Here is a 288358-nt window from a genome sequence, read left to right as displayed (position 1 = left end):
CCAGCATGGAGAGTCGAATAAATTAGTCTTCGGACTGAGACCGCAACGCCGGCCGCTAGTGGCCGAGCGCTTCTAGGCGCTTCAGTCTGGAACCGCGCGACCGCTACGGTCGCAGGTTCGAATCCTGCCTCGGGCATGGATGTGTGTGATGTCCTTAGGTTAGTTAATTTTAAGTACTAAGTTCTAGGGGACTGATGACCTGAGATGTTAAGTCCCATAGTGCTCAAAGCCATTTGAACCATTTTTTGATACCGCAACAGGTAAACGCTAACGCTGAAAGTCAGCGACTTACTAACAATATACAAAATATTAAATATAGGGTGTTTCACAAAGAATGACCTGATTTCAAAACTCCATATCAGTTACTAATAACATACTACAAACACGCGATCAATTGCAAAATAATCACAAAACCTTAAAGTTTTAGCAATGCTATTACAATAAAATAGAACTTATTACAGTCAAATAGTGACAGTATCATTCAAAAAATTTACCATGACTGTGGCTTCAGCCTAAAAAAATTTATTGATAGGTAAAGTCGTCACCGTACGTACAATAAGACGCACTTTCTTCTTAGAAACATTGTCTCAAACATCCAGGTGCGTCTCATACTCGAAATTAACGTACAAATGTCCAGTATTTGATTTAAAATTCCCACCAGTGTTAAAAATGGCAATATACTCGATTCCGTGGGAAACCTGTGTCTATCTGGCAACATTGGATTCGACTGGCAGTAGCAGTGCACCGATGCGCCGAACATGAGTTTCGGGGATTCACCAGCTTGCTAACACTGTCTACCTACCGCCCCACCATCAGAAAATGGTGCAAATGGCTCTGAGCACTATGGGACGTAACATCTGAGGTCATCAGTCCCCTAGAACGTAGAACTACTTAAATCTAACTAACCTAAGGACATCACACGCGTCCATGCCCGAGGCAGGATTCGAACCTGCGACCGTAGCAGTCGCGCGGTTCCGGACTGAAGCGCCTAGAACCGCTCGGCCACCACGGCCGGCCCACCATCACAAACCCTGAACACTGTCTAGCCTATGCTACGTCATTGCATTCTACGGTGTGAGTGAACTTGAACTGAAAGTGACTCTTGTTATTGGTAACAGTAAAATATTTTTGACAGTAGCTAATTTCGTAACTGAAAAAAATAAAAGTTATGTATATGATGTCCGCTATAAATTTAAAGTAATAGCATGTGCAGAAGGACATGGAAACAGAGCAGATGAGCGGCATTTCGACCCTCCACCAACAGAAAATCCATTCACGATTGGCGGGCTAGTAATGAAGAACTGAACAATAAAAGAAGAAGACTAAATATGCAAATATAGGACTGGATGCAAAATGGCCAAAACTAGAAGATGACGTCTTGGGAAGGATTCAAGAACAAAATGGTATTGGAATTAATACAAAAATGATTCAAACGCATGCTAGTAAGGTAGCTCTATAGTGACCCTTAATAGAATTTAAGGTTGGAGTTGGTTGGTGTTACAGGTTTACGAAGCGTCATGGACTTAGCATGCGGAGCAAAACCAAATATCTCGGGAAATGCAACAAAAGAATGAAGGGAAAATATTGTCTTTCCATCGCTTCATTATTCCACATCGAAAGAAAACCAATGTGGAACTAAGCGAATATGGACGAAACTCCTCTGACATGTGATGTCCCGCGTAACAGAACTGTTGCCATGAAAGGTGCTAAAACAGTAATTATAAAAAAAAAGTGGACACGAAAAAATGCACTACACTTTTGTCCTTTCACGTTGCGCTGGTGGTACTAAACTTAATCCAACGATCATTTTCAATCGCAAAACAATGATAAAACCTTCAGAAATACCGCCAGCTGTTGTTGTTCACATACGTGACAAGGTTGGATGGACGATGCTGGTATGAAATTATGGATTAACGGAATGTGGGACAGAAGGAAAGGTGCCTTACTGAAGAAGAGTTCCCTTCTTATGCTAGATAACTTTAGTGGTCATTTGAAACATTCTGTGAAAGAAAAACTGAGAGAGGGAAATATGGAACTTGCTGCTATTCCGGGAGGACTTACTTGACAACTACAACCTCTTGGTGTCTCGATAAAGAAACCCTTTAAAGTGTATGCGAGAGAGAAATGGAACAGATGGTTGGTCGATGATATCCAACCTGAATCCACGCCTGAGGTAGCTTTAAACGACCTACAATCAAACAAGTGTATCAGTGGATAAAAAATTCGTGGTCTAGAGTGAGAGAAGACATTATTGCTAAATTTTTTAAGAAGTGCGGCAAAAGAAACACTCTCGATGGCAATGATGACCATCTTGTATAAGAAGAGAACAACGATGACGACTAAGAGGGATAAGAAGATGAAGAAGAAGAAAGAAGTTCAGATAACGATTTTCAGAGATTTTAAATGTCTGTTCGGTTTTATAAACAAAGAATTTTTTTAGTACGGCTTTGCAATCTAATAATAAAAATGGTGAAAACGTTATTTTTTTAAAAATTCCTTAAAAATTAAGGTGCGTCTTATAGTCCATAAAATACGGTATGCTTTTACACATGTTATGGCAGCTGTTATTCTGTTCTTCACTTCTTCTACGCCATGAAGTAAAGGCGAGACGAACACATTCTCCTTTACATATCTCCACAAAAAAAAAAAAAAAAAAAAAAAAAAAAATCGCGTAGGGTCATGTCTGGCGATCTTGCAAGCCTACAATGCAGGACTGTGTTTCGGGGTCGCGTGTGCCCTACCCAGCGTTGAGGCAGCGTGTCATTGAGAAACTGACGTATGTTGTTTTGCCGGTGTGGTCGAGCTCCATCCTGTTGAAACATGAAGTCAGTCACCAGAGTCCTTCTGAAGTTGTGAAAAAACCAGTTCTGCAGCATTTGTTGCTGTGTTTTCCTCAGAAAAGAAGGACCTTTTCGCAAGAAACGGCATAAAAAGACGTTCACTTTAGTTGAGTCTATTTCGTGCTGAACAATGTCATGAGGGTACTGGAGTCTCCGTACGCGTCGTCGGAAGCACGCTGGACCGAAATCACGGGCTCACCCTATGCAAACCGCAGCACACAAAACGCCTCCTGTTGAGCGGTCGCCATCTTACTTCTGAAAGACTGAAAACTGGGAAGACTCATTGACTGACATGGTGATTTTCTGAAACTCTAGGCCACCCACGTTTCAAACAATACACATTTCCTTTCCAGCATGTTCCATGTTTCAAAATTATTACCGTCCAATCTCAGATCTTTCTTTTTGAAACACTGTATAATACCACTCGTATTTACGAAACAATTATGAAGCGCATTGTATGCTGTCGCGTAATAAAACTGAACCTAATATCTATAAACTACAGTCGTTAAAATTATGATCACGAAAATACTTGATTGATGAAACCTACCTTGTGTATGAGCAATTTGCCTTTGATGGAGAAAATAACTGAAGCACTCTTCCAGTGTTACGCATTTGGTAACATTAAGAAGTACTCAATCTCCTAAGAACTGTCATAATCCCAAATGGACACTCTTTATTTCCACAAAATGCAAAAAGAGAAAGTTCTTCAGCCATGACTTGTTGCGTATAACACATACATGACATTCTTAGCAGACCAACACAATCATGGAAACAGCTGTCTCATTCCACCTGAACAGACATATGCCAACGCTTCTCATCGAAAACTACATAATAACAAAACGACAAAGACTACTAGTAACTTTTAAAGTCAAATGAAAGTAAGTCATGCCACACTCGGTAACACCATTAACATTAGCTGCTGAAGTCAAATGTTGTACAGTATATTTCGATGTGAGACTATATTGGTACTATGCGTAGTCACAAAGTTTTAATTATCACTTCGATAAAAGTGAAATTATGTTATTATTTTTTGGTTTGTTTGGAAGTAGACATCTACACATCTGCAGTTCTGGTAGACATTGAAATGCCCACGCCACAGTACGGTAGGACGCCGTTATGGGAATTGCTGGTAATATGGAGACGAGGTGCGCCATTTTGTTTTATCTCCTCTAGCGGCGCACTGCGCTTTTGCGGCTTGGGATTATAGTGTGCACAAGGAGCGCACACAGGTACCGACAGATTTTATTACTACGCTTTCGTATAGCCTTGTCAACAGAGCCACAGTTTCTTTCCCTATCGTTCTCTCATAGGAGCTTTCGCCATCTCCTACAATATCGACAACGTGTTATTCTCTGACCTTCCTTCTTATCGTCCCACAAGAAACTGCGAGAGCTTCGAGGGAAGGGAGATTAGAGTTTACTGTCCCACCACCGACAACGAGATGGATGGAACACAGGCTCGGATTGTCGGAAGATATGAAAGGGCATTGGCTCTGTCCTTTTCAACGGATCCATTCCAGTATTTTCCTTGGGAGACTCAGGGAAATCACAGAAAACCTACATCTTTATGGCCGGGCGAGGATGTGAACATCGGTCCTCTCAAATACGAGTGTTTACGTTACCACTGCGCCACCTCACTCGGTTGCAGAGAGGTTTGCGTCAAAAGGCACGGTACACCGTTTGTGGAACAAGGACGAGTTTGGTGGTTCGTGTATTCGCACATGTTAATGCTACGTTAATAAACAGCAGCAAAGCGTTTTAAAGTAAATAACGCAGCCAAACTGCGTGACTTTTGAGAGAAACATTCCGACACATACACATGGAAAAATAATAACAAGGCATTTCGATAATCATTCCTGAGGGCGTTGTTTACTCTTACTGGCGATCAAATCTGTGCTCTGTTTTCAATCACAGAAGTGTGCCTACAGAGCATTTAGGTGACTGTTTACAAACTCTTTAAGCTACATGTGCTCTAAAATGTTTGTTGACCTGCAGAGAGCAAGCTGTATAATATTTGTGCAGCCGATTCCACATTTTCTACATTTAAAAGTTTCATCTCAGCCTTCCCTAGCCAGTGTCCTGTCAATGTCGTGTGCGAAACGTTAATTTTTAACAAAAACCACATTAGTGACATACATTCTAGCTCCATAATACTCACAGAATATGACATTTTGTTAGGAATACTGGCAGCTTGTCTCTGGCGGTTATGGATTTAAATGCAGTACATTACATGGGCATTTGACGGAAAGTGATGCAAAGTAATACAGTCACTGATTTTTTTTGAGTGTGTGGCTAGGAGGGGTGCCTCATCTGCGGGGAGTCAGACCGCCAGGTGCAAGTCACTTCAGCTGACGCCACTTCGGGAACCTCGACCGGGAATTGAACCCGGGCCCCTTGCATGGCAGTCCACCGCACTGATCACTCAGCTATGGACGCGGACAACGCGGGAGTGACAGAATGGTTACAGGGATCTATCCGCCGACGGTTAAACTGGAAGAATCCTACCATCAAAAGGCGAATGTCCAGGCTCCGGCTGACAATTTAGTACATCACAAGAAAGAGAATTTTCTTGAGCCGTAAAATATAATGTTACAATATCTGCAGTCGTAACAGTTTATTGTTCCTGGTACGTCAGACTGGTTTCTGATGTGATCATGTATCTCAACGACGACAATTTCTGATTTTTCAGCTTTTTAAATCACTTTTGCCTAAAGGACCTTCTCCTGACGAAGGTTGGCAGTCAACGTACCCAACTCTGTACCTGACGTTGAAGCATGGAAGACATCTTACATGCAAATGTACAATCTCCGAATGTCCTTCAGCCACGAGTTCTTCTTCTTCCAACAGACATTTTCCATTGTATTTTCCCTTGAATGATGAGTTATAATAACTGGTATTTTTCGCCTCTTATAATGTGTTTTAGGTACTGAGTTTTCCTCTTCTTTTATACTGAGCAACAGTTTCTTTCTCTTTATTTTATCCGACGAAGGATTCATAAAACTGCCGCTTCATTTACTTTGGAAGAATAGGCTGGTTATCATACATTCTATAGTTTATTGTTTTGATACTTCAGACTTGTTTCCAACCTAAACATCAATCTCAGGGACTGCAGTTAGTGACTTACCAAAACACATTTTTAAAACTGCGTTTCAGTTGACCTTGTCAGGATAAGCAAGTCAACAGACATCGTATACTAGAGACCTCTGGGACCTCTGAGGGCAAATATTTGGTTTTACACAATTTGCAACTCATTTTTTTTTAAATAAGCAGAGACTGCATTTAAAAGTAATATTTGACCAGGCGTGAGGAGGCCACGCCCCCTGAGAGTTCCACACAAACTTAATTATGTATACAAACAGTTCATCCATATGGGTAACAAAGAATATCGACGATTTTTGCGTCTGTCATTGACAAAGATATCGGTCGCGAAAATTCCAAGACTTTTAGTTTAAAATTCGGATAACAAACGAAAAAAGAAATATTTTTTTCATGTGATATAATTACAAATTCAGAATTTTCAGATTTTTATCCTTTACGTGTATTGTGAAACCTTGATTCTTGCCAATTTTCGTGATTCTAGTTCAACGAGAAGAACCTGTGGGTTTTAATGAGGGAGTTTCCGTGTATCACATATATTTGACATAAATGGCCATATCATTTGATTTGATTGGCTTAGAAACTTATATTTATTAAGCCGACAAGGGAGCGCACACTTTAGAATGTGACATAAATAACAACTTACTACGTCTGTTCGTTCTCGAGAAATAGTGGTCTTAACAAGCGGACGGACAGATAGTCAGATGACAAATCAAAAAATTCTTTTCGTGTGATTCAATTACAAATTCGAACTTCTCGGATTGATTTTACGTATACTGCGAAATCTTGCTTCTTGCCAGATTTTATGATTCTAGGCCGACGGGACGTACCTTATAGGTTTTGATGAGTAAGTTTTCGTGTGTGACATAAAAAGCTGTATCTTTTGATCACATTAATTAATAAGCTTACATTTATTGCACTTCCAAGGAACGATAGACCTTAGTGTGTGACATAAATTTCAACTTGATACGTCTCCATACTTAATAATCACATATAACTGCTCGCTCGACGGAAGATCCGTATCCAAAGACAGGAAAGTTGCACAGGTCACACCAATATTCATGAAATGTAGCAGGACTAATCCACTAAATTACAGGCCAGTATCCATTAACATCAATATGTAGCAGAAGTTTTTGGAAGATATATTGTGTTCGGTCATTATGAATCACCTCTATCGACACACACTCAGCACGGATTTAGGAAACATCGTTCTCGTGAAAAACAAATAGCTCTTTACTCACACGAAGTCTTGATTACTACTGACAAGGGATTTCAGACTGATTCCATATTTCTAGATTTCCAGAAGGTTGTACCACACTAGCGACTTGCAGTGAAATTGCTTGCTTGTGAAATATCGTGTCAGTTATAGGATTTCCTGTCAGAGGGGTCACAGTTTGAGTAACTGACGGGAAGTCATCGAGTAAAACCGAAGTGATTTGTGGCGTTCCCCAAGGTAGTGTTTCAGGCCCTATGCTGTTCCTTATCTACAAGCGATTTAGGAGACAATTTGAGTAGCTGGCTTAGGTTTTTTGCAGATGACGCTGACGTTTATCGTCGTGTAAAGTCGTCAGAAGATAAAAACAAATTGCAAAACGATTTAGAAAATATCGTGCGAAAATTGGCAATTGACCCTAAATAATTAAAAGTGTGGGATCATCCACAGGAGTGCTAGAAGTAAACCGTTAAACCTCGGTTACACGATAAATCCGCCAAATCTAAAAGCCATAAATTCAACTAATTATCTAGGAATTACAATTACGAACAACTTAAATTGGAAGGAACATACAGAAAATGTTGTGGGAAAGGCAGACCAAAGACTGCGATTTATTGACAGAACACTTAGAAAATGTAACAGATCTACTAAAAAGACTGTCTTCGCTACGCTTGTCCGTCCTCTTCGAGTACTGCTGCGCCGTCTGGGATCCTTACCACACAGTATTAATGAAGTACATCGAGAAAGTTCGAAGAAGAGCAGCACGTTTTGTATTAACGGCAAATAGGGGAGAGTGTGTCACTGATTTGATTCAGGATCTGAGTTGGATATCTTTAAAACAAAGGTATTTTTCGTTGGGTGGAATTTTCTCAAAAAGTCTCAATCACCAACTTTCTCCTCCGAGTGCGCAGATATTTTGTTAACACCGACCTACATAGGGAGAAACAATTATCATGATAAAATAAGGTAAATCAGAGCTCCCACGGAAAGATATAGATGTTCGTATTTTCCGTGCGCAGTTCGAGATTGGAATAATAGAGAATTACTGCGAAGGTGGTTCGCTACCACTCACTATAGTGTGATTTGCAGAGTATCCATGTACGAGGGCTATCCACAAAGTACATTACGTTTCCGTTTGTGTCCGTTAGGGGCGGGGCTAGCGCGGCCATCTTGGTGTCATGGCATTCCGCCGCTCAGTCGGCATCTTGCCGTGCTAGTGAGAGGTTCGTGCTGTACACCGTTGAGTTACTGTGACAGTTTGAAATGTCAGCGTTAATTGAAAATGCCGCGACGTGTGAAGTGCGTGCTGTAATAAGGTTTCTGACTGCAAAAAACTGTACATCGACAGAAATCTATCGGCAGCTTTGTGAAGTGTATGGGGACAACATAATCACTGAAGGTGGAGTGCGTCAATGGGTCATAAAATTTAAAAATGGCCGAACTAACGTTCACGACGAAGAGCGACGTGGAAGACCCAGCATAGTGACTGCCGAACTTGTCGAAAAAGTCGATGCCGCGGTCCGTGAAAACCGTAATTTCACAATAACGGAACTCTCTATGAGTTTTCCACAAATTTCATGAAGTCTGTTGCACGAAAACCTTGGTTACCACAAGTTTTGTGCAAGATGGATACCAAAAATCTTGACAGAGATTCACAAAAATCAGCGAATGGCTGCAGCGTTAACGTTTTTGGACGCTTACGAGAAAGATGGTGACTCATTACTCGATCGCATCGTTACCGGTGACGAAACATGGGTTAAGCATGTGAACTGCGAGACAAAATTGCAGTCAATGCAGTGGGGGCACACAAATTCCCCCCAAAAACCCAAGAAATGCATGCAGACAATGTCGGCAAGAAAGGTGATGGCGACTGTCTTTTGGGACAGAAAATGTGTGATTTTTCTGGATTTCCTGCAAAGAGGCACTACAATAAACTCTCAAAGGTATTGCCAAACTCTGCACAACCTCAGAAGAGCAATACAAAACAAGCACAGGGGAAAGTTGGGCTCAAAGATCTTGTTGATTCACGACAACGCCCGGGGCCACACGGCAAATGCCACTCGTGAAGTTCTCGAATCTTTTAAGTGGGAGTTGTTTCCTCATCCGCCGTACAGTCCCGACCTGGCACCGAGCGACTTGCACTTACTCCCAGCAATGAAGAAGTGGTTGGCTATGCAGCGTTTTGATGACGACGCACAGCTTCAAGAAGAGGTAACCACGTGGTTGAAGGCGCAGGCGGCCGAATTTTACGACGAAGGAATTTCCAAGCTCGTCCATCGCTACGATAAGTGCCTTAATTTAAGTGGCAACTATGTAGAAAAGTAGTATTTAAGTGTGGCATTCATCTGTATATAATAAAAGAATTTTCCAATACTTTATTTATTTTTAATACCAAAACTTAATGTACTTTGTGTATAGCCCTCGTATATGTAGATGTCTACCCATTTCTGAGAAAACGGGTCTTGATGGACGGACAGACAGACAGTCGGATACCAAACGAAAAAATACTTTTTTTCGTGTAATGTAATTATGAGGGTAATCCGTAATTTAGTTATATTTTTGTTTATTTTACTGTCGTTTTACGCTGATGACGCATGCTTTGTTTATTTGTTGTTATATATTTGCTATTTTCAGGCTGCTAGGTTAGTTTCGTTATCGCTGCCGTGCTGTTACTCATGGTTGCTCCGCTGTCTATTTGCACCAAAGAAGAGCAACGTTCAGTGATCCGTTTTTTGTGGTCGGAAGGCATATCAGGGGCCGAAATTCATCGAAGACTGTCGGTACAGTAAGGGAACAGTGTTTTGCCAGAACGGATTGTCTACGAATGGATTGAAAAATTCCGAAATGGTCGCACAAGTGTTACGCACGATGAAGGAACGGGACGACTGTTTACCGGCAAAAGTAAAGAAACCATTGAGCGTTCACGTGAAATGATTCACTTAGACAGACGATTAACTATTGACGAAATGTCACATCGTCTGCAAATTAGTCACGGTTCTGCCTACAAAATCATCCACAACAGGCTTGGGTTTCATAAAGTTTGCCCAAGATGGGTCCCAAAAAAACTCACACAGTTGCATAAACAAAGGCTCTTAGACATCTGCATAAACATTTGGATTACTATGGTAACAAAGGGGACAACTTCTCAAACAGTATCATTACTGGTGACAAAACATGAATCCATCATTACGAGCCGGCGAGTAAACGGCAGAGTATGGAATGGAAACATCCAAATTCACCGTGCAAGAAAAAGTTCTAGACCCAACCGTTCACAGGAAAACTGATGCTTACGGTTTTTTGGGACGCACAGGATCCAGTACTAGAACATCATGGGGAAAGGGGCACAACAGTATACAGTACGATGCTTACTGCCAGGCTAATGCCTGCAATTTGAAACAAACGCTGAGGATTTCTACTAAAAGGTGCTGTGTCGTTGCACGACAATGCCCGTCCGCATACTGCTACCCACATTGCTGAAACGCTCCAGAAACTCAAATTTGAAGTACTGGATCATCCTGCATATAGTCCCGATCTTGCCCCTTCTCACTATCACTTGTTTAGTCCACTCAAACAGCATTAAGGGGCCGTCGATTTGCCTCTGACTAAGCAGTGAAAGAAGCGGTACATTCCTGGCCCGCAGCTCAACCGAGAACCTTCTTTTATGAGGACATCAGGAAGCTTGTACAACGATGGACCAAGTGCGTTGAAACGCAGGGAGTCCAAGCCGAAAAATGATGTTCTTGTAAGTTTCCTATTTGATTACAATAAAAGTTTATAACTACTTTGCGGATAATAATTGACTTGCCCTCTCATAAATTAACAGTTTTAGGATTTTTCCTTTAGCTGCACTGCAGAACCTTGCTTCCTCCCAAATTTAAGGAGTCCAGGCTAACGGGAAGTACCCTGCAGGTATTGATAAGTGAGTCTGCGATTGTTAAAATATGTGATATAAATGGCCGTATCTTTTGATTGCATTGATGTAGAAGCCTCCGCTTTTTTACACCTGCAAGGGACCACAGACCTCACCATTTGACACAAATTTCAACGTGGTACATCAACTAGTTCCTGAGAAAAAGAGTTTTTAGCAGTTGGACAGACAGACAGGAAGACAACTAAGTGATTCTATAAGGATTCCGTTTCTACCGATTGAGGTATGGAACCATAAAAACGCAGGTTTGCAACAAATGATGCAGGCGAGGAGTAGCCACAATATTTAACTTATAACCTCGAAAAAATCAGGCTACGAGCATGAAAATCAGTGAGAATGGTAGACCTTCCTTACAGATTCCTCCTTCACTGCGACACACTTCGCCAAAGATGGATGCCTTGGCAAGGACCTTTCTACAGACATTTACTAGGCTATTCAAAACTTCGTATTTATTCAAGTACAAATCCAAAATGAACAAGCTTTATACCAATGAAAAGAGGAGGTTTCAAAGTTTTGTTTCATAATGTTTGATATCAATTTAATAATTTGTCATCATTTGTAATTAATTAGTTTAGAGCCTACACATGTTGTAATCCGTAGGGCTTGTACAGCATACGCCGTCTCAGAACATTCCACACAGTTGGTTGAGATATTCCAAGTTCTGTACCGGCTCTATTGGTAGACTTACTGGAACTGCGCACAAAACTTTCTTGAATCCGTCGGACATCATTCTCTGACACACTCCCAGTCTAAATTGCTTAAACCAACGGCTAATGCTTTTGCGAGCTGTTGGTTGAATACCGAATTTGGTCCGAAATGCCCGCTGCACTTATGTTTGCGACTCAGTTTTTGCGAATTCAGAACGCAGAAAACCTTGTGCTCCACAGTCGCCATCTCTCCCACAACTGACACTGAAACGAAATGACGCTCCTATTGCCGCGCGAACTCTATCGGCCGCTTCGGAAACCATCACCGCCCGCCCGCCACTGCACGCCAAAAACCTTGGAACTTCCTCTTTTCATTGGTATAAAGCTTGTTCATTTTGGATTTGTAATTGAATACATACGAATTTTTGAAAATGGGCCCACCATCTAGAATAACCTTGTATAATTTGGCTAGTCATAGGGGCGCCTGCAGGCTTTTGTCTCTGTAGGGGCAAAATATTTTCAGAGTCTGAACCGAAGACTGTCACATAATTGTTTTCTCAGCCTTAATAATTGTGTAAGCACTTAAAAACGAATTTTAATGTCTATTTTTCATAATGTTTACTGCTCATACTGTGAACGAAATTGGATTTTATTCACTGTTCGGAAGAAAACAGTTCTTCACACTCAAATGTGTGAAGTTGGTCAAATACACTTACACTACAGTGAAAGCTTTTCTTCTGCACTTAACAATATCGTTCTACAGGTGCTTAGACTAGTGACTAAGAACGATTGTTTCATCTGATACAGCTCTATTTTGGAGTACTCCTACGCATTGTAGTATGCTTTCTGAATTACTGTTCTTCACTAAACAGCATTTGTTGTTTCATTGTAAGCCAGATGTTTTCCCCCAAAATACAGTTTAGAAATATTGATGAATGTATGTCTGTTAATCATTTTCTACTGATAGTACCATGCCCGAATTATAAACATAAAAAGTAACAGCATAACTTTAGTAAAACCCGTCTTTACGTTTCGTACACTGTACATTTTCCCGCCATTTTCGTTATGTTCGTTTGGTCCTGTCGTAAGCTTCTTCTCTCTAAACTAATCATTTTTCTGCTATTAAGAATTTGATATGGATAACGTTTCTCACATTTTGCGCTTTTGAACCATTATCAGAAAATTCTACATCTATTTTCATATTGAGTTACTTGGAAATTACATAGAGTTCCGACCCACGCAAAAGCGTTGTATAGCGCATAACATGAAATTATACAGTTTCTTTCAGATTAATTACCCGTTGGAGTGCAGGGAGCTGAGGAAGAGGAAGAGTGAGAGGAGGAATGGTTTTTTGTTTGTCTTAGAGTGTTGACATCTCAAGCTATAACACGTTTCGTACGGATCAGGAGCTTTGGCACAAATTACACGTGGAAGTTATAACGATTAGTGAAAGCTCACTGTAGAGACGTTCGTATTCACTTCTTCAGTGCTGAGGTACACATACGTTGCACATCAGGTCTTTGCTGTATAGTCATAACAGGAGACATTTTTTTTCTGAACTGACATGTACCGCGATCATTCGTAGAACTGTCCGCCCCCGGTAGCTGAGTGGTCAGCGTGACAGACTGTCAATCCTAAGGGCCTGGGTTCGATTCCCGGCTGGGTCGGAGATTTTCTCCGCTCAGGGACTGGGTGTAGTGTTGTCCTAATCATCATCATTTCATCCCCATTGACGCGCAAGTCGCCGAAGTGGCGTTAAACCGAAAGACTTGCACCAGGCGAGCGGTCTACCCGACGGGAGGCCCTCGTCACACGACATTTCATTCGTAGAACTAACGTTACGTTGTACAAAGTCGTACACTTCAGGTCTCAGTTCTGAAAAATGTCTCTTGCTATGACTACGATGCAAAAATCTCATGTACACATACGAGGTGTGTTCAAAAAGAAGGTGAACTTTTGAAATAACGAACCATCCAGCAAAGAGCGCGCGCTGTGCTGCTGAGCGCACCTAGCGGCAGGTTTAGACAACAAACTGCCATTTGCCTCGTGTCGCTCGCACGACAATCAAGCGAACAACAGCCGCTGAAGTAAGCACGTGTACAGCCTGTTCGTCGGATTACTGCAATGAAAGAGCTTGAAGAACAACGTGTATGTGTGAATTTTTGTTACAAACTTGGCAAAACTGTCACAGAGACACTTCTAATGCTTAGCCAGGCATAATGAGAGGACTGAATGTGTCGCACGCAGTGCTACAGCTGGTTTAAACGTTTCAACAGGGTAGAATGCCAGTCTGTGACGATTCCAAGTCCGAACGTCCTACCACTTCAACAGACGATGGTCACGTGGATAGCGTTCGTGTTGTGATTCGCAGAAATCATCGGTTCAGGGAGATGCTGAGGAGGCGGGCATCATCGTAGGATCTTGACATCAAATTTTGAGTGAAATACTTGAGATGCGTCGTGTCAGTGCAAAATTCGTACCGCGTTTCTTGACTGAAGATCAGAAATAGACTGGTGTCGAAATGTGCGAGGAACTGCTTGCCGCTGTTAATGACAATGAAAACTTCCTTAAGAACATCATAACAAGCTATGAGACGTGTATGTAGAGCTATGACCCTGAAACGAAGATGCAGTCATCACAGTGGGTGGGCAATGGGTCGTCTCTTCCAAAAAGAAGCACGCATGAGTCGCTCGAAGATCAAGGTGATTTTGGTTGTGTTTTTCACTACAAAGGCTTTATCCTTCGTTAATTTGTGCCACGTGGTCAGAGGGTAAACAAGGAAGTCTACCAGGGATGCGCATGAGGGATGCTGTGTGCAGGAAAAAGCCTGAATTGTGGGAAAACCAGAATTGGTTGTTGCATCATGACAATGCCCCAGCTCACGCGTCACTCCTTGTCTGCAGCTATCTAGCGAAACACCACATTCCCCAGACCTAACTCCAGCAGACTTTTTTCTGTTTCCCAAACTGAAAAACATGTTAAAATGACGTCATTTCTAAACCACAGAGGACATACAGGACAATGCGACGAAAAACCTGCGCGCCATCCCACAAAATGTGTTCCAGGAGGCGTTCCAAAACTGGAAGGAGTGGTGGTAACGGTGTATTGCTAGTAGAGGGGGCTGTTTTGAAGGGGACAGTGCTTGAAATGTTGTACAATAAGCAATAAAGCTGATGTCGCAAAAGTTTAATTGATTTTTGAACACACCTCGTATGTGTATTTCGGGAATGAAGAGGACTCATGACATTATGTTGCTTATTTCTCATATCACACATGTCAACAGAATAAGACTTCGGTACGGTACTATAATGAAGCAACTGTTAATCGCTGACGTTGGCAACACTTGAAGACAGAGTACAGTCCACACGAAGTACGAGGGTCACTCCAAAAGAAATGCACAGTATTTTTTTTCAAATCCATCTTTTATTCTACATGTTTGAAAGTTTTACAGTGTGTAGATACATCCTTTAGGAACAATATTTTCATTCCTCCACATAATTTCCATCCCTCTCAACTGCCTTACGCCATCTTGGAACCAGCGCCTGTATACCCGCACGGTAAAATTCTGGACCAGCCTGTTGGAGCCACTGTTTGGCAGCACAAGGGAGTCCTCATCTTCAAACCTTGTTCCACGAAGAGAGTCTTTCAGTTTCCCAAAGAGATGATGGTCAGATGGAGCCAGGTCAGGACTGTAAGGCGGGTGTTTCAGTGTAGTCCATCCGAGTTTTGTGTTCGCTTCCATGGTTTTTTGACTGACATGTGGCCTTGCATTGTCGTGCAACAGCAAAACATCCTGCTTTTGCCGATGTGGTCGAACACGACTCAGTCCAGCTTGAAGTTTCTACAGTGTCGTCACATACGCATCAGAATTTATGGCGGATCCACTTGCCATGATGTCCACAAGCAAGAGTCCTTCGGAATCGAAAAACATCGTAGCCATAACTTTTCCAGCAGAAGGTGTGGTTCAGAATTTTTTTTTTCTTGCGTGAATTTGCATGATGCCACTCCATTGATTGCCTCTTCATCTCTGGTGAAAAATGATGGAGCCATGTTTCATGACCTGTCACAATTCTTCCAGAAATTCATCTTCACCATTCTCGCACTGTTCCAAAAGTTCACTGCATACCGTTTTTATTGTTTCTTTGTGAACCACTGTCAACATCTTGGGAACCCACCTGGCACAAACCTTTTTTAACGCCAACACTGTCAGTATTCTGCAAACACTTCCTTCCCCTATCCCAACGTAGCGTCACAATTCGTTCATTGTGATGCGTCTGTCAGCAGTCACCAATTCGTTAACTCTGTGCACATTGTCTGGAGTGTGTGCAGTACGAGGCCTGCCGCTGCGAGGATAAACGTCAGGCTGAGCTAAGTTTGAAAACAAGCGGGAAGGATGTATCTACACACTGTGAAACATACACACATGCAGAATGAAAACTGTATTTTTACAAAAATAGTGTACATTTCTTTTGGAGTGACCCACGTATATGTATTTCTGTCGAAATATAACGTAGAGAAATCGATGGCCATCGCTCAAACAATCTGAAACAAGCTGTAGCTGACTTTACCGAAAATGTTGTCGTCTGTAGCGAAACCTAGAAAATCTGTATTAGGTTGGGATGAATTTTGTTTCAAAGAAAACAATTATGATCGCTGTAAAGAAGTGTTTTTATTTATGTTCTACGTGTGGTACGACTTAAAATGTTATGACTTGCGCCGGCCGAAGTGGCCGTGCGGTTCTAGGCGCTGCAGTCTGGAACCGCGAGACCGCTACGGTCGCAGGTTCGAATCCTGCCTCGGGCATGGATGTGTGTGACGTCCTTAGGTTAGTTAGGTTTAAATAGTTCTAAGTTCTAGGGGACTCATGACCTCAGAAGTTGAGTCCCATAGTGCTCAGCGCCATTTTGTTATGACTTGCACTTCACGAAATTTATGAACATTTCGCCGTGATATAAAACGCAAAGACGGCTCTTTCTAACCGTAATTATACTACTTTAATTTAAAATCATAAAACATCCTAACCAAGTACCGATTATCTTAGCTATAACTCGACGGCAGTGGGAATGTTTGCATTCACTAAATTTTTTTCAGCATATGAAGGTAAATTTTTGTTTTTATTTTGTGTAATATTCGTAGGTAATGATTTATCTTCATTGTAGTTAAAGCTTCATTGAACCCACCGAACAGTAGTGTTCTGCAGTTGTGCCCCCTTCACACGGAGCCACTTAGGCCCGTTGCAATAACGGCGGATTTTTCCGCAGCTGTCGACTGACCGTCGCTGCCATTCCAGCAATAGCGCACTGAAGTTAGTTAGAGCTTCCACATGAAGCGTCAAATTTTCCGTCGACTGCCACCGAATAAATAGCGGCGCGTGTGACTAAATGCACATGGTGGTTTTTCTACAGTCGAGAGCTATTTTGTTCAGTGTGAGCTGAGTGTTCGTGAGTACACACAGCAACTGTTGTTATCTAGTTTTTTCTGCTGTAAAAGTGAGTAACCTAGATACCGATAACGAAATTTTAATTTCATTAATTAAAGAAAGGGCTGTCTTGTGGGATGTAATGCTCTGCGTAATCAAGGACTGAGATGCTGCCAGAAAACCTTGGGGAGCGGATCTAATGTGTTGAACGAAAGAGAGGATAATTATTTTACCAAATACATACTTTTTCGCTCATATGCACTAAGTGTAGTAGTCCTCACACTGTACTGTGGTTCAGGATCTTCATATTGTAGGTCATTCCTAACATAATTATTTATTTGTTTCTTTTTTATTATCTTGTCAAAAGAAGGAGTCTGTCAAAGGAAATCATCGACATTCGAAAGTAACTGAAGGATATCTTGTCATCTTTCTCTTCAAATGAAGTGCAGAAAACTCCATCCTCCCTTCTTCTTAAACTGATTGGATAATCCCAAACTAGTCGTCGTTTCCTTCTCCTTTAGATTAGTCGACATAATTAAGCCGTGGTTGCTCACTTTATTTATCGACAACTTTTAGCTGGCGTCTCACCAGGGGGCGCGGGTTACTCCCTTGTGTCTGGTTATCGGTCCTTCGCCTGGGCTTCAAAAGCGGCCACTAGAGTTTGCGTCTAGGCGGAGAGAGAGGCATCCGAAGAGCTTGGCGCCATAGTTGACGGGAATTTCGCACATCGTGTATTTTGAAAAAAAAAATTGAAAATTGAAATTTGTGGTAAGGTCTTACGGAACCAAACTGCTGAGGTCATCGGTCCCTAAGCTTACGCACTACTTAATCTAACTTAAACTAACTTACGTTAAGGACAACACACACACCCATGCCCGAGGGAAGACTCGAACCTCCGACGCCTTAGACTGCGCGGCTACCCCGCGCGACCACAGCGTGTAGCCGTGGTCAGGGGGTGAGGGGGGAGCGACGGATGGCAGTAGAAGTTTGAAACGACGCACACCGGCTGTGGATCTTCACGACGTATTTTTCGGGTCGTCGTTCACTCTTCTTCGCTAGGTCCAGGCAGAAGACAAGGTCTGGTAGGTTTATGTTGTGCGCAGCTGGTTGTTCATCTCTGTGCACCGATTTCCTGCTCCGCAAGCTGTTTGAATAGCTGTCCTTTATTATGTTCATTGAGTCGTCATGCACGCCTTGTGACTCGTTTCTGTGACTTGGGAAAAGTGTATTGCCCTGTGCTATTTTGAAGTAATTTGTCTTAACCTGCTGGCCGGCGTTCTCTCTCAAAAAAAATTTACCATGGTTAATGTTATGGTTATGTATTGTGCCCAGTTCTCACGCATAATTATTCAGGGGCCCGTCTTACCTAACTAAAAAAAGTTTTGTTTTAAAATTCTTATGCAAGAGAACCAGTTCTAAGTTTTAATGTTTGTTTTCAAGATGTTTTAAGAAGCTGGTGGGCTCTCTGGTATTACTGTTATCCAGCCCTTTTAAGCATGTTGTGACTACCCTCTAATGGTAAGTCCCCCAACGAGTTGTTTATTATATTTCTTCCTACAAGAAATTACAGCTCCCTTTCTGTAGTTCTCTGTTAGCGATGCTTATTTCCTAGTGTATGTCAACTTGATGGGAACGCTTTATAAGAGCAATCATGGTTAAACCATAGCTTCACTCGTAGTATAATCTTGTCAGACACTTATCTTTCTTGCTTGTTAACAGCGCTTACTAAGTTGCTGGGAGAGTGTTACGCATCGGCGGCTTTTTGGCCGCCTGGGCCTGGCTTGCACGGCTTTAGAGCATCCTAGCGCGCTTGCGATTTGTTTGTAGTCACGCGTCCTGGACGTCGGTACTCATGCTGCCTGTTTCACACGGTGAACTAACTTGTAATGGATTGACAACCAGCTGCATGAGTGGCGGCCGTCAATTATGTGAACGGGCTGGCTATTATGATCGCGTTAGTTGCGACGCGCGGTAATTCTAGCGGTAAAGGTACAGTGTCAGTTCAAAATTCAGTACTAGTGGCCTCATTGCGCATGAGCGAGCTAGTAGCTGTCAGCTATGATCACGTCTCTGCTGAGTGCTGAGTCTGCCACATTGCTTTCTGGTGCACTTACTGTATGTTGAGTTTTGTTTCTGTTTATGGTCGTTTCGTGATCAGAAGGAACTTCCTAAACAAGTGAACATAGTGCACTTTTCGTAAATATTTTCAAGGAAGTTTTTAAATCTTTGTAAATTTCATAGATAATTAATGATACACTGATGTGAAATCACGTCTTTGGTACAGTTGTACTAGTGCGGTACGCTATGTTTACGTTTATCATTGCCGGCCGCGGTGGCCGTGCGGTTCTAGGCACTTCATTCCAGAACCGCGTGACTGCTACGGTCGCAGGTTCGAATCCTGCCTCGGGCATGGATGTGTGTGATGTCCTTAGGTTAGTTAGGTTTAAGTAGTTCTAAGTTCTAGGGGACTGATGACCTCAGATGTTGCGCCCCACAGTGCTCAGAGCCATTTGAACCATTATTTTTTGGACGTTTATCATTGTAACACTGCAACAAGATCTTGTACGAGTTTATGGATCAAATCTAGAACGCTTGGGGCGTTTCAGTAGACTATAATCTTTCGTGAACACTTCCGTTCATTGTGTAAAAAGAGCTTTACTTTATCTGACTTGCGCTCTAAACGAAATTTTGCTATCGGCCAAGAGGCCTTTGATTAACTACCTCCACAAAGGAAATTTTCTCTTTAACGTTTAATACATATTGTTTTCTTGTTCTGAGTTTTATTGTAAATCTTTTTCTGTCAGACTCTGGATAACCCCTATGTTATCTTTGTTAACATTTATCTTTTGAGAGTCCGCCAAATCGCTTGGATTTGAGCTGGCTTGAAGAAATTTATCTAGAACTGCTGTAATTGTTTTAATTGGCTGGCTTATTTAAAATTGTTTAATTTTAAAAAATTCAAAAATGCCCATATTGTTGAGGTCTTATTTCTGGAATTTGTTTGTGGTGATTATTATTGTAATTTAACGTCTGTCTTACTCATCGTTTTGAACGCTGGTAACGGCAAATTAATTTCATTTTTTCTACCTTTTTTTTCAAAAGGTTATCTGTTTTCAAAGAAAATATATAAAAATAAATGTTGTTGTTGTTAAAGGATAAATGATGTTAATTAAAGGAGCCTAGCTCTTCAAATGGTTGAAATGGCTCTGAGCACTATGGGACTTAACTTATGAGGTCATCAGTCCCCTAGAACTTAGAACTACTTAAACCTAACTAACCTAAGGACATCACACACATCCATACCACAGACAGGATTCGAACCTGCGTCAGTAGCGGTCGCACGGTTCCAGAATGTAGCGCCTAGAACCACTCGGCCACTCCGCCGGCGCCTAGCTCTTCCATATCCTTTCCATGATCCTGGTAATTGACAGCTACAATAATAACAATAAACTTAGATTATACAGTCTGTTACTTTCAAACAACACGTTTAAAAACAGTGAATAATTTACATAACACATTAAAATTAAGTGAACATTTCGTGGTGAAAGTACCTTGCCATTGATCGACTAACTTGTGCGGCGACGACGGTGATTTCACTGCCGCTGGTGTAAACACTGGATTTCTGAGAACATCGACAGTCAATTGACTCGGTGGAAATTATCCGCTGTGAGTGCTCTAAAGGCCTGGCGGTCCGGCCTGTGACCTTTAACAGCAAAGTCCAGGCCACGTCGCTGAAATGCTCGTTGTTATATATACTGTAGGTGTCAGTCACAAAGAGCGCGACTCGGCGCAGAGGCAACTGGCCAGCCGCACGGGCTGACGTAAATCACCTCAGAGCACAGTCTGATTCGCAGCAGCCGGAAGTGGCTGTTTGCACTTGCTGGCGCGTTTGAAAGCAACGGCGCGAGGCAGATCTTCCGTGCAGTGCTACAAGTGCAGGCTGCTACATAATGAGGTTTCGTCCCCTTCCACAGTGTGACAGCTGAAGTTGCAGCAGCAGCCGCTTTTGCCTGTTTGAAGAAGTCCCTTGCTCCAGCCATCCGCCGTGCTTGGAGCCGCACAGGCCCTGTGTCTCGCCAGGCCTTCAGGACGCTGACGATTAGTTTTTATCTTTCTTGTCCTACTTTTGGAAAGCAGAACATCAGGGATCTGTTACAGGATCGAAGCCTATAAACACAGGTGGCCTTCGTGACTCCAAAGGGATTGAGACCACTCATTTCCAGGTCATTATCAACCTTTCACAAGCAAGCCATCACTGTGTCATTTATCTTGCATTGCCTCTGTGTTCGTTTGTATCACCTTTGCTGTGACGGGACTCTTAGACCCAATTTGCTTCTCTTTCCTATTTTCCTAATCACTGAGTAGTATAAAGTAAGCAAACACGTTCTGCTTTGGATTTGAATAAATTTTTGTTTGATACTAAAATGTAGACTTTCACGGCCGGAAATGTCATATCCATTATAATTATCCGGGCTGTTATGCCGTGGTCGGTTGATGAATTCTGTGTCAATTCCCAACGTTTCGCCCCCCGACTGCGGGAGACATCTTCAAGGGGGTCTGTAGCTCGATGGAAGGTCCAACACACCCATTAGCTCGCTACTGACTGCCGCTAAATTCTGTGTCCGCGCGCTCCCGCGCCGCGGCGTGACGTCACGTGTTTTGAAAACGTCAGTGCAATTGGCCATTGTCCGTTGCCGTCGATTGCCGTTGCCATCACCCAGTAGTGGACGGGTGGTACACATCTTCTTTAACACCGGCATCCATATGCCGTTTAATTTCACGCCCTCCTCCTTTCGATTGAAAGTATTAGGGTGTTTGGCGATTGCGATTGCCTCCCTGTAGAGCCTTTCGTAATATCCGCTTTTGGCCGCTAGTACTTGCGTCTCCTCGAAACGAATATGGTGGTTCCCTGGTTTGAAATCATCTCCACAATGCACTAATGAAGAACGGATATTCGTCCACCGAAATAAAACGTGGGTTGAGAGAGCCACGCAGAAACCATAGTGACGTACAGGCTACTGCAAAATCTAAGGTTTGTTAAAAATGTAACGGAAAGAATAGGGAGGATCTTGACGAAACGGAATATTACCGTAATTTACAAGCCCACCAGGAAGATACAAGAATACCTTAAGCCTGCCAAGGACCCTCGCAAACCATTAGAAAAAGCTGGAGCGTATCGGATCCCATGCAGCTGTGGAGATGTTTCAAAACGTTTGAAACAGCACAAGGGAAATTGTAGAAGAGGAGAAACGGAACGATCAGCTGTTGCGGAGCATGCTTTCCAGCCAGGGAACCACCATATACGTTTCGAGGAGATGCAAGTACTAGCGGCCACAAGCGGATATTACGAAAGGCTCTACAGGGAGGCAATGACTCTGAGCACTATGGGACTTAACATCTATGGTCATCAGTCCCCTAAAACTTAGAACTACTTAAACCTAACTAACCTAAGGACAGCACACAACACCCAGCCATCACGAGGCAGAGAAAATCCCTGACCCCCCCGGGAATCGAACCCGGGAACCCGGGCGTGGGAAGCGAGAACGCTACCGCACGACCACGAGATGCGGGCAGGGAGGCAATCGCAATCGCTAAACACCCTAATACTTCCAATCGAAAGGAGGAGGGCGTGAAATTAAACGCCATATGTATGCAGGTGTTAAAGAAGATATGTACCACCCGTCCACTACTGGGTGATGGCAACGGCGATCGACGGCAACGGACAGCGGCCAATTGCACTGACGTTTTCAAAACACGTCGCGGACACGGAATTTAGCGGCAGTCAGTAGCGAGCCATTGGGAGTGTTGGACCTTCCATCGAGCTACAGACCCCCTTGAAGATGTCTCCCGCAGTCGGGGACGAAGCGTTGGGAATTGACACAGAATTCATCAACCGACCACGGCATAACAGCCCGGATAATTATAATGGACATGAAATTTTTGTTTGTTTTACTACATAGTTGATGGTCTTTCAGAAATGACAACGCCAGTTTGTAGCTCCTACGCCAGTTAGTTATCTATGGTTATATTTCTTGATGTTTTGGAAATATGATTACATAACCCTTTCATGGCTTCAGCTGCACGGTTCCTAATAAGGTTCATTTGGTTACACTCTAAATAAACTTCCAAATATGAGGTGTAAGCTGTTCTTCCACCAGCTCTATTGAACATATTCATTTCATATTTGCGAGGCTTGGAAGGAATACAAATTCGGAAACTACATCGTCCATGCAATTTTACGTCCGCAGCTCGAGGTCTAGTGGTTAGCGTTTTGCCTCTGGATCACGGGGTCCCGGGTTCGATTTCCGCCCTGGGTTGCGGATTTTATCTGCCCGTGGACTGGGTGTTTGTGTTGTCCTCATCATTTCATTATCGTCATTTGGACAGTGACTAGATTGGAATGTGTAAAAATTGGGACTTTTTACGTGCGCTGATGACCGTGCAGTTGAGCGCCCCACAAACCTAACATCATCATCATCGAAATTTTACAAGCATTTCATCTGCAATCATATGTTATCCATGAGAAAAGTGCGCCGTGCAGATTTTCTGTGAACAAATCAAAGATATTTCGTATAGGATCCAATTTATTTTGTATTCCTCTGTCTGACCTAGTTGACTTATCATCAAATCTTAGACACTGTACCAGAAACCTGAACCTCTGAAGAAACGTTGTAGATTCCGGTACCATCTCTGGCCCAGAGGTGTTCTAAATTTACCCTAAGCAGCCTTGAATATATCACCAATCTACAATAGACTAATAAAAACTTCATTTTCTACTCTCTCTGCCTCATGAATGAAGGAGCAGAAGAGTATCTTGAATTAGCAGACATGATGCATTGGTTATTACATATAAATACTGCATCCGTTATTTCATCTGTGAAAAACAGCCATATTTTTATTTCTGTCATTTTATCCTTCGCAATTCCCCTCAGACCTCGGATATGTGGTAAAATATTATGTGACCGAATCCTGATACAGGATTAGGAATGTCTTTCATTCATTTAGCATGGTCGCCCTTACCATAAAAAACGGTTTGTTATTGTTCTGATCTGTATCACTGTCATGCCCACTTTCTGATTCGTGTTCACTATATACAGCGTGGTCCATTGATAGTGACCGGGCCAAATATCTCACGAAATAAGCATCAAACGAAAAAACTACAAAGAGGGAAACTCGTCTCGCTTGAAGGGGGAAACCAGATGGCGCTATGGCCCGCTAGATGGCTCTGCCATAGGTCAAACGGATATCAACTGCGGTTTTTTTTAAAATAGGAACCCCCATTTTTTTATTATATATTCATGTAATACGTAAAGAAATATGAATGTTTTAGTTGGACCACTTTTTTCACTTTGTGATATATGGCGCAGTAATAGTCACAAACGTATAAGTACGTGGTATCACGTAACATTTCGCCAGTGCGGACGGTATTTGCTTCGTGATACTTAACCGTGTTAAAATGGACCGATTACCAATTGCGGAAAAGGTCGATATCGTGTTGATGTATGGCTATTGTGATCAAAATGCCCAACGGGCGTGTGCTATGTATGCTGCTCGGTATCCTGGACGACATCATCCAAGTGTCCGGACCGTTCGCCGGATAGTTACGTTATTTAAGGAAACAGGAAGTGTTCAGCCACATGTGAAACTTCAACCACGACCTGCAACAAATGATGATGCCCAAGTAGGTGTTTTAGCTTCTGTCGCGGCTCATCTGCACATCAGTAGCAGACAAACTGCGCGAGAATCGGGAATTTCAAAAACGTCGGTGTTGAGAATGCTACATCAACATAGATTGCACCCATACCACATTTCTATGCTCCAGGAATTGCATGGCGACGACTTTGAACGTCGTGTACAGTTCTGCCTCTGGGCACAAAAGAAATTACGGGACGATGACAGATTTTTTGCACGCGTTCTATTTAGCGACGAAGCGTCATTCACCAACAGCGGTAACGTAAACCGGCACTATTGGACAACGGAAAATCCACGATGGCTGCGACAAGTGGAACATCAGCCACCTTGGCGGGATAATGTATGGTGCGGCATTATGGGAGGAAGGATAATTGGCCCCCATTTCATCGATGGCAATCTAAATGGTGCAATGTATGCTGATTTCATACGTAATGTTCTACCGATGTTACTACAAGATGTTTCACTGCATGACAGAATGGCGATGTACTTCCAACATGATGGATGTCCGGCACATAGCTCGCGTGCGATTGAAGCGGTATTGAATAGCATACTTCATGACAGGTGGATTGGTCGTCGAAGCACCATACCATGGCCAGCACGTTCACAAGACCTGACGTCCCCGGATTTCTTTCTGTGGGGAAAGTTGAAGGATATTTGCTATCGTGATCCACCGACAACGCCTGACAACATGCGTCAGCGCATTGTCAATGCATGTGCGAACATTACGGAAGGCGAACTGCTCACTGTTGAGAGGAATGTTGTTACACGGATTGCCAAATGCATTGAGGTTGACGGACGTCATTTTGAGCATTTATTGCATTAATGTGGTATTTACAGATAATCATGCTGTGAGCGACGTGGGTACTATTCTGTCATTCTGCGCAACGGATTAATCTGAGATGTACCCTTTACCCTGTGTCTCCTGCAAGATGCAATTTCCACCCCCACACTACTACAGAAGTCAGACAGATGCTCCTAACGTTCTAAAGAGAAATGCCTGAAAAACTTTCAGCATCTATATCTTCTGGAGTCGTCCGCTGTAAGGAAATGACACAAAAATTCACAAAATTTCTTACATCACTAGTGGGATACTTGGGTACTTGAGTAGTGCTAGTTAGTGTAAGAAAAACATGAAACTAACGAAAATTATTATTTTTTTGCAAAAATTCTGAGAAATCAAAATGGGACTTTTAGTTATGAACTCAACAAGTTATTTCTGGGTTCCTTTCGGAATGTGAAGCTACCTCTTAAGGATAGGATTCGCTAATGAAATTTCTATACAAAGTTAAGATTGATATTGACTTGGCAGAATGGCTGAGAGCCGCACCTACTCAACTTGAATAATTATCCGTTAGAATGTTGCTATGTACGGTCAAGGCTGTCGCGTGTGAAATGCAGTGAAGTGTACTGTTGTGGAGGAAATATGGGGCTCATAAGAGCTGTAGTGCACAATACCGTAAGCTGCGATGACTGCTGTCTGCGCCGCTCGCTGCTGACAAATAAGATAACTCTCATTCTATCTGGATTGACCTTCGCCAATCAAACTCTCCCTATGCCTTGATGAAGTCAAGGACTCCTATTCGCCCCTAGTCTAGCTATTGGCATGGTACACCGGTCAGATAACCAGTCCACCACGATATCACTCAAAAATTCTCTCACAGACGTTTAACTATAACTCTGTCCATTCACACCACACAATAAGTGTGGTGGCCAACACAGTGAACAACACTTAATCACAAGGACTCAATATAGAGTCGCACTCCAATTCGCTCTCGACAGAGGTGTTCTCCCAGTGAAGTACTGAGGAGAGACTTGTTCCTCGCTCTTTGAGTACACGTACGACCACACATGCTCTCGTTGCGAGAACACGGAACGGCCCCTCTCCATGCCAGTCATGAAGGGGTATATCTTTCAGTCTCTTCCATTACTCCTTCAGCTCAAGGCGTCAGGAATATCGTCTGCCAATCAGCATTGCTCTTCTAAAACGGGAGAATGACGTTTCGTTTAAGGCGACCAGTCTGGAAATCTGTAGAATCGGCGTTTGGCGTTTGCTGTCTCCCTGTGAAAACCTCTGAAACTGCGTGCTATGATTGTAAAGAATGTGTAGGCTGGGTGCTCCCACACAATGTAGCGGAATTCGCTTTTAAGCCGAACATGGGGTTGTTCTCCCTTTCACTCGGGCAAACGCTGTCTGCTCTATGAGCGGTCGACGGCCGACGTAGATAGGTCGACGCGTCCTCTGAAGGGACCGGCCTCCTGGCATGCAGTTTGCCTCTCCCAAACTAAATCTTTTGTGACTGTCATGTCTTGAATGTGTGTGTGTATGCCAGCCTCGCGTATTTCAATCTTGGTGCGCACTTGCGATTTACTTTTTATTTGCACATCGATTACATGAACTCATACAATATTGACTTTATTTTATCGAGTTTGGGTTCGCATGAAGCGTCTTGATGTGCGGAATATGATTGTGAGGGCGGAATATGTAAGCAATGAAGGTCAGGAGACCATGACGTCTTACAACGCTATAACAGCATGCGTTCTCAGAAATGATAAGTTCACAAAGGTACATGTATCACATTGGAACAACCGAAATAAAGTGTTCAGAAGTACCTACGTTCTGTATTTTAATTTAAAAAACCTACCTGTTACCAACTGTTCGTCTAAAATAGTGAGCGATATGTTTGTGACTATTATAGTGCCATCTACCACAAAGCGAAAAAAGTGGTCCAACTAAAACATTCATATTTCTTTACATACTACACGAATATGTAATAAAAAATGGGGGTTCCTATTTTAAAAAAAAACGCAGTTGATATCCGTTTGACCCATGGCAGCTCCATCTAGTGGGCCAACCATAGCGCCATCTGGTTTCCCCCTTCAAGCTAGACAAGTTTCATCCTTTGTAGTTTTTTCGTTTGACGTTTATTTCCTGAGATATTTGGCCCGGTCACGATCAATGGACTAGCCTGTATATCTCAAACTGGTTTTTTTTGTGTGTGTGTGTTATGGAAAACATGTGAACTGCGGAACTTTCAGACTGAATGAAATTTTTTTCATTTCGTTTTCATACCAGAAATGTCATTACCATTCAGTTACGATCACAACAAAAAAAAATCAGCCAAATCATTCGAGGCCTTTATAAGTGATGATCTACAATTGGTTTTAATGTCCGACTTTTCCTGTTAATTTTTCAGAACTTTTCTTTCATACGAATCTTGTCCTGATATTAAAGACCAGAACAATAAAAACAAAAAAACGGAATAATAAAGTCGTTCAGGCTGTTCTGAAGATGATCTTTCACACATGCAGCATCTGATTTTTATCTGTACAGATTATGGGTTCTTTGTATTAATATACCACGTGTTCTGGTAGCAGCAATGTAGACTGTCGTTATAGTGAATCTTTATAATGAACAAGGGAATTATCATCCCCTTTGGCAGTTTTTTTCCAGCTGCAGCACTTACGAGTATACATACAGACGAGTAATAGTGTTAAATTCTACGCATGGTTTGATCTTCTTGTTGTTTGTGTACGCTATTTGTTTACAAGCTCGCTTCTTGTCTGACGTTGCAGAGTGGAGGCTCAGGCGTCGCAGTCAGGCACCACCCCACCCCCTGCTGCCTCCACCGGGAGCCAAGGGAACAGTAGAGCTGTGCGTTTGTCCCCTTCACTTTGTGTTGCACCCGCTCCAGCAGCTACCCGTCTCCGACCTGCCCCCTGCACAGTCACCGACCAAAACGACACCCAAGCTGCCTGCTACTGCGATGCGAGAATCAGCACCCCTCAGCCGGGCCACCAAGCACTGTGCACCAATTCGACACCTGCCTCGCTTGTCTGGCTTCCTCAGCAGGAGTGGAGAAGTGTCAAATGCAGCTGCTACAGCCACATGTCTGCGAGTGCGAGCACTGCTCAAGGTGTTGCACGGGAATGTAAAACGTGTGTTTGATTTGTTTCGGCGGATTAATCATCATTTTATAATTCTTCATTTAAAAAAATCCTCTTTTTAACTTAGAATACCGAATTTTCTGCCTGTCGTACATTACCCTCACAAACATAAGGTTTTATCAGCTTCTTTATACCGTGATTGATAAATTACTTAAATCTGAGGTCATGTTGTTCTTAGTGTTCTCAGTGTTGTGCAAGTACTACCTCCTTATGAAGCAGCATAACAGTAAGGTACCAGAACGCTCCCCCCATTGCAACCCACAATTCCTTAAAAAATCGAATTCCTATGTACAGAACAGCTTGAAATGTTTGATTGCTTTACAAATCAGTTAATGTATTCAGCATTTGATGGTAGACGTATAAAACCATCATTGTTGAAAACGCAAAACCCTAATTACGTTGGTTCTATAAGTTTCAGATAATTAATCGTGTCCGCCGGCCGCTGTGGCCGAGCGGTCCTAGGTGCTGCAGTCTGGAACCGCGCGACCGCTACGGTCGCAGGTTCGAATCCTGCCTCGGGCTTGGATGTGTGTGATGTCCTTAGGTTAATTAGGTTTAAGTAGTTCTAAGTTATAGGGGAATGATGACCTCAGATGTTAAGTCCCATAGTGCTCGGAGCCATTTGATTCGAATTAATCGAGTCTAAGAAAAAACTGAAGACGGAAACAGGTAAACCAAGTTTATAAAAGATTACGAATTATATTTAAAGCTTGCTGAAAATCGCTAAATTCTCTCATTAACAAACGCTGGATTATTAATCTGAGTAATTTCCGCTTCTTTTTAATAAATGCTAATTTTTTCATGTATCTCAGTGATTGTGACGTGACAGCTCATGAACTATGTGTTGTACAATGAAACAGTTTTGTACGTTCATTCACTGCTATATGTAGATACTGTTTGCAAAGTTCTTTCTGAATGGAGTTAGTAATGAAGAAATAATGAATTAAAATGTTATGCCTGATGCTGAAGTTTTACTGTATGAACGGCGAAAATGTTGTAACCGATAAATTTTCTCTTATCTTTTTTTTTATGGTGTCACCGAGGAAAAGTTTCGAAAAGATTTGAAATTACGTATAAAGTTTGTTGGAAGAAGCATCCATACTAGATGAATATAGCCTAGATGATTTGCACACTGAGTTATGATGCCTTGATGTCCCAAGTTTCTAATTTCATGCTTTACTTATTGTGTTGATTGTGCTGAAACTTTAACATAAGATCATACCTATCAATGAACACGTTGTGCAGCATTTTAAATTTTTATATATAGTCAATAACTGCACGAAATACTAAAACTCAAAATTTTGTTGCCCATGAAAGCCAGTAGATAGGCAATCTGCCTGGTGCTATGCGACCGTTAAGGCCATTTAATATAATGTATAATACAGACTGGAACTGTCTATTGATGTAAAACAGCGGAAACATTCACATGACGCACTAAGCCACAAATTCCACTCCCCCCCCCCCCACCCGCTCCCCCTATCCACCCCTCACACACACACACACACACACACACACACACACACACAGAGAGAGAGAGAGAGAGAGAGAGAGAGAATCCTTTCGCACTCCAGCACTTTCGTATACCAGTTCCATACTGTCAATCGCTAGACACTAATTATTTAGTTTGGCTTGTTTTTATTTATATCACTGTCAGCCATTTGGTATCCACTGCCTGGTAAACAGATTTTCCATGCAATAGTGTCTCCAGCTACACAAATCGATGTCGCTCCTGTATGTTTTCTAATGGAATCTACCCCCTTTTAGATCTTCGCCTCGGTGTTTTCTAATTTGTTGGAATCCAGCAAAGAGTTTGATCGGCTCATCGTCTATCCACTCGCCTAGCTACTAGTACAGCCCACGTCCATTGCGTATCAATTAAATTCATAACTTCGTTACTCACTTCAGTCTGATTCATTTCTTAGTTTCCCTGAATATATTAGTAATCCCGAACATTCGAACTCCTTCGCTCACTGAGCAACGCTGAATATTTTAATGGCTTGTTTCATATAAAACAATGTCTCACTGTAATATATCAAGAATGATCATACATGGCGGACAAAATAAAGGTGGACTGGAAAATATTTCAGATGTAACTTACACGAGCAGTCATCGCCAGTTCCAACCTCCGTGAGCTTTCTTACGTACGTCATCGCAGAACGGCATCAGCATAGTTATGTACAAGGAGTATTAGTGCCTCTAACAGATTCTTTTTTATCTCGGACGGACATATTTAATTTTTTTATCTTTGGTTTTTTTTTTTCATTTCTGTCGTGAGTGAAATGATACTGATACTTCCTTATAGACTGCAGTTGTGGGTCCGTTACAGTCTAAGTGACTGTCTAGAATTAGCCCCAAATTCTGTACAGAAGAAGGCAAGGTTATTTCTGTGCTGATTAGGGTTAAAGTCGGAACAGATTCTATGAAATGAGTGGTAAGTTTTTAATCTATGCTGTGCGCCCACACTGACAGGGTAAGTAAATCGGCATTTACATCCTGGATGGCTCCGCACAGGTTTGTTGGATGTATGCTTAGATATAACTGAATATCGTCACCGCATAGGTGATACATGCAGTGGGAGAGAATAGTTGGCACATCATGAACATATAATGAGAGGAGTAATGGGCCCAATGCTGATCGTTGTTGTAGCCCTGATACTACATCCCTCAATTGTGACCTTTCTTGTTCCAACGATTACACACTGTTGGCGAGGTGAAAGGTACGGGTGGAACCGATGTACGACACTTTGAGAGCAATTTTGACTTGTGAGTTTAGCAAGTAGTATGTCAAAGTTGGCACTGTCGAAAGCTTTGCTGAAATACATAAAGTACATAATAGTCCCCTGCTGTTTATCCATAGCTTGTTTCAGTTCATCAGTCACTTTTATAAGAGCAGACGTCGTGCTGCGATTTAGCCGGGAACCAGACAGGTATTCATCTAAAAGATTATTTGATGTTAAATAATTAGTAAGCTCTTGATGAAATATGCATAATAGATAATGCTGGCAGGATTTGAACGGACCTGTAGTCAGAGGGTTTTTTCAGCAATGTTTTTATGAGTCCCTGCTTCTAGGATGGTGGAAAGATGCTGTAGCTTAGAGAATGGTTAACAGTATCCGGTATTTTGGGCAGTAAAGGATCAGCGAGAAGATGATCAGCTGCTTTGTTATATTATCATGCCCTGCAGATGCCGAAAGAATTAGCACAATTGACTTCCGGACCGTGTTAGAGCTTACCGGCTACTAAAAAATTTCTCGTTTGTACCAACCGCTGATACATTAAAGGAATCGGTACCTTGCGCCCTTGTGCGTTGGTCAGGCGTGGCGAAATACTCATTTAGGTTCTCTCAACAGGAGCTAGAGGTTCAGCTGCAGATATTGGTTTGCCTATTCCTAGACCTTGTAGATTTTTCCACACGATGGCAGGTCTGTAAAAGTCGTCAGTTAACGAGTGGGCATGCCTGAGCTTTGCATTCCTCTCAGGCGACTAACTCGGTTGCGCAGATTCTTGTAGGAGAGATTTCTATCAGAGGTTTGGTGCCGTTTATACAGTATAGGGTGAGAATTATAGAACTACACTCCTGGAAATGGAAAAAAGAACACATTGACACCGGTGTGTCAGACCCACCATACTTTCTCCGGACACTGCGAGAGGGCTGTACAAGCAATGATCACACGCACGGCACAGCGGACACACCAGGAACCGCGGTGTTGGCTGTCGAATGGCGCTAGCTGCGCAGCATTTGTGCACCGCCGCCGTCAGTGTCAGCCAGTTTGCCGTGGCATACGGAGCTCCATCGCAGTCTTTAACACTGGTAGCATGCCGCGACAGCGTGGACGTGAACCGTATGTGCAGTTGACGGACTTTGAGCGAGGGCGTATAGTGGGCATGCGGGAGGCCGGGTGGACGTACCGCCGAATTGCTCAACACGTGGGGCGTGAGGTCTCCACAGTGGTCGGCGGAAGGTGCACGTGCCCGTCGACCTGGGACCGGACCGCAGCGACGCACGGATGCACGCCAAGACCGTAGGATCCTACGCAGTGCCGTAGGGGACCGCACCGCCACTTCCCAGCAAATTAGGGACACTGTTGCTCCTGGGGTATCGGCGAGGACCATTCGCAACCGTCTCCATGAAGCTGGGCTACGGTCCCGCACACCGTTAGGCCGTCTTCCGCTCACGCCCCAACATCGTGCAGCCCGCCTCCAGTGGTGTCGCGACAGGCGTGAATGGAGGGACGAATGGAGACGTGTCGTCTTCAGCGATGAGAGTCGCTTCTGCCTTGGTGCCAATGATGGTCGTATGCGTGTTTGGCGCCGTGCAGGTGAGCGCCACAATCAGGACTGCATACGACCGAGGCACACAGGGCCAACACCCGGCATCATGGTGTGGGGAGCGATCTCCTACACTGGCCGTACACCACTGGTGATCGTCGAGGGGACACTGAATAGTGCACGGTACATCCAAACCGTCATCGAACCCATCGTTCTACCATTCCTAGACCGGCAAGGGAACTTGCTGTTCCAACAGGACAATGCACGTCCGCATGTATCCCGTGCCACCCAACGTGCTCTAGAAGGTGTAAGTCAACTACCCTGGCCAGCAAGATCTCCGGATCTGTCCCCCATTGAGCATGTTTGGGACTGGATGAAGCGTTGTCTCACGCGGTCTGCACGTCCAGCACGAACGCTGGTCCAACTGAGGCGCCAGGTGGAAATGGCATGGCAAGCCGTTCCACAGGACTACATCCAGCATCTCTACGATCGTCTCCATGGGAGAATAGCAGCCTGCATTGCTGCGAAAGGTGGATATACACTGTACTAGTGCCGACATTGTGCATGCTCTGTTGCCTGTGTCTATGTGCCTGTGGTTCTGTCAGTGTGATCATGTGATGTATCTGACCCCAGGAATGTGTCGATAAAGTTTCCCCTTCCTGGGACAATGAATTCACGGTGTTCTTATTTCAATTTCCAGGAGTATATATATATATATATATATATATATATATATATATATATATATATATATATATATATTCGTTTATGAAATTTGTTATTAATTTATTATATGGCTACAACACTAGGAGAAAGGATGATCTTCACTACTCAAGGTTAAATCTAACTTTGGCTCAGAAGGGGGTAAATTATGCTGCCACAAAAGTCTTTATTCACTTACCTAATAGCATCAAAAGTCTGACAGATAGCCATATAGCATTTAAAAGGAAATTAAAAGAGTTTCTTAATGGCATCTCCTTCTTCTCATTAGATGGATTTTTGGATATAGTAAGTGGGTAATTTCCCCAACCCCACAAAAAAAAAATATTAAGTGTCATGTAATATTTTGTGTAATTAATATCTTGTATAGGCACCTTTTATTAACCTGACACATTCCACATCATTACGAAGTGTCGTTGGTTGGTTGTTGGTTGTTTTTGGGGAAGGAGACCAGACAGCGAGGTCATCGGTCTCATCGGATTAGGGAAGGAAGTCGGCCGTGCCCTTTGAAAGGAACCATCCCGCCATTTGCCTGCAGCGATTTAGGGAAATCACGGAAAACCTAAATCAGGATGGCCGGACGCGGGATTGAACCGTCGTCCTCCCGAATGTGAGTCCAGTGTACGAAGTGTCGTATTCATGATCTATGGAACAAGTACTAATCTAATCTAATCTCTAATCTAATTCTCAACTGTTCGAAATACATAAGTGTTACAATAATACATCACTGTGATACATATTTAGATGTTTTAAACAAAGTTAATTGTATGTTGTTTAGAGAAAAGGATGTATAAAAGATGCAAAAGGAATAACATTTACAAAATTACTTGCAGTACGTGATGGTGTTTTATATCGGACAAATCGTTAGGGCCTTTAACATACATTAGGAGCACCTGCTAAGAAAAAAAGGACTACTCTTAAGCCACAAAAGTAATGGGATACCTCGTTTTGCCCGACGTAGTGCAGAAGCTCGACGTGGCGTGGACTCTACAAGTCGTGGGAAGTCCCCTACAGAAATATTGAGCCATTCTGCGAAAGTGTTGCCAGTGCAGGATTTTGTGCAACAAGAGTCCTCTCGATTTTCCCACAAATTTTCGATGGGATTCACGTCGGGCGATCTGGGTGGCCAAGGCATTCTCTTGAATTGTTCACAATGATCTTCAAACCAATCGCGAACAACTGTGCCCCGGCAAGATTATGCATTGCCATCCATAAAAATTCCATCGTGTTTTGGGAAAATAAAGTCCATGAATGGCTACAGATAGTCCCCAAGCAGTCAATGATCACTTCAGTTGGATCAGAGGGCTTTGTTTACATTCCGTGTAAACAAAGCCCACACCATTCTGGAGCCATCACCAGCTTGCACAATGCCTTGTTGACATCTTGGGTCCATGGGTTTTTGGGGGTTGTGCCATTCTCGAACCCAACCATCTGCTGCTACCAGCTGAAATCGGGACTCATCCGACTAGGCCAAGGTGTTCCAGTCGTCTAGAGTCCAACCAATATTGTCACGAGCCCATGATAGGGGCTGCAGACGATATCGTGCTGTTAACAAAGGCAGTCGCGTCGGTCGTCCATTGCTGTAGCCTATCAACGCCAAATTTAGCCGCACTGTCCTAACGGATACGTTTGTCGTACCTCAAGCATTGATTTCTGCGGTTATTTCAAGCAGTGTTACTTGTCTGTTACTACCGACAACTCTAAGGAAACGCTGTTGCTCTTGGTCGTTAAGTGAAGGCCGTCGGCCATTGAGTTCCCTGTGGTGATAGGTAATGACTCATATTTGGTATTCTCGGTACACTCTTGACACTGTGGATCTCTAATTATTGAATTTCCTAATGATTTCTGAACTGGAATACCCCATACATCTAGCTTCAGCCACCATTCCGCGTTCAAAGTCAGTTACTTCCCATCGTGAGGCCATAATCGTGTCGGAAGCTTTTTCACATGAATCACCTGAGTACAAATGGCAGCCCTGCCGATGAAGTACCCTTTCATACTTTTAGTACTTTCGTGGAACTTTTACTAATATCTAGACGGAATGACGATTCTACATAGAGAGAAGGAAGGATAGAAAGTTGACGTCTGTGGAAGAACTTGAAATCTATATAGTCACCAACGATGGTCTCATTTTCAACGAACAACTACCGTTAAGAAACAAAAGCATCCTTAGCCCATTTAAGCCGTTGCTCGCACCTATATGATGCTTGGTTGCCGTTTCCGTTCACTTCCATTTCGGGAATGTTGTTTCTCACTTTTCTTATGGACTTGTATTTTCTTACTGTTGACAAGGCCGACAGCACTGCATACCACATTCTGTTCATAGAATTTATGTCAAGCATATTTTCCCCTTCTTTGCTTACTGCAAAATCTTCATAAAATCTTATTACAGAACGTTCTTTCTTCTCAGCACATACTTGTAATTAACCATGTTATCCAGTTTATGCTACACATTGTCGTAATCAGTTTTATAAAAATTATTATAATTCTTTTTCATATTTTATACTTCCTTTCTTTTATACTAAATACAATTTATTATGTTTAAAACGTATAAATGTGTATCATACTGATGTATTACTGTAATAGTTGAGCGTTTATCATGCTGTTAGCTCCCAGTAAGTGGTACCATGTTTACCTGGCATCGCATCTAGTGGCCACACATTCAGTCCAGTATCTGCTCTAAGGACAAACTGTACTTGTGTGACAATTTTTACTGTTTCGATGAAGCACTTTAATCAGTGCTTTCTATTGTTCGACTTGAGCTCCTTACCTCATCAAGTATGTTTACAATTTTAACATCTTGTAGTTTATGTAAGTTTCAGTTTTATTCCTTGTATTCCATTTCAGTGTTGTTAAGTATTAAGTATTCTAGACGTTTATTTTAAAATATTTAAAACATTATAGGCGATTTTCCTTCTGAAGATGATACCCGTAGTGGTATTGATACCTGATCGTTGTTTTTACAGTAAACTTTTACAACCGCCTGAATGTATACCTTACATACTAAAAATTTATTTACGGTTGCTGCTGTCAGCCATGTTTAAAATTGTGATTATTATTATTATTATTTTTATTATTATTGGGAAATTTGGTAATATCTTTTGTATGTATTGTTCTTAATCAGATATAAGAGGGAGCCTTGGTCCTTATCTGGTCAGGCTACATAAATAAATAAATAAATAAATAGTTCCTCTACGCTCGCTTTGAAGCTACTTACTGAATGTGAGCAATTTAACTGCGATGCAACTTTTCACACAATCCCTTTGTTACCGGGTGAAGTTGCGAAAGTCCGTTACCGCCGCTGTCCGCACACTTCTAAGCGTTTATGATGCACACGATGCCGCCTCTATGCGACGAAATTACACTACGATCGGCAAAGGAGCAACTAAAACCGCTTTCCTAGTTCGGTGCTGGGATGCTATTGATTTATTTGGCTCATTTCCTCGACTGGTCGTCCTAGCATCGTTCGCGTTTACTGCCCTCTAGTAAGTTCTCTGAGAAGCAATAGTGTTTCCACTTGCATCAGTAAGCTGCACTTGGTCTTGATGTCCATAATTTTAGTGACAATTCATTGTTTGATTAGTTTTCACACCGCGTCAGAAACGCCTCAAGTTTGGCGGCATCTATTAGGAGATTGGCAAATCTGAGAGGATATTTCGCCTACAGAACCATAAAAGTCATCGGTAGGAATTCTCCGAAACTCAACAGCAGAAAGGCGAAGTCAACCGGGTTTTCACTCAACTGTAGCGCGTCACACGATTAAAACAAAGGGAACTGAATTCAGCGGCTAGACTGTGTCTACATACCGGGTGATCAAAGAGTCAGTATAAATTTGAAAACTGAATGAATCACGGAATAATGTAGATAGAGAGGTACAAATTGACACACATGCTTGGAATGACATGGGGTTTTATTACAACCAAAAAAATACAAAAGTTCAAAAAATGTCCGACAGATAGCGCTTCATCTGACCAGAATAGCAATAATTCAGCATAACAAAGTAAGACAAAGCAAAGATGATGTTCTTTACAGGAAATGGTCAATATGTCCACCATCATTCCTCAACAATAGCTGTAGCCGAGGAATAATGTTGTAAACAGCACTGTAAAGCATGTCCGGAGTTATGGTGAGGCATTGGCGTCGGATGTTGTCCTTCAGCATCCCTAGAGATGTCGGTCGATCACGATACATTTGCGACTTCAGGTAACCCCAAAGCCAATAATCGAACGGACTGAGGTCTGGGGACCTGGGAGACCAAGCATGACGAAAGTGGCGGCTGAGCAGACGATCATCACCAAACGACGCGGGCAAGAGATCTTTCACGAGTCTATCAATATGGGGTGGAGCGCCATCCTGCATAAACATCGTACTTTCCAGCAGGTGTTTATCAGCCAGGCTGGGGATGATGCGATTCTGTAACATATCGGCGTACCTCTCACCCGTCACGGTACCAGTTACAAAACCAGAATCTCGCATTTTCTCGAAGAAAAAAGGCCCGATAACGGTATATGTGGTAAATCCAACCCATACCGTGACTTTCTCGTCGTGCAATGGAGCTTCCACGACAGTTCTAGGATTTTCGGTAGCCCAAGTTCTGCAGTTGTGGGCGTTGACAGACACTCGGAGCGTGAAATGAGCTTCATCGGTCCACAACACGTTACTCAACCAATCGTCATCTTCCGCCATGTTTTGAAACGCCCACACCGCAAATGCCCTCATCTTCACTAAATCGACAGGTAACAGTTCATGATGCCGATGGATTTTGCACGGATAGCATCGGAGGGTACGCCTAAGTGCCAACCAAACAGTAGTGTATGGGATGCCGGTGCGACGTGCTACTGCACGAGCGCTGACTTCCCGTGCATAGACGAACCCTCTACAGTCTCCATTTCTTTCTGAACAGTCTCAGCAGCTTTACGCCTTGTGCTCGGTCGGCCACTACGGGGTCTATCGTCTAAACAACCCGTGGCTTCGAACTTCGAAATCATTCTCGCCACAGCTGTATTTGTCAACGGACCTTTACCCGTTCGAATACCCTTCCTACGGCGATAGGATCGTAACGCTGAACTAGCACATTCCCCAATCTGATAATACAGCTTCACTAAAAGAGCCTATTCAGGTAACGTCAACATGCTGCGAGTGCTGGCGCATCTGATTCTCTCTCTCATTGCAGCTCCTTTTATACACGATTGTCATGCCCAGTCACTGACGTTTTGCTGTCCAGCGCCATCTGTCGGATATTTTGTGAACTTTTTTTTTGTTCTAATAAAACCCCACGTCATTCCAAGCATGTGTGTCAGTATTTACCTCTCTATCTACATTATCCCGTGGTTTATTAAGTTTTCAAATTTATACTGACTTTATGATCACCCAGTATGTTTGCTTATACCCATAACACGTTATTTTTAAAATTTAAATACCGTTTTTTTGCGTGGACATGAATCTCAAAATATTTTTCTTTTTTTATAAACTTAATTTTATTCCTAGCGATGTTAAAAAATTCAACTACATCAGCGTACATACTCTGAAAACCACTGTGAAGAGTATGCTAGAGGTTACTTAGCATGGTACAATATTCTGTTAGTCTTCCTTCCCATATCAATGGTGTATGAAACCCAAGAAGTATGTTTCTGTGTGAGCTGTAATAAGTTTCGCAGGAGCAACACTAAGGACGCCAAAGAATACTTCTACATACTCTAATTAATGTTAGTTCTCGTAGCAGTGTAAGTATGCGTTCACGGAGTAAGTGGTGTCTATCTTCGGTGTCTACCAATTGAGGATTTTCAATATTTCCATGAAATTCTACTGTGAGTCAAACAAATCTGGAACCATTCATGTTGCCTTTCTTTGTATGATTTCATACACCCTGTCAGATATGTTTGATATTCGTCTCATACAGTTGAGCACTTTCTGTGTCAAATACCTTAATTATTTAAATTCTTCTACTTTTTAAGTCCATCAATTCATTATATCAGAAACTGTATATTAAAATTTTATGCAATTAAATATTAATCTTTTAATGTTGTGTTATATGCTTTTAATGCTAAAATTAGTCTAAAATGCAATTTCTTCGAAGAGCTACCACTAAATGTCTTTGGGCCCAGCACCACAGAGTCAGCCTAGGGGTCTAAAATTACTACATCTGATCCTGAATCTGATGTTCTAAATGTGGCAGTTACCACCTAGTTCAATCTTTTTAATATGCCAGCTGCAGTGACAGGTACTTCGCCGCAGCCAGATCTCGCATTTGACGTTGTAGGAGGAGGAGTCTCTCAGGAATAGTCACTCTTAAATTAAATCTCGTTACAACAATAGCGGGTTCATATTCACACACTAAGCCGGCCGGAGTGACCGAGCGATTCCAGGCGCTACAGTCTGGAACCGCGCGACCGCTACGGTCGCAGGTTCGAATCCTGCCTCGGGCGTGGATGTGTGTGATGTCCTTAGGTTAGTTAGGTTTAAGTAGTTCTAAGTTCTAGGGGACTGATGACCTCAGAAGTTGAGTCCCAAAGTGCTCAGAGCCATTTTCACATACTAAGACGTTAACGAGCGGCCAGTTTCACTTACCTTCTCCTCTTATCAGCAACAGCAGTCAGATCCCAGTTGTTGTGCTGCACATACAGTGTCAACATCAGCTCCTCTGCAATGCAACCACCGACTGCAAGGATTCGTCCTCACTGAAAACTCTCGAGGTGTCACGCCGTTGAGGCTGCCGCGAACTGTAGTAGAGATGGCGAAAGGAGATCCCTGACAGGTGGCAGCGCTGTTGCCTGATTTCAGCTGCAGATGCAAATAATAGTCGTCTACAGAGCTGCCACAACAGTGAGTCCTTGCTACATAGATGTGCACTATATCACATTAAGTGACAGGTTGAGGAAAGTACATAAAGCAGCCGTGCCAAGCCCGCTGCAACTGTCATGGATATTCTTTCATCAACTTTACTGTAGTATTATGAATCAACTGCAGATCAGCAAACAAAACAACACAATAGTTATCCAAGCTATCCCCCCCCCCCTTTACACTTTCACTGATTATCACAATTTTCACTGTCTCCGAGTGCCGAAAACCCATATTCGTCGCTCCCATAGGTGATGGTACAACCCGTTGTATCTACTCAGCTGAGAAGGACTCAGAATAACTCCCAGCATCTGTTTGAAGAACATATGCATTTTCATTTTATTTATTTGCCCTCTGTATGCCCAACTACTTAGTTACTACTCGATAAAGCCAACCCTAGCCCTGCCAGTAGCCACACTTGACTTGGTCATGTGATAAGGTACAAGCAGTGCATGTTGTCACATCGGCCAAGTGAGCGAGATGAGTCGTTGTTGAAGTCATTCAAATTTAGCGTCAATGAGAAGGAGAAAGGTGCGACAGTGCTTATTCTAAAGGATCCCAGAACTTGCCAGGAAAATATTAAATTTGAATAAATCGGTGTCGTAAAAATGATAGGAGGTGGGACATTATGCTCAAGAGGGATTCAAGTATCTACCTCAGTGAAGAAGAACAAAAGTGCAAACAATAAACGTCTGACCGACGATATGGAGAAGTGTGTTATTAGGCAGCAGTTTATTTGATACTGTAAACAGTAAGCAGAGATACCATCTTTGAGAAAAGTTCACATCTTTTCACAGAACTGAACTTCAGAGCTACGCAACTAGCAGTCACCGCAGGGAATTCCTTCCGCACCTTCCTAACGAAGAATTTTTGGGCCCACGTTCATATGAACTTCTTGTAATGTCTTTGACCCATGCAAAGGCCGTACTGTATCTTTGCTTAACTTCCAAGAAACTGTTTACCATCTGTGCCCACAGGGGGCAGCTGGCGCTATGCTGACTTCAGAGGATCGGTCACACTCACAGAGTCAGTCGTGTGCTGTAGTGAATTGGGACATTTTCATCATGATGATCTGGAGATATGCTACATTTCAGTGTGATTCCATGTCGAAGCTGAATGCGAAACATCTACTTGGCGTCTTACACTTCCGGTGTGTTTCCTGAAGTGCAGGCCTGGCTGTTAACTTTGAGAAGCGCCTTAAGAAGGAAGTTAGCCTAAGTTGATGTAGTTTGGCACACGACATCGAGGTCTATGAAACAGTTACTCCCGCAGGATCACAGCGGAAATCACTAGGCGAGAACTTTGTGCTAAAATTGTCTTTTCGGATCTCATCGGAAAATTGGCATTAAACTTCCACTTATTGTTGCTTGCCATGGCTAAAATTTCATGTGTTGGTTTATCAGTATCATTTATTGTGTGTGATGATATTACTTTGTCTCCCTCGGAGTCGAATGATAACGGGTTCAAATGGCTCTGAGCACTATGGAATGTTTTTTATTACGACAGTTGGGGACCTTTTATAACATTGTTCGTGTCTCTCAAGCTACATGATAATCTCAGGAGTGCCAAAGCAAAACATAGCTCCAGCACGCTTACCGAAAATTACATCTTATTAGTATTGTCTTCTTTAAACCAGTGTTTTAACGAGCTAAATTCTCCTTTTTAATTTTGTTTCTTTTTCTTTGTTACAGTTATGCATTATCTATTCTGATTAATTGGTGTTGCAGTTCCAAGACTCCAGTGGGCTTATGTCAATAAAAGTGAACCAAAAGTACGTCTTACTATTTTAAGTGAAACTTGTTTCTTAATTCTGTGTGTCTAAAGATTTATTCTTGTTAATTTCACAGATGGTGCTTAACTATGCAGTAGAGTATATTTTCCTTTATTATTAAACGTTGAGGTATCTTTTCCAAGAAATTGTATGTTTGCTGTCTTGATAGAAGACTAAGCTTAATAAACTCTGTGCAAACATCGTACTCAAAAAATTTTCTGGCACCTTACCGTTTATCTGCATCCTGCCTCTCAGTTTTTATGTCAAGAATTACATATGTTTTTGGGCACCGTGTATATCGATTTGATATATTCACAGCGAAGTTTCGGTACAGCAATCTGTCTTTCTTGTTTCCACATTATTATTCCAAATAAATAAATAAACATAGACTGATGGAAAAGAGTTGTGCTGAGGATGTAAAAAACTAACCATCGTATTTCACTCGTAGTTAAATTTTATACGCTTTTAATCTGAAGATAAATAACATAATTCTAGGAATTAACATTGTGAACGAATAGCCAGTTATGAAAATAACTGCAGACAGTTTCATCATCTGGCATCAGTTGACTGATATGCACTCACGGAGTCAAGTAATATGGTTGCTGCGGCTCGGTGTCCGTATATCATAGAGATGAATGTTCATCTCTTGAAAAGATCCTGCGATGTGGCGATGTGGATATAGATTCTTGGCTGCCGTGCAAGGTTCGTAGTATTTGTAAGCAGAGAAATATTCAGTTCGACAATAGCCTTACAGAATTTAGCCTGGTGACTGTGGCACAGCCTAGTAATAGTTGATTTAGATTTGCTAGCTGTTAAAGATAATCTTTACAACATAAATAGGTTACACATTAATTCTGTGGCCATCAGAAATCTTATTTACTACCTACATGTCAGCCTCTCGTTGGTCTAATCGAGCCTAATGTCACGACACTCATTAAAGATTTAATCTTCTGTAGTTTCAACTTGGCTGCACAGTACTTCAGTGTTTGTGCTATATCTATAAATCCGACAAAGGAGCAACTAGTTACAGAACAAAAAGCAGCTTGTAAGTAGCCGTCGAGTTTTATTAGTGAATCACTATTCCTTCCAAGGAACTTAGATTGGAGACCGATCGGACACCTAACGCAGTGTTACAGCTAATATAAATGAAATCATACTTAGTAGGAGCACTCTGCTTTCATGTGTGTTTCAAATTAGAAAATTTGATTTACTCAAGATTGACAGAAGTATGATCAACGATTTCAATTAGGCCTAACAAAACTTCACTTGTAACATACATTACATAATACAAACATGGCAGTGCAACGGAACCACATTTAAAGACGTGCATGAAAACATCAACACGGACAATTCGTAAGAAATATAAAAATGAAGATTTTGTTGTTAGTTTAGTTCTAACGAATGACTGTTGTGGCCTTCAGTGCAAACTGAAATGTCTATTACGTGATGTGGAAACAGTAATTCTTTAAAATGATTTTAGTGTAAATAGTTTTAATTTAGTAATTTATAATTTCTAGGCAAAACGAAATTCCGAAGGATTGCTGACTTTACGAAGTGTTCCTTATCTGTACAGGAGTTCACTCCACAACGAAACCTGAAATGGTGTACTGATAAAAAACTCACACACTGCATTATCAAAGATCCTGGAAATAATGGCACACTTTTTAATGAAGTGGCTACATCCATAAAATTAAGACAATGCCGGCTTGCTTCTCTACGCCCTGTCAAAATGCAGAATACAGTACACAATGCATTTTCCAACGACCACTGCTGTTCGCAGGATCCGACTAGTCACGCACACCACTGGCCACCCACTCACAACTACTGAATGTTCATCTCCCTGTTTAGCAACAGAACAATATCTTTGATCTACGTAGTGCAGCTTTCTCTCTCTCTCTCGAAGTATCTATTGATGAATATGGTCTTTTATATAGACATTCTACTATTTTCAGATCACTCCAGCGACGTGTAGACAACCTCCAAGATGGTGTTCCCCGGGCAACGCTGCAGTAAAATGCAACGGCAAAAAGTCTACACAATTCCGGCGACCGGACGCTCAAATGTCTCCTGGCCCACAAGAAGGCAAACGATTCAGAAGCGGAATTACTCCACGAAGATGGTGAGAGTGTGCCACTTCAATATAGAAGGCTACACAAGGACGAAAGGAGAAATCCTTGAAAAAATTGTAACAGGAGAAAGAGTAAGTGTCGTACTCTTGCAGGAGACACACCTGACGGATGAAAACATCGAACGATTATGCATACCAGGATTCACCAATGTGGGATACTCAGGACACGACAAACATGGTATGGCGACCCTGGTGAAAAATGAGCTTCTAGGAAACCTCGAGAACAATGTGGAATCGGTTCCACACGCAATAGGCATTGAACTGGGAGAGATGACAATCTACAATGTCTACAAACCACCTTCGCAGCAATGGCCTATTGGAATCTTACCGCAGGCTAATCATCCAGCAATCTATGCCGGCGATTTTAATTCCCAGCGCACCAGATGGGGATATCAGAGAACCACTCCGGAAGGCGTTGGACTAAGTGACTGGGCTGACAACCGGGACCTACACCTCCTGTTTGATCCCAAGGACAGAGCGTCCTTCAATTCAAAAGTATGGGGCACAAAGACGACACCTAACCTGACCTTTGTCACACGCGGCGCAACGGGCGTACCAATGCAAGCTACAAGAAGAGTCCTCGAAGCTTTCCCCGGAGCCAACACCTCCCGATTATTGTGGAGATCGGCCTTTCCATCCCGATCATAAAGAGCCCCCCGATTCCACGGTGGAATCTCAGAAAAGCAGACTAGGGGAAATACAAATCTTTTATTGACAAGACAATAAATCGAATATCATCAAGTCCAGAGAACTACCAAAGGTTTATAAACCTGATATATAAAGGGGCCCTAAAGGCTATCCCCCGAGGGGCCCGGAGGGAATACATTCCTTGCTGGTCAGAGGAGTGCGAGTCATTGTTAGAGCAGTATGAGAGGAGTGGGGAGGACGAGACTGCAGAACGACTGATCAACACTATGAACGAGGAACGTAGGAACAGGTGGAAGATGGCAATGGAGAACCTGGACTTTACCCATTCTAGCAGGAAGAGCTGGGGTCTACTACGGAAACTGGATGGTGCCACAACACCACGAAGATCGGCCGCGGGTGTGGGCCCATCCGAAATAGCGACTGCCATGAAACAGACCTCCAAAATACGCCTGAAGACTGAGGAGAAGAAAAGGATCTCCAGGAACCTAACCAAGGAATTAGCCAATAATCCAACTAATCTAGATATTGTCAAAGCAGTAGACGTCGAGGAGATTACCCAGGCCCTAACACTAATGAAAACAGGGAAAGCAGCCGGACCCGACGAAATCCTCCCAGAATTTCTGAGGGAGCTGGGACCCATTGGGAGGAAATGGATGGCCAAGCTCTGCACGGAATGCATTAAATCAGGTGCACTCCCGAAGTTATGGAAAGAAGCTAAGGTATCAAAAATGGTTCAAATGGCTCTGAGCACTATTGGACTTAACAGCTGTGGTCATCAGTCCCCTAGAACTTAGAACTACTTAAACCTAACTAACCTAAGGGCAGCACACACATCCATTCCCGAGGCAGGATTCGAACCTGCGACCGTAGCAGTCGCGCGGTTCCGGACTCCAAGCCTAGAACCGCTCGAAGCTAAGGTAATAGCGGTACTGAAACCAGGGAAGGATGGAGATAATCCAAAGAACTATAGACCGATCTCACTGCTTTGTACCTCTTACAAACTATTTGAGGGAATATTACTGGCCAGACTAGCACCATACATTGAGGCGAACCTCCCGGACTATCAAGCAGGGTTCCGTGTGGGAAGGAACTGCTGTGAACAAGTTTTGTCCCTTACAATATATATAGAGAAAGGCTATCAGAACAAGCTGAAAACGGGCCTGGTATTAATAGATCTTACATCAGCCTATGACACTGTCTGGACCGAAGGACTACTGCTCAAGCTTACTCGAATTATCAAATGCAATCAGACGTACACATTACTAAAAAATATGCTGACAGGCAGGAAGATCAAGGTCTATCTCCATGGAAAGAGCAGCAAAAGCATGGTCATAAACAATGACCTGCCGCAGGGGTCAGCCCTGGCGCCGACCCTTTTTAATTTATACATATCTGATATGCCGAGCACCAGGTCGCGTAAATTTGCGTATGCAGATGATCTGGCCATCGCATACCAAAGCAAAAATTTCGAAGATCTTGAAAAAAACATTGAATGCGGAACTTGAAGCGCTGAACACCTACTACCTTAAGTGGCATTTGCATCCCAACCCCAATAAAACGACCAGTACCATAATGCACCTTAATAACAGAGCTTCAAGCAGGAAACTACAGCTTTCCCTGAATGACCGGCATATCAGACATGAAGATAAGCCCAAATATCTGGGAGTAAAATTAGGCCGTACACTAACGTTTAGCTCCCATCTGGAAGACACCAAACAGAAATTAAAATCTCGAAATGCCATTATGTCTAAACTGGCCGGAACATCATGGGGGTGCGGAGCTAATACACTAAGGACGTCAGCATTAGCCCTCGTGTACAGCGTGGCTGAATATTGTTCACCAGTCTGGGCGAAAAGTGCGCATGTAAATAAAGTAGACACCCAATTGAAAGAGACGATGAGAATTATCTCAGGCACACTTAGGGCTACCCCATGTGACTGGCTCCCAGTCCTTGCCAACATAGAACCCCCTGATATAAGGCGCTCCATGGCGACCTCAATAATATACAGGAAGATCGTACACAATCCAGAACTCCCTATACACCAAGACTTATCAGCCATCAACAGGCTAAAATCTAGGTCCCCCTTTTGGAAGATTGGCAGGGAATTACAGGACTTCGATCCAAAGCTAGCCTGGGGGGAATCATGGCGCAAAGGGACACACAAGAACCAAAAGCTTGTCGATGACCCCAGCAAGAAGATAAATGGTTTTGATCTCCCTCGGAAGCTCTGGGTTGCCTTAAATCGCCTTAGAACAAGCGTGCGAAGATGCAAACATCTAATGAATAAGTGGGGACTAGAGGAGAGTCCCGTGTGTGAATGTGGTGAAATCCAGACAATGGACCACCTACTGGTGTGTGAAGTGGTAGGATATAGTGGCGAACTGGAGGACATACATTACTTGCCTGATCTAGCCATAGATTGGCTCAAAACTATAAGTAGCATTGTGTAGTGTTGTAATTTCCTGGTGGATTGTAATGACACTGTAACATTTGCCTTGTACATGCCGAACGAATAAATAAAATAAATAAACTGCAGTCTTTGGTAAAATAAACGAAAACGTACCACTGAAAAGTAATAAATATTTATAACTTTGCTCAGACAATACAAAAACAGAAATAGTTTCACATTCGATTAACAGGCGCAACTGTTTGCTTTTTTCATTAAATATTGGGACTTGGAGTGAAATGCTTCAAACTAAGGTATTCAATAAACTGAGAAAGAAAGAAAACGTAATTAAATTGTGTGTTCTGACGCCTCAAATCTATTGTGTTATTATAAGCTGTAGTATTCAAAACAGAGTTGATAAAAACAAGTCTTGATGAGGAAATAAACGTATTTCACCAAATGAAGAAGGGTAAAATGCCGAAATACATCTTGGCATAAATAAATCTCTGTAAAAGTGTTATGTCGGTATGTATCTTCAAGTAATTCAATCCACAGCGATGGATGTCATCCAGAATTAACATGCATAAATTAAAGCTCCTTCGTCTCCTGAACCCTCATCGCTCTCGTCTTAAAATGATCTCCTTTAGCGGGAACGCCTTTCAGCAGTATTCGTATGTGCTGTGACACTCAACTGTCTACTTCAAAGATGTGCACTCACCTATCTGTCTGATAGCGTAACGTATCTCTGGGCAGGAACAGAAAGGCACATCTAGACGGAACGAGCGAACTTTCACAGGCTTCCGCCGAGCAGAATTCTGGGAGTTGCAGAGGCTGAAGAAAAGAAGTACTGCACTTGCAGGTCCTCATGCGATTCTTCATCCAGATTCAAGGCAGAAGTTTATCTAACAAAATCAGAACGGATGCGTTTTGAAAAGACATGAATAAAAAGGAGGAGCAGCAATACAGCTATATCGTGCATCGCACCGGATTTTACAGATAACGTTTATCACCCTGTACTACTGTACCAGCCGTCGCAGCCCAGTGAATCCCATCAAAACCCCACCCCCTTGGTGCTATGGTTCGAATCCTCGTTGGGTTATTTTTTTTATTTTTTTTTTTTGACGTCTATTCTCTAATTCATGTCTTTTATAAACAGGACATCATTTTGTCACTTGACAATAGCCTATCACAGACAATGGGATGCATTAAACTGCATGAATATATCTACTAAACGCACTGTGCGCAACCATAACTGGTCCCGACAAGTTCATATAGGGGTGCTTCCCAATAGAGTACACAAACAACGAATACGTCAGTATGTTTTTTTGCCCGATGCATGCGATAACGAAGCTGCTGCTGCTGCTACTGCTGCTCGTGCGTATGCTGTATGGTACCCTCAAAGGTGTCATCCAGATAAGAATGTTTTCGAGAGACCTGAGTTTCTCATGGCGTATACAACTTTCAAATAACTTCCGGGAATTCAGCCAGGTAACACTTTCAGGACCGCCGATATTTCGGCGGGAGAACACCCCGCCATTTTCAAGGCAAACAGCGACGGCGTCTCACTATCGATAGCTCTGACTTTGGTCATCTTTGGTGGCACTAGTGTTCAGTGTGTGTGTTATCTTTCCTGCTTCAGTTCGAGAGCCGAGGTTTTGAATTTGCATGTACGTCTCCTGTCCGTTGTAGTTTGCCTTGAAAATGGCGGGGTGTTCTCCCGCCGAAATATCGGCGGTCGCTGAAAGTATTACCTGGCTGAATTCCCGGAAGTTATTTGAAAGAATGTTTTCGGCCTCTGGAGCAACGCCTTCGTGAAACCGGTAATCTTCGTCCACACAGGTCGGTGAAGGACTGGACATACTCTATAAACAGAGGATGCGATTCTAGAAAAAAATGGTTCAAATGGCTCTGAGCACTATGGGACTTAACATCTGTGGTCATCAGTCCCCTAGAACTTAGAACTACTTAAACCTAACTAACCTAAGGACAGCACACACATCCATGCCCGAGGTAGGATTCGAACCTGCGACCGTAGCGGTCACGCGGTTCCAGACTGAAGCGTCTAGAACCGCACGGCCACAAAGGCTGGCTCGCGATTCTAGAAATCGTTCACTAGTCACCTTGGCAATGTACTCGTGAAGTTGCAATACAATTTCAGATATCTCAACGACTGTTTGTTGGAGTTCCTAAAAGCGTTTTTAGCGATTCTGTTAACATTTTCAGTATTTATGAAAGACGACTATTTTCAAACCTTACAGGTTCATTTTCAAACCTGGCCTACAGAAGCTGCAAAAAACAGTACATAGTGGTCAGTGAGCAGTGAATACAGAAGTGAAATTCCAATAAACAGTTCAAATGTAACAGAAAGTAATTATCTGTATACAAACATACCTGCAGTGGCAGTTCAAAAATGGCTCTGAGCACTATGGGACTTAACTGCTGAGGTCGTCAGTCCCCTAGAACTTAGAACTACTTAAATCTAACTAACCTAAGGACGTCACACACATCCATGCCCGAGGCAGGATTCGAACCTGCGACCGTAGCGGCCGCGCGGTTCCAGACTGAAGCGCCTAGAACCGCTCGGCCACCCCAGCCGGCTGCAGTGGCAGTGCCTGATCTTAATAATAAACATCAAAGTGGCTACATATGCTTTATAAATGTTTGCAGAATGAATACCACAATCCATACATGCGTCTTACGAAGTCAAAAAGAAACTGCAGATCAACATAGCCAACAGCACCAGGAATCTTTCGATGGCGCTAGCATCGCGCCTCAGGGAGAAGCGCATATCCTCAGCCAGTGGGCGTGTCACGTTTGCAAATGGGGAGGCCTCTAAACACCTTTATTAAACTCGAAATCAAAGCAATGAACGACAACAACAGATGTCAAGTGTTACACAAATACAAGTACGAGGTACTAGTGTAGCATGTACACGTTACATATTTGAACATAAGACAAGCATTTCATTCTTTAGGTGCACGTCCACGCCCAATAGGAGCAACAAATTAAAAAATGAGGCACTGCAGCGCCTTAATTAACCAGTCACATTCGATATAAAGTTCAGGGAAACAAATCGCAGTGTTACTACATTACAAATTTTGCATCATACGTACAGATGGTTGTCTTCCAAAGGTTTACCAACATAAATAATTGACATTTACAAAACATTTAAAAAGCAATACATATCGTTTTTTTAACCAATACATCTTGTAAAAAAGCAGTTACATAGTCCTTTTGCCATACATCACAGAGGACAATACTGAAATACGGATATTCAAGCATTTTCCATAATTATAAACGATTATGCGCTATAGGTCATTCAGGCTGCATGAACAACCTTTTTCGTCTAGTGGCCCTATGATCCCGCCACATCATGACCTGGCATATTTTACTAACTGAACATGCTAATCCAATTACAGATGCACTTAAGTGCTCTCCTACGAAACACTGCTCCAAATTCAGACAACATAATCTAACCTGTCAGCAAAATATTGAAACTGAAAAAAACGGTCGGTCGGAGTGGCCGTGCGGTTCTGGGCGCTACAGTCTGGAACCGAGATACCGCTACGGTCGCACGTTCGAATCCTGCCTCGGGCATGGATGTGTGTGATGTCCTTAGGTTAGTTAGGTTTAATTAGTTCTAAGTTCTAGGCGACTGATGACCGCAGAAGTTAAGTCGCATAGTGCTCAGAGCCATTTGAACCATTTGAAGAAAACGTTGTTGAAGTAAATGTAAATGTCGTGTGACTACGGCCCTCCATCGGGTAGACCATTCGCCAGGTGCAAGTCTTTCGATATGGCGCCACTTCGGCGGCCTGCACGTCGATGGGGATGAAATGATGATGATTAGGACAACACAACACCCAGTCCCTGAGCAGAGAAAATCTCGAACCCAGCCACGAATTGAAACCAGGCCCTTAGGATTGACATTCTGTCATGCTGATCACTCAGCTACCGGGGCGGACGTGTTGTGCGATGAAAAACTTCATCCATATCATTACACATTAACACCAGCGGCCTCAAGACAGCATTCGGCGAGGGCAGTTTTGTGAATGACTTTTGTACCAAGTGGAAGATAACGTGATATGGACTGACGGATCTAGCTTCACACGTGAAGGTACTTTCCACCTTCACAACAGTCATTATTGGTCGGAACACAATTCACATGTCATCCATGGATATGGCTTTCAGGCAAGCTTTCGCATAAACCTGTGCGTTGGAACTGTGGGAGGAATGCCTTTGGTCAATTACCTGTTGCCAGGCACGTTGAATGCGCCCCTATATCGTACATTTAAGAGATTGCAGTGCACTCTCACTTCTGAATCGGTGTCATGCCACTTCACGTTCTTAGGGAAGATGATCTTTATTACGATGTGGCTTCATACATCACGATGAAATGGTAGGCAGTAGTTAACGTTCTTGCTTGTGTGCTAGTGAAGGAATAGCATAAGCTTTACATACGTTCGAAGGAATATGGTGCTGATTTAAACGACTGCAGTACAAGTGTACGAGGGTCGAGGGAAGTGAGTTTATTTTTCTCCGGAACCTGGGTGGAAAAATTTCCAGACAGCCGAGTTCCAAAGTCTCATTGTTCAGACACGTTGGTTGGCGCCAGTCGGTTGGCATCCGCGTCTGGGTAGACTGACTAGCGCCAAGAAGTCGCCGCTGCAATGGCCAGCGCATTGTAGACCGGTAATAAAGCAGAGGATTGGCCCTTGTTAGGCAGGAAGCTGAGGGGACAACGGTGAGCATTCTACGAATTTCCATGCGATAGGTCACTGGCGCCCAGACGTCCAGACTGTTACAAAACATATTTGTGAAAGCATGAGGCTTTTAGAGAGTTTATGGCAGTTCTTTGGAAACTTCTAAATGGACACGACAGGGTAGGTAACAAGCTTTTTATGGAGGGCTGTGGTTCCATCCCGGTCATGTTGTTAGCAAAAGACACTGTGGAAACGCGTGGGAAAGAGGCGGTGAAGCTAATCTTTTTTTTTTTCAATTAACTTTAAAGTCTCTGATTGGTCAAATCGGTGTATGCAGAGCAAGGGGCGCTCTCTCAGCTTCGAATGCCATGTTCTAGCTTGTGATTGGTTTGTGCTAAAGTGTGGGAAGTCCAAGATGTAAATGTGCTTTGCTACGGACCTGAGGAGGAAAGCGGACAGAAAGAGAGAAGTACACACTTATACTGGTGCTTTGCTAGTAAAGAACTGCAGGTCTCTACCTAAACGGTGAGACTCGTGTCCTTTGCTAGTGTGCCACTTAGAGCCTGTGACAGTCACCTTCTGAACCGTCAGAGGTACTGCTTCTATCATCATGCATAATGAGTGCACTTATTTGTCTTGAGTCAGCCATCTAAACATTTGACATATTCCATCACGCATAGTCGTGGCACGGAGTCAAATTGGTTTGGCAGACCAGCAAATGGGTCCACCTGGAAACTGGAATCCACCGGGGTTTCAGAGGCTCATGGAGAAGCACCTGCATTCCGAATTAACCAAACGCGAGACTGCATACTTGCATTTTTCTGCCAGGTGCCACTGATAACAGATTGCGGGCGTCCATGACTTTGGTCGCCAAACGCATCGTGGTGTGCCTCCCTGACCAGCAAGGGGTAAAGTATTCGCTTCTGTGGCATAGGGCTCAAATATATGTTTCTCTTTACCCTGTTCTTTCGAACCATATTTTTCTTTTTTTTTTGGAATAGTAGAGTGTAGATGCTTGACGGTAGCGTGGTTTTTGTGCCATAACCCTGATTCACGTGTATGAAGTCAGATAACGTGATTAGTGTTCCGTTTAGTGTCGTGTGTCGATCCCTAGCTGATCACTTTGTCAATCATAGACCCCATGTTAGTGAAAGCGTTTGTCAAATAAAAATGTTTGTGTGACGTTTCTTTAGTCATTTTTGTTTTCTTGTGGTGTTAAGGATGAATAAATCTATTGTCATTTAGTTCACAGCTTCTTCCTGTGTTCTGATTAACAGCACCTTGCCATTTTTATTAAAGTCCAGAATCTAAAAGAGAGTAGCAAGCTTGCAGGTTTCTTTGCAGTACTTTGCCTTACGCATTAGAAAAGTGCACCGCCACACTTTGGAATAAATGTTCGTAACTATTTAAATGAAGACTTTTCGGAGAAATAGATTGGTCTTGGAGGTCCAATGTTCTGGCCTCCTCGTTTCTCGGACCTTAATCCATTAGATTTTTATTTGTGGGGATACTTAAACGAACAAGTTTATAGAGGTGCAATACTCTGGCCCCCTCGTTCCTCGGACCTTAATCCATTAGACTTTTATTTATAGGGACACATAAAGGAAGAAGTTTATAGAGTCCAGCCATAGATGTACACGACCCGACAGCTTGCGTGCGTGCCACTTCAGCAATAGTGGGTGCAGGTTTGCTGCGTAGGGTCCAGAGAAGTATCATCTAGCGAGTGGCGAAGTGTTTGCAAATGCAAGGATGGTCGCTTCGAAAAAATTCTCCAAGTTGAACATTGGTTCTGCCTGTGTGTGTCGTCTCTGTGAAGTCAAACGTGAACATGAAATGTATAGAATGGAAATTTTGCGCGTAGCATAATGTTCAGTCTAGTGTAGCCTACCTATTGTGCTTTTTGTGCCTCATTAAGTAGAGACGCTGTTACCGTATTGTCGTTGTTTTCTATTGTCTTTATTTGTGTTACGACGAAACAAAATGGTCATTCATGTCTGTAAGAACTTTGTTATCTCTTAATGTTCAAATGAAGGTAATAGTAACAGAAAGAAATACAAAAGATATCGCATTGTTGTGGTCTAAACTGGATGCAATTTTATCATTTGAATGAAAAAAAAATGTTTGGTGTGAACGCAACTCGAAAATCAGTGACTCTGCACGTCCATTCTTCACAGCATTGCCTCGTCTCACTGCACTAGTGGGACAGTTATGGCACACTGCAGACTTCATCCTACCTGTTCTTGGCCATGCTGCACGCTGTTATAGCCTTGCAAGAATCTCGCTTTTTAAATCGCATTTCCATTAAACATATTGGCGGGACTAGGTTTTGCTAGATACACTTTTGTTTTGATCTGAGATGAGGAATGTCATGCCAATGGCCAACTGCAGTATTTATTCTTCACCCTGTATTTCGGTTTGGAAGCCTCGTGGGCAAACCACAAACGGACACTGTGCATCTGATCCTGTTACTGTTATGCTTTCTTTTGTAATAGTGAAATGTACACATTCCACCCACTTATTTCTGGAATATGGTGAGATTGCGATTGGTTTTGCAAATTATCGCTGATTTCATATGATTGTACGCTACTGGCCATTAAAACTGCTACACCACGAAGATGACGTGCCACAGACGCGAAATTTAACCGACAGGAAGAAGATGCTGTGGTATGCAAACTATTAGCTTTTCAAAGCATTCACACAAGGTTGGCGATATTCATTTTTACGATGAACCATGGACCCTGCCGTTGGTGGGGAGGCTTGCGTGCCTCAGCGATACAGATAGCCGTACCATAGGTGCAACCACAACGGAGGGGTATCTGTTGAGAGGCCAGGCAAACGTGTGGTTCCTGAAGAGGGGCAGCAGCCTTTTCAGTAGTTGCAGGAGCAACAGTCTGGATGATTGACTGATCTAGCTTTGTAACACTAACCAAAACGGCCTTGCTGTGCTGGTACTGCGAACGGTTGAAAGCAAGGGGAAACTACAGTCGTAATTTTTCCCGAGGGAATGCAGCTTTACTATATGTTTAATGATGATGGCGTCCTCTTGGGTAAAATATTCCGGAGGTAAAATAGTCCCCAATTCGGATCTCCGGCCGGGGACTACTCAGGAGGACGCCGTTATCAGGAGAAAAAAACCGGCGTTCTACGGATCGGAGCGTGGAATGGCAGATGCCTTAATCGGGCAGGTAGGTTAGAAAATTTAAAAAGGGAAATGGATAAGTTAAAGTTAGATATAGTGGGAATTAGTGAAGTTCGGTGGAAGGAGGAACAAGACTTTTGGTCAGGCGAATACAGGGTTATAAATACAAAGTCAAATAGGGGTAATGCAGGAGTAGGTTTAATAATGAATAAAAAAAAATAGGAATGCGGGTAAGCTACTACAAACAGCATAGTGAACGCATTATTGTGGCCAAGATAGACACGAAGCCTACGCCTACTACAGTAGTACAAGTTTATATGCCAACTTGCTATGCAGATGACGAAGAAATTGAAGTAATGTATGACGAAATAAAAGAAATTATTCAGACAGTGAAGGGAGACGAAAATTTAATAGTCATGGGTGATTGGAATTCGGTAGTAGGAAAAGGTAGAGAAGGAAACGTAGTAGGTGAATATGGATCGGGGGTAAGAAACGAAAGAGGAAGCCGCCTGGTAGAATTTTGCACAGAGCACAACTTAATCATAGCTAACACTAGGTTCAAGAATCATAAAAAAAGGTTGTATACATGGAAGAAGCCTGGAGATACTGACAGATTTCAGATAGATTATATAATGGTAAGACAGAGATTCAGGAACCAGGTTTTAAATTGTAATACGTTTTCAGGGGCAAATGTAGACTCTGACCACAATCTATTGGTTATGAACTGTAGATTAAAACTGAAGAAACTGCAAAAAGGTGGGAATTTAAGTAGATGGGATCTGGATAAACCGACTAAACCAGCGGTTGTACAGAGTTTCAGGGAGAGCGTAAGGGAACAAATGACGGGAATGGGAGAAAGAAATACAGTAGAAGAAGAATGGGTAGCTTTGAGGGATGAAGTAGTGAAGGCAGCAGAGGATCAAGTAGGTAAAAAGACGAGGGCTAGTAGAAATCCTTGGGTAACAGAAGAAATATTGAATTTAATTGATGAAAGGAGAAAATATATAAATGTAGTAAATGAAGCAGGCAAAAAGGAATACAAACGTCTCAAAAATGAGATCGACAGGAAGTGCAAAATGGCTAAACAGGGATGGCTAGAGGATAAATGTAAGGATGTAGAGGTTTATCTGACTAGGGGTAAGATAGATAATGCCTACAGGAAAATTAAAGAGATCTTTGGAGAAAAGATAACCACTTGTATGAATATTAAGAGCTCAGATGTAAACCCAGTTCTAAGCAAAGAAGGGAAAGCAGAAAGGTGGAAGGAGAATATAGTGGGTCTATACAAGGGCGATATACTTTAGGACAATATTATGGAAATGGGAGAGGATGCAGATGAAGATGAAATCGGAGATATGATACTGCGTGAAGAGTTTGACAGAGCACTGAAAGACCTGAGTCGAAACAAGGCCCCGGGAGTAGATAACAGTCCATTAGAACTACTGATGGCCTTGGGAGAGCCAGCCATGACAAAACTCTACCATCTGGTGAGCAAGATGAAATGAGACACTTAAAGTAGTAAAGGAGTTTGCTATTTGGGCAACAAAATAACTGATTATGGTCTAAGTAGAGAGGATATAAAATGTAGACTGGCAATGGGAAGGAAAGCGTTTCTGAAGAAGAGAAATTTGTTAACATCGAGTATAGATTTAAGTGTCAGGAAGTCGTTTCTGAAAGTATTTGTATGGAGTGTAGCCATGTATGGAAGTGAAACATGGACGATAACTAGTTTAGACAAGAAGAGAATAGAAGCTTTCGAAATGTGGTGCTACAGAAGAATGGTGAAGATTAGATGGGTAGATCACATAACTAATGAGGAGGTGTTGAATAGGATTGGGGAGAAGAGGAGTTTGTGGCACAACGTGACAAGAAGAAGGGACCGGTTGGTAGGACATGTTCAGAGGCATCAAGTGATCACAAATTTAGCATTGGAGAGCAGCGTGGAGGGTAAAAATCGTAGAGGGAGACCAAGAGATGAATACACTAAGCAGATTCAGAAGGCTGTGGGTTGCAGTAAGTACTGGGAGATGAAGAAGCTTGCACAGGATAGAGTAGCATGGAGAGCTGCATCAAACCAGTCTCAGGACTGAAGACAACAACAACAACAACAACTCTTCCAGTGACATCGCAGTAGCTGCTTATAGAAGCACGAATGGAGACATGTTTGCTTCGGTGATGATAGTCGCTTCTGCCTTGGTGCCAATAATGGCCGCAAGCATGCGTGGCGTCTTGCACGTGAGCGCCAACATCTGGAGTGTATACGATAGAGGCAAACGGGGTCAACACCTGTCATTATGATGTGAAGAACCATATCTTGCAACGGCGGTTCTCCTCTGGTTAAGCAGTGCTCCGTACATCCAAATCATCATTCAAGCTCTCGTGTTACCGTTCGGCACCTACAAGGTGATGTGCTTTTCCAACATGACAATGCGTGTCCACATGTATCCCATGCCACGTAACTTGCACTCCAAGGCGTACCTCAACTGCCCTGGCCGGCAGTATCCCCCCATTGAGCATGTTTGGGACTGGACGAAACGTCATCTTTCGCGGTCTCCCAAGACCGGCAAGAAGGTCCAGTTGAGTCACCAGGTGGAAACTGCATGGCAGGCCATTCCCCAAGACTGCCTCCGCTACGATCGTCTCCATGTGAGAACTGCAGGCTGCATTGCTGCAAAAATGAGGGTATACATGGTACTAGCGGTGACATTTCGCACATCCTGTCGACTGTACTTAGAAATGTACCGTTCTGTCGGTTCGATCGTTTCTTGAGTACGGCCTCAAGAAAGCGGCAAAAAAATTTTCCTCTGCTGCGTCGAATAATTCATGGTGTTCTCTTTCTTTCATTCTCCACTAGTGTATGAATTTTTTATTCTGTGTTTTCAAATAGAATCAATACGCATAAACTGCTCTTGGTAACACTGACCTTAGGCAATGCCAGATGGTAATAATACTTTCGGAAATATACGATCGTAAAATCAACTACAACAGAATACAGCCAAATTTTCTCTCCAGTCCCGCATCTTACACTCGTTTTTTTCCCCTTAAAATGCCATAATACTGCATGTCGTAGCTATAAAACCTATATGAATATTATTATATTTTCTTCTTAATGTAAAATACTGCTTTAAAACGGGTAACACGTTTCTTCCACTAAATTAATAAACAAGTTTGAGTTTGACCTGTTTTCTAATACTGTTAGTATAAAACTATAAAAGTTGTTGAATTTTAACGTATCACTCGCTTAAAACTTTTGAAACATTAATTTGGCAATTGTAAACATAGTAATCTTTTGCTAATGTGGGCCATTGGTACTCATATCCTCCCGACCGCTGGTTTAGAAGTCTATGTCGTCTTCGAGTGTTGCCAATTGAGTAAGACATTATTTGTTGTTTCTAAGCTGAATTAGTTTCTTGAGGCTAGAATGTAAACAGACGTAGCCCAATGGATTTATTATTTTTAGGTTTTCACAAAGTTTTCGATTCAATTACGCAGCAACGCCCGCTAAAGAAAGACATTTGCATGGTATGTCTACCTTGGTTTCACACCAGATTAGGGACTTCTTGATAGGTATAACCTTATCCAGCATGGGAAACCGTCAACTTACACAAAAGCAAATTATGATGTGCTAATGGCCACTTTCGAAATACTATCTTTTAGCAACGTTAGTGGCAATCGCCGAATAGCCACTGAAGACACCGTTATTTGTTGAATAACTATAAATATCTACATAGCCTCGGTTGCCACGTAATGAAATCAAATGTAAGATTGTATCGTTTTTAATTACACATTTCTTGCTCACTAGGTTTCTAGGAACCATGAGATTCATGAATCGTTACATCAAAGAACCGTTGCAGTAGAGTATTTACCCGCCAAAGGTAAAGGTTATAGGTTTTACTATCGGTTCAACACATAATTTAATCTACTAGGAAGTTTCAAATCAGCGTTCTACGCTGCAGAGTGAAAATTAATTCTGGAGGACTGTTTCGTTATAATTATCTTGAAATCTGCAGATATTTAGTAAATAATAAGGTTTCCTCTTCGGAGAATGAAATAACAAGTAAATAGTAGAGGACATGGCCTATTGCATATCTACGAAACACCGTGATGTTCTGTTTGCTGCACTGCAGCCACACCATACTCATGAACGTGAAAAAAGGACATTCAATATGCAAATTATTTAAAGCATAGAGAAAGCTTCCACAACTGTGCTTAAAGAGAAGCTGCACACAAACGTGACAGTAAAATGTCGAAAGCAATACAATTGTTTCCCAACACAGAAGAAACCAATCCCACTATTGTGACTACATCAGAGCCACAAAAATCTGACTCGTTTATACAGGTGTCTTTTGAAGGTGGTATAATTAGATTAACTAAAATTATTCGTGTGTTGGAGCATAGAGTGAAGCATAAGCATGTGCAATTAATGAAAATCTCTGTAGAATTTTTACGGGAGAAGTACCTAATTTTATAACAATACACAGCAAGAGAAATGTCATTCAAAGCGAGTCCAGAAAGACAACCCCGTCGTAAAAAGTACTGGCTCCAGGTATTTAAAAAAAACCTTTAGATATTTTGTTATGCAATATCAGAATGCCACGGCAGGTAAAACGTGAGGCTGTTCATATTTCAAGACATCTCTGTTATTTAATGTCTCCTGTGTAATTACAAATTCCGTGAATGTTGCTTACTCTCTGCTCCACAGTCGGTGTTTTTTTCTTCGTTTTTCGGATTATTTTGAGCCGCGTTTAAAGAGTCTCTTGCCGTTCTCAAATAACTGGTGTTTTCTGTGCGAACACCTCGACAGTTTATGAGCACAATCACTTGTTGGTTTAAAGTACTTACTGTGTAAATGTGTTTTGTTATTTCATAATTTGTTTTAAAACGGACTTTCTATAGCGGCACAGAAATGGATACAACGCTCATAAATGTCGGTTACCTTAAAGGGAAACCTAATGGGATAAATGAAGGCAAAAAGCAAGGTTTTTGCTTTTCTGCTTGAGAAGTATCGCGGGAGCATTTGATGTAGTTGGAATTAGGTTACTGAAACCAAATACAGTTGCAGAAGATGCATGTGTGGCGGAAAAATCGGCATGTAACATTTCTCAAGCTGATAGAAATACATTACTTGTTTCTGTGATAAATGTATTTTTAATTGGAATTGCGTGGATCCATTTTTCGTCATTCTTTCGTCTTAAGAAAAATTCCAGTGGTGGTATTACTACCGAGATATTTAAATTGAATGATTTGAGGGCTGATTTGATGCAAGAAGTGAACAAAAATAGTATGAGTAATGGTGAATTACATCATTTATTTTCAATCTGCAAGATTCTTGCTGTCTTACTGAAAGAATATTTTTCGTTTGGATCCAGTTGGATGCTTATGTCGCAAATTTTTACAACGCAATTCTTTGTTTATGAGAGTGTTTTAATAAATATCGATAAAAAAATGTGCATCTCAAGAGGGACTTATATTATGTTCGAAATAGCAGAGAAAATATTCTACAGAGTTGAATTTGGGCAGGTAAAGCGATCTCTGGATTCTTCGGAATTGTTGTGTGTGAATATATTTAGCATGTCTCTTACCGTATGGAACTAAGAGTACATGAGTCAAAGTGACGGTACGTATGAGCTTAGCAATATGCGTTTCTCGCGAAATATTGAATTACATTAATGTACACGGCTTTCCCAGGATAGAATTAAGAATTACTGTTATTTACAGAACTATTTTCTAGTCAGTTTGCAGATAGAAACGAAGTAGTAACATGAAACGCCTATTATGAAACTTTTATTGTATAGTATGGGATCGTATTGGTCAAACTCTGTTTTCATTAAATACATATGAATATAAACTATCGCAAAAAACTACTTACTAAGCAATTTTACGCTTGCAATGTTATCTAGAGAAATAGTAGTTCATTTTTGCACTGTAAGTCAAGTATGATATTATTGCCTTCACAATCAACTTCAGTAGTGTGACAACAACTTTTAACTGGGGGAAAATTTACGTCTGGGTGGGAAATTAAGTATATTTTGGCTAATTATTATTCTCTTAGATAACTGTCTTTGATTTTCACCATCCATGACTTATGTCGACCATTAGTTAATTTTCATGCTACGATCTAGTATAACATTTTTCCTTATGGAGACACAAAACAATGTTCCGCGTCAGATGTTAATTACTGTAATTTTTGCTTTGCTCAAATGGGAATTTGTTGCTATTACTGACAATCGCTGGCATCTTCATGTGGCAGATGTTCGCAGATTCACGGAACAACGACAAAATGGAGCATGCTACCTTGTCCATGAAAGATATAATTTAAAAAACACTAAATAAATTCCCGTAACCTTCCGATGAGCCGTCTGCTCGTAGAAGTCCTACCTCCTTAAATTATTCGATAAAGGTCTTTGGGGTCTTTGATGTGCTCGGACTGAAGCATGGACGATATTTTACGCACAGAACCAATGGACGACCATGGAATGATATACTTAACAGGCGAGTCGTCACTTTATTGATATTTGTCCTTCAAAATTAATGTATTGTTTCGTGTTCACTCCTAGCACATTAACTGTAGCGAAAGTATTCACTGTCCAATAGTTTGTGCTGTAAATAATCTGTAACAGTCACTTCTCGTAAGACAGCCTATGGTGCTGACGTCATACACGCTCTCTTCTCAGTAAAAATAAAACTGGTAGCTGTTAATTACACGTAATGACAGTATACTCACGTTTTCGTGATGAAACTGCTTGAAGTTCTTTTCTTCCCAGCGTATTGTCAGTTTTGACCTCCCGTTGTTTTCTGCTCTGATATATTAATAAACCTTTCTTGAATCTTGTCGCCTTAAATCCTCCCTTCTTGGGTTTGTTCTTCTTTGTTGATAATATCAAGCCAAGATTTCTCTCCAGACTTCATTTTCCAGTGTGACAATGCTGCTGTTATAAGCTTCTATATTCTGCTAGTTTCTGCGCATTCAAACTCTTTCCTGCGGTTCCCTACTGTAATTCTGTCTTCTATATACAATCTTCTGACTTTCACCACCAATTTAAGTGCTTACCCTTACGCGAAATTACCACTCGCGAAACGTACAGGAATGTAATGTTTATCAAACATCCTTACTTATTTAGTGCTATCCGACTTTGCCTCTGTTTAACTGCGCGAATAACACCCCTAATACCGTTTGCATCAATTTTGAATGATAATTTCTCTTAATAAAAACTTTTATTCTCAATAAGTGGTCTACAACCTACGGAAATGATAATAACTTTAATTATAGTATGTAATCAAATAACAAATTTAATAACTAAAAACAGGATGTGCAATGTTACTAACCTAAGACATTACAACACCAATCAAATTAACTCCCTAAACTAACTATCCTACCATTGGCACAATGGAAACTCTATTCGCTATCACGCCCCTGTTCCTAACTTACGTTGCTTCATACGGGTCACGCAAATCGTTGTTCTACTGAAGCTCCACCTAGACGGACACAGAATCAGAGAGCTCAAGCAAAGAACTAGTGGAACACGTACTCGTTTACAATTACAGTGCCCTACTTTGCCAGCTGTTTGCGCTAATATCACCATAATTCAGGGCGAAGATTACGACGGTCGTCCCGGGCACCGGCGTGATGTCGTCTTTCCCCTGTGAAAGCTCGACTTCATCTGAAAACGTGGACGTGTTTTCCGTCCGAAAACTCCTGACCGTAAGTTGCTCAATTGTTGAGTCCGTCACGAGTCGATACACAATCTACTTGCACAAATGCCAGGAGGACTCGGTAGACTCAAGTGCGCGATAGCAAAGGAACACTTAATGTTGCATTCGAACGCCACAAGTGAGGACAAATGTGTTTTCTCTTCTCAGAGCAACAGATGATTCTGCTTTTGTGGAGAAGTATGCACTAACTCTGAACAATTGGAGAGGGATCACTGGTCACAGTGCCAGCAATATCTCCAAATCTGTGTCTCGGCCTCCACTCGCCGACGAGACACTCCGTGTCTGCCCAGCACCACGCCAGACACCAGAGTCTCTACCAGTATGAGATTTGTCATTCTGCAGCGGAGTGTGCGCTGATATGAAACTTCCTGGCAGATTAAAACTGTGTGCCGAACCGAGACTCGAACTCGGGACCTTTAGCCTTTCGCGAGCAAGTGCTCTACGAACTGAGCTACCCAAGCACGACTCACGACCCGTCCTCACAGCTTTACTTCTACTAGTACCTCGTCTCCTACCTTCCAAACTTTACAGAAGCTCTCCTGCAAACCTTGCAGTACTAGCACTCCTGAAAGAAAGGATATTGCGGAGACATGGCTTAGCCACAGCCTGGGGGATGTTTCCAGAATGAGATTTTTCACTCTGCAGCGTAGTATGCGCTGATATGAAACTTGATGGCAGATTAAAACTGTGTGCCGGACCGAGACTCGAACTCGGGACCTCTGCCTTTCGCGGGCAGGTGCTCTACCAAGAGTCTCGGTCCGGCACACAGTTTTAATCTGCCAGGAAATTTCAGAGTCCTTACCTCTTGTTGCCGCCAAAATTCCAGTTCCTACGCGTTTTCGCCCAATCAGGACTCTGGAATTTCGCGCTGTTCTCCCACCTTTCATGGGCGTGCCGTAGTTGTGTCCCGTTCCAACCGTTGTATTGCCGCAACGGCGAGAAGCAGTCCGTCTCGCATGTACGCTCTCTCTCTCTCTCCTTCCACCTGTGTGGTCTCTGGCTCGCCCGATGCCCTCCTGAGGTCACCTGGTGTCACTCTGCCTCCAAAGCGGCCGCCGTGTGAATCTCCGGCCTGCCGCCGACCACCTCGCTTGTTCTACAGCTCAAAACAGCTCTTCCCTGTGTCCGTCCAAACCTCGTTCCCAGTGATAATATGCACAGGTAACAGTATGAACCTTGGTATGTTGAAATTAGTATTATTCTGTCTAACCGCTATACCTGTCCGCGTGGTATTTTTCATTTATTTTCAGAATAAATCTCACGTAAGGTGCCAAAATCCGCCACCTTACACTCGTACAATCAATTAACGTAATGTCTCATCCGGTCTTACGTTACCGAGTCCAAGCACTGAGTCACTTGTCACTTCTTCGTTAGCAAAATCTTACACGGATACACGTTTTCCTGCAGGACCAAAGCGTTTCATTATGCGCAAATGGTGCACAGCTAAGGTGACCTAAAACACTCCAATATACTTACAGAAAATATTAATTTTCCACCTTCTGAATACAAAATAGAAAAAGGGATTAGGGATTTATAAATGCTGACATTCGTCACTACTCATGCTGTCAAACATTTAAGATGCATTAAGTTGTCTAGTGACAGAGATAATAGCCGTTATACAGTGCAATGTTTTCCCTATTTTCCATATTTGTATGTACTTTGCTAAACAGTGTTTCAGCAGCGAATTAATGTTCACAATAATGTCGCGTTTTCTGCGAAAATATATCAACATGGGCAAGACAGAGAGTTCGAAAATATTTCTTTAGAGGTATATTGTACCTTATGTCATCGCATTAAGGAATTTCGATTTCTCTTTGCATTAATTTTACGATCTTTCATGTCTCCTGACGCCGGCCGCTGTGACCGAGCGGTTCTAGCCGCTTCAGTCTGGAACCGCGCGACCGCTACGGTCGCAGGTTCGAATCCTGCCTCGGGCATGGATGTGTGTGACGTCCTTAGGTTTGTTAGGTTTAAGTAGTTCTAAGTTCTAGGGGACTTATGACCTCAGATGTTGAGTCTCCTGACCTTTTACTTATGCTTGGCACGCAAAAATATGCATTGACGGAAAAGAAAAACGCAACAACGAAAAATAATCAATGTAGAGTAGTGAAATAACGGGAACATATCTGCCTAGGTATGATATTTGAGTTAAATTGCAAGATCACAGATTAATGTAAGGGCGAGATAGACCACTGAAAATGTGAAATGCTGCTATATTAATAACCAGCGTAACCGTCAAGCTATTGAATGCGAGGATGCAAACGTGCACGCACTGTGTTGAAATGGAGCTGGATATCAGTTTGTGGGATAGAGTTCCAAGCCTGTTGCACTTTGTCATTCAGTACATCGATGGAAAATCTATTTGAGGATGATCCTGGAATTGTAGTCCGATGATGTGATCGATTGGACTCAGATCTGGTAATCGAGCAGGCCAAGGTAACATGGCGACACTCAGTAGAGCATGTTGCAACAGCGGTATGTGGACGAGCGTTATCCTGTTTGAAAACACCTGCTGGAACAACAGGCCGAATCACTAGCGTGAAGTGCAAATTTGCAGTCAGAGCGCGTCGAATAACACGAGAGTGCTCCTGCTGTCATATGAACCAGCTTCCATCAGAAAACACAATGAACCTCCAACCCGTCCTCCAATGAGCTCTCGTTTGAAGTCACAAATGGCGGTTGTTTGGGGTCAGTGGAACGCACGGTACGTGGCGTCTGGCTCGGAGCTGTCCTTGAAATAACCGACTTGTAACAGTTCGTTGTGTCACTGTGGTGCCAACTGCTGCTCACATTGCTGCTGCAGATGCGGTACAATTCGCCAGAGCCCTATGCCGGACCAACACCACCTAGACTACAGGCCTGCGCGCACACTTGTGACGTCACATACTGATGGCCGGGTCTGTATCGAACGCTCCTGTTAAGCACTCTGCAGCTATACGAACTTTACGAGTTTTAGAGCGGAGACCGCATAGAGATTCTCGTGCTTTTCTCTTCTACATGTCCTTGTAATGAAAGTGTTGAAATTTATATCGGTGCCTAAAGTAACTGAACAAAACTGTCCTATGTTATTTTAAGATGTAAAATTATTTTGACGATTTGCCTTAAATACGCGTTTCTAGGCTTGAATACAAACTGTAATTTTGAATTCTATCTTTTACCTCAGGAGCTACGCTTTCTTGCAGTAAAAAATCGGCAATATGCAACAACTAGCAGACGTTTTCGGTTTTAAATAAGGCAGCTGGAGCTCCTACAGAATTTAAGAATTTATTTCCCTGGTTATTTTCCTAAATTTTCCTCTCCACTTGAAAATTTGCTGATCTCACAAGAAACTCAAATCATTCGACGAAATTAAGCACCCCCTGACATAATGTTTAATAAATCAAAAAACCCGAAAAAATATTTTATTTCCCTGTTTCTCCAGAACTTTAGAACCTTAAACATGAAAAGATCGTTTCTCCTATATCCTTGATTGAAATTCGTGTCACAGAGTGCTGTTAATTTAATCATAATGCACTTACCTCGAAATTCTGTTTTCTATACTGCTTAATCTGTCCAACACTGAATTCATTAAGGCAATTTTCTAAGGTAGTTTACTGAAATTAAAATTATTTCCGAATAGCTTTATGTGTAAAACTGAACAAAATCATTCTGTAGCTCTTCCAAATAAAATTACTGGAATCTCAATAATCTGGTAGGTATGATAAGGAATACTAGACATTTTCGAGTCACACTAATTAATATAACTATTCTGTATGACCATAGTTGCAAATATGAGAGACATTTCACAGCCAGCTTCGTATTAACCTCGCAGCAATGGTCCAGAATTAAGAAACAAATGATACTGGTATGTGATACATGACTGCTTTTAAAAACAATTGGCAAATGTGGTGCAATGGAAACAAATAACCCGCTACAAATTTTTTGTCATTTGCTTACCCTTGAATGATGTGTAGACACAAATTCCTGTATGGTAATAGCTGCAATCCAGCGATTTCTCAACTTCATACGTTTGGGAAATCGAAACATGTGCACTTTCATGCCATTTTGGGATTTATAATTTCCCTGGTAGCACTTGGTTCAAGAATCATAAAAGAAGGTTGTATACCTGGAAGAATCCTGGAGATACTAATAGGTATCAGATAGATTATATAATGGTAAGACAGAGATTTAGGAACCAGGTTTTAAATTGTAAGACATTTCCAGGGGCAGATGTGGATTCTGACCACAATCTATTGGTTATGAACTACAGATTGAAACTGAAGAAACTACAAAAAGGTGGGAATTTAAGGAGATGGGACCTGTATAAACTGCAAGAACCAGAGGTTGTAGAGAGTTTCAGGGAGAGCATATGGGAACAATTGACAGGAATGGGGGAAAGAAATACAGTAGAAGAGGAATGGGTAGCTCTGAGGGATGAAGTGGTGAAGGCAGCAGAGGATCAAGTAGGTAAAAAGACGATGGCTAATAGAAATCCTTGGGTAACAGAAGAAATATTGAATTTAATTGATGAAAGGAGAAAATATAAAAATGCAGTAAATGAAGCAGGCAGAAGGGAATACAAACGTCTCAAAAATGAGATCGACAGAAAGTGCAAAATGGCTAAGCAGGGATGGCTAGAGGACAAATGTAAGGATGTAGAGGCTTGTCTCACTAGGGGTAAGATAGATACTGCCTACAGGAAAATTAAAGAGACCTTTGGAGAGAAGAAAACCACTTGTATGAATATCAAGAGCTCAGATGGAAACCCAGTTCTAAGCAAAGAAGGGAAAGCAGAAAGGTGGAAGGAGTATATAGAGGGTTTATACAAGGGCGATGTACTTGAGGACAATATTATGGAAATGGAAGAGGATGTACATGAAGATGAAATGGGAGATAAGATACTGCGTGAAGAGTTTGACAGAGCACTGAAAGACCTGTGTCGAAACAAGGCCCCGGGAGTAGACAACATTCCATTAGAACTACTGATGGCCTTGGGAGAGCCAGTCATGACAAAACTCTACCATCTGGTGAGCAAAATGTATGAGACAGGCGAAATACCCACAGACTTCAAGAAGAATATAATAATTCCAATACCAAAGAAAGCAGGTGTTGACAGCTGTGAAAATTACCGAACTATCAGTTTAATAAGTCACAGCTGCAAAATACTAACGCGAATTCTTTACAGACGAATGGAAAAACTGGTAGAAGCGGACCTCGGGGAAGATCAGTTTGGATTCCGTAGAAATGTTGGAACACGTGAGGCAATAATAACCTTATGACTTATCTTAGAAGAAAGATTAAGAAAAGGCAAACCTACGTTTCTAGCATTTGTAGACTTAGAGAAAGCTTTTGACAACGTTAACTGGAATACTCTCTTTCAAATTCTGAAGGTGGCAGAGCTAAAATACAGGGAGCGAAAGGCTATTTACAATTTGTACAGAAACCAGATGGCAGTTATAAGAGTCGAGGGACATGAAAGGGAAGCAGTGGTTGGGAATGGAGTAAGACAGGGTTGTAGCCTCTCCCCGATGTTATTCAATCTGTATATTGAGCAAGCAGTAAAGGAAACAAAAGAAAAATTCGGAGTAGGTATTAAAATCCATGGAGAAGAAATAAAAACTTTGAGATTCGCCAATGACATTGTAATTCTGTCAGAGACAGCAAAGGACTTGGAAGAGCAGTTGAACGAAATGGACAGTGTCTTGAAAGGAGGATATAAGATGAACATCAACAAAAGCAAAACGAGGATAATGGAATGTAGTCAAATTAAATCGGGTGATGCTGAGGGGATTAGATTAGGAAATGAGACACTTAAAGTAGTAAAGGAGTTTTGCTATTTAGGGAGCAAAATAACTGATGATGGTCGAAGTAGAGAGGATATAAAATGTAGACTGGCAATGGCAAGGAATTCGTTTCTGAAGAAGAGAAATTTGTTAACATTGAGTATAGATTTAAGTGTCAGGAAGTTGTTTCTGAAAGTATTTGTATGGAGTGTAGCCATGTATGGAAGTGAAACATGGAGGATAACCAGTTTGGACAAGAAGAGAATAGAAGCTTTCGAAATGTGGTGCTACAGAAGAATGCTGAAGATAAGGTGGGTAGATCACGTAACTAATGAGGAGGTATTGAATAGGATTGGGGAGAAGAGAAGTTTGTGGCACAACTTGACTAGAAGAAGGGATCGGTTGGTAGGACATGTTTTGAGGCATCAAGGGATCACAAATTTAGCATTGGAGGGCAGCGTGGAGGGTAAAAATCGTAGAGGGAGACCAAGAGATCAATACACTAATCAGATTCAGAAGGATGTAGGTTGCAGTAATTACTGGGAGATGAAGAAGCTTGCACAGGATAGAGTAGCATGGCGAGCTGCATCAAACCAGTCTCAGGACTGAAGACCACAACAACAACAACAATTTCCCTGGCAAAATGGAACGCAGCACTTGTATCCCATACTTCGAAGAACTGTAGGCGAACACTGTATAAAATATATATCACTTTCACGTGTCACACACTTTCAATACAACATACATGCCAACAGGACTGCCGACTGAAGATAAGATGGCGAACAGTTTGTGACGTCACGTGCCAATATGGCCGCTGTGCGTAGGCCTTGTATCTAGAAGGCTTTGGCCGGACACGGTGGTCTTCCCCCTCGGTAGTGCCACGTGGCAATCCGGAGCTTGGCTTCTTCCGACCGTACTTTCTTGTGATCATCGCTGCCAGCAATCATGTATATTAGGTACATTTCTACTAAGTCTTTATTCAGTATCGCAGAAGGAATATTCATCTTCCCGTAGCCCCAGTAAACGACCTCGTTCAAACTCAGTAGGGTGTTGATTATAGGGTCTTTGTAGCCTTAAAGGCGACTCGCCGCTTCCAGTCTCAAAGGTAACTAACACTCACGACCGTTACGGTGTGTATTTAAAGCAAACCTGATTAGCATCCTCATAGTGGCGCTACTACAGTATAACCTCGTTAGCGCGAATTCGCATCAGACGAACTCGCGGTTAACGCGAAAAAAATATTGGTCCCGCCAAGAATACATTAGTTCTTATGGTATGTATTATCGGTTAACACGAATTTCGGTTAAGGCGAATTACGAACTCTGTTTCAGTTCCTAGCGTAATTAAATTTCACTGTAACACAAACTTACGACCTTAGAGTATTCTAAAGCGTAATTTTTTTCCGAAATGAATGTAGGAAATGTAGCTACAAGGCTCATTATACTTATTGTTGACTCGTTTCTAACGTATTGTAGGTCGGTAGCCGCGATTATGACCTCAACAATCAGCGTATGCTGTACATTGTAAGACATTCAATAATGTGTGCAGCAGCATTTAGGAATGTACTCAGTGCCAGATTCGACAGGTGTTCTGTTAGTTGTAGCCGTATCGAGTTGGAATACTGAATAAAAACTACATTTACAACCGGCACCGTAGCATGCGAAACTGGCAAAGAGGAAATCGACAGCTCTAAATGTACAGTTAAAGCTTAAGATTCTAGATGAAGTGGACCATAGTACCAAGAAAAGAGAAATTGCAGAGCAGTTTGGAATACCTAAATCTACTTTATCTACGATTATTAAGAATCGAGAGAAAAATTATTACTGCTGCAGCATCAGGTTCTGGAAACAAATCTAAACGACTTCGTACTGCCAAGTATGAAGACATCGAGACGTTACTGCTAGAATGGTTCAATCACACGCGTGCATCTAACATACCTTTAACTGGCCCTGTGATTCGGTCGGAAGCAAATGAGACTGCTAAAGATATGGGCATCGAGGACTTCCGTTGTTCTGCTGGTTGGCTGTATTGGTTCCAAAAGAGACAATCAATTTCATCTGTACAAATTTGTGGTGAAGCAAATAAAGTTGATGAAGAAAGTGCGAACAGCTGGTTGCATGAATTCAACCGAGCGAGGGAAAAGTATACCTCGTGTGATGTATTTAACTGGATGAAACTGGATTTTTCTACAATCTTTTTCCAAATCACACCCTGGGGATAAAAGGTGATAAGTGTCACGGTGGAGCACGAAGCAAACAACGTTTGACTGTTGTACTGTGCTGTAATGCTGACGGCAGTGAGAAGTTCGTCCCTGGATTATCGATAAATCCCAGAAACCACGTTGTTTTAAAAACGTAAATATGGACACTTTACCATGCATCTACTCTCACCACAAGAAAGCTTGGATCGATGGCACATCATATCGCAAGTGGCTTCTTCGTTTCAACAGTCGAATCGTTGCTCAAAATAGACATGTTCTTCTTAAATTGGACAGATTTAGTGCCCATAACGTTCATGATCTGAATCTATCAAACATAAAAGTTCAGTTTTTTTCCACCCAATGCCACAAGCCGCCTTCAGCCTTTGGACTAAGGCATAATCTCTCTCATAAAGAGAGCGTATCGTAAGCGACTTGTAAGAGCTGCAATTCGTGCTGCTGAAAACAATAGTGCAACCCCAAATTGGAATCTGCTTGACGCAATGAAAGCCATCGCAGCAGCCTGTAACTCAGTATCACCACATCATATAGGGAAGTGCTTTAGCAGAGCTTGGAGACATAGCAACACTGTAGATGTCCACGAGTTAGAAGATGCCACTCCACCTGATGAATGGACAGTTCTGCAGGACGTTGCGAACCCTGGGATTAGTTTCGAAGAATTCATTAGTGTAGACGACGATGCTGCCGTATGTGCTTCTGTGGAATCGGATGTGCCAAAAGCTGTGATCGAGGTGCAAGAAGGGCCATCAGAAGAAAGTGAAGAGGAAGAGAATACAGATACCATTCCACCTACCTGTCAGGAGATGTTTACAGCCTTGGACTGTTTAGAACGGTTCGCTTCAACATCCGACGTCACTGCTGGGTTTACGGACGCTATCATTACAATTGGTTGTTGTGAGATTACAAAACATTATCGTTCCTATGAACGTCATCGAACCATGGCCGAATATTTTCCAAGAAAGTAACGTACATAATTTGTGACTACTTGGATTTTACAATCACTTTATAGTGTTATAAGTCTACAATAACGTGATTGGTAGTGTAGTCTATTACACATTAGTGAACTGTTGTACGTGTATACTTATTAAAATCTGTGTTTCTCACTTAACACGAATTTTTTTTAACACGAACTCCTGATTTTTCGGTCCCTTCGGATTCGTGTTAACGAAGTTTTACTGTAACACCATTCTCATGCGACAGGTGTGAAATCTGAATAGACATCATCTCTGAGATGTAGAAAAACGAGTAACAACTTTAGTTAATATCACACAACTGCTTCTTGGTGCTGCGATTTTTTTCCGTCAGTCTAGTAACTATTTCGCAAATTGTGAAGGAAAAGAACTGAATTCAACATTAGCGAGCATATGTTGTTAAGCGACTTTATCACAGATTAGCTGTCAGATGGTAACAACATACATAAAAATGAGTGTAGCGAGTATTTATGTTAGAAGGCCACCAGTGAATCGTCGCCGATGTTGGGCAGGCGACACGGGAGATACGCAGTGCTGCCGACGACCTCATTTACCAGGGAAGGCGAGTAGCTGTCGGGGGCGCTGTCTTCCGTGCTCTGCCCTTCAGAAGGGCCGTCCGAACGGCTCGGTGAGCCTGCAAAGACAACAACCCAACGCGGTTGCTATACTAAGGACTGCGTTGGTTTTTATCATACCATCACTGTTGATGTGTCCTATGCTGTACACCAGCAAACTCCCTCAGATCACAGGAGAAGATCCCTGCCGGACTGGAATCAATCAGTTGAATGCGCCCTCATAGTTATGTTCATTTCCATAAATCTAGAATAATCCCAAGAACAATAAATCGAAATTTACAAGTTGTGTCATAATTACGAAAGAAGTTTCAGCAATCCGGGAAAATATTTGCTTTATTACACTCCTGGAAATGGAAAAAAGAACACATTGACACCGGTGTGTCAGACCCACCATACTTGCTCCGGACACTGCGAGAGGGCTGTACAAGCAATGATCACACGCACGGCACAGCGGACACACCAGGAACCGCGGTGTTGGCCGTCGAATGGCGCTAGCTGCGCAGCATTTGTGCACCGCCGCCGTCAGTGTCAGCCAGTTTGCCGTGGCATACGGAGCTCCATCGCAGTCTTTAACACTGGTAGCATGCCGCGACAGCGTGGACGTGAACCGTATGTGCAGTTGACGGACTTTGAGCGAGGGCGTATAGTGGGCATGCGGGAGGCCGGGTGGACGTACCGCCGAATTGCTCAACACGTGGGGCGTGAGGTCTCCACAGTACATCGATGTTGTCGCCAGTGGTCGGCGGAAGGTGCACGTGCCCGTCGACCTGGGACCGGACCGCAGCGACGCACGGATGCACGCCAAGACCGTAGGATCCTACGCAGTGCCGTAGGGGACCGCACCGCCACTTCCCAGCAAATTAGGGACACTGTTGCTCCTGGGGTATCGGCGAGGACCATTCGCAACCGTCTCCATGAAGCTGGGCTACGGTCCCGCACACCGTTAGGCCGTCTTCCGCTCACGCCCCAACATCGTGCAGCCCGCCTCCAGTGGTGTCGCGACAGGCGTGAATGGAGGGACGAATGGAGACGTGTCGTCTTCAGCGATGAGAGTCGCTTCTGCCTTGGTGCCAATGATGGTCGTATGCGTGTTTGGCGCCGTGCAGGTGAGCGCCATAATCAGGACTGCATACGACCGAGGCACACAGGGCCAACACCCGGCATCATGGTGTGGGGAGCGATCTCCTACACTGGCCGTACACCACTGGTGATCGTCGAGGGGACACTGAATAGTGCACGGTACATCCAAACCGTCATCGAACCCATCGCTCTACCATTCCTAGACCGGCAAGGGAACTTGCTGTTCCAACAGGACAATGCACGTCCGCATGTATCCCGTGCCACCCAACGTGCTCTAGAAGGTGTAAGTCAACTACCCTGGCCAGCAAGATCTCCGGATCTGTCCCCCATTGAGCATGTTTGGGACTGGATGAAGCGTCGTCTCACGCGGTCTGCACGTCCAGCACGAACGCTGGTCCAACTGAGGCGCCAGGTGGAAATGGCATGGCAAGCCGTTCCACAGGACTACATCCAGCATCTCTACGATCGTCTCCATGGGAGAATAGCAGCCTGCATTGCTGCGAAAGGTGGATATACACTGTACTAGTGCCGACATTGTGCATGCTCTGTTGCCTGTGTCTATGTGCCTGTGGTTCTGTCAGTGTGATCATGTGATGTATCTGACCCCAGGAATGTGTCAATAAAGTTTCCCCTTCCTGGGACAATGAATTCACGGTGTTCTTATTTCAATTTCCAGGAGTGTATAATTCCAGTCTTCGATCACAATGTTTATTTGTAATCAGGTAATTTATTTCGGTCGGTAATGACCATCTTCAGACCCGAGCAGAAACGTGTTGCATTATACATATCACGCCAATACATGTTATGGCCAATGATTTGGATTTGTGTACCATCGCATGTAATGGAGTGATATGTATAATGCAACACGTTTCCTCGCATGTCTAAAGATGGTCGTTACCGACCGAAACTAATTACCTGATTACAAATAAATATTGTGATCCAAGACTGGAAATAACGACAACAGTGATGAAACATATAGTTTTTACAATTAAATACTCACATAAGATATTTTGGAGGCTAAACGGCTTTAAAACTATGTCATTTACAATGGGCCTAAAACGTTTAAAGAGTAACACACATTTTTTTTCTGCTCGTGACACAATTTTTACTTGATTATTTTAGAATTCTTGAAAAAAAACTACGTTGAAACCGGTTTGGCCAATAATACTTTGTATGTGAGTATTTGATTGTAATCAATTTTATTGTTAAAAGAAATTTTCGCTGCTGCTCTTCGTTAGATATGCGGCAAACGCGAATAAAACATTAAGCATAATACAGCAGAAATGTGTAAACATCGATTATGAGGTACTCCAGACAAGAAACTACCACTTGAAACGACGTGTATAAGTGTCTATGAGAGCATTTGCTTAATCCACAAAAATATAACGTTCTCCTTCCTGCAAAGTGTTCTTAGAGTGGCAAAATACTCGTGAATAGAATTTCTTTATTTATTTATTTCATACACGGTAGCCTGTTGGCTGTAATTAAAACACAAACTGTACTCATCCTTGCTTGCATTAAGAGGGCGTGCTGAAAATTAATGCCTCCGAATATTTTATGTGGAAACTCTTAAACCTTTTTAAATAAAACAGACGTTACTAACATTCTGCTCCGAGTTGCCAAAGAAACTTGTATTCACACACAGAGATACGAAAACAGGCAGAATACGGCACTGCGGTCGGCACCGCCTATATAAGACAACAAGTGTGTGACGCAGTTGATAGATTGGTTACTGCTGCTGCAATGGCAGGTTATAAAGATTTAAGTGAGTTTGAAGGAGGTGTTATAATCGGCGCACGAGCTATGGGTTACAGCATCTTCGAGGTAGCGATGACGTAGGGATTTTCCCGTACGACCATTTCACGAGTGTAACTTGACTATAAGGAATCCATTAAAACATCCAATCTCCGACATCGCTGCGGCCGGAAAAAGATCCTGCAAGAACAGGACCAACGACGACTGTAGAGAATCCTTCAGTGTGACAGAAGCGCAACCGTTCCGCAGATTGCTGCAGATTTTAATGCTGGGCCATCAACAAGTGTCAGTGTGCGAACCATTCAACGAAACATCATCGATACGGGCTTGAGGAGCCGAAGGCCCATTCGCGTACCCTTGATGAGCTCATGACACAAAGCTTTACGCCACGCCTGGGACCATCAACACCTACACTGGACTGTTGATGACTGGAAACTTATTGCGTGGTCGGATGAGTCTCGTTTCAAATTGTATCGAGCGGATAGACGTGTACAGGTACGGAGACAACCTCATGAATCCAGGGAACCTGCATGTCAGCAGTGGCCTTTTGTAGCTGGTGGAGGCTCTGTAATGGTGTGGAGAGTGTGCAGTTGGAGTGATATGAGAGCCCTGATACGTATAGATACGACTCTGGCGGGTCACACGAACGTAAGCATCCTGTCTGATCACCTGCATCCATTCGTGTTCATCGTGCACTCCGACGGACTTGAGAAATTCCAGCAGAACAATGCGGCACCCCGCAAGTCCAGAGTTGCTATAGAGTGGGTCCAGGATCACTCTTCTGGGTTTAAACACATTAGCTGCCCACCAAACTCACCAGCCATGAACATTATTGAACACAATTGTGCTGTTCAGAAGAGACCTCCACCCTCTCGTATTCTTACGGATTTACGGACGGCGCTGCAGGATTCATGGTGTCAGTTCCCTCCAGCACTACTCTGGACATCAGTTGAGTCCATGCCACGTCGTGTTGCGGCACTCCTGCGTACTCGCGGGGGCCTACACGGTATTAGACAGGTGTACCAGTTTCTTTGGCTCTTCATTGTATATCTTCATTCTTCATGTCCCCATACATCGATGTGCAACATTATGAGCACCCGTTTAATAGCGTGTTGATCCATTTTCAAACACAGTACAACAGAGATTCTGCTAGGCATGGATTCTAAAAGTCCCTGAAAGGATTCCAGAAGTATGTGGCTCCAGATTTCTACACTCAGGTCAAGCAATTACGGGATGGTGGTTTACAGGCACGCAGCTTGTTCCAATAGGTACAGCTTAGGCACATTTTCAGGCCAAGACATCAATGTGAGTTCACTGTAATGACCCTAAAACTACTGTAGCGTGAATCTGATCTTGCAACAAGGATAGTTATCCTAGTGGAAGATTCCAAATTAATAATATAAGTGTAGACAAGATGTGGCTTGAATTCAAAGAAATAGTATCGGCAGCAGCTGAGAGATTTATACCAAATAAATGAACAAACGACGGAGCTGATCCTCCTTGGTACACAAAACGGGTTAGAACACTGCTGCAGAAACAACAAAACAAACATGCCAAATTTAAACAGACGCAAAATCCCCAAGATTGACGATCTTTTATAGAAGCTCGAAATTTAGCGTGGACTACAATGCAAGATGCTTGTAACAGTTTCCACAAGAAAACTTTGTCTTGAAACCTGGAAGAAAATCCAAAGAGATTCTGGTCGCATGTGAAGTATGTTAGCGGCAAAAAACAATCAATACCTTCTCTGCGCGATAGCAATGGAGATACTATCGAAGACAGTGTTGCCAAAGCAGAGTTACTAAGCAGAGCCTTCCGAAATGCTTTCACAAGAGAAGACGAAGTAAATATTCCAGAATTCGTCAAGTCTTCTGGTCCAGACTGTATACCAATTAGGTTCCTTTCGGAGTATTCTGATGATTTAGCTCCATATTTAACAATCATTTGCAACCGTTCACTCGACGAATGATCCGTACCCAAATCCACTAAATTATAGGCCCATATCGTAAACGTCGATATGCAGCAGGATTTTAGAAAATATGTTGTGTTCAAACATTATGAATTACCTCGAAAAAACTGTCTATTGACACACAGTCAACATGGGTTTAGGAAAAATCGTTCCTGTGAAACACAACTAGTTCTTTATTCACATGAAGTGTTGAGTGCTATTGATAAGGGATTTCAGATCGATTCCGTATTACTGGATTTCCGGAAGGCTTTTGACACTATGAGCAGTGTGCTGACCACACGCCCCTCCTATCCGCATCCTCTTCTGAGGATGACACGGCGGTCGGACGGTCCCGATGGGCCACTTGTGGCCTGCAGACGGAGTGCTTTGACACTGTAACACACACGCGGCTTGTAGTGAAATTGTGTGCTTATGGAATCTCAGTTATGTGATTTCCTGTCAGAGAGGTCACAGTTCGCAGTAATTGACGGAAAGTAATCGAGTAAAACAGAAGTAATTTCTGGCGTTCCTCAATGTAGTGTTACGGGCCCTTTGCTGTTCCTTATCTGTATACACGATTTGGGGGACAATCTGAGCAGTCGTCTTAGGTTGTTTGCAGATGACGCTGTTGTTTATCGACTAATAAAGTCATCAGAAGATCAAAAGAAGTCCCAAAAAGATTTAGAAAAGATATCTGAATGGTGCGAAAAGTGGCAGTTGACCCTAAATAACGAAAAGTGTAATGTACTCCACATGAGTGCTAAAGGGAATTCGTTAAACTTCGTTTACACGATAAATCAGACTAATCTAAAAGCCGTAAATTCAACTAAATACCTAGGTATTACAATTACGAAAATCTTAAATTGGAAGGAACACACAGAAACTGTTGTGAGGAAGGGTAACCAGAGACTGCGTTTTATTGGCAGGGCACTTAGGAAATGTAACAGATCTACTAAAGAGAGTGCCTACACTACGCTTGTCCGTCCTCTTTTGGAATACTGCTACGCGGTGTGGGATCCTTACCAGATAGGACTGACTGGGTACACCGAAAAAGTTCAAAGAAGGGCAGCATGTTTTGTATTATCGCGAAATATGGGAAAGAGTGTCACAGAAATGATACAGGGTTTGGGCTGAACATCATTAAAAGAAAGGTGTTGTTCGTTACGACGGAATCTTCTCACGAGATTCCAACCACCAACTTTCTGCTCCCAATGTGAAAATATTTTGTTGACACCGACCTACAGAGGGAGAAACGATCACCACGATAAAATAAGGGAAATCAGAGCTCGTACGGAAAGATAGAGGTGTTCGTTCTTTCCGCGCGCTATACGAGATCGGAATAATAGAGGATTGTGAAGGTGTTTCGATGAACCCTCTGCCGGGAACGTAAATGTGATTTGCAGATTATCCATGTAGATGTAGATGTAGATGTAGGGGGAGGCTTCAAGCATGAAGCGATGCAGATGGTCCGCAGTACTTTTGACCTAGTTCACAGCTGTCAGGATGCCTTCGAGTACCACACCAGATCCCATGGAAGCCCAACTCAATGTGCCCAGTAGCATAATTCTGCCCTCATCGTCCTGCATTTGTGTCGTGTTGCATTTCTCGTGCAGCCATTCGCCTGGATGAAGGCATGTAAGGACCCAACCATCAACCTGGTGAAAGCAGAAATGCGATTCGTTCGACAGGCGACACGTTTCTATCGATGCACGATGAAAACAGGAATGCTATGTCCATTGCAGACGTGGTCGCTGAACAAGAGGGTTGTCCAGAAAGTAAGTTCCGATCGGTCGCGAAATGGAAACCACTGGGTAAATCCGGTAAAGCTTCGCAGAGATGTGTTGGGCAGTGTCTCTAGTAAGCTCGTCGATCGTGTCGCGTCGCTCTTTTCAGTTCTGAGTGAACAGTGAGCACGTAAAGATGCGTAGGGAATAGCGTCTCCCGTCTAGTAGGAGGGCCTGGTTAGAGATTTCGCCTGTGACATGCAACCCACATAACACAACTGTCGAGCGCTTCCTTCTTCATGCCAATTCTCGGCTGCACGCTGCATGGGGCAATGAAGACACCCCTGCAGCGTTTCCGATGAGACGTATTTGATCACCCACAATACATTCAGTAATTGGTTCCCCCTGAGTCTCATTTCTGCTCACAAGAACCGCTGGCTATGAAGACAAAATTTTTCCACAGACAACGAGCTGCAGACCAGTGCAGATATCTGGCCGAAAGCACAGGCGGCTGCTTTCTATGACGAGGATATTGGAAAGTTGATACAACACTACGACAACACTCGGAGTTGGAGCGGCGACTATGTAGAGTAGTAGGTGGAATGTGTACCTAACTGTTGCAAATAAAACGTTTCTGGTTTTCACTGTGGTTTTCATTTCGCGACCGATCGGAACTTACTTTCTGGACAACCTTCGTCTCATAGGGGCTACGCGTTATTTCACCAGCCGTAAACCATTTTCCGTAGGTGCTCACGGCAGTAGACGCCAGCAGGAAACCAGCTTCGTCATTTCGGAGATTCTCGTTTCCAGCCGTAGCGCCACACCAACGGGCCGTTTGTCAAAACTGTTTATATCCGTGAATTTCAGCATTTGTGGGCCGCATCTTCGCTATAATGACTGCCGATTCGTGTCTCTTTCGCTTACATTCTTTCCTTACTGCTTCTTGCACCCGCAACACCACCAGGAGGCATTTAGCCTCGCAATGGGCAGTGGTCAAATGTGTTTTGGCTCACCAGTGTATCTCCAGCCTTCTGCCACTACAGTTCTCCGAATTGTAGCGTGTAACATGGTGGTGTGTATTAACGGGAAGGTGTCATCGTTGAGTGACTGTAGGAGGATACAAGATGACTTGGACAGGATTTGTGATTGGTGTTACCTCTTAAGTTCCGAAGATAAAATAAGTGAGGATAATTGTTTTCAGTGTTACATTCAGGATTACATTATTTGTATTTTTATTTTTTGTACAGTCCAAAATATTTTAGGTACACATATGTGGACTTCAGGTCTTAAATGGTAAATAAATAATACATTGAAAAACAGATTAAAGTTTTTGTTCACGGAGTTTTACAAAACAATTGTTTTTAGTCACACATAAATAAACATTGCACTTCTTTCACAAGGTTCTTGTGTGGAATTTGCAATCTTCAAAACGACATTTAGAAGCATTCTTTGCCTCTACATATTGGGGAAGATGAACAATCTGGTCATATCGAGTTGGCTTCCTTGGCATGGAAACAACCTTTCTTCGTTTGGGTTTATTGTCTTCATCTTCTCCTGAGCTGTCAGTGATCTCCTGTTCATCGAAGGTTCTTTCTTTGGAGAGTTGTGAGGCCCCTCTCACATGAGAACCCTTTATCAGTACATTGGCCACATCCAGCCTGAAGTTTATTAGGGACAGTCTCTTACACTTTGGTACTTCTTCTTTTGCACAGGTTCTATTGTACATAATCCAGCAATTAATAATACCTAAATCAATAAAATGGTTAAATAGTCTGATTGTCCATTTTCTTGTTCTAGTATTTGACCTGTAGTAGCCGTGAATCTGTCACATAGGTCGATACCACCCATGTTACAACTGTAACTCTTCACAATAGCTGGTTGTGGTACATCAATACTTCTGTTCTACGCCTTTGACCATCGCTTACAAGTAACTTGCGGCTCACTCTCAACACAAGATGATACCAAAATGACAGCCTTGTTATCTTTCCATTTAAGTGCACACACCTTTTTGTCTTCCCCCACATATTCATCCCATTCACCTCTGTTTAGATCACAATCAGTTTTGAATTTTGAAGCCACATCAGAAATTCTGTTTTTCATTACAGTACCTGTTCGATATATGTTGTTGCTTAAGAGAAGCTCAACTGACTTAATGCCTGCAAAAAATCTGTCACTATACAGGGTGATTCAAAAAGAATACCACAACATTAAAAATGTGTATTTAATGAAAGAAACATAATATAACCTTCTGTTATACATCATTACAAAGAGTATTTAAAAAGGTTTTTTTTCACTCAAAAACAAGTTCAGAGATGTTCAATATGGCCCCCTCCAGACACTCGAGCAATATCAACCCGATACTCCAACTCGTTCCACACTCTCTGTAGCATATCAGGCATAACAGTTTGGATAGCTGCTGTTATTTCTCGATTCAAATCATCAATGGTGGCTGGGAGAGGTGGCCGAAACACCATATCCTTAACATACCCCCATAAGAAAAAATCGCATGGGGTAAGATCAGGGCTTCTTGGAGGCCAGTGATGAAGTGCTCTGTCACGGGCTGCCTGGCGGCCAATCCATCGCCTCGGGTAGTTGACGCTCAGGTAGTTATGGACAGATAAGTGCCAATGTGGTGGCGCTCCATCCTGCTGAAATATGAATTGTTGTGATTCTTGTTCGAGCTGAGGGAACAGCCAATTCTCTAACATCTCCAGATACTGTAGTCCAGTTACAGTAGCACCTTCGAAGAAAAAGGGACCAAAAACTTTATTGGCTGAAATACCAACGTTTAGTACACCACCTATCAGGAGGTTTAACACCATACTTCGTTCGAAATGCACGCTGAACAACTGTCGTCGATTCACTTCTGCCGTACTCAATAACACAAAAAGCTTTCTGTTGAGCGGTCGCCATCTTAACATCAATTGACGCTGACGCCTAGTCAACAGCGCCTCAAGCGAACAAATGTACAACTAAATGAAACCTTATAGCTCCCTTAATTCGCCGACAGATAGTGCTTAGCTCTGCCTTTTGTCGTTGCAGAGTTTTAAATTCCTAAAGTTGTGGTATTCTTTTTGAATCACCCTGTATATCACATGCTGTCCATTGTTTGGAACTGTCACAGTCAACAGCTTAATTACACTTGCACCTAAACCTATTTCTTATAATTCAGTGTCAGGCACTGTTCCTTTGCCGGTATATATTATGAAGTCAAGAACTAAACCATCTGAAGATGCCAAAATAAAGTTTTTCAACCCAAGAGGATTGGGTTTCGATGGCACATAAATTCTCATTGCACATCTGCCAGAGAATGGAATCATCTGCTCATCAATTGATAGGTACTTAGATCGTGGCAAAGCGAGACACTTATTCCTGAAAACATTAATCACCGGCATCACTTTCCAAAGTTTGTCACTCCTATCTTGGTCATGTAAATTATTTACAAAATGTAAATGATTCCATAACTTGGAAGTATCTGCCCCGAGTCAGAGTATCACTGATGAGAGAGGCAGATCAAGTAGCCTACTCCAGTACATCTTGGCTTGTGGTAGCTTGAGCGTACCCATTAGAATTTCAATCCCAACAAAGGAAAGAATTTCGTTCATATTTGTGTTCAAATTCTTACTATTACTTTGCACATGATATAGATTTGTCTGTTCTGCAACAACATTCCAAAAATTCTTATCATAATATTTGAAAAAGTATTCAGCAGGATCCCTTAACACACCATCCGTCATATCTGCGAAAGTATCTTCACCTGCTTCCTTGTTTTCAATTTTTGAGCACTTCCATTTTAACTTACATTTAGGTCCACTGTCCTGCGACGAACCAGGCGTGGGGTCTTCTACTTCGATGTCTGATTGTTCAGTAGTGACTCCTCATCTGACAACTGTTGACTCTCATCATCTTAAAGTGAACTGAAGTCACTCTCCTCCAGCATCCGAAGTACGTATTCATTGTTGGTTACTGAAAATAATGCCATAAATTAATTTTTGATGTTTAAATAATCGATATCGTAAACATTATATAACATTTTGCCACAACAATTGGATAATTATGAGGATTTCTTCACACAATACCATAACAACTAAAACTTCACAATGAATAAGGTAAGCAGGAAAACTTTGAGGTTGAGACCTGAAGTACACATACGTGTAATTCGACTTTCGATGTCCACTGTATTCACAATAAGAGATAATTTGAAAAAAAAACATGTGTCAATCACATTTGTGACTATTTTTACATATGTAAAGCAAAAAATAAAGTTAACGTATAGAATAAGGTATTATTTTGAATTACCTTCAGAGCGTGTGCCGTGTGTAGCCATTTCGCCGACCCGTATCTTCAAAACATCACAGACGGCACTGCAAGCAGATTGTGGTGCGATCTGGTGGCATAGACTGAAACCACGAAGCTTCCACAAACGTGTACTAGAGGTATTTAGTCGACAGAAACTGTTCATAAGCTTTACGAAATAAAACCGCCAAGTCCACGCATGTGGACCCACGGACTGAGGAAGGTAAAGAATGGCAGCTAACTCTAAATACAGATAAATGTAAATTAATGCAGATGAATAGGAAAAAGAATGTTTGAATACTCCATTAGTAGTGTAGCGCTTGACACAGTAAATCGATTAAATATTTGGGCGTAACATTTCAGAGCGATATGAAGTGGGACAAGCATGTAATGGCAGTTGTGGGGAAGGTGGATAGTCGGCTTCGGTTCATTGGTAGAATTTTGGTAAGATGTGGTTCATCTGTAAAGGAGACGGCTCACAAAACACTAATATGACCTATTCTTGAGTACTGCTCGAGCGTTTGGGATCCTTATCAGGTAGGATTGAGGGAGGATATAGAAGCAATTCAGAGGCGGGCTGCTAGATTTGTTACTGGTAGGTTTGATCATCACGCGAGTGTTACGGAAATGCTTCAGGAACTCGGGTGGGAGTCTCTGGAGGAAAGGAGACGTTCTTTTCGTGAATCGCTACTAAGGAAATTTAGAGAATCAGCATTTGAGGCTGACTGAGGTACAGTTTTACTGCCGCCAACTTATATTTCGCGGAAAGATCACAAAGATAAGAGAGATTAGGGCTCGTGCAGAGGCATATAGGCAGTCATTTTTCCCTCGTTCTGTTTGGGAGTGGAACAGGGAGAGAAGATGCTAGTTGTGGTACGAGGTACCCTCCGCCACGCATCATATGGTGGATTGCGGAGTATGTATGTAGATGTAGATGTACCTGTATCGGTACGTGAGATACAGTGCGCTGCAGTCAAGTTAAGAATTCGAAGACCTCGTCGACACATTGAGCTTCCCACAGCATGACAATTTCAGACCACACACGAGAGCTGGGACATCTGTAACGGTCCGATGCCTTGGATTCACTGACAGCGATCATTCTGTATACAGTCTCAACTTTGCCACAACCGATTTTCACCTGTTTCCAGAATACCTTCGAGGACATCACTTTGGTAGTGATGATGCGGTGCAAGCAGAGGTGAGGTTGTGGATCCGCCAGCAGAGTCAAACATTCTACAGTGACGCTGTCAACAAACTGGTCTTTCGTCGGCAGGGTAACTATGCAGAAAATTTATACGTACATATGAAGAATTTCCCCCCCCCCCCTCCAATGAACCGTGGACCTTGCCGTTGGTGGGGAGGCTTGCGTGCCTCAGCGATACAGATGGCCGTACCGTAGGTGCAACCACAACGGAGGGGTATCTGTTGAGAGGCCAGACAAACGTGTGGTTCCTGAAGAGGAGCAGCAGCCTTTTAGTAGTTGCAGGAGCAACAGTCTGGATGATTGACTGATCTGGCATTGTAACACTAACCAAAACGGCCTTGCTGTGCTGGTACTGCGAACGGCTGAAAGCAAGGGGAAACTACAGCCGTAATTTTTCCCGAAGGCATGCAGCTTTACTGTATGGCTAAATGATGATGGCTTCCTCTTGGGTAAAATATTCAAAAATGGTTCAAATGGCTCTGAGCACTGTGGGACTTAACATCTGTGGTCATCAGTCCCCTAGAACTTAGAAATACTTAAACCTAACTAACCTAAGGACATCACACACATCCATGCCCGAGGCAGGATTCGAACCTGCGACTGTAGCGGTCACGCGATTACAGACTGAAGCGCCTAGAACCGCACGGCCACACCGGCCGGCAGGTAAAATGTTGCGGAGGTAAAATAGTCCCCCATTCGAATCTCCGGCCGGGGACTACTCAAGAGGACGACATTATCAGGAGAAAGAAAACTGGCGTTCTACGAATCGGAGCGTGGAATGTCAGATCCCTTAATCGGGCAGGTAGGTTAGAAAATTTAAAAAGGGAAATGGATAGGTTAAAGTTAGATATAGTGGGAATTAGTGAAGTTCGGTGGCAGGAGGAACAAGACTTTTGGTCAGGTGAATACAGGGTTATAAATACAAAATCAAGTAGGGGTAATGCAGGAGTAGGTTTAATAATGAATAAAAAAGTAGGAGTGCGGGTAGGCTACTACAAACAGCATAGTGAATGCATTATTGGGGCCAAGATAGACACGAAGCCCACGCCTACTACAGTAGTACAAGTTCATATGCCAAGTAGCTCTGCAGATGATGAAGAAATTGCTGAAATGTATGATGAGATAAAAGAAATTATTCAGGTAGTGAAGGGAGACGAAAACTTAATAGTCATGGGTGACTGGAATTCGAGAGTAGGAAAAAGGAGAGAAGGAAACATAGTAGGTGAATATGGACTGAGGCTAAGAAATGAAAGAGGAAGCCGCTTGGTAGAGTTTTGCACAGAGCATAACTTAATCATAGCTAACACTCGGTTCAAGAATCATGAAAGAAGGTTGTATACATAAAAGAATCCTGGAGATACTAGAAGGTATCAGATAGATTATATAATGGTAAGACAGAGGTTGAGTAACCAGGTCCTAAATTGTAAGACATTTCCAGTGGCAGATGTGGACTCTGACCACAATCTGTTGGTTATGAACTGTAGATTAAAACTGAAGAAACTGCAAAAAGGTGGGAATTTCAGGCGATGAGATCTGGATAAACTGACTAATCCAGACGTTGTACAGAGTTTCAGGAAGAGCATAAGAGAACAATTGACAACAATGGGGGACAGAAGTACAGTAGAAGAAGAATGGGTAGCTCTGAGGGATGAAGTAGTGAAGGGAGCAGAGGATCAAGTAGGTAAAAAGACGAGGGCTAGTAGAAATCCTTGGGTAACAGAAGAAATATTGAATTTAATTGATGAAAGGAGAAAATATAAAAGTCAAGTAAATGAAGCAGGCAAAAAGGAATACAAACGTCTCAAAAATGAGATCGACAGGAAGTGCAAAATGGCTAAGCAGGCATGGCTAGTGGACAAATGTAAGTATGTAGAGACTTATCTCACTAGGGGTAAGATAGACACTGCCTACAGGAAAATTAAAGAGACCTTTGGAGAAAAGAGAACCACTTGTATGAATATCAAGAGCTCAGATGGAAACCCAGTTATTAGCAAAGAAGGGAAAGCAGAAAGGTGGTAGGAGTATATAGAGGGTCTATACAAGGGCGATGTTCTTGAGGACAATATTGTAGAAATGGAAGAGGATGTAGATGAAGTTGAAATGGGAGATACGATACTGCGTGAAGAGTTTGACAGAGCACTGAAAGACCTGAGTCGAAACAAGGCCCTGGGAGTAGACAACATTCCATTAGAACTACTGATGGCCTTGGGAGAGCCAGTCATGACAAAACTCTACCATCTGGTGACCAAGATGTATGAGATAGGCGAAAAACCCTCAGACTTCAAGAAGAATATAATAATTCCAATCCCAAAGAAAACAGGTGTTGACAGATGTGAAAATTACCGAACTATCAGTTTAATAAGTCACACTTGCAAAATACTAACACGAATTCTTTACAGATGAATGGAAAAACTGGTAAAAGCTGACCTTGGGGAAAATCAGTTTGGATTCCCTAGAAACACTGGAACACGTGAGGCCATACTGACCTTACGACTTACCTTAGAAGAAAGATTAAGGAAAGGCAAACCTACGTTTCTAGCATTTGTAGACTTAGAGAAACCTTTTGACAATGTTGACTGGAATACTCTCTTTCAAATTCTAAAGGTGGCAGGGGTAAAATACAGGGAGCGAAAGGCTATTTACAATTTGTACAGAAACCAGATGGCAGTTATAAGAGTCGAGGGGCATGAAAGGGAAGCAGTGGTTGGGAAGAGAGTGAGACAGGGTTGTAGCCTCTCCCCGATGTTATTCAATCTGTATATTGAGCAAGCAGTAAAGGAAACAAAAGAAAATTCGGAGTGGGTATTAAAATCCATGGAGAAGAAATAAAAACTTTGAGGTTCCCCGATGACATTGTAATTCTGTCAGAGACAGTTAAGGACTTGAGCAGTTGAACGGAATGGACACTGTCTTCAAAGGAGGATATAAGATGAACATCAGCAAAAGCAAAAGGAGGATAATGGAATGTAGTCGAATTAAGTCGGGTTATGCTGCGGGAAGTAGATTAGGAAATGAGTCACCTACAGTAGTAAAGGAGTTTTGCTATTTGTGGAGCAAAATAACTGATGATGGTCGAAGTAAAGAGGATATAAAATGTAGACTGGCAATGCCAAGGAAAGCGTTTCCGAAGAAGAGCAATTTGTTAACATCGAGTATAGATTTAAGTGCCATGAAGTTGTTCCTGAAAGTGGAGGAGGAGGAAATTAGTGTTTAACGTCCCGTCGACAACGAGGTCATTAGAGACGGAGCGCAAGCTCGGGTGAGGGAAGGATAGGGAAGGAAATCGGCCGTGCCCTTTCAAAGGAACCATCCCGGCATTTGCCTGAAGCGATTTAGGGAAATCACGGAAAACCTAAATCAGGATGGCCGGAGACGGGATTGAACCGTCGTCCTCCCGAATGCGAGTCCAGTGTGTTAACCACTGCGCCACCTCGCTCGGTTTTCTAAAAGTATTTGTATAGAGTGTAGCCATGTATGGAAGTGAAAGATGGACGATAAATAGTTTAGACAAGAAGAGAATAGAAGCTTTCGAAATGTGGTGCTACAGAAAAATGCTGAAGATTAGATGGGTAGATCACATAACTAATGAGGAGGTATTGAATAGAATTGGGGAGAAGAAGAGTTTGTGGCACAACTTGACAAGAAGAAAGGAGCGGTTGGTAGGACATGTTCTGAGGCATCAAGGGATCACAAATTTAGCACTGGAGGGCAGTGTGAAAGTTAAAAATCGTAGAGGGAGACCAAGAGATTAATACACTAAGCAAATTCAGAAGGATGTAGATTGCAATAAGTACTGGGAGATGAAGAAGCTTGCACAGGATAGGGTAGCATGGAGAGCTGCTTCAAACCAGTCTCAGGACTGAAGACCACAACAACAACAACAACAACATGAAGAATAAAGATGTGGAATGTTAATAACCTATGTTTTATTTAAAAACCTTTATGAGTTTCCACATAAAAAATTCGTAGGTGCTTTATTCAGCACGCCCTCGTATTATATTCAAAGATTAATATTATTTACCATACATCAGCAACCAATGAAACTACTTGTACATGTTTCTACAGCTAACTTGATTCGACTCCCCATCACTATGATATTCGTAATCTTAAGATTACAGGCGCTACTACAGTTATCTATATCTACAACTATTATTGCACTACAAATATTTTCACTACCGTCCATCTACTCTGCACACTGTGTCTAATTGAAATACATTGTTAATTTATCCATGATAATGGTGGCTGGGCTCCGTGGCACTGAACTAAGTTGCCTTAAGACACATAGCAACCTGCAACTTTTTTTTACACTACTGGCCATTAAAACTGCTACACCAAGAAGAAATGCAGATGATAAACGGGTATTCATTGGACAAATATATTATACTAGAACTGACATGTAATTACATTTTCTCGCTATTTCGGTGCATAGATCCTGAGATATCAGTACCCAACACAACCACCTCTGGCCGTAGTAACGGCCTTGATACGCCTTCGCTTTGAGTCAAACAGAGCTTGAATGGTGCGTACAGGTACAGCTACCCATGCTGCTTCAACACGATACCACACTTCATCAAGAGTAGTGACTGGCGTATTGTGACGAGCCAGTTGCTAGGCCACAATGGACCAGACGTTTTCAGTTGGTGAGAGATATGGATAATGTGCTGGCCGAGGCAGGAGTCGAACATTTTCTCTATCCAGAAAGGCCCGTACAGGACCTGCAACATGCGGTTGTGCATTATCCTCCTGAAATGTAGGGTTTCGCAGGGATCGAATAAAGGGTAGAGCCACGGGTCGTAACGTATCTGAACTGTAACGTCCACTGTTCAAAATGCCGTCAATGCGAACAAGAGGTGTCCGAGATGTGTAACCAATGGCACCCCATACCATCACGCCGGGTGATACGCCACTATGGCGATGACGAATACACGCTTCCAATGTGCGTTCACCGCGCTGTCGCCAGACACGGATGCGACCATCATGATGCTGTAAACAGAACCTGGATTCATCCGAAAAAATGACGTTTTGCCATTCGTGCACCCAGGTTCGTCGTTGAGTACACCATCGCAAGCGCTCCTGTCTGTGATGCAGCGTCAAGTGTAACCGCAGCCATGGTATCCGAGCTGATAGTCCATGCTGCTGTAAACGTCGTCGAACTGTTCGTGCAGATGGTTGTTGTCTTGCAAATGTCCCCATCTGTTGACTCACGGGTCTAGACGTGGCTGCACGATCCGTTACAGCTATGCGGATAAGATGCCTGTCATCTCGACTGCTAGTGATACGAGGCCTTTGGGATTCAACACGGCGTTCCGTATTACCCTCCTGAACCCACCGATTCCATATTCTGCTAACAGTCATTATTGGATCTCGACCAACGTGAGCAGCAATGTCGCGATACGATAATCCGCAATCGCGACAGGCTACAATCCGACCTTTATCAAAGTCGGAAACGTGTGGTACGCATTTCTCCTCCTTACACGAGGCATCACAACAACGTTTCATCAGGCAACGCCGGACAACTGCTGTTTTTTGTGTGATAAATCGGTTGGAAACTTTCCTCATGTCAGCACGTTGTAGGTGTCGCCACCAGCGCCAACCTTGTGTGAATGCTCTGAAAAGCTAATCATTTGCATATCACAGCATCTTCTTTTCTTTTTTTTTTTTTTTTTTTTTTTTTGGTCATGAGTCTACTGACTGGTTTGATGCGGCCCGCCACGAACTCCTTTCCTGTGCTAACCTCTTCATCTCAGAGTAGCACTGGCAACCTACGTCCTCAATTATTTGCTCGACGTATTCCAATCTCTGTCTTCCTCTACAGTTTTTGCCCTCTACAGCTCCCTCTAGTACCATGGAAGTCATTCCCCCATGTCTTAGCAGATGTCCTATCATCCTGTCCCTTCTCCTTAACAGTGTTTTCCACATATTCCTTTCCTCTCCGATTCTGTGTAGAACCTCCTCATTCCTTACCTTATCAGTCCACCTAATTTTCAACATTCGTCTATAGCACCACATCTCAAATGCTTCGATTCTGTTCTGTTCCGGTTTTCCCACAGTCCATACTACCATACAATGCTGTACTCCAGACGTACATACTCAGAAATTTATTCCTCGAATTGAATTAAGGGCGGTATTTGATATTAGTACACTTCTCTTGGCCAGAAATCCCTTTTTTGCCATAGCGAGTCTGCTTTTGATGTCCTCCTTGCTCCGTCCGTCATTGGTTATTTTACTGCCTAGGTAGCAGAATTCCTTAACTTCATTGACTTCGTGACCATCAATCCTGATGTTAAGTTTCTCGCTGTTCTCATTTCTACTACTTCTCATTACCTTCGTCTTTCTCCGATTTACTCTCAAACCATATTGTGTACTCATTAGACTGTTCATTCCGTTCAGCAGATCATTTAATTCTTCTTCACTTTCACACAGGATAGCAATGTCATCAGCGAATCGTGTCATTGATATCCTTTCACCTTGTATTTTAATTCCACTACTGAACCTTTCTTTTATTTCCATCATTGCTTCCTCGATGTACAGATTGAAGAGTAGGGGCGAAAGGCTACAGCCTTGTCTTACACCCTTCTTAATACGAGCACTTCGTTCTTGATCGTCCACTCTTATTATTCCCTCTTGGTTGTTGTACATATTGTATATGACCCGTCTCTCCCTATAGCTTACCCCTACTTTTTTCAGAATCTCGAACAGCTTGCACCATTTTATATTGTCGAACGCTTTTTCCAGGTCGACAAATCCTATGAAAGTGTCTTGATTTTTCTTTAGCCTTGCTTCCATTATTAGCCGTAACGTCAGAATTGCCTCTCTCGTCCCATTACTTTTCCTAAAGCCAAACTGATCGTCACCTAGCGCATTCTCAATTTTCTTTTCCATTCTTCTGTATATTATTCTTGTAAGCAGCTTCGATGCATGAGCTGTTAAGCTGATTGTGCGATAATTCTCGCACTTGTCAGCTCTTGCCGTCTTCGGAATTGTGTGGATGATGCTTTTCCGAAAGTCAGATGGTATGTCGCCAGACTCATATATTCTACACACCAACGTGAATAGTCGTTTTGTTGCCACTTCCCCCAATGATTTTAGAAATTCTGATGGAATGTTATCTATCCCTTCTGCCTTATTTGACCGTAAGTCCTCCAAAGCTCTTTTAAATTCTGATTCTAATACTGGATCCCCTATTTCTTCTAAATCGACTCCTGTTTCTTCTTCTATCACATCAGACAAATCTTCACCCTCATAGAGGCTTTCAATGTATTCTTTCCACCTATCTGCTCTCTCCTCTGCATTTAACAGTGGAATTCCCGTTGCACTCTTAATGTTACCACCGTTGCTTTCAATGTCACCAAAGGTTGTTTTGACTTTCCTGTATGCTGAGTCTGTCCTTCCGACAATCATATCTTTTTCGATGTCTTCACATTTTTCCTGCAGCCATTTCGTCTTAGCTTCCCTGCACTTCCTCAGCGACTTGTATTTCTGTATTCCTGATTTTCCCGGAACATGTTTGTACTTCCTCCTTTCATCAATCAACTGAAGTAGTTCTTCTGATACCCATGGTTTCTTCGCAGCTACCTTCTTTGTACCTATGTTTCCCTTCCCAACATCTGTGATGGCCCTTTTTAGAGATGTCCATTCCTCTTCAACTGTACTGCCTACTGCGCTATTCCTTATTGCTGTATCTACAGCGTTAGAGAACTTCAAACGTATCTCGTCATTCCTTAGTACTTCCGTATCCCACTTCTTTGCGTATTGATTCTTCGTGACTAATGTCTTGAACTTCAACCTACTCTACATCACTACTATATTGTGATCTGAGTCTATATCTGCTCCTGGGTACGCCTTACAATCCAGTATATGATTTCGGAATCTCTGTCTGACCATGATGTAATCTAATTGAAATCTTCCCGTATCTCCCGGCCTTTTCCAAGTATACCTCCTCCTCTTGTGATTCTTTAACAGGGTATTCGCTATTACTAGCTGAAACTTGTTACAGAACTCAATTAGTCTTTCTCCTCTTTCATTCCTTGTCCCAAGCCCATATTCTCCTGTAACTTTTTCTTCTACTCCTTCCCCTACAACTGCATTCCAGTCACCCATGACTATTAGATTTTCGTCCCCCTTTACATACTGCATTACCCTTTCAATATCCTCATACACTTTCTCTATCTGTTCATCTTCAGCTTGCGACGTCGGCATGTATACCTGAACTATCGTTGTCGGTGTTGGTCTGCTGTCGATTCTGATTAGAACAACCCCGTTCACTGAACTGTTCACAGTAACACACCCTCTGCCCTACCTTCCTATTCATAACGAATCCTACACCTGTTATACCATTTTCTGCTGCTGTTGATATTACCCGATACTCATCTGACCAGAAATCCTTGTCTTCCTTCCACTTCACTTCACTGACCCCTACTATATCTAGATTGAGCCTTTGCATTTCCCATTTCAGATTTTCCGGGCATCTTCTTCCTGTCGGTTAAATTTCGCGTCTATATCACGTCATCTTCATGGTGTAGCAATTTTAATGGCCAGTAGTGTATATCTTTGAGTAACAAACATATTATGGAATTAACACAAACAGATTTTTCGCTCCAGATACAACAAAGCATTCCATCGCACCCCAGTAGGAACATCTTGATTGTTCCTTGAGGACTGCAGAGGGCGCTAGAGTGTTATCTGCTTGTTCACTTTTGTTTCCTGCCTCACTGGTTGCAGGGAATGACTGCCCAATTCCACAGAAGTGTCATTACGTAAAGCGCTGCCTTCCCAACTTGTACCCTTGGATGCTGAGGCAAAGATCCACAAGTTGTCTGCCGATCTACTGTTGCAGTTGCGTCCGCCGAGAGTGTGTTGTTGGCTGTTCGTCTGCAGTGGATATCGACCTCAATAGTCTTTACTGCACTGCTTGTTGGACTTTCATGGAATCTTCCGGAAATGGTGCAGGCGTGACTTGATAAATACTATGTCGCTATGCAAGCCTTTCTTGAAATGCGTGCGAGTGGTCTAAGGCGCTGCAGTCTTGGACTGTGCGGCTGGTCCCGGCGGAGGTTCGAGTCCTCCCTCGGGCATGGGTGTGTGTGTTTGTCCTTAGGATAATTTAAGGTAAGTAGTGTGTAAGCTTAGGGACTGATGACCATAACAGTTAATTCCCATAAGATTTCACACACATTTTTTGAAATGCGTGGTCAATATTACTCTCGATCAGCAATATTGTGTTCCAGTGCTCTATCTCCCTGACATAAGGTAGTTCATAACGATTCAGCTGCTTCCAAACGGCATCGACACGACACAGGCATGCCGGAGACATCCCCCGAAGGTTTTCTCTCTCCAAGTTGGATACCGGTAGGTGGTTTAATGACAGTGTACCGTCAATATCAGAGTGAGTGCTGCTGACAGATTCAGCTGCCTCATCTGTTTAATGTCGAAGAAGAAGCTGCAAGTGCACCTCGCTGTTTGTGTATCATCCCATCGTCTGTGCAAGTGGAGGAGCATTTGATTGCGATATTGCTGTTTGTGTGGGGCCCATATTCCTATTGCGTTCTGGCCTTGATGGTACTCTTCTCCCTTCAGCCAATACACTGTTTCCTTCGTGTTTATAAATAGAGTGGATATGTTCCAAGTATTAGCTGAAGTCTAATTTACGCATCAGCCAATACACTGTTTCCTTCGTGTTTATAAACAGAGTGGATATGTTCCAAGTATTAGCTGAAGTCTAATTTACGCAGTATCAAAATTACCTGTTAACCTAAGAACTGCGTGTGCTGATGTTAAAAGCAGGAGTTTTTGCGCCCAAGCACTGACGCAGTATGCGACTATGCCATTAGTACATTGTTTCTGTTGTTTCCGTAGGATGTGCTAATAATTTTGTTCCTTATATCACGCCAATATGCACACTTGCTCTATATGCACACTATAGTTTTCTAGGTCTTTCTAAACTATGGCTAGGTATCTGGAGGCGGTATTTCTTATTGTGGACCAGTTTTCTTAATTTCACTACTGAAACTGTTGAAGTGTTCGCTTTCAATAAATGTATATGGTCTGTTATGATGATGGACGTATCGTCGCCAATGTGAATGACTGGTGACCAATTCTAAATAGAAACATACAAATCTCTTCTTTGCATATACAGCAGGTTTGTCAGTGAAGTCGATAAGGAGCGGGCTGCATGGTCTGGATCTACAACGACTAAAATAAATAGAAGTCGTTGGTAAAAAATAATATATTGTACTTTACCGGTGGTACAGGAGTCTTCATAGTCAGGAGGAATATAAAAACAGAGAGCTATGGAGGCATAACATAGGCCATACTTTAACTAAGCTCCTTGTTAGAGGTTGTTTCCCATCAGCTGAAGGTTGTAGTACTTTCCTACTTGACGTCCCGAGCAAGAGTGGCCCAGCGCACGCTAGAGACTTGTAGAAAGCCGCGGAGCGGCTCTAGCGGCGCTAGTCTCGACTCGCGGGTCCAGCGATACTACTACGGACCGCAGTCGATAACTGCAACCCCTAACAAGTATGGTATCGAACGTTGATACCACATTGTCTTTTCAACCACGGCAGATAATATGACGACCTTGCCCAGCTGATGAAATTATTGAAGAAGTGTATTACATTCTTTTTCCAAATTACCTGTGGAGTTTTCCTTCCCTAGAATCATCACACAGACGGCTTTTGCTACTAAGCTACCATTGTTATCCTACAGTTTTGCAAATGCAAGATCGGGTGTCAGATCCCAGCAGCTGCAACTACGTATGGATCCCTGTGGGCAGCTATTAAGAAATTTCTCTTGTAACACTCTGTCTTAGGCATGACACAGCTCCTTTACTGTTTAAGCAGTTGTTTTTAAAACAATCGAGCGTCATTTGTGGAGAATCCAAACGTCCAATTTTCTGTCGTCTCGTTTACAGTGTCTTCTGTTTCTTTCCCTCCTCTCCAATATTCTTGGGAGTTCATTCCATAGAGCAATTTTTTATGTGGCCGTCCACTTCAGATTAGCTTCTCCCACACCTTACCTATGGTCTCGTAAAAGCAAACTTCTGTAGCTCTTTGAAGCAAGTAGATACATATTTTTGCCCTTTTGCAGGATTGCAATATTCGCAGTTTGGTAAATATCTGGTATTCTTCCCTGCAGTAGATGCCTGGTTGGAACAAATGCGGACTTTTTGCTTACGAGAGGCTCGTACGTCTTCAGCGTCGTTGCCATCAGTTGTGCGCTACTTATTCATTTATAGTTTCAAGATTTCTTTACTGCTCCTACCTTGGAAGAACCATCCCTGTTCCACCGACTCCTTTCCTGCTTTTCTTCCACAGTTCCCTGTATTCATCATATTCGTCTATTCCGCTGTCATCAGGAGAAAGTATATTCATTAGTAGTTGTGCTGATTATTGTCAGCTTCTGACATGGTCCGTTTACCAGTTTTAATGATGATAACGTTGTTGGTGATTTTCTCTATGGCAGACATTGTTATACGGCGTACTCCATGAGTCACATTCTGTACCACAAGTCGGTGTCAGCTCTCCATTGAGCCTGGTGCAAGCGGTCTTTAAATTGCTGCTTAAGATCCCTGTACATGCTTATTTTTCATGCTCTTTCTTCCGTCATGCTGCGTCATACAATCTTCCTGCTCTTGCAAACGCGGTGGAGTTCACAAGAGCCAAGGAAAAAATGTCTGCAATGAGAGAGAACCGAAGTGAGAAGAAGTAGAATAGCGATTAGTAGCATTCGTCACGCCATCATCCCAAATAAGCGATCCCAAGGACACAGGTTGACAGATCCAATTCGTCACTCTAAGAAACAATTTGTTGACTGTTAGGTATTCTGCTTTTAAAACAGCCTCTTATTGGCGTAGGTCAAGTCGATTACGAGGAAAATCCTGAAACGATAATCGCAGAAAATATATATGTTTATAGATGCTGTTTGTTTCCTCGTGATAACGTTGCATTGGGTTAGCAGTGGACTATTGCCAGGGCGTGGTGACGTAACACGTGTGATACCAGTTCGTGGTTTAACTGTGTCCGAGCCAGCTCTGCTTCGGCTCTAAGCGTAGCGTGACGATCATTCGGTAAGCAAATGCAGCACGCTGCATAACAGGATAACTTTGACGCTTGGAAAGTTGTCGAGGAAAATCCGTGAATTCATCTTCCTTCAAAATATTCCACAGCTACACGCATCTCACGCCCTCTGCACGAACCACACAGTTACCTCGCCTTCGTGATAACTGACACCTGACATACTATAGAGTAGCACGATGACAACTGAACGTCAAAAGACTGTATAACCTCATGTTTATTGAATTATTAGACTAAAACGTTTGTTACGTAACTCATCTCTACCTGGGTTATATGCCTTTGCAACATTGTCTATGCTCGCATGATTTACCTGTGACATTGTTTCTATTTCATTCATTTCGTTCATCGTTATACCTTATCGTCTTCCAGTGGAACTTTATCACCGCACTGAATGTCCCACTGAATATCCGTGAGGCTACGAAGATTGGCGCAGAACGATGATCCTTGTTTTCGACCATGGCAGAAGTACCGAGGCGCCAGAGTCGCCTCTAATACGCCTTTGAAGCTCAAGTGAACATGGCCACTTTTCGGTTGACGACAATCTAATGCGAGTTTACGTCGAAACGAAATCATAAACAGTTTGAACTGGTCAGGTTTTGGAAGCATCGATACTTTTACATCGACTTTGAATATCGACAGTACGCATTGGATTTCAAGACAGAGTGACGTACTGGTTAAGGAGCATGTACTGCGGAGGAGAGAATTTCAAGCCATCACACGGTCAACCGATTTCGATCTTGCAACACCCCTTTTCGTGTGTGTCCCTCTTTGTGCCCTCATAACCGCGACTAGAATACACATTGTTACAAAAGCTCTGTTATCATGCTACTCACTATGAATTGTAGCATAACGAATCGCCTGTTGAAAAGTGAGCGTAATTAACCTTCGATGTCCGCAGCTCGTGGTCGTGCGGTAGCGTTCTCGCTTCCCGCGCCCGGGTTCCCGGGTTCGATTCCCGGCGGGGTCAGGGATTTTCTCTGCCTCGTGATGACTGGGTGTTGTGTGACGTCCTTAGGTTAGTTAGGTTTAAGTAGTTCTAAGTTCTAGGGGACTGATGACCTCAGATGTTAAGTCCCATAGTGCTCAGAGCCATTTGAACCATTTTTAACCTTAGATAAATAACTGAAGAGCCAAAGAAACTGGTACACCTGCGTAATATCCTGTAGGGCCCCAACGAGCACGCAGAAGTGCCGCAACACGACGTGGCATGGACTCGACTAATGCCTGGAGTAGTGCTGGAGGGAACTGACACCATGAATCTTGCAGGACCGTTTATAAATCCGTAAGAGTAAGAACAGCACGTTGCAAGGCTTCCCAGATGATCTCAATAATGTTCGTGTCTGGGGAGTTTGGTGGTCAGCGGAAGTCTTTAAACTCAGAAGTGTGTTCCTTGAGCCACTCTGTAGCAAATCTGGACGTGTGGGGTGTTGCATTGTACTGGTGGAATTGCCCAAGTTCGTCGGAATGCACAATGGACGCGTGTGGATGCGCGTGATCAGGCGGGATACTTATATACGTGTCATCTGTCAGAGTCGCATCTAGACGTATAGTGGTCCCAAATCACTCAAACTGCACACACCCCACACCATTATAGAGCCTCCACCAGCTTGACACGCAGGGTCCAATGATTCATGAGGTTGTCTCCATACCCGTACACGGCCATCCGCTTGATACAATTTGAAATGAGATTCGTCCGACCAGGCAACATGTTTCCATTCATCAACACTCCAATGTCGGTATTAACGGGTACAGACGAGGCGTAAAGCTTTGTGTCGTGCAGTCATCAAGGGTACACGAGCAGGCCTTCGGCTCCGAAAGCCCGTATCAATGATGTTTCGTTGAACGGTTCGCACTCTGACAATTGTTGATGACGCAGCATTGAAATCTGCAGCAGTTTGCGCAAAGGTTGCATTTCTGTCACGTTGAACGATTCTCCCCTGTCATTATTGTTCCCGTTCTTGTAGGATCTTTTTCCAGCCCAAGCGTTGTCGGAGATTTGATGTTTTATCGGATTCCTGATATTCACGGTACACTCGTGAAATGGTCTTACGGCAAAATCCCCACTTCATCGCTACCTCGGAGATGCTGTGTCCCATCACTCGTGCGCCGACTATAACACCAAGTTCAAACTCATTTAACTCCCGATAACCTGCCATGATAGCAGCAGTAACTGATGTATCAACTGCGCCAGGCACTTGCTGTCTTATATAGGCGTTGCGGACCGCAGCGCCGTATTCCGCCTGTTTACATGTCTCTGTATTTGAATACGCATGCCCTATATCAAATTTCTCTTTGTTCAATATCAAAATTACTTTCATAAGCATGAGAGTGGACCTAACCATTTGCAAACTAGGGCCCAACAGAAGCACTCAAAGTGCGCCAAGGCAGAATTCCTCCAGCCTACACTGTCACTATAAATATAACTCGTATTGTTAGTGTTACGCAACCGTTTTTGTCTAGACTACCACATACCACAATCAAATACCATTAAATTGATAAACCCAGTCAATCTAAAGTAATTCCAAGCTAGAAATGAGAGTAAAAATGTGGTTAAAGATAATATCAGCGATTGCCATATTTACCCTCTAAATTTCTTTATTAATCTTTATTCGGGAGGATTTTTTAAATGTGTAGTTGGGAATCCTATTGACTGCACTTGAGCAGAGGGCAGCAGAACAGGAGAGATAGAGCCAAGGCCGGCCATTTGGCGGCGGAGGGGAGAGGGGATGGGCGCAGTCCTCTTCAAAGGATAGGCACAACCACTACGTCAGGGGAAGGGGAACCAGGTAGAACTTGGGACCCGTATACTGTATGCCGGCCAAGCTCCATTGAAGAGGCGTCATACGCGTTGGCATCCTAAATGATGGGAAGCTATTATGTATTGTTCTTAACGTCGTATGTCCACTGGCACCAGGGGGTGCACTGCGTGTGAACAATGATGAGTAGTACATTAACGCAATGCGCTGGCACTCTGCAGGAAGCTCGTATTCTGGGAACCGCCAGGCCCCAGATAGTGCGAATGTAAATCCTTTTCGCTTTAGTGTAATTCTTTCAGCATTTCGATGTGCCACCATTTACCACACACAATGAAAATGTTTTTTTTATACTCGTGTCTGCACACAGATGGATTTCGATTACTTTTGTTTTGGTAGACGTGTGTTATTTGCATTCGGATGTACGTATATGTTATCAAAGAGTGTGAGTGACAGTAAATTTTCAACTGGGTAAAGTAAGGGTGACTGTGACTTTATAGTTCTATGTTTAATGAGGAGAACCATTTGTCATTCTGTATAATCTCGGCTTCATCACAGGGAAGTTAACGGCCACTTTAAATCTTGTGAGACTTGCAAGGCAAGTTGACAATAAGTGACAGAGCGATAGCGATTCCGGAAAGATAACACACACACAAACACACACACACACACACACACACACACACACACACACACTAAACACTTGCGTCATCACAGAACCAGAGATGATCACACCAGAAGCTATAGAGAGTGGAAGTTATTAAACAACGGCTGTGATGGCATAAACTCTGTTCCTCTGTTTTTTGACAGGGGAGCGAGCAGGATTCCTCGCAGAGTTAAGCAAAACTTTCCAACACTGTTTGCTAGGTTACGTGCTAACTTAACCTCAACTGCCTCCTTAATAATCAATAGCTGGAAATGGATGTCAGGATCTCCACGTTGTTATACGAAGCCTGCTCAAAAAGTCCCAGAACATTCGTAATTTCGCGCCAATGATGTGTTGAGCGAAATGCGGTTGGCATCACTGCACACGTCTGTATTTAATGTGTAACTTGCGAAAGTTTCATTGTTGTATGTCTGTTGGTTACAATTCAGTTCTGTATCGAGTGGAACTTTGTGTCGCACAGTTTGCGAATTTAGATATGGCAGAGTTAGAGGTGCAATGGGTCTGCGATAAATTTTGCCTGAAACTCAAGAAAACCTTTAAAGAGACATACCAAATGATGCAGGAGCCTACGGTGAAGAGTGCTAAGCCGTACTCGGCATTAGGAATGGTTCACACGGTTTAAAAATGGCCAGACAGAAGTTACAAATGACTCTTGTTCAGGACGCCCTTCGACGTCTACCGAGGAAGTTCATGTAAGGAACGTCAACGGAATTGTGCGTACCAGTCGAAGAATTTCTCTCCGAGAGATTGCAGAAGAATGTAATATGTCAGGTGGATCGTGTCGTGAAATGCTGACAAAGCGGCTTGGAATGCATCGCATTTCCGCCAAGTTCGTCCCACGGCTCATGAGTCAAGACCAGAAAGACCGCTTCGTAATCTGAGAAGAGCTTTTGCATCTCGCAAATGGTTTTCCTTAAGAGAATCGTAACTGGTGGTGAGAGTTGGGACTACGGGTATGATGTTGAGACCAATGCTCAAAGCTTCAAAGAAAGCTCGTCGGGTCAGGTCAAATGTCAAACCCATGCTGAAAGTTTTCTTTGACTTTGGAGATTAGTTCATTACGAATTCGTGACACGGTGACAAGCTGTTAGTCGATGATACTATTGGGACGTGTTGCAATTCCTGTGAGAAAATGTGAATAGGAAACGGCCAGAGATGTGTCTAGACAATAAAGTTGAAAATCCCGTTGAAAGGACGAAGATTTGCAACGGTAGACGATATAAAAGAAAATTAGCCGACGGCGCTTCGCGCTATCCAGCAAGAGGCTTACCAAGAATGCTTCCGGAAGTGGAAACGGCGTTAGGAGCGATGTATCAATTGTGGAGGATAGTATTTCGAAGGAGACCATGCACAATAAGCAATAGCTAACTGTGGAAAAATTTTGTAGACAAAGTTTAGGAATTTTTTGAACACACCTCGTATTCATACGATGACCGGTGCCAAGACAGTGTTCTGCAATAGCTGATACGCCCGGCTGTTGTAAGCGTGTGGTCGGCCGCTGTGGACGAGCGGTTCTAGGCGCTTCAGTCCGGAACCGCGTTGCTGCTGCGCTCGCAGATTCGAATCCTGTCTCGGGCATGGGTGTGTGTGATGTCCTTGGGTTAGTTAGGTTTAAAGTAGTTCTGAGTCTAGGGGACTGATGACCTCAGATGTTAAGTCCCATAGTGCTTAGAGCCATTTGAACCATTTGTTTGCGTGCGTTAATACGTGATGTTTATGTTCAGTACACCGCTCCTCCACGGTCCTGATAGTCTGATCTGTGTATGACATGCCACAAATGCGAGGAATACGATAGATGTCGTCAAACCAAGATTCTCCTTAACAGAACCTAAAAGCGCTCTAATCTTAGATGGAGGTTTTTTTCTGTTTTGTCGCACTATGAAAAATTTGCATTAGCAATGTTTTTGGGTGTTGCTCTTTCTTTGGTATGTTTGGTGAGATGTTCCAGTGGTTTATTCAACATTTCATTCTACGTGTTAATAAAATACACGAGTAGTGCAGTAACTTACCGTATTACAGAATTCCAGAGCCACTGTGGGGAGTTATTTGCCTTAGTTGCTGAGTAATACTTTCCAGTCAAGTTTTATAACTTTTTTAGTTCTTCCAACATTAAATACGACAGATTTTTTACTGGTTTTGTTGGTGAGCAGGCACGTTTTTGCCCCTTTACTTGTCAGGGAGATTTCACTTTCATTTAAATTTTGCTGGATTCTTGCACGAACGCGGTCATTACTGGTAGGAAGATTAAGTCCATGCAATTGTAAATTATACATATTGCTTAGTTCTTCACAGATAGCTTATTATCTCTGTCAATCTACCATGTACTTCCACTCTTCCCAAGCTTTATCACTGCCTTCAAATCCTGAAAAGACACGCTCCGTGCTTCACTTTGTTTATCCATCTACCTAAGCCCACACATATACCATACCAATTCATAAAGTTTCCTCATCTTCTCCAACATCTATGTCGCATTTTCTTCTCCGACATCTACCTTAAACTTGAGCGACAACAAGCTATATTCCCTGAGTACTTGAGAACCCTGGCGTGCTGCTCGTCTTTCTCATCTCATGCTGCCTTCTCTTTTATCTCCTAATACATGTTCTTCTTCGTAGAGTTTCAGTCGCAGTTCCTTCCAGGACCATGATTTCACAACATAACCTACTCATGCCACGCCATCCTAAATGAAACTATCCTTTTCTTGCCCAGCTGATATCCCATGCTCACATTCATCCTTTCAGTTTGTCTCCACATGAGTACCCGCATCGTTTCCATCATAATATCCTCCCCAGTATTTCCCACATCCTAACCCCTACCTACATTCAGCAGGAAACTCCGTCGTATCATTCTCAACAAAGAGAATGTACATCGTATCATAATCTTCATCTTTTCATGAACACAAACACCTAATTTTAGTTCTCAGATTTCTATATGAAGGTTATATATATATATATATATATATATATATATATATATATATATATATATATATATATATATATATATATACCTGAGGAGCAGAAATTTGATCTCTGCCAGACTATCCGCAGTTGGATATTACATAACGCTTAAATGAACTGAAAACTGTAATGTATGGCTGTAATGTCTGCTGTAACTATTTTCAAGTTTCAGCAGTCGAAATCGTCGTCTCATATGCTGATGACATTCTGGTAATTGTCTCAGAACATTCCAGGCTAAGCTGCAGGCAAAAGTAACATGTGCTCTATTAATGATGCAGCAGTGGTATTTTAACAATAAACTCATAGCAGCTAACCATAAGAGAAATCTTGTGCTTCTAAAAGATAGATAGCCCATAAAAAAAAGTTCTATGACAAAAAGGAGGTATTTAGATTCGTAGGACTCAAGTGTGCAGGGATTTTGATTTACCCATAGACCAAAAAAGAATTTCCTTCGGTACACCTGAAAAAAGTCACTGAGGATGTATGCAAAATCATCCACAAGTTAGCCGGAGATGGAATTGGGACCCATAAATTACTGTTGGCACCTGTGAGGCAATATCAAAGACAATATGATGGATGAGAATGTGGAGAGGTCAATACGCGCAGATCATGTTGTATTACAGTGTCCTCTAAACTATGACATTAGGAGAGCCAGTTCTGTAGATCTATTCCTTCACTATTCACTAACACAGACAGATTCCTCTCCTGCTGTACATAGTTTTGCCAACTAAATATCCCACAGTGAACTTGTAAGGTTCAGGGCACAAAGGAATAAAAAATTTTTGAAGTGTCAAACACTTAAGATTTCCTCAGTTACATTTAGGGACATCGTTTGGTATAATTACTGTTTCAGTGTTCCTTTTGCATATGTATCTTTTTTATAATTGGATTTCAAATGTTATAATTTTTACATCATACCTTCTGTCATAAAAACGTAGTTATTGACAACTCAGTTAGTTCCACTGAGACCCACAAAACCACTGGGCTTCATTTGGGATACAAAAGTCGCATACTAGCAGTATCAGTTATGTGTGTTAAGTTTTGCCTTTTGCAGCAAAGAACTGGTTGGCAACACAGTTTGCATTTAGAACTAACTGAAAAAGGTTCATTTGTAAGGAATACATATAAATTACTTTTTGGGACGTAATTATAGGATTCAATCTTAGTGTATTTTATTTTTGATCATTATTATTTCAGTTTCCTTCCTTAGATTTTTATTCTATTATTATTATTATTACATCATACCTTCTCTCATAAAAACTTAGTTATTGACAACACAAAGTTAGTTCCACTGGGAACCACAAAACCACATCATTATTTCTTCTTGACAACTACTGAGGCTCTCATCGAGAATCCACGTACGAAACGGACCTCGTGATGGTGGGAGAAATGTCGGTATTTCGGAGAATGGATGGCTCCAAAGGAAGAACTTCCGCCTGGACAATCGGAGAAGTGGTCAATATGGATATCTCTCAATAGATTACGATCAAACACAACGAGATGCAAGGCCAATTTGCGGACTTTGGGTTTCTCTGTGGACTCAGTTCTTTGCCAGTGTGCCGTTGGGCAGACTAACAGCCATTTCCATCTGTGTTCCTCATCACCAACCACCTGCGCCGGCCGCTGTGGTCGAGCGGTTGAAAGGCGCTTCAGTCCGGAACCGCGCTGCTGCTACGGTCGCAGGTTCGAATCCTGCCTCGGGCATGGATGTGTGTGATGTCCTTAGGTTTAGCTAGGTTTAAGTAGTTCAAAGTCTAGGGGACTGATGACCTCTGATGTTAAGTGCCATAGTGGTTAGAGCCATTTGAACCACTTGAACCAACCACCTGCACCACGCAAGACCTTATCAGAGCTACACCAAATGCACTTGAAGTGTCCAATTTTTGGTCTTTTTTGTGTAAAATATATATATATATATATATATATATATATATATATATATATATATATATATATATATATATATGTGTTATAAATATTTATAGAGCTACTCTTGTCTTCACTACTTATGTCACTAGTATGACATACTTGAAGCAAAACATATTGTTTATTACTAATTATTGGTTAGATGTAAGAGAGAGCCTATTGAATCTAAAATTTCCCGGGTACATCCACAAATTAAATGTGCGTGGCTTCCCAAAGCGAAATTTCTCCATGGTCGAAAGTCCAATTCCTCAGAACGCATTTGACTGCACCAGCAGCCATACCGAAGCGATGAGTACCTATAATGTTCAGGCCTGATCTCCTGCGTGCTGTGCTGTCTCGGGCTCTCAAAAGCTGGCTATGGATGAGCAACGTAATCACATACGTGCTGAAGCGGCATCTAACTCTTCGGATATTGTCAATAGAAGTAATTCTTGGTTTGAAACTCCCGTTTCTTGAGCCTCAGATCAGTTCCGTAAAAATAAAAGCGTTTGCCTCATGTGTCAAGTGATCTCAGTCTTCAGTGGAGACTCGTACACTCCACTGCCTGAGTCACAGCTCGAAGAAAAGACACACGAAGAAAATATTACAAAACAAGTAGACATCACAGAAATAAAAATTATAAAAGGAACCAAAACCATGAAGGGGCGGGTAAAATCTCATTGTGATTATTTCCACGATGGACGCAGAGCAAAACGAGGTGAATCCCTAAGGGTGAAACAGAAAAGGACCTTCTTACGGCAAGAAAGAGACCCTGGTTTTCGGTGTGATCTCGCGAAAGAGCGCAACATTTCTCAGAGCGCTGTTCTAAACGCATTTCAGAGAGTAGCAATCGCAATAAAATTAAGGCATCAGATCGGATCAAATTCTTTCGACTGCGATTGCTCTTGAGACAATAAAGGTCAAATGGGAACTACAAAGAACTCTATTATCCGATACTATAGTGGCAGTCGACGGTATGCACCTGTTATTTAAAAATTTTCGTCTACATCGCAATTGGTAAATAATTGCTAAACAGTATCCCAATCTTAATGTTAAAGCTACTTGTAACGCGACAAACTGGTTAAATAGTTGAAACATATCCCGTAAGAAATGTATTATTTTCTTTTTTATTATTTTTACGAAGCAACCATCATTATGTAAGAACTTTTATGTCACAAAATGTGTATTTTACATCACAGATTGAATAACTTATGCCAGTTATAACTCAAAGACTATTTGCATAAAGCTAATAACGAATCTGTCTACTATATTCATTTTTTGTGAAATAAACGACGTTTTGGAGTTCCTGTTCTGGCTGCTTGTATCCATTACTGCTGGTGTCTGCATTCATTGTAGAAACCTTTCGTCGCTACCAAATTAATTTTATTCCGATGATTTCATGGGTTGCAGGAAAGGTATCAATAAATTCTGAACGTATTTTTTTGAAAGCAGAACAACCGACTGCTCATCGCATCGCCTCAGGTAAGCACTGCAGTTTCAACAAGTCGAACCTGCAGATCTACTTTTATGCAGTCCGAATTAATCTTCATTATCACTTTTTACGTGGTAGTCCCTTTCACGGTCAACGAGCCTTCATACAATAGCCACCACGGCATGATACATCAAAAGATCACAACGAGAGGTAGTATAGTATTTAATGACAGTAATTCAGCGCTGTAGAAAATTTTGTTGTACCTTTTGTGCCAAATTATTAACCACATTGTGCCTTCACATTTGCGGCTGGCTTTCCCGAGGCAAATCTTCATTCATGCACTGCATAATTTCAGCACCGTTTAAACATTTCACTTAATTTTATCTGCCAGAAAGGAGAGATACTTTACGTAGTGTTAGTGTGACCTGGCCTCGATAGGTACACGAGTCAGCGTGAAAGCTGCTGGTCACAGTATCATCTTCCAAAATTATCCTTTCTTCTATGTCTTTTGAATTACAATCATACTGCAAAGACGCTCTGACCAAAGTAAATTACTGAAGGTATCACAAATGGTTCAAATGGCTCTGAGCACTATGGGACTTAACTTCTGAGGTCATCAGTCCCCTAGAACTTAGAACTACTTAAACCTAACTAACCTAAGGACATCACACACATCCATGCCCGAGGCAAGATTCGAACCTGCGACCGTAGCAGTCGCGCGGTTCCAGATTGAAGCGCCTAGAACCGCTCGGTCACATCGGCCGGCGAAGGTATCAGAGTCATGGACTAGCTGAGTAATGGTATTTCTATCATGAGGTAATTTGGTGAGTAGGGTTGTGAGCCAATCGCTATTGAGCATTGCAGCGCAGTCTCAGCGTTTTGCTTCTTTAGAACACACAAAGTATTCCAGCCTATTCCTGTCTGCGACTCCGGGTGGTCTTCCACGAGCAGCACTATTTGTTGCTACCACGTTCATGCTACGTACGACTGATGTAGTGACTTCCTCTGACGTTGCTTTGTGATTGCCATTCTCAAGAAGCGAGTTCCAAAAATATGGTAAGAATGCAGCTAGCATTTTGACATCTTAGCGTATTATATGTTTACAGCATTTTCATATCTTCAATGTGCTTTTACTTGTGCTCAAAATTAGCATTCATTGTCCACTAAGGCAGTCAGTTGACAATCTACATGTTACTGAATTGGGATTTCATTAATACATCCGTAACTCAAAGTCGTAGGTGTGTGAATACATCACATTCACATTTATTTACAAAATATTTGATCAGCCGAACATCCGCAACTGAGGAACGTATTAATAGGATAAAAATCTACTTCAGTTCCCAGTAATTTTTTATTTGTTACACGACCGGTTTCGAAGCCTGACCTCCATCTTCAGGAACTACAAAATACTTATGGAAACATAAATGTGTAGCAGTCTGGCCAGTCAGTCATGAGGGGTCGCATTCACGCCAAAAAAAAAAAAAAAAAAAACGCACGGGAGCGTAGGACCAGCAGCTGGGGGAACCTGCCTTACAGCCAAAACAGGCACCTGAAGATGGAGTTTTCGGTTACGAAACCGGTCGTGTAACAAATAAAAATTTACTGGCCACTGAAGCGGGTTTTTATTCTATTAACTCATTTATTTAAATGATTACTTATATGAATGCGTGGTGTCAGTTCTTTCGGACACGTCCGAAACAAGAAACACCGTGCATTTATATAAGTAATAATTTAAAGAAATGAATTAATAGAATTAAAATCGTCTTCAGTTGCCAGTAAATTTTTGTTACCCATCCGGCCGCAACGCGTTCTCTGCCCCGGCACCGCACAGCTTCGAAAACGAATTCACCTTACCTTGTACCAATTCTAGGCAGCCAATTATCTCGCTTGCATGAGCATATGTCAGATGATGATCTCATCTGCCACGTGGATCGTTTGCGGACAGTTGTACTCTTTTGCATCAATGTTTATAGTTTGATTCGTAATAATTACACATTGAACTGAAGCTCCTATGATTTATTTACATTCCAATTAATGACTTCATGTTTAAAGAAACTACTATTTACACGGCATCATATGCATTTTGCGCTCTGCTCTTAGCGTAGAGTAAGAACTTTCATCCATCCTCTGCCCTCATTGGAATGTTAGTCAATGTGAGGCTAAATTGCTGTCAGTATAAGCTCTTTTTTAAGAACTGCTATCAGTAGAAACCTTTGGTTATCCTTTGCTTGCTTTTCAGGTTAGAAGATAAGTGACAGCATGGAGATCAGAAGAACAGAAGAGTGCCTCCTGCTGATCATACATTCGACATGCCTGCATAAGCACAATATTCAGCGCAACTGCAATTTAAATTATCTCTCATCTTATCCTGTTATCTAATGCATTGTATGTGCTGTCTGCTAGAATATATTCTTCATAATATTCTTATATATACGTGGCTGCAACTTTAATGTTTATGTGTTTCTTTAATGCCCAAATTTTTTTCATATCTTGATAATTGACGTGTGTGGACATTACTCAGTGTAGTTCAGGATCTGAAGCTGTTATTTTCTGTTGTCGGTGAAGACCCCCCTGTTTCTCACAGTTTTTATAAGATGAATGTGTTTCACAGGTGACTTAGTTTTTTATTTGTACATAAAGTAGCAAATTTGGAGACTTTTTACAAAATGAGAGAAATAGTTAACATATCTGCTTGTGACATATTAGACGAAAATTCAAGTTGTATCTCTAAGTTGGTTAATACTGGCATTCAAGTATCATCTGACAAATTTTGTAATTCAAGTTGAGGTTTCTCTGTTAGTTTAAGTGATACTTAAGGTATACCCAAATGTTTTGAGGGAATGTTATATTCTGCGCCATAAACATGATGAGGTATTTGTCAGACTTTGCAGTGTTGGTGGTGTATGAACAACCATATTAAGTGAAGATATTTTTGTGGCACTGAATTTCTTTTTCGATGATTCTATTGATACTATGTGATATACTCTGAATTGTGAAGTGAATTCTAATTTCATTTTGCACTAAAATATTATTTTTCAATTTTAATTTGAAAGGTTAATTTACCATTGTGAACTGCTGTATGGGGACCTCTCTTGAAGTTATGATTGCAAATTTTCTTTATTTAAATGTATGTATGAAATATTACTGTGCATTTAATGTACACTATTGCATGGGACTTAGGACTGCAATTTTCGCTGTTGATTCTTAGGAGTTGTGTGTGTGTTATAGAGTACTCATGTGAGTATGCAGTTTATTCGTTAATAGTTGGTTGCTTCTGTATCGTTAACGAAATTTAATAGTGAACCTCCTGTAGGATGTTCAAACAGGCAGTTTTATTACAGTGGAATAATAGAGGCAAGTTTGACTGTCAGTCCCATTCTTTTACTCCGTAGTGGGAGAAGTTCTAGCTTTGGCAGAGTCAGAAAGTGAATCAAAGTGCCTATCCAGTGGCCCCTTTCGCTGTTGGTCTTGAATATGACTTGTATAGAATGCAATGTATAATCATTTTCACATTTCTTAAGGGTGAATTGAAATTAATGGGTACGATTATTTTATTGAAATCATTTACTCATACAAAGTGCTTACTAGGCTTTGAAATTTTAATTTGTTGAATTTTTTAATTTTTATAACTATCGCTTTAGTTTGGATTTCAGATACAGCTAACGATCGTGCTAAGATCCTGAAACCATGCTGGTGTATAGTGACACACTGTGTAACACTTTAGTCAGTAAAAGCATTTTACAACTGTAACCAATTTGTTGACCATGAACTTTATGTTTCTATGATTTATTAACATTCCTATGTCACTAATGAGTTCATGTTTAAAGATGTGGTTATTTACGTGGCACTAAATGCATTTTGCATCTGCTTTCAACTTTGGGTATGAGTTCTCAGCCACCCTCTGCACTCATCCTGAAGGATTGGGCAGATGAAAAATCGTTTCTCAATTTTACAACAGAAAGACTATTGGCCACAGCGTACCTTCTGTAATTTTAATGTGGATGGATCCACACAACGTCGCTAAACATCCAGGATTAAGGATGAAGACTATGAAATTGCGAAAGTGGAGGTAGGCAAAGATCTAAATGAAGCAGCAACAGATGAGGTGGCGTTGTTATAGTTGATGTGGTCTTCATTCCGAAGACTGGTTTGATGCAGCTCGTCATGCTACTCTATACTGTACAACCCTCTTCATCTCCGAACTGATACCTGCATCTTTCTTAATCTGCTTACTGTGTTCATCTTTTGGTCTTCCTATATGACCTTTACCCCCTACACGTCCTCCAGTATTATACTGGTGATCCCTTGATGTCCCACAATGTGTCCTATCAACCGATCCCTTCTTTTCGTCAAGTTGTACCACAAATTTCTTGCCTCTGCAGTTCTATTCAGTATCTCCTCATTAGTTACATGATCTCCCCACCTAATCTTCAACTTTTTCTGTAAACCACATTTCAAAATCCTCTATTCTTTTCTTGTCTAAACTGTTGTCCATGTTTCACTTCCATAGATGGCTACACTCCAGACAAATATCTTCACAGAGAATCTCCTAACACTAATCAGTATTCGATGTTAACAAATTTCTCTTCGTCAGAAACAATTTTTTTGCCATTTCCAGTCTACACTTTATATCCTCTCTGCTTCAGCCATCATCAGTTACCTTGCTGCCCACATAGCAAAACTTATCTATTACTCATCAACTGCTGTATTGTTTCCTGATCAGAATCACCTAATTTAATTCGACTACATTCCACTATCCCTTTTTTGTTATTTTGTTAATGTTCATTTTCTATCCTCTGCTCAAGATGGTGTCCATTCTCTTCAACTCCTTTTCCAAGTCCTTTGATGTCTCTGGCAGAATTAGAATGTAATCGGCAAACCTCAAAGAACCTTACTGCTTGCTCAGTGAACATATTGGACATCATCAGGGATAGGTTACAGCCCTGTCTCACTTCCTTCTCAACCACTGTTCCGCTTTCATGCCCATCGACTCTTATAACTGCTGTCTGGTTTTTGTACAAGTTATAAATAGCCTATTGAAACTTTGTTTTACCTCTGATAGCTTCAGGATTGCAACGAGAGTATTCCAGTCAACATTGTTGAAAGCTTTATCTAAGTCTACAAATGCCATAATCGTAGGTTTACCTTTCCTTATCCTATCTTCTAACAGAAGTCGTAGAGCCAGTATTGTCTCACGTGTTCCCAATACCCTCAGGATACAAATCAATCTTCCCTGAGGTCGGTTTCTACAAGTCTTTCCATTCTTCTGCAAAGAATTCGTGCTAATATTTTACAACCACGACTTATTAAACTGATAATTCGATAATATTCACACTTGGTAGTAGCTGCCTTCTTTGTAATTCGAATTATTACGTGCTTCTTGAAGTCTGAGGGTATTTCGCTTGTCTCGTGCATCTTGCACGCCAGATGGAGTAGCTTTGTCAGTGGTGGCTCAGGGGCTTTATTACGATTTAGGTCGTTCAGTGTTCCGCAAAATTCTACTCACAGTAACATATCTCCCATGTCATCTCTATCTACGTACTCTGTTCTTTCTGTAGTGTTGCCTTCAAGTTGATCTCCCTTGTATAGATCCTCTATGTACTCCTTCCACGTTTCAGCTTTCTCTTCTTTGCTTGGTAATGGTTTTCCATCAGAGCTGTTGATATTCATATAGCTGCTTCTCTTTTCTCCAAAGGTCTCTATAATTTTCGTGTAGGCGGTATCTATCTTCCTCCTAGTGAAATATGCTTCTAAATCCTCGCATTAACTGTTATGGTCATTTATGCTTAGCCATTTTGCACTTCCCGGCAGTCTCATTTTTTAGATATTTTTATTCCTTTTCGCCTGCTTCATTTGTCGCATTTTTATACTTTTTCCTTTCATGAATCAATTTCAGTATCTCCTGTGCTATCCAAGGATTTGTAACAGAAGTCTTTTACTTATTTGGTCCTCTGCCGCTTTCACTACTTCATTTCCTAAAGCTACCCTTTCGTGTTCTAATGTATTCCTGTCCCCGGTTCCAGTCAATCGTTGCCTGACGCCCCCTCTGAAAGTCTCAAGAACGTCTTGTTCTTTCAAGTTATCCAGGCCCCATCTCTTTCATTTCCTACCTTCTTGCAATATCTTCTGTTTTAATCTACAATTCGTAACAAATGTGCTGACTCCACATATGCTCCTGGAAATGTCTTAACGTTTAAAATCAGATTCCGAAATCTCTGTCTTACCGTTATGCAATCAGTCTGAATGCTGTCGGTGTATTCAGGTCTCTTCCATATACACGGCTTTCCTTCGTGATTCTTAAACCAAGTGTTAGCGATAATTAGATTATGCTCTGTGCTAAATTCTACCAGGCGACTTCCTCTTTGATTCCTTTCCCACAGTCCATATTCACCTTCTATTTTTCTGCTCTTCTTTCTGGAACGTGTCAAACAGGCGCGACAGAACTGCGAGATGGATAGATTTGAGCATGTATGCTGTTCTCATACTGCAGCGGTGTTTACGTTAGTCTCGAGTCACTTTTTGTTTCTTGAACACTAATGTTTGAGTTTCAGGATTTTAATAATTTGGTTAGATTGTGATACATAGAAATTTAGTGTATCTAATCAATCATAGTCTTAGCGATTTCAATTGTTATGTAACAAATTAACAAAGTGAATCATTAAGTAGGGATCTCACAAACCACACACACACACACACGCACACACACACACACACACACACACACACATATATATATATATATATATATATATATATATATATATATATATATATATATATATATATACATCGTGTGTGTATTTATGCTTGTACCATGTTGACGGGCCACTTACCTGGAGCTTCTACTAGGGTTCGTCCCAATATCCTGTAGAATCCGGTCCTACTAATCTGGTATACGCATAGTCCACCGCCTCCCTGCATTTCCGTCCGTCTGGAATGACCCATGATCGCACAAACGCCCAGACAGGGGCATGAAATATTGTGTGATGTGGTTGGTGTCTGTGGGGGTACTTGTTTTGGTATAGCTGTGCTGCCTCTCGGCCGTTTCCATCTTCTTGGCCTTGCACAAGCACCATCCCTGGTTGTTCCCTCCATGAATACAGACCTTACTACTGCTTACAGTACACTGCATCAGTCATCCAGCCTGCGATACACAAGGAACAAACGCCACACTGTCATTCGTCAGCACCATCTTCCGTGGCAACGATGAATTTCCGAACACATGTTCATAGGACCTTTTTTACTCCGTCTCCAGTCAGGAATTCGTCCTTGCAGTTTGTCAGTTTTATTAATATTTACCCTGTACACATACATGTCTTAACACAGCATCAATGACCGAATAACGTGGCGTAGTGGCTAGCACGCTGGACTCGCTTCCAGGAGGACGGAGGTTCAAACCCACGTCCGGCCATCATGATTTAGGTTATCCGTGATTTTCCTAAGTCGCTTCACGCAAATGCTGGGATGGTTCTTTTGAAAGGGCACGGCAGACTGCCTTCCCTTTCCTCCCTAATCCAATGAGACCGATGACCTTACTGTTTGATCCCCTCCACCCCCCTGCCGAAACCAACGAACCAGCAGCAACAATCAGTCAGCGGTGGCTGTCATTAGAAAACCTGCAGATCTACTTGTCGCTGAGAAACAAATAATTTGCTACTAAAAATACCTAGATGAACAGAAATTGGAAATTTTATTATAACCAAAATGCTAAAGATACAAACGATTACACGAGGCTATGTATGCGTTCATTTTCATTCTGCCTCAGTTATTCTCCTTTCATCCACATGAGTCTTTCCTTTTCTGTGTGTATTACCAATACTTGAAGTTTGTTCGCGTACTCTTGCGTCGCAAGGACTTACTTGACCAACCACTGTACTCGTAGTTTAGTCAGTCAGCCCTCTCTTCATTCGTACTCATCAACCCTCTCTTCCTTTCCGTCACTTCTGCTGGCTTCCTCAGTAGGTACGAGGTTCCATATCGTTGAGAGTCACATTCACAGATGATTGTTCTGGAGCATTAGTTTCAGCTTGAAGTCGCCCTGAAAAAGCCACAGTAAACTTTTACAGCAGAAAATATCATACTTATTGAAATATAACGGGCGATCAAGAAGTTTCTATTTGAATACAACGCTGCAGCGTATACTCAACGCATCGCGACCCGGTGCGGGTATATAAGCACCGACATGTAGGAAAGTGGCTAGTGTGGCCTTCGAACGGAAACTTTTTGATCGCCCCTTATATTCCTGGCTATTATACCGTGGTCGGTTGAAGTTCAGAATGAAACCCAATGTTTCGTCCGCATCTCCGGAGGACATCTTCAGTGGGGGTTGTAGCTACATCGAAGTTCGGATGAACACCCTGGTTCGCTGTTAATAGAAGTGAAATTCCGTTTCCAAGTGCTCCCGTACAGAGGCGTGACGTTACCTGTTTGGAATACACGAGCTCAGTTGGTCGGAGTCTGTTACAGTCGTCCACTGTTCCTACGACCCCTTGGTGGAAAACTGGTACACATCTTTATCAGCACCGGAATCCAGATATCATTCAATTGTACACCTTGCTCCTTCCGATCAAGATTGTTGGGGCTGTTAGCAACTTCTATTGGTCCCTATACAGGGTGTTACAAAAAGGTATGGCCAAACTTTCAGGAAACATTCCCCACACACAAATAAAGAAAAGATGTTATGTGGACACGTGTCCGGAAACGCTTAATTTCCATGTTAGAGCTCATTTCAGTTTCGTCAGTATGTACTGTACTTCCTCGATTCACCGCCAGTTGGCCCAATTGAAGGAAGGTAATGTTGACTTCGGTGCTTGTGTTGACATGCGACTCATTGCTCTACAGTACTAAGATCAAGCACATCAGTACGTAGCATAAACAGGTTAGTGTTCATCACGAACGTGGTTTTGCAGTCAGTGCAATGTTTACAAATGCGGAGTTGGCAGATGCCCATTTGATGTATGGATTAGCACGGGGCAATAGCCGTGGCGCAGTACGTTTGTATCGAGACAGATTTCCAGAACGAATGTGTCCCGACAGGAAGACGTTCGAAGCAATTGATCGGCGTCTTAGGGAGCACGGAACATTCCAGCCTATGCGTCGCGACTGGGGAAGACCTAGAACAACGAGGACACCTGCAATGGACGATGCAATTCTTCGTGCAGTTGACGATAACCCTAATGTCAGCGTCAGAGAAGTTGCTGCTGTACAAGGTAACGTTGACCACGTCTCTGTATGGAGAGTGCTACGGGAGAACCAGTTGTTTCCGTACCATGTACAGCGTGTGCAGGCACTATCAGCAGCTGATTGGCCTCCACGGGTACACTTCTGCGAATGGTTCATCCAACAATGTGCCAATCCTCATTTCAGTGCAAATGTTCTCTTTACGGATGAGGCTTCATTCCAACGTGATCAAATTCTAAATTTTCACAATCAACATGTGTGGTCTGACGAGAATTCGCACGCAATTGTGCATTCACGTCATCAACAGAGATTTTCTGTGAACGTTTGGACAGGCATTGTTGGTGAGATGTCTTGATTGGGCCCCATGTTCTTCCACCTACGCTCAATGGAGCACGTTATCATGATTTCATACGGGATACTCTACCTGTGCTGCTAGAACATGTGCCTTCACAAGTACGACACAACATGTGGTTCATGCACGATGGAGCTCCTGCACATTTCAGTCGAAGTGTTCGTACGCTTCTCAACAACAGATTCGGTGACCGATGGATTGGTAGAGGCGGACCTCAACCTTCTTGACTTTCATTTATGGGGGCATTTGAAAGCTCTTGTCTATGCAACCCCGGTACCAAATGTAGAGACTCTTCGTGTTCGTATTGTGGACGGCTGTGATACAATACGCCATTCTCCAGGGCTGCATCAGCGCATCAGGGATTCCATGCGATGGAGGATGGATGCATGTATCCTCGCTAAGGGAGGACATTTTGAACATTTCCTGTAACAATGTGTTTGAAGTCACGCCGGTACGTTCTGTTGCTGTGTGTTTCCATTCCATGATTAATGTGATTTGAAGAGAAGTAATAAAATGAGCTCTAACATGGAAAGTAAGCGTTTCCGGACACGGCTCTGTCACTAGGGGGAGCTCTTTTTGATTCCATAAAGGCGAACCGAAGCTTATTAATCACAGCGTCTCATTTTTCCGATGAGCTACCACCCGTTAGACACATCTCAGTTTTATTAAAGCTGCCTGTCTAAACACAACGAATGTTTATTTAAAAAAAGGGAAGAAATCGGTACCTTAAAGTTAGACTGGAAAGCATCTCTTTCTTCTTAGGGACTACAGCTCTCTATGGGCCTTGGCCTCCAAAACAATCTTCTTCTATACATCTCCGCTTTTCTCTTCCCTCCTTGGATCTCCATCTTGGTGGTCAGTCAACAAATTCTCGAGCCCTTCCTTCTGGTGGAATATAATCCGCCGTTCGTGATTCGCTTGGGCATCCTATCATCAATCGTACTTTCCATATGTCCTAACCAACGTATTCGTTTTTATTTAATAAATTGCTCTACATCTTTTCGTTGTATAAGCTCTTGTATTTCATGGCTAAACCTTACTCTCCAACACTCTGCCTCTTTCATGCCTCCATTACAGCTTTACAAGATTTACCTTTCAATTTCTCTTGGATTGTTCATATATGCTCCTGTCATAGTCCATATTTCTCACCCAAATGTAACAACGATGTGTACAAGAGAATCGTATACTCTTAATCCTTTCAAACCTTAATTTTTTCTGGAATAAGGAAAATTTTTGTTTATGCTCTCACCCTTTAAAGTGATTTTTTAAATAATTTTATAAGCAACATTGATACAAATATATGTGCCCATTTTTAAAATATTCTTCCTACACAACGCACCATTTTATGGACAAAAATAATGAAAATTGAAATATTCAGTACAGTAATAAATAGATTGATCTTTCAATAATTACCATGCAAAAGAATAATAATAATGTTCAGTTACACAACCAATAAATTCCTTGTATTCTGACAGTCATAAGCTGTTGCACATTGCTACACTCACCTGTTGATATTTTTATAGGGATTCCCGCCAATTGGGAGCAATTGTATGTGATGAAAGGATTGAACATTCACAAATGTGTAAATGAGTTTTCGGTTGAGGAAGAATGATTCTGTTGCCACTAATACACAGTAACAATTAATGTACACAATTGTAGCCAGCGGGTCTGAAAGGGTTAATTTAATTGTTCTTGCGGTTAGAGAATGCTTGAATACCTGTGTGTGTGCCCAGTAGGCTAGTTTCCTGCTTGTATCCTTTCTCTAACACATTATCTCATATTATTATCGTTGTTTAATAGGACACCTAAATAATGGAAGGAGCTGACAGCTTTAAAACATTTATTTAAGGCCTTCAGCACATATGGTGTTCTTCTAGCCTTGATCTCGTTTTCGTTTATGAGATCAATTTTTGCTCCTTCTGCTTCCATATTTCGTTTGTTTCTGGCCACAATTGTAGTATCACTTGTGTATACGTATAACTGACTAGATTTCATAATTACTGTTCCTCACTTATCTAATTTTTTGCTTCGGACTATACAGTGCTAATTTAAAGAGAACTATAGAGAGATCAGCACCCTGTTTCACCTCACTCGTAAATTTAGAGCTCGTGGTCGTTTTCTTGTTAAGTTTTACTTTTACCTTTCTGTCCTTCATTATTAACTCAACTAACCTTCTTGGCTTGTCATAGATGCCAAATTACTTTAGCGATTTATACAATGCTGGCCTGTTAACAATAGGTATTTTGCGTTTTGCTGATTTTTTTTTCATCTCTCCTTTCACATGATAGAAACTCCTTGTTTCATTCTGTTGATTTATTTCTTCTATCTCTTGAATTTTGCATGTAAACATTCCTTTTCCTTTTTCCTACACATCCTATGAGCATTGTACCTTATTTCTTCATATATCTCATTTCTTCTTGTCTTGCTCTGTAGCATTCTCAGTTTTCCTGCATCATTACGTTCTATTGCCAGTATATATTCATCATTAAACAATTCATTTCTTTCTTTTCTTGTTATCCCAGTTGTTTCTTCTCCTGTTCCTTCCACCACTTTCTGGGTCTTGTTCGATCTACCTTGATTTGCCATTGTTTTCTCATTGACTATCAAGATATCTCTCACCATATGTTCTGCCCGGCGTATTCGTTGAGATTTAATAAATTTCCCTTGTATAAGCTCTTGTATTTTTACAGCTTCTGGGCCATTCAGTTTCTCTGCATGCGAAGTTGCTTTTTCTATTATGGTTTCATGTATTACAGCTAACTTCCCTCTCACTATGGTTTTCACAGCGTAGCACTCAGGATCAGCGTTCGGGCCCCTGCAACTCTGTACACCTATGACTGACGTGGCATATCGTGCTTTTATTAACAAATGGACTACTTGGTTAATTACTCCATTCACACCTGACATCCATGAGCCAAGATGTATTCTTTGGTGTGGAAAGAGGGTACTCCTGATAACTAAATTATTTCTAGCAGAAACTGATAAAAAATATCTCCATTCTCATTGCTTTCTTCACGTAATGCGTATCTCCCTGATATTCTTTCACATTTATTTCGCCCATACGGTACATTACAGTCTCCCAAAACTAGCAGTAGGTCGTCGTGTTGTATTTTACTAGATGTACTTTGAAGACCTTCTGCTCTGGTTGGTATGGCACTCATAACTCATAAGATACAGGGTGGTCAGCATCTCGGGACCACCTACGAAACGCGCTGTGTGATGTTCCGCTGTAGATGTGTACAATTAGACACTATGAACCAACACCACAGACGAATTTTCTATCAAAACTGACCAGTGGACGAAAACGAGTGAGATCAGGCCGCATACTTGTCAGTTGTCGTAAGGGACTTCTGCTGTCAGTCAGGCAGACTTCTAAAACAACACAAACCTTGTGGAGGCGGTGGAACTGTTATCATAGTCGTGCCATAGCCTAAAAGTCAGTCATCATGAAAATTAACGCACAGGTGTTCATGAAAATATTTTAGACAATATGCTACTTCTTCAGTGTAGCAAACTTTTGGCTCTCCCTCCGAATTTTTCTGACACGGCGCCCTTGAATGAAGAAACCATTCCTGGGGACACTTTAAATGAGTTGTCCAAACATCTGTGTGGAAATGGAATCCCAAGCCGAGCCAAGTTCAGTATTAAATTCCGATTAAACCTTTTTGACAGCAATGGTCCTTCTAATATCTTTGAAATGATCCGGAGTGCCTATGAGGGGCCAAAGTAAATTGCCGAAAAAGGCATCAATAAATTTATTCATGCTTCATTAAGAACTTGACGGAAAGCTCTCCCAGAAGGTTAAAGGCTACAACCGTATCTAAAGTGCTCTGAGCAAGTTATTTGTTAGATAGCTGTCGTCCTTGGAGCGAGCAGCAATTTGTGTCTGAAGATTTTTGGGCTCTGAGTGGAGTTTTGACCATAGGCATCAATGCTGCGACTGGGCATAATGAAAGGGTGAGTGGTGAGGCGTATCATACTTACTATGTACTACGTGAACAGCGACGGTTGCTGAGCTATTGCTTTCAGATGGAGTGCAGGTGTAGTTTCCAGCATCCACCAGCTGGATGTTGTTGATCACCAAGGTGCTCTTCAAAGCTGTACCTCTCTCTACGACGGTGGTGATGCGTTCGTTGTGATGGAGGTGGACGATCTCCTAAGACAGGCAAAATATTATCACTCTCACATTCTGTGTATTAAATTTTTTTGGACAAGTTGTGGGGGTATACACCCCACACCAAATCAAATGGAAAATGTCATTTGAACATTCTATGGAAACGCTTCGTGTTTGAGTTATTACAGAGATAAAATTGCACAGTGACACCTTGCGTTGAACAGGAAAAACCCTGCAAGAATCCAGGATGAGTCGATGGAAGTGTAGGGCCACACTGTGCACTCATTTTGCACAGCGGTTAGATCACACAGAGGCTCCAGTGTGGCCAAACACGTCTTAACGACGAAGAAAGCTGTGGCACTCCATCTCTCTGTGAAGAACCGAGGATTGCAGTAGAATCTGACGCCCTGTTGCTCGAATCCCAGCGCCGAGGCTATACAGATAAAACTGAAACCTAATCATGGGCCAGTTTTGAAAATCTGGCACGAATTTTGAACATGGCAAAGGCCGCCACCAGCTGAGTTCCACGAGTACACACATTCATTCAAAAGCCCCCCCCAAAAGCGAGGCACCAGAAAGGCTGCTGATGTGTTAGACCAATCTAGGTGGCTCCTCACTCACATAATCACCACGAACAAATGGTGGATATACGACTATGACCTCCAGACAAAAGAGCAAAGCAAGTAGTAGGAACACTTGGAATCATCGCTGCTTATCCAGCTGGAAATTCAGTCATCATTAGACCTGGCGATGTTGAGTGATTTTTGGGACTGTCATAGTGTGTTGCTAATAGAATGCGCTTAAATGGGGCAAAACTGTCACAAAAGCTTACTACCGAAATCTGTTGACAAAGTTACAAGAAACTGTCAAGCCTTTGCTGTCCACGGAGATGCGTATGCTCGGCGTCAACGCTCCACCTCGTTCTGAACAGGATAAAGCCACATATGCTGCTTCTTCAGGGTAGCAAATTTTTGGCTCTCCCTCCGAATTTCCCTGACACGGCACCCTTGAATGAAGAAACCATTGCTGGGGACACTTTAAATGAGGCGTCCAAATGTCTGTGTGGAAATGGAAGCCCAGGCCGAGCCAAAATTAGAGAAGGTAGCAATGTTTGGTGCTGGTGTCTGGAGTGAAATCGACGATCTCACTCATCCAGAAGATGTTCCATTGGGTTCAGGTATGGACTCTGCGTAAGCCACTCCATTTAAGGAATGTCCTTGTTCACACAGACGGTGCCTTACGACAGAGTGCATTTTCATTCCGATGCAATCAATCATCGTCTCCCAATTGTTCCTCTATTGTACAGCAGTACATAATGCTGTAAAATGTATTCATATTCGTCTGTATTTGGCGCTTTCTTAAGCGCAAAAAGAGGACCACACCCTAACCACGAAAAACACCCTCATTATTCTTTACTTCACGGTTGGCATTGCTCATGACGGTAGATAACGTTCTACGGGCATTTGTGAAACTCATGTCCTTCCATCGGACTGCCAAAGAGTATAGCGTGATTCATCAGTACAAACTCAACTTGCTTCTACTCATCAACTGTCTAGTACCGTCGCTTTTTACGCCACCTCAAGCTTTGCTTGGCACTGACTTCAGAAATGTGTGGCTGACATGGAGCACTCCTTGATTTCATGCGAACCACCCTCTGTTATGTTCGACATTCGCTGTCTGTCGGCATATGAGGTCTCCCTGGTCTTGATTAGCTGTAGTTCTTCCTCCGCTCTCCCACTTCGCAGTCACACCAACATTCAAACTGGGCAGCTTTAAAAGGGTTAAAATGTCTCTGATGGATATGTTGGTCAGGAGATTTCCAGTGATCTGTCCATGTTCGAAGCCACTGATCTCTTCTGATCAACACATTCTTCTGTTACTGTTTCTTTACTGCTGAAACAATCTTATCCATCTCCTCTTATACTGTCGGTTCCACCTCATGTGACCTCTAGTGGCCAATTCCGTATTACATAGGTGCGTCAAATACTTTTGACCAGATGAGGTTTTTCGAACTTCCAATGACTGAACTAATTCTTCTGGTAGCCCCTACAGAAAAAAAAGTTATCTTACCCATGAGTATACCATGTAACAGATATTCCCATATCTATTCATTCAGCAAGGTATCTCCAACAATGTGAATACAAATCGCACGACTTTCCCTTCCTGCCTGATGTAAAATCTATAAAAGGCTTTGGATAAGTCATCAAAACATAGATTTTGGTGAAGTACACCTTACAAGATTCCCAATGTATTGTTTCTGGTGACCACCAAATTGGATATAGTCAAATCTCGATGCTGGAAGGAAGTATTTTGGCCGCAAGTGGAGGACATCTGGCTGCATAAAGTTCCTGTTCACAAATCTAATGTCCTGGACTGCATTCCAAACCTAGTCACAGTGTCTGATGGAGTGAGGTCATTCAGACACAGTTGAAGATGATGCGGTTGGTGGCCCTCTTGGTATTATTTAAGACTTATACTTTATGTTCAGCATCAAGTTCATCTTCTTTCTACTCTCATCCATATAAACACGCCACAGTTTACACACAATTACTGAAGTCACCTACACTCAGCAGACGCAACTGACAATGAGTCCTATTTCTCAACGCCCATGGAAAGGGACCATTACGTGTTTTCCGGTTTTATTGGCGCAGATACATGTACTGCTCTGTGCTAGGCACCAGATGCATGATGTCACAAGGGTGAGATTTCTACATGCGTGGTATGTCCATCAGTAACACACCCAAACATATATTCGTAATATTATGTGTCACAACGTCATTTCCACGTTTAAAATATCTTTATTATTTATCAAAACAAATGAAAGATGTCGACAGTATTGGTGCAACTTACAATATTTCCAAATCTAAATACAATCTAGAAGCCACTGTCAATCGATTAAAAGCCTTGGCTGAATAAGTAGCTCCTGTACGGGAACACAAGAAACATGTTTCGTGGAATGAGGAATGCGATGTAGCGATTCAACGTAGACATAAGGCTTGGTTAAATGACCAACAAAAGAACTGAAGCTCCAGGGAGAAATTTATAAATGCTAGACGATCAACCGCCAAGGAAATTAGATGGGTTAAAAGGCAATTTCATAAGGACTCGCTAAAATCTATCGAGGATGCTTTCAATCGTCACAAGACAAGAGATTACTATCAGACATTCAGACAGTACCGGTCGAAATACACTCCACCTACTCTTATGATGAAGGATACAAACGGAAAGGTAGCAATTAACAATTATGACAATTCAATTATACTGGCTAAATATTTCAAACAGCTACTACATAGCGCGGAACCTGAACATCATTTGGAATTTGACCCCTATCCAAGTAACAAAACGCATTTAGAAAAAGTAATATCACCACAGCCAGATGAAGTACAAGCAGCGATTAACTCACTTCGGAATTACAAAGCAGCAGGTGAGAACCAACTAGTGGCAGAACTTTGGGAATACGCAAATGTACAAATTATTCTTAACTTACACAAACATCTTAATGACATCTGAAATACCGAGAAGTTACCAGAGGAATGGAATGTTGCAATAATCCATCCATTACACAAAAAAGGAGATAGATTGGATCCAAATAATTATGGGGGTATATCCCTGCTGGATATTACTTATAAAAGATTTTCCAAGGTTCTGTAGTTCAGAATTCATGAAAAGCTTGATGGTGAACTAGGCGAATATCAAGGAGGCTTTCGTCCAGGACGAAGCTGTCCTGATCAAATTATTAGTCTCAAATGGATAATGAAAAATCAAAGGGTCAGGGACAAGAAACTAGTGATCACGTTTGTCGATTTTAAAAAACCCTACGATAGAATCCATCGTGATTCTCTATTGTCAATTATTAAAGAATTCTGTTTACATCAGAAACTTGTCAACCTCGTTGCAGTCAACCTTCGAAATATTAAAGCTACAGTAATGATCAGAAATGAATTCTCTGAACCTTTTGAGATTCATACTCGCCTTCGACAAGGCGATGGATTGTCTCCATTATTGTTCAGTTGTGTGCTGGAGAAAATCACGAGTGAATGGAACAAGATATGCCCACCATCTGTTAAAATTGGAAGAAAGATTCAACTTAACTGCCTTGCATTTGCAGATGATTTGGCGCTGTTAGCAAACAATGTTGATGAAGCAACGGTTCAGATAGAACAACTAGAACGATTAGTGGCAAAGGTCGGATTGCAAATTTCGTTTGAGAAAACAGAAATGATGCCCAGCTTCCCAGTTGACACATCCCATATCATACTCCATAATGATCAAAAAATTATAGTAGTAAAAAGGTTTAAATATCTTGGTGAGATTATTACCTGGAATGTTAATGAAAGAGCATCAATAGATAGTAGAACATTAAAACTTCAGCGAGCGCAGAGAACCACATGGCCAACTTACAAAAAACGAGCTCTCTCAATGAATGCTAAATTTCGACATTACTCCTCCGTCGTTAAACCGGAAGCAACATACGCAAGTGAAACACTATTCAGACTAGATACTCAAGCAGCAACTGACCAACTGCAGGAAGTTGGTAGAAGAATACTCCGAACAATTATCAGTAAGAAACACCAAGTAAATGGGCAGTGGAGACTTTCGCCCAATTCAGTAGTGTATAAAGAAAGTGAATCCATTATAGATAAAATGCGGAAAAGAAGGATTGCATTTTTCGGCCACATATCTCGCCTACCAAATACTGGAATCCCGAAGCAGCTTTTTGACTACTTCTGGAACAGTAAAACCAAAAACATCTGGTTTAAATAAGTACAAAGTGATCTGGATACACTGACCATCACAAAACACCAAATTCAACAAAGCGCAGAGGAACTGCTTCTGAAGAACAAATACACACGGCTGACATTCACACCATCAGAACTGAAGAAGTATGTCATATCTGCAGAAGAACGAGCAACCAGATCGCAGCGAATGAAGAAAATTTGGGAAACGAAAAAATTGCTGACTGCTAAGATCTAAACTTAATCATTGTAGACTCTGTTGTGTTATGTTTGATTTTAGTGCTCCAATGTGGGCGAAAACTATGTAAATAAATAAATAAGTATCTAAATACATGGAGCACTAATTTGTTTTTGTTAATGAACAAAGTTTGATTTTGTACCATACTTGGTGCTAGGCACCTTGAAGCCCTAAACTTAAAATTTACACAACAATCGTTTGTATTATTGTTCAATAAGAGTGCAAAACACATATTGAATAAAATATGCTAAGAAGGAAAGTCTGTGATAGTTGACAGTTCCAAACAAAGAAATTATTTTTCTATAGCTGTACAAAAAACGTTTGCCAAAAATAACATATTAAAGCAGTATTAGTTAACAGTTCCTCCCAAGCCTAAATGAGGCTGTGTTATTGGTGGTACAAATATGAAGTGTCATAACCTGACTAAGCACCATTTTAGGTGGAAAAAGATAATTCACCATGTTGTACACTAGAAAAATATAATTGACTTTTTCGACTACTTAATATAAATCGTGTTAATTACTTTTGCTCTTCGACCTATCTGGGGCTATGGGTCACTGTTGTACAAGAACGAAAGTTTGAAGAAAGCTGCAGGATTTAGGAATCGGAACTAGAGAGCCAAGGCTCTCTAAAACAGTTCGTAGACTGTATCTAGACTGTATCTCAACAACCAACCAATAAATAATACCAATATATATAGCATGATTATCCACCAACGTTACACTTTTCTGAAATTTTAGCACAACTAACCATACTAAATTGATGTGTTTTGAAGAGGTCTTTAACACAGTGATTTACTTAAACCGCAGTATACAAATATAACTTCAGAAAGCAACTACTACAATACTTTACACCTGGATAAATGTGCTGGCTACTTAGTTTGACTATGTCAAAAAGAATGGTGGTTAAGGCTCTACACAGATGAAAGTCTGATCTATAAAAATTCAATTTTTTGCACCAAAATAAGAAATCAAACTGTGTAAAGATTTCTTCTAAAACAGTACAAAACTCATGTGGCACTAGTGATCTAGCTTACAGGTTGGAATGGACTTGGCAACGGAAATACTTTAATATATGTACCAAGTTTTTTTAAATCAAAAACTGTCGGTATTATTTATTTTTTGTTGGTACTACTGATTTAACTTAAAGTACACGTCTCAATGACAGTACTTTAATGTTTGAACCACATTTGAAGCAACAACTAAATTGTAACAAATTGCCCCATACATCAATATATTATATTTGGTTATGTTACAGTTTTGTTTTATGATTATCTGTAATCGAGTATAAAATGGTGGCATATGGGACAGTCTGTTACAATTTTGTTTGACGTTTATCTATGAGTGAAAGCAAAATGATTGTATGTGAGACAAATTGTCACAATTTCATTTGATGGTTATCTGCGACTGAATTTAAAATGGCAACATATGGGGAAGTTTGTTGTGGCTTTATTTAATGATTGTCTTTAACCAACTGTAAAACGGCACTGTATGGGGAAATTGCATTGGGGCTAGTTTTTGTGAACATAATGTGGCTGTCTACAGAGTGCCTTTTTTACAGTTATAGAATAATAAAACAAACAATTTAGATGTGAAAATATTTAATTTGTGCCATCATTGTGCCTTACAGGAAGTGTAACACAACGATCAACCTTTCCTCGTAGCCAAGTGTAGGTTAATCCTTCTACAGCTATGGTCACACATGTATGACTGGTAGGTAGAACACCCACATGGCTATTGGTGTACTTGTGCACCTGGCACTTAAAACGTCCAGATGGATATGGGCATTCGTTTATGCCTGGCACGGGGAAGGCCTAACAGCTAAAGACATTGGTGTGAGCCTGTACATGTGACCAGGTAAAACTCGCAACAGAGTGGTGACTCGCTGTTGACTGCGTTTCAACATTCCTTTCAACACTGTCATTACCTACTCTTACTTGTAAGGTTGTAAAGCACTACAGCTTTCACCTTTCCCTGGTTCCTTTCTGCTTAAGAGTCAATCTAGTAAATACAATTTTATTTGCCAGCCTACACAAGACAAAAGATCAAATGTATATAATCTGTAGGGCATGAATTACCGTAATGAACTGCCACATCAGATGTTACAAAATAGAAATGTGCAACAGATGTATGCAGTATACCTGTAACACACACTGCTGACTGGAACAGAAAACGGCGTGCACAGCTAAACAAATAAAACTCGATTTCCTAATCTACAAAGTACCCTACAGAACTGACCGACCAGATTCTACAAAAGGCGAATAGTGCAATAAAATAAGTGCAGCTTTGTAGCAACACTCGCTGCCACGTGGAACTGCAAACGTTGCGTACAGCCAAAGAAACGTAATTTGATACCCTAATCTACAAAGTACACATTGTATGAACATATGAAGTGGAATGAACTATCCTGCAGAACTGACGTATCAAATGCTGCAAAAGGCGGAAAGTGCAGCAAGATATTAGCAGCTTTTCAGCAACACTCACTGCTGTACAGAAGGGCAACTTCTGCACACTGCTACGTACATGTAATTTGCTTTCCTATCTTCAAAGTGCGTGAGATACAAGTAAGTATAATCTGAAAAGGCGTGAGCTACACTGCACAACTGACGTATCAGATGTCGCAAAAGGTGAAAATTGTAGTAAAATTTGTGCAGTTTCTCTGCAACATTCGCTAATGCACCGAACAGAGGACGCTCCGAGTTTTGGGCATCTTCGCTAGGAAGCTATGTAACCTGGAACGTATTTTTCGGATGTTAATGAAATATTAAGAGGCTATAGGCATAAATTTTAACAGTTCATAGACATATAAGCTAAAGAGCCAAAGAAACTGGTACAACAGCCCAATATCGTGCAGGGCCTTGCGAGCACGCAGAAGTGCCGCAACACAACTTGGAATGCACTCGACTAACGTCTGAAGTAGTGCTGGAGGTGACTGACACCATGAATCCTGCAGGGCTGTTCATAAATCCGTAAGAGTACGAAAGGGTGGAGATCGCTTCTGAACAGCACATTGCGAAGCATCCCAGATATGCTCAATACTATTAATGTCTGGGGTGTTTAAAGGCCAGCGGAGTGTTTAAACTTAGAAGAGTGTTCCTAGAGCCACAATGTAGCAATTCTGGACGTGTGGGGTGTCGCATTGTCCTACTGTAATTGCCCAAGTCCGTTGTAATTCACAATGGATAAGATAGGGGTAGCGTCTTTGATTCATAATCAAAACGTCTTCGGGCCCGGGTTCGATCCCTGCCACTGCCTAAATTTTGATAAATAATCAGCATTGGCGGCCGAAGACTTCCGGCATAAGAATTCAGCCTCATTCTGCCAACGGCCTTGTCAAAGAGGGCGGAGGAGCGGATAGAGGTTCAGGGCACTCTCTTGTCCTAGGGGTGGGAAATTGCCCCTAAAGGCGGAAGAATCAGCAATGATCAACGACATGAGGATGCAGAAGGCAATGGAAACCATTGCATTAAAGACACGTAACGTGTATCCACAGGACATGTGGCCTGTAATTGAAGAAGTCTCATGATGATCTCTCCATTGGCAAAAGATTCCGGAATAGTCCCCCATTCGGATCTCCGGGAGGGGACTGCCAAGGGGGAGGTTACCATGAGAAAAAGATTGAATAATCTACGAAAGGATAACGTTCTACGAGTCGGGGCGTGGAATGTCAGAAGCTTGAACGTGGTAGGGAAACTAGAAAATCTGAAAAGGGAAATGCAAAGGCTCAATCTAGATATAGTAGGGATCAGTGAAGTGAAGTGGAAGGGAGACAAGGATTTCTGGTCAGATGAGTATCGGGTAATATCAACAGCAGCAGAAAATGGTATAACAGGTGTAGGATTCGTTAAGAATAGGAAGGTAGGGCAGAGGGTGTGTTACTGTGAACAGTTCAGTGACCGGGTTGTTCTAATCAAAATCGACAGCAGACCAACACCGACAACGATAGTTCAGGTATACATGCCGACGTCACAGGCTGAAGATGAACAGATAGAGAAAGTGTATGAGGATATTGAAAGGGTGATGCAGTATGTAAAGGGGGACGAAAATCTATGTCATGGGCGACTGGAATGCAGTTGTAGGGGAAGGAGTAGAAGAAAAGGTTACAGGAGAATATGGGCTTGGGACAAGGAATGAAAGAGGAGAAAGACTAACTGGGTTCTGTAACAAGTTTCAGGTAGTAATAGCGAATACCCTGTTCAAGAATCACAAGAGGAGGAGGTATACTTGGAAAAGGCCGGGAGATACGGGAAGATTTCAATTAGATTACATCATGGTCAGACAGAGATTCCGAAATCAGATACTGGATTGTAAGGCGTACCCAGGAGCAGATATAGACTCAGATCACAATATAGTAGTGATGAAGAGTAGGCTGAAGTTCAAGACATTAGTCACGAAGAATCAATACGCAAAGAAGTGGGATACGGAAGTACTAAGGAATGACGAGATACGTTTGAAGTTCTCTAACGCTATAGATACAGCAATAAGGAATAGCGCAGTAGGCAGTACAGTTGAAGAGGAATGGACATCTCTAAAAAGGGCCATCACAGAAGTTGGGAAGGAAAACATAGGTACAAAGAAGATAGCTGCGAAGACACCATGGGTAACAGAAGAAATACTTCAGCTGATTGATGAAAGGAGGAAGTACAAACATGTTCCGGGAAAATCAGGAATACAGAAATACAAGTCGCTGAGGAATGAAATAAATAGGAAGTGCAGGGAAGATAAGACGAAATGGCTGCAGGAAAAATGTGAAGATATCGAAAACGATATGATTCTCGGAAGGACAGACTCAGCATACAGGAAAGTCAAAACAACCTTTGGTAACATTAAAAGCAACGGTGGTAACACTAAGAGTGCAACAGGAATTCCACTGTTAAATGCAGAGGAGAGAGCAGATAGGTGGAAAGAATACATTGAAAGCCTCTATGAGGGTGAAGATTCGTCTGATAGAAGAAGAAACAGGAGTAGATTTAGAAGAGATAGGGGATCCAGTATTAGAATCGGAATTTAAAAGAGCTTTGGAGGACTTACGGTCAAATAAGGCAGAAGGGATAGATAACATTCCATCAGAATTTCTAAAATCATTGAGGGAAGTGGCAACAAAACGACTATTCACGTTGGTGTGTAGAATATATGAGTCTGGCGATATACCATCTGACTTTCGGAAAAGCATCATCCACACAAATCCGAAGACGGCAAGAGCGGACAAGTACGAGAATTATCGCACAATCAGCTTAACAGCTCATGCATCGAAGCTGCTTACAAGAATAATATGCAGAAGAATGGAAAAGAAAATTGAGAATGCGCTAGGTGACGATCAGTTTGGCTTTAGGAAAAGTAATGGGACGAGAGAGGCAATTCTGACGTTACGGCTAATAATGGAAGCAAGGCTAAAGAAAAATCAAGACACTTTCATAGGATTTGTCTACCTGGAAAAAGCGTTCGACAATATAAAATAGTGCAAGCTGTTCGAGATTCTAAAAAAAGTAGGGGTAAGCTATAAGGAGAGACGGGTCATATACAATATGTACAACAACCAAGAGGGAATAATAAGAGTGGACGATCAAGAACGAAGTGCTCGTATTAAGAAGGGTGTAAGACAAGGCTGTAGCTTTTCGCCCCTACTCTTCAATCTGTACATCGAGGAAGCAATGATGGAAATAAAGGAAAGGTTCATTAGTGGAATTAAAGTATAAGGTGAAAGGATATCAATGATACGATTCGCTGATGACATTGCTATCCTGAGTGAAAGCGAAGAAGAATTAAATGATCTGCTGTGTGTTGAATATCAGTTCGATAACTTAAGCCATTTTCAAAATTTGGACGTTTTTCTGTAAAAATCATTGGCGCAACAGAAAAGAGCTAGAGACTTCAAAATTTATATTTAAATTCATCTTTCATAATAATGTAATAAAAACAGTACTTTGGATTTCACAAATTAAGATTTTAGTGGAAATTCATGATTTTCTGGTTTTCGTCTCAAAACTTAAGGAAGCAAGATAGATTACGTAGGCTAATAAATAAGGCTAGGATGTTTATATTTAAGTAGGTTGGAGATCCGCTATAACTATGAAGATGTGAAAAGTTTCATTTGAATACCTATAAAATTATAGCGATAGCGTATCTCCAAAGGGCCAGTTCAGAGCTCGTCTACTGCGTCCAGTGTAATTAAATTAATTCTCTCGCCCAAAATATGTAACTTAGCCACGTCAAAATTTTATTATCAATACTTACCTGCGTGCTGAATGCACATTTAAATTGAGAGCTTCATCGGCCATCAGCAAGAGAAGCTATGATTTATTCGGTAACTTAATGTGGTGCATTACTAGCCCAGCGGCTAGTCGGGAGAGCCGATTTGATCAGGCGTTCCCTTAGCCGTCCGCACCGCGGCTTTATATATAAGAACGCTGCGCGAGGAAGAAAGGCTCCAGTTCTCTCCAGACGCTGAATAACACGCCATCTGTGTCGGGATTCGCGTCGCGTCGGTATCATTGCTACAAACAGCGTTGGATGCCGTATTAAGTTACTCGAGATACGCGTAACCATGAAATCATTTGCGAGTGAAGTGTTAATTCTGGGTTGACTTTAATTATCGATCTTCAGTTTGCGTATTGTCGTATTTTCACGTGCCGTCGCGGGACAGACATTCTACCATTATTAAGCGTGGCGTATGATGAACCTAATCATCAAATTATGGCGAGCATTCATTTTAACATTTAATTCGGACATTTATAGTTGCATCAGCGCATTAGACTCTGAACTGCTCTGTTAGTTAGATGGTGTGGATTCTTTTGTTTTTATCTGTGACTTTCAGAATACAGAACGTTTTTTCAAGACCGTTTTTGATTATAAATCCTGGACAATCTCATAATTCCTCAGAGCTATAAGCTGTAACTATAAGTGTATTCTCAGATGAAGTGGGCACTAGGAATTCTAATTACAGGCTTCACGTTTTGCTAATCACTTTCTGGTTGCCAATATGGTAATTAGAGAGCCAGTGTTGAGAACGGCGAAAAACAGCATAAATAACATTCTAAATACCGGGAAATTCAATGTTTCTACAAACACAAACATTTATACAGCAATCAAATTATTCTACCCGCCGCCCCACGTATGGTGCATCGGCCGGGAAATACAAACATTTTCATTTATACAGCAACAACATTATTTTCCACACGCCGCCCCACAACGTGTCACCTGTCAGAGTCGTATCTAGGCGTATCAGGGATCCCATATCACTCAAACACTCAAACTGCACACGTCCCATACCATTACTGAGCGTCCACCTGCTTGAACAGTCCCCTGCTGACATTCAGGGTCCATGGGTTCGTGACCTTGTCTCCATACTCGTACACGTCCATCCACTCGATACAATTTGAAGCGGGACTAGTCCGACCAGGCAACATGTTTCCAGTCATCAACAATACAACGTCGGTGTCGACGGGCCCAGGCGAGGCGTCGTGCAGTCATCAAGGGTACACGAGTGGGCCTTCGGCTCCGAAAGCCAATATCGATGATGCTTCGCTGAATGGTTCGCATGCTGACACTTTTGCGATGACCCAGCATTGAAATCTGCAGCAATTTGCGGAAAGGTTGCACTTTTGTCACGTTAAACGATTCTCTTTAGTCGTCATTGGTCCCGTCCTTGCAAGATCTTTCTCCGGCCGTAGCGACGCCGGAGATCTGATGTTTTAGCGGATTCCTTATATTCAGGGTACACTCATGAAATGGTCGTAATGGGAAAATCCCCACTTCATCGCTTCCTCTGAGAAGCTGTGTCCCATCTCCCGTGCACCGACTATAACACCACGTTCAAACTCACTCACATCTTGATAACGTGCCATTGTAGCAGCTGCAATCGATCTAACAAGTGCGTATCTCTGTATTTGAATACGTGTGCCTATTCCAGTTTCTTTGGCGTTTCAGTGTATGTTGGTAGCGTAAATCTCAAGTTTCTGAATTTTGCAAGCACAAATAAAAATGATCTTACCTCTTTTCGAAAATAAATTTTCCTCAGCCTGGGATAAACTCATACCAGAAAGCTTGAATTAGTACTGAAGCACTCATTTGTGGTTATCAGAAACTGTAACGACAGTGATCGTGCAATGTGATACTGATTTTATAAATAATATTAGTGGAGAGTGGTTCTGTGCACACTGTAATATGCATTTAGCCTAGAGTGGCCATAGCCTGCTGTAGTGGTTGGGCTGAGTTAACAGTACGCCAGCCAGATGCACATTACACTTGCCCCCAGTAACCGGCTGAGCAGCCCTGGCAGCCGTGAAGAGGTTAATCTGTAAGTTACTTCATTACTGATACACGTATTTTGAAAAATAAAAACGTTTTACAAGTGAAAATTCTGTAAAGTACACCAGCATTGTCAGTATCCTTACAAAATTCTTCTAAAAATAGGACATTTTAAATGTGGAAATAACATTGTGACACTTGACATACAATGCGTGTGTGTGTGTGTGTGTGTGTGTGTGTGTGAGAGAGAGAGAGAGAGAGAGAGAGAGAGAGAGAGAGAGAGGGAGAGAAATAGACCATATTTACTGATAAGTCAGAATTTAGAATTTTTGGTGGGAAAACTGTGTCAGATAACAGCTGAAAGAGCATTTTTTCACTCTCCTACCACTGCATGTGTGCTCCCCTCTCCATCAGATGTCTTAGTTATAGTACTCAGCACACTCCAGTGCAATCGTACGCACTGAAAATGGGATAGAAAGTATCTTGCTCTACTACTGACATGGATGGTATGCTCTTGCCTTCCTCCAATCATTGAATTGACTTCAAGTGGAGTTGGAATGCCCTATACCGACACTGTTAAATCTAGTGACTTGGCTTCTCTGTATTTCAGGAACCACTGTAGCCACTGACATGAAACTTTTACAGGGCATTAAACTGTATGTTCTCTGTCCACTGAACAACAATAATTGCATTTAAGCCACTGCTTTCGGAAATTCAATTTTTTAACTACGCAGTTAAATTTTTGTGGACTTTTTTGTACGTTATCTTAAATAATTTATATAATACATAACATTATGTTCTTCTTTTAGTTCAGTAGACTCAGGATATTATGTTATCATTCCCTGAAAATTTGAATACTCTACTGGAAGTGGTTTCTGAGATTTAGGAAAAAATACAACAGAAAAAGTAAATTTTCAGGAACGACTTCTAAAGTTTCAGAAGACTGTAACTCACTTAATATATGCTTAATGTTTTTTTTTCTTCTTTTCTTCTTTGTGGACTCCTTAGTGGCCAACTGTGCTGCATACTCTGCTTTATCAATGCGAACCTTGTCCATCCGTTCAAGTTCTCTGATGCAGTTTGCTCCAGTATTAATTCCCATACGCTGTAGAACTTTCACCCTGCCAATGTTGCCATCATTAAAAGCAGTAACAGCATCACTGACCTCCCACTTTACTGTCTTCATTCCAACAAAAACATTTTTTTGGTAAGCGAGTCCATATAATATTATTGAACGACTCATTGGGATTTTGAGTCTGACCATGCAGACACTTCTTCAGTAATTCATGATTTGCCAGATCTCTGTACACAGGTTTTATGATATCCATGACTGCTGCTGGAATGGAATTTTTATGGCTGTATGAACTGTTTGAGTACTGGACATTGTGGTAATTGCACCATGAACGAGGTCCAGGAGGACAAAAGGTGGTGTACTGGTCTTTCATCACAGTCTGTGGAAGAAGGTAGCCCAAAATGCCTGCTTCAGTTTCAACAAATCCTCAGTATTATTTCTAATGGCCATCCCATAATACTGCTGTAGTTCATCAATCATTTTGTCTGTCAGCCTACCTCTTATGGTTTTAACATCAGAAGGTTTCATGTCTCTCAAACATTGTTTCAACTTCCTCAACCTGGCGTCCATGCTCTTCTGGAAATGACCAACACATTCCAGTTTTATGATAATCTTCTCACCATAAGGCTGAGTGGCTAGTACACTGTTATATGCTTTTGAGTCTCCATCAGCAAAGAACTTAGTGTGACACACTCCCCTTTCGTGCACAGATAGAATAAAAATTTCAATAGGTGCAGAGGTCTCCATACCACCACTTGTTCCTTCATAATTTCTGTCACAGATATGCCTTTCTTCATTCCCTGATTTACACTTATAACAGTGTTTGGTTAAAATCTGTTACCTTTCCAGTATCAACATTGGTCACTGTAGCAACAAAATCCCTAGGACTGTAGCTACGTTTCTGCCAAGTGCCATCAAAAGCTACTGGTATGTCAGTCACACCACCATTTATTTCAACAGCTTCGTTTGCAGCACCCTTCGTTGACTCACATGCAATAGATTCCACAGCAGCTCCAACAAATCCTGCAACTTGTCGATTTTACAAGGTGGGCGTCGCATATTCATCACGGCACACATTGTTTCTGCTGTAGTGTGTCCTTTGCCAATAGCTCTCAATCCATAAAACCACCTAACATTTACTTCAAAATAATTATCTTTATACTCAGCAGAATTCCAAAGTGAATGATTATTTTTACAAGTGGTACAATTAATGATAAGTTTCCTGGGTAGTCCATTTGATACCTCATTGTCTTCATGTAAACTAACTGGCCCTCCACATACTTTACAACACACACATTCACCTAACACCCTTGTTAGGATCTGTAAATCTATCAGAAAATAATCTAACCTACAATTTACATCACTTTCATTTTGAGAAAACTGTATCACAACGTTTTATTTTAATCTTAGAAGCACTAATAGGTGTTTCTCTAGATACTGACAAGTTTGCATGTATTTCGTTGTCTGTAACTTCACACAACACATGTTGAACACAATGTTTCCGTTTATTCGAAAATCTATTGCCAAGAAACCCACATTTCTTAAAAACATTTTGTTTTGGTTTCATACTTTGCTATTTGAACATTTACCAATCTTTTCGACACTTTTTCTCGGAAAAACGTTAGGGCTTCGACATATTACGCGTGTTTATACTATGAAACTACACGATGATGTTTTCGACAGTGCTATCACTATGAACACGTAATTTAACCTTTATAACACAGAAACCCACAGCCTTCTATATAAAAAATTACCGATTTTATTAGATTTTGAAGTAATGCACGTAAAAATTTTAACATTTTCAACTGGTGTACATTATATTAAAAAAAAATTCCCATGTGAGTTTACAAGTGATATACTGTATATATCATTTTATTCGGAAAATTGCAAATTTTATAATGAGATAAAAATCCGACAATGTGAAAAAAGTTTCCGTTCTAACTCCCCTTAACAATCGAATGACAGCCATATCTAAAGTTCGAAGTGAACTTCAAACAATAGTGCAGTTTTTTATTTATGACTTTATAAGCTTCCGATGGTGCTGAGCCACAGTCATACATCATTTTTTAAAGTAATATACCGCTATTTAACTGTATATTTCTTGTGTGCAACCTCGATTTCAGCTTGCACCCCATTACCCAGTACAATGCTAAAAGCAAAAATATTGTAAAACATATACAAATATATTAGATACAAGCTGATGTAAAACTACGAGATATGCACTTTCATCTTGGACTATTAACATCATTCTGCTGTGTACTGTGCAGGATGACATATATACAGCTCAACATATTTGCTTTACATGATATACATGGTACAAAATTAACGTCTTATAGGAATGCAGCATATTATCGTACAAACACAGCATGCCTGGGAATATCAGCCCAAAGCAGGTAAACACAAGACTAGCATATACCTTTAAGTTGGAACTATAAGAGTGATGTCAAAGAACGTAGACTCTATAAGACAGATATAAGATTACTAGGGTTAGGTGTCATCAGATCATATCCAATCACATTCTTCACCTTCTTTTTCTTAATCTTATTCCACCTTCGCATATCAATATATTCCCCTGTTTCTTTTTGTCCCCTTTCCCACCCCACCTCCCCCAATTTATACGAATGTCACTTTTTTATATTATTACTGGCGCTCGCTGTATCGTTAAGTGTGATTCATTGACTTTTGTTTTTATTTCGTTTGTTCCTTGCATATATATATTTCTTATTATTAAGGATCTCAAGTTTACATATAAATACAAAGATGATGATTCACAATGCCGCCTCAAAAGACAATCACATACGGTCCAATGACACCTGACTCTAGCAGGCTTATATATGTGGTACTTCTACATTTTAATGTATCAGATTTTCTAGAGTCTACATTCTTTGACATCATTTTCATAGTGATAGTCTTGTGTTTACCTGCTTTCGATTGATTTTCTCAGATATTATGTGCTTGTAAGATAATGTGCTGCATTCGCACAAGATGTGAATTTTGTACCATTTATATCAATGTTAAACAAACTTGTTGAACTGAATTTATGTCATCCTGCACAGAACACAGTAATATGACGTTAATGGTCTAAGAAGTAAGTGCATCTCTGGTAACTGTATACCAACCTACATCTAATACTTTTACCTTATGACCTATCATTTGCATGTTTTGCTTTTAGCTTTGTACTCGATAATGGCGTAAGATAACATACCATCCTGCACAGTACAGAGGAAAATACGTTAATGGTCTCAGATGTAAGCGCGTATCTCGTAATTTTATATCAGCTTGCATGTAATTTTTTTTTTTAATTTTTCAGTTTTGTACTTTCTGTCATACTATTTGCATAGTCTTGCTTTTAGCATCGTACTCGATAACGGGGTGAAAGCCAAAATGTAGATTGTACACGGGATATATATAGAAGTATACACGCAACTGGCGTTGTATACCTCAAGAAAGAGGTGTAACAAGTGGTAAGTGAAAGATCAGAATCGTAGGACGAACAGAAAGACAGATCTTTGGATTCATATTCTACCATTTAACTTTTGAGACACCGACGCAAAATATTCTTTCAGTAATAACACAAAAGCAAATCTTTTGCGTATCGACTACAAATCCAAAGTTTACACAGACTAAAATGGAAGGCAGATTAAAATTCAACGCCCAAATAACGACGAAGTCAATATAGACACAGCACAAGTGCACACTGCAGAAAAATGGAGCGAGAAACTGCATGTAGCCTTCCCAACGGAACCAAAAGAACACTAAGGTAGGATCATTAAGTGTAGCCCCCCGAAAAACTAAATCTGCATGGCCGGCCAGGGATTTGAACGTTACTCCTCATGAATACGATTTAGTAGCCTGGTCCGCATGGCCACGTCGTTCGATAATCTGTCCAGCTGGTTTTCGCACATCTTGTGTCATTTATTTCATCTGTACCAAGGGCTGAACTGCAAGTCACTGTTTGTTCATTTATTATAAGTGACGTGAGGAGTTATTTACTTTCGAACCGCTGTCGTTCACTTTGGGCATAACAGGAAACAATTCTCTCTTCGAAATTTCCGTTACGTGACATGCTTCAGTTTCAGGACATTTAGAAACCCAGTCAGCCCTTTAAGACAACGCAATCCAACGCCACTACACTAAGTAATGTAAAAGTAACGATGGTTCGTGTTTTGTTTCGTTTCTACATTGGGCGATGGTCATTGACCTTAACGTAACTTCCGTCCTCTTTATTCGATTACCCCTCTAGCCGCGCAGATCCTGTTTTTCCACCGTGTTACTACACTCATGCTCATAAATTAAGGATAATGCTGATACACGGTGAAACAACGCTCTGGTGGGCGGTTGGCGGTTTTCAATCACCTCGGGCTATGACCATACGGTGCATTTGACCTGCGGTCGTCGCACGGTGGCTCTGGCAGCGGTCCACATTCGCAGAGGTGTGTTGGTGAATGTCGGTGTACAGTGCACCGAGTAAGTGTCCAGACGTTTTCAGACGTGCTAATGGTGACTGTGTGTTGAAAATGGCTCAAAGAACACACATTTATGACGTTATGTGGGGTAGAATACCAGGGCGACTGGAGGCTGGTCAAACACTGCAGGTATAGCACGGGCCCTCCGTGTGCCACAAAGCGTGATCTCAGGATTATGGCAACGATTCCAGCAGACAGGAAACGTGTCCAGGCGCTGCAGTACGGGACGTCCACAGCGTACAACACCACAAGAAGACCGATATCTCACCATCAGTGCCCGCAGACGGCTACGGAGTACTGGAGGTAGCCTTGCTCTGGACCTTACCGCAGCCACTGGAACACTTGTCTCCAGACACACAGTCTACAGACGACTGAACAGACATGGTTTATTCGCCCAGAGACCTGCAAGGTGCATTCCACTGACCTTTGGTCACAGGTGAGCTCGTAAAGCCTGGTGTCAAGAACAAAGTACATGCTCATTGGAACAGTGGTCCCAGGTTATGTTCCCCCGGACGAGTCCAGGTGTAGTCTGTACAGTGATTCTTGCAGGGTTTTCATCCAGCGTGAACCAGGAACCAGATACCCCTTAATGCCCTTGAAAGGGACCTGTATGGACGTCGTGGTTTGATGGTGTGGGGTGGGATTATGATTGGTGCACGTACACGCCTTCATGTCTTTGACAGAGGAGCTGTAACAGGTCAGGTGTAGCGGGACGTCATTTTGCACCAGTATGTCCGCCTTTTCAGTGGTGCAGTGGGTCCCACCTTCCTCCTGATGGATGATAACGCACGGCCCCACCGAGCTGCCATCGTGGAGGAGTACCTTGAAAGATATTAGGTGAATGGAGTGGCCTGCCTGTTCTCCAGACCTAAACCCCATCGAGCAAGTCTGGGATGCTCTCGGTCGACATATCGCTGCACGTCTTCAAACCCCTACGACATTTCAGGAGCTCCGAAAGGCAGTGGTGCAAAAATGGGAGGCTATACCCCAGCAGCTGCTCACCAACTGATCCAGGGTATGCGAACCCGTTATGCGGCCTGTGTACGTGTGCATGGTGATCATATCCCATATTCATGTCGGGGTACATGCACAGGAAACAGTGGCATTTTGTAGCACATATGGTTCTGGACGGTTTTCTCAACTTATCACCAATACCGTGGAATTAGAAATCTGTGTCGTGTGTATTCCCTATGTACCTATGCTATTAGCGCCAGTTTTGTGTAGTGCCACGTTGTGTGGCACCACATTCTGCAACTATCCTTAATTTGTGACCATGAGTGCAAGTCACTATTGGGTTTTTCTGGGATGATTCCAATCGACAAGTCGACAACCAGTTTCTAGCCCCATCCTTCTCAAATTCATCCATTTACACAATGTGGTGACAAAAGTCACCTCGTAACATCGTGTGGGATCTCCTTTTTCCCGGCGTAGTGCAGCAACTCGATGTAGCATGGACTCAACAAGTCGCTAGAATCCGCTGCAGAAATATTGAGCCATCATGTCTGTAAAACCGTCCATAACTGGGAAAGAGTTGCCAATGCAAGATTTTGTGCACGAACTGACCTCCAGATTATTTCCCATGAATATTTGAAGGGATTCATGTCGTACGATCTAGGTGGCTAGCTCATTCTCTCGAATTCTTCAAACCAATCGCGAACAACTGTAGCCTAGTGACATGACACATTGTCATCCATAAACATTTTATCGCTGTTTGAGAACATGAAGTCCATGAATGGCCGCAAATGGTCTCCAACGAGCCGATCATAACCATTTACAGTCAATGATCGGTTCAGTGGCGGACACAGTCCATACAATGTAAACACAGGCGGCACCACTACGGAGATACGACCAGATTTCAGGGTGCCTTGTCGACAACATAGGTTGTTGGCTTCATGGGTTCTGTGCCACTCTAGAACTCTACCATCAACTGTTACCAACTGAAATCGGGACTCATCTGATCAGGGCACGGTTTTTCAGTCGTCTAGGATCCAACCGATATAGTCACGAGCCGAGGATAGGCGTTGCAGGCGATGTCGTGCTGTCAGCAAAGACACTCGCGTTTGTCTTGTGCTGCCACAGCCCGTTAAAGCCGTATTTCGCCATACTGTTCTAACGGATACGTTCGTCATAGTTCCCACAATAATGTCTGTGATCACTTCACGCAGTGTTGCTTGTCTGTTAGCACTAACAACTCTACGCGAACGCCGCTGCTCTCGGTCGTTAAGTGAAAGTCGTTGGCCATTTTGTTGTCAGTGGTGAGAGCTAATGCCTGAAATTTGGTATTCTCGGCACGCTCTTGATGCTGTGGATCTCGGCATAGTGAATTCTCCAACTGTTTCCGAACTGGAATGCCCCATCTATTTAGTTCCAACTACCATTCAGCGTTCATAGTCAGTTAATTCCCGTCGTGCGACCATAATAACGCTGGAAATGAATCACCTGAGTGCAAATGGCAGCTACGCCAGTGCACTGCCCTTTTATACCTAGCTGACACGACACTACCGCCATCCGTATATGTTCTTGTTGTTATCCGATGACTTTTGTCGCCTCAGTGTAGTATAGCACCTGTAGCGATCTCATTGTTGTGGAGACATCAATGTTAAACTTAGTTCATTTTCCTATTTCCACCATCCAAAGGTCACACAGCGGAAGAAGGCGTTGTTAAAGCAACCCACATCTCCAGCATCTCGCGTCCACTCGATGTTGACCTCCGATGTTGGAATGGGGTCGAGGACACACATCAGGCTGACGGAGTCACCATCCACAACGTATCTGGTACGCTCCCCCAAAATCTCCGGCTCTGGAATAAAGAAAATAAACCTTTAGATTACTGGAATCATGTCAACACACACTGCAACATCTCGTCTTTCATAAACAGTCTTCCAGATGCGAAATTGATCGAAGCGTTGCTATATCTTTAGGTATTCTGTTTCGTTATTTTGAAGGTACTCTTTGATTTTCCCGTACATTCTACCATCTAACAGGGTGCTGACCCACCTTTTCCTTGTGAAACAGCTGCAGTTATTAGGTTGGTGCATAAGTTCGTAGCGTTTTTGTTTTGCATGTTAGTATTCCGATTGCTATGGGTTTATTTACCGATTGTCACTTTTTGTTTTTAGTACACTGTTGCTATTTGAGTTTGCACATTGGCATTTTGTCATTTGGAGATAGTGAGTGGAGGTGTGGACGGTAGAAAATTGAGTGCCAAATGGAGAAATCGGAACGTTTCCGACATATTTTTCTGTTTGAGTTCAGTAGAGGTGCGACAGCAGCGGAGGTAGCCAGAACATTTGCGTCGTGTATGGGGATCATGAAATTGGACAGGGCACGGCAAGAAAATTGTTCTCTCATTTTAAGAGGATCTTTTTGACATTAGTGACTCCCCACATTGAGGAAGACCTTCGGGGTTCAACGAAAATCGTTTAAATGCGTTAATCCACAATGATCGACGTCAGATACTTGAAAACTGTCAAATCTGATGAACCGTGATCATTCTGCCATCGTGCGACATTTGGATGCAGCGGGGAAGGGTCTAAAAGCGGCTGTACAGGCACAGCATCCTCTAAGTCAGAATCACAAAAATCAGAAGGTAGTCATATGTGGGTCTTTGCTTGCCCGTCGTCAATTGGATCGTGAACAACACCAACCCTCCCTATCCTGTGTCTTCATGTTAACATAAGGAAAATAAAGGATCGTTGAACTCAAAAAAGGCAGCAACGCCCCGAACAAAGAGCTGTGCGTATCCACAGAAGGTAATGTTATGCATCTGGTGGAACAGCGACTGTGTGCTGCATACGAATTGCATCCCCGAAGTGTAGCCATCACTAGTGACATTTATTGCCTACAACTGAGACGTCTTGTAGACGCAGGTCCGAGAACAACGGAACGAAGACTGCGTGAAGTGTGGCACTCGACGACAACGCCCGCCCGCATTCTGCTAGACTGAGAAGAAACACTGTACAGGAAATGGATTAAAGTGCGCGTCATTTACGATGGCGGCCGAGTTTAGGTTCGTTCTGCGCACCTGACGTCACAAAACACAGTCAGCCAATGAACAGAGAACGACGTTGCCAGAGTTCGACTGCAGTACAGAGCACGGACTAGTGTCTTCAGTTTTAGAAACGCTCAGTAATAAATAAAGTAATTGAACAAAAGCAATGATAGCAGACTTTCTATAAAAGAAAGTTTGGAAAAAGCATTCTCTATACGAACTATTTCATATTCTGTTAACTAATTAAATCAAACAAGCAATAAGCCTCCTAATTCAGGCGAAGCAAGGAAGTTCATTCTCACTAATCGCTTTTTCGTAATAAAGAACTATGGTAATTGTTTATTTCCTATTGTACTTCGACGAAACGTGAATAGCTCGCAGTCATACCAACAGTGTTTGTCGGTATTTTGCTTCATTGTTTAAAGTACTCCAGGAACTCTATTGAACGACGAGCTGCGTTAGTGAAACGGTTAAGGTGTTTCGCTGCTAAGCAAAAGATTCCGAGTTGAAATCTTTTTCGGTGCTTAATATTGTCTTTATTTAAAAACAATACCAAAGTGTCTTGCTTCATGAATTTTATTCGTTTGACTGTAATTTTTTGAAATTTCTAGTGGCAACCAAAATCGACCATACGGAAAGTATACGCTGTGGACTTCTACCTCTGCAAGCTCATCAAAATTTCGTGCAATGGTTTACTACATTTAATGCTGCACAATAACTGCGTTGAACATCGAAACAAAATTAAGTCATTTATGGGGGGAAGGTATCAGTCAAGAAGATGTGTAAAAATCAAATTTTTGAGCCAAATAGTTGTTGTGAAATCGAATGATAAGTGTGTCAAAGCAGTTGGAACACCATTTGTCTGCACAGGCGAGCAGTGCAGTGATGACAAAATCGCGCACAGCGCGGAATGCGGGGAGCACGTGTCTGTAGCAGCGAAAGGGTTAATGCGGCCGTGGTGGCTTTACTTCATAAACTGCGCGCTCTCCCCTAAACCTAAGTTTGTGAACTATACTATACTATCGCGCTGCTTCACTTGGCGCGTGCAACTGGCAACGCAGCAATCTCCCGCGTCTGGACGGGTATGCGCGAGCCGCCAAGATAAAAGAATTGAACTATAGGAAACCATTCCGCACCCGCCTCATTCACCTGATCCGGGACGCTCACTTTTCACCATTTACGCTCTCTATGGAACAACCTTGAAATAACTTCCTTTATGGATGAAAATGCGCTCCGATCATGGCTCGACGAATTTTTCGCCTCAAAAGCACGTGACTTCTACAGTCGCGGGACCGAACAATTACACCAGCGTTGGCTTTCTGTTCTAGATATTTGAGGAGAATATATTATTGATGACTTAAGTCACTGTTACATACAGAGTGTTACAAAAAGGTATGGCCAAACTTTCAGGAAACACTCCTCACACACAAAGAAAGAAAATATGTTATGTGGACATGTGTCCGGAAATGCTTACTTTGCATGTTACAGCTCATTTTATTACTTGTTGTGACTTCTGAAATTTTCCCACCACCGAGGGCAGCACGTACAACTCGGCCATGCCGCGCATGTCAACACCTGACGCATGCGCTGTAGGATACCAGTACATTTCGCATGCGCGAGATTCGGCATATATACCGCGACTGCACCTGGGCTCTTCAGTAGTTGTCTACTCACCTGATGATGGCCGGACGTCTCTGGGGCGAAATATCGTGGCAGAATGTCGACGGGATCCGGCTGCATACCCGGAAATTATTAGAAGACGTTTTATTACTTCTCTTCAAATCACATTAATCATGGAATGAAAACACACAGAAACAGAACGTACCAGCGTGACTTCAAACACTGTGTTACAGGAGATGTTTAAAATGTCCTCCGTTAGCGAGGATACATGCGTCCACCCTCCGTCGCATGGAATCCCTGATGCGCTGATGCAGCCCTGGAGAATGGCGTATTGTATCACAGCCGTCCACAACACGAGCACGAAGAGTCTCTACATTTGGTACCGGGGTTGCGTAGATAAGAGCTTTCAAATGCCCCCATAAATGATAGTCAAGAGGGTTGAGGTCAGGAGAGCGTGGAGGCCATGGAATTGGTCCGCCTCTACCAATCCATCGGCCACCGAATCTGTTGTTGAGAATCGTACGAACACTTCGACTGAAATGTGCAGGAGCTCCATCGTGCATGAACCACATGTTGTGTCGTACTTTTAAAGGCACATGTTCTAGCAGCACAGGTAGAGTATCCCGTAAGAAATCATGATAACGTGCTCCATTGAGCGTAGGTGGAAGAACATGGAGCCCAATCAAGACATCACCGACAATGCCTGCCCAAATGTACACAGAAAATCTGTGCTGATGACGTAATTGCACAATTGCGTGCGGATTCTCGTCAGCCCACACATTTTGATTGTGAAAATTTACAATTTTATCACTTTGGAATGAAGCCTCGTCCGTAAAGAGAACATTTGCACTGAAATGAGGATTGTTGGATGAACCATTCGCATAAGTGTACCAGTAGACGCCAATCAGCTGCTGATAGTGCCTGCACACGCTGTACATGGTACGGAAACAACTGGTTCTCCCGTAACACTCTCCATACAGTTACGTGGTCAACGTTACCTTGTACAGCAGCAACTTCTCTGACGCTGACATTAGGGTTATCGTCAACTGCACGAAGAATTGCATCGTCCATTACAGGTGTCCTCGTCGTTCTAGGTCTTCGCCAGTCGCGAGTCATAGGCTGGAATGTTCCGTGCTCCCTAAGACGCCGATCAATTGCTTCGAACGTCTTCCTGTCGGGACACCTTCGTTCTGGAAATCTGTCTCGATACAAACGTACCGCGCCACGGCTATTGCCCCGTGCTAATCCATACATCAAATGGGCATCTGCCAACTCCGCATTTGTAAACATTGCACTGACTGCAAAACCACGTTCGTGATGAACACTAACCTGTTGATGCTACGTACTGATGTGCGTGATGCTAGTACTATAGAGCAATGAGTCGCATGTCAACACAAGCACCGAAGTCAACATTACCTTCCTTCAATTGGGCCAACTGGCGGTGAATCTAGGAAGTACAGTACATACTGATGAAACTAAAATGAGCTCTAACATGGAAATTAAGCGTTTCCGGACACATGTCCACATAACATCTTTTCTTTATTTATGTGTGAGGAATGTTTCCTGAAACACCCTGTATATCTGTTGTAGTTATTAAACTTATGGAAAAAGGTTAAGAACTTACGCAGCAACCAAATAGTTCTGGAAAAATGCTCCATCGGCGCTTGGTACGCGGCTAGAAGTAGAAAGTTCCAGATGTATGAGCTCAGAACTTACAGTTCATGGAGACCGCAAGCAAGTTGTTTGGCGCACATCAGCGACGGGATGGTTTTGCTCTGTACGGCTCGTTACCGACAAGTTTGGTTGTGTACAGACACATTCCGACACAGAGAGATACAATACTTTAAAGTCTGCTCCAAAGATTAAACTGTGAGGACTGTAGGTTATAATCTCTGTAATGTTCATATTGGATTCTCTTCTGTTTCATACTCAAAGAAGGAGTTAAGATACACTTTCGATTATTACCTTGTAGGGGATTGGTAATTTTTGGTGTGTGCTGAAAGGCGGCCATCTTGTTAGTATTTATGGTTTGTGCGATGAGCAGAGAAAGTCTTATTGTGTTGTGAATAAAAAATAGTGAAAATTATCTAAGTTTTACGAAAATTATTTAAAGCGACGTAGCATTGTATTCCTTTGTTTCCACCGTCTTCGTGAAGGAAACCGATGTCGACTTACGAAGGTACACACGGTCAACAAAGATGGCGACTAATGAATTAATATTGTGGCAGAAGGGATAATTCTACGTCTAAGGTGAGAACTCTGAATAAACCAGCAATGACGTAGAATTCAAAAATACTGCTAAGCGGAATTGTAAATTATATTACAGGAAAATTTCACGCAGCACTGAATTTGTCCGCATTCGAGCCAGTCAATACAGTATGTAAAAAAGGATTTCAAAAATTCTAAAGTTAAAATTCCATATCCATAATTTTTTCTCTTTTCAAAAAAATCAATAAATTTATTTTTTTATTTATTTCGCCACAGTTGCTATGTTATCGAAGCAAATTCATTAGAATGCTCCTAATGAACTGTAGTAGATTCTGGTACTGTGAGCCGGCCGCGGTGGCCGTGCGGTTCTAGCGCTGCAGTCCGGAACCGCGGGGCTGCTACGGTCGCAGGTTCGAATCCTGCCTCTGGCATGGATGTGTGTGATGTCCTTAGGTTAGTTAGGTTTAAGTAGTTCTAAGTTCTAGGGGACTGACGACCTAAGATGTTAAGTCCCATAGTGCTCAGAGCCATTTTTTTTGGTACTGTGAAATGGGCAACTGTCGTGCTGGAAGTCTTCTTGTCCGACGGGAAAAAGTTTCAGCTTGAGGCGATATGTGTAATAAGCAGGAATACTGACCATAGGTTTCACACTGCTGTGTGTGAAACGCATGTTACCTTAGAGAGCTGATGTAAACCCTCCCACTGGCATCTTACTGTCCCTCAAGGCGCACATACTCCCCTAAATAAACGTGTTGAGCAGCGTTCGTCTGGAACACCGTCACCTGTCCACTTTCAACAGATACTGACGACAGCAGCAATCATAGAAAATGGCTGGCCAGTTCCAAGTAGCGCTTTCGCCTCTCCACACAAAATCTTTCATATTATTTTTCCCTGTCCCATGCAAATTCTACATGGGCTATCCCTAGTCTGTTTTGTGAGTCATTTTTGCCGAAAGAGACCTATGTAGAATCCTTTGGATAAAATGTGTGGAAGCCAATAGTTAATGATGAATGAGACGATACTTATGCTGTGTGGAATAACCTGGAAACTCGAGATAACGAAAAATTGAATTATACAAGGAAGACGATAAAAAAAAGTTACCGTCGTTGAATGTAGCTCTCAAAATTGAACATTTTTGTCTCGAGAAATTTTATGGTATGTTATACCAATATAATCAAAACATTTTGTGTGGATGAAGCGCTGGACAACGCTTTAGGGAAAAACGGATGGTGAACAAGGTCTTAGCACCTTTTCAATCTTGTAGTGAAGAACATTGAGTAGATGTTGCACTGTAGTTTCCATTACTCTAACATGCAGTAAAGGACTTTGTAGAAGGATAATCAACCTCTAACAAAGTTTCTAGCTTGGTTGCAACAATATGGATGGTTGGCTCATTTTTCCATGCTGAGTAGATGTATTTAATATCAGCCTTCACCTGAACAGTGCATTCGGAACCAGAGAGGTGGCCGCTATTGAAGTCAGACTTGACTTTCTTTGATCGAGGTCTGCTGCAACGGAAGGCGAAATTAAGACAGAATTTAGAAAATAAGCCTCTTTGCTGACTCAGCGTCAAACAAAGCCGCATTTGTGTTTAGATCTGAGTTCGTTACTTCTCGAATATTTTAGTAACAGGTGTCTGCGAGGAAACTGGACAATAATAACTATTGCCATATTTGCGATTTGGTTTAAGAACGTTACATTTTAATGCCTGGAAAATTCGGTGTGTTCGTTATGCATTACATATACTGCTAATGACATGATTAAATTAGAGTAACTTTTTAGAAATCTATTACAGATACCATCAAAACATTATGAGATTTGAATTTTCAGCACTTTTATTCATGTTAATTTCAGTAAGCGATGTTGCAGTTATTTAGGGTTGTGTAAATGTGTCTAAAAGGCATTTTCATTCCATCCCTTTCGTCTTCAATTAAACTATTTGTTCTTGCCTTTGCTAATATCTTTACAACGTAATTATTCAAATTATTTCAGTTTTTGAAGTATTAGATGCAGTACATTAATTCCGTTTATGTTTTATACCAGTTTGTGCACTGGCTGTTTGATATATTTCTCATCTCACTACAGTTAATATAGTTTCAACTGTACTATTAACAATATTAATTTGTCAAGATACGTCTAATACAGGACCTTTCAGTATGTTTTCCTTAATATATTGCGCAAGTGTATGTAGAAAGTAAGAGCTTCTCAATAAGTATTGGATTGAGCAGTTCATCTGGCTGTGGTTTACTAGTTTCTTTTTTTATGGTACTGCTGGACAGTTCTGTGATAGTTCCTTTCAAATACTGATGCAAATTTCAATTAGATTTTACATTACCATCTCATTCCTAACCAGCTCTTTTGTCCTGTTCTTAATCTTTGTATCTTGGTATCGTTGTTTTCTATGGACACGTGTCAGAACTGTATGGTTTTATATTGTATATTTCATTAGGTGTTCACCATGGTCAGCCACTGCAGTATCATAAGTTAAACCTTATTTTTTACTATAAATACCGTGTATGAAAATTTTGTCTATCTGAAAATGGGTCCCACTATGTCACTTTAAACATGTTCAAAGATTCACTATTGCAATCAGAGTGTAACACCAAAACAATGTTTACAGGTTTTGTTAAGATCTTATAAAATGGTATTCTGGTATGCATATTGACTAAGGAAGGTTTCACAGCATTATTAATGGCTTCCATTGTTTATGTATACCTGGTCGCTTTTTCAGCTATGTTTAGATAGATCGTAGCATAAATATGTGAATGTGTTCACTCTTCCCAGAATTTTATTTTTCAGACAGATCTTACTCCGACTTGTGTATTTTCCACAAATGGTCATAGTTTTTTATCTTTCATATAATCTGTAAACTGTGTAGAGAATGCAGCATGTCCTCAAAAAATGCGAAAAGAGCTGAATCATTTGAAAAATGTAAGGCATCTAGCTTCATGTTTATGTCGATGCTATGGAATTCTGTAGCATTCTTGATTGATTTTATTCATATAAATAATAAACAAGTGTGTTGTAAGGTTGCATCTCCATCACACTCCAGCATGGGTTCTCCTCCACTCTCATAATTGTCCTCTTTCTTGAAACAGATTAAATTTGTTGAAACATTTTGTATATGCTTTCAATGAGTTATTTTGGGATATGATCAAGCCCCAGAATTTAAGTTTGTTTGTTTCTGTTGACTTCGTCAGCAGCTTACTTGAAGTCAACAAAGGCAATATGTGTTTCTAGCTTACAGTCTCTATGTTCTCTGTTGGAAATATTTTAAGAAAAATTGCGATTACAGCATTATCTTTCTTTATAAAAGCCAATTTGTTCCTTACCCATGATTCTTACACAATGGCTGTGCATCGTATTTTTGATGATGATAGATACGCAGCATCACAAAAACGGCTACATGCGCCACCCAGGTGCCTGACAGGAAACGTGGGAAACGAGTCATATTTGTGGTTGCTGGCCACGTGCTGGAGAGCAGTCCGCAGCCTAGGCGCTGTCTTGGTTTTCAGTCTTCAGGCACTCATAAGTGTCTGAAACTTCTTAGAGAACAGATGGCTTTATGCAGTCGGCCATCGCTTCTCTTATTTATAGTTTCTTAAGGAATGGATGGCGTAAGTCACCCGTTATAGACTCTGCTCGTATGGACCTGCCACAAACTAATTCGGACGTGAACCACCTCCTCTCATGCTTTCTATTCCCTTTATCTCATGCGGCCTCCTGGAGCCTCATTCAACCCTTTCTCCCACACCAGATGACCCCATCTGTAAATCTAGTTTCAGAATACACCCAAATGCTCAGTGTATTTCTCTCTTTGATTTCCAGCCTCTCATTCTCTCCCACCCCGACAAAGTTCCACGTCACTCGTCTGTACAGTTGACCTCATCAAGAAAGATACAAAGATACAAGATTTTAGCTCAGCAGAGCGTGGAAACTGGCGTTGGGCGGGAGGGGGGGGGGGGGGGAGGGGGATAAGACATTATAGGTCGCAGAGAAAAAAAACCTGCCGAGTGCACGCTTATGGGTGCCTGAAACCACGACAGCTACGCTGGGCTGGAACAGCTTGCCAAAAGCATGCACATGAGAGTGTGATTTACTGCGGGGCTTCTCGTCCCAAGCAGCATCATGATGTTCGTTCTTCAGCAATAACGTCGGACGTCAACATCCACTGCTGTAACATAATGAGCCCCATCCCTTCCGATGCATCAGCGCCTGCTGAGCTAGCAGATAAACTGTTTCGCTGCTACAACTCTCCAGTCATATACACGGTCCAGTCACATTAATTTGACCACCGCCTATGTTCGGCGGCAAAGTGCAACAGTCACACCCAGACGGCAGGAGGTAGTACTTGCAGTGGAGGATATACAGGGTGGTCGGAAATTCCCGTTACAGACTTCTACGACTTTAGAGGGGAGTGACTACGTCATATTATGAATGGGAACCCATGTCCGTAAACATCATCCAACGAGACTAAAGAGCGTCAAAGTTATACGCGCGGGCGTCTGTAAATGTACGTATAAATGGGGTGACTCCGTGATGATGTTACAGACTTTCTAGGATGATGGAGAACGACAAGTGTACTAATTTGAAGTAAGGATCCCTGTACTGGAAGCGAACGAGTGGAAAGTTATAAACGAAAACCGCTCTGATACCTCTGACAGATGAATACATATACCGGTTCTTGTGTTGCGAAGAGTTTAGGGTTGGTAACTTTCAGTGATGGTGGTGTGGACAAAAACGAGAAAATATGTCCAATAAACGTGGGCTCTAAAGTGCGTACCTTAACAGCTATGAACACCGGCTCAGTAGAAGAGATGTGTTTCACATTAGCGAAGATGAACGAATGGTCATAGCTCCTCAGGTATGCAATTTAAAGCCCACGTTTATTGGACATTTTTTCTCGTTTTTGTCCACACTACAGCCACTGAAAGTTACCAGCCCTACACTCTTCGCAACACAAGAACCGGTACACGTATTCAACTGTCAGAGGTATCAGAACGGTTTTCGTTTATAATTTTCGACTCGTTCGTTTCCGGTACAGTGATCCTTACTTCAAATTAGTACATTTATCGTTCTACATCATCCTAGAAAGTCTGTAACATCATCACGGAATCACTCTGTGTATACGTACATTTACAGACGCCCGCGCCTATAACTTTGACGCTCTTTAGTCTCGTTGGATGACGTGAAAGGACATGGGTTCCCATTCAAAATATGACGTAGTCACTCCCCTCTAAAGTCGTAGAAGTCTGTAACGGGAATTTCCGACCACCCTGTATAAAGCACGTCTGGAAGAAGCGGAAAACAGGGCACCTGTTATAATGTAAAAACGGCGCGATTTATCTGACGTCAAAACGAGCTTGATCTCTGACTTTCGAGCCAAGGGTGGAAGCATTTCCGAAACGACTTAGTCCGTAAATTTTTCGTGTGCGGCCGTGGTTAAAATATGCCGTGAATGGCAAAATGGCGCTATCCAAAACCGGTACTGATGCAGTTGTGCTGCACCCTGCGCTAACATGGCAGGTGTTAACGTTGGCTGTGGAGATGTGTACGGGCGAACGTACGAGCAACTGCCGAGCAACTGATGGGCCAGATGAAACATAGGCTACCGACAGTGTCTCCTCAACGACCGTTCAGCGAACGTTGCTGGGTACGGGCCACTGCATGCATCTGCTTTATGCGCTCATGCTGAATGCTTTTCGTTAGTGACGAATACTGGAATTTTCACGCTAGTACCGTCAAAAAAGGATGTATCTATCCTTGGGGATGATGTCCACCCCTACACGCACTTTCTTTTTCCTCAGCACGGTGGCATTCACCAGATTGGAGCTCGTCACACAGCTTACAGTGTACGTGCGTTGTTCGAAGAGCACCAGGACGAGTTTACCGTACTCCCCTGGCCACCTGATTCCCCGAATTTAATCCCAAACGAGAATATGTAGAACGACCTCGATAGGGCTGTTCAAGCCATGGATCCTCAACCGAGAAACGTAGCGCAACTGGCCACAGCACTGGAGTCGAACGGCTCCACATCTCTGTCGGTACCTTTCAGAAACACACTGACTCTCTTCCTGAACGTCTCGCAGCGATACACACTGCAAAAATATGATTGTTCAGGCATCTGACTAGACAGTGTACACTGAGGTGACAAAAGTCATGTATCAGCGATATGCACATAAACAGGTGACGGTGGTATCGAGTACACAAGGTACAGGTTTTGGATACCGCCATTTTGCCATTCACTGCAAATTTTAACCACGGCCGCTCAGGAAAAATTTACAGACTAAGTCGTTTCGGAAATGCTTCCACCCTTGGCTGGAAAGTCAGAGATCAAGCCCGTTTTGACGTCAGATAAATCGCGCCGTTTTTACACTATAACAGGTGCCCTGTTTTCCGCTTCTTCCAGACGCGCTTTATACAGGTTGGTCGGAAATTCCCGTTACAGACTTCTACGACTTGTAAAGGGGAGTGAGTAGAAGGACAGTTTAAGGCCATACGACATGGAATGGTAGTTCGAGCTAGAGGCATGGTTGTCCGGGCGGGAAGGCGCGCCGGTCCCCGGCACGAATCCGCCCGGCGGATTAGCTTCGAGGTCCGGTGTGCTGGCCAGTCTGTGGATGGTTTTTAGGCGGTTTTCCATCTGTCTCGGCGAATGCGGGCTGGTTCCCCTTATTCCGCCTCAGTTACACTATGTCGCCGATTGCTGCGCAAACACTTTCTCCACGTGCGCGTACACCTTCATTACTCAACCACGCAAACATTGGGGTTACACTCGTCTGGTATGAGCCGTTCCCAGAGAGGTTGGGGGGACACTGGGGCCTGAACCGCACAATAACCCTAGGTTCGGCGTGGGGCGAAGAAGGGGTGAGTGGAATGCTGTAGCCTTTTTTGGGATTGTGTACCACTGAGGCTACGGCGGGGATGAAGCGTCTCGGTCGTTTCTAGGTCCCCAGTTCCATACAATACAATACAATAGACACATGGACAATAACGAGATTTTCACTCTGCAGCGGAGTGTGCGCTGATATGAAACTTCCTGGCAGATTAAAACTGTGTGCCGGACCGAGACTCCAACTCGGGACTTTGCCTTTCGCAGGAGAGCTTCTGTAAGGTTTGGAAGGTAGGAGGCGAGGTACTGGCAGCAGTAAAGCTGTGAGGACGCGGCGTGAGTCATGCTTGGGTAGCTCAGTTGGTAGAGCACTTGCAAAGTCCCGAGTTCGAGTCTCGGTCCGGCACACAGTTATAATCCGCCAGGAAGTTTCACATGGACAATACTTTTCGGAAATCGTTTGGAAATTTAATAAACCGCGATCCACAGCGTCAAAAGCGTGCCGAGAATGCCAAATTTCGGGCAGTACCTCTCACCACGGATAACACAGTGTGCGGCGGCCTTCATTCAACGGCCGAGAGCAGCGGCGTTTGTGTCTAGCTGCCAGTGTTAACAGACAAGTAACACTGAGTGAAAGAAAAGCAGAAATCCGCGTGGGTCTTACGACGAACGTATCCGTCAGGACAGTGCGTCGAAATCTGGCGCTAATGGGATATGGCAGCAGATGACCGACGTGAGTGGCTTTGCCAACAGCGCGACACCGCCTGCAACGCCTATCTTGGGCTCGTCACTATATCGGTTGGACCCTACACAACTGGTAACCAAGGCTTGGTCACATCAGTCCCGATTTCAGTTGGTATGAACCGATGGTAGGGTTCGGGTGTGGTGCAGACCCACGAAGCCATTAACCTAAGTTGTCAACTTGACAAGGCAGTGTGCTAGCTGGTGATGGCCCCATAATGGTGCGGTCAGTATTTACATGGAATGAATGAGTTCCTCCAGTCAAACTGAACCGATCATTGACTGGAAATGGCTATGTTCGGCTACTTGCAGACCATTTGCAGCCATTTGTGAACTTCGTGTTCCCAAACAACGATAGAATAATGTGGATGGCAAGGCGCTTTGTCATCGGGACACACAATTTTTCGTGAGTAATTTGAGGAACATTCTGGAAAATCCGAGCTGATGAACTGGCCATCCAGAGCTCCCGACATGAAACCCATCGAACATTCACAGAACATAATCGAGAGGTCAGTTCGTTCTGTACCGGCAACTCTTCCGCGATTATGGACGACTACATAGGCAGCATAATTCAGTATTTCTGCAGGGGACTTCCAATGACTTGAGTCCATGACACGTCGAGTTGCTGCCCAACGCCAAACAAAAGGAGGTCCGACTCGATATTAGGTGGCATCCCATGACTTTTGTCACCTCGCTGTATAATACACTACTGGCCATTGAAATTGATACACCAAGAAGAAATGAAGATGATAAACGGGTATTCATTGGACAAATATATTATACTAAAACAGACATGTGATTACATTTTCATGCAATTTAGGTGCATAGATCCTGAGAAATCAGTACCCAAAACAACCACCTCTGGCCGTAATACCGGCCTTCATACGCCTAGGCATTCAGTCAAACAGAGCTTGGATGGCGTTTTACAGGTACAGCTGCCCATGCAGCTTCAACACGATACCACAGTTCATCAAGATTAGTGACTGGAGTATTGTGACGAGCCAGTTGCTCGGCCACCATTGACCAGACGTCTTCAACTGGTGAGAGATCTGGAGAATGTGCTGGCCAGGGCAGCAGTCGAACATTTTCTATATCCAGAAAGGCCCGAACAGGACCTGCAACACGCGATCGTGCATTATCCGCTGAAATGTAGGGTTTCGCAGGGATCTAGTGAAGGGTAGAGCCACGGGTCGTAACACATCTGAAATGTAACGTCCACTGTTCAAAGTGCCGTCAATGCGAACAAGAGGTGACCGAGACTTGTAACCAATTGCACCCCATACCATCTCGCCAGGTGATACGCCAGTATGACGATGACGAATACAAGCTTCCAATATGCGTTCACCGCGATGTCGCCAAACACGGATGCGACCATCATGATGCTGTAAACAGAACCTCGATTCATCCGAAAAAATGACGTTTTGCCATTAGTGCACCCAGGTTCGTCGTTGAGTACACCATCGCAGGCGCTCCTGTCTGTGATGCAGCGTCAATGGTAACCGCAGCCATGCTCTCCGAGCTGATAGTCCATGCTGCTGCAAACGTCGTCGAACTGTTCGTGCAGATGGTTGTTATCTTTGCAAACGTCCCAATCTGTTGACTCAGGGATCTAGACGTGGCTGCACGATCCGTTACAGACATGCGGATAAGATGCCTGTCATCTCGACTACTAGTGAAACGAGGCCGTTGGGATCCAACACGACGTTCCGTATTACCCTCCTGAACCCACCGATTCCATATTCTGCTAACAGTCATTGGATCTCGACCAACGTGAGCAGCAATGTCGCGAGACAATAAACCGCAATCGCGATAGGCTACAATCCGACCTTTATCAAAGTTGGAAACGTGATGGTACGCACTATTCCTTCTTACACAAGGCATCATAGGAACGTTTCACCAGGCAACGCCGGTCAACTGCTGTTCCTGTATGAGAAATGGGTTGGAAAGTTCCCTCATGTCAGCACGTTGTAGGTGTCGCCACCGGCGCCAACCTTGTGTGAATGCTCTAAATCGCTAATCATTTGCATATCACAGCATGTTCTTCCTGTCGGTTAAATTTCGCATCCGTAGCACGTCATCTTCGTGTTGTAGCAATTTTAATGGCCAGTAGTGTAGCTACGAAGTATATCAAACAGAAGAGTAAGACACATGTCGTCACTAAAGCTTAACAGTGTCAGCGATCATTAAAAACATGCTACAAATCGTTGACAGAAGATAACTTCGGCGCTCCCGATAGTTGCAACTAAGGAAGATGCACAACTGTCCGTTTGACATTTTATGTAATTCCCCCGACCACACACCACCATTCCAGCAGTTATTACGTCCAGACTGTCTCATGCAGCATAGATAATAGATACTCTAAACTGTGCTCGCAATTGCGTTTTCATTGGGATCTATTATTTGGAATTAATGGCGATGACGTTGAAAGTATCTGGCCCATGAAAGTCGATCTTATTTTGATCGAAGTGAGGTAATGCAGACCCCAGAAAATTAATCCACGACTGGAAGAAATTCAGTGACAGTACGTGGGATACAATTATTGGCATTCACAGTACGTAAATCACATGATATAGCCATGAAACTGATATAAAATTTCGCAAGAGAAGGAAGTAAAACTTGAATAGTGACAGGGAGAAGAATCTGTTGTTTTATGAATAGCGATGGTTCTGAATGAACACACGATGAGGTGACTAGTGAATGTAACCCCTGGTTGTTGTGGAAGCTGGTGATCGGTCGGGTATTGAGAAAGATGAGACCAAAACAGCCCCCACAGTTTGCACATACGCAGATTTTCCATGCTACTGGCACCCTAATGATGTTTTTTAGGGAAAAAAGAATTGACAAAATTGAAGGTATAGCGACAGAGGTCCATAACATTGAGGACACTTACTAGTGAATCTGCTTCAAAAATACGAGTTTTTTTTTGCCATCTTAAATCAATATTTAGAGCTTTATGAACAAAATGGTAGTTAAATGAATCGATTTAGTCATCGGGAACATCTTTTAAAACAAATTTAAATATATGCCTGTATATGTCAACGACCGTGTTTCCGCTGCGGTCGGATGTCAAATGGAGTCATTATTATTTGCGTTACCTAGAAGCGTGAGACGCGGAAAGAAACAAGGTTTCACAGTACAATTGAAGGAAAGTAACGGAAAGAGTTTAATTTGTAATTACAATAGACGAAAAAGCAGCTTTTCTCTGAGTTCCTTTAATTCGTTTTTCGGTTTGTATTTGCGTCTGTGAGAGCGTTTTTCCCTAGCAAAGTAAGGGTGTATCGAGTTGAAATTAATATCACGTACTAAGGTCTGTGGTCGCTTGACGGTGTAAAAGTTTTAAGCTTGTAAGTGAAGGCAGTGAGGAGTTACGGTCATTTATGTCGCATGTTTTCAAACACGAAGAGAAGAGACGCACCTTCTAGCCCAGTAGCTTAGTTTGCTTTGACTCTGCAGATGTTCGTGAATCGTTTAATGTATGCGATTCTCTCGCTGTCTCTTGTTTGAACTGGTCGCGTTATAACGGATCTGGTATTTACTAGCAGTGTCGCTTGTTAAAAGTGGGGAAGCAAACAGGGAAGCCGTGAAACGAAATATTCCGTAATTGGCTCAAAGTCGGTAATAATCATGGAAGCCGTGAAACGAAATATTCCGTAATTGGCTCAAAGTCGGGAATAATCAGGGAAACCGTGAAACGAAAAATTCCGCACTTGGCCCCAATACCATGAGAGTACGAGCATTAGATGCAGTTACTTGCTTTAATGATGGGTCAGTCAGCAGATGTAATTCTTTAGAGTTCTTGAGAAATGAAATATTCCCCATCCGGCTCCAACACCATGAGATTAGGTGCAGTTATATTCTTTAATTCTTTAGAGTTCTTGAGAAATGAAATATTCCCCATCCGGCTCCAACACCATGAGATTAGGTGCAGTTATATTCTTTAATAATTGGGGTCAGTTAGCAGATGTGATGCTTTAGAGTTGTTGGGACCAACTCCTGGCTGCAATATGAGACAAGCACTGATGGCAATTGATTGCTTGAGAGTGGCCGAAGGCGAAAACTGGGCTCTTGAGGCAACTAAAGAGGCCACAACAGCAAAGAAGAGCTAGAAAAGGAAGAGAGAAGATGAGGAACACAAAATCCAAGAATATAATGCAACTGGAGGGCTCTAAGAACAAAATAGGTGAGTAACAGATGAAATGTACCTTTAAACTGAATTTCCCAACAATCAAATTTCCTGACATTTTTATTTTACGCAAAAAAAAAAACAATTTGAGCTAGAGGTCTGAAATTTTTGTTGATATTTCAGGATACCATTTGGAGAAAAGTAGGCTACAGGCACCAGCTTACTATCACCAGGAGGAAAAATATACCCTTATTAATTATAAAAAATTACCTTAATTTTGATTGTGTAATTTATGTATTTATAGTATAAAAAGTATTGATTGAAATCATTTGATTTAATTCTGCTTGTTAGATAACAATAACAAAAATGTGATCACAAAGTTTTAAGCATCTAGTTGATAAGTCTATAGACTTCGAACATAGATTGGCAGGAAAAATTTTAAATTACTGACCGACATAAATGTTTATATAATAAAGTTTATATCAAAGCTATTGTGATTATTCTTATACCAAAATCTTCATCCTTAAAACACTTTCATTGTCCTAAAATATCTTTGTATTCAGAGTTCACATTATGCAGTTAGACCCTCATAAACTTTATGAAAATTGCTACTGTTTTTCCAGCGGTTTACTGGCAAGTTACCTTGAGACTGACGAGACTGTAGCGATTATAAACATCCTATAATAACGGGTATGTAATACAATAAACTACAATGTGCGTATGAAAAACTTGGGACCACGCATGATGTGTATCACATTTGTTGACTACAAACCTGATTTCGAGGAGGAACATTCCGGAATCTTGTATGGCGAAAGCTTTGCATATTCTGAAGGCTTTCTACAGTGGCTAGATGAAACGTACCACGTGATTATAACTGACGTGTAGCTACTCACGGAAACCCAGTATGGGTTGTAATTACCGTATGGTAGTGAAACCTGGTAGGTTTGCTTACACGTTAATGCGGAACCGATTTACGCTGGAAAAAATTGGTTCCACTTATGGTCACCAGGCGCAACTCCGGCGCTGTACAGCATTTCTTCGACGTCTACGGGGCTCAGACTGAACAAACTGTGTTAAGTGGCGGTTAATAATAAAATTAACTTGTGTCTTTCTTACTTATTTGACCTTTTCTGCCCATGTCCTGTTATTAATTCATTACATATGGAACATTGCCGTACATCTTTCTTGCATTCACAGCGCCAGATTTGCACGTGGTGGCCAAAATTGGAACTAATTCTTTTCCCATCGTAAACCTCTTCTGCATTAGTGCAATGGAACATCTATAAAGTTTCGATGCCATACGATAATTACACTATAAAGTGTGAGTAACTGCACTTTAAATATAACCACCTGGTAAATCCACAACTACAACCTTCACACAAATGTAATTAAAATAGAATGGGAATGAAAGTGAAGTTGCACAAGAAAATATGAAAACCCTACTGTCGAGGGGAAAATTGGTGGCATTTGTTTTTACATACAATCAGGGTATGATCATTACCGATTGTAACTAAATCAACAAAAAAGTAGTCCTTAGTACGTAACATTACTCGTCTGCTTCCACAGAATGTTGGAATCGACGTGACCAAGAGAAAAGTGCTGGTACACCAGGAAGATGCGGCTGTTCACACAACAGTCGCCGTGCTGCGAACGGCACAAGCGCTCTTTCGGACTACTCTAATACCCACCCTGTCCACAGATTTAGACTCGTGTGATGTTTTAGCTGAATCTTAATCACAAACAACTGCTTGAGAGCTGAGAAAAAATCATCTATTGAAGGACGTATCTTCTCTGAGAACAAGAATTGCGAAGAGTCTTTGTAAAGGGCTAAAAAATAATGAAATCTCACATAACTTAATCAACTAAGTGCAGAGTATACTAGACTGAAAATAAATATCTGCTTTTATAAAATAATAATTTAATATTTCTAACCTAACTGGTCATTCCAGCCTCAAACAAACTTACCGACGACAGAGAAATGTATCGTGTGTCGGCCGTTTGCCACACCGGCGAGATAACAGAAGTAGATGCCCGAATCCTCCTTTAGCACTGAACTTATCTTCATATCCAGTGTATCAGACTGATTGTTCTTCACTCCGCTGACACGGTCAAACGTGGAGCTTGTGTTCGGCTCGACTCCATACCGAGTAAGTATCTGTTGACAAGATTGATATAATCACCTGACTTAATGGTGATATGCGATGCAAGTTGTTGTTATTAGTATAGAGAGGCTGTTGTGAGACACTGACATATCGACATTACGTATGTTTACAATGTAATTTTATAGTGAGCAGCACATCGCCAAGCAGTTATCATGTAGGTGGAAAACACATGTCCTGTGAAGACTGTGACATTACACACAGAAAGCTCGCGCCTGAGATGTGTATGGCCCGCCGTCGGTCAGTGTGAAACCGCTAGCGCACTTGGATGCGTCGAACTGTCTAGTGACGGTATTGGGGTGTTCATGTGCACGGGAAACCCAGGCCAGGAAGATGGCGCCAAGTCTACTGTCTTTCTAATGTGTAGGTGTACCTGATTACAAACATAGTTGCAGAGTGCACTATATGTCACGTTAAAAAGCAGGATGCAATGATCAGTTGAATACCAATTTTATGCAGGTCACATACAAATCACTAAAAACACGTACACAAACTGAAAAAAATACATAAAAGACAAATAATTATAAATTAATAACAATTTAAAAAGTGTCACAACTGCGAACAAAATGTCAACTTAATGAGATCTTCGAGACTCATCTCGACACACAGGCACACACATGTACCCGCACATCCTTGTCAGCATTCAAATATTTCATTAAGAAATGATGACTATTCACAGATCAAGACAAAATTAATCAAAAAGATAAGATAGCTGCAAGTAACAGGAATGTGGTATGTTCAAGTAGACGTTAGTACACACAAATCTATATTTTTGGTTGTTTTTAGTTTTTAATAGTTTTTCCCACGTTCGAAAGAGTGCTGATACCTTAACTGTCTGCTTGATTAATGAAAACCGCACCAAGTGCTACTGAGAACTTTACTGAGTCCACCACCGATTTCGGTCTTTACATGGGGCGAGGTAGCGCAGTGGTTAGCACACTGGAATCGCATTCGGGAGGATGCCTTTCAAACCCATGTCCGGAAATCCTGATTTTTCCCTAAAACGTTTCGCACAAATTCCAGGGTGGTTTCTTAGAAAGGGCAAGGCGATTTTCTTCCACTTCCTTCCCTAACCCGAGCTTCTACTCCGTATCTAACTGCCTCATTGGCGACGGGACGTTAAACATTAATTTCCTCCTCGGCTTTTACGTTAAGCCATTTTCATGTGCTTTTCAAAATCGACATAAATCTGATAGACGAATAAATAATGTATATAATAGAAGACGAAAAAACTTGGCTCACACATGTACAGTGTAAGTATAAATAGATGATACACTTAAGCACCAAAGAAACTGGTATACGCACACGTATTCATATGAAGAGATGTGTAAACAGGCAGAATACGGCGCTGCGGTCGACAACGCCTAAGTAAGACAATAAGTGTCTGCCGCAGTTGTTACATCGGTTACTGCTGCTACAACGGCAGGTTGTCAAGATTTCAGTGCGTTTGAACGTGGTGTTATAGTCAGCGCACGAGCGAAGTGCGGATTTTCCAGTACGACCATTTCACGAGTGTACTGAGAATATGACGAATCCGGTAAAACATCAAATCTCCGACATCGCTGCAGCCGAAAAAAGATCCTACAAGAATGGGGCCAACAACGACTGAAGAGAATCGTTCAACGTGACAGAAGTGCAACCCTTCCGCAAATTGCTGCAGATTTCAATGCTGGGCCATCAACAAATATCAGCGTGCGAACCATTCAACGGAACATCATCGATATGGGCATTCGGGGCCGAAGGCCCATTCGTGTACATTTAATGATTGCACGACACAAAGCTTTACGCCTCACCTGGTCCCGTCAACACCGACATTGCACTGCTGAAGACTGGAAAGATATTGCCTGGTAGGACCAGTCTGGTATCAAATGGTATCGAGCGGGTGGACGTGTGCGGGTATGAAGACAACCTCATGAATCCATGGAACCAGCACCCGCGCGGGGTAGCCGCGTGGTCTAGGGGCCTTGCCACGGTTCCCGCGGCTCCCCCCGTCGGAGGTTCGAGTCCTCCCTCAGGCACGTGTGTGTGTGTTGTCCTTAGCTTAAGTTAATTTAAGTTAGATTAAGTAGTGCGTAAGCCTAGGGAACGATGATCTCAGCAATTTGATCCCACAGGAACTAACCACCAACAAACATGGGCCCTGCATCTCAGCACGGGGTTGTTCAAATTGATGGAATCTCTGTAATGGTGTGGGGCGTGTGCGGTTGGAGTGATATGGGACCCCTGATAGGTCTAGATATGACTCTGACGGGTGACACGTAGGGAAGCATCCTGTCTGATCACCTGCATCGCCGCGCGGAGTGGCCGCGCTGTTTTGAGGCGCCATGTCGCGGGCTGCGGGGCTCCTCCCGCCGGAGGTTCAAGTCCTCCCTCGGGCATGGATGGGTGTGTTCTTCATAGCATAAGTTAGTTTAAGTAGTGTGTAAGTCTAGGGACAGATGACCTCAGCAGTTTGGTCCCTTAGAAATTCACACACACATTTCACCTGCATCTGTTCATGTCCATTGCACACTCCGACGGACATGGGCAATTCCAACAGGACAATGCGACACCCCGCGATTCCAGAATTGCTACAGGTGGTTCTAGGAAGACTCTTCTGAATTTAGAAACTTCCGCTGGCCAACAAACTCCCCAGATACGAACATTATTGAGCACATCTGGGATGCCACGCAACGTGGTTCTCAGATGACATCTCCAACCCCTCGTACTCTTACAGATTTATGGACAGCCCTGCAGGATTCATGGTGTCAATTTCCTCCAGCACTCCTTCAGACATTAGTCGAGTCCATGCCACGTCGTGTTGCGGTTCATCTGCGTGCTCGTGGTGGCCCTACACGATATTAGGCAGGTGTGCCAGTTTCTTTGGCTCTTTAGTGTAAAAGATTGAGCAGTGCAACAGTAATTCCAAATAATGAAAAAGAACAAGTCATGTGGATTTCAGAAAAAATGATATGCTCAATGACATCGTGAGAAAAGTGGGGACGTCAGGATTACAATCTCCAGATAGATGCGAAAATTACAAATTGCGTGTTTTACCAATAAAAGGCTGTAACAGATCGTGCAAACACGTCTCGATCCCTGAGTCAACAAATGGGGACGTTTGCAAGACAACAACCATCTGCACGAACAGTTCGACGACGTTTGCAGCAGCATGGACTATCAGCTCGGAAACCATGGCTGGGGTTATCCTTGACGCTGCATCACAGACAGGAGCGCTTGCGATGGTGTATTCAGCGACGAATCTGGGTGCACTAATGGCAAAACGTCATTTTTTCGGATGAATCCAGGTTCTGTTTACAGCATCATGATGGTCGCATCCGTGTTTGGCGACATCGCGGTGGACGCACACTGGAAGCGTGTATTCGTCATCGCTATACTGGCGTATCAGCCGGCGCGATGGTATGGGGTACCATTGGTTACAAGTCTCGGTCGCCTCTTGTTCGCATTGACGGCACTTTGAACAGTGGACGTTACATTTCAGATATGTTACGACCCGTGGCTCTACCCTTCATTAGATCCCTGCGAAACCCTACATTTCAGCAGGATAATGCAGGACCGCATGTTGCAGGTCCTGTAGGGGCCTTTCTGGATACAGAAAATCTACGACTGCTGCCCTGGTCAGCACATTCTCCAGCTCTGTCACCAATTGAAAACGTCTGGTCAATGGTGGCCGAGCAACCGGCTCGTCACAATACGCCAGTCACTAATCTTGATGAACTGTGGTATCGTGTTGAAGCTGCATGGACAGCTGTACCTGTACACGCCATCCAAGTTCTGTTTGACTCAATGCCCAGGCGTATCACGGCCGTTATTACGACCAGAGGTGGTTGTTCCGGGTACTGATTTCTCAGGATCTATACACCAAAATTGCGTGAAAATGTAATCAGATGTCAGTTCTAGTATAATGTATTCGTCCAATGAATACACGTTTATCATCTGCATTTCTTCTTGGTGTAGCAATTTTAATGGCCAGTAGTGTAAATTCATTCTTAGTAACAATATGCTTAGTCGCTGCTGCTGCATGCTGCTGCGCATTGCTGTAACCCACATGGCAAAGGGTAGTCATCTAAAGAGGTGAATGCAAAACAGAGACCTTGACACACTACAACATGTCATGTACTCTAATCCAGTAAATTCCGTTCCACAAGTCAGATTCTGTATCACTTGTAATTTCTTGTTTAAAAACGCAGTCAGATAGCTTAGGTATCCATTGTTAGAGGTTCATTTGTTCGTGTAGTTTTTCATATTCAAATACGCAGTCAAATAGCTTACCCAAATACTAGTTTTAAGTTTTCATGTAACAATCTGCTGAGGGCTTAAGTGACAAGACGCACACAGTGTCAATCAGGTTAGATTCCGTTTACTGATATGTCAGGTTCCTTATCGAGTCACTTTTCATTAACGAACGTATGTATATTTGTTGTAGCTACGCACATATTAGTTGCATATACGTTACAACCTTCAACTTGCACTTGTTTCTTTATCCGTAATCCCCAAATAATACTACAATCAGTAGATAGATAAGCATATATATGAATGTTGTTAATTTTTTCCTTCTGGAACAAAACTGAGTTTCAAAATAATTAACATGTTAACTTCACTAAATTAGTACACAGGTTTCATTTTAACCTAACGGTTAACAATATTCCAATAAAACTACAAAGTTTATTGAATTTTAACTTATTATTTGATTAAAATCTTCAAAATATTGAGCTGGAAATATGTGTGGCTCACACGATAGTCATGTACTGAGAATGCGGCGCATCGGTACTGAAATGTTGCCAATCACTGTTTTAGATGCCACTACTACATTTGACTGTTACGAACTGAATGAAACACTACTGACCGTTTCGAAACTCCGTCAGTTTCTTGAGGGTACAATGCGAATACAGGAAACCAGATGGGTTCCTTATTTCTAGACTTTCAAAGAGATTGAAAGTTTACCGTCTAACCTCCTTGCCTAGGGACGCCAGATGAAAGTTGATGTCGTCAAGCCCTGAATGAAAATTGCCAACGGATAACTGGGGAGGGGAACTTGAGAGCGCTACCTAGAGAGCGTGCCCTTTCTGTGCGATACTAGGCAAGGGGCTGGAGGGCTCACACGCTGATGTGTGGGTCCCTGCATTCTATAGCTTTTATTTTAAATAAGTTCCTTTAACTTGACTTCTTTGTGATTTTTAAGGTATGTTAAAGATTGATGACAGTTGATTACTTATTTATTTTAAACATTATCACTCGACTTTACAGCGATCGCAGCAATTGTTTCGGTTTACAGATATTACAATTTTACAACTTATAGCTCGGGTATATTATATACTAATCTGCACGCACATTTCTACGGGTAAGACGGAATTGCGTTGGCCAAATGTATACCACCAAAGTCTCCCAATATTTTACATAGGACATTCACTATGTGAGGGGGATAACGGGCAAACTGGGGACCATATACTTTAAGACAGGGGGTCAAATTTCCGGAATTAAACGAGCGCATTCATTTCCTTACACAATCCGAAGCTGGAAATAAAAGAATTAGTACAAATATTCAAATACCTCTCTTCCATGCGTGAATATTGAGACAGACGGACTGAGGGCACGTCTGCTCACTTACTCGTCTTCTGTAACCCTCCTTGAATATGGCGGGCACCCGGAGGTCTTCCTGGGCCCCGGTGGAGGGGGTGGTCGAACCACTTGGCCGTGACCAACATCTCCACCCCAAATCTTATGACACTGGAAAGTCTTTGATTTTTACCTGCCTGTGCTGTCTCTCTGATCCCCTACCCTGGAGTAAGGTTGGCACTACTATACTACAGAACTACTTCCCAACAAAGATTTGGCCCCGCTTTACGGAAATGTGTGAGGAGGTTAGGAAAGATCATCTGCAGATTCACATTCACGTACAAGAAATGCATAATACACAACACATATAAATAGGTATTATGAAGCCTGATACGTTTCTTTCCACCCGTCCACATGGGTTCTGTTGCACCCGCGGCCGGCCGCGCCGTGTAATAAAATTGGCTGCGGAGCCGCCTCTGTTTCTATTTCCCGGTGCGAGCGAGCAGCGGATCCTGCTGCTTATACAGCGGAAACTACTGTACCGTTTCAAGATGTCTATTCAGCATTGTCGCAGTGCACATCTTCCTTTGTTTGATACTAGATTATGGACTTCTTGACAGATTACATTAGCCTGCATGGAGAACCATCAACTTACAAAGAAATAAAATATAATGCGCTCATGGCAATTAACGGCATGCTACGTGGTGCCAAGTAGCTAGTTGCAGTCGCCTAATATTCACAGCAGATACATTTATCGTTTGCAAAACTGTCCAAATATATTTTTTTTTTTTTGTAGCTACTTAGTATGCGATAAAACTCGCCACTGTCTAACAGAGCTCCGTCGCACATTTAACGGAAATCAACATACAGGTGAAAAACAAACGCTGAACGATGCAAGAATCAGTGTAAGGAGAACAATGGGAGAAGCATTCAATGAAAGTAAAGTTTTGCGAACCCACCTCAGTAAAAGTTTTTGTCTTAATATCGCTAAGCATGTCGAAATCATCTACCCAGTCACTCAGTGACAGTGTGGTCAAAACGGTTTCACTGTGGAGAATCATAATACGATTCCCCGTTTCAGTCATCATACAAATGCCCAAATTGCACATGCTGAGATAAGTGATCGCGGAACAGAAAAGCGGTTACAATCGCTTAAAAGTGGAAAGCCATGTGGACTAGATGAGATCTCTCTAATATTCTACAGTGATTACGTGAAAGAACTTGCTCCGTTTCTAGAAGCATTATTGTAGATGCACGAAACTAAAAGCCTATACCACTCACCATGGACTAGATGAGATCTCTCTAATATTCTACGGTGATTACGTGAAAGAACTTGCTCCGTTTCTAGAAGCATTATTGTAGATGCACGAAACTAAAAGCCTATACCACTCACCATGGACTAGATGAGATCTCTCTAATATTCTACAGTGATTACGTGAAAGAACTTGCTCCGTTTCTAGAAGCATTATTGTAGATGCACGAAACTAAAAGCCTATACCACTCACCATGGACTAGATGAGATCTCTCTAATATTCTACAGTGATTACGTGAAAGAACTTGCTCCGTTTCTAGAAGCATTATTGTAGATGCACGAAACTAAAAGCCTATACCACTCACCATGGACTAGATGAGATCTCTCTAATATTCTACGGTGATTACGTGAAAGAACTTGCTCCGTTTCTAGAAGAATTATTGTAGATGCACGAAACTAAAAGCCTATACCACTCACCATGGACTAGATGAGATCTCTCTAATATTCTATAGTGATTACGTGAAAGAACTTGCTCCGTTTCTAGCAGCATTATCGTAGATGCACGTAACTGAAAGCCTATATCACTCACCTATTATGACGTTTTTAGAGAACTAAAATCTCCTCTGCATAAGTCATCTAGGATTTCGAAAAAAGAGATCTTGTGAAACTCAGCTCGCTCTGTTCCCCCAGCGCTGTAGACATGGGCGCTAGGTTGACTCTATGTTCCTTGACTTCAAGAAGCCATTTCGCACAGTTTCTCATCGAGGTTTAGAGGGAAAAAATACGATCTCACAAATATCTGACAAGATTTGCGACTGGATACAAGACTACCTTGTACACAGAACTCAACACGTCGATCTTTACTGGAAAAAAAATCAACAAATCTTAGGGTGATTTAGGGTGCATCCCAGAGAAGAGAGAAGAGAACCGTTACTTTTTGCCGGCTGCTATGGTCGAGCGGTTCTAGGCCCTTCAGTCCGGTACCGCGCTGCTGCTACGGTGGCAGGTTCGAATCCTGCCTCGGGCATGGATGTGTGTGATGTCCTTAGGTTAGTTAGGTTTAAGTAGTTCTAAGTCTAGGGGCCTGATGACATCAGATGTTAAGTCCCATAGTGCTTAGAGCCATTTGAACCGTTAGTTTTTACAATATATATTAGGTTGGTGCATAACTTCGTAGCGTTTTTGTTTTGTATGTTGTTATTGCTTTCTATGCGTTTATTTATAGATTGTCATTTTTATTTTTAGTTCATTGTTGCTATTTGAGTTCACATATTGCCATTTTGTCTTTTGGAGATAGTGAATGGAGCTGTGGACGCTAGAGAATGGAGGCAGCCACAAACATCTACGCCGTGTATGGGGATAATGCCATTAGACAGAGCAAGTAAAAGTTTCCTTGTTTGAAGAAGGATGGTTTTGACATTAGTGGCTCTCCACGTTCAAGAAGACCATCGAGTTTGATGAAGATGACTTAAAAGCATTAATCCACAATGATCCACGTCAGGGTACTCGAGAACTAGCAAATGTGATGAACTGTGATCATTTCACCACCGTGCAACATTTGCATGCAGTGGGGAAAGATTAAAAATCGGGTGTGTGGGTACCGCATGCACCAAACCAAAATCACAGAAATCAGTGGGTGGCCATTTCTGCATCTCTGTTTGCTAGTCATCTATTGGCACGTGAACAACAACGACCATTCCTATCCTGTATCGTTACAGGTTACGAAAAATGGTGTCTTTATGCTAACATAAGGAAAATAAAGACGGTTGAGCCCAAACAAAGCAACAACTCCCTATATAAATTACCTGCATGCATCCATAAGGATAATGTTATGCACCTGGTGGAACAGCGACGGTGTGGTGTAGGCCTACTACGAATTGCTTCCCACTGCTGACATTTATTGTCAACAACCGAGTCGTCTTGCAGACGCAATCCATGAAAACGACCAGCAAGACTGCTTGAAGTGTGGGACTCGACGACAACGCCCGCCCGCATGCTGCGAGACTGACAAAAAACATTATACAGGAGTTGGACTGGGAAGTCTTTTCGCACCCACCTTATTCACCTGATATTGCACCATCAGACTTTCACCTTCTCCACTCTGTCTATCGAACAACGTTCAAGGATGAAAATGCGCTACGAACATAGCTCGATGAGTTCTTCGCCTCAAAATAACATGATATCTACAGTCGCGGAATCGAGAAATTACCGCAGCATTGGCAGACTGTTATAAATAGTGAAGGAGAACATATTATTGACGACTCAAGTCTGTGTTAGCTGGACCTATTGTGAAACCTCCTGGTCCTGGCGGTGGTTCGAGTCCTCCCTCGGGCATGGGTGTGTGTGTTATCCTTAGGATAATTTAGGTTAAGTAGTGTGGGACTGATGACCTAAGCACTTAAGTCCCATAAGATTTCACAAACATTTGAACATTTTTTTTGAAACTTCCTGACAGATTAAAACTGTGTTCCGGACCGAGACTTGAATTCGGGACCTTTGCCTTTCCGCGGGCAAGTGCTCTACCATCTGAGCTACCCAAGCACGACTCACGCCCCTTCCTCACAGTTTTACTTCTGCCAGTATCTCGTCTCCTACCTTCCAAACTTCACAGAAGCTCTCCTGCGAACCTCCTGCGAAGCTGTGAGGACGGAGCGTGAGTCGTGCTTGGGTAGCTCAGATGGTAGAGCACTTGCCGGCAGAAGGCAAAGGTCCCGAGTTCGAGTCTCGGTCCGGCACACAGTTTTAATCCGCCAGGCAGTTTCATATCAGCGCACACTCCGCTTGCAGAGTGAAAATCTCATTCTGTACCTGTTGTGTTTAGCAAAGTTATCGGAAAACGCTACAAATGGCTCTGAGCACTAACTTCTGAGGTCATCAGTCCCCTAGAACTTAGAACTATTTAAACCTAACTAACCTAAGGACGTCACAACGTCCATGCCCGAGGCAGGATTCGAACCTGCGACCGTAACGCTCGCGCGGTTCCAGACAGAAGCGCCTAGAGCCTCTCAGCCACTCCGGCAAGCGAAAAACGCTACAAACTTACACACCAACCTAATATAAACGATCCAGTAGGTCACTCGGAAGGTCCCTAAAACTGTTCGCAGATGATGCGTTTGTCATTAAGAAGGTACCAACTTCAGAAAATCTTAGCGAACTGCAAGAAGTCTGTAGAGAATTGATGACTGGTGCAGTGACTGGCAGTTGACCATGAACGTACATAAATGTAGCAAAATGCTCATACATACAAGAAGAAATACACTACTGCGCAATTGCACTACTGCTGGAAAACTTATCAATACACTGACTGCTGTAAAATTGCTAGGGGTAACCACATAGTGCGACTTGAACTGAAATGACCACATGAATCAAAACTAGGAAAGGCGGATGCTAGATTGAGATTTATAGGAAGAACCATCCGGTCTCCGTAGCGTAGCACTAGCGTTACTGCCTACCACGCAGGGGGCCCGGGTTCGATTCCCGGCAGGGGACTGGGTGTTGTGTGCCCTTCATCATCATTTCATCATCATTGACTCGCAAGTCGCCGATGTGGCGTCACCTAAACAGGGCTTGCAATACGGCGGCCGAACTCCCCCGAATGGGGCCTCCCGGCCAACATTGCCATACGATCATTTCATTTCATAGGAAGAATCTTAGGGAAACCGCGAAGCAAGTTGCTTATAAAACAGTTTGTACAGGGGATCTCAAGTTGATTCCGTATTTCTAGATTTCCGGAAAGCTTTTGACACCGTTCCTCACAAACGACTTCTAATCAAGCTGCGGGTCTATGGGGTATCGTCTCAGTTGTGCGACTGGATTCGTGATTTCCTGTCAGGAAGGTGACAGTTCGTAGTAATAGATGGCAAATCATCGAGTAAGACTGAAGTGATATCAGGTGTTCCCCAGGGAAGCGTCCTGGGACCTCTGCTGTTCCTGATCTATATAAATGACCTGGGTGACAATCTGAGCAGTTCTCTTAGGTTGTTCGCAGATGATGCTGTAATTTACCGTCTAGTAAGGTCATCCGAAGACCAGTATCAGTTGCAAAGCGATTTAGAAAAGATTGCTGTATGGTGTGGCAGGTGGCAGTTGACGCTAAATAACGATAAGTGTGTGGTGATCCACATGAGTTCCAAAAGAAATCCGTTGGAATTCGATTACTCGATAAATAGTACAATTCTCAAGGCTGTCAATTCAGCTAAGTACCTGGGTGTTAAAATTACGAACAACTTCAGTTGGAAAGACCACATAGATAATATTGTGGGAAAGGCGAGCCAAAGGTTGCGTTTCATTGGCAGGACGCTTCGAAGATGCAACAAGTCCACTAAAGAGACAGCTTACACTACACTCGTTCGTCCTCTGTTAGAATATTGCTGCGCGGTGTGGGATCCTTACCAGGTGTGATTGACGGAGGACATCAAAAGGGGGCAAAAAAGGGCAGCTCGTTTTGTATTATCACTTAATAGGGGAGAGAGTGTGGCAGATATGATACGCGAGTTGGGATGGAAGTCATTAAAGCAAAGACGTTTTTCGTCGCGGCGAGATATATTTACGAAATTTCAGTCACCAATTTTCTCTTCCAAATGCGAAAATATTTTGTTGAGACCAACTTACATAAGTAGGAATGATCATCAAAATAAAATAAGAGAAATCAGAGCTCGAACAGAAAGGTTTAGGTGTTCGTTTTTCCCGCGCGCTGTTCGGGAGTGGAATGGTAGAGAGATAGTATGATTGTAGTTCGATGAACCCTCTGCCAAGCACTTAAATGTGAATTGCAGAGTAATCATGTAGATGTAGAACTCATTCTCCAGTATTGCTTATCAGCCTCGGACCCTTACTGGGATGGATTAACACAAGAGACGGGCAATATCGATCGAAGATCGGCACTTTTTTTATGTGGTCGTTTAATCGCCGCGGGAGTGTTACAGGCACGCTTAAGAAACTCCATTAGCAGTCACTACTGGAGGGGGTTTGTGTGGCATGGAGAAGTTTACTGTCAGAATCGCGAAGAGTAGGACTACATTACGGCGGGATCAAAACGTTTCCTTTCAAAGGCCGAACAGTACAGAATTGGCATCCTAATACAAAAAAATCACAGTGAGGATTGAGGCAATCTCACATCGACGCATTAGGCTCAAACACCATGACCTGCCGCGCGAAGAAGTCCATAACTGCCTGCTGCACACATCGTACAACAGGAATCGTCGGCCCTTCGCGACCTTTCTTAAGGGAGTGAAGGCTTGAGGTAATCGGATGGGGAGAGATCAGGGCTATAGGGCGGGAGCTCGAGTAACTCCCACAAGAGTTGGCGTAACTTCAGCATTACGGCATTTGCGATGTGGGGATGTGCGTCGTCATGAAGTGGCAGCATCTCTTGACGCACCATTCCACAACGGCGGTTTTCGATAGACATGCTGTAACATAAACTTTCTTTATTCTGCGGTGGATGTCTACCGGTCTTTGTCTTGCGGCAGCCAAGGAAGAATAACATCACGTTGGTCCTGTTTGGGCGTATTTGGTAATAATGTCGCCATAGTTCACGTTTGCGCATTTACTGCACGCACGTCGGTGCTTACACACATGCATCTGAGTCGCGCTACTTTTCAGGTGCGCTGCAGCAACGCTATCAAACGGAAACTTCTTGATCGCTCCTTATATTACTTATTCCCACATACGTCTTGCGAAATTACAATCTATATCTACATGTACATCGATACTCTGCAAATCACATTCAAGTGCCTGGCAGAGGGATCATCAAACTGAGCCGTCCCCTTAGAAAAATTAGTGAATTACTGTGCTTATAAACCTCTTACGTTATTTGATTTTCCAACAGCTGAGCAAAACTGAACGTACTCAGACATTTCTCTCTTTACGTATTCTGATCATTACTAAACTGACATAGGCCTACAATATTTCAGCGCAACGCAATCTGACTTTCAATAATCCTTACAAAAGAATGGCCCTGACTAACAATAGCCGGCCGTGGTGGACGAGCGGCTCTAGGCGCTACAGTCTGGACCCGCGCGACCGCTACGGTCGCAAGGTTCGAATCCTGCCTTGGGCGTGGATGTGTGTGATGTCCTTAGGTTAGTTAGGTTTGAGTAGTTCTAAGTTCTAGGGGACTGATGACCTTAGAAGTTAAGTCCCATAGTGCTCAGAGCCATTTGAACCACTTTTGAACTAACAATAACCTATACCTATCATGAATCACTTACCTCACAAAAATCTTCGTTACTCGAACTACTGCAATACAGCGGGCGCCACTACAGCCAGCTAAGTAAAAGATTCTAACTACTGAAGGCACTAACTACTGATAGGCATATTTAGCAAATGAAAGATTTTGATAAGGAACAAACAATGTATTTACCTTAATAATGTTCAAAAGCCATCATATATATGTATCAGTTCATGATATCCAATAATACAAATTTACTCTTTCTGACGGACACACGTCCAGATCGACCGTACTCAAAATTCTGCCATCCCTCTCCTCACATCCACCACTGTAGGCGGCTCACCTCCAACTGCGCAACGCTTAACGCTGTTCACATCCAACTGCCCAACACTACAATAGAGAATATTTCAACAATGCCAACCAGCCACAGATTGCACACAGCACAGCCAGTGATTTTCATACAGAGCGCTACATGGCGTTACCAATATAAAAACCTGAACAGGCTACTTACAGAACCACCTTCACAATTCTCTATCATTTCAATCTCGTATAGCGCGCGGAGAGAACGAGTACCTATATCTTTCCGTACGAGCTCTGATTTCCCTTATTTTATCGTGGTGATTGTTTCTCCCTATGTAGGTCGGTGACAACAAAATATTTTCGCATTCGGAGCAGAAAGTTGGTGATTGAAATTTCGTGAGAAGATTACGCCGCAACGAAAAACTGCTTTCTTTTAATGATGTCCAGCCCAAATCCTCTATCATTTCTCTGACACTCTCATATTTCGCGATAATATAAAATGTGTTGCCCTTCTTTGAACTTTTTCGATGTACTCCGTCAGTCCCATCTGGTAAGGATCCCACACTGCGCAGCAGTATTCTGAAAGAGGAAAGTGTTCTGCCAGTAAAACGTAGTATTTGGTTAGCCTTCCCAACAACATTTTCTGTGTGTTCCTTCCAAGTTAAGTTTTTCGTAATTGTAATACCTATATATTTAGTTGAATTAATGGCCTTTAGATTTGACTGATTTATCATGTAACCGAAGTTCAACGGATTTCTTTTAGCACTCATGTCTATGACCTCACACTTCTCGTTACTTAGAGTCATCTGCCCATTTTCGAACCATTCAGATATATTTTCTAAACCGGTTTGCAATTTGTTTTGATCTTCTAATGACTTTATTAGTCGATAAACGACTGCGTCATCTGCGAACAACCTAAGATGGCTGCTCAGATTGTTGCCCCCAAATCGTTTATATAGATAAGGAACTGCAAAGGGCCTATAACACTACCTTGAGTAACACCAGAAATCACATCTGTTTTACTCGATGACTTTCCGTCAATTACTACGAACTGTGATCTTTCTGGCAGGAAATCCAGTCCCATAACTGAGACGATATTCCATAAGCATGCAATTTCACTACAAGCCTCTTGTGTGGTACAGTGTCAAAAGCCTTCCGGAAATACAGAAATAGGGAATCGATCTGAAATCCCTTGTCAATAGCACTCAACACTTCATGTGAATAAAGAACTAGTTGTGTTTCACAGGAACGATATTTTCTATACCCATGTTGACTGTGTGTCAATAGACGGTTTCCTTCGAGGTCATTCATAATGTTTGAATACAATATATGTTCTAAAATCCTGCTGCATATCGACGTTAACGATATGGGCCTGTAACTTAGTGGATTACCCCTACTACCTTTCTTGAATATTGGTGTGACGGATCTCTCGTCGAGCGAACGGTTGTATATGATTGTTAAGTATGGAGCTAATGCATCAGCGTTCTCCGAAAAGAAGCTAATTGGTATACAGTCTGGACCAGAAGACTTGCCTTTGTTAAGTGATTCAAGTTGCTTCACTACTCCGAGTGTGTGTGACCACAAAGTGAAAATTCGAGAAATTAGAACAAGGTTTACCATCGATCATTCTTTCTAAGCGCCATTCGTGAATGGAATAGGGAAGAGAGGATCAGTAAGTGGTACCGTAAGTATTCTCCACCACACACCGTAAGTGGAGTACAGACGTTGTTGAACGCGTAGATGTAATGAAGTCAACTATAGGAATGTATCAGCGTTTAGCTACGCATTTCTCTTTCATTGGGTTTCCTAAGGACCATGAGACGTATGAAACATCACACCACAAAACCGTTTCGGTAGCGTATTTACCCGTGAAAGGTGGAGGTTCCATGTTTGAGTATTGGTCCGGTACATAACGTAGCCAACTAGAAAGTACCAAATCGCCGAACTGCTGTATAGATTGACAATTAACTCTGGATGGCTGTTCAGTAACAATTCTCTTCAAACCTACAGGTATTTAATAAAGATTAACGTTTCTTTTACGGAACAAGAAATAGCTAGTAAATAGTAGAGAACATAGCCTGTTACATAACTGTACAGCAGCACGAAACTTTGTTTGCTCTAGTTCGAGCCAAACAAGTTCATAATTGTGCAACACAGGAAATTCAGGATCTAAATCGTGTAACCTAAGAAATGAGCGTCCACAGCTGACGCGTAAGAGAAAACTGACGCAAATTTTATAATAAATTGTTAAAAGCAATAAAACTGTTTCCATATGCAGAAGAAACCATTTTCACAATTGTTGGTACATCAGAGTCACAAACATAAGTCTCTCAGCCGTGCTACGATAAATAGTCGCGTCACGACTTTAAATTTGATCTTTGTCCGAGAAGGCGGAAGTCTGTGTAGGCTGTCAGGACGTGTAGTGGACCTCAGTGTGTGGCTAGCAGGGCTTCGAGGCGGGGCAGGGCTTGCGATGGTGAAATTGCTGCGTCTACTTGTGAGGCGCCGATGGTGGCGTGTAGTGGGTAAGATACTGATGTGAGACATGCGGGACACGTTCTTGTGCATGCGAGAAGATGTTCGCAGTTTTCGTCCTGTCAACTGTGAGTCTTCCATGAATCGGTGAGCGTCATGGCCACGACCGCTCGTGTCTACGCCGGCATTTGTCTGTCCAGACATCGCCCTAGACTTTTGTAGCGTATCGACTGTATACAGTAAAAAAATACGTCAGAGCAGACGTGAGTCGCAACAGAGCAAGCCGCAGGAGCAAAGCAAAACACGGCCGACTGGCGTTGCGGAGTGGAGCCAGTCGGGTGCGATAAAACAACAGCCGATGCTGCATTACGTTAGCAGAAGGATGGAAGCCTCTCCTCGCTTGCCGCCATGGGAGTGTTTGGAGTAATTGCCTTAACCCCAAAACGAACATAGTCTGGCTGCTACAGGCGCAGGTTCGAATCCTGCCTTGGGCATGGATGTGTGTGATGTCCTTAGGTTAGTCAGATTTAAGTAGTTCTAAGACTAGGGGACTGATGACCTCAGATGTTAAGTCCCATAGTGCTTAGAGCTATTTGAATCATTTGAACATAGTCTGGATCCTATAAGTACGAAGCCAGTCATGTACTAAAGGATTCTCATCTCAGTATCACAGCCTACGCCACGGGTCTATGACACCCGGAGCGACATCCTGGAATGCAATTCGTGGTCCACTGTCCGGTCGTTATGACGGTTTTCTTTGACCGAAGCAGCTACTATTCGGTCGAGTAGCTCCTCAATTGGCATCACGAGGCTGAGTGCATCCCGAAAAATGGCAACAGTGCATGGCGGCCCGTATGGTCACTCATCCAAGTGCTGGCCACACCCGACAGCGCTTAACTTTGGTGATCTGACGGCAACCGGTGTATCCACGGCGGCAAGGCCGTTGCCTCTATGGCTGAGGGATGGAATAAAAATTAATTAATCGTATCTACAGTCGTCCTGATGTCTCATTTCACTCTCCATGGATAACAATCCAAGGGTCATTCAACATTAATGTAACGTATCGACCGCATTCGGTTAAAATATACGCCAGTCGGCTATGTTTTGCTTTGCAACACATTACACTCTCGTCCACCTGCGGCTCTGGCACAGTTTTTGACCAAATATGGTCGGCACAGCACAATATTGTGAATACATTTTTAAGTAATTCTTGGTGATTTTTATGCTGCTTAACATTCCCAAATTGTTTACAGAACCTCTCATGTTGGTGTGTAAGTCAATACGCCTTGGGCTTTTAAGACGTCTTTAAATTAAAAGGTGTTAATGCTTATATATTGTACTGAAGTGTGTTTCTTCCCAAGTGACATATTTTACGTGAAGAGGTATTTTCTAAATCTGGCTTTTATTATGACACTGCGGTACTGTAAGGCACCACCTTAGTCCTTGTGAGTTTGCACACGGAGAGATTAAGCTGTTTGTGGGTGTATTGTTTACTGTATAGCTCTTGGGCGGGGTTTCCTTACGTTGGGTTTTGTAGCCTCTGCACTGTCTGCTGCTTTTGTGACTGATATCTAACACTGTTTCAATATAGTCATCTTTGTTTTTAAATTATTTACTGTATGTTATAGAAAGCAGAGGTCTCAGTACACCCCAGGTTGTGTGTGTTGTAAGGTATCCCTATATTTTCTTGTGGTGACATCAGAGTGGCTCTGGTGTGTAATAATTCTGTTTTCGTCAGGCAGCATCTTAGTCCTTGTATGTTCACGTACAGCGAGCGTAAGCTACTGTTTTGAGTGTATTATTTAATGTACACTACTGGCCATTAAAATTGCTACACCAAGAAGAAATGCAGATGATAAACGTGTATTCATTGGACGAATACATTATACTAGAACTGACATCTGATTACATTTTCACGCAATTTTGGTGTATAGATCCTGAGAAATCAGTACCCGGAACAACCACCTCTGGTCGTAATAACGGCCGTGATACGCCTGGGCATTGAGTCAAACAGAACTTGGATGGCGTGTACAGGTACAGCTGTCCATGCAGCTTCAACACGATACCACAGTTCATCAAGATTAGTGACTGGCGTATTGTGACGAGCCGGTTGCTCGGCCACCATTGACCAGATGTTTTCAATTGGTGAGAGATCTGGAGAATGTGCTGGCCACGGCAGCAGTCGAACATTTTCTGTATCCAGAAAGGCCCGTACAGGACCTGCAACATGCGGTCGTGCATTATCCTGCTGAAATGTACGGTTTGGCAGGGATCGAATGAAGGGTAGAGCCACGGCTCGTAACACATCTGAAATGTAACGTCCACTATTCAAAGTGTCGTCAGTGCAAACAAGAGGTGACCGAGACGTGTAACCAATGGCACCCCATACCATCACGCCGGGAGATACGCCAGTATGGCGATGACGAATACACGCTTCCAATGTGCGTTCACCGCGATGTCGCCAGAAACGGATGCGACCTTCATGATGCTGTAAACAGAACCTCGATTCATCAGAAAAAATGACGTTCTGTCATTTGTGCACCCAGGTTCGTCGTTCAGTACACCATCGCAGGCGCTCCTGTCTGTGATGCAGCGTCAAGGGTAACCGTAGCCATGGTCTCCGAGCTGATAGTCCATGCTGCTGCAAACGTCATCGAACTGTTCGTGCAGATGGTTGTTGTCTTGCAAACGTCCCTGTCTGTTGACTCAGGGAACGAGACGTGGCTGCACGATCCGTTACAGCCATGCGGATAAGATGCCTGTCATCTCGACTGCTAGTGATACGAGGTCGTTGGGATCCAGCACGGCGTTCCATATTACCCTCCTGAAACCACCGATTCCATATTCTGCTAACAGTCATTGGATCTCGAACAACGCGAGCAGCAATGTCGTGATACGATAAACCTCAATCGCGATAGGCTACAATCCGACCTTTATCAAAGTCGTAAATGTGATGGTACGCATTTCTCCTCCTTACACGAGGCATCACTACAACGTTTCACCAGGCAACGCCGGTCAACTGCTGTTTGTGTATAAGAAATCGGTTGGAAACTTTCCTCATGTCAGCACGTTGTAGGTGTCGCCATCGGCGCCAACCTTGTGTGTATGCTCTGAAAAGCTAATCATTTGCATATCACAGTATCTTCTCCCTGTCGGTTACATTTCGCGTCTGTAGCACGTGATCCTCGTGGTGTAGCAATTTTAATGGCCAGTAGTGTATTCCGCTTGGGTGGTGTTTGCTTAAGTTAGGTTTCATAGATTCCTTTTGAGGCTGATATTTTACCTCATCTGTTTTAACATAGTGGTGTGTGTGTTTAAAGTTATTTACAGTATGTTATACGAGGGCTGTTCAAAAAGTAAGTTCCGATCGGTCGCGAAGTGCAAACCATTGTGAAAATCCGATGGTGTTTTGCACAGATGAGTTGGGTGGTGTCTCCAGTATGCCCATCGCTGTTTCAAGTTCTGAGTGAACAGAAAGAAAAATAGTGTCTCCCGCCAAGTATGAGGATCTGATCAGAGATTTTGGCTGATATCGTGCAGCCCACATAACGCAACTGTCATGCGTTTCGTTTGTCATGAGAATTCTCGGCGCACTCTACAGGGGCAATGAAGATTCTCCTGCAGCGTTTTCGATGGGAACTGTTTGATCACCTACAACATAGCCCATAATTGGCCCGTCCTGACTTTCATCTCTATTCACATGAACTGCTAGCTATGGATGTAACATTTTGGCACAGACAACGAGCTGTAGACCCGCGTAGTGAATTGGCGGAAAGAACAGGCGACTGCCTTCTATGACGAGGGTATTGGAAAGTTGGTAAAATGCTATGACAAATGCCTTAAGTCGGAGTGGCGACTATCTACAGAAGTAGCTGTAAGGTGTAGCTAACCATTGTAAATAAAACAGCTTTGATTTTCACAGTAGTTTCCATTTCACGACCGATCGGAACTTACTTTCCGAACAGCACTAGTAGAAGGCGGAGAGTCCAGTATTCCCCAGGCTGCCCATGTTGTAAGGCATCCCAATATATATATATATATATATATATATATATATATATATATATATATATATATATATATATATATAGGGTGAGTCACCTAACATTACCGCTGGATATATTTCGTAAACCACATCAAATACTGACGAATCGATTCCACAGACCGAACGTGAGGAGAGGGGCTAGTATAATTGGTTAATACAAACCATACAAAAATGCACGGAAGTATGTTTTTTAAAACAAACCTAAGTTTTTTTTAAAATGGAACCCTGTTAGTTTTGTTAGCACATCTGAACATATAAACAAATACGTAATCAGTGCCGTTTGTTACATTGTAAAATGTTAATTACATCCGGAGATATTGTAACCTAAAGTTGACGCTTGAGTACCACTCCTCCGCTGTTCGATCTTGTGTATCGGAGAGTACCGAATTACGTAGGGATCCAAAAGGAAAGGTGATGGACCTTAGGTACAGAAGAGACTGGAACAGCACATTACGTCCACATGCTAACACCTTTTTATTGGTCTTTTTCACTGGTGCACATGTACATTACCATGAGGGGTGAGGTACACGTACACACGTGGTTTCCGTTTTCAATTACGGAGTGGAATAGAGTGTGTCCCGACATGTCAGGCCAATAGATGTTTAATGTGGTGGCCATCATTTGCTGCACACAATTGCAATCTCTGGCGTAATGAATGTCGTACACGCCGCAGTACATCTGGTGTAATGTCGCCGCAGGCTGCCACAATACGTTGTTTCATATCCTCTGGAGTTGTAGGCACATCACGGTACACATTCTCCTTTAACGTACCCCACAGAAAGAACTCCAGAGGTGTAAGATCAGGAGAACGGGCTGGCCAATTTATGCGTCCTCCACGTAATATGAAACGTCCGTCGAACATCCTGTCAACGGTCAGCCTAGTGTTAATTTCGGAATGTGCAGGTGCACCATCATGCTGATACCACATGCGTCGACGCGTTTCCAGTGGGACAGTTTCGAGCAACGCTGGCAGATCATTCTGTAGAAACGCGATGTATGTTGCAGCTGTTTGGGCCCCTGCAATGAAGTGAGGACCAATGAGGTGGTCGCCAATGACTCCGCACCATACAATTACAGTCCACGGTCGCTGTCGCTCTACCTGTCTGAGCCAGCGAGGATTGTCCACGGATCAGTAATGCATGTTCCGTAGATTCACTGCCCCGTGGTTTGTGAAACCCGCTTCATCGGTAAACAGGTAGAACTGCAACGCATTCTCTGTTAATGCCCATTGACAGAATTGCACTCGATGATTAAAGTCATCACCATGTAATTGCTGATGTAGCGACACATGAAACGGGTGAAAGCGGTGACGATGCAGTATGCGCATGACACTACTTTGACTCAGTCCACTGGCTCTCGCAATGTCCCGTGTACTCATGTGTGGGTTCATGCCAACAGCAGCTAACACACCAACTGCTCCCGCTTCTCCTGTGACGGGCCTGTTACGGACCCGTTTGCGTCCTACGACCATATCTGTTGCATACAGTTGGCGGTAGATGTTTTGCAATGTGCGGCACGTTGGATGCTCTCTGTCCGGGTACCGTTCTGCATACACCCTGCAGGCTTCAGCTGCATTTCGTCGACACTCGCCGTAGATGAGTATCATCTCCGCCTTTTCAGAGTTCGAATACACCATGGTCACAGTTCCTACAACACTACACTATCACAGACGTCTGGTAACACGGTGTACTACAGTTGGTCTGCGTGCGGAGACGAATGCAGAAAAACAATAGCAGCAAGCGCTACATGCGGACACTGCGACAGCTAGACCAAACCACAACAGTGCACTACAGCCACACTCGTAAACACGGTCGTCATCGTAAACATGTCCCTGCAGATGCTGCTCGCCGACCGTGGACCGTGTTTGTTACAACACGCAACTGAACGTCGGAGGTTTCAAGCGCCAACTTTAGGTTACAATATCTCCGGATGTAATTAACATTTTACAATGCAACAAACGGCACTGATTACGTATTTCCTTATATGTTCAGATGTGCTAACAATACTAACATGGTTCCATATAAAAAAAGTAGGTTTGTGTTAAAAAACATACTTCCGTGCATTTTTGTATGGTTTGTATTAAACAATTACACTAGCCCCTCTCCTCACGTTCGGTCTGTGGAATCGGTTCCTCAGTATTTGATGTGGTTTACAAAATATATCCAGCGGTAACGTTAGGTGACTCACCCTATATATATATATATATATATATATATATATATATATATATATATATATATATATATATATATATATAATGTTGGGATAACGCTGCTCCACCTGTGTTTTTGGCGTTTCTAAAATTGAAGCCACACTTCACAATTATGAGGCAGAAAGTTGTTGGTTTCTGTTATCTGGTATTACCTCCCATGGATGGGAGAACCTTGGAAATTTATTTTTACAATTTTTGCTGGAGTTATTAGTCTCTTTCATATTGATTAATTTTATTAGGCTTGATTAGATATTTAAATCATGAAAGCTTTTTCTTAATTAACACTGTATTTAATTACTGAATTTTATTATTTTGATGAAGTTTTAAATTATTTTGAAAGTCCCAAAATTCAACATTTCAATCTTCTCTTTTTTAATCAATGTGACTTGCTTTAATTGAAACAGTTGTGTTATGGCCCAGTCCTTCCTTCCAAAAAAGAAAAAAAAACTCGAGAAATGCGATACAAACTCCTTAAAAAAGACGACTTTTGAAGATGATGTGATTAGACTAACTAGGTCATTCTCGCATTGAAAAGAGAGTGATGTGTAAGAACGTAAAAATCATTAGACAATGTTAAATTAATAGAGAAGTATTTCAGAAGCATTTGATTTAGTTGAAGATCCGTTAGCAAAATCACATACAGCTGCAGAAGATGCAAGTGTGACGGAAAGATAGCCATGTAGTGCTTCTGTGGAAACATTTCTCACTACTGATACCAATTTGTTAACTGTCTTGACAACAAATATGACTGAAGAAATGTTGAAACAGGTAAGGTGAAATGCTTCCGCTCAAGACATTTGGATATAAGTGCATAGATGCATGACACTTGTTCCCCGTTCTTTCATTTTAAGAAAAATTTCATTGATGATATTGGTATCAATATACCGTACGTAAACTTGAAACTTTGACAATTGATTCGAAGCAACAAGTGAACAACGACGGTACGAATAAATGTAAAATATCTGATTTATTTTTTAATAAACTGATACACGGTCTGTGCTTTTGAGAGGGATTTCTAAAGTAAAGAAAAAGAATATACTTCGCAAGAGGAACTTACGTTAAGTTCGAAAGAACAAAAAAAAAATATTCTAAGGATTTCAAGGAGGAGGATAAAATAATTTGCAATTTTGCAAAAAGCAGATTCATATGATCAAAGTGAATAGCAGATGGAAAGCTACCAAAATGATAGACATGCTTTAGTCTGAAGTTAACAATGTTTCAGACAAGAAATTTAGTATGAAGCTGCTTCCTATGACATCTGCTGTGATGTATTCTGACTACAATGAAGCAAAACAGGATATGGGTACCCGAACAATACGTTCCCTATGACAGAAGGAACTTTAAGGTTTTTGAATTGTTACTGTCAACACACATTGTTAGATAGTAGATAGAAGTACTGTTGAAGCGTTTGGTAAAGGAACTATAAATACCGAAACAACAGTAAAGGGAAATTATTAGAAACTAACGATAGACTTACGGTATGTACAAAAACTAATGGAAACGTATCTTCCGTAGTTGCTTTAAAAGACAAGAATATACTAGATTTGTCGTCTGTGGAAAATGCGCTCTTAAAATTGGTTCAAATGTCCAACTTGAGTGGATTACCCTTTCGCTTCAGAGACTTATTCAAAGTGACTACGAGAAGTGTTAAATGTCAATTTTCTGTTGTAGGAAATGCACTCAATCAACAACAATTACAGCAGTTGCATCATGAAAGATTTGAACATCAGAGTAAACATCAGTTGATAGAAAATATCTGCAAGGAGATGAATGTCAACTGGACCTGCACTTTGACTTATGTGAAGATTTTGTTTATGGTAAACGTCATCGACTTCCCTTTGGAATAAGACAAAAAAGCTACCATGCTGGGAGAGCGTCATACAGATACTCGTAGCCTATTTCAAAGCTCTGTGTCTGGATATAGTTTTTTGTGTTTTTGAAATTTTTGTTTCGTAGGAGCAATATCTGATTTTGTTCGTAAACCGAGGTAATTTATAGCTCAAGCAAAGATTGTTGTTTTAGGTGTTATGATTCTTTTCAGTGATAGTGGTGGACAGTCAGACAACAACGTGGTTAGAGAGGTTCTACACAAAGAGGGCATAATTCACCGTCTGACATTTTTGTGTACTGCACAGCAAAATGGCTGCCGTTTGAGTGAGAATCGTACCGTTTTAGAAACAGACTGAGTAGTGATGAATGTTCACAGTGATATTCCAGGGTGTTTTATTCGGCCGAAATGATACGTCCAGCAGCTTACATTTCACATCGAATACGATCTTCCATCGTTTCTGGATTATCTTCATATGAATTGTGGTTTTGAGAGAAACCTGAGACAAAGCCTTTGCATATAGTAAGATCTGTTTGCACGCTAGTGTTCCCAAGGAAAGGAGAAAGAAGATGGACCAGAAAGCCGTAAAAGTAATTTTTCTTGGTTGTGATGACATGAAAGGTTATCTTATTTGGTCAACAGATGACAAGAAGTTAATCCCATACGAAATTTCATTTTTGAAGAAAATACTTTACTTTAGCAGGTAGACGAGCTTGTTACAGTAGCTATGAATAATCCTGCTGAAGAATTCCAAGACTCGACAATTCTCAAAAAGGTATTTAAACTGAAGACAACGACATGAGGAAATAAATGCTATGAGAAAATAAATGGGAGAATATAGTTACGTGATTGATGAAATCTCCCATAAGATGTGAAGGTTATGTAGTTTCTACTTTACAGATTGTGAAGAGCCACATATATTTCACGTAGCTATGATGTAAGATCAATAAGACAAGTAAAAGAGAGCAATGGATCAAGAAATAAAAACATTGCAGGACAAGTAGACTTGGGTTTTTCAGCTACTTCCTTTAGGAAAAAGACCCGACAAGCCGTTGGAAGCCCCTGCAGAAATACTGAGCCTTGCTGGCAGTATAGACGTTCATGACTGCGAAAGTGTTGCCGGTACAGTATGTTGTGCACGAACTGACCTCTCGATTATGGCACATAAATGTTCGATCGGATTCATTTCGGGCGATCTGGGTGGCCAAATCATTCGCTCGAACGGTCCAGAATTATCTTGAAACCAGTCGTGAACAATTGTGGCCCAGTGACATGTCGCATTGTCATCCATAAACATTACATCGTTGTTTGGGAACGTGAAGTCCATGAATGGCTGCAAATAGTCTCCAAGTAGCCGAACATCATCATTTCCAGTCAATGATCGGGTCAGTTGGACCAAAGGACCCAGTCCATTCCATATAAACACAACCCACGCTACTACGGATCCACCACCAGCTTGCACAGTGCCTCTATGACAACTCGGCTCCATGGTTTCGTGGGGTCTGCGCCAAACTCACGTCGGTCGTCTGCTGCCATAGAACATTAACGCCAGATTTTGCCGCACTGTTCTAACGGATACGTTCGTCGAACGTCCCAGATTAATTTTTGCGGTTGTTTTACACAGTGCTGCTTGGCTCTTAGCATTGACAACTCTACGCAAAAGCCGCTGCTCTCTGTCGTTAAGTAAAGGCCGTCGACCACTTTGTTGTCTGTGATGAGAGGTAATGCCATAAATCTGGTTATTCTGCACACACTGGACGCTGTGGATCTCGGAATATTAAATTACATACCGATTTCCGAAATGGAATGTCCCATACGTCTAGATCTATCTACGAGGTGCATTCAAGTTCTAAGGCCTCCGATTTTTTTTCTAATTAACTACTCACCCGAAATCGATGAAACTGGCGTTACTTCTCGACGTAATCGCCCTGCAGACGTACACATTTTTCACAACGCTGACGCCATGATTCCATGGCAGCGGCGAAGGCTTCTTTAGGAGTCTGTTTTGACCACTGGAAAATCGCTGAGGCAATAGCAGCACGGCTGGTGAATGTGCGGCCACGGAGAGTGTCTTTCATTGTTGGAAAAAGCCAAAAGTCACTAGGAGCCAGGTCAGGTGAGTAGGGAGCATGAGGAATCACTTCAAAGTTGTTATCACGAAGAAACTGTTGCGTAAAGTTAGCTCGATGTCCGGGTGCGTTGTCTTGGTGAAACAGCACACACGCAGCCCTTCCCGGACGTTTTTGTTGCAGTGCAGGAAGGAATTTGTTCTTCATAACATTTTCGTAGGATGCACCTGTTACCGTAGTGCACTTTGGAACGCAATGGGTAAGGATTACGCCCTCGCTGTCCCAGAACATGGATACCATCATTTTTTCAGCACTGGCGGTTACCCGAAATTTTTTTGGTGGTGGTGAATCTGTGTGCTTCCATTGAGCTGACTGGCGCTTTGTTTCTGGATTGAAAAATGGCATCCACGTCTCATCCATTGTCACAACCGATGAAAAGAAAGTCCCATTCATGCTGTCGTTGCGCGTCAACATTGCTCACACGGGCAGCCATGTGGTCGTCCGTCAGCATTCGTGGCACCCACCTGGATGACACTTTTCGCATTTTCAGGTCGTCATGCAGGATCGTGTGCACAGAACCCACAGAAATGCCAACTCTGGAGGCGATCTGTTCAACAGTCATTCGGCGATCCCCCAAAACAATTCACTCTACTTTCTCGATCATGTCGTCAGACCGGTTTGTGCGAGCCCGAGGTTGTTTCGGTTTGTTGTCACACGATGTTCTGCCTTCATTAAACTGTCGCACCGACGAACGCACTTCCGACACATCCATAACTCCATCACCACATGTCTCCTTCAACTGTCGATGAATTTCAATTGGTTTCACACCACGCAAATGCAGAAAACGAGTGATTGCACGCTGTTCAAGTAAGGAAAACGTCGCCATTTTAAGTATTTAAAACAGTTCTCATTCTCGCCGCTGGCGGTAAAATTCCATCTGCCGTACGGTGCTGCCATCTCTGGGGTGTATTGACAATGAATGCGGCCTCATTTTAAAACAATGCGCATGTTTCTATCTCTTTCCACTCCGGAGAAAAAAAAATCGGAGGCCTTAGAACTTGAATGCACCTCGTACAATTCCGCGTTCAAAGTCTGTTAATTCCCGTCGCGTGGTCATAATCACGTCGGAAACCTCGCCACATGAATCGTCTGAGTACAAATTACGATACCTGCCCCTTTATATCTTGTGTACGGGATACTATCGCGATATGTATATACGCATATCGCTATCCCATGACTTTTATGCCGGCCGGAGTGGCCGAGCGGTTCTAGGCTCTACAGTCTGGAACCGCGCCACCGCTACGGTCGCAGGTTTGAATCCCGCCTCGGGCATGGATGTGTGTGATGTCCTTAGGTTAGTTAGGTTTAAGTAGTTCTAAGTTCTAGGGGACTGATGACCTCAGAAGTTAAGTCCCATAGTGCTCAGAGCCATTTGAACCATGACTTTTATCATCTCATTGTATATCAGTAGTGGGTACAGAGAAACAACTGGCAGATATCTGGACTAAACTGTTCCTGACAGCTAATATTTCACTTGTTACTCAAGAGTCTGAACGCCGACAAGAGTATATTGGTACTGCCTGCCGATAAAGGAAAATCGATCGTCGTAATGAAAACCTAAGCTCATGAGCAGAAGAACCGCGACATATTAGATCCAACGACTTACAGAAAACTAAGCGCAGATCCGACGCATCGGATCATACGAAATACGAATCGGTTAATCAAGGCGTCTTTCCTCTCGGCGGAGATGCAGAGGAACCTGCGTTACATAGAAGCCCCATCACCTTCGCTGTATAGATTACCAAAGATCAATAGGAATAATGTTCCATTAAGACCTATTGTTAGCCCCCCTGGCACACCGACGTATAAACTGGCGAAGCACTTGGCCTCTCTGCTCCAGCTGCAAATGGGGAAGACTGACACATACTAAAGAACTCAGGACATTACTTTCAGATACTGAAGAAACTAAAACTTGGACCACACGACATCCTGATAAGCTCTGATATTGTTTCTTCGTTTATGAAAGAGCCACTCAATGACTCTGTGGAGAACTTTGGTTCCATTTTCGCGCAAGACATCACCAAGTTCTCATGAATATCTCACCACGATGTGAGCGTGTGGGTGCTATGCTGTCATTCTGCGCAACGGATTAATCTGAGATGTACCCTTTACCCTGTGGCTCCTGCAAGATGCAATTTCCACCCCCACACTACTACATAAGTCAGACAGAGGCTTATAACGTTCTAAAGAGAAATGCCTGAGAAACTTTCAGCAATAAATATCTTCTCGAGTCGTCCGCTGTAAGTAAATGACACAAAAATTCACAAAATTTCTTATGTAACTAGTGGGATACTTGGGTAATGGAGTAGTGCTAGTTAGTGTAAGTAAACATGAAACTAACGAAAATTATTTATTTTGCAAAAATTCTGAGAAATCACAATGACACTTTTAGTTATGAACTCAACAAGTTATTTCCGGGTTCTTTTCGGAATGTGAAGTTGCCTCTTGAGGATAGGATTCGCTAATGAAATTTCTATATAAAGTTTAAGATGGTTATTTACTTGGCAGAATGGCTGAGAGCCGCGCCTACTCAACTTGAATAATTATCCGTTAGAATGTTGCTAGGTACGGTCGAGGCTGTCGTGTGTGAAATGCAGTGAAGTGTACTGTTGTGGAGGAAATATGAGGCTCGCAAGAGCTGTAGCGCACAATACGGTAAGCTGCGATGACTACTGTCTGCGCCGCTCGCTGCTGACACATAAGATAACTCCCGTCCTATCTGGATTGACTTCGCCAATCAAACTCTCCCTATGCCTTGATGAAGTCAAGGACTCCTATTCGCCCCTAGTCTAACTATTGGTGTGGTACACCGGTCAGATAACCAGTCCACCGCGATGCCACTCAATTCGCTCGCAGGCGTTTAACTATAACTCTGTCCGTTCACGCCGCACAATAAGTGTGGCGGCCAACACAGTGAACAATGCTTAATCGCAAGCACTCAATATAGAGTCGCACTTCGATTCGCTCTCGACAGAGGTGCTCTCCCAGTGATGTTCTGAGGAGAGACTTGTTCCTCGCTCTTTGAGTACACGTACGAGGGCACACACTCTCATTATGTGTTCTCACTCCAAGAGCGACAGCGAAACGGCCCCTCTCCACACCAGACGTGAAGGAGTATATCTTTCGGTCTCTTCCATCACTTCTTCAGCTCAAGGCGCCAGGAATATCGTCTGCCAATCAGCATTGCTCTTCTAAAACGGGAGAATGACGTTTCGTTTAAGGCGACCAATCCAGAAATCTGTAGCACCGGCGTTTGGCGTTTGCGGTCTCCCTGTGAAAACCTCTGAAACTCCGTGCTATGTTTGCAAACAATGCGTAGGCTGGGCGCTTCCACACAATGTAGCGGAATTTGCTTTTAAGCCAAACACGGGGTCGTTCTCCCTTTCACTCGGGCAAATGCTGTCTGCTCTACGGGCAGTCGCCAGCCGTCGTAGATAGGTTGACTCGTACTCTGAAGAGTCCGGCCCCCCGGCGTGCGGTTTGCCTCTCCTGAACTAAAAGCCCCTGCGACCATCGTGTCTTGACTGTGTGTGGTTACGTCAGCTCGAGTATTTCAATCTCGGTGCGCACTTACGATTTACTAGTTATTTGCATATCGTTTACATGAATTCATACAACATTGACTTTATCTTATCGAGTTTGGGTTCGAATGAAGCGTCTTGATGTGCGGAATATGATTGTGGGGGCGTAATATGTAAGCAATGTAGGTCAGGAGACCACGACGTCTTACAACGAGCTATTTGACATGGTATGGCAGCTTCTATGAACTGCTGGAAGGCGTCGCCACGAGTAGTCCTCTTAGTCCACTGGCGGCCAACATCTTCGTGGAACATTTTGAAGCACAAGCACTGGACTTGGCACCTTGTAAACCTACGGTGTGGTACAGGTACGTCTACGATACCTTCTTTGTGTAGAGCCATGGTGAGGAACAGCTCTGTGACTTCCTAAGACATTGGAATAGCCTCCATGCCAATACAATATTTACAGTGGAACTAGAAATGGAATAACAGCTACCCTTTCTCGATATGCTGGTCACAAGGGATGGTGAAAACCTGGGACACAGTGTATATCGAAAACGGACACTCACGGACATATACCTGCATAGTCTATCAAATCACCACCCGAGTCAGAGAAAGAGACGTGATTAATACGCTCGTAACGCGAGCAAGACAAATACGAGAGCTGCAGCACCTCAGACGAGAGATGCAAAACCTGAAAAGCGTTCTGTGGAGCAATGGGTGCTCCACCAGCTATATAATAAGTGTAACAAAGGTCATACATTCGCAGAGTGACGGACAGAATCAGCCTCGTAATACGCAGACATGGCGTAAAGACTATCTACAAACCGTCAAAGAAGATCAGAGAGAGTCCCAGATCGGAAAACGTGAAAAGGTATCCACTTGCAATGGCGGGAATGTACGCGCATACCTTGTACACGCGGAAAAGTTTGTACTGGAATGACTGGACGATCAATCAACACCAGTATCACTGAACATAAGCGGCGTTGCAGATTGTGGCAGGTGGAGAAATCTGCTGTGGCAGAGCACGCGCCGTGTGAGACGGACCACGTAGTAAATAAAATAAATGTCGTGTGACTAGGGCCTCCCGCCGAGTACAACTTTCGCCGGGTGCAAGTCTTTCGATTGGACGCCACTTCGGCGACTTGCGCGTCGATAGGGATGAAATGATGATGATTAGCACAGCACAACACCCAGTCCCTGAGCGGAGAAAATCTCCGACCCAGCTGGGAATCGAACCCGGGCCCTTAGAATTGACATTCTGTCGCGCTGACCACTCAGCTACCGGGGGCGAACGGACCACCTAGTAAAATTCGCCGACACGGGAGGTCTAGCGGTAGCGAAATGTTCAAATGTGTTTGAAATCTTATGGACCTTAACTGCTAAGGTCATCAGACCCTAAGTTTACACACTACGCAACCTGGATTATCCTAAGGACAATCACACACACCCATGCCCGAGGGAGGACTCTAACGTCCTCCGAGACCATGACTGCAGCACCCAGACAGCTCGGCTAATCCCGCGCGGCGGCTGTAGCGAAGAGCTATGACACCCGCTTGTCCAGAGAAGCTACAGAAATACACAAACATGAGAATAGCTTCAACAAGAAAGAAGAAAACCTCAAGATGAACGGATCTTGGATTCCCGTGCTGCAGCGAACGACCTTTGCTCGTAGCAAGAGGAGAGCCGCACAGGGAATGATCATGGAAAAGCCCTTGGACGTTGGCGCGTCAGGCAAATACACCTGCGGTCGCGAGCTCGACTCCAGGCTACCACCGGGAATGCAGAGTGAAGTTTTGACAATGCCAACCACTCGTACTGGCGAAACGTCAGAAAATTATCAAAACAATGTCGTCCGAAGAATCCGAGATAGAAGCCAACAGACAGTTTTTCAGTATGGGAATTACTGCATGCAGAAGACTGGAAGACACTTCTTTTATTTAATAACCCGACTACAATTACAAACTCTGTAGACGGATGGGTCACATGGTTTGCACAAAGAGGGATGGAGAATACTTTGCCGGTGTCACGAATGAGTGATTTGCCTGCCAACAGGCTCCAGCCGTTGCTTACCCTGTTAAATGACAACGTTGGGGTGAGCGCAAAGTTGGGCCACTGTTTCTGCATCTAACTCTACCTAGACTAATTCAAGGGAACATTTGTTGAAGGTGACTTCTAACAGCCGTCAAGTAATGTATGAAATGGATGTTTGACCATCAGCTCCTTTTTTATTTAAAACCCAAATATCGACCGGTTTCAGTCACAGACCAACTTCACGGCTAAGGGTTAAAACAGTTTAGGCCACAACATCTCATCTATCGTGGCCATGTCTCATATATATAGCATGGTGATGATGTGGCGCAGACTAATAGCGAAATTCTGCATGAACCGCTGAATTTTGGGAATATCGATGCTGTTGATGACCTCCTGAATGGCTGTTTTCAGCTCAGCAGTGGTTTTGGGGATATTGCTGTATTGCAGTCGAATTTCCGGGAGAGAATATGTTGTGGATAGATGCACTCCACTCAACCACATATGGATTGCAACTGGCTCGTTCTGGCTTTTCTCCACTTTTCGCTTCTTTATTGTAGGCTGTTTTCAGGTGTGCGCACTCTTCAGAACTCTCGAACTTGGATGCGTCAAATTATCCCCAACGTATGTTGCCAGATTCACAGTGTCTGCTTCTACACGCGTGCTAAAACAAAGCTCACAGGCAGCGCCATTCTCAGTTGGTTAGTCACTAAGGGTATCGTGTAAGAATGGTGCATTGACAATTGGTAAGGATTTGTCTAATGCGCAACTGTTTAAACTAGATGCTAGCTGTGTTAAACTTACTCAAAATTTTTGTTCACGGAGCTGGCTCAAAAATGTTCAAATGTGTGTGAAATCTTATGGGACTTAACTGCTAAGGTAATCAGTCCTTAAGCTTACACACTACTTAACCTCAATCATCCTAAGGACAAACACACACACACCCATGCACGAGGAAGGACTCGAATCTCCACCGGGACCAGCCGCACAGTCCATGACTGCAGCGCTTCAGACCGCTCGGTTAATCCCGCGCGGCGCGGAGCTGGTGAGATGTGATAATAAAACCGTTACAATCCTTTATTTTAAGCTAGAATTTTGATGTTTCCAATTAATTGTGTGTTATATGTGATTGTCTCGGGGTTTTGGAAGTTTATGTGATGCTGCATGTGCTAGTTACTTCATGAAGCGTTGTTTTAGACTTGTTCATTGCCATTTTCTTGTAATTTTTGTCACTGAGGTGGAAGTGCCATCTTCAAATATTATGGATCTTGAATGAACAGCTAGCAGAAATTTAATTGGCACACAAATGAGACCATGATAGCTGACACCTTGGACAAATCTATTCTCCGGATGAGCGTCGTATCCGTTGTGTGCAATATTTAAGTCCGTGGTTAACAAGGGCCACATGTAACTGGCTACCTGTAAGCTGCGAAGCAATGTTCATTTCCAGTTACTTATTTATGGATATCGCTGTGGCTTGGAGTTACTTGATTTTGTATCTCAGAATTATTATGGAAATGGAAAAGGATGTAGATGAAGATGAAAGGGGAAATATGATAGTGCGTGAAGAGTTTGACAGAGCACTGAAAGACCTGAGTCGATACAAGGCCTCGGGAGTAGATAACATTCCATTAGAACTACTGACGGCCTGGGAGAGCCAGTCCTGACAAAACTCTTCCGTCTGGTGAGCAAGATGTATGAGACAGGCGAAATACCCTCAGACATCAAGAAGAATATAATAATTCCAATCCCAAAGAAAGCAGGTGTTGACAGATGTGAAAATTACCGAACTATCAGTTTAATAAGTCACGGCAGCAAAATACTAACGAGAATCTTTTCAGACGAATGGAAAAACTAGTAGAAGACGACCTCGGGGAAGATCAGATTGGATTCCGTAGAAATATTGGAACACGTGAGGCAATACTGACCCTACGATTTATCTTAGAAGAAAGATTAAGGAAAGGCAAACCTACATTTCTAGCATTTGTAGACTTAGAGAAAGCTTTTGACAATGTTGACTGAAATACTCTCTTTCAAATTCTGAAGGTGGAAGGGGTAAAATACAGGGAGCGAAAGGCTATTTACAAATTGTACAGAAAGCAGATGGCAGTTATAAGAGTCGAGGGGCATGAAAGGGAAGCAGTGGTTGGGAAGGGAGTGAGACAGGGTTGTAGCCTATCCGCGATGTTATTCAATCTGTATATTGAGCAAGAAATGAAGGAAACAAAAGAAAAATTCGGAGTAGGTATTAAGATCCATGGAGAAGAAATAAAAAACTTTGAGATTCACCGATGACATTGTAATTCTGTCAGAGACAGCAAAGGACTTGGGAGAGCAGTTGAACGGAATGGACAGTGTGTTGAAAGGAGGATATAAGATGAACATCAACAAAAGCAAAACGAGGATAATGGAATGTAGTCGAAATGAGTCGGGTGATGCTGCGGGAATTATATTAGGAAATGAGACACTTAAAGTAGTAAAGAAGTTTTGCTATTTGGGGAGCAAAATAACTGATGACGGTCGAAGTAGAGAGGATATAAAATGTAGACTGGCAATTGCAAGGAAAGCGTTTCTGAAGAAGAGAAATTTGTTAACATCGAGTATAGATTTAAGTGTCAGGAAGTCTTTTCTGAAAGTATTTGTATGGAGTGTAGCCATGTATGGAAGTGAAACATGGACGATAACTAGTTTAGACAAGAAGAGAATAGAAGCTTTTGAAATGTGGTGCTACAGAAGAATGCTGAAGATTAGATGGGTAGATCACATAACTAATGAGGAGGTATTGAATAGGATTGGGGAGAAGAGGAGTTTGTGGCACAACTTGACTAGAAGGAGGGATCGATTGGTAGGACATGTTCTGAGGCATCAAGGGATCACCAATTTAGTATTGGAGGGCAGCGTGGAGGGTAAAAATCATAGAGGGAGACCAAGAGATGATTACACCAAGCAGATTCAGAAGGATGTAGGTTGCAGTAGGTACTGGGAAATGAAGAAGCTTCCACAGGATAAACTAGCATGGAGAGCTGCATCAAACCAGTCTCAGGACTGAAGACCACAACAACAACATCTCAGAATTTGTAATAGTTAATACATGTTAAGTAGCCAGTTTGCATTGTATTTACTGTTCCCTCTACCAATCAGTGTAACAAAAGTTTTTATTGAGAAAACTCCTGTTTTGGGCAAAAACACATCAACAGTTGCGACAATGAAGTAATAAAGGAAATTCGAAAACATTTTATCTGAAACAGGTTGTTGTTTACTCATTTCATACACCAGTTTTAAATCTGTGTGAATTTACTTTACAACCATTCATTTCTCTTGGCAGTTTGCTAAAGCTTGGGATACAAAAATACAGTACATGTTCTAAATTATGAAGGAAAAGATTTAACATCTGTATTATTTGTCGTGTCCATATATTGTTAAGAGACAGCCAGACTTCTGGCAGGTTGGTTCGCTAATGTCGCCCCAACTGTCAGCCCATAACAACTTACACAAAATGAGTCTAGCGACTATTTAAGTTAGACTGTGGCTCACCAATGAATCGCTGTCGGGCATTTTACACGGGAGATAGGCAGTGCTGCCGACAACCACCGTCACCACGGAAGACGACCGTTCTGCGCTCTGCTCGCCAGAAGAGCCGTCTGAACCTGGAAAGGAAATGCCCCAACGTAATGACGCTTTTGGTTATTATAATGAAATCACGGATTGAGTGTCCTATGCTCTACACCAGGAAATAAAAATGGCTCTGAGCACTATTCGACTTAACTTCTGATGTCATCAGTCCCCTAGAACTTAGAACTAATTAAACCTAACTAACCTAAGGACAGCACACACTTCCATGCCCGAGGCAGGATTCGAACCTGCGACCTTAGCGCCTAGAACCGCGCGGCCACTCTGGCCGGCACCAGGAAACACCTCCTGGGTGGCAGGAAAAGATAACAACATAGTCCTGCCGGATAGCTAACAAGCAGACAAATGTGACCACAGAGTTTTACTCATTTCTTTAAATGCAGAAGCGTGACAAGAGAAATAATATAAATATCACGCAATGATGGTGATTTAAATAACATTTTTCAATAATTTTCATGCGTTTATTCATGGAGTATTCTAATTTTCTGGTGTGAATAGTGTATCCTTGGGCGAATTATGTAATTGTATTACATAATCAATATCCACTTCAGGAATATATCCATGATTAGAATCATTCTTCACTTTCTTTCTATTTCTCATGTTGTTGTTGTTGTGGTCTTCAGTCCTGAGACTGGTTTGATGCAGCTCTCCATGCTACTTTATCCTGTGCAAGCTTCTATTCTCTTCTTGTCCAAACTAGTTATCGTCCATGTTTCACTTCCATACATGGCTACACTCCATACAAATACATTCAGAAACGACTTCCTGACACTTAAATCTACACTCGATGTTAACAAATTTCTCTTCTTCCGAAACGATTTCCCTGCCATTGCCAGTCTACATTTTATATCATCTCTACTTCGACCATTATCAGTTATTTTACTCCCTAAATATCAAAACTCCTTTACTACTTTAAGTGTCTCATTTCCTAATCTAATTCCCTCAGCATCACCCGATTTAATTTGAGTACATTCCATTACCCTCGTTTTGCTTTTGTTGATGTGCATCTTATATCCTCCTTTCAAGACACTGTCCATTCCGTTCAACTGCTCTTCCAAGTCCTTTGCTGTCTCTGACAGAATTACAATGTCATCGGCGAACCTCAAAGTTTTTACTTCTTCTCCATGAATTTTAATACCTACTCCGAATTTTTCTTTTGTTTCCTTTACTGCTTGCTAAATATACAGATTGAATAACATCGGGGAGAGGCTACAACCCTGTCTCACTCCTTTCCCAACCATTGCTTCCCTTTCATGCCCCTCGGCTCTTATAACTGCCATCTGATTTCTGTACAAATTGTAAATATCCTTTCGCTCCCTGTATTTTATACCTGCCACCTTCAGAATTTGAAAGAGAGTATTCCAGTTAACATTGTCAAAAGCTTTCTCTAAGTCTACAAATGCTAGATACGCAGGTTTGCCTTTTCTTAATCTTTCTTCTAAGATAAGTCGTAAGGTTAGTATTGCCTCACGTGTTCCAACATTTCTACGGAATCCAATCTAATCTTCCCCGAGGTCCGCTTCTACCAGCTTTTCCATTCGTCTGTAAAGAATTCGCGTTAGTATTTTGCAGCTGTGACTTATTAAACTGATAGTTCGGTAATTTTCACATCTGTCAACACCTGCTTTCTTTGGGATTGGAATTATTATAGTCTTCTTGAGGTCTGAGGGTATTTCGCCTGTCTCATACATCTTGCTCACCAGATGGCAGAGTTCTGTCATGACTAGCTCTCCCAAGGCCATCAGTAGTTCTAATGGAATGTTGTCTACTCCCAGGGCCTTGTTTCGACTCAAGTCTTTCAGTGCTCTGTCAAACTCTTCACGCAGTATCTTATCTCCCATTTCGCCTTCATCTACATCCTCTTCCATTTCCATAATATTGTCCTCAAGCACATCGTCCTTGTATAAACCCTCTATATACTCCTTCCACCTTTCTGCTTTCCCTTCTTTGCTTAGAACTGGGTTGCCATCTGAGCTCTTGATATTCATACAAGTGGTTCTCTTCTCTCCAAAGGTCTCTTTAATTTTCCTGTAGGCAGTATCTATCTTACCCCTAGTGAGACAAGCCTCTACATCCTTACATTTGTCCTCTAGCCATCCCTGCTTAGCCATTTTGCTCTTCCTGTCGATCTCATTTTTGAGACGTTTGTATTCATTTTTGCCTGCTTCATTTACCGCATTTTTATATTTTCTCCTTTCATCAATTAAATTCAATATTTCTTCTGTTACCCAAGGATTTCTATTAGCCCTCGCCTTTTTACCTACTTGATCGTCTGCTGCCTTCACTACTTCATCTCTCAGAGCTACCCCTTCTTCTTCTACTGTGTTTCTTTCCCCCATTCCTGTCAATTGTTCCCTTATGCTCTCCCTGAAACTCTCTACAACCTCTGGTTCTTTCAGTTTATCCAGGTCCCATCTCCTTAGATTCCCACCTTTTTGCAGTTTGTTCAGTTTCAATCTGCAGTTCATAACCAATAGATTGTGGTTAGAATCCACATCTGCCCCTGGAAATGTCTTACAATTTAAAACCTGGTTCCTAAATCTCTGTCTTACCATTATATAATCTATCTGATACCTTTTAGTATCTCCAGGATTCTTCCAGGTATACAACCTTCTTTTATGATTCTTGAACCACGTGTTAGCTATGATTAAGTTATGCTCTGTGCAAAATTCTACAAGGCGGCTTCCTCTTTCATTTCTTCCCCCCAACCCATATTCACCTACTATGTTTCCTTCTCTCCCTTTTCCTACTGACGAATTCCAGTCACCCATGACTATTACATTTTCGTCTCCCTTCACTACCTGAATAATTTCTTTTATCTCGTCATACATTTCATCTATTTCTTCATCATCTGCAGAGCTAGTTGGCATATAAACTTGTACTACTGTAGTAGGCATGGGCTTTGTGTCTATCTTGGCCACAATAATGCGTTCACTATGCTGTTTGTAGTAGCTAACCCGCACTCCTATTTTTTTATTCATTATTAAACCTACTCCTGCATTACCCCTATTTGATTTTGTATTTATAACCCTGTAATCACCTGACCAAAAGTCTTGTTCCTCCTGCCACCGAACTTCACTAATTCCCACAATATTTAACTTTAACTTATCCATTTCCCTTTTTAAATTTTCTAACCTACCTGCCCGATTAAGGGATCTGACATTCCACGCTCCGATCCGTAGAACGCCAGTTTTCTTTCTCCTAATAACGACGTCCTCTTTAGTAGTCCCCGCCCGGATATCCGAATGGGGGACTATTTTACCTCCGGAATATTTTACCCAAGAGGACGCCATCATCATTTAATCATACAGTAAAGCTGCAGCTCTATTTCTCATGAGGTACTAAATTCAAATTCTGTATAATACACCTATATAAAAGCATCAAATGCATGTAGATTATTGACATCAACATGGATTGATAATTTGCTTCTTTTCTTGAGTATGAATTTTTTTTATATATGCCAACTGAATGATAATTAATCATATATCTGTTGCTTGTGAACTTATCTTTCCCTGCACCATGATAATCCTTGTCTCATACATTTCTCAAGAATTAAAAATCAAACTGTAACTATGTAAAGATTTCAATAGCTGTTTGGTTTTTTCTTTATTGCATCCCATCACAATCTTGGTGCAGTATATCATATTATCGAATCATTGTGGTTTATAGGTGTTTCTCCAATTTTTTCAAACATATTAGCTAATAGCAAACCATCAGTTATAAACATAAATTTTAAGTTCTCCAAGATTCTTTGTATAGAAATTTCTCATATACTTTTAGCAGGTTTCAATTCTTACCAGTTATATCATATTCATTCAGCTCAATGAAAAATTCACTGCAAGAATTATACTCCCATTTCTGAATATTGTGAAACGCCAGCTGCAAAAATTTTTTGGTGACAAGGAAAATTTGTGCTAGACTGGAACAGGATTTCCCACTCAACATGAGCAGTTACCTTAACTGCTTCAGATATCCGAGCACTCTTCCTGGACAGACACGAACTTCCACATGTCACCGTTTTGTCTACATGCTTCACTCACACAGATACTGTGAATCCCATACAGGGAAAGATCTGTAATTAAAGTCTTGGCCTTACTTTGAGACATGAAATACTATATTGCAACGGCTGTGTTGGACTTGATGAACTCTGCAATGTCCTTCAGTCAAGCATGCATGTGTGTGTGAGTATAGGAAAACGGTGACATACAGATGTCCAGGTCTCTCTGGGGAGCATGTTCAGATAGCTGAAGCAGTTAAGGCGACCACTATTGTAATGCCGAAAATGCAAGGTCGAGTTCTGATCCGGAACAAATGGTCATTGTCACCAGTAAATTATGCAACAACAGTCCGTCATATTCGCAAATGCACATATAAATCTTGTATTTAACAAAGATGACGATCGCAGCAGAACCCATACCTCCAAACATGCGTGCATGTATGTAGGACATTGCAGTGTAAATTGAACGAAGTAAGGCACTGCAGTATAATATTTCATGGGTAAAAATGAGGCCACGACTCTAAATCATTTGTCTCATTCTCCATGGATTTCAGAGCAGCTTTGAGGGTATAGGACGCAGACAAAATGTTGACACAAAATGTTTTTGTCTGTTCGGGGAGCGTGCTTATATAGTTGAAGTGGTTAAGAGAAACACTACTGTAAAGAAGGATATCCGGGTTTGATTGTGGTCTGGCACAGATTTTCGTTGTCAACAATAAATTTCGCAGCTGGAGTTCACTGTATTCGCAAATGAATATACAATTTTTGTATTTCATGCAACTGACGACTGCAGCAGTGCCTGTTCCCTCTGACATGCATTCATGCATGTAAGAAACACATTGCAGAGTACATCGAACCAACATGGCCACTGCAATATAGTATTTCGATCCTAATAAGAAGGCCATATCTTTAATTATATGTATCTCCCCGTATGGGATTCACAGCACCTGTGCAAGTATAGGATGTAAACAAATCAGTGTCATATAGAAGTCTAGGTCTGTCCTGGGAGTGTGCTCAGACAGCTGAAGCGGTTAAGGTGACCGCTCGTATAAAGTGGGAAATCCACTTTCAAGTCCAGGTCTACCACAAATCTTCATTGTCACCAATAATTTGTGCAGCTGGAGTTTCAAAATATTCGCAAATACGTATATAAGTCTTGTGTTTCATGTGGCTGATCATCACAGCAATGCATGCATATCTGAAGCACAGTGCAGAGTACCTCAAACCAACACAGGCACTGCAATATAGTAGTCTTTAATGGCAGAGATTCGTCACATGCTTGCATTTCTGCAGTTAAACCAAGGTATTCTTATATACTGGAAAATATGTTCTAATATTTTTCATTAGTTCTTCTGATGAATTTGACAGTTATTTGCCTAAAGATGAAGATATAAATGTTAAAGTGAGTATAAAACGTATCGTTTTATGGCATCAGCCTGTTTTTGATAAATTTATGTGTTTCACTTCAGTATTTGGTTTTTTTTTCACATCCAACTTTTCTCTTGCAAAATTTTGTGCACGACAACCAGATTGATTCTGAAAATGTAATGGAAGGATTCTTCAGTTTCGGATTCTAGTTATATCAGGGTGATGGCATTAAGTCTCCAATTAAATGAACATAATGATGTATTCTTTCTGTATAAATTGTAGCAGAGGGAAAAAGTTCTCTGACTTTTTGTACCTGTGTTTTTCCATGGAAGTTAAAGGTTTGATGTTAACATCTGTGAAGACAGCCATCCAGTTTCTTTCTTAATTTTTTTAAAAAATATTCATGTGCATTTTCTACTTTATACATAACATTTTCTCTATAATGAGCATTATGCACAAACTTGGCTGTTTAATATTAACTGAGTAAGATTCATTTGGTTTAATATATATCTAATACCATTATTTTATCATTGGTGACTCAGCCTGCATGATTCCTCACTGGAAATAACAGTAATTTTACATACCAGACTGTCTTAATAGATTATATCTGTTAACTGGCAGTTGCTCTGTCCATTTATTGAATCACCAAATTTGATTATTATTTAAACATTGACGGAACAATTGCTATGAATCACAGAAATGTGTCAATAAGAGCATGGACTTTTAAAAATACAAATTTGTAACTTGGAACCTAGTGGATCAAGCACTATTCAAGTCATAAATTTCATTCATACTCAGAAAACTATTCAAACTAGAAATTAATGAGAAATATTGAGACAGAGATACAACATTTTGTAAAAAAATCATGGTATTCCTGACAGTGAGAAAAACCAGATAAATTTGTTGGTAAATGTAATGATGAAATGTTGAATTAGTGAAAGAGGAAAACCAGTATTCATTGAACACAATGATTTGGAAACATGAATCATGTAAATTGTATATACGATACTGCATTTAGGAAATGTTAACACTGACCATCTGTAGTGGAAGTACAAAATAATCCTTGATATCCATTATAATGATTCGTTCAGAATAATGTGCTTGTGAAAGATGTCTCTGTATTCTTAGGTGAATGGCTAGAGAAAATTTGACAGTTCTGTATTACTTCTTTAAGAAAATGTATGTGTAACTGCAAAATACTCTTTTAGATTTTTTTGCAAAAAGTGACTATTGTAGCACAACAATTAAGGAATGACAAAATTTTTCATCCATGCATTGCATCCATTTGGACCACTATTAATTTCTTTTTGGAAATTTTATTTTCTGAAGGGTTATCATTCTAGATTTTAAGAAATAATAATTTGTGAAGACAATGACTTCTATTACAAAAATAAAAGAAGGGTACAACTGCGATATTTTTTAATGTGTGGCACTGAAAAAAAAGAGATTAATTGTATGTCAAACATTGCAGCCAGACTCTTTCTCAATAACTGAAATTCTCTAAGAACTCAATATATTTCAAATTATTTTATAAGATTAATAACGTTTCTTAATTATTTTAGGCACTGTCTGCAATTAAAATATCAAGTAAAATCATTATTTGATGTAACCATTCATATTGAACAGTATAGTTTCATTGAATACAAAATAAAATCCTTTAAATACATCCTCCCCACCATTTCCACTTCTATCAGCAATATTCAATGGCTTTTGGACATTACGTCAGATGTTGTGGAAAAACAAAAGTATTTCAACTAAGCAGTTGTATAACATCTTCAGCAGCGACTTTGCGTATCAGTAAAGGTAAGGTAATATATTCATATATGCCTGCTTCTTTGTTATAAACATGTCTGTACAAATTTTAGGGTTTTATATAACATATTATTTCGAAATTTTTCCATCAAATCTTCCAGTCAATCTCCCACAATTACTTCACTGTGGCCTACGTGTCTGATAACACATGTAACTGTCGGCATCACCCTATGCTTTTCTCCTTCGCTGATAAAAACGGCTACACACAGCACCCAGGTGACCTTTAAAAAAGCAGTGTCAACATCAACTGAGATTCAGTATTTCGGTTTAGTTGAGCGTGGAAACAAGCGTTGACTTCGAAAGACACCATCGGTTATAGAGGAACGAATCTGCCGAGACCACATCTAGTGGTGCCTGAAACAACGACACCTACGCTGGGCTGTAACAGTTTGCCAAATGCACATGCTCGTGTTTGCGGCTTACTGCGGGACTTCCCGCCCCAAGTACCGTAGGACTGTCTTCATTTCTCCAGCATGGACGATGGATATCAAAATCCCCTCCACCTTTCTCAGGGCACTAAAGCCTTTCTACCGAGCTAATATACGAGGGGGAGATGGAAAATAAGTTTCCCCTGTTGACTGTGGTCAGAGTTGTGTGTGAAAGGAAAAAAAAGAAAATGTCACATTAAAGATAAGACATGTGTGTATTTTTCTACATAATTTCCAAGTACACTGAGACATTTGTCATACCACTTTATAAGCTTCAAAAAGCTTTCCAGGAAAAAATCAGGGCAATGCATACGGAAGAAGCGTTGAACGGCTTGTTTGACATCAGCATTGCTGCCAAAACGCCTTCCGCCGAGAGTCTTCTTCAAAGCAGGAAACAGATGGAAGTCGCTTGGTGCGAGATCCCGACTGGAAGGCGGATGGTGTAGGCGCTCCCAACCAAGAGTTGCAATATGGTTTTGCGATGCCGTCGCCGTGTGTGGTCTCGCATTCTCATCCAACAGCAGAACGCCGGATAAGAGAAGGCCAGGCCGCTTTTCCCGAATCACCTCTTTCAATTTCGACAGAGTGGCACAGTACCGCGCAGCATTGATGGTTGCATCCTCCAGAAAGTCCAGCAGCAAAACTCCATTGGCGTCCCAGAAAACGGAGACTAGTACTTTACCTGCAGACGCAGTGCTTTTGAACTTCTTACGGACAGGTGATGACGGATGTTTCCATTCCATGGATGTGTAATGGTGGACCCACGTTTCATCCCGCGTCACAATCCGAAACAGAATGTCATTGCCAGAGTCATGGTAAGGCATGAGCTGTTCCAGACTGAACGCCATGCGTTATTCCATTTGTGTCGGGGTCATCTGGCGCGGCACCCATCGTGCTGACACCTTCCTGTATGAAAGAATGTCGTGGATGATTTTGTGAGCTCGTTCATGTCCGATTCCAAGTTCTACCGCTACTCCATCGATGGTGATACGCCGGTTCGCTTTAATCATGTCGTCCACCTTCTTGATATTTGCATCTGTGGTGGCCGTGAGCGTCCGTACAGGTCGCGGTATGTCCTGCACTTGCTGACGTCCATCACTGAATTGCTGGCACCATCTCCGCACCATTTGCCTTGACATCACACCTGACCCATACACTTCAACAAGGCGGTCATGAATTTCTGTGCCTGATACTCCACGTGCCCATTTATAGCGGATAACAGCTCTCACTTCCGCCTGTGATCCACGACTCCAAAACGCACCTTCTTTCCATAACTCCGGGAAAAGACTGAGCGGCTGGACTCCGCTTTGCGCAAGCACTGCGACAGCGCCATCTGCTTGATCGCGGTCCACCTCTACCCAGTGGTGTATCGGTGTCTTGCACGTGCGCCGTGTCGTCTTTCGCCCATATAACACAACTCTGTCCACAGTCGACAGGGGAAACTTATTTTCCAACTGCCCCTTGTATAAATCGTCTCGTTGCTACGACTTCCCACAGCCATGTCTAATGATACCGAAAATATCAAAGTGAAGACTGAGAAACACATACATACTTCTACTTAAGGGTAGTGGACAAGTTCTAAAATGTACAGAATTCTACCAAACCAGTAAAAGCAAGGTACAATTCAGTACTGAAGTTTGTCTCGAAATTCCTGGTACTCGTAGCTGAAGGTAACACACAACTGTATAGCCGAAGTGGTATTTAATTTCCACGACCACACGAACATCATCCCTGAGATCCGTTCAAACAGTGGAGCATTCAAACAGCAGTCGAGAATGCATCAGACAGTGTAAATGATAATAAGAAATGTAAATTGTGATGGCACATGTGTTTTCATTGGACTCTGCAATGTGTGGAGACCATAGAAGTCTTTCTTATTTTGTTCGATGTGATGTAATGCAGAAGGCAAAAAATTGATCCTTGACTATATCACATCCAACGGCAGTACGTTTCCAAGTTGACAAAACTAAACTGTGATTCTGGCTACAATGATTGGTATTCGTGGTACACAAATCACAGAATATTGCCAAACTTGCTTAAATTACCCAAGTAAATTTTACATAGTGGCAGGTGGAAAAGATTGTTGTTGTATAAATAGTGACGATCGTGACTGAAGACTCATCGAGGTGACTGGTTGCTGTGGAAGATCATCACTGGTCGGCTATTGAGAATCAAGAGATCACAATAGTTTGCGCAATGGCAGATCTCCACACTACTGAAATTCAGTTTTATTTCTTATGGGAAAAAGAATGGATAGAATTCAAGGTATGGTGACAGAATACCGTAATATTAGGACTGATGAGATTGTAGTGATTATAAACATGTTATAGTAACAGGTGCATAATATACTAAACCTCGTTCTGCATATGAGAAACTTGGGACCACATATGATGTGTGTCGGATTTGTTGACTCCAAGCAACAAATTTTCGAAGAGGGACGTTTCAGAAATTTATAAGGGTAGAACACAGCAACATCTGAAGCATTTACTGAGTGGCTAGGTGACATGTATATCCATAACTACAACCTACACACAAAACTGGGCGCGAAATGTTGGCAGCAGGTTCAGCTCTCACTTCGCCGTTCTCCGAGAAAATGGGCGGTGGGGTGGGGAAGGGTGGGGGGAAGTAGTGTAAGGTGAGTGTAGTGAGAATGCTTACTACTGCAGATAGACCGTTTTTAATGTAAGATGTTTTCCGTGCAGGAGGAAACGGTAGAGAGCATGTGAATCGGCAATTTAGATTGCGTTTTCCTACTTCGATGTGTCCGCATCGTGACACTGTGCGTGATTTACTTCGCAAATTCCACATAACAGATTCAGTTCATGATGTACCACGAACTGGTAGGTCCACAATTTTAACAGAACGGAAGCTTGACGACATTTCGGATATCATGTTGTGGAGTCCAACAAAATCAGTAAGGAGATTAACGCAAGCGGCTAAATTCACTCGTACCACAGCACATAAGGCTGTAACCAAAGAACTGGGGATGTATCCACATAAAATTACTGCTGTGCAGCAATTAAATTGTATGAAGCATGCGAAACGAATAGCGTATTGTGAATTGTTTCAGCGATTTGTTAACCGACATGGAGTTGGTGTTTCAGATCGAACGTTTTTCACTGATGAGTCTTGGTTACACCTAGCTGGCTACATTAATCCTCAAAATTCACGAATTTTGTCATCATAAAATTCAGGTGTTGTATGCAGAGAAAATCGGAACTTGTGTTGCCATAACGCGAGTGCGAATTACAGGGCCGACATTTTTCGATACTACCGTCATTTCCGACATCTATTATTCCTATACCATTCATCCATTTATTGTTCTGCTGAATGAAAATAAGATCAAACAATCATTTATCCAATAAGACAACGCTACTGCTCATATTGCACACCAGTGTATACGATTTGTAGATGAAATCTTTGGAAAGAGAGTAATTACGAAAGGCCTCTGGCACCGGCGCTCACCTGATCTGTCTCCGCCCGACTATCCAGTTTGGGGTGCTGTCAAAACATTTGTGTATCAAAATAATCCAAAGAAAATACACTCCTGGAAATGGAAAAAAGAACACATTGACACCGGTGTGTCAGACCCACCATACTTGCTCCGGACACTGCGAGAGGGCTGTACAAGCAATGATCACACGCACGGCACAGCGGACACACCAGGAACCGCGGTGTTGGCCGTCGAATGGCGCTAGCTGCGCAGCATTTGTGCACCGCCGCCGTCAGTGTCAGCCAGTTTGCCGTGGCATACGGAGCTCCATCGCAGTCTTTAACACTGGTAGCATGCCGCGACAGCGTGGACGTGAACCGTATGTGCAGTTGACGGACTTTGAGCGAGGGCGTATAGTGGGCATGCGGGAGGCCGGGTGGACGTACCGCCGAATTGCTCAACACGTGGGGCGTGAGGTCTCCACAGTACATCGATGTTGTCGCCAGTGGTCGGCGGAAGGTGCACGTGCCCGTCGACCTGGGACCGGACCGCAGCGACGCACGGATGCACGCCAAGACCGTAGGATCCTACGCAGTGCCGTAGGGGACCGCACCGCCACTTCCCAGCAAATTAGGGACACTGTTGCTCCTGGGGTATCGGCGAGGACCATTCGCAACCGTCTCCATGAAGCTGGGCTACGGTCCCGCACACCGTTAGGCCGTCTTCCGCTCACGCCCCAACATCGTGCAGCCCGCCTCCAGTGGTGTCGCGACAGGCGTGAATGGAGGGACGAATGGAGACGTGTCGTCTTCAGCGATGAGAGTCGCTTCTGCCTTGGTGCCAATGATGGTCGTATGCGTGTTTGGCGCCGTGCAGGTGAGCGCCACAATCAGGACTGCATACGACCGAGGCACACAGGGCCAACACCCGGCATCATGGTGTGGGGAGCGATCTCCTACACTGGCCGTACACCACTGGTGATCGTCGAGGGAACACTGAATAGTGCACGGTACATCCAAACCGTCATCGAACCCATCGTTCTACCATTCCTAGACCGGCAAGGGAACTTGCTGTTCCAACAGGACAGTGCACGTCCGCATGTATCCCGTGCCACCCAACGTGCTCTAGAAGGTGTAAGTCAACTACCCTGGCCAGCAAGATCTCCGGATCTGTCCCCCATTGAGCATGTTTGGGACTGGATGAAGCGTCGTCTCACGCGGTCTGCACGTCCAGCACGAACGCTGGTCCAACTGAGGCGCCAGGTGGAAATGGCATGGCAAGCCGTTCCACAGGACTACATCCAGCATCTCTACGATCGTCTCCATGGGAGAATAGCAGCCTGCATTGCTGCGAAAGGTGGATATACACTGTACTAGTGCCGACATTGTGCATGCTCTGTTGCCTGTGTCTATGTGCCTGTGGTTCTGTCAGTGTGATCATGTGATGTATCTGACCCCAGGAATGTGTCAATAAAGTTTCCCCTTCCTGGGACAATGAATTCACGGTGTTCTTATTTCAATTTCCAGGAGTGTAGATGAACTGGAGATAGCGGTAATTGATTATCTGCATTCGATTACACGTGAAACATTGGTAAAGCTGTTGTGAACGTGTTGAATTATGCCTTCAAGAAAGAGGAAAACATTTCCAGCACCTACTGTAATACTGGTGATTACAGTGTATTTAATTGTAATTAATGTAATATAATTAAGGTCATTGTTACGATTGTAATAATGTTGACTCCAATCCACCAACGTAAATGCAACCACTTACAGTGAATCTCGGACTCTAGGCCATACAGCGACATGAATGCGCTGCCAACTTTACGAGTCCCGCACGCCGAGACATGTGGAACTCGCCGTTGAGGTAAAACTTTGCGGATGCACTGTAAAATCGTAACAGAATGGTGATGAAAGTGAAGTTGCACGGGGAAATACAAAAACCCTTTGGTCGACCGGAAAATTGGTGGTATTTGTTTTTTAGAGACACGCAGGGTGTCATTGTTGTTGATAGTGATTAAATGGACAAAAATGGAGTTCTTAGTACGACACTTAATTCATCCGCTTCCATAGAGACTTGGAATGGACGTGACCAAGATCGGTGAAGAAAATGTGTCCTTACGCTAGGAAGATGCTTCTGTTCACACAACATCCGAAGGGCAGCAGATTTCAAAAAGATCAGGAGCGAACTACGCCAATCCAAACTTCCGACCACCTAAGGATAAAAAGGAAATCGGTATAAGACATTATGGAGATGAATGTTCTAAATCAGCTGCAATAAGATAATATGTTTTTTAATGACAGGCCAGTGTCGAGTTAGTGCCATTATCAAGTCGTCCTCTAAATAACATTAGTAAGATTATTTGTATAAAAACTGTGGCTGTTTTACATTTGCGCTGGTACTTACGTCTAGTTGGAAGTGACGACCGTATTGCACCTATATTAAAGTCTTTCTGTCATGTCTCGGTAAGTATAACAGCTCTTGCAGTGATCGAAACGTAAAAATACGTATTTGTCAGATGTTCTGACAATTCAGTTGTGACATTTCTTTACTATGATGCTATATGTTTACAAAGTATATACAGCTTACCAGAGATGACGTTAACTATCGTTGTTCTTATTTTCCTTTAAAATTTATCTATGGTCCGTGTGAGTTTTGTTTACCATTTGAGTATGTCTTTTCGTGTTCTATGTAATTAAAGTTTTCTTGATAGTATTTATGTTTAAAATCTGTGTGTTCAATTAGAACTTCTTGTTCGTGTTCTTTAAGTCTGGTGTTAAAATTTCGTCTGATCTGGCCAAGAGACATTGTTGCAATCGTCACTATATATACATATATGAACAGATTTAAAGAACACACTAGAAACAGTGATAGTAATCCATCAAGCTTCTGTTTACACCTGTAAGATCAACACCACAAAGCGAAGAAAGATGAAACTGCGCTAGAAATGTTACACAAAGTACCGAAAGGACTTACGATGAACGTTCTCGAAGAACTGGAAATTCATATTCATACAAGGAAACATCCACAAGACATTTTAAATGAACACACAGATTTTAAGCAAAAAACTTTGTTGACACAACAGAACAAGAAAAGACATAGTCAAATGATAAACAAAACTCACACGGATCATAGATAAAATTTAAAGGAAAATAAGAACAACGATGTTGTTGTTGTTGTTGTTGTTGTTGTTGTCTTCAGTCCTCAGACTGGTTTGATGCAGCTCTTCATGCTACTCTATCCTGTGCAAGCTTCTTCATCTCCCAGAACTTACTGCAACCTACATCCTTCTGAATCTGCTTAGTGTATTCATCTCTTGGTCTCCCTCTACAATTTTTACCGTCCACGCTGCCCTCCAATGCTAAATTTGTGAACCCTTGATGCCTCAGAACACGTCCTACCAACAGGTCCCTTCTTCTTGTCAAGTTGTTCCACAAACTCCTCTTCTCCCCAATTCTATTCAATACCTCCTCATTAGTTATGTGATCTACCCATCTAATCTTCAGCATTCTTCTGTAGCACCACATTTCGAAACCTTCTATTCTCTTCTTGTCCAAACCATTTATCGTCCATGTTTCACTTCCATACATGGCTACACTCCATACAAATACTTTAAGAAACGACTTCCTGACACTTAAATCTATACTCGATGTTAACAAATTTCTCTTCTTCAGAAACGCTTTCCTTGCCATTGCCAGTCTACATTTTATATCTTCTCTACTTCGACCATCATCAGTAATTTTGCTCCGCAAATAGCAAAACTCCTTTACTACTTTAAGTGTCTCATTTCCTAATCTAATTCCCTCAGCATCACCCGACTCATTTCGACTACATTCCATTATCCTCGTTTTGCTTTTGTTGATGTTCATCTTATATCCTCCTTTCAACACACTGTCCATTCCGTTCAACTGCTCTTCCAAGTCCTTCGCTGTCTCTGACAGAAATACAATGTCATCGGCGAACCTCAAAGTTTTTATTTCTTCTCCATGGACTTTAATACCTACTCCGAATTTTTCTTTTGTTTCCTTTACTGCTTGCTCAACATACAGATTGAATAACATTGGGGACAGGCTACAGCCCTGCCTCACTCCCTTCCCAACCACTGCTTCCCTTTCATGCCCCACGACTCTTATGACTGCCATCTGCTTTCTGTACAAATTGTAAATAGCCTTTCGCTCCCTGTATTTTACCCCTTCCACCTTCAGAATTTGAAAGAGAGTATTCCAGTCAACATTGTCAATAGCTTTCTCTAAGTCTACAAATGCTAGAAATGTAGGTTTGCCTTTCCTTAATCTTTCTTCTAAGATAAGTCGTATGGTCAGTATTGCCTCACGTGTTCCAACATTTCTCCGGAATACAAACTGATCGTCGCCGAGATCGGCTTCTACCAGTTTTTCCATTCGTCTGTAAAGAATTCGTGTTAGTATTTTGCAGCCGTGACTTATTAAACTGATAGTTCGGTAATTTCCACATATGTCAACACCTGCTTTCTTTGGGATTGGAATTATTATATTCTTCTTGAAGTCTGAGGGTATTTCGCCTGTCTCACACATATTGCTCACCAGATGGTAGAGTTTTGTCGGGACTGGCTCTCCCAAGCCAGTCAGTAGTTCCAGTGGAGTGTTGTATACTCCCAGGGCCTTGTTTCGACTCAGGTCTTTCAGTGCTCTGTCAAACTCTTCACGCAGTATCGTATCTCCCATTTTGTCTTCATCTACATCCTCTTCCATTTCCATAATATTGTCCTCAAGTACATCGCCCTTGTATAAGCCCTCTATATACTCCTTCCACCTTTCTGCCTTCCCTTCTTTGCTTAGAACTGGGTTTCCATCTGAGCTCTTGATGTTCATACAAGTGGTTCTCTTCTCTCCAAAGGTCTCTTTAATTTTCCTGTAGGCAGTATCTATCATACCCCTAGTGAGATAAGCCTCTACATCCTTACAATTGTCCTCTAGCCATCCCTGCTTAGCTATTTTGCACTTCCTGTCGATCTCATATTTGAGACGTTTGTATTCATTTTTGCCTGCTTCATTTACTGCATTTTTATATTTTCTCCTTTCATCAATTTAATTCAATATTTCTTCTGTTACCCAAGGATTTCTACGAGCCCTCGTCTTTTTACCTACTTGATCCTCTGCTGCCTTCACTACTTCATCCCTCAGAGCTACCCATTCTTCTTCTACTGTATTTCTTTCCCCCTTTCCTGTCATTTGTTCCTTTATGCTCTCCCCGAAACTCTGCACAACCTCTGGTTTAGTCAGTTTATCCAGGTCTCATCTCCTTAAATTCCCACCTTTTTGCAGTTTCTTTAGTTTTAATCTACAGTTCATAACCAATAGATTGTGGTCAGAGTCCACATCTGCCCCTGGAAATGTCTTACGATTTAAAACCTGGTTCCTAAATCTCTGTCTTACCATTATATAATCTATCTGATACCTATTAGTATCTCCAGGATTCTTCCATGTATACAACCTTCTTGAACCAAGTGTTAGCTATGATTAAGTTATGCTCTGCGCAAAATTCTACCAGACAGCTTCCTCTTTCATTTCTCTCCCCCAATCCATATTCACCCACTATGTTTCCTTCTCTTCCTTTTCCTACTCTCGAATTCCAGTCACCCATGACTATTAAATTTTCGTCTCCCTTCACTACCTGAATAATTTCTTTTATCTCATCATACATTTCATCAATTTCTTCATCATCTGCAGAGCTAGTTGGCATATAAACTTGTACTACTGTAATAGGCATGTGTTTCGTGTCTATCTTGGCCAAAATAATGGGTTCACTGTACTGTTGGCAGTAGCTTACCTGCACTCCTATTTTTTTATTCCTTATTAAACCTACTTCTGCATTACCCCTATATGATTTTGTATTTATAACCCTGTAATCACCTGACCAAAAGTCTTGTTCCTCCTGCCACCGAACTTCACTAATTCCCACTATATCTAACTTCAACCTATCCATTTCCCTTTTTAAATTTTTTATCCTATCTGCCCGATTTAGGGATCTGACATTCCACGCTCCGATCCGTAGAACGCCAGTTTTCTTTTTCCTGATAACGACGTCTTTTTGAGTAGTCCCCGCCAGGATATCCAAATGGGGGACTATTTTACCTCCGGAATATTTTACCCAAGAGGACGCCATCGTAATTTAACCATACAGTAAAGCTGCATGCCCTCGGGAAAAATTACGGCTGTAGTTTCCCCTTGCTTTCAGACGTTCGCAGTACCAGCACAGCAAGGCGTTTTGGTTAGTGTTGCAAGGCCAGGTCAGTCAATCATCCAGACTGTTGCCCCTGCAACTACTGAAAAGGCTGCTGCCCCTCTTCAGGAACCACACGTTTTTCTGGCCTCTCAACAGAAACCCCTCCGTTGTGGTTGCACTTACAGTACGACCATCTGTATCGCTGAGGCACGCAAGCCTCCCCACCAACGGCAAGGTCCATGGTTCATGGGGGTAGAAGAACAACGATAGGTAACATCATCTCTGGTAAGCTGTAGATACTTTGCAAACATGTAGCGTTATAGTAGAGAACTGTCAGAACTGAAGTGTCAAAACAATCTGACGAAAACGTACTTTTACGTTTCGATCACTACAAGAACAATTATACTTACCGAGACTTGAGAGTAAGACTATAGATGCAGTATGGTCGTCACTTCCAACTAGACGTAAGTACGAGCGCAAATGTAAACGTAAAACAGTCACAATTTTATATATACTAAGATGGTATCTGTTCTTTCGGACATGTCCGAAAGAACAGATACCATCTTAGTATATATATAGTTAAGGCTCACCGGCCGTAGTGCGGGACAATATGTTGAGAATGTGGGTTTCGCGGGAGGCGTGCCAGAGATAAATCCCTGTAGTCGCGCTATCCTCTGTGTCCTCGGCGGCTCAGATGGATAGAGCGTCTGCCATGTAAGCAGGAGATCCCAGATTTGAGTCCCGGTCAGGGCACACATTTTCATCTGTCCCCGTTGACGTATGTCAACGCCTGTAAGCAGCTAAGGGTGTTCATTTCATTGTAATTTAGTCACAATTTTTACACAGACAATCTTACTAATGTTACTTCACAGGTCACTTGATAATGGCAATAAGCCTGAACAGGCCTGTCATGTAAAATTTTAAAAAACATGTTATCTTATTGCTGCTGATTTGAACTATTCATTTCCATCGTAGGAAGGGGGAATTTTTATAGGAAATTTGTACCTAAATTTGCCCAGCTGGTCGCCCCCTTGAATCAGTTACGTAATAAATTGCGAGCGTTTCACTGGCCTGAAAGCCGACAGGCAGCCTCTGACGCGTTGAAATCCGTCGTAAATGACGTTCCTTTCCAGGCCATGTCAGCTTTCTGTCACGCATTCATAGTCCAGACCCATGCCTCTAATTCAGGCGTCGTGGCAGTTTTGCTGCAAGAACAAGGCGGTGAAAAACGGCCTGTGTCGTATGCCTCCAGATCTATGTCTCCTGCCGCGGTAAAATATTCGGTCTATGAATTAGAGGCATTAGCAGTCCCTTTTGTGCTAAAAAATTTCAAATTGTGTCTTGAGAATCGGGAGTTTTTCCCTTAAAAACGATAATCAGGCTTTTAGCTAGGTCCTTGCTCGACCACATCAAACAGGTCACATTGACGTTGCGACATCCGTATTTCAGCATTCCATTTCTTCGTCAAACATGCAAGAGGCTCCTACAGTCCGGTAGCCGGTGCTCTAAGCCGTATGTTCGCAGAGGTAACATCGAACAGATCGAGGGCAGGGCTTGGGTTTGCACCGTATTAGCAGACGAGAAAAAGCCCTAGTCTTCAGGAGATGAAATAGAGAGTAGTCGTTGGGCAGGAAGGCCTGCTTCCGAGCTGCAAAAAAGGTTATTGTGTTATCTTACTCGTGGTGTTAACAGGTTGAAAATCTGTCTCTGTGTTTACAGGAGTCCCTGTGTCGCGACGTCACGAAGGGGTGGGGGGGGGGGGGGAGGGGGACATACAAGAATACAAGACAATTCAGAAACTTGAGGAAGATATGACTTGCCCATGCCTTGTTGGCTTGCCAAGCGAAATTGCAGCACACGCAACGGTTTTATTCACTCCACATTCATTTAGAGTCAAATTTGATGATGAAATGGTTAACCAGTTAAAGGAAAGAGCAGTAAGCCCCAGCTATAATGACTTGAGGAAAATGAATATTGCAAATTATGTGCATCGGACCAAATTCAGGATACAGTCAGACTAAGCCTTAGTAGCAAAAGTGCAAAATAATTCTCTATATCCCCCTAAAATTAACTTACGTTGATGGAGTAAAGTCATGTAGCGTTATACAGGATCAATACATGCTTTCAACATGATTTTTATTCCAGTATATACAGATTTGCGCAAAGTTATCCATTAATGCAGGGTTTGTTTGTTCTCTTAGTTGATTAAGTACATAAATGCTTACAGTCATGCATTATTCCTCCAAGAAAAAGTGCTTTGGAAAGGCATTTTTTTTTCAAAAAGTGGCTGTTGTAGCACTATGGTCAAAATTTTCATTATGCCCAGTTGAACCATTATTAATATTGTTCAGATACTGTTTACTTCCCGGAAGATAATCATACGAAACTTAAATAACTAAAAACTTATAAAGAAAGTACTCGTATTACTTCTATTATAATTATAAAAGAAAATATCTTGTTTAAGAGCGACTCTTTGAAAGTGAGACACTCAAAGAAATGAGACTGGTTGTAAGTCAAAAGTAGCAGCCAGACTGTTTCTCTATAACTGAAGTTCTGTGAACATTTTTGCCTTCCATTGCTGCCATAAATCAACTATGCTCTGGGTTTCAAGTGATGAAGTGCTACCAACAGTATTCATAATTCAATCATTTAATATACAATATACTTCAAATTACTGTTTGGAAATTAGTAATACTTTTGTTAATTACTTTAAGCACTTTCTCTGAATTAAAATACTAAATAATATTAATTGTTGATGTAAACATTCATATTAAACTGTACAGAATCGTTTTTACAGAAACATGATTACAGGTACGCAATATACCTAAGTACGTTGCATGAAAAAGCTGGGATCATGAAGAAGAGCGCCGCATTTGTTGACTAAGTGAGAAATTTTCGAATAGAGACATTTCTGAATTTCGTATGGAAAGAGCTTAGCATAATTTGAGGGATTTCATCAATGGCTACACGAAATTTGTATTCACATCTGCAGGCTACTCTGTAATTAAAATAGAATGGGTATGAAGGAAGTTACTCAAGAAAATATGAAAACCTTATTGTCAAAGGGAAAAATGGTGGCATTTGTTTTTAGAGACAAGCTGCTTGTGACTAAATCGACAAAAGTATAATTCTTATTACGAGACATTACTAGTCTGCGTCCACAGAGTGTTGTAACTGGCGTGAGCAAAGTTAGCAAAGAAAAAAAAATCTGTTACACTAGGAAAATGTGGCTGTTCACACAAGAGGCACAGTGATGCGAAATGCACAAGCACTAGTTCACCGTGGTCTAGTAGCCACCCTGTCTGCAATTTAGACATACGTGGTTTTAATTGTATCTTAATCATAATAATTGCTTGGGGTTGAGGGAAGGGAGGGGTTACCTGTGCTGGGAACAATTACTATGAAGGGATAGGAATAAACGTGACGGATTAATAAATATTAAAATTTCACTGAATGTAATCAGCTGAGTTGAGATGACATCAGACAGTAAAAGAAATGTATGTTTTTGTAAAATAATAATTAATATTATTTGCCAAACTGATCATTCCAGCGTCATACGAACTTACCGATGACAGAGAGATATACCGAGTGTTCCTCGGTCGGTATGCCAGGGACAGAGCAGACATAGACGCCGGTGTCATTGAACTGCACGAAGAATATCTGCAGAATCCTCTCACCAGTTTCTAGGTTACTTGCATTGAAGAAACGCCTGTTGGTGGTGTCGTAGCTTCCATGCCTCCATTCCACCTGTTGACAAGATTCATACAGCCACATCCATTAAATAGTGTTGTTTAATGGAGTAGTTGATATTAGTGTAGAATGACCGTTATTAGAGACTGACACAATCAAAGTTGTACATGTCCCAATGTAACTTAACAATGAGCAGCAAATCGCCAAGACAAGCAGCGTGTAGCTGGAAAACACAAAACATATGAAGCTATTTACGAAGCCTATAAGATTACATACGGAGTGCATGTGCCAGAAGTGGATCTGTTCCGTCATCTGTCAGACAGTGAGAGTAAAACTACCTGAGCACTTGGGTCTATCAAACTAGCTAATGGCTGAATTGCGGTGTCACATGCTTGGGGACTCTAGCCGAAGAAGGTGGGGGCTAGGCTACTGTGATTTTATTATGAGCATGTACTGTGGATACCAACATACGTACAGACATACACTGCACCTCACAGCGAGCTCGATGCACTGATCAATGCAATACCAAGTTTAAAGGGGTCGCATAAAATCATCAAAGATACGTAAACTGAATTAAAACATAATGGACAAATCATTATAAATTAATTTCAGTTTGACAAAACCTGGCACAGCAGTGATTAACATGACAGCTTAAGGAGCTCATCAAGACACGTCTGGAGATACATACATACATAAACACGTTTGTTAGCATTGTATAACTCAAGTGACTTATCACTACAATAATTCATTTTCTTGATTTTGAAACTGATCCCAATTAAAGCAGGCGGCATCCTTTTACTTTGGGACTTACGTTATAGTGGCGTTGTGGCATTCCCACTTGCCATTCCATTATCCTCTACTCATTGTTCACGTGTTCGAATCCACAGCTGGCGGTGAAGAAAGCCGACAGGGACATTGAGACAACTTTAGAAGATACCAGATAATCAGACGTTTGCCTGCTGAGCTAGGAAAGTGTAACGTTCCCTGGCAAACTCACACTATTAATAAACTAAAATTTAATTGTACCATATACGCCGCTATAAAGCAATTTGTAAATACTGTAATTATTTAACAAAAAATATTATTGAATTTTATGTAAAGGACATTCATTATTATTATAATATTTTCTGTAGTAATATTCTTTCTGTATTTAGGATGGTAATATTTCTATATTCATAATATAATTGCGAAATATGTCAATATCTGCGATAACAAAATGTAAAATTCAGCCACAGACGAAAATAATGTTATATGATTACAAAGAGATGTTAATAGTCAGCAGTAGTATAAAAGCACCACGTACTGAGTATTCTTTGGTCATCCTCTTTTAGAGCTGAAAGCGATAGGAAGCTCTGACGAAGCGTTTTATGAATGGGTAGACGTCTTTTGTCTGTAGCTAGATTTAGCCGCCATTAGAGGAGAAATTACAAACTAATGTGAGTTGAATATTTGTTGTGGTTTAAATATATTATAATTTATCAAAAGTGTGTATTATTAATGTAAATTAGCTTGCCCATGTCATCTATAATATTTCTTTAAAGAATTTTCAGCATTTTTAGCGGTGTTGCTGGGCTGTGCCGCGACCGAACGATTTGCAGCGGCGGCACATTTAAAAAATTGTTCCGCTAAGAAAAATTAACCAAACCCGTAAATCGGGAACAGATAAAAATTAGCAGTGAATTAAGAAAATGTTCTTCTTTTACAGCGATCCTGAGACTTACGGATTTTAAATTAGTTCACATTTGTGCATTCATAGGCGGATAGTTAATGTTGAAATTTAACAATTTTGGTTCTTTCAAATAACTTAAATGTATAGGGATGTGTGTTTTATCAGTGATAATTAAACGTCGGCTTGGCAATATTTAACCGTTTTCTGCTAATAGAGACAGTCTTGTGTTCCATAGCTAACGCCGGGAAAGAATGCAGTAAGTATTTTTTTAAAAAAAAACACTGCATTTAGAAAATGTGTGCCAAGGCCGAATTATGTAAAGGATTTAATTCTCAACTAAATATTCTTTATTATTATTCTGGATTTACAATGTGAGTACATTTTTCCAGCACCTATTCTAGATTACAGTAAGTCACTAATTATTGTTCTCCACTCTTCTCTATTTGTTCATAAATCTTCAGGAATGTTGTTCTTCCTCATTGCTGACTGAACTCCCTGTATCCATGTATCAGGTGGTCGTCCCCTTTTTCTTCTTCCAATTGGTACCCAGTCGATTATGCATTTTGGTAGCCTTTCCTGTTCCATTCGTCTGATGTGTCCATACCATTTAAGTTGTTTGTGCTCGATGAAATCAATAATTGAATTTTTACATTTCATCTTGTCTCTGATTACTTCATTTCTTATTCTTTCTCGTCTTGATATTCTTGCTGAACGTCTCCAGAAATCCATTTCTGTGGCTAATAATTTTGATTTCAGTTGCCATTTTGTTGTCCACACTTCTGAACCATATGTAATAATGCTCCTAAATATTGTTTTAAAAATCCTTATTTTGTTATCAGTTGTTATGTGTTTGTCCCAGAGAATTCTATTCAATAAAGAGATTGTCGTCTTTCCAGAATTTATTCTTGATCTAATTTCTTCGTCCTGTTTCCCATCATTTGTAATTTTCACACCTAAATATTTATATTCCTCAGTAGCTGTTATTGTTCCCATCCCTTCTTCTAATATTAAGTCTCCATTCACTCCACCAATTACCATGTACTTTGTTTTATTCATGTTTACATTTAGACCTGATTTTTTATATTCTTGAATCAATTTTCTGGTCATATACTCTATGTCCTCATAGTCTTGGGCTATAATCAGTTGGTCATCTGCAAATTGTAACGAGTATATTGTTCTATCATTTATTGGTATTCCCATAGCGTGACATTTTTTCTTCCAATTCTGTAAAGTTACTTCTGTATATATTTTATACAATGTCAGTGAGATGCTACATCCTTGACGTAATACTTTTGTGACTTGGAATCCATGTGATAGATATTTAGCAATTTTTATTTTTGAAATAGAATTTTTGTTGTCTCTAAATATTCTTAATCAGTTAATATGAGTTCACGTAATTTTAAATGTACTTAGTTCCATGTAAATGAATTTTTTATTACCACACGTAAATGAGAGGTTCTACAACAAAGTTCGTTCGTACGTACAGAAAGAAAGAAAGGCAAATTAACTAAAAGCAAAAAATTTAAAAAAGGTAACTGATTATTTACTTTTATTCTTTAATGAAATTCCATTTAAAAAGGCAAATTTCATTAAATTGGCGCCCAACGTGGGGCCCGAATATGCAGTGGCCACAAAATACCCATGAGATAACTAGGGAATTATTGTAGTCGAACTTTGTTGGAGAACAACCAATAATTGTTTTTCATGTATTGTATGTATTGCCTAACCAATATTGTGTGGTAATACCTGTATATGATTTTTTGCATGAGAACACTATATACCCAGAGGCAAGCTGAAGAAGAGAGCTCATTATATCGAAAAATTAATTACCTACCACAATACCAGGGGGCAGCTGCACCCAAGATAGATCACCAAAAGGTAAAGCTACAGTGTAGTTGTCCTGTGGGTAGTAAAGTAGCCTCAGTGCAGTGTTCTCGGATCATTAGTGGTGTGCTTGTTGTTAGTGTTTTTTTTTAAATAACAGGACATTTGAGTAGTTAGTCATTGTAGTATATAATAAGTGTGTTTCAACAAATGACCATTTCTTGTGTGATTATGTCAGTGAAACCTGAGTGTTAGGATATTTAGTTCAGATTTTGTTTCTTTTGTTGACTATGGTTAGATTGCGTAGTCAGAAAGATATCAACATGGATAATGAACAACAGTTAGCAAGTAGTGATACCGAGTTAGAAAGTGGGGCACAAAGTAATGTTAGTAGCGTAATTCAGGAAGTACCATGTGAGAATCTGGGGGCAGAAGGGCAAGAAATGTTGCCACTGCCAGCCAGTGATTCAGTTGATAGTAGAAATATTGTGCCACCCACAAGCACTAGACACGGACCAGAGAGTGGTGAGGTGTCAGAAGTGCAATCATTAACACGTTCGCTGCGGTCGCCAGTGCGAGCCGCTAACGCGCGAGGCGGACGCTTGTAAGCGCACGTGCGCTGAGAGCTGAAATCATAGCCCTGCGAAACCTGTAAGTTTGTGGCGAATAAACTAGATGCCGCCAGCTGATTCGTTTGGAGTTCGTACGCTGGCTACCAGAGGCGCAGCGTTCCACTCAGTCAAAACAGTTCGGGGCTAGCTGCCAGGAGCGCTGCAATCACTTCTCTTTGCAGCCGCACGGCCTTCTATGATTTTTATTTCGAGGAAATAACTTTACATAGTTACCGACTTAGCTCGCCACTGTATCTTTTCATAATTCTTATGGATGAATAAAACTTTGTTCTGCAAGGGAAGTCAGCAGTTTCAAGTTATAATAAGATACTGCTGGAATTTATATTTCGTAATCCATACCTGGCTGAATACAAATTATGAACACGCCTAAATTTTGATCGCAAGACTAATGTCTAGTTTTGCGACAAATTCATGTTGTGCACGAACGTAATATTGGCAACGAATATAACGTCTGCGGAAGAGGTGCTAGATATAGAAATACAAGTACACTTTAGCTGCATGCCGATCATGTGATAAATGCTGCCTGCTGTCTGTCGCTTATAAGCGTTACATGCATTTATTGCAAACAATTCTAACAAAGCCCCTTATTTATTTATTGTATTGCTAACTGGACAGAAAATGCAATTCACACAAGTGACAAATCCACTCCATTGAAAAAGAATTAGTCGGAAAACACCAAAAGATTTATAAAACGAAGAAAAAGAAACAGGACTCGTCTGCAATGTGGTGCTATGGAAACCCAATCACAAATATATACATATTATAAAAATGACTGTATGTGTATGTATGTATGTTCCACATCTCCTCCTACTGGACCGATTTCAACGAAACTTGGTACACATATTCCTATTATCGGAAAACTATCACTGTAGGGGTAAGAACCACATACGACACATACGTCAGGAGATATGACGTCATGAACAATGTAATTCGTCAAAAACGGCCGCATCATGTGACGATATTCCACATCTGCTCCTAAACTAGTACACCGATTTCAATCAAATTTGGTACAAATCTTCTCTAAGGTAATGAATCATTTGCTATGGTAGCAAAAACTACTTACGATATATAGTTCAGGAGATATGACGTCATAAACAATTCTGTTCTTGAATAATCGCAACATCAGGTTTGTGATTTCTATTTATTATGTCATTACTACTAAAGCTATTCGCGACGAATTTTGCAGAGGATATGCATATATACCACTAAATGTAGCTTTGAAATTATATCATAGTATGACACGTAGTACAGGAGATATGACGTCAAAGCTATGAAACGCACGAAAATCCGTCCCACTATGCATGTGGTTGTAATGTATTACGTCTGTAATACCAACTCCATTCGCAACTCATTTTGCAGTTTCCTAATATTCTTCCCGGGGAACATGGAAAATTATATTCTTGTGGGACACATAGTACAGGAAATATTATGTCATGAAGATTGACCTGTGTGAAAACGGAACTGAGATGAATGGAAAATAGATAGCGATAGAACAGGAGGCGATGGACAGAGAGAGAAGAAGCAGATGGACTAAAATAAGACAGGAATGAATACACACCCGGGCAACGCCGGGCACTGCAGCTAGTAACAAATACGTTTTCAAGGTGTAGAGGTGATGTTTTTATAGCAAACCACAAATAAGTCCACATACGGTACTGTACAGAAACATCATATTCTGAGCAACCAATGTAACTATATTTACATGGCTATCAAATAAAGCAAACACTTTACAAATCAAACACAAACAGATCTTCCTCTGTAGATACGACGTCCCATTACATTATGGATGTGTAATTGTGCAGCAGTTCAAACAGAATCCAGGTTGGTTTGGACACGTTATACACACGTATGGTGTATCCGTACGCTTGCCCCGTGCCGCGCACGTTTTACATCGCTTCCGCATAACTTGCTTCGTCCCTTCCGTTGCGTCCCGCTTTTGCACAACATGTGTGTCTTTACATTTGTTACGCACACCTTTTGTAACGTCCATTGGTGGAAGTAGTCCCTTTATTATTTGTATTCTATAATCATACAAAGTCATATTATGCCCTGAGTATTTATTATATAGGTAATGTGCATTGAACATTAGCATGTCAACTACATGGAAGAATAGTTTCTTTGGCCAGCGGATTGTCTTTCGTTCACATAAATAATAAGACAACATCTGGTCCTGCCTATCGGTCCCAGACATACAACTATTATATCTGATAATTGGCAGTGGTTTCGCGACTATTTGCTGGCGTGCATTCTGCACACGTTCCATTGTATTGGGGTATTCTGTGGAAATATAGGAGACCTCTCGTCTATCCTTCCATTTGCCGATCATTACCCCGTCCGAATATCGTGCTATGGTGTCCCCTTTCCCCAGCTTGGCGCATACCACGTCTTTAGGGGTATTTTTCCTATTTACCCTTAGTGTCCCGGTGCAATGTGTTTTTGCATTCAACAGGGTTTTAGCTAAGGCAAAGCTGTTGTAAAAATTGTCCATGTAAATGTGATGGCCAACATTCACCTTCTCTTCTAACAAATGCAATACTATCTTTTCAGCATGCCCTTTTCCCCCCATATCACCACGCATCCCCGTGTACACAGCGCATTTATTGATGAAGCCGTCTGGGTTATTTAGCATGTACAATTTGATGCCATACTTATTTCTTTTGTTTTTTATGTATTGTCTAAATGACAATCGTCCCCTCCAAAGAATCATTGATTCATCTAAAGAGAGATCCCTACCTGGATAATACACATTACACATTTTGTTGTTGAAATAATTCAATATAGGGCGTATCTTATACAGTCGATCATTTGGTTTCGGTTCTCCTGACTCTGGATTTTTTGCAAAATGCAATGCGCGTAAGATCAGCAAATATCTGTCTCTGCTCATACTCATCGTTATTCCTTTATTTTCGAACAGCGGATCCCTCTTCCAGTAGTCTTGTAGTCGGGCACATTTGACATTACCCATATGTAATGAAATCCCCAGGAAGACAAGTATTTCTTCTATACTTACGGGTTTCCAATTACTAATTCTAGAGCCCTCTTGTGTATTTGCGCTCGCAAATATATTCCGTGCGTTATCATTTGTTTCGTCAACTATGAGCTGCAGTATGTCATCTGTAACCAGTAGCCTAAAGAAATCCATTGGCGTATTGCCAGCAGGCTTCATCAGCAAACATTCTGCTTTCGTAAACGGGTGATACTGCATCCCATGTGGTTCTTCATGCCACGTAACACCTGGTTTGCTTACCTCTGCGAGCGCTGGTTCTTTATCGTCGGCGATTTCCTCATCATCGTCGCCCGTATCGTCCGATTCCGAACTGTCACGAAACATACTGGACAGTTCTGCTTCCACACTGTCATCACTGTGGTCTGTTTCTGCAGTCTCCAAATGCCAGTCACCCTCATCTGGTTCGTCCTCTCTGAACTCTACATCACTATCTTCTAACACACGTAGTAACTCATGGTCAGTATATTGGTCACTCTTCCTACACTTTTTCGCGTTCGAAGGCCCCGGTGTCGGTTCAGTCGCCGCCATTGCAAACAATGCACAACACAGACGACAAAAAACGAAAACACACAACTGCAGACAGGAACACGTTACGTGATATGTCGTTGGTTACTTGAACTAACACGAGTGCACAGCCGAACAAACTAAACTGAGAACTCTGCTAGTGAACGCGCCGCTTATATGCGTCAGCCGCAGCGAACATGTTGACGGCGTAGCGTAATGGTCAAGCGCATTGCTCACGAAACAGTCGACCTGGAATCAATCCCAGGTGCTTCCTAATTGTTTTCATTCTTATTTTCCTTGGTTTCGTCAGATTTTTCAACTATTTACCGTAGAATTTAAATACATTCAAGTAGTATATTTATATAACTAGGCGAAAGTTTTAATGAAAATAAAGATTTTAAAGATTCTTGTGATTACGTGCGCTACTTTTTATTCATTACGACAGTAGAAGTTTTGCCATTTTTATGGTGACATATCATAGAAACATGTGAAACATATATGTTTCACTCTAGGCACATTTTATGAAGGCATTGTTTGAGCAGTTACATTTCTCTGCAACATGCTTCATTGGAAAGCACACTTAATTCAAGTTTTAAAACTAAGGTGTTTCCTCTAATAGTTTGGATGCAAACCAAGCGTACTAGATCATAGGGGTGTCCACAAGAGCACTGAATTGATGCAGCACGGTCGAATGTATTTTAATTGCATCTTCTCTTGATGATACCTCTCGCTGTTGTTGGAGTTATTCAGGGGCACTTTGTAATCTTTTAATTAGATTTTTGACTTGACGATAGAAATATACATCTACCGTAAATAACCGAACACTCTGAAGATACGAAGTAAAATAAAAATGAGAAAAAAAAATCAGGACGGACCTGGGATTGATCCCAAGTCGCCTGTTTCGTGAGCAATGCGCTTGACCATTACTCTACGCCAATAACGACGAACAGAGCGCTAAATAGGGTATAGCCTCCTATAGTGCTATCGGAACAACTTTCGAGAGCATGTTCTCCTTTCCTATGGCCAACTCAGGCGAAATATTTCGGGCACGTTATGTGGAGTCCCACCTCTTTCTAGAAAAATTCGGACGAAATCGGCGTGTCCCAGTTGGCGACCTCCCCTAGTGAGAACTCAGCTAGCGAGCGCACCGCTTATAAGTGTTACCCGCACTGGCTTGCTGATCGCGGCAACGCTTATGAGCGTCAGCCGCTCTGGCGTGTTGATCGCGGAAACGCTTATGAGCGTCAGCCGCTCTGGCGTGTTGATCGCGGAAACGCTTATAAGCGTCAGCCGCAGCGAACGTGTTAAGAGTTATGTTCGAGCGCATGCTCAATTTCCAAGCTGAATTTGTACGTAAACAAGCAGAACGCGATAAAGAACGTGATGCTAAACAAGCAGAACGCGATAGAGAATGTGATGCTAAACAAGCAGAGCGTGATCAACGCTTGAATGAGAGAGACTTGCAGTTAATGCAATCTTTGGAAACCATGCAAAGTGAGATTGTTAGTTTGAGACAAAACTACGAAACCATACCCAAAGCGGTTCAAGAACTGAGCGACAGAGTAGATAATATCCAGGTGGTTAACGCCAGTATCGTGGGTGAAATTAGTGTACTGGCTAACAGGATGGAACAATTAGAAATTGACACAAGTCAAGTAATTGAGCACAAAATGTCCGAACAAGTGCACAAAATTGAAAACGAATTTATAAAAAAAATAGATGAGAAGGTGCACGCCGCGATTGAAGCCAAAGACGTAGGCTCCAATGCGGAAGTGCAGGACCTAAAAAAGGCGGTACACACTGACATTCCGCTGTGGCAGCGGAATGTCAACCGTCGTCTTGCAGAGCTGGAAACCAGCTTGCCGCACGGCGACGCACAGGCGTGTGTCACGCCAGCCAGGTCCAACAATGATAGGCATATAAATACAGCAGTAAAAAATTGCGACTGCGAAACAGAACAGGCAACCAATGTTAGCGAAACAAATAAATGTCACTCCAAAATAGTGATTGAAGAAAGCCTGATTAGAAACCGACAGTTTCAGATATTTACAACGGAGAAGAAATCTGTTCACCCTGTAGTGTTTATCAAGGGATTTAGAAATATTTTGCCTAGCGTTTGGAGTCATACACAGAAAATACAGTTCGTTATGTCTTACATACAAGGAGATGCTGCATTATGGGCAACCGAAGCAGCTGACAGTCGCGACACATATGAGAAATTTGAAAAGGCATTCTTGGCCAAATATTGGTCAACATGTATTCAGGAGAGATTACGGAAAGAGGTATATAATCCAGAGCCGTATTCTCCACGATTAGGCAATTTGCGAAAATATTTTGAGAAGTACATTAATAAGACCCGTTACTGGGACGAGCAGATTTCATCCCGGGATTTGATCAGACTTTTGAAATCACACTTGCCGATACACGTAAAGGAAAAACTTATACACGTACTGGAGAACGACATAGAACATTTCTTGTCTGTTCTGGACTCAATTGACCTGATTCAGGAGGATGTTAAGGCAGCCTCTGAACAGGCTAGAAGTAACGGAAACGGTTACAGAAATGGTCGAAATAACACGCCTCCACCAAATAATGGAAACGGCGGAGGTAACAATAGGAGACAAGATTATGTACAAAACGGGAATAGAGGTAGAGACCGGAACGGCAATAGTCCGCCGGTGAATAATGACCGGAAAAGGAGGTCTGATGACCGATATGAAACAGGCCCACCAAGCAATAGTAGATGGAAAAATGCCAGGGGGCTGTGGAACAGTAATACCTATAACGATGCAAACCGAACTTGGCCACAGAACCAGAGGCCCAGTCCGGACCGGCAAAACAGTGAAAGATATGACAATAACCGACCGCCACCACAAAATGCGCCAATTGCGCAACCGTGGCGGCCGACGCAACACAACTTACACATAGTGGAGGTCAGCGACACAGAGCAGCCACACCCATCCACCACTAATAATCCAACAAACTAGATTCAGCCGAGATACGCTCTCCATCGTCGGCTGAGGTTTGGAGTGAGAGCAGCCCGACACAGAACAAAACATCGGGAATCTGTATCCTCAGGTATAATGAAGGGGTACAGATGGGACATGAATTAATAACTGAACCATCCACGTGCATAAAGGAGCACAAAGACAAAGTACAAGCGATAATAGAGATCAAAATTAACAATATTGATGTGCAAGCAATCGTAGATACAGGTGCTACTGTCAGTGTCATGAGTATGGACTTATTCAGAGTACTGGGGAAAGAAAAGCGTATGCTGACTTTTCCTGTAAACAATTGCAAAGTCACTGGAGCCATCAGTGCACAGCGACAAATAATTAAATTCCAAGTGCGGGTAGAGATGTATATAGGGGGAGAACCCATAGCGTGCTCATTCCTGGTAGTAAAGGGTTTAAAGGTAGCCTGCATTTTGGGGGTAGATTTTTTGAGAGAAAGGGACGCAGTAATCGACCTTTCTCGGGGAAAATTACGAGAGTTTGATGAACGCGGGTAGGAGGATAGAATTGTCCATGCTCAGATCTGAAGAGGTAACTGTGCCTAATTGTAATGCTATTAACATAAAATGTAGGAATCAGTGGATACTACATTTAGACAATCATTGTTTAGGACAAAATCTCTATTATCCAGACGTACAAAGTGATCAATTAAAAGCAAATGTGGACGCACTTGTGAGCAAAGTATCACAGTCCGAAAATTTGAACTCAATGCAACAGCAGGATTTGGTACAGTTATTATCTAATTATGCAGATGTATTTTCAGAACGACCAGGAATTGTTAAGGGATATCAGTACAATATCGAGGTGAAACCTCACAAAACCTACTGTCGAGCCTCATACTCCATTCCTTAGTCCAAGAAGGAAATAGTAGCTATCTCTTAGCAGATCCCCAATCACGGAGAATACGGGGACTGTATCCGCGTAAGGATGTAAAAATATTCCTACAGTAAATGACTAAATGTCCTATGTGTTATGTGTAAAAAAGATACACCATTCTTTTGAAAATGAATGAACATTAATGATGTGTGATCTTAGAGATAATGTATTAGTGTAGAAGTATTTAGTTATAAGAATATGACTGACTTTCTCTTTTGTTTATGAATATTTGTGTTATGTCTTCTTTTAATTAGTGTTAGCTTAAACATGCTCTAAATGTCTGCACAGATAACCTGATTAGTACAATTATTTATAGTGTTAAATTGTGACAGAGACCAGTGAGGAGGAGCATTTTAGTAGTGATTAGTTTGTGTACTGCATAATTTTCTATGTGAGTCAAACTTGAAATATTTCTTGGTACAATCTTTTCTATTATGTATGTATGTATGTATATATGTGTAGCTGTCAGATTGACAGATTCGAACCCAGAATAAGATCAGTAATATGAGACCCTGAGAACTTTATTTTCAAACCAGTGTTATCAAAGAGAATAATGCACCCAGTAGTGACCCGAGGGCACCATGGGAGGCAAACTTATTGCAAATTTAAGTAACGCAAAGTTACGCACAAAGAAGCTTCAATTGAAGCATGTGCAGATTCAATCAGTAAAAAAGAGCTAGCCTGATACAGTCCAAGTCAATTTTAGCCTACAGAGACTACACTGTAGTTACGTAGGATCTTGCAAGTAAACTGAGACATAATTTCAAAGGAGTTATTCAACAATATGCCTTAATCCGGCTGGAATGCACAAATAAAATCTACTCGAACATAAATATAGATCATTTTTGGGCAACCAAATACGAAGTTTTAATATTTGTTACCATGTACGCAAATATCACACACCTTGGTAAAGAGCGAACAAAGAAGTTACGAATGTGCTGTTATAAAAATCGCACAGCGGACATTGTAAATAAAAAAAAACTTAAACAAAAGTGCAGTATTGTGTGGCAGAGACAGACAGTGACTGTTAAACCTGCAGCAATACGTCACGAAGTTGTTTTGAACAAACAATAAGAAACTGTATCATCGCCGTGTGTGCAAGTGAACAAGGAACCAGCACGACACGAACAGTGAGCCGATAACGGACGGTGAACCAAGTTAGTGTCAAACTATAACTCTTTGTGTGTCAAGGGACGCCAGAAAAGCGCATTGACTACAGAGATACATTTTGTCCTAAGGTGAAAACTTGCGTGTGACTAATGACAAGTCATGACATGGTGAAAAAATATTGTGTGCCCATAAAACGTGTTACTATGACAACGAAACATTGTGCAAACCAGACTAGTGAAGGCTTACTGAATAATAACTGCCAATAACTGTGTGCGTTTTTTCCCACAGCAGGAAAAATGCGCATAAGGATAGTACACTGTTTGTGAACTTGTTGCATGTTTGCTGGAGCACTGCAAGAAGATGTCACACGGGCGAGCTGATATACAACGCGCATCCGGCTACCTCAGCCATGCAGCGGCCGCAGCAGCCCGTAGCAGACCAGACAGCCAGCCACACGCCTCTCCGCGCCGTAGCTGTCAACACCGGGGGCGGTGACCTACACGGAGCCGACGCGCCGCGCCGAGCGCCGCTCAACAATTACTCCGCACCGCTCACCAACCACAGCATTATTGACATATTCCAAAATATTTACACAAACTGCATAACATGTCAATGACTCCATTTTTGATAAACATTGAACATTTATTATGTACACTCCTGGAAATTGAAATAAGAACACCGTGAATTCATTGTCCCAGGAAGGGGAAACTTTGTTGACACATTCCTGGGGTCAGATACATCACATGATCACACTGACAGAACCACAGGCACATAGACACAGGAAACAGAGCATGCACAATGTCGGCACTAGTACAGTGTATATCCACCTTTCGCAGCAATGCAGGCTGCTATTCTCCCATGGAGACGATCGTAGAGATGCTGGATGTAGTCCTGTGGAACGGCTTGCCATGCCATTTCCACCTGGCGCCTCAGTTGGACCAGCGTTCGTGCCGGACGTGCAGACCGCGTGAGACGACGCTTCATCCAGTCCCAAACATGCTCAATGGGGGACAGATCCGAAGATCGTGCTGGCCAGGGTAGTTGACTTACACCTTCTAGAGCACGTTGGGTGGCACGGGATACATGCGGACGTGCATTGTCCTGTTGGAACAGCAAGTTCCCTTGCCGGTCTAGGAATGGTAGAACGATGGGTTCGATGACGGTTTGGATGTACCGTGCACTATTCAGTGTCCCCTCGACGATCACCAGTGGTGTACGGCCAGTGTAGGAGATCGCTCCCCACATCATGATGCCGGGTGTTGGCCCTGTGTGCCTCGGTCGTATGCAGTCCTGATTGTGGCGCTCACCTGCACGGCGCCAAACACGCATACGACCATCATTGGCACCAAGGCAGAAGCGACTCTCATCGCTGAAGACGACACGTCTCCATTCGTCCCTCCATTCACGCCTGTCGCGACACCACTGCAGGCGGGCTGCACGATGTTGGGGCGTGAGCGGAAGACGGCCTAACGGTGTGCGGGACCGTAGCCCAGCTTCATGGAGACGGTTGCGAATGGGCCTCGCCAATACCCCAGGAGCAACAGTGTCCCTAATTTGCTGGGAAGTGGCGGTGCGATCCCCTACGGCACTGCGTAGGATCCTACGGTCTTGGCGTGCATCCGTGCGTCGCTGCGGTCCGGTCCCAGGTCGACGGGCACGTGCACCTTCCGCCGACCACTGGCGACAACATCGATGTACTGTGGAGACCTCACGCCCCACGTGTTGAGCAATTCGGCGGTACGTCCACCCGGCCTCCCGCATGCCCACTATACGCCCTCGCTCAAAGTCCGTCAACTGCACATACGGTTCACGTCCACGCTGTCGCGGCATGCTACCAGTGTTAAAGACTGCGATGGAGCTCCGTATGCCACGGCAAACTGGCTGACACTGACGGCGGCGGTGCACAAATGCTGCGCAGCTAGCGCCATTCGACGGTCAACACCGCGGTTCCTGGTGTGTCCGCTGTGCCGTGCGTGTGATCATTGCTTGTACAGCCCTCTCGCAGTGTCCGGAGCAAGTATGGTGGGTCTGACACACCGGTGTCAATGTGTTCTTTTTTCCATTTCCAGGAGTGTATATCCGTAAACTGATAAGAGAAAATGAACACTAACAAGTGTAGGAGATGGATTTGTAACACGTAGGTAGTGGGAACATTATAAAAAGTGACGTTGTGCTAAGTGATTTCAAAAAACTAAGTGATGTATCCTAGGACAAGTGACCTTGCAGTACATCGCAAAAATTGATAATAACGAGTTGTTAATCACACACAAAAAACTTTCGTTGAACTGTATGTGACTGTGATATTATGTAACCATTGATGACAAACTGCTATATCAATTCAAAAGAATGACTGTTAAAGAGACAAGATTAATCATGAACCAACTGGGATGGCTGGGCTCCGGCACAGTTTTGCCCAGGTTTCCTGTCTGCCTTCGCCCAAATGGGGGAGCCATGAACATATATAACCCTGGGACTAATTAAAAGAGCCATTCCATAAAAAAAAATACATAATTGTAAAGAACGTTACTGGCACCATTGTGTCAAAGTATAGAAACTCTTTGCCAGATGCTGCCAGGGGGCAATGTAACGTTCCCTGGCAAACTCACACTATTAATAAACTAAAATTTAATTGTACCATATACGCCGCTATAAAGCAATTTGTAAATACTGTAATTATTTAACAAAAAATATTATTGAATTTTGTGTAAAGGACATTCATTATTATTGTAATATTTTCTGTAGTAATATTCTTTCTGTATTTAGGATGGTAATATTTCTATATTCATAATATAATTGCGAAATGTGTCAATATCTGCGATAACAAAAATGTAAAATTCAGCCACAGACGAAAATAATGTTATATGATTACAAAGAGATGTTAATAGTCAGCAGTAGTATAAAAGCACTACGTACTGAGTATTCTTTGGTCATCCTCTTTTAGAGCTGAAAGCGATAGGAAGCTGTGACGAAGCGTTTTATGAATGGGTAGACGTCTTTTGTCTGTAGATAGATTTAGCCGCCATTAGAGGAGAAATTACAAACTAATGTGAGTTGAATATTTGTTGTGGTTTAAATATATTATAATTTATCAAAAGTGTGTATTATTAATGTAAATTAGCTTGCCCATGTCATCTATAATATTTCTTTAAAGAATTTTCAGCATTTTTAGCGGTGTTGCTGGGCTGTGCCGCGACCGAACGATTTGCAGCGGCGGCACATTTAAAAAATTGTTCCGCTATGAAAAATTAACCAAACCCGTAAATCGGGAACAGATAAAAATTAGCAGTGAATTAAGAAAATGTTCTTCTTTTACAGCGATCCTGAGACTTACGGATTTTAAATTAGTTCACATTTGTGCATTCATAGGCGGATAGTTAATGTTGAAATTTAACAATTTTGGTTCTTTCAAATAACTTAAATGTATAGGGATGTGTGTTTTATCAGTGATAATTAAACGTCGGCTTGGCAATATTTAACCGTTTTCTGCTAATAGAGACAGTCTTGTGTTCCATAGCTAACGCCGGGAAAGAATGCAGTAAGTATTTAAAAAAAAAAAAACACTGCATTTAGAAAATGTGTGCCAAGGCCGAATTATGTAAAGGATTTAATTCTCAACTAAATATTCTTAATCAGTTAATATGAGTTCACGTAATTTTAAATGTACTTAGTTCCGTGTAAATGAATTTTTTATTACCACACGTAAATGAGAGGTTCTACAACAAAGTTCGTTCGTACGTACAGAAAGAAAGAAAGGCAAATTAACTAAAAGCAAAAAATTTAAAAAAGGTAACTGATTATTTACTTTTATTCTTTAATGAAAATCCATTTAAAAAGGCAAATTTCATTAAAAAAGATACAGGAGATAACTGCTGGATCTTTTCGTTACAAACTGGTCAACGCATCCCTTCACATGTAACAATTTGCAAATAACAACTTGCGTTTTTAGCGTGTTGGACAAACAAATGTGTCATGGCAGGAACATTCCACATCTCAAACTAATTAGTTGATTAAACCTCCCAAAACAGTGTTTGAACAAGAAGTTAATATTCACATTAACGTCATGCCTTCTGCGGAAAAACCTTAACAGAGGCAAAACTGAAAGGATAAAACAAGTTCGAAAAAATTTCTGAAGGCAGAAATACATCGTTGTTTATGATATTTCATTTATGAACTCTAATCCATTTTATGATATTTCATGCCTATTGACATTTTACTGATTCTCGGGACATAAAAATGTCTAGAGGGTGTTACAAAAAGGTACAACCAAACTTTCAGGAAACATTCCTCACACACAAAGAAAATATGTTATGTGGTCATGTGTCCAGAAACGCTTACTTTCCATGTTAGAGCTCATTTTATTACTTCTCTTCAAATCACATTAATCATGGAATGGAAACACACAGCAACAGAACGTACCAGCGTGACTTCAAACACTTTGTTACAGGAAATGTTCAAAATGTCCTCCGTTAGCGAGGATACATGCATCCACCCTCCGTCGCATGGAATCCCTGATGCGCTGATGCAGCCCTGGAGAATGGCGTATTGTATCACAGCCGTCCACAATACGAGCACGAAGGGTCTCTACATTTGGTACCGGGGTTGCGTAAACAAGAGCTTTCAAATGCCCCCATAAATGAAAGTCAAGAGGGTTGGGGTCAGGAGAGCGTGAGGGCCATGGAATTGGTCCGCCTCTACCAATCCATCGGTCACCGAATCTGTTGTTGAGAAGCGTACGAACACTTCGACTGAAATGTGCAGGAGCTCCATCGTGCATGAACCAAATGTTGTGTCGTACTTATAAAGGCACATGTTCTAGCAGCACAGGTAGGGTATCCCGTATGAAATCATGATAACGTGCTCCATTGAGCGTAGGTGGAAGAACATGGGGTCCAATCAAGACATCACCAACAATGCCTGCCCAGACGTTCACAGAAAATCTGTGTTGATGACGTGATTGCATAACTGCGTGCGGATTCACGTCAATTGGGCCAACTGGCGGTGAATCGAGGTAGTACAGTACATACTGACGAAACTAAAATGAGCTCTAACATGGAAATTAAGCGTTTAGGACACATGTCCACCTAACATCTTTTCTTTATTTGTGTGTGAGGAACGTTTCCTGAAAGTTTGGCCGTACCTTTTTGTAACACCCTGTATATTACTAGCTTAGTTCCCGTTGGTTCGCTCGCACTGTATGGCCTGCAGAGGTTTTTTTAATTTAATTTTTATGTTGTTCACAAATTACAAAAAAATGGCTCTGAGCACTATGGGACTCAACTGCTGAGGTCATTAGTCCCCTAGAACTTAGAACTAGTTAAACCTAACTAACCTAAGGACATCACAAACATCCATGCCCGAGGCAGGATTCGAACCTGCGACCGTAGCGGTCTTGCGGTTCCAGACTGCAGCGCCTGGAACCGCTCGGCCACTCCGGCCGGCTGTGGTAGCTGGAGTCCAAAGTTTTTGTTAATCACACCTTTAGCGTTCTTGTGGAGATATTTCCACAGCAACTTTCATCCCCTTACAAATATTTCGCCGTGCGGAGTGGCCGCGTGGTTTGAGGCGTCATGTCACGGACTGCTCGGCCCCTCCCGCCTGAGGTTCGAGTCCTCCCTCGAGTACGGCTGTTGGTGTTGTTCTTAGCATAAGTTAGTTTAAGCTGTGTGTAATTCTAGGGACCGGTGACCTTGGCAGTTTGGTCCCTTAGGAATTAACACACATTTGAACATTTGAACCAATATTTCCGTATATCTAACAGAGAAGTGAAATACCAATATTCATAAATTTAGCTTTAAACCTTTTATTATACAACGAAACATTTCATTAAAAATTTTCATCCCTTATTGCACATAATTCTGAATTTCCAGAAATACTGAAACACATACTTCTTATTTCTAATCGAGAAGACAAATACGAACTGTCGTAGATGTAGCCATAGAATCCTTTAGTACTTTTTAAATAATTATTTAGTTTCAGAAAAACTTTGACCACCTGTTTTACCCCCTTAGCGTCTGCATTTCCACAAACACGGAAGCACGTATTTTTTATTTTCTGACTGAGAAGCTATGTACCAATTTTCGTAGTTGTGGCTTCAAAATTCCCTTAACAGCCACATACTTTCAAAAAGCTTTTCATCCCCTATTTCACCCCCTTAGTGGTGAAATTTCGGACAATCCCTTCTTAAACGATGCCTACAATATAAGAGCCATACCCTCTCCAAACTTCAAATTTCTATCCTCCGCGGTATGGGATGGGCGATGATGAGTTGGTGAATCAGTCTGACCATATTTCATCCCCTTGGGGGTTGAACCCCCCCCATGAACCATGGACCTTGCCGTTGGTGGGGAGGCTTGTGTGCCTCAACGATACAGATAGCCGTACCGTAGGTGCAACCACAACAGAGGGGTATCTGTTGAGAGGCCAGACAAACGTGTGGTTCCTGAAGAGGGGCAGCAGAATTTTCAGTAGTTGCAAGGGCAAGAGTCTGGATGATTAAATGATCTGACCTTCTAACACTAACCAAAATGGCCTTGCTGTTCTGGTACTGCGAACGGCTGAAAGCAAGGGGGAACTACAGCCGTAATTTTTCCCGAGGGCATGCAGCTTTACTATACGATTACATGATGATGGCGTCCTCTTGGGTAAAATATTCCGGAGGTAAAATAGTCCCCCATTCGGATCTCTGGGCGGGGACTACTCAAGAGGACGTCGTTATCAGGAGAAAGAAAACTGGCGTTCTACGGATCGGAGCGTGGAATGTCAGATACCTTAATCGGGCAGGTAGGTTAGAAAATTTGAAAAGGTAAATCGATCGTTTAAAGTTACATATAGTGGGAATTAGTGAAGTTCGGTGGAAGGAGGAACAAGACTTTTGGTCAAGCGAACACAGGGTTATAAATACAAAACCAAATAGGGATAATGCAGGAGTAGGTTTAACAATGAATAAAAAAAGAGGAGTACGGGTAAGCTACTACAAACAGCATAGTAAACGCGTTATTGTGGCCAAGATAGACACGAAGCCCACGCCTACTACAGTAGTACAACTTTACATGCCAAGTAGCTCTGCAGATGATGAAGAAATTGATGAAATGTATGATGAGATAAAAGAAATTATTCAGGTAGTGAAGGGAGACGAAAATTTAACAGTCATGGGTGACTGGAATTCGGGAGTAGGAAAAGGGAAAGAAGGAAACATAGTAGGTGAATATGGATTGGGGCTAAGAAATGAAAGAGGAAGCCGCTTGGTAGAATATTGGGCAGAGAATAACTTAATCATAGCTAACACTTGGTTCGAGAATCATGAAATAAGGTTGTGTACATGGAAGAACCCTGGAGATACTAAAAGGTATCAGATAGATTATATAATGGTAAGACAGAGATTTAGGAACCATGTTTTAAATTGTAAGACTTTTCCGGGTGCATATGTGAACTCTGACCACAATCTATAGGTTATGAACTGTAGATTAAAACTGAAGAAACTGCAAAAAGGTGGGAATTTAAGGAGATGTGACCTGGATAAACTGAAAGAACCAGAAGTTGTACAGAGTTCAAGGGAGACCATAAGGGAACAATGCACAGGAATGGGGGAGAGAAATACAGCAGAAGAAGAATGGGTAGCTTTGAGGAATGAAATAGTGAAGGCAGTAGAGGATCAAATAGGTAAAAAGACGAGCTCTAGTAGTAACCCTTGGGTAACAGAAGAAATATTGAATTTAATTGATGAAAGGAGAAAATATAAAAATGCAGTAAATGAAGCAAGCAAAAATGAATACAAACGTCTCAAATATGAGATCGACAGGAAGTGCAAAATAGCTAAGCAGGGATGGCTAGAGGACAAATGTAAGGATGTAGAGGCTTATCTCACAAGGGGTAAGATAGATGCTGCCTACAGGAAAATTAAAGAGACCTTTGGAGAAAAGAGAACCACTTGCATGAATATCAAGAGCTCAGATGGAAACCCAGTACTAAGCAAAGAAGGGAAAGCAGAAGGGTGGAAGGAGTATATAGAGGGTTTATACAAGGGCGATGTACTTGAGGACAATATTATGGAAGTGGAAGAGGATGTAGATGAAGATGAAATGGGAGACATGATACTGCGTGAAGAGTTTGACAGAGCACTGAAAGACCTGAGTCGAAAAAAGGCCCCCGGAGTAGACAACATTCCATTAGAACTACTGACAGCCTTGGGAGAGCCAGTCCCGACAAAACTCTACCGTCTGGTGAGCAAGATGTATGACATAGGCGAAATACCCTCAGACTTCAAGAAGAATATAATAATTCCAATCCCAAAGAAAGCAGGTGTTGACAGATGTGAAAATTATCGAACTATCAGTTTAATAAGTCACAGCTGCAAAATACTAACGAGAATTCTTTACAGACGAACGAAAAAACTGGTAGAAGCCGACCTTGGGGAAGATCAGTTTGGATTCCGCAGAAATGTTGGAACACATGAGGCAATACTGACTCTACGATTTATCTTAGAAGAAAGATTAAAGAAAGGCAAACTTACATTTCTAGCATTTGTAGACTTAGAGAAAGCTTTTGACAATGAGGATTGGAATACTATCTTTCAAATTCTGAAGGTGATAGGGGTAAAATACAGGGAGCGAAAGGATATTTACAAATTGTACAGAAATCAGATGGCAGTTATAAGAGTCGAGGGGTATGAAAGGGAAGCAGTGGTTGGGAAGGGAGTGAGACAGGGTTTTAGTCTATCCCAGATGTTATTCAATCTGTATATTTAGCAAGCAATAAAGGAAACAAAAGAAAATTTCGGAGTATGTGTTAAGATCCATGGAGAAGAAATAAAAACTTTGAGGTTCGCCGATGACATTGTAATTCTGTCAGAGACAGCAAGGGACTTGGAAGAGCAGTTGAACGGAATGGACAGTGTCTTGAAAGAAGGGTATAAGATGAACATCAACAAAAGCAAAACGAGGATAATGGAATGTAGTCGAATTAAGTCGGGTGATGCTGAGGGAATTAGATTAGTAAATGAGACACTTAAAGTAATAAAGGAGTTTTGCTATTTGGGGAGCAAAATAACTAATGATGTCGAAGTAGAGAGGATATAAAATGTAGACTGGCAATGGCAAGGAAAGCGTTTCTGAAGAAGAAAAATTTGTTAACATCGAGTATAGATTTAAATGTCAGGAAGTCGTTTCTTAAAGTATTTGTATGGAGTGTAGCCATGTATAGAAGTGAAACGTGGACGATAAATAGTTTAGACAAGAAGAGAATAGAAGCTTTCGAAATTTGGTGCTACAGAAGAATGCTGAAGATGAGATGGGTAGATCACATAACTAATGAGGAGGTATTGAATAGAATTGGGGAGAAGAGGAGTTTGTGGCACAACTTGACAAGAAGAAGGGATCGGTTGGTAGGACATGTTCTGAGACATCGAGGGATCACCAATTTAGTACTGGAGGGCAGCGTGGCGGGTAAAAATCGTAGAGGGAGACCAAGAGATGAATACACTTAGCAGATACAGAGGGATGTAGGCTGCAGTAGGTACTGGGAGTTGAAGAAGCTTGCGCAGAATAGAGTAGCATGGAGAGCTGCATCAAACCAGTCTCAGGACTGCAGACCACAATAACAACAACAGGGGTTGAATTTCCAAAAACAGTGAAACACGTATGTCTTCTACTCCAAGCGAAAAGCTAAACATCAATTTTCAAAAAATTTAGCTTTAAAAATGCTTTCCCAATGAAATATTTTCATGAAAAGTTTTGTCTCCTATTTCACATCTTAGTGGCTGAATTTCCAGAAACAGTCACATGCATGTGTTTAATTCTAACAGAGAAGCCAAATACAAATTTTCATAGATTTAGCTCCAAAAATACTTGCACAATGAAATATTTCCATAAAAACTTTCATTTCCCGTTTCACCCCCGTAGGGGTTGAATTTCCAAAAACAGTGAAACGCGTATTTTTTATTTCTAATTGAGCAGCCAAATTTAAATTTTCAAAGATTTAGCTTTAAAAATGCTTTCATAATAAAATATTTCCATAAAAAATCTCATCCGCTATTTCACCCCCTTAGGGCTGCAGTTTCCAAGAACAGTGAAACACGTATGTTTTTATTTGTAAACGAGAAATCCATACTAGTCTTCACAGATGTATCTTTGAAAATATTTTAGTAGTTCTTTATAATTATATACTTTCAAAAAATGTTTTCACCCACAACTTCACCCTCATAGGGTAGGCTTTCGAAAGATGCTGAAACGCGTATTTCTTTATTTCTGACCGAGAAACCAAATACCAGTTTTCATAGGTCTAGCTTCAGAATTGCCTTAATAACGACATTTCTCAAAATAAAAAACCTTCATCCCCTATTTTGCCCCCTAAAGGCCGCAATTTTGTAACGACTGAACTATATACTATATGATCAAAAGTATCCCGACACCCCCAAAAACATACGTTTTTCATATTAGGTGCACTGTGCTGGCAGGTACTCCGTATCAGGGACCTCAGTAGCCATTAGACATCGTGAGAGAGCAGAATGGGGTGTCCCGCGGAACTCACGAACGTGGTAAGGTGATTGGGTGTCACTTGTGTCATACGTCTTTACGCGAGATTTCCACACTCCTAAACATCCCTAGGTCCACTGTTTCCGATGTGATAGTGAAGTGGAAACGTGAAGGGACACGTACAGCACAAAAGCGTACAGGCCGATCTCGTCTGTTGGCTGACACTGACCGCCGACAGTTGAAGAAGGCCGTAATGTGTAATAGGCAGACATCTATCCAGACCATTACACAGGAATTCCAAACTGCATCGGGATCCACTGCAAGTACTACGACAGTTAGGCGGGAGGCGAGAAAACTTGAATTTCGTAGTCGAGCGGCTGCTCATAGCCACACATCACGCCGGTAAATGCCAAACGACGCCTCGCTTGGTGTAAGCAGCATAAACATTGGACGATTGAACAGTGGAAAAACGTTGTGTGGAATGACTAATCAAGGTACATAATGTGGCGATCCGATGGCTGGGTGTGGGTATGGCGAATGCCTGGCGAACGTCGTCTGCCAGCGTGTGTAGTGCCAATAGTAAAATTTGGAGGTGGTGGTGCTACGGTGTGGTCGTGTTTTTGATGGAGAGGGTTTGCACCTCTTGTTTTTTGCGTGGCGCTATCACAGCACAGCCGTACATTGATGTTTTAATCACCCTCTTACTTCGCACTTGTTGAAGAACAATTCTGGGATGGCGATTGCATCTCTCAACACGATCGACGCCTCTGGCAGGATGGTTACACGACAGTAACATCCCTGTAATGGACTGGCCTGCACAGAGTTCTGACCTGAATCCTATAGAACACCTGTGCGATGTTTTGGAACGCGGACTTCGTGCCAGGCCTCACCGACCTACATCGATACCTCTCCTCAGAGCAGCAGTCCGTGAAGAATGGGCTGCCATTCTCCAAGAAATCTTCCAGCACCCGACTGCATGTATGCGTGCGAGAGTGGAAGCTGTCATCAAGGCTAAGGGTGGGCCAACACCATACTGAATTTCAGTATTACCGATGGAAGGTGCCACGAACTTGTAAGTCATTTTCAGCCAGGTGTCTGGATACTTTTGATCACATAGTGTAAGTCAGATCTCCACTTTCACCAAATTTCAAGTTTCTGTTGATAGCGGTTTTGGCTGAGCGATGATGAGTCAGTCAGTCAGGACATTGCCTTCTATACAGGGTGGTCGGAAATTCCCGTTACAAACTTCTAGGACATGTAGAGGGTGGTGAGTACATATCATTTTGAATAGGAACCCATGTCCGGAGGACGACGGTTCAATCCCGCGTCCAGCCATCCTGATTTAGGTTATCCGTGATTTCCCTAAATCGCTATAGGCAAATGCCGGGATGGTTCCTTTGAAAGGGCACGGCTGACTTCCTTCCCCGTCCTTCCCTAATCCGATGAGACCGATGACCTCGCTGTCTAGTCTCCTTCCCCAAACAACCCAACCCTCCATGCGCGGAAACGTGTCGTTTCCTTTCTACGACAGTTTCAATGCAGGTGATTATCTCATCCACAGGAATGTACTTAGGCGTGACCCAGTACAATTGTTGCAATCCATTTGAAAAGAATACTGACTCGTTCCGTTATTACTTACGCATCTGCATTACAATGTACACCTTATGGTATAAATTAATCGACAACAACAAGAACCCAGCATCTACGGCACCAGCCGCAACGTACCGATGCCTTACAACAGCGGCTCGATGTGGCGACCATCAACGTTGTTATACACATTGTACCTCCGAAGCATGTTCTGGTACACTCTCTCCATCCCACCTGGTGTATCGTCAGTGTCTCGTGCAGCGGCTAGAACTCGTGCCAGCAGATCTTCCTCTGTCTCTATAGGTGCCTCATAAATTAGGCTCTTCATACGACCCCACAAGAAGTAGTCCATAGGGGTTAAATCCGGCGATCGTGGCGGCCACGCGGTTGGATCACCACGGCCTATCGATCTTTCACCATGCCGTCTGCTGAGATGTCTCCGGACAGCCAGTGAAAAGTGAGGTGGTGCTCCATCATGCTGAAACCACAATTCCTGACGGACATTCAGTGGCACAGCTTCCAAGAACCGGTCCGTTACGTGTCGTAGGAAGGCTAAGTATGCGGGGCCAGTGACATTGGATGGAATGAGGTATGGTCCAATCACATGACTGTCCAGAATACCTGCCCACACGTTAATTCCAAACCTGTCTTGAAATCCCTGAACATGCGTGGCATGAGGGTTTTCGTCCGCAAGACATGGCTATTTCGGGCATTCCGGAGACAATCCCTTGTTGACTTACATTCATCTGTGAAGAGCAGTCGGCGAGGAAACAGGGGCGCGTCGATGGAACGGTGCAGGAACTACGTGCAGAAGGCGACGCGTTGAGGAAAGTCAGCTGAACCCATAGCGAGTACCCTTTGTAAGTGGTACGGATGTAATTGTTGCTCATGCTGGACGTCCAAGACGGTACTGTGACTAACAGCTATTGCAAACGCAATTGTTCGCGAACTATCTGATGGGCTATCTTCAGTGCAACGCAGTACACCTTCTTCAAATTCGGGAGTGAGGCGTCGCCGTGGAGCACCACAGTCCTGCCTCCTCACGGAGTAGGTACCCGTTTCTCGTAGCAGTTGTGTAACTTAGGCAAACAGTTTGTGCGATTGAGTGTGACGGTGTGGTAAACGTTCGTGATACACCGACTAGCAGCTCTTCCGTTACCTGCAGCTTCGCCATACACAAGGAGCATGTCTGTGTATTCCGCAAACGTGTACTGCACCGTGTTTCCTCTATCGGTGATGCACAGGTATTGACTCGGTCTAACAGCAAAGCGGACAATAAGTCACATCTGGGGATCGTTTGACTACACGTCATCGTGTCTACCCGTTGCATACCAGGACAGGGAACTCTGAGACTTACTACCCTCTACAACTCCTAGAAGTTTGTAATGGGAATTTCCGCCACCCTGTATATAGAGAGATTAAACGGCTAACTGGTGCACAGTATACAGTCCCAGTTGCAGGTTAACTACACTACTGGCCACTAAAATTGCTACACCACGAATATGACGTGCTACAGACGCGAAATTTAATCGACAGGAAGAAGATGCTGTGATATGCAAATGATTAGCTTTTCAGAGCATTCACACAAGCTTGGCGCCGGTGGCGACACCTACAACCTGCTGACACGAGGAAAGTTTCCAACCGATTTCTCATACACAAACAGCAGTTGACCGGCGTTGCCTGGCGAAAAGTTGTTGTGATGCCTCGTGTACGTAGGAGAAATGCGTACCATCACGTTTCCGACTTTGATAAAGGTCGGATTGTAGCCTATCGGGATTGCGGTTTATCGTATCGCGACATTGCTGCTCGCGTTGGTTGAGATCCAATGTCTGTTAGCAGTATATGGAATCGGTGGGTTCAGGAGGGTAATACGGAACGCCGTGCTGGATCCCAACGGCCTTGTATCACTAGCAGTCGAGATGACAGGCATCTTATCCGCATGGCTGTAACGGATCGTGCAGCCACGTCTCGATCCCTGAGTCAACAGATGGGGACGCTTGAAAGACAACAACCATCTGCACGAACAGTTCGACGACGTTTGCAGCAGCATGGACTATCAGCTCGGAGACCATGGCTGCGGTTACCCTTGACGCTGCATCACAGACAGGAGTGCCTGTGATGGTGTACTCGACGACGAACCTGGGTGCACGAATGTCAAAACGTCATTGTTTCGGATGAATCCAGGTGCTGTTTACAGCATTATGACGGTCGCATCCGTGTTTGGCGACATCGCGGTGAACGCACATTGGAAGCGCGTATTCGTCATCGCCACACTGGCGTATCACCCGGCGTGATGGTATGGGGTGGTATTGGTTACACGTCTCGGTCACCTCTTGTTCACATTGACGGCACATTGAACAGTGGACGTTACATTTCACATGTGTTACGACCTGTGGCTCTACCCTTCATTCGATCCCTGCGAAACCCTACATTTCAGCAGGATAATGCACGACCGCATATTGCAGGTACTGTACGGGCCTTTCTGGATACAGAAAATGTACGACTGCTGCCCTGGCCAGCACATTCTCCAGATCTCTAACCAATTGAAAACGTCTGGTCAATGGTGGCCGAGCAACTGGCTCGTCACAATACGCCAGTCACTACTCTTGATGAACTGTGGTACCGTGTTGAAGCTGCAAGGGCAGCTGTACCTGTACACGCCATCCAAGCTGTTTGACCCAATGCCCAGGCGTATCAAGGCCGTTATTACGGCCAGAGGTGGTTGTTCTGGGTACTGATTTCTCAGCATCTATGAACCCAAATTGCGTGAAAATGTAATCACATGTCAGTTCTAGTATAATATATTTGTCCAACGAATACCCGTTTATCATAAGCATTTCTTCTCGGTGTAGCAATTTTAATGGCCAGTAGTGTAGTTCCGCTGTCTCCCATCACAAAATTCTTGCCCTGCACAATTTACGAAACAGTCACTACACGGAAAGCCCCGCTCCCGACCCACCCATTCCAATGATTTTTAAAGCATCAAACTCTCATGTATAAACCACTGTCAAACGACTTATTTACTTTACAAATGAATTAATGTGTTAAACTGGTTTCATTAGACGTTTTCAGTTGGTGAGAGATCTGGAGAATGTGCTGGCCAGGGCAGTAGTCGTACATTTTCTGTATCCAGAAAGGCCCGTACAGGAGCTGCAACATGAGGTCGTGCATTATCCTGCTGAAATGTAGGGTTTCGCAGAGATCGAATGAAGGGTAGAGCCACGGGTCGTAATATATCTGAAATTTAACGTCCACTCTTCAAAGTGCCGTCAATGCGAACAAGAGGTGACCCAGACGTGTAACCAATGGCACCCCATACCATCACGCCGAGTGATACGCCAGTATGGCGATGACGAATACACGCTACCAATGTGCGTTCACCGTGATGTCGCCAAACACGGATGCGACCATCATGATGCTATAAACAGAACCCGGATTCATCCGAAAAATGACGTTTCGCCATTCGTGTACCCAGGTTCGTCGTTGAGTACACCATCGCAGGCGCTCCTGTTTGTGATGCAGCGTCAAGGGTAACCGCAGCCATGGTCTCCGAGCTGGTAGTCCATGCTGTGGAACGTCGTCGAACTGTTCGTGCAGATGGTTGTTGTCTTGCAAACGACCCCATCTGTTGACTCAGGGATCGAGACGTGGTTGCACGATCCGTTACAGCCATGCAGATAAGATGCCTGTCATCTCGACTGTTAGTGATACGAGGCCGTTGGGATCCAGCACGGCGTTCCGTATTACCCTCCTGAACCCACCGATTCCATATTCTGCTAACAGTCATTGGATCTCGACCAACGCGAGCAGCAATGTCGCGATACGATAAACCGCAATCGCGATAGGCTACAATCCGACCTTTATCAAAGTCGGAAACGTGATGGTACGCATTTCTCCTCCTTACACGAGGCATCACAACAAAGTTTCACCAGGCAACGCCGGTCAACTGCTGTTTGTGTTTGAGAAATCGGTTGAAAAGTTTTATGTCAGCACGTTGTAGGTGTCGCCACCGGCGCCAGCCTAGTGTGAATGCTCTGAAGAGCTAATCATTTGCATATCACAGCATCTTCTTCCTGTCGGTTAAATTTCTCGTCTGTAGCACGTCCTCTTCGTGGTGTAGCAATTTTAATGGCCAGTAGTGTACTCGCCCATTGGTGCGCTAGTGTCGCTTCAACTGCCACAAGGTAACAGCTCACTCAAAAACGAGTATTTAAGTTAAAGTGTGACTCACCTGTGAAGCTTTGTCGCTGGAGGACACGGGGCACCGGAGACTCGTAATGCTGCCGACGGCAGCTGTCACCGTGGAAGAGTAGTTGCTGCTGGAGACACCGACTTCCGTGTTCTTTCCCACAGAAGAGCAGTCCGCGAAGCTCAGTGACCCTGCAGAGAGAACGGACCAACACATGTATGCTAAGGACAACATTGGTTATTATAATGTGATTGTTGGAACGTCCTATGCTGTACATCATCACAAGTCTCCAGTGCGCTGGGAGAAGATAATAACATAAATATGGAGTGTGAATTACACCATATAACTGACTGACATTGCAGTTACGTGTTAAACTGTCCATACAAGCCTGACTTACCCCATAAGAATGAAATGTCCTCGTCCTTGCAAAGCTACTCTTAGAATGGCACAATGCTGGTGACGAGAACTTATTATTTATTTATTTATTACTCTGTAACCTATTACCTATACTTTGAACACAGGCTGTACTCGCTCTTACGTACAGGGCGTGGACAAAATAATGTGAACACCACACTACATAGTACATCTTGTTGTAGGATGGCACCGCTGCGTACGTGTAAATAGTGTTATTCTAACTGATGGACCCATTTTCAAAAGCTCGATTTATTCAAGTACAAATCCAAAATGAACAAGTTTTATACCAATGAAAAGAGGACGTTTCAAGGTTTTTTTTCATAATGTTCGATATCAATTTAATACACTACTGGCAATTAAAATTGCTACACCGCGAAGATGGCGTACTACAGACGCGAAATTTAATCGATTTCCAACTTTGATAAAGGTCGTATTGTAGCCTATCGCGATTGTGGTTTATCGTATCACGACATTTCTGCTCGCGTTGGTCGAGATCCAATGACTGTTAGCATAATATGGAATCGGTGGGTTCAGGAGGGTAATACGGAACGCCGTGCTGGATCCCAACGGCATCGTATCACTAGCAGTCGAGATGACAGGCATCTTATCCTCATGGCTGTAACGGATCGTGCAGCGACGTCTCGATCCCTGAGTCAACAGATTGGGACGTTTGCAAGACAACAACCATCTGCACGAACAGTTCGACGACGTTTGCAGCAGCATGGACTATCAGCTCGGAGACCAGAGGTGGTTGTTCTGGGTACTGATTTCTCAGGATGTATGCACCCAAACTGCGTGAAAATGTAATCACATGTCAGTTTTAGTACAATATATTTGTCCATTGAATACCCGTTTATCATCTGCATTTGTTCTTGGAGTAGCAATTTTAATGGCCAGTAGTGTATATTTAATAATTTGTAATTAATTAGTTTTTAATAATTATTTCATAATTATAAATGTGATAAATGTTATAAACCTTCAATGTGGCTACCGTTGGCTGAACGGCAAATATCGACGCGGTAGCCAAACGCGTCCCGCACGCGCGAAAGCGTATCTGCTGTTACCGAGTGCACGGCAGCTGTGATCCGGTTCCGCAGATCGTTCAGATTGGTCGGTAGAGGCGGGAGGTAAACAGCTTCCTTCACATAACCTTATAAGAAATAGTCCCAGACTGTGAGATCAGGAGATCTCGCTGGCCAGAAGAGCAGAGCCAGGTCAAGTCCCCTACGACCGATCCAGTGCTGAGGAAGGGAGTCATTCAAAAAGCCTCGTACATCACTGTGGCAATGGGGCGGAGCTCCATCCTACTGGAGAATGAAGTCCTGGGAATCTTGCATAACCTGAGGGAACAGCCATTGTTACAACATGTCCAGGTACGTGATCCTGTTACAGTTATTTTTTTTTTTCAAAGAAAAATGGTCCGTAAACCTTTGTACGGGATACGACACAGAACACGTCGAGCTTCGGTGATTCTCTTTCGTGTTTCAAGTGAATGTGGACTTTCCAAACCCCATAGGCGTACATTGTGTCTGTTGACTTTTCCACTAAAGTGGAACGTCGCTTCATTGCTAAAAATTACACGCCGCAGAAATGCGTCATCCTCCATTTTTGCTAGCACGCAACCACAAAATTCAAGTCGCTTCTCTTTGTCACTGGGGTCCTTTCCATACAGTTGGCTGAGGTATTCCAAGTTCTCGAATGGCTGACTTACTGGGACTGCGCATAAAACTTTCTCGAATCCGTCGGACATCATCCTCTGACAACGCGGTCGGTCTGTGCTGTTGCCTTTGCACACACTCCTAGTCTATTTAAATTGCTTAAACCAACAGCTAATGCTTTTGCGAGTTGCTGGTTGAATACCGAATTTGGTACGAAATCCCCGCGCTGCATTGCAATTTGCGACTCACTTTTCGCGAACTCAAGAACGCAGAAAACCTTGTGCTCCACAGGTGCCATTTCACTCACAACTGACAGTGAAATGCAATGACGGCCCTATTGCCGCGCGAACTCTATCGGCCGCTTCTGAAACCATCACCGCTCGCACGCCGCCGCCTGCCAAAAACTACGAAACTTCCTCTTTTCGTTGGTATAAAGCTCGTTCATCTTGGATTTGTACTTGAATATATACGAATTTTTGAAAATGGGTCCATCATTCAGAATAACCCTGTACTTCGACTTGGCCGCAGTGCGCAACTGACGTGACAAGCGTCGGAAGTTTCCTACCAGTGTATTATACACTTTGTTCTGCGACAGTGAACACCAGTGGTCAGTGAAATGTGTGACCTCTCACACACTTCCAAAATGTGCTACTCGTTCGTGTACGGTTAGCGGGAGCATCTGAGACGAAAACGGCTGAACTGTTTAACGTTTCACGGGCGACAACATCCACGGTAACGACAGGGTACACGAAACACGGCAAAACGTCGTTGGCGAAGAGGAATAGCGAACGGAAGTCGAAGTTTACTGCGAGAGACCGACGAGTATTCAAAAGGACTGTGACCGGACAACACAAAACTACTGCGGCAAAAGTGACTGCAGAGCTCAACACTCATTTTGAGTGAAAAATGAAACGATCGTATGGCACCGTTGGCCAGGAGGTCCCGTACGGTTTCGGCCGACTTGTTTGCAAGTCTTATTTCACGTGAAGCCACACTGGGCGACTTCCGCATCGATAATGATGGGGACAACCCGGGCCCAGGCAAGCACGTTACCACTCAACTTTTCTTTTCTCTTTTTTTTTTTTTTTTTTTTTTTTTTTTTTTTTTTTTTTTGTAACGTGTCACCCTTGCGCAGGGTCCATGCTAATCTTCTCTGTATCGTTCCAGTTTTAGTATATGTACCGCCAAAGCGAGTACAGCTAAGCAGGCGGACACTCATTTTAGTGGGAGGCAAGCACGTTACTACTCAGCTAAGCAGGCGGACACTCATTTAAGTGATACTGTGTCGACAAAACTACTACGGGAGGAACTTCACAAGGCTAACACTCATGGAAGGGATGCAGTTGCGAAAGCCTTACTGACGGAAGCCAACGTAATGCTGCGAAAGAAATGGCGCCACGATCATAAAACCTCTACACTTGATAACTGGAAAAATGTGGTACGGTGCGCTGTATCATCGTTTAAATTGTTTCCCACAAACAGCTGAGTTTATTTATGGAGACCACCAAAAGAAGCTTACGATCCGGCCTGCCTGCTTCCTACAGTCAAGCTCGGCGAGATTCCGTTACGATTTGGCCGGCTACGACGTGGTATTCAGCTGGTCCCACCATTACGCTCACTGCCCCGATTTGTGCAAATGAATATCTCGACATCCTCGACACTGAAGTGCTTAGAAGGGAACCTCCCCATCGCACCTCCCTCAGATTTGGTTATAAGTTGGCACAGTGGATAGGCCTTGGAAAACTAAACACAGATCAATCGAGAAAACAGGAAGAAGTTGTGTGAAACTATGAAAAAAATAAGCGAAATATAGAAAGTGAGCAGTCCATGCGCAAGATAGGCAACATCAAGGAGTAAGTGAGGTCAGGAGTGCCGTGGTCCTGTGGTTAGCGTGAGCACCTGCGGAACGACATGTCTTTGGTTCAAGTCTTCCCTCGAGTGAAAAGTTTATTTTTGCAAAGTTATGATCTGTCCGTTCGTTCATTGACGTCTCTGTTCATTGTAATAAGTTTAGTGTCTGTGTTCTGCGACAGCACCGCAAAATCGTGCGATTGGTAGGCGAAAGGACGTGCCTCTCAAATGGGAACCGAAAACATTTGATCGCAAGGTCATAGGGCAACCTATTCCTCCACAGGAAAACACGTCTGATATATTCTATACGACACTGGTGACAGCATGTGCGTCACATGACAGGAATATGTTGTCGACCCACCTAACTTGTACACTTGGCGAATGGGTAAAAAGATTCTTCTACGCTACCCGATTTAGGTTTTCTTATGGATGTGATAATCACTCACAAAAAAGTGATGAAAAAGAAGAGTTTGTCACATAAACTGAATATATGAAATTAAACTCTTCACTCGAGGGAAGACTTGAACCAAGGACCTCTCGTTCCGCAGCTGCTCACGCTAACCACCGGACCACGGAGCTACTGAGCTGACGGCTCCCATGATGTTGCCCATCTTGGCATGGACTACTCAGTTTGTATATTTTGCTTATTTTTTTCATAGTTCCATACAACTTCTTCCTGTTTTCTCGATTGATCTGTGTTCAGTTTTCCAAGGCCTATCCACTGTGCCAACTTATAACTAAATCTGAGGGGTGTGCGATGGGGAGGTTCCCTTGTTAGAATAACTATAATCCCTTCATCATAAGAATAAACTTGATGTAAACAAATACAAACGCGATGATTGGTCAAAAGCCGTAGTACACGTACGCTCTTGGAAGTAGGTCCAACATATGTATTAGACATCTTATTACTAAGTTACGGTAAATGAAACTTTATGATATTAAAACGTATTAACGGCCATTAACGCTTTTGTTAATCACGCTTTACCTATGTAGTTTTTATTTTAAAAATCGTGTACTGTCACAGCCTCTGCAGCGTTGTGCTCTGATTGTCGCGCTGTTACTGCGCAGTATAAAAATAGTTGAGGCTGGTTTCTGTTCCGTAGTGAAACACGCACGTGGAACGTGGTTAAAAAGTAGGCTGCAGTTGTTGACACGGTCTCGTAAACTGACATACGACCGGGAGAGCGATGTGCTCACCACATGCCCCTCCATATCTGCATCCAGTGACGCCTGTGGGCTGAGGAAGACACGGCGGCCAGTCGGTACCGTCGGACCTTCATGGCCTGTTCAGATAGAGTTTAGTTTTTTTTCTTTTTATCGGCAGCTTTCTGTCAGGCTGCCGTCTATTCGATTTAGTCTTGATAACGATGTTGGGGAGTTTCTCTTTCGGCAGACTATTTCATACGTCGTACTCGATGGGTCAATATTTGCGTTTGCGCCACGAATCGGTTTCAGGTCTCCAGTCTTCCCTGCTGCAAGTGGTCTTCAGATTTCCTCTTCAGATTCCCGTAAGTATCTCATTATTATACTCTTTCTCCCATAATGTGGCGAGATATAATCATCTTGCCCTTTCAGACTGGCCAGAGTTCACACGTGCCAAGGACTGAGAGTCTCCAAAGTCTGAGAACCAAATTGGGAAAGAAAAACAGCGAGCAACAATACTCCTCCCAACAGCAACCAAAATTAGCACCGAGAGGGACGCAGGTCGTGAGATTAAATTCGCCACTCCGAGAATTCACTTGTTTGGTGTTAGACTTCTTCTGTGATAACTGCTTATTACAGCCGTGCGTCATCGGCTTTCAGGGTCAAATCTATTAGGAGGAAAACCCTCAAACGATAACAGTACAAAAATAAAGATGTGAAGTGTCACTAGACGCTTTTTGCTTCCTCGTGATAAACCTGCGCTGCATTAGCAGTAGACTAATGGTGTGTAGATATGTCGTATCACGTTGCCGAACGAAAGTACTCTCCCACGCGCATCTGAATAATTATAGGACTCGCATTGTAGCATGACGGTAATGTAAGAAAGTCCAATACGCTGCTTAACAGGGTAGTCTACAATTGTTCTTCCGGAATATCCCCGTATTCGTCTGCCCTAAAAATACTGCCGGCCGTGGTGGCTAGACGCTTCAGTCTGGAACCGCGTGACCACTTCGGTCGCCGGTTCGAATCCTGCCTCGGGCATGGATGTGTGTGATGTCCTTAGGTTAGTTAGGTTTAAGTAGTTCTAAGTTCTAGGGGACTGATGACCACAGCAGTTAAGTCCCATAGTGCTCAGAGCCATTTGAACCATTTTTTTGAAACTACTCCATAGATACAAACACCTGTCACATTACATGAGGAACAATACCTAAAAGTTACTTTGTTTTTATGCTCTTTCACAGTGGGTGGTAAATGCCTTTCACGACACGTATTGAAGAGCAGCCCGTTGACAGGTGAACGTCAAACAGCTGTATTTTCTCATCTGCACAGAAGAATCAGGCTAAACCATCTGTTCCGAGGTAGATGGAAGCTGCATTTTCCGTGCTCATATTCTTTACCTATTAGATTGTTACTATTTGATTTACGAGGGGCGTTCAGAAAGTAAGCTCCGATCGGTCGCGAAATGGAAACGACTATGAAAATCCGATAAAGCTTTGCACAGATGTGTTGGGTAGTGTCTCTAGTATAACCCCAGTTAGCATCACGTCGCTCTTCTCATTTCTGAACTCGCAGTGAGTGCGTAAAGATGTCTAGAAAATAGTGTCTGCCGCCAAGTACGAGGGCCTGGTGAGAAATTTCACCTGAAGCTATGCAGCTAACATTACATAACTGTCGTACTGTTTCTTCTTCAAGACAATTCTCAGCCGCATTCTGCAGGGGCAATGAAGATGCTCCTGCATCGTTTTCAAATGGAAATGTTAGATTACCCACAATACAGTCCGCAATTGTCTCCCCCTGAGTTTCATCTCTGGTCACATGAACCGCTGTCTTTGAAGACAACATTTTGACACAGACAACGAGGTGTAGGCCAGCGTGGAGAATTGGCGGAAAGCACTGGCGGCTGCCTTCTATGATGAGGCTATTGAAAAGTTGGTACAACGCTATGACAAAAGTCTAAGTCAGAACGGCGACTACGTAGAGAAGTAGCTGAAAGGTGTAGCTAATTGTTACAAGTAAAACATTTCTGATGTTCACTGTGGTTTCAATTTGGCAATCAATCGGAGCTTACTTTCTGAACAGGCCTCGTATTTCCTACATCTTGGTTCCTTATGATATTTTCACTAGAATCTGATGTGTCACGACAATAAATATCTCACTGAACAAAGGTGATACTATGATGATTGGTGCAGTACGATGATCCCTGTTGTCGACGGTGGCAGAGGTCACCGATGTGCCACAACCGGCTTTCAGACGCCTCTGAAACTCGGTTTGACCAGGTCACCTTTCATTTCACGGCTTTCTGACACGTGTCTACCTCGATAAGAAATCAGAAACAGTTTGAGCTGCTCGTGTTTGGAAACGATCGTTACCTTTCACATCGACCTCGAACGTCAACAGCACACATTCAGCAGGGATCAAGACAGAGGTGCAAGGCGGTTAAGGCACAGGCATTGGTGAACAGAGTATTTCAAGTTACCATATGAGCCCCTCCACTTGGGTCTTGTGATACTCCTGCTCGCATGCGTGTCTATGTTCTTGTGTCCTAATGAACCCACAAGCGTAACTTTTATTCCAAAAATTCTGTGACCATGCTAGTCATTCTGAACTGAAGCTTAACGATCTGCATAATGGTTATCAGAGGTAGTTTCCTGAGTGGGAAACACTTCCGTTAGGCATGCTGATTTGTTGAGCGACGAACTTCAGTAAATTTCAGTTTCGATAAAAACAACATAAATGAGAATACCATATGGTTCAAATGGCTCTGAGCACTATGGGACCTAACACCTGATGTCATCAGTCCCCTAGATCTTAGAACTACTTAAAGCTAACTAACCTAAGGACATCACACACGCCCATGCCCGAGTCAGAATTCGAACCTGCGACCGTAGCGGTCGCGCGGTTCCAGACTGAAGCGCCTAGAACCGCTCGGCCACACCGGCCGGCCTGAGAATACCATGGGCCCTACCATAACTGAGTAGTTTGGTAAAGTAATAAGCGGTAAGAAATCATATTCCAACATCAAAGTTTCTTCCATAGGCGTGAGAGTGACCCGAGCCGTCTGCAGATTAGGCTCCAACAACTATACTCGATTTGAACTAACGCGCAGGTAGCTCACCGAACATTGTTAGTACAGAAATAGCTCGTTAGTGGTTTCGCCAGTGCGCTACTACGCTGGTCTAAGCTGCCTGCCCAACATTAATAGGTGTGCAGCAATAATTAAACGAAGTAAATAAAATAAAAAATAAATACTGTCATGTGTTATGCTCACGAGCTTACGTAGTGTCCCTAAAACGCTCTTGCGAAAGCCACGGCGGGTTTACTCCTCCCGTTGTTCCCAAATGAGCAAGATCTCCATCTCTCGTGTCTACGATGTAGACAGAACGTCAAGTTACCTTCCCCGTTGCATATTTAATCTGTCGCCTTTGAGCCCTCCCTTCTTCTGTATTGCTGTTCCATTTTGCCAACCCTTTGGTGGAAGGGCAGTGGACAGCACCCATTTCTTAGAGAAGTGCACCAATTTGTAAAGAGATAATATCAAATTCAGGAAGAGACTGAATAACAAGAATTTTTGTACGAATTATTTCATAAGTTATCGCTTAATCGCTGACACGTAGAAGAGATAAACGCACACGTCTTCCTATCATAAGTGAGTATTATACTTTCAGACTGTACATGTTCGACCGTAACTCTCAAGGTGGGCTGTACATGAGATATTACAGCATTTCGTCGTTGCCGTTTGTTGGACCAAAATGAATGAACGGAGCGCTCCATCTCCAGAGTCGAGCAGACACTGGACATCTCACATGTAGCTGTTTGAAAGCAACAGTATCTCCATTTTTGTAAATACACTGCCTCCAGGCGAACTCCCATAGTCAGTATGAGCGTTTGTCTGGAACCAGCGGTCTCTACGTAAACTCTACCACCTCCCCCGCCTCATTATCAGACCGTAGATGATATTCGTCTCGTTTGGTCTCCGGATACTATTTATTAGAGTGCTTATGGTAAGGCTTCCAATCTTCATGTTGATAAGCGAAAAGAGTTTAAACACCTTCCAAAAAAAACTAAAAAGCACTTCAGAGCAACACTAGACCAAAAAGTTGGATCCGTTACCACACTGTTAAAAAGGAATTTTAACATACTTTTCGGAAAATACAGGCAGCAACTCGACAGCGAAATAGGTTAACGAAGGCAAGTGTAACATTGCATCGCTGGAAGTCAGTAGCACTCAGAAGTAATAGTGTGATAATAGTAACATGTATGAAAAATGATTAACATACAAATAAGATGCTCCAGGGACGCACATATGAAGGCTATTTATAAAGTAGTGAATAGCTATTTCACGAATAAATAAAAAATAAACAAAATTTCTTAACAAATAAATGTAAAAAGGATGACAGAAACATATCCACACAGACCATATTGTGTAGTACAGAAGAGCTTTTCGATACAAACTGTTATTTATAAAACCAGTTACTGAGATCATAATGAATTTTGAGAATGTTAACACATAGTAACAAAAAGTTCGTGAAGTTATGATAGCAATGGATTGGTTATTCTGAGAGACGCATTCTTTCAGTCACAAAGCTGCAAAATTGGACATTCTTCCAGAATGAGATTTTCACTCTGCAGCGGAATGTGTGCTGATATGAAACTTTCCTGGCAGATTAAAACTGTGTGCCGGACCGAGACTCGAACTCGGAACCTTTGCCTTTCGCGGACAAGTGCTCTACCAACTGAGCTACCCAAGCACACTCACGCCTCGTCCTCACAACTTTACTTCTGCCAGTACCTCGTCTCCTACCTTCCAAATTTTACAGAAGTTCTCCTGTGAACCCTGCAGAACTAGCACTCCTGAAAGAGCAGGAGAGCTACTGTAAAGTTTGGAAGGTAGGAGACGAGGTACTGGCAGAAGTAAAGCTGTGAGGACGGGTCGTGAGTCGTGCTTGGATAGCTCAGGTGGTAGAGCACTTGCCCGCGAAAGGCAAAGGTCCCGAGTTTGAGTCTCGGTCCTGCACGCAGTTTTAATCTGCCAGGAAAGTTTTGGACATTCTCGTTGCAAACGTTTCAATATTCACTCTATCCAATCAGCACCTAATCCCGAATGTTTCATAAAATGAGGGCTCTTTAATAAATTTATGTAAGGAAGGAAGAAAGATGTTGGTTCTAACGTCTAATAAACTGATGTACAGAACACCTGTACGAAATATTGAAACAGTCCGATTATTAATCTCCGTTCTCCGGGTTTGCGTTGTTATAATGGGTATCCGCAGAACTTTTACCAAGAGGGAGAAAGATTCTAATGTTCTCAGTTTTGATGTAGCTTCTGTGAAGTTTGGAAGGTAGGAGACGAGGTACTGACGGAAGTAAAGCTGTGAGGACGGGTCGTGAGTCGTGCTTGGTTAGCTCAGATGGTTACCGGCACGATAGCTCAGCGTGTTCGGTCAGAGGGTTGGCTACCCTCTGTAATAAAAAGCTGAGTGAACCGATCAACGAAGAACCTCAACGGGTGTCATGAGACGTCCGCCCTGACCAAATACAAGGAACAATATACAACAAAATGAAATCAACAACAAAAAAATATGGTAGAGCACTTGCCCGCGAAAGGTGTCCCGAGTTCGAGCGTTGGTTCGGCACTCGCTTTTAATCTGCCAGGAAGTTTCAGTTTGGATGTAACTGGCAAGGCAAGTTTGAAAAGGTGTCATGCTGCAACGACTACATGTCATAACAATACATAGAAGTAACTGTGTGTCAAATTATTGGTAGTTCCCCACATAGTATTTTTAATGTAGATTACTTCGATGCGTAACCGGTAAGCATATTCCACTACCATACAAAAAGTAAATGTTTTTATGTTAATAATATGAACATGTATGCATCCACTGAACTATGAAATAAAGTAAGGAAATATACACGAAAAATCTTGTCATTTGCCATTAATATTAGATTTACATTGAAAATTGTAAAAGTAACATATTAAGAAACATTAAGTGAAACACCATATACATAATTATGCGCCATCATTTATATACTCACCGAAGCGGAGGAACGGAATAAATTTTAAAAAGGCTTAATCAAGCTTTGATGCCATCTATAACACTATATTCCCTCCACAACTACATATCTAGTCACATTAATGATTTATTGCATTACTATCATTCTTTCTAGTTTTTAATATTGATTAACATAACTGAAGGTGAACAGAATGAGTTTTTGAAGTTACATTGCCACAAGGCATTCGAGGGTCAGTATATGATTTAAGCAAGGTGGGAAATTTCCGAAATCTAGCCTGAATCTGCTTTCAACAACCTAGGACAGAACCCAGGATGTCCTTGTCTCTCTACTTCATCATATAACTCTGCAATCATGACAGATGGACAGTACAATTCGCACCTCTACGACTGCATTGGCACTTTGTTGGACACCATTGGGTTAGAAGAAGTCCCAGTTCTTCTTGATACCGTCTCTTGTCCCCTTTTCCAGCCCGAAATATGGTATTTACTTTTACGAAACATGCACTTGGGCACACAGATTAAGTGTAGATGTATACACGGCCGTGTTGTTCAGAGTCTACAGCAAAAGTTGTGCCGTGTAAAACTGATTGTAAAATTTGCAAGCCATCGCGGGTTTTATTTGTCCACACACAAATGGTAAACTACTGTTGTGGTACCGTGGTTCGTCAAGGAGAAGGGACATTGCTGAGTGGGATTCTGGGTAGATGACGGGCACGCATGCTGCTACTACAGGGTGTTTCAAAAATGACCGGTATATTTGAAACGGTAATAAAAACTAAACGAGCAGCGATAGAAATACACCGTTTGTTGCAATATGCTTGGGACAACAGTACATTTTCAGGCAGACAAACTTTCGAAATTACAGTAGTTACAATTTTCAACAACAGATGGCGCTGCAAGTGATGTGAAAGATATAGAAGACAACGCAGTCTGTGGGTGCGCCATTCTGTACGTCGTCTTTCTGCTGTAAGCGTGTGCTGTTCACAACGTACAAGTGTGCTGTAGACAACATGGTTTATTCCTTAGAACAGAGGATTTTGCTGGTGTTGGAATTCCACCGCCTAGAACACAGTGTTGTTGCAACAAGACGAAGTTTTCAACGGAGGTTTAATGTAACCAAAGGACCGAAAAGCGATACAATAAAGGATCTGTTTGAAAAATTTCAACGGACTGGGAACGTGACGGATGAACGTGCTGGAAAGGTAGGGCGACCGCGTACGGCAACCACAGAGGGCAACGCGCAGCTAGTGCAGCAGGTGATCCAACAGCGGCCTCGGGTTTCCGTTCGCCGTGTCGCAGCTGCGGTCCAAATGACGCCAACGTCCACGTATCGTCTCATGCGCCAGAGTTTACACCTCTATCCATACAAAATTCAAACGCGGCAACCCCTCAGCGCCGCTACCATTGCTGCACGAGAGACATTCGCTAACGATATAGTGCACAGGATTGATGACGGCGATATGCATGTGGGCAGCATTTGGTTTACTGACGAAGCTTATTTTTACCTGGACGGCTTCGTCAATAAACAGAACTGGCGCATATGGGGAACCGAAAAGCCCCACGTTGCAGTCCCATCGTCCCTGCATCCTCTAAAAGTACTGGTCTGGGCCGCCATTTCTTCCAAAGGAATCATTGGCCCATTTTTCAGATCCGAAACGATTACTGCATCACGCTATCTGGACATTCTTCGTGAATTTGTGGCGGTACAAACTGCCTTAGACGACACTGCGAACACCTCGTGGTTTATGCAAGATGGTGCCCGGCCACATCGCACGGCCGACGTCTTTAATTTCCTGAATGAATATTTCGATGATCGTGTGATTGCTTTGGGCTATCCGAAACATACAGGAGGCGGTGTGGATTGGCCTCCCTATTCGCCAGACATGAACCCCTGTGACTTCTTTCTGTGGGGACACTTGAAAGACCAGGTGTACCGCCAGAATCCAGAAACAATTGAACAGCTGAAGCAGTACATCTCATCTGCATGTGAAGCCATTCCGCCAGACACGTTGTCAAAGGTTTCGGGTAATTTCATTCAGAGACTACGCCGTATTATTGCTACGCATGGTGGATATGTGGAAAATATCGTACTATAGAGTTTCCCAGACCGCAGCGCCATCTGTTGTTGAAAATTGTAACTACTGTAATTTCGAAAGTTTGTCTGCCTGAAAATGTACTGTTGTCCCAAGCATATTGCAACAAACGGTGTATTTCTATCGCTGCTCGTTTAGTTTTTATTGCCGTTTCAAATATACCGGTCATTTTTGAAACACCCTGTATGTTTATGTTATGCGGGCAGCTCGCCTGTCACGGTGTTAGATCAGGTCCTTTCTGCAGCTCCATACGGAAATGACCAGGTTTGGTGAGGGCGTTTTCTGCTATCTGAAGCTTCGTGTCAATCTTCACTGCAAAACACCGTCGAAACCGCCGTCTGGCTAAGGAAGTGGCACAATTTCCCGTGAAAAGTGTGTAAAAAGAAACGAAGATAGTCTAGTCGTCGTTAAAGTCACAGTATTTCCCGTTGGTCCCGGCAGTCTTGAACCCGACAGTTTCATAGTATCGCAGACAGTGCTTAGTGGAAATTCGTGAGGATGCTGTAAAGGTTAAAAAGGTCGCACTCGGATTCTAGGAGAGGACAATAGCCGCACCTAGCTGCGCATTGAGAGGGCCTATGACTGTAAGCCACTCACTGCAGATTCTCAGTAACAGTGCACGCCACAGGTGTGAAATATGAATGTATTATGAAAAACAGGATACGAGACTGTTTAATGAATCAACTTTCGCGGATGCAGCTGTGCTTTTAATGGACTATTAAGTCTTCAACGGCTGTGTAGTTGGCACTGCAGATACGTTACACTGCCTCAGAAGGAGAGGTGGACTCTTCGACGCACTAATTGCGATCAGCTTTGGCATGCTAGTCGGGGATCACCCGACAGCATCTCCCACGAAATATCTTTCAAGAGGGCCGCGTCTACTTGTCATCACCGATTTCATCCAGATTTATGGCACATTGGACTTGTCCAGATGTGAATGTGATGGAGGTGGATGCTTCAGAAGAGCAAGCATTTAGAGAAAATAGCAGTTTAGGCCCTGGCCGGCCGAGACATGTATTGGTTGGTTGATTGACTTGCGGGAGGGGACCAAACAGCGAGATTATCGATCCTATCGAATTAGGAAAGGATGGGGAAGGCAGTCGTTCGTGCCCTATTAGAGGAACCATCCCGGCATTTGCCTGAATCGATTTAAGGAAATCAGGGAAAATGCTAAATCAGGACGCTCCCGAATGCGAGTCCAGTGTGCTATCCACACCGCCAGCTCGCTCGGTGAGGCATCAGTCTTTTATGTTAGCATAGTCTCCAGGAAATAAAGTTCAGAATACTGTACTTTTTTATCGGTTTGGTCTACTGATGATGGCATGAAATAAATTACGTCTTCTTTCTTTTCTGCTCGTTTTCTTTCTTTCCAGTAGTTTTCCATCTTTTACCTACGTTCTTCTCTTCTTGCTTCATAAAGAGCGTTAACAGAAAAGGCAACGGAACATATGGGACCGAAAATAAATTTCCAGGGAAGGATTATAAGGTGTACGTGAGAATTTCGTACAAAAAGTTAGATACTTTTATTATTTTACGGTTGATGGCATGGTGAAGTGATATTCATCGTCGAACTAGAGGAAGCAGTAGTTTTCTTAGCATCTTGCATACTTTATAAACGCCGCATTATGACAAGCACATGGTTGTTTTAAAGTTTCTAAGAAAAACAAACTTGGTTTATATTGATAAAAGGTTGGCTATCAATTTACAGATTGGCAGCAAGCCACGCGTAATGGAAGATTTCGCCAAATATTGACGAACGTAGCTGGCGGTATACACAAAGGTGACAAAGGTCATGGTATACCTCCTAATATCGTGTCGCACCTTCTTTTGACCAGCATAGTGGTGGGCATGGACTCAACGAGTTGTTGGATGTCTTCTGCAGAAATAGTGAACCATGCCGCCTCTCACCATCATCATCATAAGTTGTTGTGCTCATTGCTGAGCGTCGTGACCCTATGACCCAAGCGTCTCCATCCCGAACGATTGCCAGCTTCTCTTAGTGCCTCCTGAAGAGGTAGACCGGAGATCTCATTGATTTGACCTATCCATCTGCTCGTTGCTCTTCCTCTTGGTCTCGTGCCGTCGATATTTCCTTGCAAAATTATTTTCTCTAGATTTTCTCCCTCTCTTCTCACAATATGGCCAAAGAATTGTAGATTGTTTTCGGCAACTCGGATAGAAAGGCGTCTGGAGATATCGAGTTGTTCAATAATGGACACATTTGTTCTTCTTTCGGTCCATTTTATGCGTAGCATCCTACGCCAGCACCAAAGCTCAAACGCGTCAATGCGCTGTTTGTCTCTGGCCTTGAGTGTCAATGTTTTGCAACCATAAAAGAAGACAGAAAACACGAGTGTTTCGACTAGCCGGATATTTGTGCTATTTATTATTGCTCTGCTCTGCCACATATTGGTGAGCTTCTTCATAGCCACTCGCCCTTTCGTGATCCGTCTTCTTACCTCATATTCACATCTTCCCGTGCTGCAGATGGTTGACCCACAATAGATGAAAGAATGCACGACTTCCAGTTCCTTTAATCGACCTGTCAGCTGGATCTGTTATTCCTGATCAATTATCAAAAACCGGCCGCTGCAGCAGAGCGGTTCTAGGCGCTTCAGTCCGGAACCGCGCTGCTACGGTCGCAGGTTCGAATCCTGCTTCGGGCGTGGATGTGTGTGACACCCTTACGTTAGTTACGTTTAGGTAGTTCTAAGTCTAGGGGTCTTAGAGCCATTTGAACCATTTTTGAATAAACATGAGTTTGGACTTGCTGAGACTGATGTCCAATCCATATTCTACACTAATGTTCTTTACTCTTGTTAGTAGCCCAGCAAGTTCATCTTCGCTGTTGGCTAAAAGCTCAGTGTCATCAGCAAAACGAAGGTTGTTGATAGTTCTCCCACCAATTGAGATGCCTTTGCTCCGACCAGCAAGAGCTTTGCTAATGACATGTTCCGCATAGATGTTGTACAGTTGTGGGGATAGGACACAACCCTGTCTCACACCTTTTGATACTCTGAATGAATCGGACGCGCCAGCACTTGTCTTTACAACTGCGAAGTGGTTATTGTATGGACTTTTAATCAATGCTATCAAGTGGGGTGGGATACCGAACTCTGCAAAAACCTGTCCAGACGCCTTTATAGCCGTCATAAATGCGAAACCGTTGCCGATGCAGGGTTTTGTGCACAACCTTCCCCCTCGATTACGTCCCATATATGTTCGATGGGATTTACGTCGGATGATCTGGGTGGCCAAACCATTCGCTCGGGTTGCCCAGAACGTTCTTCAACCCAATCGCGAACAGTTGTGGCCCAGTGACATGGCGCATTGTCGTGCATAACAGTTCCATCATTGTATGAGAACACGATGTCCATGGAAGGCTGAAAATGGTCTCCAAGTAGACGAACATTACCGAGGACCCAATCTATGCCATGTTATCGCAGCATACTCCATCACGGAGCCACCACCAGCTTTTACAGTACCGTGTTGACAGTCTGGTCCATAACTTCGTGGGGTCTGCGCCATACTCGAATCCCACCATCAGCTCTTACCAACTGAAATCAGGACTCATCTGACCAGGCCACGGTTTGCCAGCTGTCTAGGGTCTAACAGATATAGTCACAAGCCCAGGAGAGGCACCGCAGGCGATGTCGCGCTGTCAGCAAAGGCACACTCGCATCGGTCGTCTGCTGCCACAGCCCCTCAACACCAAATTTCGCCTCACAGTCCAAAAGAATACTTTCGTTGTACGCGCGACATGCATCTCTGCGGTTATTTCACGTGTTGCTTATCTGTTAGCATTCACAACTCTACGCAGACGCTGCTGCTCGCGCTCGTTAAGTGAAGGCCGTCGGCAATTGTGTTGTCCGTGGTGAGAGGCAATACCTGAAATTCGGTATTCTCGGCTCACTCTTGGCACTGTGGCTCTCGGAATTCTGAATTCGCTAACGATTTCCGAAATGGAATGTCCCTTGCGACTAGCACATCTACATCTACACCTACGTGATTACTTTGCTATTCACAATAAAGTGCCTGGCAGAGGGTTCAGTGAACCACCTTCATGCTGTCTCTCTACCGTTCCACTCTCGAACAGCACGCGGGAAAAACGAGCACTTCAATTTTTCCGTGCGTGCCCTGATTTCTCTTATTTTATCGTGATGATCATTTCTCTCTATGTAGGTGGGTGCCAACAGAATGTTTTCGCAATCGGAGGAGAAAACTGCTGATTGAAATTTCATGAGAAGATCCCGTAGCAAGCAAAACCGCCTTTGTTTTAATGATTGCCACTCCAATTCACGTATCATGTCTGTGACACTATCTCCCCTATTTCGCGATAATACAAAACGAGCTGCCCTTCTTTGTACTTTTTCGATGTCATCCGTCAGTCCCATCTGATGCGGATCTCACACAGCACAGCAATACTCCAGAATAGGGCGGACAAGCGTGGTGTAAGCACTCCCTTTAGTAGACCTGTTGCACCTTCTAAGTGCTCTGCCAACGAATCGCAGTCTTTTGTTTGCTCTACCCACAATATTATCTATGTGATAGTTCCAATTTAGGTTATTTGTAGTTGTAATCCCTAAGTATTTAGTTGAATTTACAGCCTTCAGATTTGTGTGACTTACCGCGTAATCGAAATTCAGCTGATTTCTTATAGTACTCATGTGAATATCTTCGCACTTTTCCTTATTCAGGGTCAATTGCCACTTTTCGTGCCATACGGATATCTTATCTAAATGATTTTGCAAGTCTTTTGATCATCTGATGACTTTACAAGACGGTAAATGACAGCATCATGTGCAAACAATCTAAGACGGCTACTCAGATTGTCTCCTATGTCGTTAATATAGATCAGGAACAATAGAGGGCTTATAACACTTCCTTGGGGAACGCCGGATATTACTTCTGTTTTACTCGATGACTTTCCGTCTATTATTACGAACTGTGACCTTTCTGACAGGAAGTCACGAATCCACTCGCACTACTGAGGCGATACTCCGTAGGCACGCAGTTTCGTTGTGAGGAACGGTGTCGAAAGCCTTCTGGAAATCTAAAAATGTGGAATCAATTTGACATCCGCTGTCAATAGCACTTATTACTTCATGAGTGTAAAGAGCTAGTTGTGTTTCACAAGAACGGTATTTTCTGGAACCGTGCTGACTATGTGTCAATAAATCGTTTTCTTCGAGGTACTTCATAATGTACGAATACAGTATTGTTCCAAAACTCTACTGCAAATCGACGTTAGTGATAAAGGCCTGTAATTCCGCGGATTACTTCTACTTCCCTTTTTGGGTATTGGTGTGACTTGAGCAATTTTCCAGTCTTTAGGTACGGATCTTTCTGTAAGCGAGTGGTTGTATATGATTGCTAAATATGGAGCTATCGCATCAGCATACTCTGAAAGGAACCTGACTGGCATACAATCTGGACCGGAGGCATTGTCTTTATTAAGTGATTTAAGCTGCTTTGTTTCACAGAGGATATCGTATGTTTCTCATCTTGGCAGTTGTTCTTGACTGGAATTCAGGAATATTTACTTCGTCTTCTTCGGCGAAGGAGTTTCGGAAAACCGTGTTTAATAACTCTGCTTTAGTGACACTCATCAGTGACTTCGCCGTTGTTATCGCGCATTGAAGGTATTGATTGCATCTTGCCACTGGTGTGCTTTATGTATGAACAGAATCTCTTAGGGTTTTCTGCCAGATTTCGAGACAGAAAAATTATAATTTCGCGTTCAAAGTCTGACAATTCCCGTTGTGCGGCCACAATAACGTCGGAAATCTTTTCACGTATATTACCTCAGTACAAATGACAGTTCCGCCAATTTACTGCCCTTTTACTTCTTGTATACGCGATGCTATCGCCATCTGTATACGTGCATATCGCTACCCCATGAGTTTCCTCACCTCAATGTACAATGCAACGTATTTAGATGCAGTCTTCTCGGGATGTGGTTTCTTTTTCTCTCTTGATTTGATAACAGCAGTTTTGAGCTTTTTGATCAAATTCTTTACCTAACAATAAAAGTATACATCACAGGGTAGCGGAGAGCATTTGAGGGGGATCAATTTAATACTGGATCTGGGAAACATCCTTCAGCTTGAAAAATCCGGTTGTATAATTGTTGATTTGTTTATCCTTGTCACGAGTCAATCAACAGAAGACATTTGTTCTCCGGTTCGTAGGGTTTCACCAAATCAGTCAAAAATTTTCTGTTTAAGCCTGCTCTAAGTTTCCCAGATTTTGACGGAAGGAATAACGACATTCCTATATATGTCTGCGTATTCGTCAACAATTTTTTGAATCATCGGTCCAAAAGAGCCAATACTCTCTTGTAAGCATGCAACAGTTTTCCAGAAATTGTTATACCATATTGCGCTGTATGCTAGTGGGTGACTTTCTTCATATTTACATTTATTTTCGGTGTGAGTAACGTAAAAACTGAAGACTAAAATAGAAAATTAATTAAAAAGTTTCCGCCTAGGTTCTCGAGCCCACGAACCTCTGGTTACCGTTTTGTACATTTCCTGGTGAATCAACCGATGCCTGGAAAGTAAGCAAACATGTCTCGCTCAGTCTGCGCTGGAGATGCTATGTTTTTCCAAACGCTTGGCCATCTGGATTTAGCACTTCTGTCACTTTCATTTCTAGCCAAGTCCTGCATACACCATAAATTTTGAGGAAATTGGTGATGTTGAGTAGGAGCGGTCCTCTTGTTAAATCATTACGTTTCCAGGCTAACGTCAAGACGCAGGATCCGTTTTGATCCAAGTTGATCCGTTGATGCAGACGAAAATACAAAAAAATTACTACATGTTTTCGATTCGCAACTTAATAGAAGATTTAGCAACTGTGATCTGTTGTAGATGTATTTGAGGAGGAAACAGGCGGAGCGATCTGTTGTAGATATACACTCCTGGAAATTGAAATAAGAACACCGTGAATTCATTGTCCCAGGAAAGGAAAACTTTATTGACACATTCCTGGGGTCAGATACATCACATGATCACACTGACAGAACCACAGGCACATAGACACAGGCAACAGAGCATGCACAATGTCGGCACTAGTACAGTGTATATCCACCTTTCGCAGCAATGCAGGCTGCTATTCTCCCATGGAGACGATCGTAGAGATGCTGGATGTAGTCCTGTGGAACGGCTTGCCATGCCATTTCCACCTGGCGCCTCAGTTGGACCAGCGTTCGTGCTGGACGTGCAGACCGCGTGAGACGACGCTTCATCCAGTCCCAAACATGCTCAATGGGGGACAGATCCGGAGATCTTGCTGGCCAGGGTAGTTGACTTACACCTTCTAGAGCACGTTGGGTGGCACGGGATACATGCGGACGTGCATTGTCCTGTTGGAACAGCAAGTTCCCTTGCCGGTCTAGGAATGGTAGAACGATGGGTTCGATGACGGTTTGGATGTACCGTGCACTATTCAGTGTCCCCTCGACGATCACCAGTGGTGTACGGCCAGTGTAGGAGATCGCTCCCCACACCATGATGCCTGGTGTTGGCCCTGTGTGCCTCGGTCGTATGCAGCCCTGATTGTGGCGCTCACCTGCACGGCGCCAAACACGCATACGACCATCATTGGCACCAAGGCAGAAGCGACTCTCATCGCTGAAGACGACACGTCTCCATTCGTCCCTCCATTCACGCCTGTCGCGACACCACTGGAGGCGGGCTGCACGATGTTGGGGCGTGAGCAGAAGACGGCCTAACGGTGTGCGGGACCGTAGCCCAGCTTCATGGAGACGGTTGCGAATGGTCCTCGCCGATACCCCAGGAGCAACAGTGTCCCTAATTTGCTGGGAAGTGGCGGTGCGGTCCCCTACGGCACTGCGTAGGATCCTACGGTCTTGGCGTGCATCCGTGCGTCGCTGCGGTCCGGTCCCAGGTCGACGGGCACGTGCACCTTCCGCCGACCACTGGCGACAACATCGATGTACTGTGGAGACCTCACGCCCCACGTGTTGAGCAATTCGGGTTGTACGTCCACCCGGCCTCCCGCATGTCCACTATACGCCCTCGCTCAAAGTCCGTCAACTGCACATACGGTTCACGTCCACGCTGTCGCGGCATGCTACCAGTGTTAAAGACTGCGATGGAGCTCCGTATGCCACGGCAAACTGGCTGACACTGACGGCGGCGGTGCACAAATGCTGCGCAGCTAGCGCCATTCGACGGCCAACACCGCGGTTCCTGGTGTGTCCGCTGTGCCGTGCGTGTGGTCATTGCTTGTACAGCCCTCTCGCGGTGTCCGGAGCAAGTATGGTGGGTCTGACACACCGGTGTCAATGTGTTCTTTTTTCCATTTCCAGGAGTGTATTTCACGAGGAAACTGAGGCGGTGCCAAGAAAAATGGTGAAGGCTAAGGTCATGTCAACTTCTTTCAGTGTGCCTGGATTCTAATTGCGCTTTCTGTAATTTTTTTTTCTTCCTTTTTGATAAGGTGATGGAAGATGACCAAAAATTTATATACTTTAAATAAACTTGACTGCGGACAATAAAGCCAGTGGTGCCTGCCAGTCTGTCGTGTATCTGATCGTCTGTGCAGATTGTACTTATTTGTGTTTTGATGTGTTGTTTTTTTCTCTCAAGAAACACATTATCCCTTTTTTTAGGGGCTGTGAAGATGGATAAACGGCCAAAAATGTTACGCTATTATCGCTGATATCTCTCTCCCTTTCTCCCTCTAATAACAGCGTTTTCATTTTTTCATATCATCTAATATACTACCGCAATATAACAGATGGACACAAGATCGTTAACGGAGTTCATTAAACGACGTGTAACAGATAAAAAGCACGTAAATATTATCAGAAATTTCCCAATGCTAGCTGACACAGTGGGTAAAATTTTTCCGCCCAAGTACACTCCCCTGTGTTCGGTACGTGCTGTTTATTGCTTTCGCCATTTTAGAAAATTCATTCATGTTGCATAACTTAAATGCACTTCTAGGATAAATCCTGAACTGCGTTATCTAGTTGATCCATTGCCTTGTATGTAATCAGTTGTCAGCCTCAGCCCAGCAAACAAGCTGCGTGAAAAGCCTCAAAGGTGGGTCAACAATGGTAATCGGATGCTTTTATAGATCGCCTGGGTCAGGAGCTGTATGGCCAAGCGTTAAAGAGAGAACTTGCAAAATGTCATAAATAAGTTACCTGGTATAATAATAGGAGACTTCAATTTGCCTGGTATACAGTTGGAGCGTCATGCGATCAAAATTGGTGCCAAAGACAGGAATTTGTGTGACATTCTGAATGTCTTGTCCGAAAATACTTTCAAGTAGATCGAGAACCAACTCGTGAGGATAAAGTCTTAGACCTCCTAGCAACAAACATACCTGAACTTTTCAAATCAGTTAAGGCAGAAGAATGCATCAGTGATCATAAAGCTGTGACTGTTGAGAAAGGTAGGAAAATATTTCCGTTAATCAGGAGTGACAAGATACTAATTGCACAGCATCTGAATAGCCAGTATCAAACATTCAGTTCTTAGAACGAAGATGTGGAGCACAAGTGGATAAAATTCAAAAGCATCATTCAATACTCCACAGACAAGTATGTTCCGAGCAAGGTTTTATGGGATGGAAAAGACCCACCTTGGTTTAGTTGCCCTGCTACAAAGTTGTTACGTAAAGAAAAGAACATCAGAGATTTAAGAGCAGTTAAAAACTAGCTGACAGATAAAAGCTAAGCGAAGCGAAAATGAATCTTCAATCAACTTGAAACTAAACTGATCTGACCAAAAATTCTTAGAAGTTTTCGTCTCACGTTAAACCAGAAAACGGATCAAAATCATGTACTCAGTACTCAGTGAGTATACTGGCACCGAAATGGAAGATGACAAAGAGTAGTCCGAAATAGTGAATTTGGCCTTCCAAAACAGCTTCACCGCGAAAAATCGTAATAGGATGCATCCTATCAATCACTTCATGAATGCCAAAACTGGAGACATTGAGATAAGTGTTCGCGTAATAGAAAAGCAGCTGCAATCGATTAGTAATGGAAAGGCACCAGGACCAGATGAGATACCTGTGAGATAAGATTGTGCGACAGAACTTGCTCCCCTTCTAATAGCAGTTTATAGTAGTTCGCTGGAGCAATGAAGAGTACCTAGCGACTGGAAAAAGCGCACATCATTCCCGTTATCAAGAAGAGTCGTAAGACCGTTGTTCATTATTATAGGACAATATCGTTGACGTCAAACTGTTGTAGTATTATGAAACATGATTTATGCTCACGTGTAATGACGTTTCTGTAATGACGTTTCTGCAGCCGGCCGCGGTGGCCGAGCGGTTCAAGGCGCTTCATTCCGGAACCGCGTGACTGTTACGGTCGCAGGTTCGAATCCTGCCTCGGGCATGGATGTGTGTGATGTCCTTAGGTTAGTTAGGTTTAAATAGTTCTGAGTTCTAGGGGACTGATGACCTCCGATGTTAAGTCCCAGAGTGCTCAGAGCCATCTGAACCATTTGAACGTTTCTGCAGAATTAAACTCTCCCGTCTGAAAATCAATATGGATTCCTCAAACAGGGATCTTGCGAAACTCAGCCAGCTCTGTTCCTCCGTGAGATCCACAGCGCTGTAGCCAACGGCGCTCAAATTGATACCATGTTATTTACTTCAGGAAGGCTTTTGACACAATCCAGAGCTGCACATTAGCGAGGATAAATACGAGCTTGCCGAGTACCGTACCAGATTGTTAACGGGGATCAAGACTTCTTGCAGATAGAACTCAGCACGTCGCTTTCAAAGAAACAAAATCGACTGATATAAAGGTTATTTTCAGAGTACCGTAAGGAAGTTCCATAGAACCATTACTGTTTACAATGATCTGGTAGCAAGCGTCGGAAGCTACATGAAGCTGTTGCGGTTATCTTGAAGAAGGTAGCATTGTCAGAATACTTAATCGAACTGCAGGATGTCCATGCAGAGAACAGATAAAGGGTGAAAGATCCAGCAGTTGGCCATGAACGTAAATAAATGTAACGTATTGCACATATTTAGGAGAAGAAATAAGATGTTGATGAGGTCCCATACTCCGAGGACCGTTGGGGACGATGCGGGAGACCAGTTCCGCTGACTAGGCAAGGTCGTAGCGGAGGTGGTTTGTCATTGCCTTCCTGAAACAGGGGATGAATGATGATGATGACGACACAACACCCAGTCATCTCGAGGTAGGAAAAATCGCTAACCCCGCCGGGAATCGAACACGGAATCCCGTGTGCGTGAAGCGAGAACGCTACCGCAAGACCACGAGTAATATACGGCTGTATAATTAAACAATTAATGACAAAAAAAGCTGAAAACAGTATCTACAGTAAAATATATACATGTAACCATCCGGATCGATCTTAAGTGGAATGATAACATAAAACAAATCTTAGGAAAATCAGATGCCAGATTGAGATTCATAGGAAGTACCTTACGGAAATGTAATTCATAACAGAAGAAGTAGCTTACAAAACACTTTTTGGAACGATTCTGAAATATTGCTCAACATTCTGGGAGCCTTACTAAGTTGAATTAATAGAAGATTCAACAAAGAGCGAAGCGTTTCGTTCTCGGAGCATACACTCGGCGCAAGAGCATTACGGAGGTGCTCAAGATACTCCAATGGCGGACGCGTCACGTAGAGGTTTACTACTGGTGTTCCGAGGGCGTACGCTCTGCGGTTAGTCGAAGAACGCATTACTTCCTCCCTCACACATATTGCGAAATGACTACGAGGGAAAATTCGATAAATTATAGCTAATACAGAAGCTTACCGACGACCATTCTTCCCAAGCGCCGTTCGCGAGTAGAACAGGTAAGGGAGGATCAGACAGTGGTGACAGAAGTACTTTTCGCCACACACCGTCAGGTGACATTCGGACTTCTGATGTAACGTAGGTTTCAAACGATGTTTACTCACGCATAGGACCGAGCAAGGTGGCGCAGTGGTTAGCACATTGGATTCGCATTGTAGATGGTTCAAATGGCTCTGAGCACTATGGGACTTAACTTCTGAGGTCATCAGTCCCCTAGAACTTAGAACTACGTAAACCTAACTAACCTAATGACATCACACACACCCATGCCCGAGGCAAGATTCGAACCTGCGACCGTAGCGGTCGTGCGGTTCCAGACTGTAACGCCTAGAACCGCTCGGCCACGCATTCTAGAGCACGACGGTTCAGACCCGAGGCCAGCCATCATCATTTAGGTTTTCAGTGATTTCCCTAAATCGCTTCACGCAAATACCGGGATGGTTCCTTTGAAAAGGGCACGGTCGACTTCCTTGCCCATCCTTCCCTAATCCGATGGGACTGATGACCTGGCTGTTCGTTCCCTCCCCCAAATCAACCAACTTACGTTTGGTACGTTTTTCCTAAAACTTTTCGACAAAATTCATCATTACATTAGTCTTTTGGTTGAAGTCAGACTAAACAATATCAAATTTAAATTGCAACCAAAAGCTGAATGATTTAAAATCAACGGAGCTATATACGCATTTCACGAATAAAGAAAACTTTTGACAGTTTGAACAAAAATAACAAAGGCAGCAACTGAACTTTCTCTTGAATCACAAAACGTTGTTAGAACTGACGACATATTACAAAATTTTCTTACCAGTATTTATGTGTCTGGAACATTAATAAATATCGTAATTACGCTGGCTCAGGAATGACTTCCATGCTACTAGAGGGCGCGTGGAGGGTAAAAACTGTAGATGAAAACAGAGATTTGAATACGTCCAGCAAATACTTGAGGACGTAAGTTGCAAGTTATACTCTGAGATGAAGAGGTTGGCACAGGAGAGAAACTCGTGGCGGGCCGGATCAAACCAGTCAGAAGACCGATGACTCAAAAAATAAAACAAAAAGAAGAAAAATCGGACTCTCCGATGGGCACTTGGAGTTTCATATTCAATTGTAATAATGTTACTGGTCTGGTAATAACATGAAATACGAGATAATGGAATCTAGAACTATCTCGACCTAATTCATAGTTAGTACAATGTTTATTGCGATTGATGTCTATGTCGATGAAATGTAGTACATTTCTTTGGAGGTAGGAAGGTAAAGAGGGTCTAATTCACCTGTTTTTTAGAAACCACCGGAAAAGCACAATCAGGTCCGCTGTCATGCATTTCGAATGCTCTGTTTAGACCTTTGTAACATTGAGATGTAGTGATACTGAGAAATCCTGATGGACTAATTTGTAAACGATATGTTGTTTCTGTTTTAACACTTCATATTCACAACAATTGACGCTACACTTCTTGTAACGGCCCGCAGCTGTGAGGAAAGCCGGTGAAACGACATAGCTGGGAGGGAAAGAAGGTGTTATGCTCCTCCGAGTACATCAGATGACCTCGCAGCGAATCAGCGGCGAGATAGTAACGTTAAGGTATCAATTTTCAGCTCGTCTGTGTCAAAGACAGCGCTGCCTCAGACATCTGGTAATATTTCGCTGTCCATAAGTCACGGTTCACATATGCTGGACACGCCTAAATCTAGAAGGTGTTGTAGAACACTATACCTGTGACCACGAGGGCAGCAAAGGCGAGAAACGTGCTGGAAATGCGGGCCATGGCAGTGAGTTGCGAGTGACGCATCTTGCTGGAAGTCGGCCATTTATACCGTCGTATCCTGGAGAGGTTATCTGCAGACTGACCTTCGCCAGATGACAGCATCAGTGTCCACCACACATCGTGCCCGAGTCCGGTTCCAACGAGATACACGGGCCGTGCAACGTACTTCTGACGTCACACTGGTCTGCTTGTGCGCCACAATTCGCGAACGCTCAGCTCCGTGCACGGCCCATGGGATATCAATATTTGGTTGATACCCCCTAAAGGTCTTAATTTTCTCTATTATCGAGAACTTGCATGCATTTAAACACGCAGTCGATAATTATTAAACTTGTCTGAAACAGTTAGTCGCTCCCCGCCCGAGATGTCTGCTGACACTCGTTAAGACCTACGGTGTCACGTGCTGTGACGTAAGCGCCACGATCTTTCTCGTGGGCCTCGGCACAAGTCTCAGTGACGTCATGTTCGCCGTATCGGTGTGAACTGAGGCTGTGCTCCAGCGGTAGCCGACATCGGGGCACTCCGCCAGTACTGTGAGTGGGTTCAGTGCAACGAATCTCGATCGAACAGGCTTCGAACGACAGCGATGTAATTCGAATCACGGTTAGATCGGCCAACGTTCCCATACGTAAAACATGGAATACTAGAAAGACGGAGTTTATATCATTCTGAGGATGAGAAATATAATAACAGGGTTGTGTCTTGGAATATATGGTCTAAAATCGCTACTTTATTGGAAACCATGAGTTTCGAACAACTTAAAAGTTTAATAATAATTAACTGAATATTACCTTATCTTACGTTGTGAATGTTCTGCGGCTGTCTAGCTATTTTAGCCTCATGTTTATACAATACAAAACATGTCATCTGTAACACAGGCGAAACCTGTGTCGGAAATTATAACCCTAGATTACAACCGCAACCAATCAGGAGTTCAAGCGAGAGATGTGGAGTTTGTCAATTCTGATGTTAAAAGTTATGGTAATGGATCTTTTTTGGGTTGAGATGACTGTTTATTAATACCGCTTACTGGTGTTTTTATGCTAGTGCTACAGTGATTCTGTTACACGAATCTGCTTGCAAATGTGTTGTACGTGTGTCCTCTGTTTAGTGCTGAAGGAGTTCAAAGTATGTTATTTTAAAATTTATGTTCACCTTTAGCATACACGAGGTGTGACTATGAAGTAACAGGACGATTGCTGTAAAACTTTTTATTTCAAAAACATACATATTTAATTATTGTCACTCTGAAAATACTCCCTTCGTCTATTCCTACAACGCTGCATGCGAATTTTCAATTGGTGAAAACAGAACTGCAAGTGTTCTTCTTTCTGCTCCTTGGTAACTTGTGCTGCATTTTGTTTTTTAATTTAGATTTAACCTTGGGAATAGACAAAAGTTACACGGTGCCGTATAAGGCGAATAAGGAGGGTGGTCGAACACTGGGAGGCTGTACTTCACAAGAAATCTCTTAACAGACAAGGCGGTATGAGCTGGTGCGTTGATGTAGAACCCATGACTTGTTCTTCCACAATTAGGGTATTTCTTTCTTATTTTCTCACGGAATTGAGAAATAATCTCAAAGTAGTAATAGTCTGATCTTCAAGACCCCTGTGAAGACTCACAATTCCATGAATATATAAAAAAAAACAATAATATCGTTTTGAATCATGGTCTGCTCATTCGAGCTTTTTTGGCTCTCGGTGAAGTTTTGCCATTACAGTGCATGGACTGGCACCTAATTTATGGATCATAAGTGAAAAATCAAGCTTGGTCACATATTTTCACTCTTTCCAAACCGTAAGAATCATTTTCAGTGGTATTCAGAGTGCCAGTACAAACATTTTCACAACTTCTTTTTTGTTCGACCTTGAGAATTTTCGGTACCAATTTTGCCCACTCTTTTCTCATGTTATGTTGGTTGTATAAAATTTTCCATACGCATTCTTTGTCAATTTCTACAGTTCCGGCACTCGATCGAATACTCAGCTGAATCCCAGATCGAATCAGATTACCTGCTTTTTCGTTGTTTTCTCCCTTAAAAAGTTGAAGGGCGACCAGGGCGTAAGTCATCTTTAACGTCTTCCCGGCCATCTTGGAAACGCTTTAATCACTCAAAAACTCCCGTAGGTGTTAAAAACTCCTGGCCATGCACTTATTTTACTAAAAGAGCAGTTTCTGCCAGTTTCATGTGAAACTTCGCAGCAATTCGTTGCTCTGTTATTACACTTACCATTTTACTGTCGAAAGAAAGTAACAGCTCTTACACAAACAGACGTCACAGACACACTGACTTGTCTACAGACAGCAGAGATTCCGCATTTGACTGAATGGTCAACAGCTGTTTATTGTTCATCTTTGGCGCCTGCGTACTTTCTCTGTGACGGCATTAGTGGAGAATGGAGCGTTGGGTGGCCAGGGTGTTGGACCGTTCCTTCCAATCCACCGATCTGGACATTACTCCCCTCTCCAGACATTACATCCCTTGACTTTTTTTTCTGGGGCTATATCAAGGACAGAGTCTTCATCACACCAGTTGCTGACGTCGACGAACTGAAGGCTACGATACAAGCAGCTGTTGGTACTGTGACAGAACACATGTTACCAAACACCTGGCGGGAACTGGAATTCCGCCTCGACACTGTCCGAGCCACCAAGGGAGCACCCGTTGAGGTTTACTAACGTAATTGGTCGTAAAAAAATCTAGTAACACTAACCTATGTAACGGCATCAAATGTACGTTATTAAGTCAAACGGCTATTCTGTAATAAATTGTTATAATCAGGACAAGACGTTGTGCTCACCCTGTATATCCTCTGACGAAACGTGAGGTCAAGAAGGATTAACTCAGCTGATTAACTTCTCAGGGTCGAAAATGACGTGGACCTGTGAAACAAGGTATGAATCACTTCTCCACGTTGAGCCAGATAGCGAAAACTATCAGCCTATAGATACAAGTCATTGTCAGCAGGCTTCCTACACTGAAGCGCCAATAAAACTGGTATAGTCATGCGTATTATTTAAATACAGAGATGTGTAAACAGGCAGAATAGGGCGCTGCCGCCGACAACGCCTATATAAGACAAGTGTCTGGCGCGTTTGTTGGATCGGTTACTGCTGCTACACCGGCAGGTTATCAAGATTTAAGTGAGTGTGAACGAGGTGTTATAGACGGAGTACGAGCGATAGGACACAGCATCTCCGAGGTAGCGATGAAGTAAGTCTTTCCCGTACGACCATTTCACGAAATTACCATGAATATCAGGAATCGGGTAAAACATCAAATCCTTGACATCGCTGAGGCCGAAAAAAAATCCTGTAAGAACAGGACCAACGAAGACTGAATGGAATCGTTCAACGTGACAGAAGTGCAACCCTTCCACAAATTGCTGCAGATTTCAATGCTGGACCATCAACAAGTGTCAGCATGCTAACCATTCAACAAAATATCATCGATATGGGCTTTCGGAGCCGAAGGTCCACTCGTGTACCCTTGATGACTGCACGGCACAAAGCTTTACGCCTCGCCTGGGTACGTCAACACCAACTTTGGACTGTCGATGACTGGAAACATGTTGCCAGGTCAAACGAGTCTTGTTTTAAATTGTATTGAGCAAATGGACGTGTAGGGTATGGAGAGATTCTCATGAATCCATGGACGCTGCGTGTCAGCAGGGTACTGTTCAACCGGGTGGAGGCTCTATAGTGGTGTGAGGCGTGTGCAGATGGAGTTATATGGGACCCCTGATACGTCTAGATACGACTCTGACAGGTGATACGTACGTAAGCGTTCTGTCTGATCACCTGCGCCAGTTCATGTCCATTGTGCATTGCGACGGACTTCAGAAGAGATCTCCACCCCCACGTACTCTTACGGATTTATGGACAGTCCTACAGGATTCATGGTGTCAGTTCCCTCCAGCGCTATTTCAGACATTAGTCGAGACCATGCCAGGTTGTGTTGCGCCACTTCTGCGTGCTGGCGAGAGCCGAACACGATGTTAGTGTTGTGGTTGGCAGGAGAGCCAACACCGTGTTGCTAGAGGAGGCCGAAATGCACGCGTTTTAGCTCACGCAGGCTGGCGTGAGGTCTGGAACAGGACAAGGAAATTAGAATTTAGAAAAACGGACGTAGCTGGTGGAATACTTAACTTTAATCCATTAATGATGAACGTCGCTATTGACGGTACATGATTCACAATATCAATGGTAACTGAATACGGCGCCTTGCTAGGTCGTAGCAAATGAGAGCGTATCTAGACAGTGAACCATCGCTAGCAAAGTCGGTTGTACAACTGGGGCGAGTGCTAGGAAGTCTCTCTAGACCTGCCGTGTGGCGGCGCTCGGTCTGCAATCACTGATAGTGGCGACACGCGGGTCCGACGTATACTAACGGACCGCGGCCGATTTAAAGGCTACCACCTAGCAGGTGTGATGTCTGGCGGTGACACCACATTCCTCCCCCCACAAATCGGCGTACGGTGGTGGCATAAGGCTTCCGCCCGCCGTGGGGAGGACCCCATGTTGACGTATGCGACGAGGTGGGGAGCCTAACAACAGGCGAGGCTGTGCCACCCGCACCCTGTCATTCGGACCGCGGGGAGCTAGGAAACGCCTGAAAACCTGCTCCAGGGTGCACGACAAGATGCGGTGTATGCGCCCGCAGAGAGACAGGGGGGGCCGAAGGGTCAACCTCCATCGGGCCAGGGCACCCGACGGGCGAAGACGACATATGGTCCGGAGCGGGCAAGAGTTCCATGTCGGAGGACAACTGGTCACGGGAAGCAATCTGCAGCGTGTGACCCAGGGAGGCGCCCGGCAGTTGCAGCGACACGTCCACTGCGGGCGTCGCCGGCGGGAGAACAGGCGGCGGCGGCGGCGCGTCGCCATGGGGCAAAATGGAAGGCAGCTTCGGTAACACCTGGGGCTGAGGCGAGCCAGTAGATGGGTTCCCAGGGCGCTGACCGGACGGGCACCGTCGCTGAAAGCAGACGGCAAGCGGCAGATCCCGTGCGACGAGAGAGGCGCAGCTGGTTGAGATGCCGGCGCACCTCACCAGAGGCCCCCAAAACCAGATACATAGCGCGTCCGAGGCAGCGAAGAATGCGCCCTTCGAGCCAACGCCGTGAACCTCGGTAGTGGCGGTAGTAGACAACGTCGCCTGGGGCAAAAGAAGGTGTCTGCCGCTGCACAGGAACCTGATGCGGCGGATGTAGCAAAGACATCAAGGTTCGATGAGGGCGACCGTGGAGCAACTCAGCCGGTGAGCAACCATCTCGGGGCTGAGAGCGATACGTGGACAAAAAGAGCAATAACGCATCCTCCAGAGAATGCGACTCTTGTAACTTCAACATCTGTGACTTGAAAGTCCTGACCAACCGTTCAGCGGCACCGTTTGACTGTGGCGAAAACAGTGCGGACGTCAGATGTTGAATACCATTGGCCTTGCAGAATGACTGAAATTCTGCGGACATAGATTGTGGGCCATTGTCGGAAACAATAGTCTGTGGAAGACCTTCAATGCAAAAGATAGCAGATAACGCTTGGATGGTGGCAGATGATGTCGTAGAAGACATCTGGACAACAAAAGGAAAATTACTGAATGAATCTACCGCAACCAACCATCGAGCATTCCAAAATGGGCCAGCAAAATCGATGTGTAAGCTTTGCCAAGGGGAAGTGGCTTTTGGCCATGCATAGAATTTCCACGGTGCTGCTGATTGTTGTTCGGCACACATCATGCAAGAAGAGCACATTTTCGTAATCGCGGCATCGATTCCGAACCAAGTACAGTGCTGACGAGCAAGTTGTTTCGTTCTCACTATACCCCAATGTCCTTGGTGGAAAGCTGTAAGTCAGAGGACTGAAACGAACGTGGGACCACGACCCTGGACTGATCATTATCAGAACGCAACAGCAAAACACTACGTCGAACAAAAAGTCTCTCCTTGTGAGCAAAAAATCGGCGAACCAACGGGTCCCCGATCCGTGACTTTAACAAGGGCCATTGCATAGCAACAAAACGCATAACGGTAGCAAGGACAGGGTCGGCAGCTGTGGCTGTAGCTATACGACGAAAATCAATCGGGAACGATTCGACCACGTCATCGGTTTCCGCATCAATGAACATGCAAGCAAGTTCGGAGGAATCGAATGCCCTATCCTCAGCAACAGGCAAGCGGGACAACGCATCGGCGTTTCTGTGCTTAGCAGTGGACCGATACAAGATATCGTAGCGGTACTACGAGAGGAAAAAAGACCAGTGAATTAATTTCTGAGCTGTACGTGGAGGTACAGGCTTGGTCGGATGAAAAAGCGATGTCAAAGGTTTGTGGTCTGTGATTATGGTAAAGTGACGACCATACAAGAAATCATGAAACTTTGTAACACCAAATACGAGAGCCAATGCTTCTTTCTCGATCTGTGAATGATTTCTTTGCGCAGACTAGAGCAATTTGGACGCGAAGGCAATAGGGCGATCGTGCGATCCATCTTTGTGCGCAAGCACAGCACCGATCCCGAAATCCGATGCATCCACCATCAACAAAAGGGGCTTCTGGGGATCGAATGGTGAAAGGCAAGTACTGGCGATAGGCGCTTTCGCACTCCGTCGTCCAGACGAACGGAACACCTTTAAGGCGTAAGCGATGAAGCGGAGCTGAAATGGAAGAGGGATGTGGCACATATCTGATATAGTAATTTATTTTTCCCGGCACACTCTGTAGCTGCTTCAAATTCTGCGGCGAAGGCAAGTCTTGTATGGCACGAAGGTGTGTGGGACTGGGATGTATGCCTTGGGCTTTGAGTACATGTCCCAGGTATGGCAAATAACGAGCAAAAAACACACATTTGTCCTTCCGCAAGCGAAGACCATTTTGTCGCAAGACCTAAAATAATGTTCTGAGATTGGCCAAATGTTCTTCTTCCATCTTTCCAGAGATCACAATATCGTCCAGATAATTTGCTGCAGTAGAGACCGACACACAAACAGTTTGTAGATATTGCTGAAACAATGCAGGGCGGATGCACACCCGAATGGCAATCGTTTGAATCGATACAAACCAAGATGCGTGTTAACCACCAAAACGCGCTAGGATTCTTCAAATGGCTCTGGGCACTATGGGACTCAACATCTTAGGTCATAAGTCCCCTAGAACTTAGAACTACTTAAACCTAACTAACCTAAGGACATCACACACACCCATGCCCGAGGCAGGATTCGAACCTGCGACCGTAGCAGTCCCGCGGTTCCGGACTGCAGCGCCAGAACCGCTAGACCACCGCGGCCGGCTAGGATTCTTCATCCACCGGTATTTGTAAGTACGAATCTGCGAGGTCCAACTTCGAAAAACTTTTATCCGGGCACAGTTTGTCAAAAAGATCTTCTGGGGGGGGGTAAAGGAAAAGTTGCAATCACTAGTTGTGGATTCACTGTTGCCTGGAAGTCCACACAAAGTCTCAATTTTCCCGAAGGTTTTGGCAAAATTACTAAGGGTGATGCCCAGAGAGAAGCCTGCACACGTTCAATTACACCTTGTGATTCCAAATCGTGTAATGTTTTTGCGACCTCATCACACAATGAGTGGGGAACATTGCGCGCTCTGAAAAATTTCGGTTGCGCATTTACTTTCAGTTCCAAATGTGCTTTATAGTTCTTAGCGCAACCGAGGCCCGGTGCAAAAACGTCTGAAAATTCTTCACATACACGAAAAACTCTGTCAGAAGGCACAGTCTGGTTCACTGATAGAACCTGATTTACTATAGACAAGTTAAACAACTAAAATAAATCGAAACCAAACAAGTTCACTGCAGAAGAAGAACGAAGGACGTAAAATGACACAAGTTTTGTTTGTCCTTTGCATGTTGCAAGAAGGCTGCACTGTCCTAACACAGGGATATCTTGACCTGAATAACTAGTTAACTTAACATTTGCGGCACGCAACGGAGGTGTGCCCAGCTGTTTGTAGGTGTCTTGATTGATCAGTGAAACTGCAGCTCTGGTATCGAGCTGGAGTGGTATCACTTTGCCGTTAATGTCCAAGTCTACAAAAAGTTTATTGTCCTGGTGACGACAAGAGCGACTGTCTCGTGTAACATGAACTGACACTGGTACAAAATCACTTGCGATTTGACGGGATTTCTGGCGATGTTGACACACACTATTTGTGGGACGAACACAGTCACTGTTAGAGAGAGTGGCACTGGGCAGAGTGGAATGAACTACATGAATTTCCATGGGCGAAGTTTCGCGAGCCTGAGTATCCTTGGTTCGAATCCGATTCCGGCGCAAAACAAAGGGCCTGGATTGGTTGTGAGTTTCCGATCTGAGCTTTTTCTGCCAAACACTCTGAACATGTCCTTTTTTATTACAGAAAAAGCAAATAGCTTGGCGTGACGGGCAATTCTCACGCGAATGTCTAGAAGCGTACCGCGGGCATGATATTAGCACTGCATTTGCTTGCCTGCGCGGCACACGTGGCTGAGAGCCTGGCGGCAGCGGCGCGGCCAGGTGGAGGGCTGTTTACTGCTCCGTGCCACTCGCCCGGCGGGCCGGTTAACCTGACACACGGCTGGTGAAGTTTCAAATGATTCCTGAGCAAAGTCAAGTGTGTCCTGCCGATCCAATATGTCCATCACTTGTTGAAGGGAGGGATTGACTAGTTTCTAAATCTGTTCCATTATACGAACATCAGAAACGTTCTGTGCAATTGCATCACGTACCATAGTATCTGAATAAGGGAGTCCACATTGACACTCAAAAGCACAATCCCTAGTAAGGCCTTGCAAGGTTGCAACCCACTCCCGATTAGTCTGACCTGTCGTACGTTTTGTATGAAAGAAGGTATACCGTTTTGCAACTACATTGACTGATTCTTTGAAATATGCATCTAATGCAGACAAAATTTCTTCGTAGGACACAGTTGCTATGTTGCATCGGGGAAATAATTTGACTATCACACGGTACGTATTCACCCCTACTGATGGTAACAAAAAAGGCTGCTGCTCGTTACCTTGAATTCTGTAGGCAGCGAGATGGAATCCAAATTGGCGTGACCACTCTGTCCAGCTTTCCAGTGCAGCATCAAAAGGTCGAAAAGTTGGTGCAACTGCGTGTTGTGGCTGCGTTAGCGGTGGAGCGACGGCTGCCGCGTCGTTTTGCATCGCACGTTGACCGTGGACGAGCTGTCCAAGGGCATCCAGTAAGGCCTGCGTCTGCTGATTCTGTAAGCGATAAAATTCGGACAGTACATCCAGAGATTGTGGCGAAGCCATTACACAAGTAAATCAGGGCAATATCGATAAGAACGCGGTTCTGCCTCGTCGCCAATGTTGTGGTTGGCAGGAGAGCCAACACCGTGTTACTAGAGGAGGCCGAAATGTACGCGTTTTAGCTCATGCAGGTTGGCGTGAGGTCTGGAACAGGACAAGGAAATTAGAATTTAGAAAAACAGACGTAGCTGGTGGAATACTTAACTTTAATCCATTAATGATTAACGTCACTATTGACGGTACATGATTCACAATATCAATGGTAACTGAATATGGCGCCTTGCTAGGTCATAGCAAATGACGTAGCTGAAGGCTATGCTAAACTATCGTCTCGGCAAATGAGAGCGTATTTTGTCAGTGAACCATCGCTAGCAAAGTGCTAGGAAGTCTCTCTAGACTTGCCATGTGGCGGCGCTCGGTCCGCAATCACTGATAGTGGCGACACGCGGGGCCGACGTATGCTAATGGACCGCGGCCGATTTAAAGGCTACCACCCAGCAAGTGTGGTGTCTGGCGGTGACACCACAGTTAGATAGGTGTGACAGCTTCTTTGGCTCTTCAGTGCATAAGCCGCATGCCACAATGTACCATCAACATTCCTCCTGACCAACACATCGAGGAAGGTAAGGCAGCCATCCTTTTCCAGCTCCATCGTGAAACCAACATTCGGGTAGACTGGATTCAGTTTTTCTAAAAAGTCGGTCAGAGGGCAGAGGTAATGATACCTCACTATCAATAAATTCTGGCGTCGGTCGTCTTTGGTTGGTGTGGTGTAAGCTAGTGTTTACAGTATGTGTGTGTGTGTTTGTGTGTGTGTGGGGGGGGGGGGGGGGCGCGCTTATCTTTCCGGAATGGCTCCGCAAACCCAATTTTTAAATTTCCTAGCAAAGCGCTTTCCTGCTGCAGTTTTGGTCTGGAAATGACAAGGTCGACTTCTGTCGGAATATCGGTGATTGTCGACGTCACCCGGCTGCATTCACGTAAGTTATTTGAACACTGTATGGACGTGTATCATGGATTGTAAGAAATCCGGAAAAATTATGGAATAGTTAGAGGTGTAGTGTTAACAAAGGTGCTGATAATTATGTGAACTGTTGAAAAATGTGGAGGCTCCCTGCCTAAATGACGGAAAGACAATACATGAAAAAAACATCTTTATCTACAGTCACACTTTGCAAATTATTTTGAGGGTGCTTTCGACTGTATCACGAACAAGGGTATTTTCCCGTTTCACTTGCTTGTTGAGCGCGGGAAGGATCATTGCTTACAAGGAGACTACAGTCTAATCGGATTTGTTGTTATTCTCTTAAATATTTTTGATACTTGATGTTCAGAACTCAGATATTAATTAGCTAAAGCAGTTCGATGCAACTCTAAAAAATTCTCGAGGAAATCGACTTTGAAGCTTTACTAGCGTCATTGGTACTCTGAAGTACTCTAAAGTCTAAAGTCAGATAATTTTTTTTTTGATGAGTCGCGTGGCTGTGTGGTAGAATCCTCGTCTCTCCGCCTGTCCCGTGGTTGGCCCAGAATCGATTTCCGCCCACGGTAAGTTTGTAAACAATGGTATTTGTTCCACGAGCATTTCCATGAAGAGTAAAATACATAAAGATAAAAAATTAATTCGTAATATTTTTTAAATTTAAATAACCTTTTATAAAAGATCGGTAATTAACAATTTGCATTTTCAAGGGAAAATGAATTTTTATGTGCGATATGTAATGAGAAATAAAAAGACGTCCATTTTTCATAATATAACAATGACAATTATATGCGTAAATTAGCATATATTTGATGAAATTCTTATTCAAATTACGTTGGTATTCGGACTGAAAATGAAAAAAATAATGACCGAAAGAGATTCTAATCAGCGATCACATGATTAACAGACTCGAGCACAACTGATTTTTTCCAAGTTTATATATTATACGCTTCACGGAAGTGCTAGTAGAACATGCGCCTTTGTTAAAAATTTGCATCGGCCCAGAATCGAACCCAGGCTCCTCAAATGACATGCGAGCATCATACCACACAGACACGCTACCCAACGAGTAATTTTCCTTCCTTTAGGGTATTAAAAACACTCGTAAAACAACAAATATAAAAAATTTGCGAATCCGGAAATGCTTCGCAATTGCTAAATATCTATGGGAATTGGATATATGACTGAATCTCCTTCTCTGTCTCTCTCTCTCTCTCTCTCTCTCTGTCCATCTCCTTCTTTCGTCTCTTTGTCCATGTCCTCCTCCTGCCCCCTGTCTCTGTCCAGCATCTCCTCCCCATTCTCTCTGTCAATCTACTTCTTCTCCCCTTCTCTCTCCATATCTTCCTCTCTCTCTCTCTCTCTCTGTCAATCTCCTCATTCCCCTTTTATATGTCCATTTTCTCCTTCCCCCTCTGTCCATCTTCTCTTCCCTATCTACTTCTGCCCTTGAGCCTTGTTTATTGTTGTAGCAAATTCAAAGTCTCATAATAGTATTCTATGATAAACTGAAAAGCCATTAATTCAACTTTCCTGTTTTCTGTGAAAACCGACTGCGAGGAAGAAACCAGAACAGCACGTAAGTTTTGTATCCAATTTTTAGTCAATATATACATAATGAGAAAGAAATTATATGGGAAAAACTATTTGCTAATAACTTTTTGTCTAACATTTTAAATGCCCTGCTGTCATAGTTAAAACTGACAACGAAAATGAAAGCAAAACCATACATTTTGACAACTTGACATAGCAAAGCATTTATTTCTAGCAGTCGGTTTAACAGAAAATCTGTATAATAAACCTATCTTTACACACGTGGTAAGTTATATCACGGGAATGCAAATGCGACCTCCTGACTCGTTTCAGCGCCATGGTGAATCTCGAGTAATGACGTCATCTGGCAGCCACTGCAGCTTGTTTGCAACAGGAACTGTCAGTGCTTCTATCAAAGGCGTGCTTGTAAGTTCGTGTTACGTGTAAGTTTGTGTGTATTTCTTGTCCTGCCGAGTGTTCAGTTGGAAAGGAGTTTATTTCGTTATTCTTGTAGCTTCGCTCTTGGAATTTTGTCTACAAATACGTCGTATTGTGCAGTTGGTGAATGTAGTAACAGCGGAAATAAGACTAAAGGCGTAATTTATCGGTTTTCCAAAAAATGTTGAACTACAGCGTAAATGGATTGCTCGTTGGAAACGAGAGGACAATATTAATGTTAATAATGCAAGAACTTGTTCTGAACATTTTTTGAAAGCGATTACAAACGAGACTTGTAGAATGAATTACTAGGTCTACTTACACGGAAATTGCTACATGATAATGCTGTTCCGTCTAAAAAGATACCAATCTGGCACGGAAATATAATCGAAGTTCCAGGTCCCGGCACCGCGAATGTTACCAGAGCGCTCTAACAGAGAGAGAACGTCACTGTGATACTAGAACAGTAAAAAAAAAGAGCACTCTCAACGTTGAAAACTTTATGTCCGAAGAAAAGTAAGCTGGACAAATCCAACAACACGGACATTTTTACTGATCCGCTATTTTCACTTAAAGACCAGGAAATTCAGGAACGGAACAAAGCATTGGTTAGTTTGAAGATTAAAAATGTCCGACTGGAACAAAAGATTAAGTCCATGAAAGAAATTATAAAACAAGCATCATCTATAAAACGTAATGCGTCTCACACTAAGAAGCACAGATGTGTATGCTCGGATGTGAGAAATACACTTTCTCAGTGTCTCACACAGTCTGTTAAAGAAGAGGAAGCAAGTAAAGTGGTGCTCAGAGGGCATTGTAAATGCTCTTACGTTGAGAGCTTTGTCTCCCAAAGCATATGCCTATCTGAGAAGGAAGAATTATTCTTTTCCCTGCAGGTCAACACTCCAGACATGTACGAAACAGTTCAAGTGCCAACCAGGTATTCTGAAATCAGTTTTGGAGTTAATTAAAGGTAGGTCAGCACTGTTCACATCATTAGAGATGATTGGTGTCGTAAGCTTCGACGAGATGAGCGTTGACGGTCGTGTGACTTACTACGATTCGTCAGACGATGTAGTACTCGGACCACACAACAATGTCCAAATCGTCATGGTTCGCAGCTCGTTTTCAAAGTGGAAGCAGCCAGTGTGTTATGGTTCAAATGGCTCTGAGCACTATGCGACTTAACTTCTGAGGTCATCAGTGGCCTAGAACTTAGAACTAATTAAACCTAACTAACCTAAGGACATCACACACATCCATGCCCGAGGCGGGATACGAACCTGCGACCATAGCGGTCGCTCGGTTCCAGACTTTTGCGCCTAGAACCGGACGGCTACTCCGGCCGGCCTAGTGTGTTATGACTTTGATGTTGCGGTGTCTAGTGATTTGTTGCAGAATGTCATAAAAGAAGTTGAAACAGAAGGAATCCATACAGTAGCTGTTACGTGTGACATGGGACCAAAAAATATGAATGTGTGGAAGCAACTTGGTGTGTCTACATCCAAGACATTTTTTTCAAACCCTGTTGATCATAGCAGAAAAGTCTGGGTTATTTTTGATGTTCCACATTTGCTTAAATTATAAAGAAATCATTTTCTTGATGACGGAATCACTTTGCCTGATGGTACTGTGATTACTAAAATTGTTATAGAATATCTTCTTCGACATCAGAAAGGCGATCTTTCGATCAATCATCACATATCGGAGGTTCATCTTAACGTTAGTGGACGTGGTCGTCAGAAGGGCTGCACAGCTATTTTCACGTCGCACTGCCCATGCTTTGAGATATGTTCTGCATAAAGATCGCGAAGGAAGTTTCATTGAGCCTGTGAACGATATTTTCGATGTGCTGAACTCGAGATACCCTCAAGATGAGAACGCTCCCCGTAGAAGTGGTTACGGGTTTAATATCAGAAGTCAGGAAAACTCTCTAAAAAGATTTCTTGAAATGTGTTCTAATACGCGAGTAGGAAAAAGAAACAGTCTTCTCCCGTTTCAGAAGGGATTCGTTATATCAATAAATTCACTTTTTGGACTTTAGAATTATATGAAAAATTCCAGAGCTACTTATATATTGACAGCCAGACTTAATCAAGATTGCCTGGAAAATTTCTTTTCCAGAATTCGTATCTTGGTGTCTTCTACAACAACCCACACCTTTCGAGGTGAAAAACAGAATTCGTTTATTGATACTGACTGGAAGTGCAAGCGAAATACCTTTGTCTTCTGGTGCTTCGACTTCAGAGGACAGAAATGAGAATTCTGCTTCTGAAAACTACCCGACACCTGCTGATATAACTGAGGAAGATTTTGCACGTTTTCTCTCGAGTGACTGATGCATCAGAGTAACTCATAAATCATTTGACGTCCCTACAGATGACGAAAACGTGCTCTCAGATTTCGAGCTCAGTGATTCAGTGTGCACCAGTGAAGATGTGAATGATGATACTTTAAAATATGTAGCAGGATACATAGCATTCAAGTGCAAAAACGTTGACAGTTCTTTGTGAAATACAGCAGGGCAGTGTGTTGTTGATACATAATTAAATCTGAAGCAAGACTGGGTTACTATTATTTCAAAAGGGGGCCTCATTTCTCCCTCTATTGACTGGTTTGCTAAAATACGTGAGTTAGAAATTATATTTGCTACTTTTCATGGACCAAATATTTCTCATTGTAGTAGAGTGATGGCAACCTTAGCAGGTCATGTTGTTGTTGTGGTCTTCAGTCCTGAGACTGGTTTGATGCAGCTCTCCATGCTACTCTATCCTGTGCAAGCTTCTTCATCTCCCAGCCGGCCGCGGTGGTCTAGCGGTTCTAGGCGCGCAGTCCGGAACCGTGCGACTGCTACGGTCGCAGGTTCGAGTCCTGCCTCGGGCATGGATGTGTGTGATGTCCTTAGGTTAGTTAGGTTTAAGTAGTTCTAAGTTCTAGGGGACTGATGACCACAGCAGTTGAGTCCCATAGTGCTCAGAGCCATTTGAACCATCTTCATCTCCCAGTACCTACTGCAACCTACATCCTTCTGAATCTGCTTAGTGTATTCATCTCTTGGTCTCCCCCTACGATTTTTACCCTCCACGCTGCCCTCCAATACTAAATTGGTGATCCCTTGATGCCTCAGAACATGTCCTACCAACCGATCCCTTCTTCTGGTCAAGTTGTGCCACAAACTCCTCTTCTCCCCAATTCTATTCAATACCTCCTCATTAGTTATGTGATCTACCCATCTAATCTTCAGCATTCTTCTGTAGCACCACATTTCGAAAGCTTCTATTCTTTTCTTGTCCAAACTATTTACCGTCCATGTTTCACTTCCATACATGGCTACACTCCATACAAATACTTTCAGAAATGACTTCCTGACACTTATATCTATATTCGATGTTAACAAATTTCTCTTCTTCAGAAACGCTTTCCTTGCCATTGCCAGTCTACATTTTATATCCTCTCTACTTCTACCATCATCAGTTATTTTGCTCCCCAAATAGCAAAACTCCTTTACTACTTTAAGTGTCTCATTTCCTAATCTAATACCCTCAACATCACCCAACTTAATTCGACTACATTCCATTATCCTCGTTTTGCTTTTGTTGATGTTCATCTTATATCCTTCCTTCAAGACACCTTCCATTCCGTTCAACTGCTCTTCCAAGTCCTTTGCTGTCTCTGACAGAATTACAATGTCATCGGCGAACCTCAAGGTTTTTATTTCTTCTCCCTGGATTTTAATACCTATTCCGAATTTTTCTTTTGTTTCCTTTACTGCTTGCTCAATATACAGATTGAATAACATCGGGGAGAGGCTACAACCCTGTCTTACTCCCTTCCCAACCACTGCTTCCCTTTCATGTCCCTCGACTCTTATAACTGCCATCTGGTTTCTGTACAAATTGTAAATAGCCTTTCGCTCCCTGT

General features: G+C 42.6%; 1 protein-coding gene and 1 non-coding gene across 2 annotated transcripts; both read right to left on the bottom strand.

Annotated features, from left to right (window-relative positions):
* Positions 1-114082: 114082 nt before the first annotated feature.
* LOC126237314 (uncharacterized) lies at positions 114083-272312 on the bottom strand. The gene is made up of 8 exons (XM_049947279.1): positions 272163-272312; positions 245493-245641; positions 216443-216623; positions 195542-195654; positions 160296-160485; positions 141491-141615; positions 119928-120099; positions 114083-114449 (listed from the first exon to the last, which is right to left on the bottom strand). Exons 1-8 carry the CDS (start codon positions 272236-272238, stop codon positions 114367-114369), a joined length of 1089 nt encoding a protein of 362 aa, XP_049803236.1. The 5' UTR covers positions 272239-272312; the 3' UTR covers positions 114083-114366.
* On the bottom strand, positions 248613-248719 carry LOC126237732 (U6 spliceosomal RNA). The gene has a single exon (XR_007545187.1). It is a non-coding gene; the product is annotated as a U6 spliceosomal RNA (small nuclear RNA).
* Positions 272313-288358: the final 16046 nt, after the last annotated feature.

Source organism: Schistocerca nitens, chromosome 2 (genome assembly GCF_023898315.1).
Source record: "Schistocerca nitens isolate TAMUIC-IGC-003100 chromosome 2, iqSchNite1.1, whole genome shotgun sequence".
NCBI classification, from domain to species: Eukaryota; Metazoa; Arthropoda; class Insecta; order Orthoptera; family Acrididae; genus Schistocerca; species Schistocerca nitens.
Note: the sequence above shows the minus strand (reverse complement) of the source record. Positions and strands in the feature narration are given on the sequence as shown.

Excerpts from the sequence above, each read along its gene's own strand:
- LOC126237314 (XM_049947279.1), bottom strand. The coding sequence starts at position 272,238 with ATGCGTCACTCGCAACTCACTGCCATGGCCCGCATTTCCAGCACGTTT. Across the intron at positions 195,655-216,442 it reads GGTATATCTCTCTGTCATCG|GTTCAGACGGCTCTTCTGGC; the intron begins GTAAGTTCGTAT and ends TTTCCTTTCCAG. Across the intron at positions 120,100-141,490 it reads GGACGCGAGATGCTGGAGAT|GAGATCGTCCACCTCCATCA; the intron begins GTGGGTTGCTTT and ends TGCCTGTCTTAG.